We start from the raw sequence: 224,086 nt of genomic DNA, 5'->3' as shown, positions 1-224,086 counted from the left end.
ACCGTCGGGCGGCCTCCTGGAGGTCCGAGCGCTGGTGAGCTGCGGACCAGGGACTGGTAGCGTCGGGCACGAATTCGCCCGGGACGCGTAGCGCCTGGCCATAGACAAGCTCGGCGGTGGATGCCTGGAGGTCCTCCTTGGGGGCCGTGCGGAGGCCCAAAAGGACCCACGGCAGCCGGTCGGCCCAACCGCCGTCTTGAAGGCCGGCCATGAGCGCGGCCTTCATGGAGCGGTGGAATCGCTCGCACAACCCGTTTGCTTGGGGGTGGTAGGCCGTAGTACGGTGGAGCTTGACCCCCAGGTTGCGGGCGACCGCACCCCACAGCTCGGAGGTGAACTGTGGTCCGCGGTCTGACGAGATGTCCGCCGGTGCGCCGAAGCGGGCGACCCAGGTGGCGATGAAAGCCTGCGCCACGTCGGCGGTGGTGGTGGAGACGAGGGGAACGGCCTCCGGCCACCTGGTGGTCCTGTCCACCATGGTGAGCAGGTGTGTGAACCCCCGTGACGGGGGGAGGGGGCCCACCAGATCCACGTTGACGTGGTCGAAACGTCGTTCGGGCACGGTGAAAGGTGCCAGCGGGGCCTGGGTGTGTCGGTGGACCTTGGCCCGTTGGCAGGCCGTGCAGGTGCTGGTCCAATCGCGGACGTCCCGACGGAGGCCGTGCCAGACGAATCGCGCCGACACCAGCTTCTGGGAAGCTTTCCGGCCCGGGTGGGAAAGGCCGTGGAGGGAGGCGAAGATGCGGCGTTGCCAGGTGACGGGCACGATGGGGCGAGGCTGGCCTTGGGAGACGTCGCAGAGCAGGACAGTGTCCGCGAAGGGGATGTCGGCCAGGCGGAGGCCCGTGTCCGCCGCCCGGAGGGCTTGCACCGTGGTGTCGGTGGTTTGGTCCGCCGCCATAAGCGCAAAGTCCATGCCCAGGTGGACCGCGTTCGCGCTGGCCCGGGAAAGACAGTCGGCCACGGCGTTGTTTTTGCCGGCGACGTGCCGGATGTCCGTGGTAAACTCCGACACGGCGGAGAGGTGGCGCTGTTGGCGGGCCGACCACGGCTCCGTGACCTTGGCCATGGCGTAAACCAATGGTCGACGAACGCCGTGAAAGGTTGGCCCTCCAGGAGGTGGCGGAAATGGCGGACGGCCAGGTGTAGACCGAGGAGCTCCCGGTCAAACGTGCTGTATTTGAGCTCGTTCGGCCGGAGCTGCCGGCTGAAAAAAGCGAGTGGCTGCCAAACCCCGTTCACCCATTGCTCATGTACGGCGCCCACCGCGTAGTCGGAGGCATCCGTGGTGAGGGCGATGGGAGCGTTGAGCACCGGGTGGGCGAGCAGTGTTGCGTCGGCGAGGGCCCGCTTTGAGCTTTATAAGGCCGCATCCATTGCTGCGGACCAGGCGATGTCGTGCTTGGCCGGCTTGCCCCGGAGGGCTTCGTAGAGGGGCCGCATGAGTTGAGCAGCGCGGGGCACGAAGCGGTGATAAAAATTCACCATTCCCAGGAATTCCTGCAGGGCCTTTATGGTGCGGGGACGCGGGAACGTGATGATGGCCTCGACCTTGGTTGGCAGCGGCACGGCCCCGTTCTTGGTGATGTGGTGGCCCAAAAAATCAACGGCCGTCGTGCCGAAGTGGCATTTGGCCGGGTTGACGATGAGGCCGTGCTCGCTGAGGCGCCCGAACAGTGTTCGGAGGTGGAGGAGGTGCTCGGCCCGGGACGTGCTGGCGACGAGGATGTCATCCAGGTAAACAAAAAGGAACGGCAGGTCACGCAGCACGCCGTCCATCAAGCGCTGGAACGCCTGAGCCGCGTTCTTGAGACCAAACGGCATCCGCAAGAATTCGAATAAGCCGAACGGCGTGATGACTGCCGTTTTAGGGACGTCGGCCGCCCTGACAGGTACCTGGTGATATCCCCGTATGAGATCAATTTTCGAAAAAATGACCCGTCCCGCCAGACGGGCGGAGAAGTCTTGGATATGCGGGATCGGGTACCTGTCGGGGGTGGTAGCGTCATTGAGACGGCGGTAGTCGCCACACGGGCGCCATCCACTCCCCGGCTTTGGCACGATGTGCAGTGGCGAGGCCCACGCGCTATCGGAGCGCCGCACGATGCCGAGGTGCTCCAACTCGTCGAATTCGGCCTTCGCCACGGCGAGCTTGGCTGGGTCGAGGCAGCGGGCCCTGGCATAGACCGGCGGGCCCGTGGTTGGTATGTGGTGCTCGATCCCATGCCGTACTGCGACGGCCGAAAACGTCGGCCGCGTGAGGGCCGGGAACTCCGTGAGCAGGCGAGCAAACTCGTTCGCCGCCGGAACGGCGCATGCCAGCTCGGTCGGCGCGGAGCTGCTCAATGTGCATACCAGGGAGCTGAAGGTTTCGGCGTTGATTAAACGACGCCGTTGGACGTCCACCAGCAGTCCGTGTGCGCAGAGGAAGTCGGCGCCTAGCAGAGCCATGGGCACGTTTGCGGTTACAAACGTCCAAGCAAAGCGTTGGCCGCCGAAGCAGAGGGTGACGTTGCGCGGGCCGAAGGTGCGGATGGTCGATCCGTTGGCCGCAACCAGGGAGGGGCCGCAAAACGCGGATTGCCTGTCCTGGTCAGAGGCGGGTATGACGCTCAGTTGGGCGCCGGTGTCGCACAGGAAGCGCCGTCCGGACGCTTTATCCATGATGAACAGTAAGTTGCCCGTGTGGCCGGCACTCATGGCTGGTAATGAACGCCGGCCCGGCCGTTTCCCGGCCTGCCGAAGGTGCACGGGGGTCGGCATGTCCGGGCCTTCTGTCCGAACCTGGCATGATAGTAACACCACGCTTGGTCAGGTGGAGGCCCCGGTCGTCGTGCTGGAGGTGGTCGGCTCGGTGTAGCGGCCGCCAATTGCGTCGGCAGTTCGGTCGTCGACCGTGCCGGGTGCTCGGGCGCCATGGGTGTTGCGTCGGACGGCGGTGGGTCCCATGTCGCCACTGCGATGCGCTGTCCTGCGGCGGAGATCTTGTCGGCTTCTCTGGCAAGGCCCCGGGGATCTGTGATCGTCGTGCTTGCCAGGGCGAGGCGTACCGGGTTAGGCAGCTGACGGAGGAACAGCTCCCGGAACAGGAATGCCGGAGAGTGCTCGCCGAGCAGTGAAAGCATGTAGTCCATTCGCTCGGAAGGGCGCGTGTCGCCGAGCTCCGGCAGGTCGAGCAGGCGCCGTGCGCGTTCCACCGATGGGAGGACGAAAGTGTCGAGGAGAAGCTTCTTAATCGCGCCGTATTTGTCAGCGGCTGGCGGGCTCTCGAGGAGGCTCAGGGCGCGGGCCGCGGTGGCCGAACCGAGCGCTGCTACCACATGGTGGAAGTGGGTGTCGTCGGCCGTGATGCCTCGCAGGGCGAACAGGGAATCCGCCTGTGCGAACCAAACCGCCGCGTGAGCCTCCCAGAAGGTAGGCAGTTTAAGGGCGACTGCCGTGTCCATGTCGGTAGGTCACCAATGAAGGAGCTGGGGCTCCCACGTCGATCGGAAGAATGGACGCGACAAAAAGCTGGAATTCATCCGAGTTGTTTTAATCAAACCAAATACTCAGGCACTCTGAAAAGCCCGTTTATCGGGCAGCAATATATATACATATTATCCCGGAGCGTTTGCCCAGGAAAGGCGAGAGGGGGCGTGGCCCAGCGTCCTGGCTGCGGTCTGGCAAGTTGAGGGCGAGCCTGCCCGGGCATACCTGGGCATGCCCGGGCGTTCCGACCGAGGCCTGGCAAGTTGAGCGCAGGCCTGCCCGGGCGTCCTGGACGAGCCCGGCATGGTGATCGCTCCGCGTCCTTGATAGGTGCAAGGCGATTGTGAAAACCCAGCGGTATCCGCTACAATGGCAGCCATATTTGATGGCAGCTCCCACCCTCTGGAACTTACTGCTTCGCCGATGACATCCAGCTTTTCATCTCCACCAAGTCCATCTCCACCGCCACCCACTCTATCCTGACAAACTGCATCGCTGAAATAAAATCCTGGCTTCAAATCAACTTCCTCAAACTTAACTATGATAAATCTGAAATAATCATCATTGGCCCAAAAATGCTCACCAAATCCACCCATAACTTTGCCCTCAACATCGACGGTTTCCCAGTATCCACCTCCCCTCACATCCGAATCTTGGCATAATCTTTGACCAAACCCTCCCCTTCGACAAATACACTAAACAGATCACAAAGACAGCCTTCTTTCACCTGAAAAACATCGCCCGTCTCCATCCATCCCTCTCCTCCACGGCTGCAGAAACCCTCATCCACGCCTTCATCACCTCCCGTCTGGACTACTGCAACAGCCTCCTCTATGGTTCACCCTCAATAATCACCAATAAACTCCAATACATTCACAACTCCGCTGCCTGTCTACTCACCCATTCCCGGACCCATGACCACATCACCCCCATCCTTTACAAGCTTCACTGGCTCCCCATCCCCCAGAGAATCCAGTACAAAATCCTCCTCTTGACCTACAAAGCCCTCCATAACCTGGCTCCATCCTACCTGGCTGACCTCCTCTCCAGACACACTCCCACCCGCAACCTCCGCTCTGCTGGTACCAACCTCCTGACCCCCCCCCCCTCCCCCATCCGGACCAAATTCAGATCCTGGGGGGACAGGGCCTTCTCCATCGCTACTCCCACCCTCTGGACCTCACTACCTCACACCATCAGAGACTCCTCCTCACTCACCACATTCAAAACATCACTCAAGACCCACCTGTTCAACACTGCATTCAACATTTAACCCACAGCATTTAACCCCTGACTATCTCTTCTCCTTCTCCCTCCTTTTGCTTTGATTATTTACCTATTGATTTTTGTCTTTTTGCACTTGTTTTTTGTACTCTGTCAAAGCGCCTTTGGGCTTCTTGAAAAGCGCTATATAAAATAAATGTATTATTATTATTATTATTATTATTATTATTACTAGGGCGTGCCCGTACGTGGGTGCAAAAAAACATGCGTGCAAACAACAACAACAAAAAAAAACTTTGAAACCACGTGGCAGTAACGACCACAGAACCCCCCCCTCTATTTACATGAAATGGTTTGGTCCATTCGCAAAGCCAAAGCGAACGGCTTGCGAGTACGGTAGAACCCCCCCCCCTGTATTTACATGAAATGGTTTGGTCCATTCGCAAAGCCAAAGCGAACGGCGAACGGCTAAATCGCCATAGCTCGGTAACTACTTCTCCGATTAATATGAAACCTTGAAAAGGCACATCCTCAGGTCCCCAGCAATATACCTGGCAAGTTTCAAGTATATCGGACCGGTAGTTGTCGAGAAACAGCGGTCACAGACAAACACACACACACACACACACACACACACACACACACACACAGACACACAGAGATTACTGGAATTATAGATAGATTTCATCTCGGTGCTTTGGTGGGTGGAGTCAAATGACGTGGTTGTGATCCGACAGCTGTTTGACCAATGGCTGGACATTTCAAAAGTCGAGCTCCAACAAGAACCCCAGCAACGTGAATTTATTTTAGACCTGTGACAAAATAGGACCAGGCCTTGTGAAGCTCACCTAGATCAGGAGCAACAGTTACTCAAAACCCCCCACAAGACCCACTCAGACCCTGATCTATCTATAATTCCAGTAATCTCTGTGTGTGTGTGTCTGTGTGTGTGTGTGTGTGTGTGTGTGTGTGTGTGTTTGTCTGTGACCGCTGTTTCTCGACAACTACCGGTCCGATATACTTGAAACTTGCCAGGTATATTGCTGGGGACCCGAGGATGTGCCTTTTCAAGGTTTGAAATTAATCGGAGAAGTAGTTACCGAGCTATGGCGATTTAGCCGTTCGCCGTTCGCTTTGGCTTTGCGAATGGACCAAACCATTTCATGTAAATAGAGGGGGGGGGGGGTTCTGTGGTCGTTGCGAATGGACCAAACCATTTCATGTAAATAGAGGGGGGGGTTCTGTGGTCGTTACTGCCACGTGGTTTCAAAGTTTTTTTGTTGTTGTTGTTTGCACGCATGCTTTTTTGCACGCACGTACGGGCACCCACGTACGGGCACATCCTAGTCTATCTATAATTCCAGTAATCTCTGTGTGTGTGTCTGTGTGTGTGTGTGTGTGTGTGTGTGTGTGTGTGTGTGTTTGTCTGTGACCGCTGTTTCTCGACAACCACGGGTCCGATCTAATTGAAACTTGCCAGATATATTGCTGGGGACCTGAGGATGTGCCTTTTCAAGGTTTCATATTAATCGGAGTAGTTACCGAGCTATGTCCAAAAAACGATTCAACCAATCAGAGAGCAGCGAGCTATCACGTGTGCCGAACGTGGCGAACAGACTCTGCCTCGGACGGCACATTTGAGAGCGTATTCATTTATTTCACGTTGGCAAACTATGTTGGCGCTATGTTGGCGTTAAACTATGTTTTAAAACTAATTAAAACTAATTTGCGATTCATCGTAACTGCGATATGCGACCTTCCGGACAGTCAAATGAGGACGTCACTTCCGGACTTACGGATAGTCATAGTGACGACGTACTGATGCTGAACGTGGCGAGCAGACGCTGCCTCGGACGGCACATTTGAGAGCGTATTCATTTATTTGACGTTGCAATCTGTGTTGATTGTTGTAAGGTACGATCGATTGTAGTACACGTTTATAATAACTCTGCCGATACAGGCCCGATTAACTGCAGCGCCATCCGAGCTGCGGCGTCGGGACGATACATTCATTGTACGGTCACATCACGCACTTACGGGCACGCCCATGGGCCCATGGGCACGCCCATGCATGCATGGGCGAAGACATTTTTTTTTTTTTTTTTGGCAAGGAACGGGCACCCACGTACGGGCACGTCCTAGTATTTTTAATGCCATGAACAAACTTTGGTACATCATGGGCGATGAAGGTTGTGATCAAGTCTTATTGAAATTGTGTGTGTAGTTTCGGAAAAGAGAGCATATACCTATTTCTGGGGGTCAAACCGTCCCCCCTAGGGTCATCCCCTTGATGAGCACAAGGTTTTGATGCGGTCAATGCACCTTCGTTGGGCATCAAATATGAAGCTTGTGGCCATGTTTGAACAATATTATGTTTGGTTTCGGGGAAGAGAGCAAATACCTATTTTGGGAAGCGAGGGGCCAAAAACCCTCCCGTAGACCCCCTTAATGAGCGCAGATTTTTTGATGTGGTCAATACACCTTTATTAGGCATCACATATGAAGCTTGTGGCCTAGTTTCATCGAAATTGTATGTTTGGTTCAAGCGCTAATGACCAAAGTGTTTACAGACTCACTTGCTGACCGACTGTACCGACGGACACTGCTCAATCGCATAAGCTAAAGTCCAGTTGAGCTAAAAATGCTATGGTTTGAAAGCAAATTTAATCGATTTATTTGGAACAAAACTCCGTGGCTATTTAATCAAAGATTCCTGTTTTCAAAGTCTCTCTTTATGGGATCAAGAAGCGGGAATGGGAGCTTCATGTCGTGTGGTTCCAACGGTAACATTTATTTTATGATCGCAGGAACCCTTTTGAAGGATGGGAGAGGAGCAAACAAAATTATATATAGTAATACCTCTCGAAGCAATATAAAATATATCAAAGTACATGGAAGGAGCACACAAAATTATATCTAGTAATAACTCTCGAAGCAATATAAAATATATCAAAGTACATGGAAGGAGCACACAAAATTATATATAGTAATACCTCTCGAAGCAATATAAAATACAGTATATCAAAGTACATAGAAGGATCACACAAAATTATCTATATAATAATAGCGTAAAGACTCGACTTTGTTATCCCTTTTACGCCACACCCAGTGACCCGATGCCCACGGCACTAATGGATTTACGATCTACGAACCGCGCTATTTGTTTATCACGTACAGCCATACTCGAAAAATCTGAATTAGCCGACGTTGGGGCCCAAAATCATCCGATTAACTGCCGATACGACGCCATCTTACGACGCCATCGTATTGGCGTCTGCTGGGCGAAGGCGAAGCAAGCCGTCCGCTGATTGGACAGGTGAAGGCGAAAGCAAGCCGTCCACTGAGTGGACAATCCAGAGCATGCATTTGTGCCGGTGTCGGCGATCGTTGTTCATATACGCACTCTTCATTCTCATCTTTCTTCCTAACTCTTACTCGGACAAGCAAATCCCCTATGCCATCCATAATGGTACACTCTATCCATACACCACATCCTCCCTTCCGTGGATGTTCCATGGGTTTCGGCTAGTATATAGTAATACCTCTTGAAGCAATAGAAAATATATCAAATTACATGGAAGGAGCACACAAAATTATACATAGTAATACCTCTCGAACCAATAGAAAACATATCAAAGTACATTGAAGGAGCACACAAAACAACAAGAACAACCACAACAACAATTACGTGTTTATAAAATATATTTTCTGCATCGCAATCCAAAATCCTCCACTGGAGTATCAGCATGGGACTTTGGACAGACATCCTCCACTGGAGGTCGAGTGATGTAGCTCGTAGCTGGGGGTGAATTGGCTGCATTGTCATACCAGCTGAAGACCTTTGGCACATTTTTAAGGGGTTTCTCATGTGGCAATTGCTCCAGTTATGGTGCTAGCCTGGAAAAATCAAAACCTCTGCCAAGGAAAACGAATTTTAATCGGGGCACGATTACGTTAATTGTTCCCATTGCTGTCGTCTGCGCTGGGTAGTATAGCCGATGGGTATGTGAGGTCACCTCTGGGCTGTCTCATCTGGGTTAGAAGCGTTGAAGATTCCACGGTGTCCTTCGCGAAGAGTCGGCGAGCTATCACCACTTATACTGAGGGGAGCAGGTAGTTTAGTCTTCATGGAAGTTCCTTGACACCATGTGACACTCCTAGCTATCTCGGAGTGGTTGCTCTCTGGGCAGCAGCTTCTGCACTAACCAATCAAATTTCACGTGAACGATGTTCTCCTGGTTACGAAGGGTAACCACCACTGACCACCTTTATGACCACCTTTAGAGGCCATTTTTCCCCGCAGAGCAGGGGTTGGCCTTTTTCGGACACCGTGGTCCCCTCTTTGAAGCAATGTTTTATGGCCGGATGCCGTTCCTGCCGCCAACCCTGTTAGTCACCTTTTGCGACACACAGGGAATTACCAGTGAGCTGGTACTCAATTTGCCGACCTCGGAAGGATGACAGGCTGAGTAAACCCCCCTGGTATTAATTCAGCGATTGACCGGGATTTGAACCCAAGATCCCAAGCCGGCACCCTAACCGCTAAGCCAACACCAGGCTTAGGTCACCACCACTGCTGTCGTTTTTCTCTTGCTCGGCAAGTCATCACTCCATTTGCCCTGTTGTGGTGACTTCTTCTTCTTGGCCTTGTCCTAGGTACGATTCCATCGTGCCGTGTGGCTCTCTCGGCTCAGGTCTTCGGCACAGAGTGAACACGCGAGTCAAATCCCCAGGTGTGTGCTCGAGTAGGATGGTCCTCCGATGATACCTAAAGGACCATGCTGCTTTGGCAGTAGCTTTCCGTATGGGAAGCTGAGCATTTGGTGATTGTGGTTAAAGGTTAACCCTTATGCTTGGACATCATCCAACTTTCTTCAACTCACTCCATTTAATTTGTTTCCCTCACCCTTTGCTTGATTCAGGCTACGAGGGGTATTTTTGAGTCCAAAGTCCTTATCTAAATGGGCAAAGTTCAAAGGTCAGGGCAGGTCTTCTGAGATTGTCCTGTTATTGATAGTGGAGTCCTTTTCTCTTCCACTTTGCACGACAGTGGGTGGTTGTTCATGAAACTTTTGAGATTCACTTTGACCAGTCGATGGTCGATTTAAGGCCCTGAATGAAACGAAATAAACCACGCTGGTAGAGTTATTCATCAATGTGTGCGTCGTCCCTCGGAACGTTAAACGGGAGTCCTATCTGCCAACATTACTTGGTGGACGTTAAAGATCCCACGGTGTCTTTCGCGAAGAGTAAGTGAGCTATCACCGGCACCCTCAACAAATTACAAATTCCTGCCCTGCCCTTAGTCGAACGTCCAGTTCGTGAAAGACTTGGGCTAAACTTCCTCCTGCCATCCCTACATTTTGGGGAGAGAGAGAGGGAGAGGTGGACAAAAATATTAATTGATTAGGCCACTGCATCAATCTTGTCCACATCCTTCATTGTGTCGAACATCTTCATCAGATAGACAGTTTTTGTGGCAATAGCCTGATCGACACAGGATGGACTTAAACTAACCAAGATGACTCCCTTTGACTGCAGCATGAATCACGGGTCACAATCCTTACTGTAATTCGCGAACCGTTGTTTGTTTGTTTGTCACGCTACTCCTGGTCCAATTAATTCTGGTCCAATTACATCCAGACGTGCTACATAGGATCAGCATGAACCCGATTAGTGTGTAGAGCTGTGTTTATCTTTGCTGGTGGTCTTGGGGGGGTCAGGGTAGGGAAGACTGAAAATTCTCCATGTAAATGTGTATCATGTAGCGCCGCCTCCAGGTTGGAAAGGGTATTACAAGTCCCACCCTTTACGGTGCAGTATTCCTACCCCCACGTTTTCCAGTGTCGTGAGGTGTTTGGAATTATAAGCAGTGAGCATGTTTTTGCTTCATGCACGTAACCCGGGTCATTTTATTTTTTATTTTCGAGAGCCATTGAGACAGCTGTCAGTTGCCTATACACCACCCAGATAAAGGTATGTGCTGGAAGAACTGTTGCATGCTTGGAACAAGATTGCCCGTAGGGTGGGTACTCCTTCACATGCCACTTGACGATACATGTGCTTCACAGTTTTCGTGATCATTGTCGCCATCTTTGTTTTACCCAGAATGCCTTTACTCAATACCATTGCACAAATTAATTTTTCTGTTGAGTTTAAATGCCATTTTCAGAGCTCTATACGCGTTACACACCTAAACACTTCGGCAGGAGCTGGCAAGTCCTGGCATATGATGGATTTTAAAACTGATTTGCAGAGTCGAGGGTGCTTATGGTTCAAACGGCATAGTATATCCGGTAAATCAAACCCACTGATCCCCATCTATTTCTCGTACTGTGGAAATGGTGGGATCTGGGTGCCCTGTATTGAGGCCATTGTATAAAGAGGTGTTGCACATGTTCGGGAACCTTCCACAGCTCACAGGACCTGGTAGGGTGACACCCTATCCTATGTAGATAGTTTAGACCACAATGTCTGAACCTGTAGAGGATTACCTGGTCTCTTCACTAAAACTTCGGAAGTGAGACAGAGGATTCAACCAAAGGGTGCACCTTATAGCAGAATCTCCCCTTGGTGGAGGTCTCCCCCTGAAATAGCTTTTTTTGTGATCTGACTCCTAATTAGATGTAGAAGTTCCAACGGGCACAGAGGGTTTTGGGTTTCAAAATCCAATCTAAGAGCATGTTTGGCTGACTGATCGCAGGCCTCATTGACTCCAATGTCCATACGGGCGGGAATCTAGCACAGGTAAAGGACCGAGCCCCTCCAACTGGCGGTATTAATATGATTTAGGACCTCAAGGACCAGGTTGTACCTGATCCAAACTGTAGGGACTCCAACACCTTCAGAGCAGAGAGCAAAGTGAGAATGATGACTCCGTTGAGAGGGTTAAAGTCAATTATCCACTCCAGAACCAAAACAATGGTGAAGAGCTCATCTGCGAATGCCGAAAGGTAATCAGAGTCCAACGCACTTTCCCACCTTGACATCTGGGATGCAAATAGCAGCAGCAGCTCTCTCTTGCTAGTGTAGGGTGTTTAGAACCTGGTGTGTAGACGTGTAAGGATCGACTCCAAATCGATCGATGGATATATTCGACCGCCTGGTTACCTGCTACAACTGGCTTTTCCTTATCAGTTTTACTGAAAACTAGGGCATTGCCCGTACTATATCTATATCTAAAATTATATCCCCCCCCTCTATTTACATGAAATGGTTTGGTCCAAAGCGAACGGCTTGCGAGTACGGTGACAATCCCCCCCCTCTATTTACATGCAATGGTTTGGTCCAAAGCGAACGGCTTCCGGAGTTTGGTAAAGAAATCGCCATCGCGTGCACAAACGCGCAGGAAAGCGAATGAATCGCAAATTCGGTTTTATTAGTTTTAAAACATAGTTTAACGCCAACATAGTTTGCAAACGTGAAATAAATGAATACGCTCTCAAATGTGCCATCCGAGGCAGAGTGTGTCCTCCACGTTCGGCACACGCGATCGTTCGCTGCTCTCTGATTGGTTGAATCGTTTTTTGGACATAGCTCGGTAAGTAATTGTCCGATTAATATGAAACCTTGAAAAGGCACATCCTCGGGTCCCCAGCAATATACCTGGCAAGTTAAAAGTATATCGGACCCGTGGTTGTCGAGAAACAGCGGTCACAGACAAACAGACGTACAGACGTACAAACGTACAGACAGAGATTACTGGAATTATAGATAGATGACATAGAGAAAATATGAAATGAAAATATATATATATATTTTTTTAAAACGTGAATGAAATGAAATATTATATGAAATATTATATTATTATATTATATATATTATATTATATATATATTATATATATATATATATTATATATATTATATATATATATATTATATATTATCATTATATAAAATTTAAATTAAAATTATATAATTATTATTATATTATAAATATTATATTATATATATATATATATTATATATATTATATTATATATATTATATTATATTATTATATTATATTATTGTGGTGCTGTGCACACACGACTCGATTGCCAGAGAGGTAGGCCACAACGCATTGATACAACAAGAGTCTTTATTCAGAGCTCGCACTTCAGCACTGGGCGGGCTCGAGCTTAGAGCCCGCATATATGTCCCGAGGCCACGCCTTGCCCCCGGGCGTGGCCGATCGGTCGAAAGGCGGGGCATGCATTTTAGTTCCCCGCCTGGACGCTCGAGCCACCCACTGGTGCGCGGAATTATTGCCCCTTGTGCCCGCCACACGCGCCCCCCCAGAATTCCCGCGCACCTGAAGGGTGAGCTTGCGGGGAAGCCAGATGACCCGGCCGAAACGCCCCCTGGCGATGCGTGCAGGGCTGGGGGGTGGCGGGGCTGGAGGGTGCCGGGGGTCTGACCGCCGGGGGGCGGCCTCGAAGCGGAGGCAGAGCTGCTTGCGGGGGGTGGTCCAGGTCGAGGTGGGCCGGCTTGAGGCGGTCCACTGAGATACGATACGGGGCACCGCCGATGTCGACGGTGAAATATTTGTCCCCGGTCTCCAGCACGCGGAAGGGCCCGTCATATGGGGGCCGTAGCGGTGCCCGGTGGGCATCGTGCCGGACGAAGACGTACTCCGCCGTGCGAAGCTCCGGGGCGACGTGGGAGGACGGGCAACCATGGTGTGCCGTCGGCACCGGGGCGAACCTCCGGGCGGTCTCCTGCAGGGTGGAGCGCTGTTGCGCCGCGGACCAAGGAGCCGTGGAGTCGGGGATAAATTCGCCCGGTACCTGCAGTGGTTGCCCGAAGACCAGCTCCGCCGAGGACGCGCGCAGGTCGTCCTTGGGCACCGTCCTGAGGCCCAGCAGGACCCAGTGGAGCCTGTCGGCCCAGCTACCGTCGCGGAGGCTGGCCCGGAGCGCGGTCTTCATCGAGCGATGAAAGAGCTCGCACAGGCCATTGGCCTGGGGGTGGTAGGCCGTGGTGCGGTGCAGTTGGACGCCGAGCCCTTGTGCCACCGCGCCCCAGAGCTCCGAGGTGAACTGGGGGCCGCGGTCGGACGAGATGTCCGAGGGGGCACAGAACCGGGCATCCCAAGTGGCGATGAAGGCTTGCGCCACATCAGCCGCAGACGTCGCCACCAATGGCACGGCCTCCGGCCACCGTGTGGTGCGGTCCACCATGGTGAGGAGGTGGGTGAACCCCCGCGAGGGGGGCAGAGGTCCCACCAAGTCGACGTGGACATGGTCGAACCGACGCTCGGGCACCGTAAATGGGGCCAACGGGGCCTGGGTGTGGCCGTGGACCTTTGCACGCTGGCACGCGAGGCACATCCTGGCCCAGTCGCGGACATCCTTCCTGAGGCCATGCCAGAAGAACTTCGCCGCGACGAGTTTCTGGGAGGCCTTTGTGCCCGGGTGGGACAGGCCATGGATGGCGTCGAAAACCATGCGCTGCCAGCCAGCGGGCACGATGGGGCGAGGCCGGCTGAGGGAGACGTCGCACAGGAGGGCCGCGCCCACGACGTCGAACGGCACCTCGGTGACGCGGAGGCCCGTGACGGCGGTCCGCAAGGCCTGGACGCAGGGGTCGGCGGTCTGGTCCTCCGCCATCTGGGCATAGTCGATCCCGAGGTGGACCGCGTGCGCGACGGACCGGGAAAGGCAATCCGCCACCGGGTTGTCTTTACCCGCGACGTGACGGATGTCCGTCGTGTACTCGGACACGGCAGAGAGGTGATGCTGCCGCCGTGCCGACCATGGCTCAGCGACCTTGGCCATCACGAACACAAGGGGCTTGTGGTCGACGAAAGCCGTGAACGGGCGGCCCTCGAGCAGATGGCGGAAGTGTCGGACCGCCAGGTGGAGCCTCAGCAGCTCGCGGTCGAAGGTGCTATAGCGGCGTTCGTGCGGGCGAAGCTGCCGGCTAAAAAATGCCAGCGACTGCCAAGCACCACTCACCCACTGCTCGTGCACCGCGCCCACCGTGTAGTCTGGCGCGTCGGTGGTGAGGGCGATCGGTGCATCGGGCGCCGGGTGCGCCAGCATGGTGGCATTGGCCAGGGCCAGCTTTGCGCCCACAAACACCGCGGCCATCGGCTCCGACCAGGCGATGTCACCTTTGCCCGGCTTGCCCCGGAGGGCCTCGTGCAGGGGGCGTAGGAGCTGGGCGACGTGGGGCACAAAGCGGTGGTAAAAATTTACCATGCCCACGAACTCCTGGAGCCCCTTGATCGTGCGGGGGTGCGGGAAATCCCTGACCGCCTCCACCTTGGCCGGTAAAGGGATGGCCCCGTGCCTGGTGATGCGGTGCCCCAAGAAGTCGATGGCGGCGACGCCGAAACGGCACTTTGCGGGGTTGATGATCAGGCCATGCTGGCCCAGGCATTCGAAAAGCGTGCGGAGGTGGAGCAGGTGCTCCTCCCGGGATGCGCTCGCGACTAGGATGTCGTCCAGGTAGACATAGATGAAAGGTAAGTCACGCACGACGCTGTCCATGAGCCGTTGGAACGCCTGGGCCGCAATCTTCAACCCAAAAGGCATTCGCAGGAACTCAAAGAGGCCGAAAGGGGTGATGACGGCCGTCTTTGGGACATCGTCCGGTTGGACGGGGACCTGGTGGTAGCCCCGGATGAGGTCCACCTTGGAGAACACGGTCGTGTTCGCCAACCGGGCAGAAAGGTCCTGGATATGCGGGACCGGGTAGCGGTCGGGGGTGGTGGCATCATTGAGCCGGCGGTAGTCACCGTACGGCCGCCATCCTCCGCCGGGCTTCGGCACAATGTGCAAAGGAGAAGCCCAAGCGCTGTTGGAGCGCCGTGCGATCTCCAGCCGTTCCAGCGTGGCGAACTCCGCTTTCGCCACGGCGAGCTTCGTGGGGTCGAGTCGGCGTGCCCGGGCGTAGACCGGCGGCCCGACCGTGGGGATATGCTGCTCCACCCCGTGTTTGATGGCCACTGCTGAGAAGGTGGGCCGCATGAGGGCCGGGAAACTGGCGAGGAGGCGGGTAAACTCGTCCGCTGCCGGAAGCGTGCAGACTAACCTCGCCGGGAGGGAACCTTTCAGCAAGCCGCTTGGCAAGCCACTCGGTGAACTGCTCAGTGAGCTGCTCAACGAGCCGCTCAGTGAACAAGCGAGCGAGCTGAAGGTTTCGGTCTGGACGAGACGTCTGCGCTTAATGTCGACCAACAGCCCATGCGCACATAGGAAGTCCGCGCCGAGCAGGGCCATTGGCATGCTGGCTGTAACGAACGACCATTGAAAGCGCTGCCCTCCGAACCGCAGTGAGAGGCAACGCTTCCCGAATGTGCGGATGGGTGTACCGTTGGTGGCAAGCAAAGCGGGGCCCCGGCCCGCAGTTTGCTTGTCGGACGTGGAGGCAGGGAGGACGCTTACCTGCGCTCCTGTGTCGCAAAGAAAACGGCGCCCGGACAAGGTGTCCGTGATGAACAGGAGGCTGCCGGAATGGCCGACGCTCATGGCCGCAAGTGAGCGCCGGCCCGACCCGTCAAAAGCACACGGTGGCATGGTAGTAGCACCAGGTTTGCGGCAGTGGCCCCCGCGGCGGCCGTGCCGGCGGCGGTGGTGGTGGCGGCGGTGGTAGTGGGCGGGGCGTAGCAGCGGCCAGGAGGGAAGCAGGGGGCGCTGAAGCCTCCGCACCGGGAGCCACTACGGCAGCACCGTACACCGACCGCGTGTCGCAGGCCGCGAAATACTTGTCGGCCTCTCCAGCCAGGGCGCGGGGTTCCGTTATTTTGGAACCGGCCAGCGTGAGGCGCACCTGTACAGGTAGCTGGCGTAGGAAGAGTGCTCGGAATAAGAAATCCGGGCGCCGGTCTCCAAGCAGCGACAGCATGAAATCCATCCGGACGGATGTTCGTGTGTCGCCGAGGGTGGGAAGGTCCAGGAGGCGGTCGGCACGTTCGACCTCTGTGAGCCCGAACGTGGCGAGGAGGAGACGTTTGAGCGCCTCGTACTTGTGGTCGCCCGGCGGGCGCCAAAGGATGGACACGACTCGGGCGGCAGTGCTGGGCCCGAGGGCGGCGACCACGTGGTAGTACCGGGTCTCGTCCGCTGTGATGCCCCAGAGCTGAAATTGAGCTTCGGCCTGCACAAACCAAACGTCAGCTTGCGCTTCCCAAAACTCCGGGAGGTTGATTGTGACGGCGTTGGTAGCCATGGCGCGTTCGGGGGTCAGCAATGGCTGAACCAATCGGGGTCACCAGTGTGGTGCTGTGCACACACGACTCGATTGCTAGAGAGGTAGGCCACAACGCGTTGATACAACAAGAGTCTTTATTCAGAGCTCGCACTTCAGCACTGGGCGGGCTCGAGCTTAGAGCCCGCATATATGTCCCGAGGCCACGCCTTGCCCCCGGGCGTGGCCGATCGGTCGAAAGGCAGGGCATGCATTTTAGTTCCCCGCCTGGACGCTCGCGCCACCCACTGGTGCATGGAATTATTGCCCCTTGTGCCCGCCACATTATCTATATATATAAAACACCGTTTGTGTGTGTGTGTGTGTGTGTGTGTGTGTGTGTGTGTGTGTGTAATGTTACCGTTAGACTCCTAAACGAAGAGGCTCACGTACTTGATATTTGGCACAGATATGGCCATTGAGCCTAGGAAGAACATGGCCGACCTAAAAAAAAAATTTCATCATATTTTTTTGCCATATTTTTACCTCAGCGCATTTCAGCGAGGAATATTATGCACGGAATCTGACCGGTGGCAGAGCAGCACGCTGATTCGCTCAGAGCGATCACGTGATGTTCCTTGCCACCATTAACTCAGTTACGCGTTCGCACGTATTTCAGAGCGAAAAGCGATTGCGTTTTTTCACATTTCAGCGAGGAACATTGCCATTCACACCACATAGGTTTTTTTTTCTTTCATCTTTAGATCCATATTTTTTTTCAGCGAGGAATATTATACACGGAATCTGAATCGGTGGCAGAGCAGCGCGTTGATTCGCTCATTCGCGCTCATTGATGACGATCACAATCACGTGATCACGAATGATGTTTGTGACGCGATCACGTGATGTTCCTTGCCACCATAAACTCACAGCAAGTAGCATAGATTTTAGCATGATTAGCATTTAGCATGATTTAGCATAGATAGTAGCATGTTTCACATAGATTTTTTTTCAGCGAGGAATATTATACACGGATTCTGACCGGTGGCAGAGCAGCGCGCTGATTCGCTCAGAGCGATCACGTGATGTTCCATCCCCGCCGCCAGTTGGCTTCACTTTTCACGGAGTATGAGCGTTCTATATATTTTCAATTCAGTGCGCCCGACTCGCTCACGTACTTGATTTGTGGCATAGACATGGCCATTGGGCCTTCACGGTGTAATTTGTGCGAGGCTTTTGTCCGAGTGAGCTTGAGTCGAGAGGGCGAATGTACGGGTTGGGAATGTACGGGTCTCCCTTCCCCCACCCGGCAACGCTGGTACTGGAGGGCGTCACAGGATCGGTGAGTCTCCAAAAGCCGCTTCGTGCTGTTGCGAAGATTCAGGACGATGTCGCGATTGTTGTGCTGCTCTCCGACCATGAGAACTGCAACGTCATTGTTGACTGGCCCTCCCCCTTCCCCCCTCCCCCCCTCCCATCCCCCTCCCTTCCCCCTCCACCCCTCCCCCTTCCCTTCTCCCCTCCCCTTCTCCCCTCCCCTTCTCCCCTCCCCCTCCCTTTTCCCCCTCCCTTTTCCCCCTCCATTTCCCCCCTCCCTTTTCCCCCTCCATTTCCCCCTCCCCCTTCCCCCTCTCCCTTCCCCTTCCCCCCTCCCCTCCCCCCTTCCCCCCTCCCCTCCCCCCTTCCCCCTCCCCCCTGTTCTGAAGTGGTGACAATACCTAAATTGTCATGTCAGTGGAGATAATTGATAAAGTGTTATGTAACGCTTTTATTCACAAATCTTTAAATATTTTTTTAAAATCGTTTCACCACACGTTCAGAAACAGAATTAAAGAAATCCTAAAACAGCATTTCCGCCACCGCCAGAAACACGACTCTCAACCGCGTCACCGTTTTATTCCGGAAGTTCCGGCGAAATCCATTCGCGAAGAGAAAGTAAAAACGTGAGGAGCGAAAAATGATAAATGAAAGAAAACCAGATTTCCCGATGGATGACCTCAACTCGAACGTTTTGCACAAACATCCCGCGAACCACAAAACATGTGAGCGCCGGAATCCTGCGCGGTGGGAAATAGTGCTCTGCGGTGGGATACGGAACGGGGGTGCAGCGTTCCGCGGAGGGATATGTAGCGGGGGGGTGCAACGTTCCGCGGAGGGATACATAGCGGGGCGTTCCGTGCGGTTCTTCAGGCGCATATTTCGTATAGCGCCATTTTTGTCTCGTGATCGGTGGTCGTTGCCGGCGCTTTGCTCGTCGGCAACATTTGTTTCTCCACAATTTGTTCCGTTAATCTCCCGAAAATTCCGCCTAAAAGGTCAAAACGCTTGAACAAGGTACGATGGGTTGATTTGAAACGGATTTTGAATGTTTTTCTTTTCACAAGGAATCGGATTAGATTTATATATATATATATATATATATATATATATATACATACATATATATATATATATATATATATATATATATATATATATATACATACATATATGTCTTCACTTTCGTTTGTGCCACAATTATGGCGTCTTTTTGTTTATATTTTTACCAACAGTACTCCATTTTTCCACATTAAACCGCAATACGAGTAGTTTTGCGCAGTAGAGACGAAATACTGGATGGGCCATAAGGCATAATGTCTTGTTATCGCTGTGTTGATTATTAAACCCTTTTATAACTTCCCTCCTCCATCCACCCGTTTTGTACCTTCCCCCCTCCATCCACCCCTTTTGTACCTTCCCCCCTCCATCCACCCCTTTTGTACCTTCCCCCCTCCATCCACCCCTTTTGTACCTTCCCCCCTCCATCAACCCCTTTTGTACCTTCCCCCCTCCATCAACCCCTTTTGTACCTTCCCCCCTCCATCCACCCCTTTTGTACCTTCCCCCTTCCATCCACCCCTTTTGTACCTTCCCCCCTCCATCCACCCCTTTTGTACCTTCCCCCTTCCATCCACCCCCTTTTGTACCTTCCCCCCTCCATCCACCCCTTTTGTACCTTCCCCCCTCCATCCACCCCTTTTGTACCTTCCCCCCCTCCATCCACCCCTTTTGTACCTTCCCCCCTCCATCCATCCACCCCTTTTGTACCTTCCCCCCTCCATCCACCCCTTTTGTACCTTCCCCCCTCCATCCACCCCTTTTGTACCTTCCCCCCTCCATCCACCCCTTTCGTACCTTCCCCCCCTCCATCCACCTCTTTTGTACCTTCCCCCCTCCATCCACCCCTTTTGTACCTTCCCCCCTCCATCCACCCCTTTTGTACCTTCCCCCCTCCATCCACCCTTTTGTACCTTCCCCCCTCCATCCACCTCTTTTGTACCTTCCCCCCTCCATCCACCCCTTTTGTACCTTCCCCCCTCCATCCACCCCTTTTGTACCTTCCCCCCTCCATCCACCCCTTTTGTACCTTCCCCCCTCCATCCACCCCTTTTGTACCTTCCCCCCTCCATCCACCCCTTTTGTACCTTCCCCCCTCCATCCACCCCTTTTGTACCTTCCCCCCCTCCATCCACCCCTTTTGTACCTTCCCCCCTCCATCCACCCCTTTTGTACCTTCCCCCCTCCATCCACCCCTTTTGTACCTTCCCCCCTCCATCCACCCCTTTTGTACCTTCCCCCCTCCATCCACCCCTTTTTGTACCTTCCCCCCTCCATCCACCCCTTTTGTACCTTCCCCCCTCCATCCACCCCTTTTGTACCTTCCCCCCTCCATCCACCCCTTTTGTACCTTCCCCCCTCCATCCACCCCTTTTGTACCTTCCCCCTCCATCCACCCTTTTGTACCTTCCTCCCCCTTCATCCACCCCTTTTCTACCTCCCCCCCTTCATCCACCCCTTTTCTACCTCCCCCCCTTCATCCACCCCTTTTCTACCTCCCCCCTTCATCCACCCCTTTTCTACCTCCCCCTTCATCCACCCCTTTTCTACCTCCCCCCCCCATTCATCCACCCCTTTTCTACCTCTCTTCTACCTCCTCACCCTTCATCCACACCTTTTCTACTTCTCTTCTACCTCTCCCCCTTCATCCACCCCTTTTCTACCTCTCTTCTACCTCCTCCCCCTTCATCCACTCTTTTCTACCTGTCTTCTACCTCCTCCTTAATCCACCCCTTTTCTACCTCCTCCCCCCCTTCATCCACTCCTTTTCTACCTCTCTTCTACCTCTTCCTCCTTAATCCACCCCTTTTCTACTTCTCTTCTACCTCTCCCCCTTCATCCATCCCTTTTCTACCTCTTTTCTACCTCTTCCTCCTTTATCCACCCCTTTTCTACCTCTCTTCTACCTCCTCCCCCTTCATCCACTCCTTTTCTACCTCTCTTCTACCTCCTCCCCCTTCATCCATCCCTTTTCTACTTCTCTTCCACCTCTCCCCCTTAATCCACTCCTTTTCTACCTCTTTTCTACCTCTTCCTCCTTTATCCACCCCTTTTCTACCTCTCTTCTACCTCCTCCCCTTTCATCCACTCCTTTTCTACCTCTCTTCTACCTCCTCCCCCCATTCATCCACTCCTTTTCTACCTCTTCTACCTCCTCCCCCCCTTCATCCACTCCTTTTCTACCTCTCTTCTACCTCCTCCTCCTTAATCCACCCCTTTTCTACTTCTCTTCTACCTCTCCCCCTTCATCCATCCCTTTTCTACTTCTCTTCTACCTCTCCCCCTTCATCCACCCCTTTTCTACCTCTCTTCTACCTCCTCCCCCTTCATCCACCCCTTTTCTACCTCTCTTCTACCTCCTCCCCCTTCATCCATCCCTTTTCTACTTCTCTTCTACCTCTCCCCCTTAATCCACTCCTTTTCTACCTCTTTTCTACCTCTTCCTCCTTTATCCACCCCTTTTCTACCTCTCTTCTACCTCCTCCCCCTTCATCCACTCCTTTTCTACCTCTCTTCTACCTCCTCCCCCCATTCATCCACTCCTTTTCTACCTCTTCTACCTCCTCCCCCCCTTCATCCACTCCTTTTCTACCTCTGCCTCCTTAATCCACCCCTTTTCTACCTCTCTTCTGACTCTCCCCCGTCATCCACCCTCTTTCTACCCCCTTTTTATATCAACCCCTTCTCCCCTCCTTAATCCACCCCTTTTCTACCTCTCCCCCTTCATCCACCCCTTTTCTACCTCTCTTCTCCCTCCTCCTCCTCCATCCACCCCTTTTCTACCTCTCCCCCTTCATCCACCCCTTTTCTACCTCCCCTCCTTAATCCACCCCTTTTCTACCTCTCGCCCTTCATCCACCCCTTTTCTACCTACCTTCCTCCCCCTTAATCCACCCATTTTCAACCTCCCCCAGTCCGTACACCCCTTTTCAACCTCCCCTCCTCCATCCACCCCTTTTCTACCTCTTGCCCTTCATCCACCCCTTTTCTACCTACCTTCCTCCCCCTTAATCCACCCATTTTCAACCTCCCCCAGTCCATACACCCCTTTTCAACCTCCCCTCCTCCATCCACCCCTTTTCTACCTCCACACCCCTCCATCCACTCCACCCATTTTCAACCTCCCCCAGTCCATACACCCCTTTTCAACCTCCCCTCCTCCATCCACCCCTTTTCTACCTCCACACCCCTCCATCCACCCATTTTCTACCTTCCCCCCTCCATCAACCCATTTTGTATCTTCCCCCCACCATCCACTGCTCCACAACTTTACCCCTTTCTATCAACCCCTTCGCTACTTTACCCCTCTCTATCAACCCCTTCTCTAGTTTACCACCCTCTATCAACCCCTTCTCTACTTTACCCCTCTCTATCAACCCCTTCTCTACTTTACCCCTCTCTATCAACCCCTTCTCTACTTTACCCCTCTCTATCAACCCCTTCTCTACTTTACCCCTCTCTATCAACCCCTTCTCTACTTTACCCCTTTCTATCAACCCCTTCTCTACTTTACCCCTCTCTATCAACCCCTTCTCTACTTTACCCCTCTCTATCAACCCCTTCCCTACTTTACCCCTCTCTATCAACCCCTTCCCTACTTTACCCCTCTCTATCAACCCCTTCTCTACTTTACCCCTCTCTATCAACCCCTTCTCTACTTTACCCCTCTATCAACCCCTTCTCTACTTTACCCCTCTCTATCAACCCCTTCTCTACTTTACCTCTCTCTATCAACCCCTTCTCTACTTTACCCCTCTCTATCAACCCCTTCTCTACTTTACCCCCCTCTATCAACCCCTTCTCTACTTTACCCCTCTATCAACCCCTTCTCTACTTTACCTCTCTCTATCAACCCCTTCTCTACTTTACCCCTCTCTATCAACCCCTTCTCTACTTTACCCCTCTCTATCAACCCCTTCTCTACTTTACCCCTCTCTATCAACCCCTTCTCTACTTTACCCCTCTCTATCAACCCCTTCTCTACTTTACCCCTCTCTATCAACCCCTTCTCTACTTTACCCCTCTATCAACCCCTTCTCTACTTTACTCCTCTCTTACAACCCCTTCTCTACTTTACCCCTCTCTATCAACCCCTTCTCTACTTTACCCCTCTCTATCAAGCCATTCTCTACTTTACACCTCTCTATCAAGCCCTTCTCTACTTTACCCCTCTCTATCAACCCCTTCTCTACTTTAACCCTCTATCAACCCCTTCTCTACTTTACCCCTCTCTATCAACCCCTTCTCTACTTTACCCCTCTCTATCAACCCCTTCTCTACTTTACCCCCCTCTATCAACCCCTTCGCTACTTTCCCCCTCTCCATCTACCCCTTCCCCCCCCCCCCTCCCCATCCCCACCCACCCCCTTCTTCCTCCCTGTATTGCAGTGGTTCCAAACCTTTTTTTCTGTCGTTTCCCCCTTCAACCAGGTCAACCCTCCGGTTTCCCCCCCCCCCGCCCTTATATACAACCCCCCCCCTTATATATGGCTACTTATGGCCCACCCTGGTATATGTATATATATATATATGAACAAGGGAAAAAGTAGCCAAAACACAAAATTTATTCGCTTAACATAAATAACATAAAAATATAGCAACACACTCCTTACATATACATACAAACCTACACGCACAGACACATACACACTCGCACATATAAATTTTATTTAAAAAGATTCTTGTATATAAATTTTTATTTACCGACGATGTCATAAATGTTTATGTTAAGTAAAAAGTCGAAGAACGAAAGAATTAAAGATTTGAGATTTATTCACGAAAGCACAATATGACACGAATGCTAATATTGCGTTTCCCCCCTGGAATCCGAAAATTTCCCCCAGGTTGGGAAATGCTGCTGTGTTGCCTCTCCCCTCTAGTGAGTTGTTGTTTTGGTTTCTTTGACTTGTTTGCATCTTTGCAGGGAGGGTTTATTTCTCTGGCGTGTGACACCCACCTTGAGGGACTGCGAGTCTCCAGCAAGCAGATCGACTTCAACGCCGAGCCCCCTTGGGAACCCAGCTGATAGTGGTTGTGCCCTCATCCCTGACCCTCTTCCTTGCCACGTAAGTTCTCTCATTTGTCCCGTGGACTCTACAAGTAGGGAAGGTGGATGAGGGGATTTTGGCTGAGATTTGTGACTTTTAATTGGAGGTCGATCACCAGTTTTGAAACACCCTCTCCACGGAGCGGCAGGAAGGCTCATTCCTCTCTGCAGTATATAGATTACAGTAGATCGAAGGTGTGTTATCATTGGTGTTATTACCCTCGCCAGAGGAGAGGGTATTGCATTTGAGTCTGTTTGTTTGTTACTTGGGGGAAAAAAAAAAATTGTGTGTTTTAGTGTGTTTGTTAGTTGCGGGAATAGATTCCAACAAGTTGGTTGGTTGGTTTGTTTCTTGCCGGAAAAGATTCCGGCAAGTATGTTGATTGGTTGGTTGATTGCAGCACTACGTCTACATCGTTGCACATAGAATCGCCAAACTTAACACACACATTTATCTTGCCCTGGAATAGACTGTGCCCAATTTTTTAACTCTCGGCCCGAGGCCTCCATTATGACGTCATAATTCGATAATTCGACGAGTACAAAACTTCACATCCGATCAAGATGCAATTTCTTGAGCGCCATGACGGCATAAACTGGTGGAGGGGAAAAATAAATGATGTCATAGGTCAAGTGGTTCGGCCGCCATCTTGGAAAAAACGAAAAACTTTGCAACTCTATCTCCGAAAGTGCTGAATAGAAAAAATTGAGACATGGCTCATTGTGAAGAACTCTCCTTGGGGAATAAAATATGTTGATGTCATAGGTGCCTCCATTATGACGTCATAATTCGACGAGTACAAAACTTCATCCGATGAAGCTGAAATTTCCTGAGCATAATCTAGGGATAAATTGGTGGAGAAAACATTATAATAATGTCATCGGTCATGTAGTTCGGCCGCCATATTTGTTTTTAAACACAAAAGCCTTAAAAACCACTGAAAACATCCTGGTGAGGGTCTCCAATTTCTGATTGCTTTTTCTTGTTACTCTTGTCATTACAAGCGACCTTGGAGAAAACGCCACAATTGGCTATCGTAACACTGATATACACCTGAACACGCAGCCTCCTTGGCAGGGAAAACCCCCTTTGTGTGTAGAGGCGGGGGTTGGCCTTGGTACTCCTGTCAAGTTTGTTTGAGATATGGATGAGTAACGATCGAATGGATTGCAGGCAGACTCAAACCAAATTGTATAGTTTAGTATGGTTATTTTAAAGGGAGAACCCAAAGCAGTGAGGCACAAAATCTTGAGGGAGCTAAGAGGTTGCTGGGTGTGAATCCTGACGTGTTAAGAGTAAGATTTAGACCGTAGCTGAAAACTCTCGTCCTTCCGTTCTGTTGTGTGCCAATGTGGATCTATGATCTTGCTCATTTTGTCTCCTGTGTGTGTTTGTGTTCTCCAGAGTGTCACACTACCACCTTGATCCCCTCCCTACCCCGCCACCTAGCCCCCCTCTTTAGCACCTCCACTTGTCAGTCTTTCCGTAAGGATGAAGTCCGCGTTTGTCGACCAGGCTCAAGGATTCGCTGTGCTCTATGAGGGCGAGACCACTACGGATTTCCTCGACCGGGCCATCTCCGCCGTTGATTGTCCTGTGAGTCTGCCACCTGTTTGTCTATTTTTGTGCTCGACACGCGACATTCATTGGGGTTTTTTATCTCGTCGTGGGTTGGGGATGTCGAACAGGCCAATTTGCCATTTTCATGTTTTCACGTCAAGGTCTCGTAGTTTGCTCTGGCATTTGAAAATACAATTGGGGTCGCACTTGTGCCATGCAAGAAACTCGTGCTTCGTTGTGTCTGCAATGTTAATTCCCTTCGAAGGTCGAGATACACAGAAACGGCATCGTCTGTCTAACTAAAGCAAAGTCCAAAAGGTATTTTTCGAAGGTGAAGATTGGAAATTGAACGTCGATCGCGATGTCCTTATTCATTTAGACCTACTCCACACGAGCCGGGCAATGCCTGATTCTCATTTTGTGAATTTTGTTTTCATATTTATTTATTAATTATTTGGGATTGTTTGATGGCCTGCATTTAAGGAGCAGAGACTGATTTTTTTAAAGGGTTTTTTTCGTGTATTTATTTGTTTATTTATTTATTTCGTTATTATTTTGAGGTTTTTTATTGTATATAATTTTTTTACATTTTTTGTGTGAAAGAGTGAGCAGATGGGCGTACGGAGAGGGCATGTGCCAGCATTGGGGTAAACGGTGTGGAAGCAACAAGAAAGGAAATTAATTAATGAGGGGAGAAAAAACAGAAAGCTCTAACTTGGAGGGTTAAATATTGCGGTTAGGAATAATGGTCGAGATCGGCAGTCTGCAGCCTCCTCACTCTCTGCAGACCTGGACAAAATCAGACTAGGCAAACGAGTGGAACATGTCTTTCAATCCTGACAAATCTCACACTCTTACGATGTCTCTCCGAAAAGACCAACTGGACAACCCTCCCATCTACTTTCTGAATAATCCTCCAAGAAGTTCTGTCACTCAAGCTTTTGGGTCTCACTATCTGCCATGATCTTTCCTGGGAAAACCACATTTCCAAGCTGGCCTCCAAAGCCAGTCGCCGGCTGGGCATCCTCCGTCGTGCGAAGTCCTTCCTTGGCACACCTGAGCTCCTCACCACATACAAGGCTTTCATCCGCAGCTCAATGGAGTACTGCTCTCCCCTCTGGGCCGGTGCTCCTGCCTCACACCTAGCTCGTCTTCACGCTGTTGAAACCAAAGCGTTCAGAATCATTGGAATCTCCCGCGATGACGCTATCTCCAAGGGTCTTTCACTTACTCACCGCAGGCAGGTTGGTGGTCTTTCCGTCTTCTACCGACTCCTCTCCGGCCTTGCTCCCCCAGCTCTCTCTGGGCTCTGTCCTGCAAATATTCCTACAGGTCGCACAAGATCTGCCTGCAACCCTCTTATGGTTAAACTGCCAAAATCAAGACTCTCTGCTCACCTTCACTCCTTCATTCCTCTTTTCTCCCGCCTCTGGAACAAACTCCCTCACTCTCTTCAATCCCACTCCTCCCTCCAGGTCTTTAAAACGGCTGTTCACCACCATCTCTTATCTTCCGCAATCCAAAACCCTGATCTTTTCTACCCCCGCTAATTTCACCCCAAATCCACTTTTTTGAGGTGACTTTTGTCTTCTTCCCTGGAAGTCCTTGGTGTCCTTGCGTTTTATACCTACCCTGCCTCCCCCCAAGCCCTCTCCCTCCCACACATCTCCCGATGTCCCTGCTCTCAAATGTTGTGTTTGTGTGCTTCCTCCCCTTCTCTCCCCATCTTGTCTGCCGCTCCCCTTTTTATATACTTTGTTTGCTTGTTTGTTTGATTTGTTTGTTTGATAAATGTTAGCTCTTTCACGAGCCTCGACTCTGTATAAAAAAAAAAAAACCACCTTTAGAGGCCATTTTTCCCCGCAAGCGGGGGTTGGCCTTTTTCGCGAACCGTGGTAGTTGTTGTTTTTCGGTCCCCTTTTTGAAGCAATGTTTTACGGCCGGATGCCCTTCCTGACGCCAACCCTTTTTGCCGCCTTTAACGACAAGCAGGGAATTACCAGTGAACTGGTACTCAAATTCTGGATACCAAAAAAAAATTGTAAAAAATGGGGAAGTGCTGAAACACTGGACGGAATGTCGTGATTGAGGAGTCTCTAGGCGGTGGTTCCACAGCTGGAGGAACAAAGGATCGTCGGTGTGCAGATAGCCTAGATTTTGGTTGTTTAACCGTGAGGACGTCGGTGGAGTGTGCATCTTGGGCGAGCTGGATAGGGTCGTCGAGCAGACGGAGCATATCATTACATTCCACAGAATTCAGGAATGAGATTTGAATGCAGGGGTGTGCCAGCTCATTGGAGAGATGGGCTCCATTGAGTTTACGACCACTTATCGGCTGGGTAGTTCGGTTTTTGTTTTATTGATTTCGAGAGTGCTGTAGATTTTCTTCTCAAGTTGTCCAGCTCCGAGACGTGAAAAATTTCGTCTTTGTTTGTTGGGTGTGGCATTTACTTTGCTCAATTTCCATCCTGCATTTACAGGATGAAAGGAATGCCCTGTTTGTGGGTGATCTGGGTGCTGTAGTCCGTAAGCATGCTCAGTGGAGGGAGGCCTTGCCTCGCGTGTCTCCCTTCTACGCTGTCAAGTGCAATGACTGTCCTGCTGTGATCACCACACTTGCTGCACTTGGGACCGGGTTTGACTGCGCCAGCAAGGTGAGTGTCTTTGCTGACAGGATCATGTTTGATTTGTTAATTGATGTTAATAAGCAAGGAAGAGGAGGAGAGCGACTCCTCACCACGTCGCTATGCAGTCTGTGGGGGTGTGGGTGCAAGGAGAGGGGAAGGTGGTGTTCTGGACTTGTTTGGTAGGGGGACTGAAGGGGAACCTGGAGAGGGTTACTTTGACTGTAGGTTTACGTTTACCTTGAAGTGGGAGGGGGACTTGACTGGAACTGTGGCTGGCACCTTGTATGGAACTGGAACTCTGAGGTGAAGGTTACATTTCAAACTTTTGTCAAACAGGTTTACTTTCAAACAGGTTTAACTAAGACAACAGAACACGTGTTTCTATTTGTTCGTTGTTTGCATTATCACCTTGACATTGTCTTGAATGTCAATTTGTATTTTCTTTTCAAAAGCGGCAACCGCTGTAATAAACGGAAGTTGCGCCACTGTCGACTATCGCCATGGCTTACAAACATTGAAGAAACCACTCAAAGATGAGTAAAGGTCATTACGATATTTAAGCAAAAAGACAGCAAATCGAAAGGTAAAAGAATGGTGAAACCGGGGTGTGTTCCATTACCAAGCAGCTTGTAGAGCACTTGCCAAGCGGCTTAAGCACTCTAACAAAACGGTTGGTGATGAATTAATGGCTTGGCAAGCGATTAGCGATGTAAACAGCAATGTATAGGTATGAAGCTCTTATACACGAACCGTTGCGACATGTTGCAAGGCAAGGCATTTTTTGATAAGGCCGAAACAAAATCTTAGATGAAGAACCTTGTGAGGTGAACGTGGGCTGACTCGGGGTTAGCCTTTTTTTGTTCTTCTTCTTTTCTTTTCTTTTTTTCTTTTTTAACGAGTTAATTATCTTCAAAAGGGAGGGTTTAAATGTACCACATACCCAGTTTTCATTCATGCACTCCTTTGGTGTGCATGCACAGTTTTGTGCTGCTAGATTTCATGGTTTTGGAGTTGTGGATGCACCTACGTGTGTTACCCTCGCCAGAGGATATCGTCAAACTCGGTATTGCATTTGAGTCCGTTTGTCTGTCTGCTTGGCTTTGTTTGCACAGAATAAATATGATTTTCTCTGCAACTGTTGGTCCAATTGACAGGAAATTTTCACCATACGTGCGCATCATACTGTAGTTCTTTTAATGATAATTATTACGTCATAGGTCACATGGTAGCGGCGCCATCTTGGAAAAGGCGAAAAACTTTGCACCTCTATCTCCGAAAGCACGGCATAGAAAAATTGTGACATGGCTCATTGTAAAGAACTCTCCATGCGGAATAACATAAGCTAATGATGTCACAGGTGCCTCCATTATGACATCATAATTCGACAAGTATAAACCTTCATCCCATCAAGATGAAATTTCTTGAGCACCATCTTGGGATAAATTGGTGGAGAAAAAAAAAATGTCATTGGTCACGTGGTTGGGTCGCCATATTTGTTTTAACACAAAAGCTGTAAAAACCACAAAAAACGCGTCCTGAAGAGGGTTTGTAATCTCTGATTGCTCTTGTTATTATTATTATTGTTATTATTGATACTAGGGCATTGCCCGTACTATATCTATATCTAAAATTATATCCCCCCCCCTCTATTTACATGAAATGGTTTGGTCCAAAGCGAACGGCTTGCGAGTACGGTGACAATCCCCCCCCTCTATTTACATGCAATGGTTTGGTCCAAAGCGAACGGCTTCCGGAGTTTGGTAAAGAAATCGCCATCGCGTGCACAAACGCGCAGGAAAGCGAATGAATCGCAAATTCGTTTTTATTAGTTGTAAAACATAGTTTAACGCCAACATAGTTTGCAAACGTGAAATAAATGAATACGCTCTCAAATGTGCCATCCGAGGCAGAGTGTGCCCGCCACGTTCGGCACACGCGATCGTTCGCTGCTCTCTGATTGGTTGAATCGTTTTTTGGACATAGCTCGGTAAGTAATTGTCCGATTAATATGAAACCTTGAAAAGGCACATCCTCGGGTCCCCAGCAATATACCTGGCAAGTTAAAAGTATATCGGACCCGTGGTTGTCGAGAAACAGCGGTCACAGACAAACAAACGTACAGACAGAGATTACTGGAATTATAGATAGATATTAGCATGTGGTAAGCATGGATTATTGATATATTAGCAGAAGCATGTGGTAAAAATACAAAATTGTAAGGAAGCCTTTTATTGCACTGTTTGAAAATGCTCAAAAATGGGAGGTTACATATATTTCTCAAGAGCAAAAAAATATATATATATATTCTGGAGTGATTAAAGTAGCAGTCTGTTTATGCACCACTTAGGTTCAATGTTTCGATGGAAAGAATATTATAATTTTCCCATAGGTTTGGAATAATTTGAAGCAACTTTAACTTCTCTGTGTTTCAGGGTAGGACAGACGCATTAGCCTATTATCTATAATGTAAAAGGAGCTCGATCTCGGCGGGTCTGTCGGTCCGTCACCAATTGTCCTAATCAAGCAATAACAGTAACCCCTACGCAATATGCAGCATTGTCAATCTGATGCTAGATTAAGGTATGAAGATGTCGTACGCAAGGAGCAAATGTATGTCGTGTTTTTATTGTATTTATATATTAATTTTTTTATTGAATTCCATACTCCTGGGCCAATCTCTCCCAAATTTTCTCTCCACTTTATAGGTCAATGTTACAACAAAAAAAAAAGAAAAAGTGCAGTTCTTCAAATTGTTGAAAAAGATAAATAATGGCGTTCTCGTACATCAGGTGAGAGGGGCATAGCTTGGCTTGTGCCTCGGCTCTCCCTGCCCCTTCCACGTTAGTTTGAAGGTGAATTAATCGGGAATCGAGCCAATTGCATTGAAGTATTTATTTGCGGAATGGAATTTAATATGTAAAGGGGCCACAGTTGCCACAGGACTGCACAGAGTGCAAGAAAGTCGTCGTACGACCTCAAATTAGGCCATTTGGCCCATTGCCGTGATGCACTCATGGATTAATTTTGCAATGGTGGCTTTAAATTGAACATCAATCTTCATTGTTTACGAAAGCCTGAATAACCCAATCTTGACTGGGTGACGAGTGCGTTTATCACCGCTTAGTGACCTTGCAAACGAATTGGTAACGAAAATTGACCTCATTCGTAATGATGCAACTTCATTCAACAACGGGTGCTTTTGATGTCTGCGATGTCAGGGTTTGGTGCCAGGGAGGTGGTGGGTTATCTCACGTAGGTAGGTGCAATAGACATGTGCTGCCCTTGTGTGTGGTTTTTGTTGCAAGTGGCTGGCATAGCCAAATAGTATGAATATTACCCACAATGCCTTGTTTCCTGTTTGTGTTCATTTTTCAAGACCAACTCCAGAAGCTTTTCAGCTGACTCTAAGCCATTCGTTCCTGCTAAAGATGTGTATGTTCCTTCATTTGTTGTTGAGAGCAACCTGTATAATGGAAGGGGCTGGATGTGAATGATTTATTCATTCCACGGTGCACCTCTCTGATTATTTGCAGGTTGGGAAGTATGCCTGTGCATATCAAGATGAGATCCAGAGTGCCTATTGGCAATAGCATTGTCAGTCTGTTGACCATATATAACTCTATGGTCATCTGACAATCAATGCCACGACAGACAATATGGGTTAAAGGGAAAACATTGGGACAGATCACAACAGCAAGAGTGGGCTCAGGGTCTCAGCAAGTTCAGTGTAGTTCAAAAATGGAATTGACAAAGACCATGAGGTGGCGCTGGGCAGCGGACTTTAAATATTTTGGGGAAGAACTCGAGACTGTGGACTCAGAGTTGGACGTATGTTGTGAATACAGATACCTTGGTTTAATGGGGGGAAAGGGGATTACTTTCCCAGGTCAGACGGAGGGGGGGGGGGGGGGGGGGGGATATTGTTAAATGTTCAAGAGCAATGGTTAAAATAAAGAAATTACAGCACTGTATGTATAATGATGCAAAGATGAACTGATTATATTTTGGCATTAAGAGGTTGGCATAAAATATGTATTTATTTTGGCGTAAAAACATTGCCTCAAAAAGAGAACCATGACAATTACAACTACATATGGGCAGGGTACAGCCCGAAGTGGAGATCGGTTTCTGAGGTTTGGGACATGGAATGTAGGGACAATGACAGGGAGATCAGGAGAAGTGGTGGAAGTATTGGTCAGAAGAAGAGTGGACATATGTTGTGTGCAAGAGACGAGATGGAAGGGAAGTGGTGTGGCAATGGTGGTGAGAATGGTGAAGGGTAGGCAGGGACAGAAATACAAGTTTGTGTGGCAAGGGTGCCCGGACAGTGTGAATGGTGTTGGTGTCCTGTTTTCTGAGGAGTTTGTAGACAGTGTGGTGAGTGTGACGAGAGTGAGTGATAGGTTGATGATGGTGAAAATGATGATTGGAAAGCTCTTGGTGAACGTCATCTCGGTATATGCTCCGCAGGTTGGTCGAAGCGATGAAGAGGACGACAAGTTCTGGTGTGCGATAGAGAAGCTGATGGAAAACGTGAAAGATGAGGAAGTTGTTGTGGTAGGAGGAGACCTAAATGGACATGTGGGGAAGGAGTATGGATGGTTTTGAGGGAGTTCATGGGGGTTACGGATATGGTGTGAGAAATGGAGAAGGTGAAAGGATTTTGGAGTTTGCTGATGGAGCTGATTTATTGATTTGTAATACTCAGTTCCAGAAAGAGGATAATAAGCTTGTTACATACACGTCAGGTGGGTCGACGAAAACCGTTGACTACCTGATGGTGCCCACATTGTGGTGCGTAGGCGAGATAGGGGGCATCTCCGGGACACAAAGGTGATCCCGGGGGAGGAGGCTGTTTCACAGCACCACTTGGTTGTCTACGACATAAGGGTGAAAGGTGCGAGGAGAGCTCAGCGGGTGAAGTACCAACCGAGAATGAAGGTGTGGAGGTTGAAAGAGGTGACAGTAAGGGAGGCATTAAAAGAGAGGCTGAGTAGGGTCGAGGATGATGTGGTTGAGCTTGAAAGTGGTTGGATGTCAATGAAAGCTAGTCTGTTGGGAGCCGTTGGTGAGGTATGTGGATGGACAAAAGGACCACCGAGGCACTCGGAAACATGGTGGTGGGATGATGAAGTTGGAAAGAGGATTGATGAGAAGAGGAAGAAGTTCAAGGAGTGGCAGAAGGCAAAGGGTACGGGAGCAGAAACAGCAGAGCATGAAAGTTATAAGGCAGCAAGGAAGGCTGCAAAGAAAGAGGTAGCAAAAGCGCAGGAGGCATGTCGGAAAATGTTTGGAGAACGCTTGGATTCGGAAGAGGGTCAGAAAGCAGTATTCAGGATTGCAAAGCAGATAGTGAAAGAGAGGTGTGATGTGATGGGAGTGAGTTGCTTGAAGGATGAAGTGGGACAAATCGCTGTGGAACCAGATGGAATTAAAGGAAGATGGAAAAGATATATGGAAATGCTGTTGAATACAGAGAATGAATGGGATGGCAACATAGAGAGTAACCCAGTTTTAGGACCGGCAGAGAAGATAACTGAGAAGGAAGTTGAGGAAGCGATAAAAGCAATGAAGGGTAGAAAAGCGGGAGGGCCGACGGGAGTTGTGGGAGATATGTTGAAGGCAGCAGGAAGTTGGGGTGTGAAGAGAATGACAGAGACCTGTAATCTGGTGGTGAAAGAAGGCCGCATTCCAGTGGATTGGGAAATGAGTACCCTCGTCCCTCTACAAGGGGAAAGGTGACCCTCTGGAGTGTGGCTCGTACCGAGCGATAAAGTTATTGGAGCATGGAATGAAGGTATTGGAAAGGGTGTTGGAGAGGAGGATAAGGAAGAAAGTGAAGATCGACGAAATGCAGTTTGGATTTATACCAGGAAGAGGAACGACAGACGCACTTTTCATTGTGAGGCAGTTGCAGGAGAAGTACATGGAGAAGAGGAAGAAGTTGTTTCTTGGGTTTGTTGATCTGGAGAAAGCATTCGATAGGGTTCCACGCAAAGTATTGACATGGGCATTGAGGAAGTTAGGAGTGGAGGAATGGTTGATCAGAGTAGTGATGGAAATGTACAAAAGAGCGCGCACAGCTGTAAGGACGAAGGACGGGAACAGTGGTGAGTTTGAGGTGAAGGTGGGAGTGCATCAGGAGTCGGTACTAAGTCCACTACTATTTGTAGCTGTGATGGAGGTGCTGGCTCAGAACGTAAAGGAGGGTTTACCATGGGAGTTCTTGTATGCAGATGATCTGGTGTTGATTGCGGAAAGTATGGATGGACTGAAGGAAAAGATGAACAAGTGGAAGGAATGTATGGAGACAAAAGGTCTGAAGGTGAATATCGGAAAGACGAAGGTGATGGCATGTGGTGAGGTGGAAAGAACTGGGAAGTGGCCTTGTGCTGTGTGTAGGAAGGGTGTCGGAGTGAACTCCATTCAATGTACAATGTGCGCTGAGTGGGTTCATCAAAAATGTAGTGGTCTGAGAGGGTCATTAACCAGTGTGGCAGCTACATTCAAGTGTAAGGTGTGCACAGAGGGAGCTGCAGATGGAGGAAATGTTGAGTTGGATCTTGGAGACGGCATGAAGCTGGAAGGTGTGAAAACATTTTGCTACCTCGGAGACATGCTGATTGGAGAAGGTGGATCAGACTCGGCAACGGTTTGGAAGAAGTTTCGGGAACTGAGTGGCGTGCTGATGATGAGGGGAGTGTCGTTGAAGCTGAAGGGAAAGGTGTATGCTGCATGTGTGAGAAGTGTTATGATTTATGGGAGCGAGACATGGGTAATGAACGTAGAACAGCAACGAAGGTTGGAAAGGGTGGAAATGCGAATGATTCGACGGATGTGCAGAGTATCGTTGAGAGGAAGACAAATGATGAATTGCGAAAGATGATGGGAATATTGCCTGTGATTGATGCTGTGAAGAGGAACAGCTTGAGATGGTTTGGTCATGTGTTGAGGATGGATGAAAGTGACTGGTTGAGAAGAGTGATGGAAATGAATGTAGAAGGAAGTAGAGTACGGGGAAGACCGAGAAAGACTTGGCTAAAGATGGTGGAAGAAGAAATGCGGGCCAAGGGGGTTAACAAGGGGAGATGCAGAAAATAGGGCAAAATGGAGAGGATTGTCATGGGGACCGCCAGGCTAACCCCCGCTCTAGTAGGGAAAATAGCCTTTAAAATGCATGTTGTTGTTGTATTAAGAGGTTAGACAACAACAACAACATGCATTTTTTTTTTTTTTTTTTTTTTTTTTTTTTTGTATACAAGATCGAGGCTCCTGAAAGAGCGAACATTAATCACACAGAAAGACAAACAGACACATAAAACAAATAACATCGGGAGCGGTAGACAAGATGGGGAGAGAGGGGGGAGGACACAAACACAACATTTGAGAGCAGGGACCGAGAGACATGGAGACATCGAGAGATCTGTGGGAGGGAGAGGGCTTTGGGGGGAGGCATGTGAAGGGGGGGGGGGGGAGGTGGGAGAGGTATAAACATATGGACACTGCCAGGATTTCCAGGAAAGAAGTTGGAATTTCAAACAAGGTGGATCTGGGGTGAATTAGTGGGGGTAGAAAAGATCAAGGTTATGGATGGGGGAAGATAAGAGATGGTGGTGAACAGCTGTTTTAAAGACCTGGAGGGAGGAGAGGGATTGAAGGGAGTGTGGGAGTTTGTTCCACAGGCGGGAGAAAAGAGGAATGAAAGAGTGAAGGTGAGCAGAGAGCCGAGATTTCGGCAGTTTAACCATCAGAGGGTTGCTGGCAGATCTTGTGCGACCTGTAGGAATATTTGGGGGACAGAGCACAGAGAGAGCTGGGGGAGCAAGGCCGGCGAGGAGTCGGTAGAAGACAGAAAGACCACCTACCTGCCTGCGGTGAGTGAGTGAAAGGCCCTCAGAGATAGCTTCATCGCGGGAGATTCCAATGATTTTGAAAGCTTTGGATTCAACAGCGTGAAGCCTAGCCAGGTGTGAGGCATGAGCCAGCCCATAGGGGAGAACAGTATTCCATTGAGCTGCGGATGAAAGCCTTGTATGTGGTGAGAAGCTCAGGTGTGCCGAGGAAGGACTTCGCACGACGGAGGATGCCCAGTCGGCGACTGGCTTTGGAGGCCAGCTTGGAAATGTGGTTTTCCCAAGAAAGATCATGGCAGATAGTGAGACCCAAAAGCTTGAGCGACAGAACTTCTTGGAGAGGATTGTTGAGAAAGTAGATGGGAGGGTTGTCCAGTCGATCTTTTCGGAGAGACATAGTAAGAGAGTGAGATTTGTCAGGATTGAAAGACATGTTCTACTTGTTTGACCAGTCTGTGATTTTGTCCAGGTCTTCAGAGAGTGAGGAGGCTGCAGACTGCCGATCTGAGGGAAGAGGAATGGAGCGGCAGAGAGTGGAGTCGTCAGCAAAGAGATAGAGAGGATTTTCCAGAGTCGGAGAGATCATTGATAAAGATTAGAAAAAGCACAGGGCCCAGCACACTTCCTTGGGGAACTCCAGCCTGAACAGGAAGGGGAGATGAGAGAAATCCATTCAGGGCCACACGTTGACTACGACCAGAGAGGAAGTCCGCAAGCCATGCATGGAGATTTCCATGGATACCATAGGAGGAGAGTTTGGTGAGCAGAGCTGGGTGCGAGACCGTATCAAAGGCCCGTGATATGTCAAGGGAGACCTCTGATTTCCTGTTTGGCATTGAGGACCTCCATCCATTGTTGAGACAGCAGAAGCAGCATGTCCAGAGTAGAGTGACCTGGTCTGAAACCAAATTGATGATCAGAGATCAAGCCATTGGAGAAGAGGAAAGATTTCATATCCGAAGCAAATTTCATATCCGAAGCAAAAAAAATTTAAAGCCCATTTTCCCTGCAAGAGTGGGGGTTAGCCTTGTGGTCCCCATGACAATCTTCTCCATCTTGCCCTATTTTCTGCATCTCCCCTTGTTAACCCCCTTGCCCTCATTTCTTCTTCCACCACCTTTAGCCAAGTCTTTCTCGGTCTTCCCCGTCCTCCACTTCCTTCCAGGTCATGTCATGGCATTAAGAGGTCATGTTATGTAAAAATGTGACGCTTACCAACAACTGAAGGGATGTGAATCCAACTTGGTACAGGTATGTAATAATGTGGGCGGAGACAGATAGGGCAACGTCGTGATCTCGAAGAGTGCCGTTTTCGTTTCGTTTTTATTTTTTTATTTATGTTTGATTATGATGACGATTGTTGTGTTGGAGGATTATTCAGAAGTCATGATGATTATGTTTGATTATGATGACGATTGTTGTGTTGGAGGGGAAGTCAGAAGGATTACTTGTGCCCATAAGTACCCGTAGCCAACCTGTCCAATACATTCATTTTCTTTGCTTGAACATCTCACTTTCTTCTGCCTGTTTCCAGCAGACTCACCTTCCCCACTTGTCTTTTGCTTGGAGGCCACGATCATGGGCAATAAGGGGGGAAAAATCACGATAGCGATTTAAGAGGTGTTTGCCGTTTTGGGAACTGCTGTGAGAAGGAAGGACAGGACAGGACATGACGGGCTCCCGGGTGCCTTCTGTGCCCATGCTGCATGTTCAAGCCAAATACAATACAGTCTGTCCCCAATATCCATGGGGGATACGTTCCTGGAGAGTGCTGCGAATGTCAAATCTGTGAATGTGGGGGCTTTGTGTGAATTGGGGTAAAAAAAAATAAAAAAGATTGTTTTATTTATTTGTTTTTGCAACATGGTATAGGCTCAGGGTAGAGCTAAGACACAACATAACAAAGGGAACAGTGCAGAAAAGTGTAAACACCAACAGCAGGGTGGAGGGAGAAAATAGACTGAGACGGACAAACAAGGGATGCAGATAAAGATCAGGGACAAGGGAGAATGCAAAGTGTGGACAAGAGGGATACATAATTATCATAAGTAAAACTTTTTGGGAGAGTTGGTAGTGGATTAACAGGTGTACAAAAGATCATGATTTTGGTTGTGGGGGGTGACGAGATGGTGGTGAGACAGCTGTCTTGAAGACCTGGAGGGAAGAATGACATTGAAGAGTGAGGGAGTTTGTTCCACAGGCAGGAAATAAAGGAATGAGTGGTGAGCAGCGGTTCTGGATATAGGCAGTTTCACTCGGAGGGGGTTGCTGGTGGACCGCATGTGTCCTGCAGATACCTGAGGGCACCAAAGGACAGAGGATAAAGGGTTCAAGTCTTGACAAGGTGCCACAAGGGTTTAGAGGAGGGAGGCAAGTTTGAAAGCTCATTCTTGACATTGGACAGATGTTGTTTTCTGGCTCTCCAGATAAGTAGAGACACGTGTTGTGGAATTTGTGGAATGATCCGAGGTTGTCCTCAGTTGGATTTGCCTTCCAGAAGGAGAAAGCAAGTTGTTTTAAAGCAACTGCCTCGTCACAAGGTTCAGAGTACCAAGAGCGGGAGGATGGGTACGATAATTGAAGAGATGGGATGAATCTGTGGTTTCTGTCGAAGAATTCCCAGGCTGAATTAATATAAACGGAAGTGGATATCGGAGACCAGTCCTGATGTGGTTAAAAAAATGAATAAATAAATAATTTACTCTAATTCGAGGCTCTAATGTTGAAGCAGGTCGCTGTTATGAACCGCGAATGTTGAGGTCCGACTACTGAACGTTATCGATATCTGTGCATCTCGGGTGGGAGGCGACACAGGCTTGGATGATGGGAACTCTCAAACTCATGAATCCTGGATGTCGATTGGTCGCAGATTCGGGATCGGTACCAATCTGTGAATACTTGATTTGCAAATGCAGAGGGTTTCCTGTAAGTCAATTTGTGACGTTTTCTGTGCTAAAGTACGACGGTTCCCATTTACAGTAAATACCATCAGCAGTTTGTGGTGCATTGAAATTTTTTTTATCACTTGTCTAACCCAATTTGTGTCTAACCCTTTTTTTTTGTTCGACATTCATTTATGGCCATTAAAAAAACGAAAACAAAAAACATTTTTGACTTCGAGCTTTTTTTGTTGTTTCCTTCCTTCTTCTGCAGAACGAGATGGGATTGGTTCTGAGCGCCGGCGTACCTGCGGACCGCATCATCTTCGCCAACCCATGCAAACAGCTTTCCCACATCAAATATGCGGCAAACAACGGAGTGGCGCTCATGACATTCGACAACAGTATTGAGCTCGGAAAGATAGCACGGACCTTTCCACTTGCCAAGTGAGCGACTCTAAACAGCCCCCACCTCCGCCCTGGAGTGAGCGGCTCCCCCTCTCCTCTTTTATTATTCACCCCATGTTTATACCGTCGTACTCACCTTGATTATTAACTTGTACAACATTTTATGTTCAGCATTTTGAAAAGGGAGCTGATTATCCAATTTATTTAATTCCCCCCCACGTGGATGGTGCCTCGCTGTTTTTTTTTTGTTGTTATTTTTGTATACTGAGTTGCAGACCTATCTTAGTCTGAGGCCTGTAACAGCTGTTGTTAAGCTTCGGTGGCCGGATATGTTCTTGAAGTGATTTGTTGGGAGTTTAAACTGCACGTATCCAGACGAGTATCCATCATTTGCTACCTCGGAGACATGCTGAATGGAGAAGGTGGATCAGACTCGGCAACGGTTGCTCGAGTGAGATGTGCATGGAAGAAGTTTCGGGAACTGAGTGGCGTGCTGATGAGGAGAGTGTTGCTGAAGCTGAAGGGAAAGGTGTATGCTGCATGTGTGAGAAGTGTTATGATTTATGGGAGCGAGACATGGGTAATGAACGTAGAGCAGCAACGAAGGCTGGAAAGGGTGGAAATGCGAATGGTTCGATGGATGTGCGGAGTATCGTTGAGAGAGAGGAAGACAAATGATGAATTGCGAAAGAATGATGGGAATATTGCCTGTGATTGATGCTGTGAAGAGGAACAGGTTGAGATGGTTTGGTCATGTATTGAGGAAGGATGAAAGTGACTGGTTGAGAAGAGTGATGGAAGTTAATGTAGAAGGAAGTAGGGGACGGGGAAGACCGAGAAAGACTTGGCTAAAGATGGTGGAAGAAGAAATGCGGGCAAGGGGGTTAACAAAGAGAGATGCAGAAAATAGGGCAAAATGGAGAAGATTGTCATGGGGACCGCAAGGCTAACCCCCGCTCTAGCAGGGAACATGGCCTTAAAATGCATGTTGTGTGTTGTTGTTGTATCCAGACGAGTACCGGTAATGTAACTCGTCATTCTGGTGCATCTCCCCAGCCCCCCGCCCCAATGAATGCATTTGTGTATCGTGAGTCGTTTAGGAGTGGTTGGTGGTCGTGTAGGATGTGCACATTAACCTTTAATTCTCTTTGTGTCACATGACAGACTGGTGCTGCGTATTATCACTGATGATTCGACGGCCGTGGTTCGTCTCAGCATGAAATTCGGTGCCGGACTGAAAACCTGCCGTGGGCTGATCGAGCAGGCCAGCAGACTCGGCCTCGATGTTGTTGGCGTCAGGTGACATTTGGAGAATTTTATATATTTCTTCCTCGGCATGTCCTTTCAACATTTCTTTCCTGCAATTCCATATGTATTATTTTGGAGGAATCCTTTCGCTATTGGTTAGTCTATTCGGGGGTGGGGGTGGAGGGATTTTACGTTAAGAAAAAATAATTTAATAAACCGGTTAATTTAATTATTTTAATTTAATTTATTAAAAATAATTTAAATAATTTAATTTACTTTTTTAATTTACTAATTTAATAATTTTTTATTATTTTAATAATAATAATATATTTTAAAATTTAATTTTAATAATTTAAATTTAATAATTTTAATTTAATTTAACTTTAAATAATTATTTAATAAATAATAAATTATTTAAATACATTTTTAAATTTAATAAATAAATAATTTTAATAATATAATAATTTATTAATACTTTAATAATAAATTATTAAATACATAATAATTTTAAATAAATTTAATAAATTTGAAATAATAATTTAATACATTTAATTTGAAATAATAAAATTTAAATAATAAATAAATTTAATAATTTAATTTTACATATTTGACGATAAACCTTTTTCGTGCAAATCCAATCTCCAATATGCCCAAAATAAGCAGTTTTGACATAAGTGCACGTTTTTTTGGTTGCAAGTCACCCTTCTAGTGCAGAAACGTGTTTATTAAAAATATTAATAATTTAATAATAATATTATAATAATTTTAATAATAATAAATAATAATTTTATTTATTTAAATAAATTTAATAATTTAATACATACCTTCAGTTTACCTTTCTCGAAGCAAAATTATTCGGACTGTTGAGGTTGCCGATGGTGCTGCATTTAAACCTTGGTTTCAAAATTAAACTGCTTTGTGTGTTTCCGTGGACGACTAACGGACATCAAAGCACCGGTGGCCATATGTCTCGAGCATTAGGCAGCTCCGAATTGGTAACCACGTGGTACAACCAAGGCCTCCATGTCTAACGTATGTGCCATCGACTTTATAAAACTCTTCTCGATCATTGGCATGACCAAGAAATATGTCTTGCCTCTAAAGTGTGTGCGCACCTTGAGGTGCATCTATCCGTCGCATCAAGACGTGTACTCCACGTGGAGGATCTTCAATGTAAGGGGGGGAATATATATTTTATATCTCCGATACCGAAATCCTGCAAAGGTACATTCTCATCGGAATGTGATAATTCTTTATCCAACCTCGATCCTGATTGGGTCATTTGGCGCGTATTCAGTGAACTCGCTGAACGCTCCAAGGTTATTGATGGAATGCTCAAGACACCAGATCAGACGGGTCAATGAAGGCGATAACGATTGCTTAGAAGCCAATTTTATGTTTTGTGGCCGAGCTCCCGGGAAATGTAAAACCACGAGTTTAATATACCAGCATCACCTGCGATGACTCCCGCAAGTCTAGAATTTGCCACCGGAGGTGGAGGAGCAGGAAGACGAGCATGGTGCAAATGGAGCTGGTTCTAAACTGTAGTCAGAATCCTATTGTGAAAAAAGGTGATTATTCCTCCGCTCTTTTGTTTTCGGGTTGTCCGTCCGTCCATGATAGGTTTTTGTTACCGCGATAACTTGAGAACGGCTGAAGTTATCCAATTCAAACTTGGTACAGGTATGTATAATGAGGTAATGATTAACTGATTAAATTTTGGGGTAAAAAGCCAAAGGTCAGAGATCATGTTGGGTAAAAATCCTGTTGCTGCGGTAACTTGTGAACCAGTGATGGGATTTTCACTGAACTTGGTATAATTTTATATCATGATGCAAAGATGAACTGATTAGATTTTGAGGTCACGAGGTCAAAGGTCAGAGGTCGTGTGAAGTTTAAAAAAATGTAATGACTTGAGAACCGCTGCAGGGATGGAAATCAAACTTGGTACAAGTATGTGTAATGATGTAATAATGTGGGCGAAGTCGTATCGGTCAACAACGTGATATCGAAGTGTTCTAATTTGATCTCCTTGCTGGTGTAATTGTATTTTAATTATCACGTGCGTTTTTATTTATTTAATTTTTTTTTCAGCTTCCATGTTGGCAGTGGCTGCACTGATGCGAACACCTACACGCAGGCCATCGCAGATGCTCGCTGCGTGTTTGACATGGCCGTAAGTTGGATTGGAGAGGGCCCGGGATGTTGTAAATTTAATCGACCGATTGGCCTTTGAATGCATTTTACGGAACCATATCCGTGACGGGTTTAATGTGCACAAGGGGTGGCGTATTAAGCGGCAAAGCCTTTGAATCTCTGCTTGGGCCACAAGCCAGATTTGTTCACTCAACAGGACGTAACATCAATTTCACGTTTTCCATTTTTCTCTCCCACAGAAGGAATTTGGTTACCGTCTCAGTCTGCTCGACATCGGCGGTGGATTTCCAGGTTGCCTCAATAGCAAGGTTACATTTGAAGAGGTTAGGGAACCTTGCTGCTTGAAATGTCTCTCGCGTGCATGTGCTCCTTTTTGAACATCGTTCACCTACAGTTGATGCTTCTTCGAATCCCCTCTCACCTTGACGTGTTGTTCGATTTAGTTATTTGCTAAATCGCTCGTGTATTGTTTTCCGTCTGTCAATTGCCTACAGGTCGCAATTCACAAAAAGTCGCACCAAACGTGTAAACACCTGGTAGCGCAAGTCAAAAGCTATAAGCCTGTTGTTTTTGAGGTCAAAAGGTCAAGGTCACAAAATTGTCGGCTTTCATCCTGTTAACTTATTTGTATGTTGGTCAACTTTCGTCCTGTTAACTTATTCGTATATTGCTCAACTTTCATCCTGTTAACTTATTCGTATGTTGGGTCACAGACCTAGTTCACCAAAAATCAGAACGATCCATTTTTGCCATTCTGACATTTCAACGGTTTCCATGGCAACGATCTTACCCCCATAAATATTCAAATGGGATTCTGAATTTATGACCAAACCTCAATAACTTTTCAAGAATGAAAGTTATTGTATTTGGACGCGTGAGGAAAATTTGGGCTAACCTGGTCGAACCTTAGTCAAGGCCGTCCGAAACATGTGAAACACCTATCGGAACAATTGGAAAATGTATCGACCAAATTTGTTATGCACAACATCCCATCACGTAAAACATTTGATAGGTGAAGTCTTTGGAATTTGTTTCCATGGTAACTATGTATTTATTTGGATTTTGCAAGTACCATGCTATTGCGCCGGCCCGTTTTTGGTGTCTGAATTGTGACGATCCATGTGACAAAGCTGCCCGTTTTGGTGTCTGAATTGTGACGATCCATGTGACAAAGCTGCCCGTTTTTGGTGTCTGAATTGTGACGATCCATGTGACAAAGCTGCCCGTTTTTGGTGTCTGAATTGTGACGATCCATGTGACAAAGCTGCCCGTTTTGGTGTCTGAATTGTGACGATCCATGTGACAAAGCTGCCCGTTTTGGTCTGTGTTTTACCTTTTTTCATTCTCCGCACCTCCTATCTTCTCGCAATGACACCATTGTTGACGCGGTTACAGATTGCATCCGTTGTGGACACCGGCCTGGAGAGTTACTTTCCAGCCGACCTGGGGTTGCGCATAATCGCCGAGCCAGGGCGTTTCTACGTGACTTCGGCATTCACCCTCGCGGTCAACGTCATCGCCAAACGTGCAGTGGGAACGGACGGGGAGCCTGCTGAGGGTGAGGCCTCCAGTCTGTTTGACTCTGTTTGACGGCTCTTCCAGCCCTGTGAGGCCATTACTAGATCGTCGGCTCACCTTTGCATGCTGTTATCTTGTTTTTTTTGTTTGGTTCTTTTCAAACCTTTTAGCAAATGGAAACGAAGAGCCTTCGTTCATGTACTACCTGAACGATGGTGTTTACAGCTCGTTCAACTGTCTGCTCTACGACCATGCACAGGTCTCACCGGTGGTGTACAAGGTACGCTCAGCAATTCAATAATGGCCGGTGCTCTGCCAGTTCGTACGTCGGTGTGGATAACGTCGTACGTCGGTGCGGATAACCTCGTACGTCGGTGCGGATAACGTCGTGCGTCGGTGCGGATAACGTCGTACGCCGGTGTGGGTAACCTCGTACGTCGGTGCGGGTAACCTCGTACCTCGGTGCGGATAGCCTCGTACGTCGGTGCGAGGTGCGGATAACCTCGTACGTCGGTGCGGATAGCCTCGTACGTCGGTGCGGATAACGTCGTACGTCGGTGCGGATAACGTCGCACGTCGGTGCGGATAACGTCGGTGCGGATAACCTCGTTCGTCGGTGCGGATAACCTCGTACGTCGGTGCGGATAACCTCGTACGTCGGTGCGGATAACCTCGTACGTCGCTGCGGATAACCTCGTGCGTCGCTGCGGATAACCTCGTGCGTCGCTGCGGATAACCTCGTGCGTCGTTGCGGATAACCTCGTGCGTCGTTGCGGATAACCTCGTGCGTCGTTGCGGATAACCTCGTGCGTCGCTGCGGATAACCTCGCGCGTCGCTGCGGATAACCTCGCGCGTCGGTGCGGATAACCTCGTGCGTCCGTGCGGATAACCTCGTGCGGATAACCTCGCGCGTCCGTGCGGATAACCTCGTGCGTCCGTGCGGATAACCTCGTGCGTTAGTGTGGATAACCGCGTACGTCAGTGCGGATAACCTCGTACGTCAGTGCGGATAACCTCGTACGTCAGTGCGGATAACCTCGTACGTCAGTGCGGATAACCTCGTACGTCAGTGCGGATAACCTCATTCCAATTCTTTACCAGGAGGTGAGCGATGACGAGCCGGTGTTTGCCAGCAGCCTTTGGGGACCCACCTGCGATGGCCTGGACTGCGTGCTGAACCAATGCCAACTGCCAGAGCTCCACGTCGGCGACTGGCTCATTTTCCCTGACATGGGTGCTTACACCTTCGCGGCAGCGTCCACCTTCAACGGTTTTCCTCGCCCGCCGGTGCACTGCATCATCACTCACTCTGACTGGTGCGTGCCTCTCTTGCATTTTGATTTTTGCTTCTACCTTTTTTGAGGGGGGGTGGTGGGGGGTGAGGGGTAGGAGCTGGGTACAAGTTTCCAAATGTGGGTGAACCTTGAATCTGTGTGGTACTGTGAAATTGATTTGCTTTTACTCTGTTCCTCCATTGTTGCAGGCTCATAATGATGGAGCTCTGTGCCACATTCAGCTCGGTGGCCAACGCTTTCATGGGCTTTGGTTGTGGTGGTGGAGGCGGCCCGAAGGTCGTCCTGCCCCCGACCAGTGTCGAGGTGTGAGAATGGAGGGCAAAGCAGATGAAGTGCCAAGTTGAAAGGAGGCTGAAGGGGGGGGGGGGGGGGGGAACTGGAGGTTTTAAAGGGGTTAGGGGTGTGGGTTTAGGTTGGTGTGCCATTGTGCTGTGGGTTGGTGTGCTGAGGGGTAGTGGGTGAGGCTGGGTTTGTGTGCTGAGGGGTAGTGGGTGAGGCTGGGTTTGTGTGTTGAGGGGTAGTGGGTGAGGCTGGGTTGGTGTGCTGAGCGGTAGTGGGTGAGGCTGGGTTGGTGTCTTGAGGGGTCGTGGGTGAGGCTGGGTTGGTGTCTTGAGGGGTAGTGGGTGAGGCTGGGTTGGTGTGCTGAGCGGTAGTGGGTGAGGCTGGGTTGGTGTCTTGAGGGGTCGTGGGTGAGGCTGGGTTGGTGTCTTGAGGGGTAGTGGGTGAGGCTGGGTTGGTGTCTTGAGGGGTCGTGGGTGAGGCTGGGTTGGTATGCTGAGGGGTAGTGGGTGAGGCTGGGTTTGTGTGCTGAGGGGTAGTGGGTGAGGCTGGGTTGGTGTGCTGAGGGGTAGTGGATGAGGTTGGGGTTTGTGTGCTGAGGGGTAGTGGGTGAGGCTGGGTTTGTGCGCTGAGGGGTAGTGGGTGAGGCTGGGTTTGTGTGCTGAGGGGTAGTGGGTGAAGCTGGGTTGGTGTCTTGAGGGGTAGTGGGTGAGGCTGGGTTGGTATGCTGAGGGGTAGTGGGTGAGGCTGGGTTTGTGTGCTGAGGGGTAGTGGGTGAGGCTGGGTTGGTGTGCTGAGGGGTAGTGGATGAGGTTGGGGTTTGTGTGCTGAGGGGTAGTGGGTGAGGCTGGGTTTGTGCGCTGAGGGGTAGTGGGTGAGGCTGGGTTTGTGTGCCATTGTGCTGATGGCAGGGTGGGTAGGGAGGGGGGTTTAAGACCGTAGTGTGTGGGCAGGGGTGTAACGGAGGGCAAACGAGGTGGTGTGAAGTTTATGGCCCACAAGATGGACGTGAGTAGATATATACCGATTGCCGAGAAGCTAAATCATGACTGATCTTATGAGCCTACAAGGCTCCGTGCTGTCCCCAGTCAATGGTGGCGTGCGCACTTCCTGCTCCTGAAATCATTTTCTTATTTATAACTTCTTTTCTATCTTAGTATCACTTGTGAAACCTTCCCCACCTTGTGAAACCTTCCCCACCTTGTGAAACCTTCCCCACCTTTTAACTCTACTTTTCCGACTCATCCCAACAGTCACCTTTTCCAGCCCTCCCTTTCCCCCATCGTGTGGGACCAGCAAATGAAGTACAAATTGGAGACGAATACATTTGATATTTATTTCCTAATCATCCAATCACGGAAGGCTTTGCGCGTAGAATCCATTTTTCCGCAAGATTCACTTTGGCGGGAAAGCGGCGCCACCGCGGTGTGGGTGAGGTCCGACGTGCGTGGACTCACCCCGTGGTTGATGTCATTTTACAATAAGCTGTCGGACGAAAGAATAAAATTTCACCTTCCATGTTGCGTCCGCCCTCTGTTTGATGGGACACCTTGCGCAAAGATGTGGGCTTAAGTCGCAACAGGTGTGCGATGGAACTGCAGATCGAGGTGGAGACCTTTATCGGGCAGGTGACAAGATGGAGACCTTTATCGGGCAGACGACCTCCTGATCAGTCGAACAGGCCGAAGCCCATGTCCTCGTCCGATTCCGAGGATTCCTCGACCTCCTTCTTCACCTCTGCTGTTGGGAGAGAAGCCGGTGATTGTTACCTTTTTTGTTTATTTTAGTGGTTCCCACCTATGGCTCTTAATTCTGGGATCACCAGGTTCATCTGTCATTATATATCAGTTTACAATATATTTTGTCTTTGTGTATCCTGTACCTGGAGCTTCGGTCACCGCCGGTGCTGTCTCTGCGGATGGGGCCGGAGGAGCACCTGTTGCCATTCCGCCTGCCACGTTGGTAATCAATGCACCGAGATTAACGTTGCCCAATGCCTGAGAAGGTGCACAACGCACTTGGGTTGGCATATGGACCTTCTAGTCACTATGTTGATATTTCACTTGCGAAGCAAAAAGTGGGGTTTGGCATTCGGTTGCATACCTGTGGCTTGTCTGCATTTTAAAAATTCATTTTCTCGGCACTGTTCCGATTAACACAATTTTACCATCGGAGTGCGTCGGTGCATTGGTCACGTAGGACGCCATCTTGGAAAAACGTTACACCTCTATCTCCCAAACCGCTCGTTGACGGGAGGCTCGTCAATTACTCCCCATGAGGAATAAGATATGTTGTCATCGATGCCTTCATTATGACATCATAATTCGACAAGTACAACACTTGATCTGATCGGTATGAAAATGTTTTTTCTCTGCAACTGTTAGGCTGATGGACGTGAAATTTGTACCATAAGAGCACCGCCTGCAGGTTTCTTAAAATGATTGACGTCATGGGTGATATGGTACGGACGCCATCTTGGAAAACCCAAACGTTGCACCTCGATACCTCCTCAACCACTCCATGGGAAAAAAAATTGAAATGTGGCTCATTGTAAAGAATTCCCCATGGAGAATAAATTTTAATGTTGTCGGTACTTTATGACGTCATAATTTGACAATTAGTTTGATTCGATCAGTATGAATTTTTCTTTGCAATTCTTGGTCCGATTGACAAGTAATTTTCACGAGAGGAGCACGTTCTGTATATTATTTTAATGATAATTATGACGTGATAGGTCACGTGTTAGACGCCATTTTTGAAAAACGTTGCACCTTTATATTCTCTAAAACCACTCCATGGAAAAAAAAAAAAAAATTTGAAATGTGGTTCATTGTAAAGAACTCCGGAGTACCTTAATTATGACGTCATAATTTGACGAGTTTGATTCGATCAGTATGAATTTTTCTTTGCAATTCTTGGTCCGATTGACACGTAATTTTCACGAGAGGAGCACGTTCTGTATATTATTTTAATTAGGGAGATACCTGTGCTACGCACGGGTGGGAGGCCAGAAGCAAACAGGCAATGCAGATACGGCGAATACTAAAGCATGAAACCAATAAATTCCACATTCCTGTGGCATCCTCAGTCGCACGTCAGACATGGACAGCAAGTTCGTGAAGGACTTCCATGAAAAACGTACCCGTTCGCAAACAAACGGGTATGTTCACGTGTAGACACGTGGGTCCGTGGCGAATCTGCATATGGCGATCCGCAAAGTTCACGTTGAGAAAGCAGAAACCATTACGGCATGTCGTCAGATATCTTTTTTCATTCCAAACAACAACTCCAATCACAAATTAATGACAAAATAAACTTTTAACAACATTGTTAACGTTTCCTTCATTGTAAAAACTACCAAGTCAACAGTTAAAAAGAGTTTGAGCCGATAGGTGTTACGGCCTTGGCAAGATCGACGGAGACAGCGATCTGTTAGCTTATACACCGCCCAAATAGTTATGTGGAATTCTCATGTAGCGATTAAACCCACGTCGCTTGAACTTTGGCCGAGGTAATTATTTACTTTTAATGATGTTTATATACGAATCAAAAAGAAAATTGGTTTTGGGTTGTCCTTTCCGCATATCTCGTGGGATTGTGAGTTGGAGAGACGACCGTGATGGCGGGGAGGGGGTTGGCATTCTCTCAAGCAGGGATTCAACCCATTTCCTTATAAGAGGTCTTTGTCCAAGGTCACCGAGTCCCATCGGTGCAGCCGTTTGTGCGGCATCTGGGAAAATAACGTTATGCGGGAGTCCAAACCTGAAAATTCTGGAGGCCAAAGATGAAATTGGAAAAACAATATAGCCTATTTTACTCAAGGAGATCCCAGGATTACCCACCCAAAATATCGTTGTGATCGGCTCAGCCGTTTTTGCGGTACCTTCAAACAGACGGACGGGCATTTGGTGATTTATAGTAAGATGATAATTACTAGGGCATGCCCGTACGTGGGTGCAATGCCCGTACGTGGGTACGTGGGTACGTGGGTGCGAGTACGGTGACAATCCCCCCCCCCCCTCTATTTACATGAAATGGTTTGGTCCATGAAATGTTTTGGTCCATTCGCAACGCCAAAGCGAACGGCGAACGCTTTACATGAAATGGTTTGGTCCATGAAATGTTTTGGTCCATTCGCAACGCCAAAGCGAACGGCGAACGGCTTGCGAGTACAGTGACAATCCCCCCCTCTATTTACATGAAATGGTTTTAATTAGTTTTAAAACATAGTTTAACGCCAACATAGCGGCAACATAGTTTGCCAACGTGAAATAAATGAATACGCTCTCAAATGTGCCGTCCGAGGCAGAGTGTGTTCGCCACGTTCGGCACACGCGATAACTCGCTGCTCTCTGATTGGTTGAATCGTTTTTTGGACATAGCTCGGTAAGTACTTGTCCGATTAATATGAAACCTTGAAAAGGCACATCCTCGGGTCCCCAGCAATATACCTGGCAAGTTTAAAGTATATCGGACCCGTGGTTGTCGAGAAACAGCGGTCACAGACAAACATACAAACACACATACACACATACAAACACACATACACACATACAAACACACATACACACAGAGATTAATGGAATTATAGATAGATGACGTCATAGGTCACGTGTTATGGACGCCATTTTGGAAAAACGTTGCACCTCTATAATCTCCAAAACCACTCCATGCGAAAAAAAAAAATTGAAATGTGGTTCATTGTAAAGAACTCCGCATGGGGAATAAATTTTAATGATATTGGTGCTGTAATTATGACGTCATAATTTGACAGGGACACCGCTTAGTCTGATCAGTTTGAAATTTATTGAGCGTGATCTTTGCAACCATTATATTAGAAAATATAAATTCATGATGTAATCGCTCACGTGGTCTGGCAGCCATATTGGATCAAAAGGAGAAGAGTTCGCTCGCACCAAATTGCCTGTGCAGGGTAAGTATTCTATGAATACCATCGTTGATAAAGTTGTGGGTGCTATCTCTGACCATCTCGCATGGGACAATATGGATCAAATTTTATTTTGAAGATCCGGAAGGGCAAGTGGATGAACATCTCAAACGGTTAGGGGTGAGGTGGTTCATTCCCCAATAGGGCATAGTTTTTGGATGAAGATGACCCCCCATTGTGTTGGTGCGATGGTGATTGTCTCCTGGTTTTCCCTGCTGTCTTTTCCTGCATATGGTGTAAAGACCGAGATGGTGTCTAATTCGTCCTTTAAACAACCACAATTCCTACCCACTTGGGGACATCTTTTGCCCAGGTCTTTCACGAACCAGCTGGCCAAGCTTGCCGTCCTACTGAGTACTTAGGGTGGTAGTTTGTTCAAGGTGCCTGCGATCGCTCGCCTACTCTCCGCGAAGGACACTGTGGGATCTTCGTGGTATCTCGTTAATTGTACTCTACTGTAATTACCGGTACTTCTGCCACCAAAGGTGGATGGAGGTTATGTTTTCACTTCTGTCTTTGTGAACAAGGTATCTCAAAAAGTTGTGGACTGATTCGGACGAAATTTGGGAGAGATGTAGCATATGTCACAAGGACGAAATGATTCGATTTTGGTGAAGATCCGGATCCAGATCATGGAATTTTAGTGATTCTTCACCAGTGGGAGATTTGGCGAAAAACGATACATAGCAGGATATTTCAAAAACTTGTGGATGGATTCGGACGAAACTTTGTGGACCGGTGGGGTGTCTGACAAGGACGAGTCGATTCGATTTTGGTGAATATCAATATGGATTCAGATATAAGGATTATTTGATTTTTTAAGTGATTCTTCACACTTGAGATATATAACATGATATTTTTAAAACGTTATGGACGAGTTATGACTAAACCTGGTGATTGAGGTGGTTTGGCGACAAGAACAAGCCAATTCGATTTTGTTTCAGGTCCAAATCCAGATCCGGCCTTTCAGTGGATACAAAATGTAAACTGTTCACCCTGGTGGAGGTTTGCGCTCTACCGAGTGGTGTTCCACTTGACCGACACGGTCACTGCACTGGACCAATTTTGGTTGGGGACCCCATCATGGCTGCAACATGTGGTTGAAGCTTCATGTTTGGATCGACACCGGTACGTCCCTTTGGGTGGACCTTTGGGCTCCTTGTTCGTCCATGAGCCTCGTTCTGCACGTGGGTGTTGTGCTGAAGGGTACAGAGAGGTTATACGAGGTGCACTTGGGTGTGTTGGCAAGCTCGGGGTGTGCGGTGAAACAAGACCCCCGACTATTAATAGCGAGAGGACAGACGTCGTGATGTGGAAATTCCCAAATTTGTATGGGATCATCCAGTGATGGTTAAAGCTTCATCTGAAATAAATGACGTCAGATCATCTTACTGACGTTATTAATTATATCCATCCGTTAGAAATAGATGTTTCTAGAAATCTTATTTATATTCTCGCGTACAATGAAAGGAGGAGTGCAATCACAATTTCTATTGGTAGTTGGAGGGTATCAGCAAGAATCGTAATTAAATAATTAAACGTCGTAGTTTGGGGATGAGGGGGGTCTGGATTCTGCTGAGGACGAATTCCTAATCCTCCTGGAAAACCCCCACAGTGACGCGTCTCCCTCACCTTGGCGTAAAGAGAAGGCCAGAACGGCTCCACCTGCACTCCCGCGGCTTTAATGAGCGCGACCAGCTTGTCCTCCTGCACGAGACGCGCACACGCGGACCCCCGTGACGTGACGTGACGTGTGTCGCGCGCGCGCGCATGGCCTCGACTCGCGGGAAACACTCACCGTGATGGACACGTCGTCATCGTACAGGATGAGCGCGCTGTAGATGCAAGCGAGTTCGGCCGTGCTGCATGCCATGGTCACCGGTGCGGGAAGATGTAAATATGGTGGTGAAGGGCAAACGGGCATGGATGGGGTGGAGTTAGGAAGGGCGTTCACGGGACGAATGAAACGGAGGAGTAAAACTGTAAAAGAGAGAGATGGAGGAATAAAATGGCGATAAAATGTTATCGCAATTGGAAAAAAAAAAAAAATGAAAAAAAAAATTCAATCTGCAAATTAAACACTTTCGTGAAGAGGAAGAGGCCGTCGATCCGGGAAGAAGAATCCTTGTTACTATGGTGACCGTGCCAGCCGGCCTGAGGGAACACCGATCGGGATGGTTCGAAGTCCGTATCTCGAATTGAATACTTTGTCATTGATCAGTGCAGGTTGCGATGTAGTAAATGATTTATAATTAATACCTGTCGCAGGTATTAATTAACGTGTTCTATAATTCAGGTGCAAAGGAAATAGCGAATTTTCCGCGCTTAACGGCCTCAGTCGTGAGGAGGACATGTTTTTCTCGTGAACCTGTTAAATAATGTCATCCATGCAAACGCCCGAGATTATAAGATGCTTTCGATAAGTATGTAAAAGCAGCACAAGGTGCTTTTCTCTGATTGGTGTGTTTGATTGTCGGTTGTGCGCCACTGATGACGTCATCGCCATACGGCAGAAGATGCCAACAGGGGAGGGATGGTGAACATGTCATCGGTTTGCGTACGTAATTTGAAGATGCCTCCTTCATCGAACATACGACATTTGTGCTATTTTCTGCCTCCGCCGACGGAGTGCAGCGGATAAGCTCTCATATTTTAACAAATTGTGCATTTTTTGCGAAAAGCATGAAATTTCTAGCATAGTTTATAGTATATACCATAAGGTTTATTTTCAGATGTGGCGGGAACCGGGAAGTCAGATTTGACTTCTGAGGACCGTGAGAGGTCAAATACAAGATGGCCGCCAGTTCCCCAGGGGTAATGTTCAAACGCGCTTCATTTTGGAACCAAACAGCGTAGAAAAACATTTAAGGTATTCAGCAAGACAGCTCCTGATGAGCTGTGGGTTGCCTTTGGTGTCGGGTCAAGCTTTCGGTACATAGCTGTTCACGAAATGGTTGAGTGTCTGACTCTCCCAGTCCTTCACGCTTTCACCGGGTGTGACACTGTATCTGTATTTGCTGGCAGAGGAAAGAAGACTGCCTGGGAAACTTGGAAGTCTTACCCAGAGGTGAATGATGCTTTCAATGAACTCCTATGCATGCCAAGTGAGGTCAGTGAAGGATCAATGTTACTGCTAGAGCGATTTGTGGTGCTGATGTACGACCGAACCAGTGAGAGCACGGAAGTGAATGATGCCAGGAAGCAGCTCTTCACACAAGTCTAGAGAACATTCCTCCAACTCAGGCAGCACATCAAGCGCACTTGCTACCAGGCCAACTGTTGGAACCAGGCATTGGTCATGGATCCAGAGATGCCAGAGCCATCTGACTGGGGCTGGATAAAGGAAACAACTGGGTGGCAGCTTCTTTGGACCACTCTCCCTGAAGCATCAAAGTCGTGCCATGAATTGATCCACTGTCGCTGCAAGAAAGGATGCACTGGACGCTGCAAGTGTGCCAAAGCTGCACTCAAGTGCACTGCACTGTGCTTCTGTTCTGGAGACTTAGATTTTGATCATTACCAATTTTCATCATTGCACTTGATTTAATGTTAGCTTTTGTGGACATACTTGGTTAACTACAGTTATTTTTTTCAGAGGTTATTGCATCATTCCTTGCAGTGTAAACACTTTTTTTCATCATTTCTGGTCTTTGGGTGTTCTGTACCTATCCCTGTACCTGAAAAAATAACGTTTTAAAAGTTCAAATGAACTTTTTCCAATAGCAGTTCCAACTGCAGTATCATAAAAATAGATATTTAACGTAATTTGACTTTGACCTTGACCTAAATGCATGTCCTTGAGTTCTGGCGATCTCAAAAGTATCACCAAATGAATGAGCATTCCCCAATTTAGTTGGAAATGACACCTAAAATGTTTTTCTACTGTTTGGTTCCAAAATTAAGCGCGTTTGAACATTCGACCCGGTGGACTGGCGGCCATATTGGATTTGACCTCTCACGGTCCTCAGAGGTCAAATCTGACTTCCCTCCACATCTGAAAATAAACCTTATGGTATGCACCAACTATGTTAAAAATTTCATGCTTTTCTCATTAAAATGCACAATTTTTGTGTTTATCTGCTGCACTAACGAAGTCTTTTCAGGTTGTCCGTCCATCCGTCCGTGATAGGTTTTCGTTACCGCGATAACTTGAGAACGGCTGAAGTTATCCAATTCAAACTTGGTACAGGTATGTATAATGAGGTAATGATTAACTGATTAAATTTTGGGGTCCTTAGGTCAAAGGCCAAAAGGTCAGAGGTCGTGTCAGGTAAAAATGTGATAACTTGTGAACAGGTGAAGGTATTTAAATAAAAAGTCGGTACAGGTATGTATAATAATGTAAATTTGAACTGATTAGATTTTGGGGTCAAGAGATCAAAGGGCAAAGGTCAGAGGTCATGTTAGTTAAAAAATACTGTTACCATGATAACCTGTGAACCAGCGATGGGATTCTGACCAAACTAGATACAGTTATGTAGAATAATGTAAAGATTAACTGATTAGATTTTAGGGTCAAGAGGCCAAAGGGCAAAGGTCAGAGGTCATGTTAGTTAAAAAATACTGTTACCATGATAACCTGTGAACCAGCGATGGGATTCTGACCAAACTAGATACAGTTATGGAGAATAATGTAAAGATTAACTGATTAGATTTTAGGGTCAAGAGGCCAAAGGTCAGAGGTCATGTTAGGTGAAAAAAATACTGTTACCATGATAACCTGTGAACCAGAAATGGGATTCTGACCAAACTAGATAGTTATGTAGAATAATGTAAAGATTAACTGGTTAGATTTTGGGGTCAAAGGTCAGAAGTCATGTTCGGTAAAAAAAATACTGTTACCATGATAACCTGTAAACCAGCGATAGGATTCTGACCAAACTTGGTACAGTTATGTAGAATGATGTAATGATTAACTGATTAGATTTTGGGGTCAAAGGTCATGTTAGGTAAAAATACTGTTACCATGATACCATGTGAACCAGCGATGGGATTCTGACCAAACTAGGTACAGTTATGTAGAATAATGTAAAGATTAACTGATTAGATTTTGGGGTCAAAGGTCAGAAGTCATGTTCGGTAAAAAATACTGTTACCATGATAACCTGTGAACCAGCGATGGGATTCTGACCAAACTTGGTACAGTTATGTAGAATAATGTAAAGATTAACTGATTAGATTTTGGGGTCAAAGGTCAGTGGTCATGTTCGGTAAAAATACTGTTACCGTGATAACCTGTGAACCAGCGATGGGATTCTGACCAAACTAGGAACAGTTATGTAGAATAATGTAAAGATTAACTGATTAGATTTTAGGGTCAAGAGGTCAAAGGTCAGATGTCATGTTAGGTAAAAAATACTGTTACCATGATAACCTGTGAACCAGCGATGGGATTCTGACCAAACTAGGTACAGTTACGTAGAATAATGTAAAGATTAACTGATTATATTTTAGGGTCAAGAGGTCAAAGGTCAGAGGTCATGTTAGGTAAAAAAAATACTGTTACCATGATAACCTGTGAACCAGCGATGGGATTCTGACCAAACTAGATACAGTTATGTAGAATACTGTAAAGATTAACTGATTAGATTTTAGGGTCAAGAGGTCAAAGGTCAGAGGTCATGTTAGGTTAAAAAATACTGTTACCATGATAACCTGTGAACCAGCAATGGGATTCTGACCAAACTAGATACAGTTATGTAGAATAATGTAAAGATTAACTGGTTAGATTTTGGGGTCAAAGGTCAGAAGTCATGTTCGGTAAAAATACTGTTACCGTGATAACCTGTGAACCAGCAATGGGATTCTGACCAAACTAGGAAAAGTTTGGTAGAATAATGTAAAGATTAACTGATTAGATTTTAGGGTCAAGAGGTCAAAGGTCAGATGTCATGTTAGGTTAAAAAATACTGTTACCATGATAACCTGTGAACCAGCGATGGGATTCTGACCAAACTAGATACAGTTATGGAGAATAATGTAAAGATTAACTGATTAGATTTTAGGGTCAAGAGGCCAAAGGGCAATGGTCAGAGGTCATGTTAGTTAAAAAATACTGTTACCATGATAACCTGTGAACCAGCGATGGGATTCTGACCAAACTAGATACAGTTATGGAGAATAATGTAAAGATTAACTGATTAGATTTTAGGGTCAAGAGGCCAAAGGTCAGAGGTCATGTTAGGTGAAAAAAATACTGTTACCATGATAACCTGTGAACCAGAAATGGGATGCTGACCAAACTAGATAGTTATGTAGAATAATGTAAAGATTAACTGGTTAGATTTTGGGGTCAAAGGTCAGAAGTCATGTTCGGTAAAAAAAATACTGTTACCATGATAACCTGTAAACCAGCGATAGGATTCTGACCAAACTTGGTACAGTTATGTAGAATGATGTAATGATTAACTGATTAGATTTTGGGGTCAAAGGTCATGTTAGGTAAAAATACTGTTACCATGATACCATGTGAACCAGCGATGGGATTCTGACCAAACTAGGTACAGTTATGTAGAATAATGTAAAGATTAACTGATTAGATTTTGGGGTCAAAGGTCAGAAGTCATGTTCGGTAAAAAATACTGTTACCATGATAACCTGTGAACCAGCGATGGGATTCTGACCAAACTTGGTACAGTTATGTAGAATAATGTAAAGATTAACTGATTAGATTTTGGGGTCAAAGGTCAGTGGTCATGTTCGGTAAAAATACTGTTACCGTGATAACCTGTGAACCAGCGATGGGATTCTGACCAAACTAGGAACAGTTATGTAGAATAATGTAAAGATTAACTGATTAGATTTTAGGGTCAAGAGGTCAAAGGTCAGATGTCATGTTAGGTAAAAAATACTGTTACCATGATAACCTGTGAACCAGTGATGGGATTCTGACCAAACTAGGTACAGTTACGTAGAATAATGTAAAGATTAACTGATTAGATTTTAGGGTCAAGAGGTCAAAGGTCAGAGGTCATGTTAGGTAAAAAAAATACTGTTACCATGATAACCTGTGAACCAGCGATGGGATTCTGACCAAACTAGATACAGTTATGTAGAATACTGTAAAGATTAACTGATTAGATTTTAGGGTCAAGAGGTCAAAGGTCAGAGGTCATGTTAGGTTAAAAAAATACTGTTACCATGATAACCTGTGAACCAGCAATGGGATTCTGACCAAACTAGATACAGTTATGTAGAATAATGTAAAGATTAACTGGTTAGATTTTGGGGTCAAAGGTCAGAAGTCATGTTCGGTAAAAATACTGTTACCGTGATAACCTGTGAACCAGCAATGGGATTCTGACCAAACTAGGAAAAGTTTGGTAGAATAATGTAAAGATTAACTGATTAGATTTTAGGGTCAAGAGGTCAAAGGTCAGATGTCATGTTAGGTTAAAAAATACTGTTACCATGATAACCTGTGAACCAGCGATGGGATTCTGACCAAACTAGATACAGTTGTGTAGAATAATGTAAAGATTAACTGATTCGATTTTGGGGTCAAAGGTCAGAGGTCATGTTAGGTTAAAATACTGTTACCATGATAACCTGTGAACCAGCGATGGGATTCTGACCAAACTTGGTACAGTTATGTAGAATAATGTAAAGATTAACTGGTTAGATTTTGGGGTCAAAGGTCAGAAGGCATGTTAGGTAAAAATACTGTTACCATGATAACCTGTGAACCAGCGATAGGATTCTGACCAAACTTTGTACTGTTATGTAGAATAATGTAATGATTAACTGATTAGATTTTGGGGTCAAAGGTCAGAGGTCATGTTCGGTAAAAATACTGTTACCATGATAACCTGTGAACCAGTGATGGGATTCTGACCAAACTCGGTACAGTTATGTAGAATAATGTAAAGATTAACTGATTAGATTTTGGGGTCAAAGATCAGAGGTCATGTTCGGTAAAAATACTGTTACTGTGATAACCTGTGAACCAGCGATGGGATTCTGACCAAACTAGGTACAGTTATGTAGAATAATGTAAAGATTAACTGATTAGATTTTAGGGTCAAGAGGTCAAAGGTCAGATGTCATGTTAGGTTAAAAAAAATACTGTTACCATGATAACCTGTGAACCAGCGATGGGATTCTGACCAAACTTGGTACATTTATGTAGAATAATGTAAAGATTAACTGATTAGATTTTGGGGTCAAAGGTCAGAGGTCATGTTTGGTAAAAAAAAAATACTGTTACCATGATAACCTGTGAACCAGCAATGGGATTCTGACGAAACTTGGTGCAGGTATGTAGAATAATGTAAAGATTAACTGATTAGATTTTGTGGTCAAAAGGTCAAAGGTCAGAGGTCATGTTATGTAAAAATACTGTTACCATGATAACTTGTGAACCAGTGATGGGATTCTGCCCAAATTTGGTACAGTTATGCATAATGATGTAAAGATTAACTGATTAGATTTTGGGGTCAAAGGTCAAAGTCTGCAATATGTCTATAACTTGACAATGGCTGAAGTGATCATATTCAAATTTGCTGCAGGTATGTATAAAGATGTAAAGATTAACTGGTTAGATTTTGGGGTCAGAGGTTCTCAGGTAAAAATGTGATAACTTGAGAACAGCTGAAGGGATTTAAATCAAACTTGGTACAAGTATTATAATGATGTAATAATGTGGGCGGAGGCATATCAGTCGACGTCATGATGTTGAAGAGTGTCGTTCTCGTTTTACTATATCATGGGCTGACAGGATGGTCTTGGGCTGGCTTGGGTTCGAGTGGGCGAGTTATCGCTGGCATCCTGAACAAATTCCTGCCCTAACCAGCAGGGGGCACTGCATCAGCGGCCCAGCGGCCTTCCATCGTCGTATTTGGAGGTACAGGCAAGAGGTTTGTTTGTATTTTTTGAGTCGTTTTCTCCTCCTTTCTCGGATTGTCGTCCCAGTCACAGAAAAGCTCGTGCGGAGCCGGGCAGAGCACAACGAGGGTGACATCTTCTCCCTGGAAGAGCTCTCTCTTCACCAGCAGGAGATTGAACGCTTGGAGTACATCGGTAACTGGTGTTTGAACCTCCAGATCCTTTACCTGCAAAACAACCTGGTTCCTCGAATCGGTGGGACATCGTCGGGTGACGCGCCGGTCGGACCTCCGAGGGCTGATGACGTGGGACGACTATGACGTCCATTGTGTGGAGTGTGTGGATAACCTTGTCTGAGTTGTCCAATGAAAGGGGAAAAACAGAATGTGTACCCTGTGCATGTTGTCTGAGCGATTGCTTTAATCGAACTAGAGGGTATTCATAGAAAACTTGCCCCACGCAGTCTTCAGAAGGACTTGGTGCGAGCCAACTCGATGGCTGCCAGACCAGGTGATCTATGACGTCATACATTTGAATTCTGCAATATAATTGTTGCGTAGATCAGTCGATCACGCTCAAGAAATTGCAAACTGATCTGACTTATCGTTGTACTTGTTGAATTATGACGTCATAATGAAGGTACCAATGACGTAATTGTCAACACTTATTCCCCATGCGAAGTTCTTTCCAATTAACCACATTTAAAAAAAAAATCCATGCAGCGATTTCGGAGATCGAGGTCCAACGTTTTAAGGTTTTTCCAAGATGGCGCCCGTACCCGTGACCTATGACGTCATGATTATCACTAAAAATTTCACAAAATTCGTGTCAATCGGACCAATGGTTGTTGAGAAAAGAAATTTTTAAAATGCAGGTACGTACTTATCGCTAAACCTCGCTTTTTGGTTCGTGCGCTCGCGGGATAACAACCTGAATACGAGTCTAATTATAGGGCTAACAAGGTAACTACATTAACCACATGAGCCTAATGATAGGGATAATCACATATACCATGCATAATGTTATGGGTAACAAGGTAACTGCGTCAACCATATGAGACTAGTGGTATAGGTAACCACATTACCCACGAGTAATGTTATGGGCAACAAGATAACCACATTAACCACATGAGCCTAATCATATGGATAAGGTAACCACATTAATCACATTAAAGTAATGGCAGGGGTAACAAGGTATCTACATTAACCACGTGTAATGTTATGGGTAACAAGGTAAACACATTCACCACATGAGCCGAATCATAGGGGTAACAAGATAACCACGCTAACCACATAAGTCTGATGGGTGTAACAAGGAAACTACATGGGACTAATGATAGGGGTAACAAGGTAACTATTTTAACCAATGTAATTCAGTGTATTTCAGGTGGTAGTCTTATGTTAAATTACCATGTTTTATTCATAATGAAAGGCATATGCAGGACTATTGCCCTGTTCAAACTATTGCTCCACTCACACCTGCAATGCAAAGGTAACAATAGATCCACCCAGTAGACTCCTTTAGCACGAACGCCTCTCCCATCAGGCACGGCGGCCGAATGACAAATGTTTGTGTGGTTGTTCTGTTTGATGTGAGGAACTGGTTATCCCTTCCTTCTGTCGCAGAGAATATCAACAAGCTGAAGAAACTGCAGTACTTGAACTTGGCTCTGAACAACATTGAACGGATAGAGAACTTACAAGGTAGCGTACAAGAAGTGCAACACGGGGAAGGTTGGGTTATTGTTGTATAATTCATTTTTATTCACCCCTTTAGTGGTGAATAAAAATCAATAAAGGTGATCCCGGGGGAGGAGGCTGTTTCACAGCACCACTTGGTTGTCTGCGACATAAGGGTGAAAGGTGCGAGGAGAGCTCGGCGGGTGAAGTACCAACCGAGAATGAAAGTGTGGAGGTTGAAAGAGGTGACAGTAAGGGAGGCATTAAAAGAGAGGCTGAGTAGGGTCGAGGATGATGTGGTTGAGCTTGAAAGTGGTTGGATGTCAATGAAAGCTAGTCTGTTGGGAGCCGTTGGTGAGGTATGTGGATGGACAAAAGGACCACCGAGGCACTCGGAAACATGGTGGTGGGATGATGAAGTTGGAAAGAGGATTGACGAGAAGAGGAAGAAGTTCAAGGAGTGGCAGAAGGCGAAGGGTACGGGAGCAGAAACAGCAGAGCATGAAAGTTATAAGGCAGCCAGGAAGGCTGCAAAGAAAGAGGTAGCAAAGGCGCAGGAGGCATGTCGGAAAATGTTTGGAGAACGCTTGGATTCGGAAGAGGGTCAGAAAGCGGTATTCAGGATTGCAAAGCAGATAGCGAAAGAGAGGTGTGATGTGATGGGGGTGAGTTGCTTGAAGGATGAAGTGGGACAAATCGTTGTCGACCCAGATGGAATTAAAGGAAGATGGAAAAGATATATGGAAATGCTGTTGAATACAGAGAATGAATGGGATGGCAACATAGAGAGTAACCCAGTTTTAGGACCGGCAGAGAAAATAACTGAGAAGGAAGTTGAGGAAGCGATAAAAGAAATGAAGGGTAGAAAAGCGGGACGGCCGACGGGAATTGTGGGAGATATGTTGAAGGCAGCAGGAAGTTGGGGTGTGAAGAGAATGACAGAGATCTGTAATCTGGTGGTGAAAGAAGGCCACATTCCAGTGGATTGGGAACTCAGTACCCTCGTCCCTCTATACAAGGGGAAAGGTGACCCTATGGAGTGTGGCTCGTACCGAGCGATAAAGTTATTGGAGCATGGAATGAAGGTATTGGAAAGGGTGTTGGAGAGGAGGATAAGGAAGAAAGTGAAGATCGACGAAATGCAGTTTGGATTTATGCCAGGAAGAGTAACGACAGGCGCGCTTTTCATTGTGAGGCAGTTGCAGGAGATGTACATGGAGAAGAGGAAGAAGTTGTTTCTTGGGTTTGCTGATCTGGAGAAAGCATTCGATAGGGTTCCACGCAAAGTATTGACATGGGCATTCAGGAAGTTAGGAGTGGAGGAATGGTTGATCAGAGTGGTGATGGCAATGTACAAAACAGCGCGCACAGCTGTAAGGACGAAGGACGGGAACAATGGTGAGTTTGAGGTGAAGGTGGGAGTGCATCAGGGGTCGGTACTAAGTCCACTACTATATGTAGCTGTGATGGAGGTGCTGGTTCAGAACGTAAAGCAGGGTTTACCGTGGGAGTTGTTGTATGCAGATGATCTGGTGTTGATTGCGGAAAGTATGGATGGACTGAAGGAAAAGATGAACAAGTGGAAGGAATGTATGGAGACAAACGGTCTGAAGGTGAATATCGGAAAGACGAAGGTGATGGCAAGTGGCAAAGCATGTGGTGAGGTGGAAAGAACTGGGAAGTGGCCCTGTGCTGTGTGTAGGAAGGGTGGCGGAGTGAACTCCATTCAATGTACAATGTGCGCTGAGTGGGTTCATCAAAAATGTAGTGGTCTGAGAGGGTCATTAACCAGTGTGGCAGCTACATTCAAATGTAAGGTGTGCACAGGGGGAGCTGCAGATGGAGGAAATGTTGAGTTGGATCTTGGAGACGGCGTGAAGCTGGAAGGTGTGAAAACATTTTGCTACCTCGGAGACATGCTGAATGGAGAAGGTGGATCAGACTCGGCAACGGTTGCTCGAGTGAGATGTGCATGGAAGAAGTTTCGGGAACTGAGTGGCGTGCTGATGATGAGGGGAGTGGCGTTGAAGCTGAAGGGAAAGGTGTATGCTGCATGTGTGAGAAGTGTTATGATTTATGGGAGCGAGACATGGGTAATGAATGTAGAGCAGCAACGAAGGTTGGAAAGGGTGGGAATGCGAATGGTTCGACGGATGTGCGGAGTATCGTTGAGAGAGAGGAAGACAAATGATGAATTGCGAAAGATGATGGGAATGGAGCCTGTGATTGATGCTGTGAATAGGAACAGGTTGAGATGGTTTGGTCATGTGTTGAGGAAGGATGAAAGTGACTGGTTGAGAAGAGTGATGGAAATGAATGTAGAAGGAAGTAGAGGATGGGGAAGACCGAGAAAGACTTGGCTAAAGATGGTGGAAGAAGAAATGCGGGCAAGGGGGTTAACAAGGAGAGATGCAGAAAATAGGGCAAAATGGAGAAGATTGTCATGGGGACCGCAAGGCTAACCCCCGCTCTAGTAGGGAAAATGGCCTTTAAAATGCATGTTGTTGTTGTTGTTTAGTCCACACACGTTATATATATATTGTTACGGTCCTCTACGCCGGCCTTAATCCCCTTATCAAGGGGGGATTAATCCCCTTGTCTTTCTGGGCCTTGGCGGAACCGAGACTTATTACGTCCCTCTCTGACACACGCAGAGTAGGGTTTCGGGACTACTTTCTCGCTCGTACCTAATTCCCCGCGCTGCCCTGGGAGCGAGGAAACAAGCCTCGCACGAACCACGTGTGATGTGAGTACGCCGAGCGGATTGCGTACACGTGGTCTGCGCAGTCTTACTTAGTGGAACCCGATTGGAGCGATCTTATTCATGCCACACTTAGTCAAATGGAGAAACCACAGCAATGATCGAATCAGGAAGAAAGGAAGAACAAATGGGTTTAATTATTCCCACACGTATATACAGGTTCAAGGACGAAGAGACACAGAGCAATCCTTAAGCAGTCTTAACTTATCCCTTGGACAGCAGGCCTGTCTCACACTCACACAGGGGATTGCAGATGGGCAGGTGTTCCCCAACGTGTCCAGAGATCGTCCCCGTCCGGCTCTCCACGGTCCCCGGCACGTCCCGCGAAGATGGTGGCAGGCGAAGGCAGAGACTCGTAGCGCGTCTCTCGAACAAGCAGATGATGAGGCGGAACGGTAGAGGGCGGACTTTAGCGTGGCTGGCGGTTACTCAGCCTTGTTCACTCGCGTGTCTCAAATGCGCTATATTCGTTCTAAGCGCGTCTGGCTGTGCCCGCGTATATGTACCATTCGCACACGTGGCCAACTCGTCTTCTTCAATACACTCCGATCTGGCTAGCGCGCGTTCTCGTGCAAGTTCGTCAAGTTCATCACAACGCGAGTCCTCTCTTTGCTGCAGTCCCTTTCATTAGGTGTTCCCACGCTAGTCCTTTATCTCTCTCTCTCTCGCAGAAAGACCTATCAGGCAGCAGTCCTGTCGAGGGCTTTCGCACAGCGGTTTTATAGCTACGCCCCCCGAACCTTCGGGAACTCACCCGACTTCTCACCACGCCCTCTGACGCAACGTCGCCGCCACCACCCTCGAGCTCTGATTGGCGGCTCGTGCTTAACGTCACTCCACCCTCGACTCCGCCCCGACCTTCCTAAGCCTGCCTCGTGTTAACTCGCCCAATGATCAACCAATGCTTAACAAACTGGATCGAGGCTAGGGTGGCTGGAAAATCGGTGGCAAGTAGGGCCTATTTTCCTGGCTCCTACTCAACGCAGAACTAACAAAGGAAAAGGACTAAGCTTACAAATACTAAGACATAACTATACTATCACGAGGCTACATGTTGCTTGTGTGACTAACTATGGCGGACAAACTTTAACCTTTATTAAACTCACTTGACAGACTCAAAACCGCAACAGTATGTTTTGAGCGTCGAGCAGTTGTTTATTTTGCTCATTAAAGGTTGGAGAACTCAAAATGGATTCATTTGATTTTAATCCCAACCGCAAGTCATTACTTTACATATATATATATTGTTGCGGATCTCAGCGCCGGCCTTTCCCCTTTACCAAGGGGGGATTAGTCCCCTTGTCTTTGACTAGCCGACGGGACCCGGGACCTATGACGTCCCTCCCGGACAGCGCGAAGTAGGGTCGTAGGACTAATCACTAATACCTAAGTACTCGCGCCGCCCAGAAACGAGGAAATAAGCCCCCCCCCCCCCCCCCCCCCGAATCATGGGTGTTGGTGGATACGCCGAGCAGTAACGAACCCGTGATCCGAGCCGTTAGCAGTGACTAAACCCGATCCTAGCGGCTCTTAATAGTGCCACGCTTACCCAGTGGAGGAAATCACAGAAACGGTCGAATTTGGAAGAAAGGAAGAACAAGATTTATTTACACCTTGCACAATAATCAGAAGAAGAAAACACAGTGCAGCCTTAAACAGTCTTATACTTATCCCAAGACAAGCGGGCCCGTTCACACTCAGACACACTCACACGGGGCTTGCAGTTGACCAGGTCAGCACGTCCAGGGATGGTGTGCAGGCAGCTCGCTCTCCGGTCCCCAACTCGCACCGCGAAGAAGATGAACACAGCGGCCAGGAGCTCTCCGCGTGTCATTGGCGTGCACGGGATTATTACAGGGCGAACGGTAGGGCTGGCTTTGGCGGGTAACACTGGCGGCTGCGGCCGCGTACGTAATAAGCGAATAGTTCAATATGCGCTCACAATGCGCTTTCCAATTCAATACAACTCCTTCCAGTCCTCCGACAAATCCTCCTCATAAGTTCTCATCAGTTCTCCGGTAGCAAGTCCTCATCAAGTCCTCTTTAAGGGCTTTGGGCGAAGACTTATATAGCCTTGCCCAGCGAACCTTCCAGCACTTGCTAGACGTGCCCTTACCACGCCCTATTACGCCATGCCCACAGAGCCCAGGTTGGCTGGGAGCCCTTACCGTCATCGCCTTCTGACGCGCTGCTTGACTCTGCCACACCCCGACCCCATGCTCCTCCCTCTCTCTCTGCCACACTCTGCCACACTCTTCCCTCTTTCCAGGCCTACGTCGTGTCACTTGGCTAGTTTCGAGCCAACAAAGGGCAGCGAACGCTGCTGGCAGCCAAAGCGTAACAAATTGCGGGTAGCCAAAGCGTAACAAACTTGAGGGATGCCAAATGGGGTGTGGGATCGATTATGCCCACTGATGTAATTGGGGGATGGTGCAAAGATGAAAGGACCTAAGCTCATTTCTTAACACAACGCAGATATTACGAGGAAAATGGCCTACTCTTACACATACTATGACATAACTAATACTCTAAGTGGGCCTACGTGTTGCTTGTGGACTAACTATGGGGGGAAAATCTTTAACCTTTTATGATGTCATATGTACAAATCTCAGAACCGTAGCAATATATATATATAGCAGTCATTATGCGACTTCATACCATCAGTGGGGAAGCGCCAGTAAGGTGTCCCATACAGCTACTGCATAAGGACGCTCCGCGAGATGGCTCCTCCGGAGCTTGGCAGGCAATGCGGACATGCGTGGCGATGACGTCATGAAATTTGCTCATTCGGTTGGAGAACCAAATTACAGATATATATACAGTCACTTGAAAAAGTAAGTACACCCCATGTAAAGTTTGGACTTTTTCAACATATTTCAACATGCAGCTATTTGATCTTCCTTTCAACAATATTGATAGATAAAGGTGATATAATACAACAAATATCATGAAACATTTACATTTTGTAGTCCATTGTATAATTCAAATAAACATAAATGCAAATTTCGCATGTGGAAAAAGTAAGTACACCCTTGGCTATAACAGGTGGTATTGCCCCCTTTGGCAGAAACAACCTCAAGTAGGCGTTTCTTATAACTGTCTACCAGTCTCTGACATCGACTGGGAGAAATTTTTTCCCACTCCTCCATGCAGAATTCTTTCAGCTGTGCGATGTTTGAGGGGTTTCTTGCATGCACAGCTCGTTTCAAATCCCCCCCACAGCATCTCAATGGGATTTAGATCCGGGCTTTGACTTGGCCATTCCAGAACCCTCCATTTCTTTCTTTTCAGCCATTCCTAGGTAGATTTACTGGTATGTTTAGGGTCATTATCATGTTGCAATGTGCACCTTCGGTTGAGCTTCAACTTTCCGACAGATGGCCTCACATTCTCCTCAAGCACCCTCTGGTACAATGAAGAATTCATCGTGGATTATATGATGGTGAGCTGCCCAGGCCCTGATGCAGCAAAGCTGCCCCAAACCATAATATTTCCACCACCATGCTTTACAGTTGGTATCAGGTTCTTGTGGTCAAATGCTGGCTTTGGTTTTCGCCAAACATGTCTTCTGGTACTGTGGCCAAATATCTCTACCTTTGACTCATCTGTCCAGAGCACATTGTTCCAGAAGTGCTGGTCTTTGTCGAGGTGTTCATTGGCAAACTTTAGTCTTGCCCTGATGTTCTTTCTGGACAGCAAAGGTTTCCTCCTGGCACACCTCCTATGTAGATCAAATTTGTGCATCCTCTTTCTAATGGTAGACTCGTGCACTTTGACATCAACAGTGGCAAGAGCTACCTGTAGGTCCCGTGATGACATTCTGGGGTTCTTAGAGACTTCTTTCAGCATCTTGCGGTCTGCTCTCGGGCTGAACTTGCTGGGGCGGCCTGACCTGAACAAGTTGGCAGTTGTTTGGAATCTTCTCCACTTGTAGATGATCTTCTGGACAATCAAATGATTGATTTCAAATTGTTTGGAGATATTTTTAAATCCCTTCCCAGACTCGAAGGCATCTATAACCTTCTTTCTGAAGGCCTCAGAGAGCTCTTTTGATCTAGGCATGGTGACGCTGCACACTTCAACAACAAAGAGCAAACCAAACTAAATGTCTGAGGTTTAAATAAGACAGGTTCCTCCAAGATCCTCTCTAACGATGTTCTAATCATTTGCATCTGAGCTAGTGCACCTGATTCTAATTTTAGGTGCTTGAAGTGGTGATCAATGTCGGGGTGTACTCACTTTTTCCACATGCGAAATTTGCATTTATGTTTATTTAAATTATACAATGGACTACAAAATGGATATGTTTCATGATATTTGTTGTATTATATCACCTTTATCTATCAATATTCTTGAAATGAAGATCAAATAGCTGTATGTTGAAATATATTGAAAAAGTCAAAACTTTACACGGGGTGTACTTACTTTTTCACGTGACTGTATATCTATATTGTTACGTGCTCCTCCCCGACCCCCTGGTCATGGTGTACCTCCGAGCCCCGAGAGAGGTCACGGCAGAAAAATGTGTTATTCTGTGTGTCAAAGATCAACAGAGAAGCCACCCCAATTGTTACTCACAAACAAATATTGTATTAAGATCACACAAGAATAACAGTACAACAACAATAGTATTCAAAAGTACAATCAATATGTCCTATGATGGTACCATCAGTTTTGTAATATATAACTCACTGTGCTCCAAGTGAGTGAAACAAGAACATTCCCCAATGTCTCTTATTCCCGTCTTCAAGACGAAGTTGATTCGCTCCAGCGATCGCCAGAACGATGTCCAATCGAGACTAGAATCCCGTGCGGATGGCAAGTACAGTCACACCGCCGAAGCTGTACAAAGGCGCCCTCAAGGCGACTGGGAAATCCAAAGGCGCCCTACAGGCGACTGAGAGATCACACCCTCGGGTATGGACGAAGTAACCTTCAAAAAGCCACGTCACACACATGCACCAGATCGACGTCTGAATGCGGTGAAAATGGTCGAAAAGAGACGAAACCGTGAGCCAAGCACAAGTCCTGCGTCAGTCAAAATGGCCGACGAACCGTTCTTGAGACGTAACGGCCGGCGATAATTCTCCTCAGAATCCACCGCCAAAAACCTGACACGCAGGTTGATCGGTCACAGCGATAACAACTCTGTCGCAGGAATCCCTTTCCTGGAAACCCGAAAGTTCGCTAGTGACTCTTGCTCACCAACGTTCGCTCCAGACCGCAAGTAGCTCGGCTCCTTCTTGTCCGATTCACTCGCTCCACCCTTTTTCTCCCTCTTCTCCCTCTTCTTCCTCTTCATCATCGGGTTCCCGATCAGGTTTCCTGTTTCTTTTAACATTAACTTTTTTACCTTTTGAAAACAGTTCATGAACAATAAACCTTTTGAACACAATAATCGTACATGGAATCAGAAATATTTACAGTGGATGCAAATCACCACAACGGAAGTGACAAATCCGTAACACTTCTCCCCCTCAAGAAAGAAAGTTTGAACATCGTGAAAACTTTCTTTGAAGGCAAAACTCTCCCAACAAACAAAAGTAAACTCACCCAAATCATCAATTCCCGTGAGCAACGATAATCAATATTTCCCAAAAATAAAGCAACAAAACTTCAAACAACCTACAGAGATTTCCAAAGTTAGTTCACTCTGGACAAAGCATCAGCAACGACATTGTCCCTGCCCTTTATATGCTCAATTTCCAAGTTGAACTCCTGCAAAGCCAAACTCCATCTCATCAACCTCTGATATTTATTTTTCATTTTTTGAATGAAGGTTAAGGGGTTGTGATCAAAAATCCAAAGTCAAGCAAATGTATAGCACTTTTTTAGGGAGGCCGAGCTGAGAGACAGGTTTCATGGTGGTTGGGTGGTGAGGCCTGGAAGTATTCACTACATGGACGCCTTTAGGAACGTGGAGTTCACAGTTAATCCGTGTAGGAATCTTGGCTCGGCTGCTCCGCAGCATTCAGTGCTTCAAACTCTTCCTAACTTTCATAATAATCACGGTTGGAGCACTTGTCGCTGTAGTCACGTGAATAGCGGTCTCCTTCTTGGCCACTACCCTGATAATCATCCCTCGGGAGCTGCCGTAACTCTGGGAGCCTCCATCGTAATCTCGGCTGCGGCCACCACCAAAACTATCACTCCCACCCCGGGAGCCATAGCCACCCCTGAAACTACCTCCACGTTTTCCTCCTCTGTAGCCCCCTCGACGCCCATGGCCTGCCTTCTCTACTATTAAGGTCCGACCATCCAAATCCTTGCCATTCAAATCCTTTTCTGCATCTTTGGCATCCTTTGTGTTTTCAAACGTGACAAAGCCAAACCCTCTTGACTTTTGCTTCTCCTTGTCTTTTATCAGCCACACTTACAAGAGTGGTCCATATTGGCCGAAGACAGAGTCCAGAACAACTTCCCTTGTTTTGAAGTTCAGTCCACCTACAAAGAGCTTGCCAACATTGCCTCCATCCATGACTTGTGTGTGCTGACACTTAGCTTTTGGGTACTTGACAAGACGTGCCTGTGCAAAGCGTGACGTCAGTACCTTCCTCTTCTCTTCAGAGCCCTTCCTACGAGTTGCGGCACAGGATGGAAAGATACCCGGAATCTTCTGCTCTAACTGTGCAGTGTTATTTTCCATGCTAGGCTTTTCAACAAACATCGGTTACCAGAAACTTGACCACCGGCCAAATTATTCCCGATAACAAAAGATATTCCCTCTACAGGTAGAGTGGCTTGTAAACCTACGGTGACCGGTCCTGACACCAAATCAGACTTTAAATGGATGACATGAAGTGGAGCTTTAACATAGCCACCAACTCCCTGTAAAAGAACACTAACACCAGTTGCCGTCTTCTCTGACAATGGCAAAATGCCTTCAAGCATCAAAGATTGATGTGCTCCTGTGTCCCTCAATACCCTAACAGGTCTCTGGTTAGTCCAGTCAACATCCAGTGACACAACCCCCTCTGAAATAAGGGGTTTGTAACCCTCTTGAACAAGGTCGTTCTGTGATGCCGTAACTTTGACATGGGAACCTTCACAAGGCACTGTGTGTGTGTGTGTTTGGGACGATTTCTCGTCTCGATCTCGATTTCTCGTCAAGGACGATTTCTCGCATTGGCCAATGCATTCGGAGTTGCACTGGTCTGACTCCGCTCCTGATTTTTCCTTTTCAAGGCGTAACATTGGGACATCAAATGTCCAGGTTTCTTGCAAAAGGCGCAAGTAGGCCCGGAGGAAAAACTCGTGGACTGCCTCGGGCCCCCCGGAAGATAGGTATGTCTTGGAACTGCAGTCTTCTGATCCCTAAAAGTCGCGGTATCAGATTTGTCCTCATAGTCATCTCTAGGTCGCCCCCATGAATATTCGTTCTCCGCACCGGAGGTACCATAACTCCCCTGGCGAACTCGAGGCGGGAAGTTAGGTTTGTGGAACCCCATCCTGTGTGTCAAGGCATAGTCATCTGCCACGGTTGCTGCCTCATACAACTCTGGTACTTTCCTTTCATCCAGATGTACTTTATTGTCCGCGTGGACACACTGTTTGAATTCCTCCACCAAGATCAATTGTCACAACAGGTTGAAGTCTTTCCCAATCCCCTTCAAATCACACCACCGATCAAACATGGTTTCCTTCATTCTGGCAAACTCCACATGGGTCTCACTCTCCCTCTTCCTGGCATTCCGAAATTTTTGCCGGTAAGGGTCAGGAACCAATTCATAGGCTTTGAGAATGGCTTTCTTCACTTCCTCATAATCTGTACATTTGTCAATCGGTAAAGCCGAAAATATATCTTGAGCTTTACCCACTAAAACACTTTGCACTGACATAGTCCAAGACCCCAGAGGCCATTTTAGCATTTGAGCCACTTTCTCAAAGTGTAAAAAAAACTCGGCTACCTCCTTTTCATTGAAGGGTGGAACCAGCCTCACATGCCTTCCAACATCCCAGGTGTTCTGACTAGTTGTCGAACCAGCCGGCATGGATGCTACTTCTCCCCGTTCTCCCATTAACTCCAGCTCCTTGAGTTTAACTTCCTTCTGATACTCCATGTCACGTTCCTTTAACTCCCTTTCGGCTCTCCTTTCCTCTGCTCTTTCCTTTGCTCCTCTTTCTTCTTCAGCTCTCCTTTCCTCGGTTCTTCTCTCCTCGCGTTCTCGTTCCTGTTCTACTCTTCTATCCTCGAGTTCCCTCGCAGCTCTCCTTTCCTCTGCTTTTAACCTTTCCTGGCTCTGCAGTTGCATCTCCATTTTCCGGAGCTCCACATTTTCTTTTTCCTCGGGTAGCCAATCCAAGGCTACCTCTGTCCATGTTCCTTGTCCCACCAGAGATTCTACCACCAATGTCTGCATCTCTGCTTTCTTCATATTAACTCCTCCAAGTTAAAATGTCTGGCCAATATCAAGAGTTCCGATTTTTTTAACGCTTGGAACTGTGCCTCATTAGGGGACGCCGCAAACTGTTCTGCGTCTAACACCATGGTGACTATCCGTTAACACCTGTTAACCTTCACACAAAAAAAATTGTCCAATGTTTTTGAAAAATTTGGGAATTTTGGGAATGTTAGGGAATTCTATCCCGGACGAATGTTATTAGGGAATTTAATCCCGGACGAAGACCCAATTCCGAGCCCCCGCGCCAATTGGACAAGCCCCCAATTTCTGTTACGTGCTCCTCCCCGGCCCCCTGGTCACGGTGTACCTCCGAGCCCCGAGAGGAGTCACGGCAGGAAAATGTGTTATTCTGTGTGTCAAAGATCAACGGAGAAGCCACCCCAATTGTTACTCACAAACAAATATTGTGTTAAGATCACACAAGAATAACAGTACAACAACAATAGTATTCAAAAGTACAATCAATATGTCCTATGATGGTACCACAAGTTTTGTAATATATAACTCACTGTGCTCCAAGTGAGTGAAACAAGAACATTCCCCAATGTCTCTTCTTCCCGGCTTCAAGACGAAGTTGATCCGCACCAGCGATCGCCAGAACGATGTCCAATCGAGACCAGAATCCCGTGCGGATGGCAAGTACAGTCACACCGCCGAAGCTGTACAAAGGCGCCCTCAAGGCGACTGGGAAATCCAAAGGTGCCCTACAGGCGACTGAGAGATCACACCCTCGGGTATGGACGAAGTAACCTTCAAAAAGCCAAGTCACACACAGTCACACACACATTCAGATCGACATCTGAATGCGGTGAAAATGGTCGAAAAGAGACGAAACCGTGAGCCAAGCACAAGTCCTGCGCGAGTCAAAATGGCCGACGACCCATTCTTGAGACGTAACGGCCCGGCGATAATTCTCCTCGGAATCCACCGCCAAAAACCTGACACGCAGGTTGATCGGTCACAGCGATGACAACTCTGTCGCAGGAATCCCTTTCCCGGAAACCCGAAAGTTCACTGGTGACTCTTGCTCGCCAACGTTCGCTCCAGACCGCAAGTAGCTCGGCTCCTTCTTGTCCGATTCACTCGCTCCGCCCTTTTTCTCCCTCTTCTTCCTCTTCATCGTCCGGTTCCCGATCCCGTTTACTGTTTCTTTTAACATTAACTTTTTTACCTTTTGAAAACAGTTCATGAACAATAAACCTTTTCAACACAATAATAGTACATGGAATCAGAAATATTTACAGTGGATGCAAACCACCACAACGGAAGTGACGAATCCGTAACAATATATATATAGTGTTTGTCTGTCATTGGTTGTTTTCTCCATAATTTGGGTTTTAGAAGGTGGAACAGAGTCCTCCAAGGGCTGAAAGTATCCCCTTCTTCTCAAAGTTTTTTTTTTTCTGCAGACTCTTTTCAGGTCATCGCCATCGAGCCCAGGACACCTTCCAACTTGGTTTGTTTGTAGCAATAGTCCCAGGGATGGTCTTTTAAAGATCTTCGTGAGGTTCTTCATCAATTCCAACATTCTTCATTTTACAAGATCTCTTCACTTCATTCTTGAGATTTATTTTTGTATGTTTCATCGAGGTCTGTGGAAGAGCTGTGTGCCCTGCAGAAACCTGGGGGGAATAAAGCATGGAAAGAGCAGAGGGTGAAAGACCGGAAAGGAGGTGATAGAAGACAGAGAGACCACCGACCTTTGTTCGATTGCGTAGTGATAGGTCCATAGACTTGGGTTCAGAGCAGGGGACTCCAATAATCTTGAAAGTTTTCGTTTCCATGGCATCAAATGAAGATGCGAGGATTTTTCATCAACTGAAGATTTTGTTTTCAAGGTCTGAAGAGAGTGAAGAGGCTGCAGCCTGCCTGTCTGAAGGATGTCTGAAGGACCGCAGAGGGTGGAGAAATCAGTAAATAGATAAAGTGGATTTTCCAGAGACCCAGAGAGATCATTGATGAAGATAAGGAATAGGAATGGGTCCAGAACACTACCTTGGGGCACTCTAGCCTTGTCATGGACCCAACCTCCGTTGAGAGCCACACGTTGGCTGGGAGAGTAGAGGAAGTCAGTGTGTGTGTGGTTTAACTTGGATGCCATAAGGTAAAGTTTGGCGAGTAAGGCTGGATTCCAGACTGTATCAAAAGCACGAGACATGTCCAGAGAGACGGCCCTGATCCCATGTCTGACATTGAGGGCCTCCATCCATTGTTGGGTGAGTAGAAGCAGCATGTCCAATGTGGAGTGACCTGGTCTGAAACCAAATTGTTGATCTGAGTTGAGGTTGTTGAAGAGAAGGAAGGATTTCATATTAACTGCGATGATGGATTCCATGACCTTGATGATGATTGGAAGTAAGCTGATAGGTCTTTAGTTAAGGGGATCCGTTTTTTCACCTTCTTATGTAGTACAGTGATGTTGGCAGATTTCCAAGCAGATGGAAGATGTCCTCGGGGAAATGGCAGAGAGAAGATGTGCAAGAACAGTAGAGCACGTTTTTAGGACACGTGAGCTGATGACGTCCGGTCCAATAGCAGAGTCACAGTCAAGGGTTGAAAGAACCTTATCCACCCTCTCAGGTGCAATAGACACAGTCCTTCTCAGGATCAGCATCATTCGATACAGGTATTCTTTGGTAATTGTCTTCAGCATTTGGTTGTGACACATTTGGCGTCACTCTTCTACTCTAAGATATTTGGATGATGCTTCGTGATCAAGTTGTTGTAGTTTTGTCAATCTTTATGTTGTCTGTTTTGTTGTTGGTTTGCCTTGTACGAATGAGCACTTGGCATGCTTATATCGGCCAAATTTCATTTGATTGTCGTCGGAGTAGCGTTTCACCAATTTCAGATGTTCTGCCAATTTTTCATCTTTCAGTGCAAAGAGGTTTAAATCGTCCATGTACGGTAGATGTGACACCTTTTCTCTCTCCTTGGATGTTAGGGTGCATCCGTGTGTCCTTGCTCATTGACGAGGTTGCTCAGTGGGTCCAGGGCCAGGTAAAATAGGAGGGGCGAAAGGACGTCATCCTGGAAGATCCTTCAATGTATCTCCTTCCCTGGTATTTCAATGTTTCCTTCCGAGTGCTGCATTGTCAATGTGGTGTTCCAGAGCTCCATTGGTTTCTCAATCCGTTTGATTATTTGGGGGCTGATCTTGTACAATTGCATGCATTTTATCATCCATGAATGTGAAATGCTATCAAAAGCTTTTTTGGTGGTTATCTGTCGAGGATTTCGGACAAATCCCAGTGTCAGGGATTTCATACATTTGGCTCTGTTGCCAGGGCAGCCCTTGAGCATTCTGGGAATTGAACAGAGGTGGCAGAAACGACCCCTCGCCTGTAATAACATAGCCTTTTGTTGCAGTTTTTCAGGCTCCGACCTTGGGCAAAAGCTGCATGGATGAGAAGATAGCTTTTCCCTTCGCAAACAGCCACAATTGTTATGCTTTCCGTCTCGTCTTTGAAGTTTCCTTTCATTATTTCCTGTGCAGTATAAACACCCTGGCCTTATGTGTTTTGATTGAGAAACTGGTCCATTCCTGGCTTCTACGGCAGCTCTCCCATGTACATGTGTATCCCCTGGTACCTTTAATAAATTCTCCTGTAACTGGCTGAATTTGGTCAAATTATCATCCCTGGGGGGTGCTGGGGGGTAAATCCCTAACATATCCAGGCTGTGCATAATTTACTTCTCTTTTTACAGTTTCCGAGTATAGCCTTGTTTAGTAGGTGGTCTATTGCTCAGTGGAATCCTCTTTTACATGGATACACCCTAACATTCTGCCTCTAGGCCTCCTTGTTGTGTGTTAGATGGTGGTACATCATTTCTGTGATGATTCCTATTAAAAAGCTTGTATGTTGTTGGTAGACAGGTTATTGGTCGGTATTTGTGAGGTAGTTGGGTTTCTTCAGATTTTGGAATGAGGAAGGTGTTACCTTATGTGAGCCATTCATCCATTTCCTGATCCCCTTGGATACGTTCATTGAATGCTCGAGCGTAGTGAACGCGGGGAGCATCGAATTGCTTCAGCCAGAAGTTGGGAATCCCATCTGGGCCTGGGATTTTAAAGTTTGTCATTTTTTCAGGTTGTTGTCTAATTTTTTCTTCATCAAATATTACCGGGGACATTTGGTTAAGATGTTGCTTCTTCTCTTCCACGTTTCGGAGCCATTCCGCCTCCTTGTTGTGTTCTTTTCGATCGTCATGCGTTTGTGTTTTTATGTAACTCGTTACATGGAAAAGTCGTTAAAATTCAGTTGTTTTTGTTAAAACTTGACTAATAGCTCAATTCGGAGGTAAACCTTGGGACTTGCTAGGTTGTAAGTGTAAGCAAGGTGAGTGCACATTCATAGGTAGTGTGAGGTGCCGGATTTGTCACCTACGCTTCCCGAAGGATATTGTTGGATCTTTATGTTGGATCTTCACTGGATTAATTTTGCACCATCTCTCTGGCTCCGACCTCACCCTCTCTGACCACTTAGCCATCACTATGACCATCAACATCCCCACCCCAACACCAAGACATTATCGCACTATCAACTTCCGTAAGCTAAACGCTCTTTCACCTACCTCATTCTCATCGACCCTCTCTGAAAAAATGTCCACTTCTCCCTTCATTGACCTCCACACCCCTTCCGACCTCACTGACTACGACAACCACACTCTCTCCTCCTGCCTTGACCAGCTTGCGCCTGTAAAAACCAAAACAGTTTCTTTCACCCATTCTGCTCCCTGGTTTACCCCTGAACTCCGCCTGATGAAAACTCGTGCTCGCCAACTTGAAAGACTCCGCAATAAAACAGGTCTCACAGTTCACTCCCAGGCCGACAAGGACCACCTACAACACTACAAAGATGCCCTCTCCCACGCCCGCTCCGCCTACTACTCTCAAATTATCCACTCTGGCTCCGGAAACCCAAAAGCACTCTTCTCGACAATAAACAAACTCCTCCGCCCCCTGGACACCACCACCCAGTCATTCACAGTAGACAACTGCATCTCCTTCCTTTCTTTCTTCCAACACAAAATTGACAACATCTACAACAGCTTGACCACCGCCGCACCCGCTCCCCCTCCAACCACCTGCCCCCCCTTATCCTGCCTTCCCCTGTCTCAATTCTCCCCGGTCTCCCCTACTGACCTCTCTGAACTCCTCATAGGAATGAAAACTGCCACCTGCACTCTTGACCCCATCCCCTCCAGCTTTGTCAAGGCCTCCCTCCCTGCTCTCTCTCCACTTATCATTGCAACAATAAACTCCTCCCTGTCTGCAGGCATCGTCCCACCATCCCTCAAAATTGCTGCTGTTACCCCCATTCTAAAAAAACCTGGTCTAAACCCTGACACCCTAAATAACTTCAGACCCATCTCCAACCTACCCTTTCTGTCAAAAGTTTTGGAACGCGCTGTAGCCGCTCAACTCAAACATCACCTCTCTGCCAATAACCTGTATGAAACATTCCAATCCGGATTCCGCTCCAACCACAGTACTGAAACTGCTCTCCTCAAAATCACCAACGACCTTCTCCTCTCCTCTGACGCTGGCAACCTCAACATTCTCGTCCTCCTCGACCTCAGCGCTGCCTTTGACACCATCGATCACACCATCCTCCTCACCCGACTTGAATCCACCTTTGACGTTACCGGCACTGCCCTCTCTTGGATTAAATCATACCTCTCTGACAGACGCCAGTTCATCTCCATCAATAACTGCAAATCCCCCACTGCTCCCCTCCCCCAAGGTGTCCCCCAAGGTTCAGTTCTTGGCCCCCTCCTCTTCATCCTTTACCTGTCCCCCCTCGGTCACTTAATCCGCCGTCATGGTCTCCAATTCCACTGCTTCGCCGATGACATCCAGCTTTTCATCTCCACCAAGTCCGTCTCCACCGACACCCACTCTATCCTGACAAACTGCATCTCTGAAATAAAATCCTGGCTTCAAATCAACTTCCTCAAACTTAACTGTGATAAATCTGAAATAATCATCATTGGCCCAAAAACGCTCACAAAATCCACCCATAACTTTGCCCTCAACATCGACCGTATCCCAGTATCCACCTCCCCTCTCATCCGGAATCTTGGCGTCATCTTTGACCAAACCCTCTCCTTCGACAAATACACTAAACAGATCACAAAGACAGCCTTCTTTCACCTGAAAAACATCGCCCGTCTCCGCTCATCCCTCTCCTCCACGGCTGCAGAAACCCTCATCCACGCCTTCATCACCTCCCGTCTGGACTACTGCAATAGCCTCCTCTATGGTTCACCCTCAACAATCACCAATAAACTCAAATACATTCAAAACTCCGCTGCCCGTCTACTCACCTATTCCCGGACCCGTGACCACATCACCCCCGTCCTTTACAAGCTTCACTGGCTCCCCATCCCCCAGAGAATCCAGTACAAAATCCTCCTCTTGACCTACAAAGCCCTCCATAACCTGGCCCCATCCTACCTGGCTGACCTCCTCTCCAGACACACTCCCACCCGCAACCTCCGCTCTGCTGGTACCAACCTCCTGACCCCCCCCCCCCCCCCCCATCCGGACCAAATTCAGATCCTGGGGGGACAGGGCCTTCTCCATCGCTGCTCCCACCCTCTGGAATTCACTACCTCACACCATCAGAGACTCCTCCTCACTCACCACATTCAAAACATCACTCAAGACCCACCTGTTCAGCACTGCATTCAACATTCAACCCACAGCATTTAACCCCTGACTATCGCTTCTCCTTCTCCCTCCTTTTGCTTTAAATATTTCCCTATTGATTCTTGTCTTTTTGCAATTGTTGTTTTCATGTTTTGTTATGCATTATGTTTTGTACTCTGTCAAAGCGCCTTTGGGCTTCATGAAAAGCGCTATACAAAATAAATGAATTATTATTATTATTATTAATGTCCACTAACTAATGCCGGCAGATGGGATGGCCAGTTTAATGTTCATCCTTGGGACAGCACCCTGCATGTGGTAGAAGTTTATAGCTGGGTCGAGGTTCGAACCTAGGCCTGCCAGCTTAGAGGTGAGTATGCATACCTTTAGGCCATCTTCCCAACCCACTGGTTGGGCCATTACAGCAAAAGGTGACATTCATGCAAGATGTGCGAAAGGTCTCCAATGAGGGTCCCTGCCCGTGTCATCATTCCCAGGTTGCGAAGACCTGCAGAAGCTGGATCTCACGTTGAACTTCGTGGGCGAGTTGAGCAGCGTGCGCTCTTTGTGCCATTCCCTGCACCTGGAGGAACTCTACCTTGTCGGGAACCCTTGCGCTCTCTTTGAAGGTTACAGAGCGTTTGTGGTCGCTACGCTACCACGGTTGAAGGTGATAAGGGGCCGAGCTGACGGTCGAGAAGGGTGAAAAGTGAAAATTTCTCACCACTTTCTGAAAACTACTTGGTGTGTGCAGGTTTTGGATGGACAGGCAATCGAAAGGTCGGAGAGGATTCGTGCTCTGCAGGATATCGAGAAAGTGACTATGAGGGTGGAAGAGCAAGAAAGAGAGCACAAAAAACGGCGTGAGAGAGAACGAACGGAGGGTGAGAAAAGAAAGAAAGACAGAGAGCACAAGAAGGCCGACATGGAAAAACAGAGAGACGCCAACGACCGGTAAGGGTATAAATGGAGGATGCTGCTATTGAAAGTCTTGACGGGTTATACAAGGATAGACGATGAACCTTGGTGCAGGAGAAGGCCATTCGGCCCATCATGCCTGAGCTACACCAACACGAGATGCAATCACCCATCCATACTCACGCTACCTACAAGTTCTGCCGTTATCCCTGTACCCCTCTATCTCCAATGCGTCTAGGTACCCATCAAACTAAAATTTGAACCTATAATTTTACCCTTTCTACTGCCACTACCTTTCCAGAGAACATTATATACACTACCTACTCTCTGAGTTAAAGACCCTTGCTTACCCCCCATATCTAATACCACCCCAGATCCTTCTCCTGTGTGACACCCTCCAACATTACCCCTTGTGTTATGTTATCTCTATTTTTTATTATTCTTTCCCATCACCAGCACCCTACAATTGCTTATGTTAAACTACATCTGCCATTATTTTTTTATTTTTTTACCAAATCTATGAATCTAGACTTTCCTGAATCTGTTCACCGCCCTCTTTGCTATCTACCTTACCTCCAACCTTTGTGTCATCTGCAAGTTTAGAAAGCCTACTCTTGAACCCCGCTATCCAAATCGTTGACGTAAACGAGTAATAGGCCTCCACAACCATCCTTGACCATGTTGTGGAACGTTAGACGAGGCCCTCACTTTTTTTCCCACCCTCACATATTCACCTTTATTCACTTTTAAATTTGTTTTCTCCACAACCGCTTGATCGATTGACAGAAAACTTTCAACATAGGAGCGCCTACACATGGAGATTTTTTTTTAGCAATACTTGTTGATTGGATGGAACGTATGGCCGGCATTCCAAAAAGTCTGTTTTCTGTAGGCGTGGGTTGCCGGGTGTTTCACATATCAGAAATAAACGGAATACTATAATTATGAATAACTAGCTGAAGTACCCAGCGTAGCCCGGGGAAATCCAATGAAATGTGTATTTAAATATTTATTGCATGACAAATTGGGGAATGTTGGCCTTGTGGTTTTGTATGAATTCCCAATCTTGGGCGTTGCAACAATCAGCTTGAACTGCTTTCCCTTCTTTCAACTTCTTTTTAATTTTATTTAAAATATATTTTTATTCAAGGCTTTTCCAGATATTCATGAAATGCCTTTTGAATCACTACAACCTCAACATACGATCTTCACAAGACATATTACTCAATCGCTCTTTGGAAAAAAGAAAAAAAAAAACCCAGGCAGTGTATAAGCACCAGACCCGATCGAGGCCTGAAGGCCAATTATATCCGGTTTGATCTGGGGTCAATTTTTTTTTTTTGATCCAAACAGCTATTGACCTTCCTCTGGATGAAAGAGGAGACCATGCAAAGTTTGGTTGCATAGGTCCCTGCAGGGCCTGGATGCACAAACAAACAAACTTTCTTCTTTATATATTAAATAACGGTCCCAGCACTGATCCCTTAAGTACCCCACTACTTACATCCTCCCATTCACAGCTACCCTTAGGTTCCTATCATTGAGCCAGCTTCCAATCTCGTTCATTACCTGGCCAGCCGCAGCGCAAGCCCTCACCTGAGCTGCAGCCTCCGATGCGCGGTACCTTATCAAACGCCTTCTGAAAGTCTAAATTCTAGATATACGACGTCCACTGCCATTTCCTCCTCCACCCAATGAGAAATTGCTTCATAGAACTCGAATAAACTTGTTCAACACGATCTCCCTTTGGTTTATCCATCTCTCCAATCCTCCGGTACCTGTATTAACTCCAGAAAGCTGTTAAAGATACCCCCTAAGGACTCTCTGATCTTCTCCATCACCTCCCACAATTCTCTGGGATCCATGGTGTCTGGTCCTGGAGCTTTACCATCCCTTGATGACGTCTTCCAAAAGCCCTTGCTTACCTCCTCTCAGCTAATGGCAATTCCTCCGACTTCCTGGGTAATTATTTAATAAGCCTGCCATCTCACCCTCGTCATTCACCAGTTCTCCTGTGCTCTTCCTCAATGGGCCCACACTTCTCTAATAACCCTTTCCTTACTCCTTATATCCTGGAATGTGTTTCTGCTATGTTTAATATTTTTGGCTATGTCCTTTTCTTATTCTCTTTTCACTTGCCGAGTTATTTCCTGAGAGTGCCGCTTTGTTGTTGCCTCACAGGTCTGTTACTATGGACGAAGAAGAAGAACGACAATTCTGGAGAGAAGAGACGCCATTCACTCCCGAATCGCGCCTCGAAGCTCACAGCTTCGTGGAAGAGCGCCGGGAAGCACGGGGAAGCGGCAGGTTCGTGCTTCGACTTCGAACGTTCGTTAAACCTCTTCCCTGTATCGGCCGAACCACAGGCCCAGCAATCTTGTCTGACTCTGACCGCATGCAGGGAGCAGCAGAAAACGGGAAAAGTTCAAGCGAGATCCCTGGTTCGTGCAGACGGGCGCATACTCAACATCAATGAACCCAGGTACGACTAGAAAACGTCTCAAAATGCGAAGCCCGTCCACGTGTGCTTTGTACTCGAACTAAACCTGATGAAAACAACAGCTAAAAAAGAAAAGCAAACTTCGTTAATTCAGGTTTTTTGGTTTTTTTTTTTTTTTGTATCCAAGATGGAGGCTCGTGTAAGAGCTAATAGTCAGGTTCACTATGTCAATAAATTATATTTCGTTCAAAATCATGGTAGATTAACAAACCTATACATTTTTGGAAAGGTTATAGCATAAGGAAACTAAAAATCAATGTTTACATTTTGAGAGATACCTGTATGGCGGCCATTTTGGATTTTCAAAATGGCCACTGTAAAATACATATTTTGTTCTATTCTGCCTCTAATTACCCTAAAAACTTTTAAAAATATACTAAACCTATATTTTCAGGGACAAGGAATCCAATGAAAGTATCAAATTAGTGCTATGGGGAATGGTAAGACACGAATCAAAGGTTTTGAATTGCAAAATACTGTCTTTATATTCGCGATAAGTTGCATAATCAAATACATGTTATCATTTTGTACGGGCAGTTAATAACATCAAAATGTGTCACAATAATTCATATCACCAAACATACACAGGCAGTCAGCAAAATCATACATACACATGCAGTCGGTATAACTTCACATCTACACAGGCAGTCAATGACAAAATATACACAGGCAGTCATTGGCATCAAACATACACGATTACAGAATATGCCATTTAGAGTTCGTCATCACTGTCCTGTGTGTCGTATCCGACAATATAGTCCGCATCGTTTTCACAGTCCGTTCCACACAAGCAAAGGTCGGTCAAATTGATTGGCAAATCGAATTGGTCGAATGGTCGATCGAATCGAATTCGATGAATCGAATCGAATCGAATCGATCGAATTTGTCGAATGGTCGAATTGGTCGAATGTAATTGGTCGATTGGTCGAATTGGTCGGAATTGGCAAATGTAAACATTGATTTTCAGATTTTCCATGTAATAACGTTTCCAAAAATGTATAGGTTTGCTAATCTACCATGATTTTGAACGAAAAAACATAGCGAACCTGACTATAACATCAACCACAAAAAAAAAAAACCGACACACAAAACATACAACAAAGAGAGCAGGAGACAACATGGGGAGAGAGAGGGAAGCACACAAGTACAACAGCAGAGAACAGGGACATCGGGAGATCTGTGGGAGAGAGAGGGCTTGGGAGGGGGGAGGGGAGGCATTGGAAGAGGGTGGGGGTGGGAGAGGCATAAAACACATGGACACTGATAGGACTTCCAGGAAAGAAGTCGGTATTTCAAAAAAAGTGGATGACACTCTGATGACAAACATGATGATGACAGTGGATGACAAACTGAAATAACAGGGGTAGAAAAGATCAAGGTTTTGGATGGGAGAAGATAAGAGATGGTGGTGAACAGCTGTTTTAAAGACCTGGAGGGAGGAGTGGGATTGAAGGGAGTGGGGGAGTTTGTTCCAGAGGCGGGAGAAAAGGGGAATGAAAGAGTGAGGGTGAGCAGAGAGTCTTGATTTTGGCAGTTTAACCATAAGAGGGTTGCAGGCAGATCTTGTGCGACCTGTAGGAATATTTGGGGGACAGAACACAGAACAGGGGGGGGGCAAGGCCGGAGAGGAGTCGGTAGAAGACAGAAAGACCACCAACCTGCCTGCGGTGAGTGAGTGAAAGACCCTCGGCAAACTTAAATCTATCCTCCATATTCCCACAATGAAGATTTTTAATTATTTTATTTCTTTTTTTGTATACAAAGTCAAGGCTCGTTGAAGAGCTAAAACATAGAATGTAGCATGACATAGCAGAACAAAATTGAAGGACAAAATATAGGGATATTTGGACAAACAGGGAGTAGCGGGGGAATGCGTGTTAGGAGAGGATGTAAGGGCATGGATACAGAAGGAAGCTCCTAGGATGGAAAAAAACTGGAAATTTGGAAGGAGGTGGGCAGTGGGATGTGAGGGGGTTGGGTTAACGGGGTAGAAAAGATCATGGTTTTAGATGGGGGTTTTGCCATTAGAAGAAATCTGCCATCTGAGTTTGGGTTATGCCATCCGAGATAGTGGTGAACAGTTCTGTTGAAAACCTGGAGAGAAGAACGAGATTGAAGAGAATGTGGAAGTTGATTCCACGGGTGAGAAAAAAAGGAGGAACAAATGAGTGGAGGTGAGCAGCAATCCTGGACTGCATTTTATTTCGTGAAATATTTTTCTTTCACCGTGACAGGTTCGATTTCCGACTTGCTGAGGCAGATGATGGCAGTTCCTTCACTCTCGACCTTGCTCTGTACAGGTAAGTGCAAGTCTGCACAGGTAACTCTGTGAAAAGCCATTACTCATCTGGTTGACTCCTTCAATTTGCCTGATTTTGAACTTTTATGGAAACATCAACTTGTATCATTCTGACCATTACTCATCTTACTCATCTCTCTTTGCTTGCAAGAGGAACCTTTTATCTAGGTTACAAAGTCCCCCACCCTCTAGAAACATGCCCCCCCCCCCCCACCTCCTCAATTACTCCCAATAATTAATCACAACTGTTTGTATCTGGACATATAAATGTGAAACGATTGACCCATTTAAAACAGAACTAAGTCTGCTTTTGGGATGCTGAGGGACCACCCCCTCCCCCTCGTTTCAGACCTATTCCCCTCTTCCGCCCCCGTGTCAGACTTATTACCCCCTCGCCCTCCTCCATCCCCATTTCAGACCTCTTTTCCCCACTGCCACTCCAACCCCTAGGTCTACCTGCCTCACCAATATCATCTATCCCCATCCATCTCCCCCTTTGGTCTGCCTGTCCCAACTCTACCCCCACCGTCTGCACCCCAAACCCACCCCCCTCCCACCCCCGCCCTATTAATCATGAAAGAAACTTGTTTTTTCTACATTGTCCTGTTACTTCTTTCTTTTTTTTCCACCTAAAACCCCAAGGTACTTGGATACCTCGCTGGTTGATGTTGACGTCCAACCCAAATGCATCAGAGTCAAGGTGAAAAACAAGGTACAGTTCACTCTACGCAAGATATTACACTTGTGAAAAGGAAAACGCTTTGTTGAGGGGTGCATTTAATATGCCACCAGTTAAAATAAATAAATAATGTTTTCAACATCTGCATTGTGAACCCCGACCCCGATCCTTGACCTCCGACCCCGATCCCTGACCGCCGACCCCCGATCCCTTATCATTTATAAGTTTTAGTTTTTGTTGTTGAATTGCGAATAAATGTTAAATTTCTGGTTTATAATATGGACAATAAATTAATTATCCTGAATATAGAATTTTTTTGCATATGTAATTTGTATATAGCACTTTTTGGGGGAAACAGTTTTGAGGGATAAGATTATATAATTATACATATACAATATACATATATCTCTGCTCCTATCAGCAAGTCCCATCTTATCAGTCCTTGTGCCAATCAAAATCTGGATCAATCACTGCTCTTCTAGGCGTGGCTTGATTGAGGTGGTGATGTTGTGGCTGCGGCACCAGAGGTAGTGTTCGATGCATGGTTTCCGGTTGGTTTTTAATTAGTGTCATTAATTATGGTGTCGATTGCTTGGCTGGGCTATGGTGAGTAGTGCGGTGTCATAAGGAACACAGGAAAATATTACAGAGGCAGTTACATACAGGGGATTAATTTACCCATAATCCCTCACTAATGAACAAACCCCACCCCTCTCATGGGGACGAAGATACAAGCTCTTCCACGACATACGGTCTCCACAAATTTCCTGGTTATAACGTGGGGTTTCTTCTTCTTCACGGCAGTCGGAGCACACTAATCTATACATTCTACCAGGTTCTAAAGTAATCATTGTCTACCCCCTACAAACGTAACAATACTTTAATTAGCCTGTGAGAGTAGATCGTGTTTCCAAGGCAAGCCACGTTTCGTTTGAATAGGCTGAAACATAATGGCGGCTTAAGAACCCAGCGATGTGAAAGTGGGCTGACCAAGATGGCGCACCGCCATTTTGGTAAGGTTTTTTAATTATTAGTTTTTTTTTTTGTAATGAGCATCCCCTAAATTATCTTCAAAAAGGGTGTTTAGACACACCCAAACACCAAGTTTCCATTCATGCACTCCCTTGGAGTTCGCTTAGCATGTGTGCAAAGTTTGGGGCCGCTAAGTTTCATGGTTTTGGGCTTTTGGAGGAGACACATACACACACATACTAACTGACTGACGTCATACACTGTCTTTTATTATTACAGACATTCCAGTTGGTCCTTCCTGATGAAGTGTCACCTGATAGCAGTGTTGCTCGAAGATCTCAAACTACAGGTCACCTTGAGGTCACCATGCCCAGGGTTCGATTTTACTATTTCACATTTCACCTCAATATTCTAATTCGAATGACCTTCCCCTCATCCTCTTTCATCCAATACCACTCGAGCTCTCCGCGTGCTCATCTTGATCTCCAATAATTATTTGGGCCTCTCGTCTTCATTTATTTTCGTGTTCCAATTCGTGCATGGTATCCGCACCCCTCTTCTTGTACCTGCATTTTACCTTTTTTATTTTCAAAACATTGAAAGGAAGAGGAGAGAGATTAATAGGTTGATACATTATTTAATAAATTGGAAGCAAATTGGACAAAATGGATAAGCGAACGGATTCTGTTCGCAGGTCGGTGTCGTTCTGAAGCCAAGACCTCATGGTGGACCTTCGAGACAGGCTTGTGATCACCTGCCCAGGAAGGCGACGTAAGGATCGTTTAATTTGCAGTGTTGTGAAATAGGTCTTCGGTTAGAAAAGCACATGGATGTGTGGTCTCTTCATTTGGACCTCACCCCTCGCTCTCGTGTTGTGGCTTAATGACTATTTTACCATTTGTCGTCGTCGTTGCTGTAACGCTCTGAGGCGTTCAGTCAAAATATATCGGAGAATACGCGTGGGGGGGGGGGGGGGGGGGGCCGAGGAGCTTTCCAGGACTCCACCCGACGTCCTCGACCCTGCAACAAATCCACTCAAACCGACACAGAATTAAAATGTACAGGAAAATGCCGGCTTTATTGACGGAATGCCGGTTACAGAATAAAACACGACAAAACTAAATTCCGAATTGGAGCACCCCCACACAGACTCGATTACAACACAAGGGATAAAAGAACTGGAAAATAAATGTGTAATTTGTGGCACTTAGCTCAAATCGGCTAAGCGAACTCCACTTGGCTGTGGATTGTCATTCATCTGCTGGGAGAACAGCTGCCCTTTGTAAGCTTGGGTAGCAATTTGTAATTTGGTCAGGGTGCCGGTGATGGCTCGCCTACTCTTTGCGGAGGTCACAGTGGGATCTTTAACATGCACAAACTAATGCGGGAAGGCGGGACGCCAGTTCAACGTCCATCCGACGGACGGCACACACATTGATGAATCACCCTGCCTGTGAAACACCAGGATGACGGTTCATAGCTGGGCCGGGATTCAAACCCAGGAGAGACAGCTCAGAGGTGTGTGCATACCTCTGGGCCACTTTATTTATTTATTTATTTATTTGTCAAAATGTATTAATTATGGAAAAAATTAAGCGAATTTGTTTGGCTCCTCTTGTTCCACTTAATTTAACTCTTCCCTCAATTTGCCATCTCCTTGTTTTTCCAACTTTCCCCTTCCTAAAGCCCCATAGAAGAAGGAAGTTGTGCCTACCGTACTCACCTGCCTTCACCGGCTCGCAGATCAAATGTGGACATGACATTTAAAGATGACAACGATGAAGTACCGCCATTAATATAAGAACATTTGCCGTTCTCTTGACACTCGTGCTCTGGCTGAGCTGATCCGAAGGAAGTGACCGTGTTTGGAAGACTGTGAATGTAAATGAAACGGAACGTCGAGTTTGTGATTCAGTTGCAGATAAATGGAGAATGCTTTGAGTCCATGTTTGTGGTAGATTGGCATGAAGGATGCTGCATCATAGAGTATGCTGTTCAGCTTCAGGAGCATGATCTAGGTCTAGGATACAGCAGTTTAACAGGCCGAGCACAGGTAGAATTATCCTTATAAACTCTCAATTTACACAACGGTTTTTACATTGTCCTATTTCGGTGAAGAATCCTTCGGGATCTGTGTGGTGGTTTTTTTTTGGTGGTGAAGGAGATTGTTTTGGTCGTCATGGAAACCATGTAATACTAATTTTTTCTGCCATGAAAATACATTTCGAAGGCAATACACCTGTTGATGTGTTGGAGGAATCAAAACTAGACAATGGTGATGATTGAGGTTGAGGATGTTGTAACAAGGTGATCAAAATGTTTTACAGCTAAAGTATGCAGGAAATAAGTTACGTTTGCTGTTCTCCTTGGTCTGATAACAGATCTGAACCTTTCACCTCTTGGCAAAGGTGGATTTCAAGAAGTGTTCTTCTTTTGTATGCAGCACAATAACTAGGACCTATAGACCACCAAGCGATTTTTACCCAGAACCAGGACTTAGACCACCAAGCGATTTTTACCCAGACCCAGGACCTATAGACCACCAAGCGATTTTTACCCAGAACCAGGACTTACAGACCACCAAGCGATTTTTACCCAGACCCAGGACCTATAGACCACCGAGCGGTTTTTACCCAGACCCAGGACCTATAGACCACCGAGCGGTTTTTACCCAGACCCAGGACCTATAGACCATCGAGTGGTGTTCACCTGGGACCTATAGACCACCAAGCGGTTTTTACCAGAACCAGGACCTATAGACCACCGAGCGGTTTTTACCCAGGACCTATAGACCACCGAGCGGTTTTTACCAGAACCAGGACCTGTAGACCACCGAGCGGTTTTTACCCGGGACCTATAGACCACCGAGCGGCTTTTACCCAGGACCTATAGACCACCGAGTGGTTTTTTACTAGAACCAGGACTTATAGACCTCCGAGCAGTGTTCACCCGGGACCCATAGACCACTGAGCTCATTTCCAGGTGAAGACCACTCGATTGTCGAAAACGTCGCACTTCAGTGTTTAATACCTACTAGATATACCGTGTACTCGGTGGTGGTCCTTTCAGTTTCAATCAATCTGGTCTCGTCTTCAAATGATCTTCCTTTATAGAATGGCGAAGCTTCATTGACCAAATGCGATTGTGGTGGACAATGGACACCGAAACACCCCCTCAATTAAACATTGGGTTTCGTGTGGAACCATTTTGTACCCACGGTTCGAGTTTCGGGACATCTTCTTCTTCTTATACCAATCTCCACGGTTCGAGTTTCGGGACATTCTTCTTCTTCTTATACCAATCTCCACGGTTCGAGTTTCGGGACATTCTTCTTCTTATACCAATCTCCACGGTTCGAGTTTCGGGGCATTCTTCTTCTTCTTCTTATACCAATCTCCACGGGTCGAGTTTCGGGATATTCTTCTTCTTCTTATACCAAGCTCCACGGTTTGAGTTTCAGGACATTCTTCTTCTTATAGTCCTTGAGCCAACCGGCCATTTTTTGAAGTGAATGCTCCGGGGGGGGAGTAATTCTCATTATGATTTTCCATTAGACCAATGTCTCAAGTGTCAGAAAAGGTGTGATGGACATCTGAGAACGGTAGCTTAGTGCCCGGATGGACGCCATCTTTGAAACCACCCAGCTCGAAAATGCCCATTTGGTGGGGTACATTGTTGCACGTATATCTGGACTTCTATACTAGCTATCGATGTGCGGTTGACGACTAAATATACGTCCGATGTGTACCGTCTAAATAAAAAATAATATGAAGCATTTTGTTTTAGATTAATTATTATAAAAATCAATTATCGAAAAAAAATCATATATTTTTCAATATTTTATTATTAGACTTGTACTTTTTTTAGTGAAACAACACTGGTATGATTTTCCAAATTATGCATTGTGCTACACCGTTTATCTGTCTATAAAAATAACTCAAAAACTAAAACATATCATCCACCATGAGTGTACACAAAAAATATATGAAAAGGCATGCACTTTCCACAAACCGAAACTATGTCAGTTGGAATTTCCCGCCGATAATCAACCCACAGAACCCAGTGCCGAAAGTGACGTCAGTCTATTCTATATCTATATTCTATATTCTATATCTCAGTCTGAGATTTGTTGCGGTGACCTGATTAATTTCTGAGGGGGGGGGGGGGGGGGGGAACCATGGGTTCGCTGGAACCATGCGACCAGACAATCAGTTCGTGGACTGGTTTCAACATCATGACTAGAGATCGTGTTCAGGTGACGGAAGATGTAGTTGGCTACCTGCCGACTATAAACGCGCCTGCCACAGATATGGCAACAGTGCAAGAAATCCTCAGAGAAGCTCTGAACATCATGTCATCACTTCAGCTTGAGCGTATACCGGTGGTGCTAGACCAGGCACTATTTGCTAAGGCGACCGAAATAGCATGGAAAGATGTCGATCGATATGGAAGAATCGTGCTCATGATGGGGAACTTCCATACCATCTGTAACTTCATGTCGAGCATTGGGAAAATGTTTGGAGATGCAGGCCTTCGGGATATAGCTGTTGAGTCAGGAGTAATCGCTGAAGGTTCCATCAACAGGGTTCTGGAAGGCAAGCAATACAACCGTGCTGTGCGACTCCACAAGTTGATGTACGAGGCACTAATGCGCATCATTTGGAAGGGCTTCCAGGTGTGGATAGAAAGCAATCATCCTGACAAGGAACCCCAGATTCGAAGCACTGACCTCAAAATTCGCAGCATCAAGGAGGATGTTTGCCACGAGACTCTCGCTGCTGCTCTCGATGATGATTCATGTGTACAGAGCTTTGACATGTTCGCGAAATACCTACATTTTCTGCGAACCAAACATGGAGACCTGGCTCGCTTCTGGATGATGTATATTGATATGGTAGAGACCCTGCTGGGGTTGATTCGTGCGGATAGAGAAGGCGACTGGATGCTTCACTTGGCTTGTGTCAGAAGAGTGATCCCTTGGTGTTTCGCAATGAACAAGGTGAACTATGCTAGATATCTACCAGTGTACTATGCACAGATGACGCAACTCCACGAAACATGCCCCGAGTTGTACAGGCATTTCAATCAAGGCTACTTCTCCGTACAGCTTAGACCAGGGAATCCATTTGCCAGAATCGCTGTTGATCAGACAACAGAAGAAACAGTAAACAAAGATACGCAAACAGCTGGAGGAACACGAGGTTTTAGTCTTCGACAAGGGGCTGTGTCACGATACTATCTAACTGCAGAAAATCGGGCTACTGCACTGAGGCAACTACGAGAAACTATCCTTGTGAATGGCAGCGACACATCTCACGCCAAGCACCCTGACTTGTCTACTTCTCGCATCAAACGTGATGAGTCTGGCGTCACAGCTATCTGTGATCTACTGGAAAATGACTGGACCAATCCATTCGCCGATGATCCGTCATGTCTTCTCAGTATATCTACCGGAGCGGCTGCGAGGGAGGACGTTTCTAATGACCTACTCAACACCCTGCAAAAGGGGGAAGCGGCGTATCAAAGCTTCCAGAAACGTCTTGAAGAGGGAACAGGCTTTCATGACACATTGAACAAGCTAAACTTGAAGACCTTTGGTAAGATCAAGCAGAAAGTTGTGAAGGGCACAAACAAGGAGATCGTCCTGAGAGCTGACAGACAACTGTTTGCCACCATGATACTCATCGCCAAGACAAGGAACCTCGACATGCAACTTGTCCTTTGTCACCCACTAGGGCCGTTACCATGGTCTTTGGCAAACGTTGATGGGTCAATGAAAAAAACGAACAAAGCTGCACTTGCGAAACACATGGAAGGTCTTGTGGAACCAGCCGAGAACGTTGACAAGCGAAGTGCAACAATAATTGATGCGATGGCTCTCATACAAAAGATGCATGGCGAGAACGACACGTTCGAAGAACTATCTGACCGCATCCTTGCTGCAGCGCTTCACGCTGGTCAAGGCAGTGAGCGCATCGATGTTGTCTTTGACACATACACAGAAGAATCCATCAAAGCAGCTGAGCGTGTGAACCGCGGTTCAAATGAAGGCATCAGTTTCAGCGAGATCAGACCCGCACACAAAATCATGAACTGGCGGCGTCTCCTTGCTTGCAGCCAGACAAAGGAGAAACTGGTTGTGTTTCTGGCGGAGTCGTGGAAACATGAAACAAATCGCGAAAAGCTAGGCAACAGAACACTGTATGTCACCTGTGGTGAAAAATGTCTGGTACTGACCCGCGATAGGTGGAAGTTGGTGCAAGCACTCGAATGTAGCCACGAGGAAGCAGACACGCGTATGTTTCTCCACGCAAAGCACGCCGCTACCCACTACAAGACGATCATCTTAGTGGCAGATGACACCGACGTTCTGATCATCAGTCTTCATCTCAGCAGAACCATCGATAGTCAGCTCTTCATCAGACAAGGAACAAAGGTTCGAGTCAGAATGATCGACGTTGGAAAGTTGGCTGCGGTATTGGGGTCTGGAGTTTGCAGTGCATTGCCAGGGCTTCATGCATGGAGCGGGTGTGACACTGTGAGTGCTCTGGCTAGCCAAGGAAAGATAAAGGCTTTGAAGCTTGTGCAAGCGAATGAGCTGTATCTTCAAGCATTCACAGATCTGGGATCTTCGTGGAATGTACCAACAGACGTCTTCAATAGCATTCAGGCCTTCACGTGTCAGCTGTACGCCAAGAACACGAAGATCGTCGGTGTTAATTCGCTCCGTTATCACATGTTCTGTGCAAAGAAGGGCCAGATCGAATCTGGACAATTGCCGCCTTGTGAAGACTCCTTGATGCAGCATACGCTTAGGGCCAACTATCAGGCGGCTATCTGGCGACGCAGCCTTGAAAACCTACCAGACGTCCCAACACCATCAGCAGGACATGGTTGGGAACTCGATGATGGCGGTTCGCTCACAATCCGATGGATGGCGGGTCTACCAGCTCCAGATGTCGTCTTGAATCTCATCTCATGCACATGCAGAAGGACGTGTCGACCGTCAGATTGCTCCTGCATACTGAATGGGTTGAAGTGCACTGTTGTGTGTAAGCTGCAGGGATGCTCCAACATGGTGCAGGATGATGCTATCGTGGCTCAGGATGCCAATGACTCTGATGGCGACTCTGATGATTAACTTTGTGTGCACTGTATATTGTATAGCATATGTTGTTCTCTATTATAATGCAGGCCAAATTGCCTGAAAATCTTTATAGACAGATAAACGGTTTAGCAAAATGTATAATTTGGAAGATCATACCGGTGTTATTTGACTAAAACATGACATGTTCAATGATACCTCCGCTTGCTTATTAGGAATATACATCGTATGGTGTTAAAATCAGCTCCATACGTCTTTCCAAACTCTAGTAATGAATAATTAATATAATTGGCGGCCATTTTGAAATCCAAGATGGCCACCAAAGTGCAGATTTCCTATGTAACAATTTCCGCCTGCTTATTAGATATTGTATGGTGTTAAAATCCTCTCCGTACGACATTCCTAACTTGCGTTATCGTCAGAATAGATAATGCCAGCGGCGGCCTAAGTCATTTTATGCCTCTTTACATTTATTTGTTGTAAACTCGTGGTGGATGATATGTTTTAGTTTTTGAGTTATTTTTATAGACAGATAAACGGTGTAGCACAATGTATAATTTGGAAAATCATACCAGTGTTGTTTCACTAAAAAAAGTACAAGTCTAATAATAAAATATTGAAAAATATATGATTTTTTTTCGATAATTGATTTTTATAATAATTAATCTAAAACAAAATGCTTCATATTATTTTTTATTTAGACGGTACACATCGGACGTATATTTAGTCGTCAACCGCACATCGATAGCTAGTATAGAAGTCCAGATACACGTGCAACAATGTACCCCACCAAATGGGCATTTTCGAGCTGGGTGGTTTCAAAGATGGCGTCCATCCGGGCACTAAGCTACCGTTCTCAGATGTCCATCACACCTTTTCTGACACTTGAGACATTGGTCTAATGGAAAATCATAATGAGAATTACTCCCCCCGCCGGAGCATTACTTTTGGTCTGGCTCAAGGACTATTATACCAATCTCCACGGTTCGAGTTTCGGGGCATTCTTCTTCTTCTTCTTATACCAATCTCCACGGTTCGAGTTTCGGGACATTCTTCTTCTTCTTCTTATACCAATCTCCACGGTTCGAGTATCGGGACATTCTTCTTCTTATACCAAGCTCCACGGTTCGAGTTCGGGACATTCTTCTTCTTATACCAATCTCCACGGTTCGAGTTTCGGGACATTCTTCTTCTTCTTATACCAAGCTCCACGGTTCGAGTATCGGGACATTCTTCTTCTTATACCAAGCTCCACGGTTCGAGTTTCGGGACATTCTTCTTCTTCTTCTTCTTCTTATACCAAGCTCCACGGGTCGAGTTTCGGGACATTCTTCTTCTTCTTATACCAAGCTCCACGGTTCGAGTATCGGGACATTCTTCTTCTTATACCAATCTCCACGGTTCGAGTTTCGGGACTCTTCTTCTTCTTATACCAATCTCCACGGTTCGAGTTTCGGGCCATATTCTTCTTCTTCTCATACCAATTTCCACGGTTCGAGTTCGGGCCATCTTCTTCTTCTTCTTAATCCAATCTCCGGTTCGAGTTCGGAACATTCTTCTTCTTATACCAATCTCCACGGTTCGAGCTTGGGACCATTCTTCTTCTTCTTGTTATACCAATCTCCACCGGAAGGATGCTCTGAGCGGTCTCAGGTCACCTCTGCATGACCGTCGTGCAGTCTTTTCCTCACATTCCCTCTCTGCCCAAAGTCCAAAGCCTTGCCGAGCGGTCTCTCATCGCCTCCTCCAACCCTCGTCCGTTCCTCGAACGCCGCCGCCATGACTCGCTCCCTTTGCCTTTTTTCCTTCTCCCTGCGGTGTCTCCCGGCGGTTGTTTTCCTCTCCCGCCTCCTCTGCCCAGGTAAGCCGATCCTCACTCACCTCGAACACTCCGTGAACGAACCGAATGCGATCGCAGATCGCGACTGCGGTATATATATCAATATCATGATTATCTAATTAAATCGCGCGATCGAAATCGGAGCGCGCTGGTGCCTACGTCACGAGTTGCCATGGAAACGGCGCCCTCGACACCCTGAGACTGTCATGACGACGTCGCCGCGATCGCTCGTCTCGTCCGTGCGAGAACCGTCGTCGTACCGAACCGAAACAGGCAGGCAATGGTGGATTGTTTCCCCAAGCCTTTCACGAACCCGCTGGCCAGGCCCGACGTTCGACCGATGCCGATTTGAGCAGGAGGTTGTAATTCAGAGTGCCGGCGATAACTTGCCTACCCTTTCACGAAAGACACCGTGGGGGGTCTTTAACGTCCACGCGTTGGTGGATGGGACGGCCGGCTTCTATAACGTGCGCACTCCCTGACTGTGAAGTATCAATCACACGGTTTATAGTCACGGCGGGAATCGAACCCAGAACCCAGACCTCGGGAAGTTATGTACGCGAGTTAAGTACCTTCACTCTGTCTGTCAAACAAAATCGAAAACTTACCATCGTTAACTGAACACGCTACTATTATGGTCCATATACCCGTATCATCCATGCGCCCTATTATGGTCCATATACCCGTATCATCCATGCGCCCCCTATTATGGTCCATATACCCGTATCATTCATGCACCCTATTATGGTCCATATACCCGTATCATTCATGCACCCTATTATGGTCCATATACCCGTATCATTCATGCATCCTATTATGGTCCATATACCCGTATCATTCATCCCGTATCCATATTCATACCCGTATCCGTATCCCGTATCCCGTATCCATATACCCGTATCCGTATTCACCCGTATCAGTTTGCGGGGCAGACGAATGACCCGGCCGAAGCGCCCCCTGGCGATCGGCGGCGTCCGGGGTGCAGGGATGCCAGGTGGGATGCCCCTGGCTGCCCCTGGGATGGGTGCAGGACCGGGGGGCGGCGGGGCTGGGCGGTGCCGGGGGTCCGCCCGCAGGGGGGCGGCCCCGACGTGAGGGTCGGGCCACTGGCGGTGGATGGTCCACGTCGAGGTGGGCCGGCTTGAGGCGGTCTACCGAAACGCGGTCAGGAGTACCGCCGATGTCCAGGGTGAAGTGCTTCGCCCCGGTCTCCAGCACGCGGAAAGGCCCGTCGTACGGGGGCCGCAGTGGTGTCCGGTGGGCATCGTGGCGGACGAACACGTACTCCGCCGTGCGAAGCTCCGGGGCGACGTGCATCGGTGGGTGCCCGTGGCATGCCGTTGGCACCGGGGCGAACCTCTGGGCGGTCTCTTGCAGAGCGGAGCGCTGCTGTGCCGCGGACCATGGTGCCGTGGAGTCGGGGAGGAACTCGCCCGGCACCCGCAGCGGTTGCCCGAAGACCAACTCCGCCGTGGATGCGCGCAGGTCCTCCTTGGGCGCCGTCCGGAGGCCCAGCAGGACCCAGGGGAGCCTGTCGACCCAGCCGCCGTCGCGGAGGGTGGCCCGGAGCGCGGCCTTCAATGAGCGGTGAAATCGCTCACACAGGCCGTTAGCCTGGGGGTGGTAGGCCGTGGTTCGGTGCAGCCGGACCCCGAGCCCCTGCGCGACCGCCGCCCAGAGCTCCGAGGTGAACTGGGGGCCGCGGTCGGACGAGATGTCTGAGGGGGCGCCGAACCGGGCGACCCAGGTGGCGATGAAAGCCTGCGCGACATCGGCCGCCGTTGTCGACGCCAAGGGCACGGCCTCCGGCCACCGGGTGGTGCGGTCCACCATGGTGAGGACGTAGGTGAAACCCCGCGAGGGGGGCAGAAGTCCCACCAGGTCCACGTGGACGTGGTCAAACCGGCGTTCCGGCATCGTGAACGGGGCCAACGGGGCCTGGGTGTGCCGGTGCACCTTGGCGCGCTGGCACGCGAGGCACGTCCTGGCCCAGCCGCGGACGGCCTTCCGGAGGCCATGCCAGACGAACTTGTCGGCGATCAGCCTTTGGGAGGCCCTCGCGCCCGGGTGGGACAGGCCGTGGATGGTGTCAAACACCTGGCGCTGCCAGCCCGCGGGCACGATGGGGCGAGGACGCCCGAGGGAGACGTCGCACAAGAGGGCCGCGCCCGCGCCGTCGAACGGCACCTCGGTGATGCGGAGGCCCGTGACGGCGGTCCGCAAGGCCTGGACGTCGGGGTCAGCGGCCTGGTCCGCTGCCATCCGGGCATAGTCGATGCCGAGGTGGACTGCGTGGGCGACGGCCCGGGAAAGGCAATCCGCCACCGGGTTGTCCTTCCCCGCGACGTGCTGGATGTCCGTCGTGTACTCGGACACGGCCGAGAGGTGACGCTGCTGCCGGGCCGACCACGGCTCGGTGACCTTGCCCATCGCGAAGATCAGCGGCTTGTGGTCGACGAAGGCAGTGAACGCACGGCCCTCGAGCAGATGGCGGAAGTGCCTGACCGCCAAGTGAAGCCCGAGCAACTCGCGGTCGAAGGTACTGTAACGGCGTTCGGGCAGGCGAAGCTGCCGGCTAAAGAACGCCAGCGGTTGCCAAGCTCCACGCACCCATTGCTCGTGCACCGCGCCCACCGCGTAGTCCGAGGCATCGGTGGTGAGGGCGATCGGTGCATCGGGCGCCGGGTGCGCGAGCATGGTGGCGTTAGCCAAGGCGAGCTTCGCGCCCGTGAACGCCGTGTCCATCTGCTCAGTCCAGGTAACGTCGCCTTTGCCCGGCTTACCTCGGAGAGCTTCGTGCAGGGGGCGCAGGAGCTGGGCGATACGGGGCAGGAACCGATGGTAAAAGTTCACCATGCCCAGGAACTCCTGCAGCCCTCTGATCGTGCGGGGGCGCGGAAACCCCTTCACCGCCTCCACCTTGGCCGGCAGGGGGACGGCTCCGTGCCTGGTGACACGGTGCCCCAGAAAATCGATTATGGCGGTGCCGAACCGGCACTTTGCGGGGTTCACAATCAGGCCATGCTGGCCCAGGCGTTCGAAGAGCGTGCGGAGGTGGCGTAGGTGCTCTTCGCGGGACACGCTGGCGACGAGGATATCGTCCAGGTAGGCGTAGACAAAATCCAAGTCGCGCAGGACGCTGTCCATCAGTCGCTGGAATGCCTGAGCCGCATTCTTCAGACCGAAGGGCATGCGCAGGAACTCGAAGAGTCCGAATGGCGTGATGACCGCCGTCTTCGGGACGTCCTCCGGCCTGACGGGGACCTGATGGTAGCCGCGTATGAGGTCCACCTTCGAGAAGAAGGACCTGCCCGCCAAACGGGCGGAAAAGTCCTGAATGTGGGGGACGGGGTAGCGGTCGGGAGTCGTGGCGTCATTGAGACGGCGATAGTCCCCGCACGGTCGCCATCCCCCGCCGGGCTTTGGCACGATGTGCAGCGGCGACGCCCAAGCGCTCTCTGAGCGCCGAACGATGCCGAGTCGTTCCAGGGTAGCGAACGCCACTTTTGCCACCGCCAGCTTCGTCGGCTCGAGGCGGCGTGCCCGGGCGTAGACCGGTGGCCCGACGGTGGGGATGTGATGGGCCACCCCGTGTTTGACGGCCCCCGCCGAGAAGGTGGGCCGCGTGAGGGCCGGGAAGCCGGCGAGGAGGCGGGTGAATGCGTCCGCTGCCGTAAGCGTACAGACCAACGTGGCCGGAACCGAACCGTTCGGCAAGCCGCTTGGCAAGCCGCTCGTTGAGCTGGGCAACGCACAAGCGAGCGAGCTGAACGTCTCGGCCTGGACAAGACGTCTGCGCTTGACGTCGACCAGGAGCCCATTAGCGCACAGGAAGCCCGCGCCAAGCAGTGCCATGGGCACGTCGGCGGTGACGAACGTCCATCGGAAAACCTGCCCTCCGAACCGCAGAGAGAGGCAGCGTTTTCCGTACGTACGGATGGGCGTCCCGTTCGCGGCAAGCAGCGCGGGGCCCCCACCCGCGGCGTGCTTGTCTGACGTGCCGGCGGGAACGACACTCACCTGCGCTCCCGTGTCGCACAGGTAACGGCGCCTGGAGAAGGTGTCCGTTATGAACAGCAGGCTGCTCGAACGGCCGGCGCTCATCGCCACTATTGAGCGCCGGCCCGGGCGTTTTCCGACCTGTTGAAGGAGCATGGCGGATGACACTGCCGAGCTTCGTGGCCGAACTTGGCGTGGAACCAGCACCAGGTGGTGGAGCTGGAGGAGCGTGGCTGGCTCCGCCAGGCCGGTGGAGTTGGCGGGTTTCCCCGCGGTGGCGGTTTTCGCCGCGGCGGTGGGCGGGGCGTGGCGGCGGTCACGAGGTGCGTATCAGCATGCTGCGTATGCTGTATAAGCTGATGCTGTGGAACAGCAGCATCAGCAGCATCAGCAGCATCAGCCTCGAGGGCCGTGACGGCCACGCCGACTCTCGCCCGCGTGTCCGAAGCGGCAAAGTACCGTTCCGCCTCGGCTGCCAATGCTCGGGGTTCCGTTAGCCCGGTCCCGGCCAACGCGATGCGAACCTGCACTGGAAGTTGGCGACGGAAAAGCGCCCGGAATAGAGAACCGGGGGCTTCGTCGCCCAACAGTGACAGCATATGGTCCATTCGGACCGACGGGCGCGTGTCACCGAGCTCGGGGAGATCCAGGAGGCGGTCAGCCCGTGCGTCGTCCGTGAGGCCGAACGTGGCTAGGAGTAGCCGCTTGAGTGCCTCGTACTTGTGGCCGTCCGGTGGGTGGCGAAGGACGAACACAACTCGAGCGGCCGTGCCGGGCCCGAGGGAGGCGACGACGTGGCACTAGCGCGTGTCATCGCCGGTGAGGCGCCGAAGCTGAAATTGGGCTTCGGCCTGGACGAACCAGACTTCGGCCTGAGCCTCCCAAAATTCGGGAAGTTTGATGAGGTTGGTCATGGCAATGGCGTCGCGTGTGGAAGGATCGCTCCGGCAGATCCAACGTCGAGGGGGTCACCAGTAAAGCGCGGCGTTACGCGCGCTGCTTGCGAGCAAGGAGGAAGCGGCCAAGCGGTAACTTATAAGCGTCTTTATTTCAGGAGCTCACTGTAACACTGGCGCGCTCCGGGCTGCGCGCCCGGTGTATATCATGAGGCCACGCCTACCCCTCGGGCGTGGCCACCGCCCACTTGGTGCGCGGAATGATGTCACCACGCCAGTGGGCTTTTGTGTCCGCCACACCCGTATCATTCATGCACCCTATTATGGTCCATATACCCGTATCATTCATGCACCCTATTATGGTCCATATACCCGTATCATTCATGCATCCTATTATGGTCCATATGTCGGTCGAAGACCTCAAGGGAAGGAAGAAGAAGAAGATCAGAGCAACAATGTTTAATGAAATCGATTACAAACACACAGTGTGGAGCAAGGCTCGAGAATGCACCGCCTAACACGCAGCGGGCAATTCCTCAAGACACTCGCTGCAAAATAAGTAAAAAGGCATTTCATTTATAGCAAAATATCAGACAAGAATCTGCGCTAAAGACATAGCAAAACCTGGGCCATAAAGACCCACCTTCCCTCGTCCCTTCCTGAAGAAGGCCAAACTTAGACAAAAAGATGTAAGCATAGGATAGGCTGAGCCTTTTTGGCTCTTTATCTAAACATATCAGACCCGAGCGCAGGCCGAAGAAAATATTCTCATACACTAGGCTAAATGGTAGATGAATGATTGGATACACATGCTGAATACAATAACTATCAAAGGATGTGTAATGTCTATATTTCTTTCCAAGGTTGGTTACATCCTTGATTTAGGAGACATACTAGAAACTACAAAGATATATAATTAATTATTCCCTTCGTGAAGGAGGCGTTTGGCGACATGTTTTCCCTGTACGTGGGTCGCGAGCATTTTATCTACTGTCTGGCACATACATTCAAGGACTTGTTTACTGGGCTAAGGATCCACCCTGCACCTCGAGCCTCGAAACCACATTTTATCCACTCGCCTCTGCCTGCAGCTGAGTTCAAATCAGTTTTCAGAAGCACGATATATAATTTCAGATGTTTATGATCAATTGAGTCATGGGGTTTAAACCCTAATGGCTAACAGTTCCTTCCTTTGTCTTTACAAGACAACTCCTTGGAAAGACACCGTATACCTAGTGGTTAGCATCCCAATTAGTCACATGCCAGGCACGACATAGCGTCACGTATGCTCAAAGAGAGATACCGGCCCTAACTGGCCGTCTAACATTCAACGCATAAATTGTTAGCCATAATTCGCGACGACGGCGCCTGGTTAGGAGATTGCTGCCGCCCGGCCAGATTCCGAATCCACCCTCGTCACGGCGTAGGTGCGACCCAGTTGCCAGCCAGATTTGGGGCCCTCCTTATGCAGGCGTGGTCCTCGCGAATCAGGGCAAACAATCGACGTCCAATGCCATCAAGCCTTGTACATGTGTTTGCTGGGTGGTGTAAGTGGTGGTGAGGGTGGTTCTTCCGGATACATGTTTGCCATCCGCTCCTTACTGCTGGCATAATAGCAATAACCTTTAAAAGAACCTACACTTTCTAAATCACAGGTATAATCATCCCAACTAAAATAATCATTATCAGAATCCCAAGCATCAATAGGTTCATCGATTACCCCACATACTCCTTCCTTTTCTGCCAACAACATATCCAAAGCCACTTGATTCTGCATCACCATCGTTCGCATATGCACTAATTCGTTTTCCAATTGTAGTTCTGCGATTCGGGTTTCGTTTCCAATTCGTTCCATTACTAATGCGAGACTATCTATTCGCCAATCATTCATAATACATAAGAGGCGTTAGCCAGTACACGCAAGGGGTTTACCACACAAGTATCACAGTCATCACAAAAATCAATACAGGCATCAGCCAGTTCCCACAAGGGATTTTTCAACACAAGTATCACAGTCATCACAAAAATCAATACAAAATTCTGAAGCGCCGGTCACATCTGCCTTGTTGAAGGACCCATTCAGGTCGACGGCCTCTATGGTCAAGATCATGGTCTTCCGACGGCGGTTTCTTCATTGTCCATCCTGAAAAATACTTTCTTACACACACCATGATCAAATTCCTAGCCCCCCGTCCCACCAATTGGCATTTAGTTACCTTATCTCTCAGATGGTTGGCTTATTCATAGCCGCATTTCCTGTGTCGTGTCTGGAAATTCGAATGCCATATTTACTTTCACCAATTTCCGAAAATACCTTCCTTTTAATCATCTTCCCTACATCTAATAATACATGATTTACCAACCATTTCCCCCCCAGTGCAAGCCAACCCCTTGTATCACCTTCTTATCACGAAACAACAGTCCATAACTAACCACTTTCCTTTATTTCCTGCCTTTTCCATTAACTTTTTATCACCTTTTCCTCCACTTTCTCATCAATTCCTGCAGTCACCTGTCATTGACAAATAATCCATCTGATTCGACTTTCCACTCCAATCATCTTTGCACTTTCCATGACCTTCTTCACACTTCCTTTTAAACCTTTTCTTCAGACACAACCCACATGAGTTATGAATACAATTTCCCCTTTCAGGCACGTGTCTAGCCACTCACAAAGTGTCCATAAGACAACGTCATCATATTTCACACCTCAGCTCTCGAGACCACCCAGGGGTCCCTTGAGAGATGCATCCTAATGTTAATCAGCTCTCGAGAGCTCAATTTTGAACAGGGGTAAAACCAGCAATACTCAATTCTGCCGAGCAAGAGGCCAGAGCAGTATCACTCCCTCTTCCCTCTGCCCACCATAACTGGCAGACAGACAATGGCGAGCCATAAGCCCCAAAATGACATTGCACGAACCCTTTCAATATCTGTCTAAACCTACTGCCATTTAACGACGCTTCCCAGATGACGGCTCCCATACACTATTCTGGCACAAAATTGTTGCATCCCACATAGCCTAGTCAAAAAATCTGAAAATGTGCCTTTATAGAATGATTGAGGCATTTTTGAGTAAAAGCAAACAAACCACTTTTTCTGGGGTAGTTTTTCATGCTGAATATGAATCTGTTGTTTGCCAAGCCCAAAAATGCGTAATTAGGTCACTAATCAAGGTCAAAGGTCAATGAGTGCAAAATTCAATTTTTTTGAAAAAATGCTTTATTTTACATCCCCTATCTGTACATTTCAATTATTTTACAATATTTTGTCTAGTAAGGTTGCTAAAGCTTTTCAAAATCTTATTTTTAAAGGAAAACGTGAGGACACATCTATGCTCATTTGCCTTTATCTCTGTAAGGGGCGACAATTAGTTTTTGCGTAATTTGCTTGCAGTTTAACCTCTAAATGCACAATGGGGCAGAGTTTTTATGCTCCTATTGATGGTCTAGAGATAGATTTTATAAAGACAGAATCTAAATGTCACCGGTAAACAACATAGGTCAAAGGTCAATGAGTGCGAAAGTCTTGCAATGACGTAACAGTTACTTGCACTTGAAACCATCCCTTTCACTCAACAGTGAAAGTGGCTTCATCTTTCTGACCCCAATGCATTTGCCATGTTTGTCAAATCATTTCCATTCAGACAGAGCAGGGTGTTCTTCAATAGACCCTTAATGATGAAGAATGAATCTAATAGCCTAGCATAAGCCATCTAGTTCGTACCCTAGGCATCAGGCATTAAACATTTCAGGAGTACAGGTAAGGGTCTTTTTAAGATTGTTAAAAAATGAAATATAAAATCAAATGAAAGTAAAGGAATGCATTCTTCTTTGGTGAGATACATGTACATACAAATGTGTAATGTATGCTTGACATCTCACATCATAGGCAGGCCTACATACATGTACATTTACCTAACAGTAGCAAAAAGACAGGCAGGGCATGGGCATTGACGATGAGTGCCTAATGCATCTACCACTAATGAATTAGTGATATCGGTTAGATGTTTTGTCTTGAAGAAGCTTTACTTTGTGTCTTTGAGAATAAGATTAAAACCCGGGCCAACACTGCCTGCGCTTATTCGATCATTTAAGGGCTGTTGCAGTATATCATACAACGTTGTAGTTTTCATGGTCAGAACATGCGTGCCTGGTGCTTAGTTTGGTTTCTGTTTCTCCCCTCAGGCCAACCATGGAACCTATTGCCAGCCTCAAGCGACAGCGTGAGGATGTGTCGTTTGAACTTTGTATCATTTGTCAGGGAACTAGCCAGGTCAAAGATACGATTTTCAACCAGACAAACCAGGGTATTGCTGCCATCAGAGAGGCGACCGAGCTCCGATGCAAACTTAGACACTATGAATTTCGATCAGCCGTGGACAGGCTTTCGACTCTCTTTGCAGAGCCTCCAGAAAGTCTCCCCAAACTTAAATGGCATAAGCTATGTTACTCTGCATACACACACAAGGGGAAAATAAATGCTAAGCTAGCCAAGGAACAATCGAAAAACGAAAAAGATCCTGAAAGAAAGAGTGTTTCGGCTGAAGCATGTCCGTTTTTACGCAGTAGTACTACTAAGATGCACTGGACATTGTGTATGTTCTGCCAGAACTTTGACAAGAAGCAGAAGACAAGTCGTGTCACAACCTTCAAAATGAGTAATGAAATTACGGAAAAAGCTAAATTTGTACATAACATCTTAGTCCGTACTGCAAATGAGAATGATTTAATCTCAGCTGAGGCATGTTACCATGTTAACTGTCTTAGTAAATTCTTTAGGGATGTCAAAAGGGCGGAAACTGAAAGCAAATCAGCAGACATGGCGATATCATGGTTGTGTCAAGAGCTGCGTCACTCTGCTGAGAAAGGGCACGTATTTGAACTATCTGCAGTGTTCGAGAGGTACAAAGAGTTAGCCAGTGAGTGCGACGGCACAATTCCTACATCGTATCTTAGTAGACTGGGGACTTTTAAAGAAACTTTGTCGAATTGCATTGGGGACATTTATGAATTTCTTGTGCTAAGAAATTTGGCACCTTCAGAGAAACAAACTTTGCTTCTTCCACGACATTTCAGTCACATACCTCTTTCAGAAATGGTGTGCGGTCAGAACAGTGCAGACTATATTCCCATATTTAGACAACAGGATGATCATTTTCTGTCTTTAGTGCACGTTGCTCTGCAACTCCGCAGTGATATCATGTCACATCCTGCATTCGAAGGTTGCGATGTAAGCGAAAAAGCAGAGTTGGCAAGTGTACCACCATCTGTACTCATGTTTGTGAATATCTTGCTTGGAGGCCAAAGTAGTGTCGATGCTGAGTTTGACGAAAGTGAGATGTCTGAAACTGGTTGGGTGAAGAAGACAAGGGTCCTTAGCATTGGACAAGACATGGTCTATGGTGTATGTGGAGACAAGAAGGCACCGCCTAAACACGTTGGAATGGGTATGACGCTGCACCAGTCAACTCGATCAAAGAAATTAGTTGAGCTATTCCATAATGCTGGGCACATAATCAGCTATAACCGGGTTCTTAGGTATGACACTGCCATGGCTGAAAACACTCTGAAAGCGCTTGATCAAGAAACTGGGGCAGTTGTTACCAGCAACCTGGTTTCGGGACGATTTGTGCATTTTTCTGGCGACAATATTGACATCAATGACTCTACCCTAGATGGCAAAAATACATTTCACGCTACTCAGTTAGCTGCCTGGCAGAGGGGGCCATCTGCTGAAAGCGGTCTTGGAGACATCAAACCATCCAATACGTCAACGTTGGATATACCAACAGCAGTTGAAAAGATCCAACAACAGCAGTTTCCGACACCATCAAAGAAGGTCACAGAAGATGCTGAAAAGTTCATTTGCCATATCTACAAGGAACCATCTGAGAACTGTAATCAAGCCCGCATTAAACTGTTCAACAAATGCCATGCAACGGAGACCCTACCTCCATCTAGTGATGCAGCAAAGTTCCACATAGAGCGTGCAAACTACCAAAGTTTCATTTGGAGAGAGGCCAGTAATCCAATGACAGATCTGCCACCGCCGACTGATTGTGGATGGAAACTCGTTGATGACAAGTTGTCACCGGTTCTTACAACTTTACCGTCAATTCCAAAGGGATGCCGAGAACTTACTCAGTGTGGTTGCAAGAAAGGTTGCAGTTCTGATAGTTGCTCTTGTCGGAAGTGGGGGAAACAGTTCTGCACTGAGGCCTGCAAGTGCAATGCCAGTGAAACACCATGTCGAAACAGGCCAAAGTAGGGGGGGGGGGTCAGAGCTTACACAGTTAAGCTAATTGGCATTCCCCTGGATGGCTCCTCCTTCCAGCCAATCAGTCTGACAGACTGCAATTGATTCAGGATTAATTAAGAATACATGTGATAATGATCAACTGCCTGCACTCCAAACATGTTTGCCATGAAGTGCACTTTGCGCCTTGTGACCGTTAGCCTTAATTAAGTGGCTAATTAGTCAAATATTGACATTTAGTGTAGAAAACAATCTTGCTATTATATAGGACTCAGGTAAACCACTTCACTGATGGTATTTAAGGCAACAATTCAAGTGAATTAAAACAGTATGTCAAAAAACGAAAAGTTGCTTCATTACGGATATATTCACAAAAATCTGATTTTTTCCCTTCACAATTCCCTTTACTTTCATAATTGTGAAAAGCTGTAGTAACCTTACCAGACAAAATACTGTAAAATAATTGAAATGTACAGATAGGTGATGTAAAATAAAACATTTTTTCAAAAATTTTGAATTTTGCACTCATTGACCTTTGACCTTGATTAGTGACCTAATTACGCATTTTTGGGCTTGGCAAACAACAGATTCGTATTCAGCACGAAAAACTACCCCAGAAAAAGTGGTTTGCTTGCTTTTACTCAAAAATGCCTCATGAATTCACGTTTCCCAGAAATTTGACTAGACTAACAGATGCCACGATTATTTGAACAAATTCATTTTCCTAATCCACCCTTTCAATTTTCATTTCAATTTAAAGTCAATCCAATGTCCTCTAATACCTCTCTTAGCATCCCATGCACCTGTTGCAGACACCTGTTTTAGCCTCTGGCCCCAGATAACTCTCTGCCGGTAGACCTTAATGGTTTGGTCGCCATATGCATATGTCTCCGTGTTCGCCCATGCCCTCATGTCCCCAGTGCTGGCAAAGCGGTATATTAAACTAAGTGTGATTGCCACCCCTAACAGGCGGTGGTGCAGCATCCTCGATCTGTGGTGGTGCGTTTGAGGTGTCTGTGTTTGTGGGTATGGCCAACTTACAATGTGTGGCATGTACCCAGGACGACTTGCCCTCACAAAACACCGCTGTTGGTGTGATCAGAAGAACTTGGTATGGCCCCGTCCACCTTGGTTCGAGCGCAGTCTTACGGGTGAAATGCTTCACCAGCACGTAATCTCCTGCCTCGAAGGTGTGGATAGGCTTGCTTGCTGGCTCCGGCAGGGCCTCCCGAACACGTTCATGTATGCTGCGTGCCACATGGGACAAACCTATGCAAAACTTTAGAAGCATGTCATCCATGATAGGTAATTCAAGGGCTGCCATATCCACTGGCGCCGATACCGGCAAGCTCATGGGCCGACCCATTAATATCTCGTGCGGAGAGAGACCAGTGGTGCGCCCTGGAGTGGAGCGCACGCTCATTAACGCTAGCGGAAGGGCCTCCGGCCACTTGAGGCCTGTCTCGTCGCAAATCTTTGCCAACTTACCTTTCAGTGTGCCATTCGTTCGTTCTACAAGTCCCGCCGATTGCGGGTAGTAAACACAGTGGAACGACTGTATCACTCCCAAGGCCTTTAACACGGCTTTAATGACGTCACCTGTGAAGTGCCCGCCCTGATCGGATGACACTTTCTGCGGGACACCGAATCGACATATAAAGTGCCGCAAAAGGCACTTGGCCACCGTTATAGCGTCAGCCCTGACGCATGGGTAGGCCTCCACCCACTTGGTGAACATGTCCACCACTACCAATACATGCTTAAAGGACATACAAGGCGGTAAATTGAAAAAATCGAACTGGATATGACAGAACGGCCCGACGGGAGCCGGGTGACCCACGTTGTGGCGGCGTCTGGGGGGTGCCCCCCTATTATGCCGTTGACATATAGCGCACGAGCGACAGACCATGGTAACCACAGTCGAAAGGCCTGGTGCTGCCCAGGTGGAAGTGACCTGCCTCATCACCCCCCTATGGCACACATGGCCATTTTGATGCGCCATGCGTGCCAACCATGGTAATAAAGCTCGCGGTGCCACGGGTTTGTCATTAATCGTCCACATTTGTCCTTCTGCGGGGCGTTGAGCTCCCAGTTTAATCCAATCTTGATGTTCTACGTTTGAGGCCGCGGCTTGTAATTGTATTACATCGAACTCTGTAGGTGCGGATGTCGGAACGTCTGTCTGGGCGGTCGCTTTAGCGCCCTGTTTGCGCGTAACTACTGGCATATTATATCCAACCTGTTGGTTTGCCGCTTGTGCTGCTGCTTCGTCGGCTCGGGCGTTTCCACGGGCCACAGCGTCGTCTGTACGCTGGTGACCTCGGCATTTAACTACAGCTATTTCACGTGGAAGCATAATACTATGAAGCAGATTACGCACTAAGTCCCCATTTTTGATGAGTGCTCCCGCTGAAGTGAGGAACCCTCTCATTTTCCATATGGCCCCTTTGTCGTGGACCACTCTGTGTGCGTATGCCGAGTCAGTATAAATTGTCACTGCCTTTTCCTCGCTTACTTCGCACGCTCTCGTGAGTGCGTACAGTTCAGCTTGTTGTGCTGACCAGGTGGGCGGGAGGCGGCCGCTTTCGACCGTCTCCGTATCCGAGCATACTGCGTACCCAGATAACAGGGATCCGTCCCAAGCCCGTTTGGCTGAACCATCGACGTAATAGGTGTGATCGGCTTCCTGTAGCGGTGTGTCCTGTAAGTCAGGCCTTACTGTTGATATTAACTGCACCACGTCCGTACAAACGTGCGGGATTCCCTCCTCCTTTGTTGGCAAAAGTGTCGCTGGGTTAAGAACGGTACACCGCATCACCGTCACGTTGGGTGCCATAATTAATGCCGTTTCGTATTGCATCAGTCGAGTGGCTGTGAAATGCTGTGTGTTTCGCTGTTGTAGTAGTGTATGGACGCAATGCGGTACCTGTAAAAGGACAGCATGTCCCATTACTATGTCGGCCGTCCGCTCAACTGCGTATCGGGCAGCCGCCACGGCTTGTAAACACAGCGGAAAGCCTTATTCTACCGCATCAAGCTTTTTGCTGAAATAGGCTACCGGACGTTCCTTATCTCCATGAGTCTGAGTTAACACGGATTGTGCGAATCCCCCTACTGCATGGGTGAAAAGTGTGAAGGCCTTTTTATAATCGGGAAGGCCCAAGGTTGGGGCCGTTACCAGGGCTCGTTTGAGTCCTTCGTAGCAGCGTATTTGATTGTCTGTCCAGTTCACCATCCGTGGCTGGTCGTTTTTCGTCGCCTCATACAGAGGTTTTGCTAATAACGCATAGTCAATTATCCATGTACGACAATACCCTGCCATTCCCAAAAATCGCAACACCTCCCTTTGTGTACGAGGCAACGGGGTTTCCATGATGGCCGTGACCCGGCTCGCGTTGAGCTCGCGTCTCCCATGCGAAATCGCGTGTCCCAAGTATGTAACTATCTCCCGCACAAATTGCAATTTTTCCCGGCCTACTTTGTGGCCTTTCTCGGCTAGCGCATTTAACAGCGCTAGTGAATCCGTCTCGCAGGCTGCCTGGGATGGAGAGCAGATTAATAAGTCGTCGATGTACTGCAACAGCACCGAGCCGCCTTCCAATTGGACATCTGCGAGATCGCGGTGCAGCGCTCGTGAAAACAAGGTGGGGCTATTTGCGAAACCCTGCGGAAGCACTGTCCAGGTGAATTGTCTCCCCCGGAAGGTGAAAGCGAAGAGATACTGGGACTCTGGAGCTATTGGCACTGAAAAGAAGGCGGAACACAAGTCTATGACTGTAAAATGTGTAGCATCTGGCGGAATGGAAGTCATCAAAACTTCTGCATTTGGTACAACCGGATGAATACCCTGAATTATTTTATTAATCTCTCGCAAATCCTGCACAAATCGCCACTTTCCTGTCATTGGTTTTGGCACTGGGAAAATGGGGGAGTTACATGGGCTGTTGGTTTCGATTATTATTCCTTGCTGCACGAGCGATTCTATCACCGGAAAAATGCCTGCGTCGGCCTCGTGCCGAAGTGGGTACTGCCGAATGTGTGGTAAAGGTAACCCTTCTTTAATTGGAATCACCAACGGAGGTGCATTCCTAATGCGCCCTACTTCATTCTCGTGTTGCGCCCATAGTGACGGGGTGACGGTATCGAGCAATCCATCGGAGTCCCCTGGAGTCGTGGGGACCGCCCTGACCATATGTGCCGCTTTGGGTGGCAGTTCCACCATCTCAAATCGAACTCGTCTGTCTTGAGGTGCCAAATTAATTATGAACCCTTCATTGTTGTCCAACACATGGACCGTTCGGTGTTCAACATTGTATCGACGCCTTACTGGCGTTTTCCGCAGTCGGTCCATCATCCATCCAATGCTCTCGGGTGGCCATCCTCTGGCGGTACTAAGGGTAACATGCGCTACCATCCCCTCGGGGTACTTAGCCTTTGATCTCTGGCGCGGCGACAAGGTTACCGTAATCCCAATGCCCTCTCGGCCAATCCATATGTGTGATAATTGAAGATCAGAGGTTTCCCCTAAAGCTGCCGCAACCATGTCTAAATAATAATCATCGCTTCCAGTCGCGTCATAACATGCGGTGCAATGCGGCGGATTATATTTCAATTTTGTGGCTATGTGGTGTTCTTCTAGCCAATCACGAATTTCTTGCGTTTGCGCGCCAATCGTGTCGATCACATGAGTCCATGTTGCTAAAGCCCCTTCCTCCAACCGCCACCAATACACGGTGGGGCTGGCGCGCTGCAATGCCATCATTAACAAATCGCGGTTAGATTCTCCGACGTCGACGTATACACCTTCTTTGGTGCACGCAATGTTACAACCTAATCGACACAGCAAATCCCGTCCTAGTAAATTAGTTGGGGCAGTAGTGGTCATGAGAAATGCATGCTTAGCTTCTAGCGGTCCGAGCATTACTCGGGTCTCCTTTGATACGGGGAGAGCTTCTAATTTTCCTGAAACGCCCTGGATTTGGACGCTTTTGTGTGTCGGTTTCAAAGTAGGTAGTTGTCCCTTATTGATACAACTGCGAGTCGCACCGGTATCCACTAAGAATTTTAGTGGTTGTCCATTTACATCTAACGTCAAGGTCGGTTCCTCATCTGGGGTCATTGTTATCAATGGACATTCCTTTGGCGGCCCGCATTCGTCCCGTCAATAGGCGTTTCCATATGACGGCCCTTGCTGTCCCTGGGGTCCTCGTGGTCCCCTTGGATAATTTGGACAATCCCGTCTCCAGTGGCCCATCTGTCCACATTCAAAACATGCCCCTCTCCCTGGGGGTCCCTGTCCTGGACCCCCCTGTTGGTTTGGCCTTCGCCCCCCTTTGTAGGGAGGTGGGCGCCCTTGCCCTCCCCTCGGCATTTGTTGGACTGGGGCACAAGGCCCGTATGGCATGCCCGAATTGGGGGTAACCCATGGGGTGGGACCCATATTGGAGGGTCCCCATTGCGGTGCCCATCCTGGCATGGGTGTTTGTGGTGGCCAATAGGCCGGCGGGGGACCTAGCACAGAACATGGTGGAGCAGCCCACTGGGGTTGTTGGGGTTGTCTCCACGTCTGATTCCCTGGCCCACTAGGCCCTTGTGGTTCCCGGGGTACTTGCATCATAGCTGCCTGCAGTGCCGGACCGAGTGTCTCGTCATCACTTGACCCACTCTCACTGTCACTTCCCATTATTTTTGCCCCCTTTTGTTTCTTCTTGCTCCCCATTGTTCTTGTTGTTTGTTGCTGGGCCAATTTTTCCCTTACTAACATCTGCAACATTTCTTCTTTAATTTCCTTTTTTTCCTCCGAAGAGGAGCCCGGACATTGTTCGAGTTTTGTACATAATTCATTGGTCCCCATTCCTTTCCAACCGAAAAGGACGGCATGCACTTGTTTTTTTAATGCGGGCCGAAGCCCTTCTACTAGGTAATTGTTCACCAGGGGAGCGGGTAGGTCCTCGACTTGGATTAATCCTAACCCGCCCCATCGAGCTATCGCTTTTTCTATTCTCTCTCGGTAATCGCCGATAGTCTCTCCTGCTTTCTGTTTTATGTTCCCAATTTTTCCCCAATCTGGCCCTCCAGGTGGCGCGAGCGCATTGCCAATGTTGGTCAGGAGATGATTTTTCAAAATGACCCAATCGTTTCCGGTCATGGGTGGATTCTGAGCCATGGGGTCATCTATTGGCCATAATGAAAGGGTTTTAGCCTTTACCCATACCTTTGGTGGCAATATAGATGCTCCCAAATGACAAATATCTCTCCAATCCGGGGCATCCTCTGTAATCCAGTGACGGAGCAATATTACTATATCCAAAGGTTGGTCGATCAACATTTCCTGAACCCTCTTTTGCATGGCCGTTAAATCAGATTCTTTCCAAGGCACACGTTCCCTTACTGCCACGCCGTTTGCGTCTATTCCCACGCATCGCATGGGGAACACTCCCTTTGTTTCTATCCCACGTTGCACTGGTGCCTGATACTCCACTAGTGAAGGGTAAACTTTCTGACCTGGACCAATCGGGGGTGGAAACCCCGGGGTGTCTGTGCTGCTATCTCCATCGTCCTCGACTTGAGGGGCTGATGGTTGTGGGGTCTTATGAACTTTAGGGGGTCTCCCATTTGTTTCCCTTATAGCGCCCTGGTGTCGGGTACGTGCCTTAGATCCTGGGACTGGACCATGGGGGGAATAGGAAACAGGGATTTCATCTTCCTCATCCTGTTCCTTCTCATCGGAATTAATCCGGGCTACCATTAGCCTCTGACTTGTCTGCGCTGCGAGCGCCTTCATCTGTTTACCCTGCTTTTTTGGACCCTGTTTGCGCTCATTCTGGTATTTGCCCAACTCTCCTCGCAAACTCGCTTGTCTGGAGGCTGCCTGTCTCTTCAAGGCCTCCACCTTCCACCAACTATAGACCTTCCATGAATCAGGTGGGAGTCTCTTCTTCTTCTTCTCTAGGGCATCTAAAGCCCCATATAATACATCCAACCTGTCTATTGCAAATGACCCTTCCTCTGGCCAAGGCGTATTCAACCCTTTGGTCAATACAGCCCATGCCTTGCTCGGTTGCAAAGCAGCATACCCATAATCTCTTTTCATATAAAACGCTGGAGTGTTCTTCAAAGGCTCTCCCTCCTTTCCTTTCCTATTACCCATTCTTCCTACCTTCTTGGGTTAATCCCTCCTGGTAGTCCTAAGATCGGGTCGCCCCCCGATCTCTAGCCTTAAACGCAGTTCTCACGCCGGAGTAACTTAACACCTATTATCTATCTCCCACATATGGGTCTACCTGCTTCCCACGCAGGAAGCTTACCTGAGGGATATCCCTCCTTATCTCGGGCGCCCTGTATAATCGATTCGTTACCCACTGCTGCTCTGGTTTAAACTAAATATGGTTCGGAATACAAGCCAGGTAGTACAGCCGACAGAGGTCCACACGTCCAAAGCAAGGCAGGAGGCTTCAATTTCGATGTGCAAAAATGCTTACCCAAATTTGATGCCGGCAGGCCTCCTTCCCGACCTGGAACGTGAGGGTCCACCTCGTCTGCACACCTGGATGATCCCACTTCTGACACCAAAATTGTCGGTCGAAGACCTCAAGGGAAGGAAGAAGAAGAAGATCAGAGCAACAATGTTTAATGAAATCGATTACAAACACACAGTGTGGAGCAAGGCTCGAGAATGCACCGCCTAACACGCAGCGGGCAATTCCTCAAGACACTCGCTGCAAAATAAGTAAAAAGGCATTTCATTTATAGCAAAATATCAGACAAGAATCTGCGCTAAAGACATAGCAAAACCTGGGCCATAAAGACCCACCTTCCCTCGTCCCTTCCTGAAGAAGGCCAAACTTAGACAAAAAGATGTAAGCATAGGATAGGCTGAGCCTTTTTGGCTCTTTATCTAAACATATCAGACCCGAGCGCAGGCCGAAGAAAATATTCTCATACACTAGGCTAAATGGTAGATGAATGATTGGATACACATGCTGAATACAATAACTATCAAAGGATGTGTAATGTCTATATTTCTTTCCAAGGTTGGTTACATCCTTGATTTAGGAGACATACTAGAAACTACAAAGATATATAATTAATTATTCCCTTCGTGAAGGAGGCGTTTGGCGACATGTTTTCCCTGTACGTGGGTCGCGAGCATTTTATCTACTGTCTGGCACATACATTCAAGGACTTGTTTACTGGGCTAAGGATCCACCCTGCACCTCGAGCCTCGAAACCACATTTTATCCACTCGCCTCTGCCTGCAGCTGAGTTCAAATCAGTTTTCAGAAGCACGATATATAATTTCAGATGTTTATGATCAATTGAGTCATGGGGTTTAAACCCTAATGGCTAACACATATACCTGTATCATTCATGCACCCTATTATGGTCCATATACCCGTATCATTCATGCACCCTATTATGGTCCATATACCCGTATCATTCATGCACCCTATTATGGTCCATATACCCGTATCATTCATGCACCCTATTATGGTCCATATACCCGTATCATCCATGCACCCAATTATGGTCCATATACCCGTATCATTCATGCATCCTATTATGGTCCATATACCCGTATCATCCATGCACCCAATTATGGTCCATATACCCGTATCATTCATGCATCCTATTATGGTCCATATACCCGAATCATTCACGCATCCTATTATGGTCCATATACCCGTATCATCCATGCACCCAATTATGGTCCATATACCCGTATCATTCATGCATCCTATTATGGTCCATATACCCGTATCATTCACGCATCCTATTATGGTCCATATACCCGTATCATCCATGCACCCAATTATGGTCCATATACCCGTATCATTCATGCATCCTATTATGGTCCATATACCCGAATCATTCACGCATCCTATTATGGTCCATATACCCGTATCATTCATGCACCCTATTATGGTCCATATACCCGTATCATCCATGCACCCAATTATGGTCCATATACCCGTATCTTCCATGCACACTATTATGGTCCATATACCCGTATCATTCATGCACCCTATTATGGTCCATATACCCGTATCATCCATGTACACTATTATGGTCCATATACCCGTATCTTCCATGCACACTATTATGGCCCATATACCCGTATCATCCATGCACACTATTATGGTCCATATACCCGTATCTTCCATGCACACTATTATGGTCCATATATCCATATCATCCATGCACCCTATTATGTCACATGATTTCTTGACATGGGTTCTGAACGTCAAATTGAATTCTTCACTCACATCGGGTCATAGATCAGACATATGAATTTTCAGATTTTTAGATGAGGATTTAATTTCAACTAATTATGGCTGGAATAACATTTTACCGATGACGTCATGATTATCACTCCACATACCCCATGGGGAGTTGACATATGCCAAGTTTTTTTTTTGTTGTTGAGCCGTTTTGGAGAAATGACCAAACGTTTTTCATTAATCCAATATGGCTGCCATACCATGTGATCTATGACCTCAGAGTTAGCAATCCAATATTCTCCATGGGGACTCCCTCTGTATAAAGTTTTGCATCAAATGGACAAGCAATTGAAGAGAAACCCGTTTTTAAAGTGAAAATATATGCGCATACAGGCACACATATACACATACAGACACACATATACACATACAGACACACACACACACACATATACACACATACAGACACACACACACACACACACACACACACACACACACACACACACATATAGACCATATACACACACATGTAGACCCACACACATATAGACACACACACATACATACAGACACACACATACATAGAGACACACACATACATACAGACACACACAAACATACACACACACACACACACACACACACACACACACACACACACACACACACACACACACACACACACACAATTTCGGGGGGCCTTAACCACCCGGCCGAAACGACTGATGACCCGAGCAGGGACTGTGAGCGGCTTGGCGGTGGGCGGGCCAACCGGGGACTTACACACACACACACACACACAAACAAACATGCACACACACACACACACACACACACACACACACACACATACGTACAGACAAACACCATTTTTAGGACGTCATAAAGGACACAAACACCAGGCACGAAGAACGAATGTAACGTGCTAAATAAGATGGTGTAAAAGAAGGTCCATCAACGGCGGTAAATTTCTGGAAAAAAAAATCTTTATTTTCTTTCAATGGAATTTCATACTTGAACACAAATCGTGTTGTTTCTACTTCCATAAACCTCCAGTTTAGTAGTAGTTAGGCAGAATATTACGCCATTTTACACCATCTCGACCAATCAAATTTGCCGCTCACACTGTCAGCGTTGGGGAATATCGAGATTAAGCCAAAATGGCGGCTTGTAGGACATCTAGATCGTGCTCGGAAAAGCAAAGCAAGTGATGAAAAGAGCCTTCCCATGTCCATTTTCCCAATACTGCGTGGGGTATGGTGTTCCACGAACTCTCTAGTTTGATAGTGTTGTCGGAGTTGCGGATGACGAGAAGACGAGGCCATGTCTTAGGTGTTCAAAGCTCCTTAATTCCAACAGAACTCCTCATGGAACGGAACTCATATAGCTTTTATAAAGCCAAAACCCTCTTCGGAGGGCGTGGCTCCAACAACCGCGCGCAGGCCATGCCCACATCATCAAAAGCCCCACTGGCCCATGCCCATGGATTATGTCCCAATAAGGTAACCGCGACATGCGCCCCCCCAGAATGCACTCGCACGGGCAATGTCAGTTTTTGAGGGACCTTAACCACCCGGCCGAAACGACTGATGACCCGAGCAGGGACTGTGAGCGGCTTGGCGGTGGGCGGGCCAACCGGGGACTTACCCGACGGGGGACGGCCCTGCCGTGGGGTTGAGCCAACCGAGGGGGCTGGTCAAGGCCTCGGGGGAGGCTGCTGAGGTTCCTCACGGGCCTCGGGGAGGCTGCGGAGGTTCTTCACGGGCCTCCTGAGGCAGCAGAGTAGGAGTTGTAGTTGCGTGAGTTGTACTCTTCTACACGCGAGTTGTAGTTGTAGTTGTAGAGTTTTCGCGAGTTGTAGTTGTAGTGTGTAGGAGTTGCGTGAAGGTGACGAGCGGCAGCGCACGTTGGAGAAGGCTCACCACTTTGGTCGCAGAGGAGGTGCTTGGCCGTAGTGTGCGCGAAGGTTATGAGCAGCAGCAAACGTTGGAGAAGGCTCACCACTCTGGTCACAGAGGAGGTGCTTGGCCGTAGTGCGCGTGAAGGTTACGAGCAGCAGCGCACGTTGGAGAAGGCTCACCACTCTGGTCGCAGAGGAGGTGCTTGGCCGTAGTGCACGCAAAGGTTACGAGCAGCAGCACACGTTGGAGAAGGCTCACCACTCTGGTCGCAAAGGAGGTGCTTGGCCGTAGTGCACGCGAAGGTTACGAGCAGCAGTACTCGGCCTGTGTGCGTGAAGGTTACGAGCAGCAGTGCTCGGCCTGTGTGCGCGAAGGTTACGAGCAGCAGTGCTCGGCCTGTGTGCGCGAAGGTTACGAGCAGCAGTGCTCGGCCTGTGTGTGCGAAGGTTACGAGCAGCAGTGCTCGGCCTGTGTGCGCGAAGCAAACGGCCACCCGTCGTTCCCAAAACTCCGGCAGTTCGATCGAAACTGCGCTTGCCATGTTCGTTTGAAGCCCCCGAAAACGTTCGGGAGCAGCCGGGGTCACCAATGTAGGAATTGCGGATGACGAGAAGACGAGGCCATTTCTTAGGTGTTCAAAGCTCCTTTATTCCAACAGAACTCCTCACGCGAACGGAACTCATACAGCTTTTATAAAGCCAAAGCCCTATTCGGAGGGCGTGGCTCCAACAACCGCACGCACGCCACGCCCACATCATCGAAAGCCCCACTGGCCCGTGCCCGTGGATTATGTCCCAATAAGGTAACCGCTACAGTGTCATCCTTTGCGGTTCAGGTTTCCCTCGGTTTAGTCAATTTTTCACAGTAGGCAAGGAAAGCTAAATGGAGAAGTATTCATTGTCCTTAGTTTTTCCACGTGACGCTCACCTCGTTAATCCGGTCTTTTCTCTTCACCAGCGAGCGGGCAGGCTGCCACGCACATCGCAGAGGACCAGCTTCTCCACTCCCTCTTCCTCAAATACCACAAGTGGTCGCGACCCGTTGCCAATGCCTCGGACGTCGTCTGCGTTCACTTTGGCTTGTCGATAGCCCAGCTTATCGACGTGGTACGTCCGACATGGAGCAACTGGAGGATAGAGCTGATGAGGATAAAGATGGAGTTTATTGATGAATATTGAGTGGTAACGGAAAGCTTTCCGATGACGGATGTTGACGTAGCCGAGGTTTTGTTTTGAACAAGATGAGCAGATGATTGGCTTGTTGATGACACAGGAATGTTTTGGTCAATGTCTTTGAAGGATGAGAAGAAGCAGATGATGACGACCAACGTTTGGCTGAAACTGGTAGGTGGTGTTCTTGATGTTATCGACTTAATATTGATGGAAATCTTCTGGTTTGATGTCTCAACACGAACTATACCTCCATTATTTAAGATCAATAGTAATGTCTTCAATGACACCAACAAGGCTCTTTTTACGGCCTGCAATTATTTGAGTCCGAGCAGAAGCTCCTCATCATTTACTGCAAGCTCAACGGAAAGGTTCAATGTTCCACAAACAGAATTCCTTTCGTCAGGTGACTCCACAGGTTGCATGCTTTGCCGTTGGGGGTGAAGTTGGGGAGATGGGAGCTGTGCGAACCAGCGGTGGATCATTACATTGATCTATAGTCTATACAATAATACGCTTGTTCGTCCACCAGTGTGTAATGCTCCTTTCTACCCATTGGTTGGACAGCTGGCCTGACTCCACCCACAATATTAACATAAAGAAATCTTACGGCCGCCATTTTGGTGATACAATGCAAAGCCAAAGACCTCTTCGGAGCTGTCATATTCACAATCGCCATGCCCTCCCTATAAGTTTACCCTTCAGCATAAAATGACCAAAATGACTGTTAAAAGGATCATCAAGTATCGATAGGTTAGAGCCGATGGGCATCATGGGCCATGTGAAGGCCACAGTAGTTATAGGCCTCAGGCTTCAGTCCTAAGGTTTCAAGCCTCTGGTGTCAGCCTATCGGCTCGTGCAACTGGAATCAATCCGAGCTATATATCTTGCGGGATTGTGAGTTGGACAGACGACTGTGATGGGCCATGACACGTAGGAGCCATGCTGTTGCGGTTTCCATCACGGTTTTACGTGAAGTCAGTGATAGCATGATAGGGGAAGGGAAAGAGTTAAATATTCCGCTGTTTCAATGAAGTAATGAAGAAAAATGTAATGATCAATGTGGGAATACCCTTTCGCTTTTATGAGTGGGAGGAGGCGGTGGAGAGGAGGATAGTTAGTGTTGGGAGTAGGGGGAGCAAATATTGGGGAAGCAGAGGGGGTTGAGGAGTTGTGGGGAGGAGGTTTGAAGCCTTAGATATGGGAGGGGGAGGTTGAGGACTTGTGGTTTCTGAGGGTGGCGGGGGAGGAGCTGTGGACTTGGGGTTTCTGAGGGCGGTGGTGGAGGAGCTGTGGACTTGGGGTTTCTGAGGGCGGCGGGGGAGGAGTTAAGGACTTGGGGTTTCTGAGGGCGGCGGGTGAGGGGCTGTAGACTTAGTCAGGTTCACTATGTTAACAAATATAATTTCGTTCAAAATTTTGGGATTAGCAAACCTGTACATTTTTGGAATCTTGAGAGCATGGAGAATCTGAAAATCAATGTTGGTATTTGCACAGACACCTGCATGGCCGCCATTTTGGATTTTGAAAATGGCCGCCATAAAATACATATTTTGCGCGATCTCGGCTTCTAGTCAACCTAGAAACTTAATTAAATATGCTAATCCTATGTTTTCTGGGTCAAGGAATCCAATAAAGGCCTCAAAATAGTGCTCAGGATTATAGAAAAGCAACAAACAAAGGTAATTGAAAACCATTGTCTTTATATTTGTGATATAACTGTATTACATAATACATGATATTGCAAGTCCTTTGAAGCTATATAGGCCTCAAGCTGACACCGTGTATCGTTCAATCCCGTTCCGAGGTCAAAGAGACTAAAAAATAATCACTGGTAATCTGAGTACGTGCCGAGTTGTAGCACATACAAAAAGTTTAACTATCAGATCCTGCCAGTTTGAAAGTTTTCCACGCGTTTATGTCGCACTACTTTGTCTTGCGTCGAAGGCACTGATGTTGAATCTAGGCCTATCAGAACACTTGCTTGGGTCACATGACATACAAAATGGCGGTGCCCATGTCGCGCTGAATGTTTAGTCATGGCCTCGGGAAAATCGCGTTTAAAGTGCTTCATGCACTTTGAACACGTCGTGAATGACATAACTTCGCCGTTTACGCCTCTTAGATGGAGTAAATATCGTGAATGCCTGCAGACATGGCTGCAATTGGACGGTGAGTGTCACAATCTTGCCAACAGACATCAGAATCTCGTCAACGTCGAGTTCACCAACACCTCCACGAGTCTATGATACACCTCCACGAGTCTAGGATCTACCTCCACAAGTCTAGGATCTACCTCCATGAGTCTAGGATCTACCTCCACGAGTCTAGGATCTACCTCCACGAGTCTAGGATCTACCTCCACGAGTCTAGGATACACCTCCACGAGTCTAGGATCTACCTCCACGAGTCTAGGATCTACCTCCACGAGTCTAGGATCTACCTCCACGAGTCTATGATCTACCTCCACAAGTCTAGGATCTACCTCCACAAGTCTAGGATCTACCTCCACGAGTCTAGGATCTACCTCCACGAGTCTAGGATGTACTTCCACGAGTCTAGGATCTACCTCCACGAGTCTAGGATCTACCTCGACAAGTCTAGGATCTACCTCCACGAGTCTAGGATCTACTTCCACGAGTCCAGGATCTACCTCCACGAGTCTAGGATCTACCTCCATGGGTCTAGGATCTACTTCCACGAGTCTAGGATCTACCTCCACGAGTCTAGGATCTACCTCCACGAGTCTAGGATACACCTCCACGAGTCTAGGATCTACCTCCACGAGTCCAGGATCTACCTCCACGAGTTTAGGATCTACCTCCACGAGTCTAGGATCTACCTCCACGGGTCTAGGATCTACTTCCACGAGTCTAGGATCTACCTCCACGAGTCTAGGATCTACCTCCACGAGTCTAGGATACACCTCCACGAGTCTAGGATCTACCTCCACGAGTCCAGGATCTACCTCCACGAGGCTAGGATCTACCTCCACGGGTCTAGGATCTACTTCCACGAGTCTAGGATCTACCTCCACGAGTCTAGGATCTACCTCCACGAGTCTAGGATCTACCTCCACGGGTCTAGGATCTACTTCCACGAGTCTAGGATCTACCTCCACGAGTCTAGGATACACCTCCACGAGTCTAGGATCTACCTCCACGAGTCCAGGATCTACCTCCACGAGTTTAGGATCTACCTCCACGAGTCTAGGATCTACCTCCACTGCTAATTATACCCCAAGTTATTGTGCAGGGTGGGACGAAACGAGCTCTGTTGTACAATGTCTGCATCGGTGGGTGATATTGGATATATGTCCGCCTCCGCCTGCGTTCGATGTCAACCCACTGTTTACGTTTGATCTCGATTAAAGGTCACATGACAGAGGTAAAACCTCAGATGTTTCAAACTCGAGTTATGATCTGCAAAAATATTTTCAAAGGGCACATGTCCTGTTACAACCAAAAATTTAATCTGTCCATCTTTGCACAGCAGGCCATTGTGGTGTCAAATTTGGTTGTTGTTGTATCACTTCGGACAGTTGTCTCGAACAAGCCCGTGACACAAAGACAGCGGATCGATCTCCCAGAAACGACCCAGAGATCCCCCACATCTAGGATGGTGTGACCCACCTTCACGAAGTCAGGGCCACGTCAGAGTTGGAGAAAGAGAGAAACAGGGACAAGAGGGAAAGGGACGGTCCATGGGGACCAATCGGCACTCTGACCCTAATAAAGCGCTGACCTGACGAATCCGGGCAGCAGGACAGAATGGGGAAGATTTTGCCCCCGAATTGCATTGGGGGGGGAGGGGGAAGGGTTCGACCACCATGAAGAAGCATCCGCGATATTTACTGTCAAGTTTGATTGAAATCCCTTCTCTCGTCCACAAGTTGTTGTGGTAACCAAGATTTTAAATTAAAGGTCACATGACCATGGTCCCTTTGACCTTTTCAACCCAAAATCGAACCAGTTCATCTTTGCATTACAGTTCATACCAATTTTGTTATCATCCCAATTATTACAGTTCATACCAATAAGCCAATCCCACAAGCGGTTATTCTGGAAACGAAAGTCTGGTACGGACCGACAACCGGACGGACAACCGTCCTGCGGAGGCATAAAAACGTGCACTGTATACTAATTTTAATAATAAAATGCTCACTATCACCTTGCTGTTCTACCTGACAAAATAATATTTTTCAAGTATATTGCTTGATCTTGCGCGTTATTCTGTCTGTCTGTCTGTTTGTCTGTCTGTCTGTCTGTTTGTTTGTCTGTCTGTCTGTCTGTTTGTTTGTCTGTCTGTCTGTCTGTGCCTGTCAGGCGCCTACAGGTCACAATTTTCAACCGATCTTCACGAAATTTCACCAAATGGTAGAGTTTGTCATAAGCAAGAAGCTTATTGTTTTTGGGATCAAAAGGTCAATAGGTCAACATAGGCCAAAGTTCACCAACTTTGTCGAATTTGTAAAATCCTCAATTTTCATCCGATTGCCTTGAAATTTTAAGAGGATTTGTGCTACTTGAGCCCGTGGACATTCAGAATGTTCGCATACATCGAAGCCTGCATCTTTGCGTATTGACACGACGGTGAATAAACTATCATGCGATTTACTTCAGGTGTGTGCCTTATTATCATCTATGGATTGATACTTATTGTATCAATGGATTATCATGTATTCATGTATTCATACCGCCGACCATAATACCAAGCTTCCCTACTCTACATTCACTATGCTATCCCTGGTCATCATGCGGTCCCCATATGCATCTGGAGGCATTTTTAGTGTCGCCCCCTTTATCCGTTGTTTTCCAGACAACCACGAAACGTCGTCAATAAGCAGTATCCCTTCCATATGCCAAGCTTACCCATTTTCGAGAGGATATCTCTGATGGTTTCGAAAATATTTTGGGTTAATTTCGGATAAATTCATTGAATTTTACAGTAGGTACGTACGACAAAAGTACATTTTTTACATTTCCGCTGTATGATGCGTGCGTAAGTAAGAGCCTTCAAAACTGACAGGGCCACAGAACCATGGGAGGTCTGTGCCGAGCAAAAAATCCTAGGCTGAATTATATGTACTGACGGGAGATACCAGGCCGCAAAGTCGGCACCGGAGCTAAAAACCCTCCTTTTTGACTCTACATGACCTAGTTTGACGTGGTCGTTCACGGAAACTGGCAGGATTTCAGAGTTAAACTTTTAACACAAGGTCAGACATGTTATATACAATAACAAAATGCATAGAAATCGTAGTCCCACGAGTTCGGAACGAAACTCATTTTTTTGGCACTATTTCAGACCTCAGCTTGAGGCCTAATAGGTTGTTATAGGAAGTTATAGGTAGTATCAGATTGAACTATAAGTCCTATACACAGGATCTACGAGGTCTATACCGTTCAGGAATATGCTTTTACAGATCTTCATCACTGTCCTGAGTGTCATTTTCGCAAAGGTGTCTACGCAAATGTAAACATTAATTTTTGGATTCCTCATGCTCTGAATATTCCAAAAATGTATAGTTTTGCTAATCTACCAAAATTTTGAACGAAAAAACATAGTGAACCTGACTAACTTGGGGTTTCTGAGGGCGGCAAGGGAGGAGTTAAGGACTTGGGGTTTCTGAGGGCGGTGGAGGAGCTGTGGACTTGGGGTTTCGGAGGGCGGCGGGTGATGAGCTGTGGACTTGGGGTTTCTGAGAGGGGCGGTGGAGGAGCTGTGGACTTGGGGTTTCGGAGGGCGGTGGGGGAGGAGCTGTGGACTTGGGGTTTCTGAGGGCTGTGGTGGAGGAGCTGTGGACTTGGGGTTTCTGAGGGCGGTGGTGGAGGAGCTGTGGACTTGGCGTTTCTGAGGCGGCGGTGGAGGAGCTGTGGACTTGGGGTTTCAGAGGGTGGCGGTGGAGGAGCTGTGGACTTGGGGTTTCTGAGGGCGGTGGTGGAGGAGCTGTGGACTTGGGGTTTCTGAGGCGGCAGTGGAGGAGCTGTGGACTTGGGGTTTCGGAGGGCGGCGGTGGAGGAGCTGTGGACTTGGGGTTTCTGAGGGCGGCGGGTGAGGAGCTGTGGACTTGGGGTTTCTGAGAGGGGCGGTGGAGGAGCTGTGGACTTGGGGTTTCGGAGGGCAGTGGGGGAGGAGCTGTGGACTTGGGGTTTCTGAGGGCTGTGGTGGAGGAGCTGTGGACTTGGGGTTTCTGAGGGCGGTGGTGGAGGAGCTGTGGACTTGGCGTTTCTGAGGCGGCGGTGGAGGAGCTGTGGACTTGGGGTTTCAGAGGGTGGCGGTGGAGGAGCTGTGGACTTGGGGTTTCTGAGGGCGGTGGTGGAGGAGCTGTGGACTTGGGGTTTCTGAGGCGGCGGTGGAGGAGCTGTGGACTTGGGGTTTCGGAGGGTGGCGGTGGAGGAGCTGTGGACTTGGGGTTTCTGAGGACGGCGGTGGAGGAGTTGAGGACTTGAAGTCACATTTTACATTGTGCGGATGTTACGTGGGTCCACCCTAGTAATAATAATAAGTGGTAGATCATCATATTGAATAACTGAATTAGTTACACCGACATTGCCCGACTTCAGTGTTGTGTGAATCCCAAGGCATCCCATTGTGTGTAAAGGACTTCTACCTGAATCTAACATTTCCCAACTCTATCCGTCACGTGCAGGAATGGGATGACTATAAGCTACACTGGAAACCAGAGGATTTTGAGAATATTTCGTCAGTCAGAGTTCCTTCCGAGATGATCTGGCGTCCAGACATCGTTCTCTACAACAAGTGAGTACCTAGCTCGAAAGTAGACCTTCGGCCTTGTTTTTAGAAGAGTCTGTTGATATCTACTTACGTTCAATGTATGTTTGGCCGGTTATCCATATTTCATTCTGTTTTACTGTCGCATCACCTTCGCGTCCTCTTTTACGCACTCGACTCATCTGTCTCACAGCGCTGATGGTGACTTTGGTGTAACTCACATGACCAAAGCTCACGTCTCTCACTCGGGTCGAGTTCGCTGGACCCCGCCGGCAATCTACAAGAGCTCCTGCTCAATCGACGTCACCTTCTTCCCATTTGACCGGCAGAACTGCACCATGAAATTTGGCTCATGGACTCACGATCAGGCAAAGATCGACCTGATTTCCATGGCGAATCACGTCGACCAGAAAGACTACTGGGAGAGCGGGGAGTGGTCCATCGAGCGAGCAGTGGCCAACTACAACATCAAGAAATACGACTGCTGTCCAGAAACATACACGGACATCACATACTCGTTCATAATTCGCCGTATGCCACTCTTCTTCACAGTCAATCTCATCATCCCTTGCCTTCTTATCTCGTGTCTTACTGTGCTCGTGTTCTACCTTCCGTCGGATTGCGGCGAGAAGATCACTTTGTGCATCTCGGTCCTGCTTTCGCTCACCGTCTTCCTGCTCCTCATCACGGAAATCATCCCGTCGACGTCACTGGTGATCCCTCTGATAGGCGAATACCTCCTGTTCACCATGATTTTTGTAACCCTGTCTATCGTTGTGACCGTCATTGTGCTTAACGTTCATCACCGTTCCACCGGCACACATGCAATGCCTGCCTGGGTACACGTCTGCTTCCTACGCGTCATTCCTCGACTACTCGTGATGCAAAGACCAGTGCTGCCCAGCCGCCATCACCTGCAGCACCAACACCGAAGACAACATGGATCTCCCAATATTTCAGTGTGCTCACATAGACTGAATGGCGAAGTGGTTTTATCGTCAGCTACCGAAGAGATAGCAGTAGTATCAGGCCTCACGGCAGCCAGTTCACCTGCCTGTGGTCCCTCACCTGCAAGAAGCTGGCGGCTCGGGGAAGCCGGAGATACTGGAGAGGCCGGAGGAATCTGGGGAACGACAGCACTGCCGGATGGGTTGCATCGAGCGCTGGAAGGGCTGGTGTACATCGCTGATGAAATGCGGGCTGAAAACGCAGACGGAGCGGTAAGAGGGTCGTCGGAGATGGACAAAGTGGGGAACAGAGGGAACGAAAAAACCCGATAAAGATTACAAAGAATGCATCATGAGGCTCACGCTCTGAAACACAATGTGGAAAAGACCAAGGTGTTGGACATTTCTGTGCTTAAGAATTTATTTAACGGTTGCTGAAAACATCGAGAAAAAATTCAACCGAGACATTATAGGCCCAACGGATGTCCTGTCGTAAGGCTGGTATCCGAGTGCCATCCCAACCATACTGAGATTCTTCGGCTGCGAGTAGGAGCACTTTATCTGGAGTTCCACGAACGTCTGGCTAAAAATCCCATCCAATTCTCCGATTAGCAAATCTATAACTTCAAAAAGGATGTCTAAGGTACTCCTTCAGTTCCAAGGATCTGCAACATAAACAGGTGACAGTAAACCTATGATGATGTCTATACAACAACAACAACAACAGGCATTTTAAGGCCATTTTCCCTGCTAGAGCGGGGGTTAGCCTTGCGGGCCCCATGACAATCTTCTCCATTTTGCCCTATTTTCTGCATCTCCCCTTGTTAACCCCCTTGCCCGCATTTCTTCTTCCACCACCTTTAGCCAAGTCTTTCTTGGCCTTCCCCGTCCTCTACTTCCTTCTAAATTCATTTCCAGCACTCTTCTTCCTCAACACATGACCAAACCATCTCAACCTGTTTCTCTTCACAGCATCCATCACAGGCTCTATTCCCATCATCTTTCGCAATTCATAATTTGTCTTCCTCTCTTTCAACGATACTCCGCACATCCACCGAACCATTCGCATTTCCACCCTTTCCAGCCTTCGTTGCTGCTCTACGTTCATTACCCATGTCTCGCTCCCATAAATCATAACACTTCTCACACATGCAGCATACACCTTTCCCTTCAACTTCAACGACACTCCCCTCCTCGTCAGCACGCCACTCAGTTCCCGAAACTTCTTCCATGCACATCTCACTCTAGCAACCGTTGCCGAGTCTGATCCACCTTTTCCATTCAGCATGTCTCCTAGGTAGCAAAATGTTTTCACACGTTCCAGCTTCACGCCGTTGCCAAGATCCAACCCAACATTTCCCCCATCTGCAGCTCCCTCTGTGCATACCTTACACTTGAATGTAGCTGCCACACTGGTTAATAACCCTCTAAGACCACTACATTTTTGATGAACCCACTCAGCGCACATTGTACATTGAATGGAGTTCACTCCGATACCATTTCTGCACACAGCACGCGGCCACTTCCCAGTTCTTTCCACCTCACCACATACTTTACCACTTGCCATCACCTTTGTTTTTCTGATATTCACCTTCAGACCTTCTGTCTCCATATATTCCTTCCACTTCTTCATCTTGTCCTTCAGTCCATCCATACTTTCCGCAATCAACACCAGATCATCTGCATACAACAACTCCCACGGTAAACCCTCCTTTACATTCCGAGCCAGCACCTCCATTACAGCTACAAATAGTAGTGGACTTAGTACTGACCCCTGATGCACTCCCACCTTCACCTCAAACTCACCACTGTTCCCGTCCTTTGTCCTTACAGCTGTGCGCGCTCTCTCTTACATTGCCATCACTATTCTAATCAACCATTCCTCCACTCCTAACTTCCTCAATGCCCATGTCAATACTTTGCGTGGAACCCTATCGAATGCTTTCTCCAGATCAACAAACCCAAGAAACAACTTCTTTCTCTTCTCCATGTACTTCTCCTGCAACTGCCTTACAATAAAAAGCCCGTCTGTCGTTCCTCTTCCTGGCATAAATCCAAACTGCATTTCGTCGATCTTCACTTTCGTCCTTATCCTCCTCTCCAAAACCCTTTCCAATACCTTCATTCCATGCTCCAATAACTTTATCGCTCGATACGCGCCACAGTCCAGAGGGTCACCTTTCCCCTTGTATAGAGGGACAAGGGTACTCAGTTCCCAAACCACTGGAATGCGGCCTTCTTTCACCACCAGATTACAGATCTCTGTCATTCTCTTCACACCCCAACTTCCTGCTGCCTTCAACATATCTCCCACAACTCCCGTCGGCCCTCCCGCTTTTCTCCTTTTCATTGCTTTTATCGCTTCCTCATCTTCCTTCTCAGTTATCTTCTCTGCCGGTCCTAAAACTGGGTTACTCTCTATGTTGCCATCCCATTCATTCTCTGCATTCAACAGCATTTCCATATATCTCTTCCATCTTCCTTTAATTCCATCTGGGTCCACAACGATCTGTCCCACCTCATCCTTCAAGCAACTCACTCCCATCACATCACACCTCTCTTTCACTATCTGCTTTGCAATCCTGAATACTGCTCTCTGACCCTCTTCCGAATCCAAGCGTTCTCTGAACATTTTCCTACATGCCTCCTGCACCTATGCTACCTCTTTCTTTCCAACCTTCTGGACTGCCTTATAACTTTCATGCTGTGCCTCTTCTGCTCCCGTACCCTTCGCCTTCTGCCACTCCGTGAACTTCTTCCTCTTCTCGTCAATCCTCTTTCCAACTTCATCATCCCATCACCATGTTTCCGAGTGCCTCGGTGGTCCTTTTTGTCCATCCACATACCTCACCAACAGCTCCCAACAGACTATCTTTCATTGACATCCAACCACTTTCAAGCTCAACCACATCATCCTCTACCATACTCAGCCTCTCTTTTAATGCCTCCCTCACTGTCACCTCTTTCAACCTCCACACCTTCATTCTCGGTTGGTACTTCACCCGCCGGGCTCTCCTCGCACCTTTCACCCTTATGTTGCAAACAACCAAGTGGTGCTGTGAAACAGCCTCCTCCCCCGGGATCACCTTTGTGTCCCGGAGGTGCCCCCTATCTCGCCTACGCACCAACAGATAGTCAACGGTTGTCGTCGACAACCATTGACTACCTGTCATCGACCCACCTGACGTGTATGTAACAAGCTTATTATCCTCTTTCTGGAACTGAGTATTACAAATCGACAAATCAGCTCCATCAGCAAACTCCAAAATCCTTTCACCTTCTCCATTCCTCACACCATATCCGTAACCCCCATGAACTCCCTCAAAACCTTCCATACTCCTTCCCACACGTCCATTTAGGTCTCCTCCTACCACAACAACTTCCTCATATTTCACGTTTTCCATCAGCTTCTCTATTGCACACCAGAACTTGTCCTTCTCTTCATCGCTCCGACCGACCTGCGGAGCATTTCCCGAGATGACGTTCACCAAGAGCTTTCCAATCATCATTTTCACCATCATCAACCTTTCACTCACTTGAGTCACACTCACCACACTGTCTACAAACTCCTCAGAAAACAGGACACCAACACCATGCACGCCTTCCGGGCACCCTTGCCACACAAACTTGTATTTCTGTCTCTGCCTACCCTTCACCATTCTCACACCACTTCCCTTCCATCTCGTCTCCTGCACACAACATTTGTCCACTCTTCTTCTGACCAATACTTCCACCACTTCTCCTGATCTCCCTGTCATTTTCCCTACATTCCATGTCCCAAACCTCAGAAACCAATCTCCACGACGGGCATCAGACGTTTCGTCGTCATAAATGGAGTGATGTCCACCCTTGCTTCGATCGGGTTCCCCACCTTGATTTTTGAAGAGAGGGAGTGAGGTCCCCCATGGGGTACTTCGGGCTGTACCCTCCCATATGTAGTTGTAATTGTCATGGTTCCCTTTTTGAGGCAATGTTTTATGGCCGGATGCCCTTCCTGACGCCAACCCTTTTAGTCGCCTCTTACGACATGCAGGGATACGGTGTACCTATTCTAAACCGGGGTACACACCGGGATGTTTAGAAGAGGTGATAAATGGCAATCTACCAAGCTCTATAATGCACACTCTAGCTCCAGATTGCCTGAGTAGCTTACCTTACAAACTTGGTTATGAGTGGGAGTAAAACAGGTTTACGTCCTCCTCCTCCTCCTCCTGCTCCTCCACCTAATCCTCAGAGCTGTGGGTGATTAGCGCCCCACAAACTTCCGACCCCAAAGCATCCTCATTTTGTCACTCCTTCCTACCTCCAACCCCCAGGTAAAGGCAGACTGGAAGTACGTTGCAATGGTCATCGACCGGATTTTCCTCTGGCTCTTTTGTCTTGTCTGCCTGTTAGGGACTTTTGGTCTCTTCCTCCCTCCTTGGCTTGCTGGCATGCTTTAGGTAACCTGCTCTCGTCAGGGTAAGTCGAGCGTTCCTTTTTATTGATTAATTAAACGTTTTCCTTCTTTCAAGGGCCTACGACTGTTCGGCCATTCTTTTGGTGTCTAACTGTCCTCGAATGCGTGTGTCGCAGATGGATTGTCCATCACCCTCCCACAGGGCACTTGCTATCCCATTGTCAGTGTTAACCAATCAGTGCAATAATCATAATAACAACAAATAATTCACCGTGGAAATGTCGATTGTGTACAGTATATTTTAGATAAGCATAGCTTCCGATTGGTTTCAGGGATATTGAATAACCGGATGTTGGAGTCTTTTCATCTGCATTTTGATTCGTGGTTTGTTTGTTTCCGGGGATGGCTTCGTCTGATGACTGGTCTTGGAGCGTGGATGGATCATGTGGTGGTACAGAAGAGGGTTGAGAGAGTTGGTATATGTGTTGACAATAAAGGCAGACACAGCACAGCTCATCTCTCACCTATAAAATCGCCTTCTTCTTCATGCGTCCGTGTCCTTTGATTGAAAGAGCTCGCGTCGCTCCCTCCCTTACTGAAACTTTTTTGAGTTGGGTGAGGCCTACTGTTTGAGAAATGCACTTGTGGAAATGAAATTTTGGGACGCTCCAGTGAAATTGGGAGAGGAGATGAAAGGATTCTGTTTTAGAGCTACGTACTGACAGCACAAGCAGCGGAAGTCAGCAAACTAGGAAAAAGGTGGCCTTGTATTCTACCTGGCAAGCCGAGCAGCTCAATGAGGCTGAAGAGAAGATACAATGTCAGCTGCGTTGATGGATACCATGGCTGATGAAAATGGCAGCAAGCGTATAGGCCTGTAGTTGAGACAATCTGTTTTTGCACCATTGCTGTGCACGGCAGTGTCTTCCTAACAACGGGGAAGTGGTCAGTAGGTGAAGGACAGCTGTAGAAAGCAGATGGAGGATAAGTGAGAGCAGCAGAACAGGATTTGAGAACACGGATGTTGATGCCATCTGCACCCATCACTAAGGCTGCCTGGCCAGAGCATTCTTCTTATCAGATGAAAATTTCAGTATCCAGGAGGCAGTGGGTAAAAGGGGTAAGATGGGGACAGAGAGGGATGGTTTGGGTACATGAGTTTTAGAGGTGCAACTGAGGTTGTTGAGTTTAGCCTTAGAATTATCGACATGATGCTTTGTGGTTCACACACTTGGTGCAAGCCTTTTTACACTGGACCAAATCCCGGGGATGGCCCCAAGGCAACTAGGTGGTCAATGTATCTCGAACTTTTACACTTGCTGTTTTTGCCCCAGGGTCACCCCCAAGATTGCTCTTGCACTGGGGCGAACTCAACCATACTCCAGACCAGGGGTGAGACTTTTCAACCCGGGGCGAAACACTCATCCCAATGCCAAAAGTATAGTGTGACCAAAAGGGGGGTTGCATTCGCCCCAGGGTTTGATGCTCTGGTGTAAAAATACCTCAAGACATGAAATCAGAATGACTGTACTGCAATGTTTGGTGGTCGAGATGGACAATGACAACAAGGAACAACTAGAACGGCTTCACCTGAATACGTCCACACCTGCAAGCACGCCGGGATCAGTGGGCACACCGACCTCAACAGGGTCGCTCATGTCTGCAAGACCACTCATGATGAGTAGTTCACTCGGAAGTAGTCCTTCCAAACCTTCACGCCGCTAACTCAGAATGATCAGAGGGACTCTCCTCATCTCAAGCTACCCTTTCTCTCCAAGCTGTGTGGACACCCTCCCCTCTGTCTCTACACCATTCCATGCAACAATCCTTATCCGGGACACACCATACATTTTATTTTTCCCGGAACTCTTGCGCTGCCTGGAGTTCTGCGCATGCGCACCGAGCATTTTGGGTGCATTCCGTCATATTTGCCTCTCTGATAAGAGGCTCCTCAGTTATGCCTACTCAATGAACCAACATCCCATAGGCCACCATCTCCAAGTTTATTATTAGGCATGTCAATGCACATGGCAAAAAAAATAAATCAATACTATAATAATTGGTGTGGCAATTAGAAATTCCTTCTCGCGTGGAATCGCCAAACTTCACGCAGCAAAGTTTCAAACAGGAAAACAATCAGTAATTAATAGCTTCTATATGTAAATAACGGTGACATAAACATCACACTGTAAGACCCCATGGACCCCTCCAAACTCACACCATAACCTACTTCTCAACTAACCGGTCATATCCTCACTACACCACGAGTGAGCAACGTCCATTTAATCCTCACTACAGCAAACCCACCAGCAAAGACGTTACGAGTGGTAGGAAAAAAAAACCCGGAACTTTTCTTTCCTTTTTTTATAGGTATTAAAACAGAAATGGGAAGGAAATAAAATGATAAAAGTTGCTTGCAAGTTGCAAAACAGTCCGACGATAAAATGTGAATCGTATCGAAACTCCGGTCTGTAGCTCGATGGAGTGCTGCTCTCTGCTATGGGCTGGCGCCCCAGCATCACGTCTGTCTTTCCAGGATCCTGTGGAGACTCCCGTGATGAGGCCAAAGCACAATGTCTGTTGGTCTCACATCAGAAGCCGGTCGGTGGGCTCTGTTCCTTACCTTCTACCTAACATGGCTCCCTCTGTTCTCTCTCGATCCTCCCTATGTACTCCAGGATGCACACGCTCTTCCAGAAACCCCTTCCTGCTTAAACTTCCAAAATCCAGGATGACTATACACATAAACTCTCATCTTCAATAAATGACACTCAACAGAACTCCTCCTCTGGTACCCTCAGTACTGGAGGCTCCATATCAACAAACTGGCTTGTACTACACACAGCACCCTGAAAACCCCTAAAACCAAATTTGGACCAATCGGAATGAATCCTCGGGCCTGCCGTCCGCACATGATGCCATCACAAGGGTAACGCAGCACTCTGTGTCCAATGCGATGAACAAGGCACCTCCATAGTCAAATCCCCAAAGTTTCTGCATCTACACCTCACCAAACTCGATCTTACAATCCCTCCATCAGTGCAACTGTACCACGGCCCGTGATTGGCACCGATCGTTAGAACATCCCAGCAATGAGGTAACACCTCCAAGTCTAAAAAAATTCCAAGCATCATCGGATATTCAAACAAACACCGACTCGGGGTTGTTGACCTCACAGGGTCTCTCCTGCACCTAAAAGTTGAAGTTAAACTCCAAACCATTGGAAAAATAATTCGCCAAAAAAAGTGCGATGACCCGTTCTTGCCCCGATTAAGGGCGAATGTTCAAAAAGTCCGGTTCACTTCACCCTCCACCATCACCGCAAGTATCAGAGGTATAACCGCTGCAGCTTTATACAATTCTCAAGGACTCCCTTCAAGTTCAACATGCTCATCTCCATCTCATAATGCTCCTCCCTAACACTTGTGTCCATGGGACCAATCACATGACCCTTATCAACAACTGCTCCATACTTGCTTGCATTTCCAAATCGTCCAAAAGACGCACGTTCTTCCACATTATCACACTTTACGACCTCCCATCTACTTTCCCAACAACCCTCTCGAAGAGGTTCGGTCACTCAAACTCCTGGGTCTCAATCTCAGCCATGATCTCTCTCGGGCGAGCCACATTTCAAAGTTGGCCTCCAGACGCCGACTGGGCATCCTCTGTCGTCCAAAGTCCTTCCTTGGCACACCTGAACCCCTATCCACCTACAAGGCCTTCATCCACAGCTTGATGGAGTACTGCTCCCCATTCTGGGCTGGCTCCCCTGCCTCACATGTTGCTCAGCTTGACACCATGGAAACCAAGGCTTTCAAGATCATTAGAATCACTCACAATGAAGCAGAGTCGATGGGCCTATCACTTCGCCATCACCGACAGGTTTATGGTCTCTCTGTATTCTTCTGCCTCATGTCTGGTCTTACACCCTCTGTCCTCTCTGTGATCTGTCCCTTAGTATCTGCAGGACACATGCGGTCCACCAGTAACCCCCTCTTGAAGCTGCCTAATTCCAGAAGGACTCCTAACCTCCACTCATTTATTCTTCTCTTTTCCCACCTGTGGAACCACCTTCCACACTCTCTTCGACCCAAATCTTCTCTCCTCATCTTCAAGATTTTCCAAGCTGTTCACCACCACCACCCCTAGTTGTTCCCCCATCGTTACCTGCATCCCTCGTTTGTCCGTCTCCGTCTACCTTCTCCCTCCATCCTGATATTGGTGTTTCCCCTTTCTCCTGCTGTTCTCTTTGTTATGTTGTGTCCTGGTCTGTTCTGTGTCCTAGCTCTTCCACGAGCCTAGACCATGTATTAAAATAAATAAATAATTGGCTCTTGGTTCCGGCTTCCTCAACATCCTGAAGACGTGATTCTTCCTGCTCTGAGGTCACGACCTCTGAAAGTCAGGATAGCGTTCAGGATTCATCTTGTCTCTAACTGCTACCGATCATTATCCACACTGTCAATCGTCCTGCGTGTACGCTTCCATGTCGAATGCCAGTAGCCATGCGAACACTTCTTTAACCTGATGTTGTGCGGAAAGTGGTCTACGTGAAGTGGGGCATATGGCAATTTGGCTCACACGTAGCCCAAATTATGTTGATCCACTCTTAACTTGGCCCAACTACACTGGATTCGATGGAATACTTCTCCACATTCTGGACAGAGCATCTCCGTCTGTGCCGTGCATCCTCAATTGAGTTCAGTCTAAGGGAAATCAACTTGTGGGGCACAAGTCACTTACTATCATCCTTCAGCCCCTAACCCAACCTGGAGCAGTTTCCTCTCTATCCCGCTTCTTCTTCTCTATCACCGATCCCACTACCTTGGTCATTGCTCAGCGGAAATTTTCAGTTCCAATTCCTCCATCCATGATGCCTCATCGCTCCACTCGCCTGGCTTCAGCTGGCCATCCCTACCGTGTGGCTCATCAAATATAGAGACCCAATAAACTTGCATCCTATTTTGTTCCTCACACGCAAACCTCACTTTTGGCTTTCCCAGCTACCTATGACCTCCAGCAGTTCACGGCCCAGATCAATAAGCTCTCCTCTGATCAACCTTTTCTCCTTCCTTCAGTTTCTCTTGTCTTATTTACAGGAGGTCATCCTGAAAGACGAAGTTGCCTTCCTCCAGCAACACGATATTCCAATTTTTTTTTTAGACAACGACAACCTCGACCCACGTTTGACTGCCCGCATCAGTTTGAAGAGGTGATCATTGGAAGTATTATGACCAAACTGGAGTTCTAAATGATATTTCTATGTGGAAACTTCCACATATGTCTGTAGTGAGAACAAAAGCTTGTGGAACCGGCTGTAGGCTAGGCCGGTTGGACCTTTGGTGCCAAGACAAGCTACCGTGGACTTGGGAGACCCTTGGAGCTCAAATGGTCTTGACAAAACGTGATGCCCAGTCGACTCCTGGACTTTTCAACAGTTCGAAGGATGGGTGAGAGTTTCTTGGGAACACATGTTTTGGGAGAGACGGTCACAGACAAATCGTCACGAGGGGGCATCGGAGAGGATCAAAGTCACCTCCAAAACACCAAACAAGAGAACCCCCTTTTGCTCCTGTCTCCTCGAAACCTGTCGATGTATCAATGATTGAGTGCCCCTAAAATGTAAAATACACTAATCCGATACACGGAGTGCCCCTAAAATGTAAAATACACTAATCCGATACATGAAGTGCCCATAAAATGTAAAATACACTAATCCGATACACGAAGTGCCCCTAAAACGTAACATACAATAATCCGATACACGGAGTGCCCCTAAAACGTAACATACAATAATCCGAAACACAGAGTGCCCCTAAAACGTAAAATATACTAATCCGATACACGAAATGCCCCTAAAACGTAAAATAAAATAATCAGATACACGGGAGTGCCCCTAAAACGTAACATACAATAATCCGATACACGGAGCGCCCCTAAATCGTAACATACACGAATCCGTTACACGGAGTGCCCCTAAAATGTTACACAGAGTGCCCCTAAAATGTTACACGGAGTGCCCCAAAAACGTTACACGGATTGCCCCTAAAATGTAACATACACTAATCCGTTACATAGAGTGCCCCTAAACCGTTACACGGAGTGCCCCTAAAACGTACACTGAGTGCCCCTAAAATGTAACACACTAATCCGTTACATAGAGTGCCCCTAAACCATTACACAGAGTGCCCCTAAAACGTTACATGGAGTGCCCCTAAAACGTTACATGGAGTGCCCCTAAAATGTTACACGGAGTGCCCCAAAAACGTTACACGGATTGCCCCTAAAATGTAACATACACTAATCCGTTACATAGAGTGCCCCTAAACCGTTACACGGAGTGCCCCTAAAACGTACACTGAGTGCCCCTAAAATGTAACACACTAATCCGTTACATAGAGTGCCCCTAAACCATTACACAGAGTGCCCCTAAAACGTTACATGGAGTGCCCCTAAAACGTTACACAGAGTGCCCCTAAAATGTAACATACACTAATCCGTTACATGGAGTGCCCCTAAACCGTTACACGGAGTGCCCCTAAAACGTACACCGAGTGCCCCTAAAATGTAACATACACTAATCCATTACATAGAGTGCCCCTAAACCGTTTCACAGACTGCCCCTAAAACGTTACACGAAGTGCCCCTAAAACGTTACATGGAGTGCCCCTAAAACGTTACATGGAGTGCCCCTAAAACGTTACATGGAGTGCCCCTAAACCGTTACACGGAGTGCCCCTAAACCGTTACACAGAGTGCCCCTAAAACTTTACACGGAGTTCACCAAAAACGTTACATACACAAATCCATTACACGGAGTGCCCCTAAAATGTAACATACACTAATCTGTTACACGGAGTTCCCCTAAAACGTTACATGGAGTGCCTCTAAAACATTACACTGAGTGCCCCTAAAATGTAACATACACTAATCCATTACATAGAGTGCCCCTAAAACGTTACATGGAGTGCCCCTAAAATGTAACATACACTAATCTGTTACACGGAGTGCCCCTAAAACGTTACACGGAGTGCCCCTAAAACGTCACACGGAGTGCCCCTAAAATGTAACATACACGAATCCATTACACGGAGTGCCCATAAAATGTAACATACACTAATCTGTTACACGGAGTGCCCCTAAAATGTAACATACACTAATCCATTACATGGAGTGCCCCTAAAATGTAACATACTCCATTACACGGAGTAAAATGTAACATACACGAATCTGTTACACGGAGTGCCCCTAAAATGTAACATACACTAATCTGTTACACGGAGTGCCACTAAAATGTAACATACACGAATCCATTACACGGAGTGCCCATAAAATGTAACATACACTAATCTGTTACACGGAGTGACCCTAAAACGTTACACGGAGTGCCCCTAAAATGTAACATACACTAATCCATTACACGGAGTGCCCCTAAAATGTAACATACACGAATCCATTACACGGAGTGCCCCTAAAATGTAACATACACTAATCTGTTACACGGAGTGCCCCTAAATCGTTACACGGAGTGTCCCAAAACGTTACATACACTAATCCGTTACATGTTTTAGGATATTAATGATTAAGACTCGGACCATAAATTGGAATTTTGTTTTATGCCTCTGCCGACAAAGTCGCCGAAGGCATGTTTTCGGGTTGTCCGTCCGGCTGTCCGTCTGTCCGTGATAGGTTTTCGTTGCAGCGATAACTTGAGAACGGCTGAAGCGATCTTAGTTAAACTTGGTGCAGGTATGTATATTGAGGTAAAGATGAACTGATTGGATTTTGGGGTCAAGAGGTCAAAGACCAAAGGTCTGATGTCATGTTAGGTTAAAATCCTGTTACCGCGATAACTTGTGAACCAGTGATTAGATTCTGACCAAAGTTGGTACAGTTATGTATAATGATGCAAACAACAACAACAACATGCATTTTAAGGCCATTTTCCCTGCTAGAGTGGGGGTTAGCCTTGCGGTCCCCATGACAATCTTCTCCATTTTGCCCTATTTTCTGCATCTCTCCTTGTTAACCCCCTTGCCCGCATTTCTTCTTCCACCATCTTTAGCCAAGTCTTTCTCGGTCTTCCCCGTCCTCTACTTCCTTCTACATTAACTTCCATCACTCTTCTCAACCAGTCACTTTCATCGTTCCTCAATACATGACCAAACCATCTCAACCTGTTCCTCTTCACAGCATCAATCACAGGCAATATTCCCATCATCTTTCGCAATTCATCATTTGTCTTCCTCTCTCTCAACGATACTCCGCACATCCATCGAACCATTCGCATTTCCACCCTTTCCAGCCTTCGTTGCTGCTCTACGTTCATTACCCATGTCTCGCTCCCATAAATCATAACACTTCTCACACATGCAGCATACACCTTTCCCTTCAGCTTCAGCGACACTCTCCTCCTCATCAGCACACCACTCAGTTCCCGAAACTTCTTCCATGCACATCTCACTCGAGCAACTGTTGACGAGTCTGATCCGCCTTCTCCATTCAGCATGTCTCCGAGGTAGCAAAATGTTTTCACACCTTCCAGCTTCACGCCGTCTCCAAGATCCAACTCAACATTTCCTCCATCTGCAGCTCCCTCTGCGCACACCTTACATTTGAATGTAGCTGCCACACTGGTAAATGACCCTCTCAGACCACTACATTTTTGATGAACCCACTCAGCACACATTGTACATTGAATGGAGTTCACTCCGACACCCTTCCTGCACACAGCACACGGCCACTTCCCAGTTCTTTCCACCTCACCACATGCTTTACCACTTGCCATCACCTTTGTCTTTCCGATATTCACCTTCAGACCTTTTGTCTCCATACATTCCTTCCACTTGTTCATCTTTTCCTTCAGTCCATCCATACTTTCCGCAATCAACACCAGATCATCTGCATACAACAACTCCCACGGTAAACCCTCCTTTACGTTCTGAGCCAGCACCTCCATCACAGCTACAAATAGTAGTGGACTTAGTACCGACCCCTGATGCACTCCCACCTTCACCTCAAACTCACCACTGTTCCCGTCCTTCGTCCTTACAGCTGTGCGTGCTCTTTTGTACATTGCCATCACTACTCTGATCAACCATTCCTCCACTCCTAACTTCCTCAATGCCCATGTCAATACTTTGCGTGGAACCCTATCGAATGCTTTCTCCAGATCAACAAACCCAAAAAACAACTTCTTCCTCTTATCCATGTACTTCTCCTGCAACTGCCTCACAATGAAAAGCGCATCTGTCGTTCCTCTTCCTGGCATAAATCCAAACTGCATTTCGTCGATCTTCACTTTCTTCCTTATCCTCCTTTCCAACACCCTTTCCAATACCTTCATTCCATGCTCCAATAACTTTATCGCTCGGTACGAGCCACACTCCAGAGGGTCACCTTTCCCCTTGTATAGAGGGACGAGGGTACTCAGTTCCCAATCCACTGGAATGCGGCCTTCTTTCACCACCAGATTACAGATCTCTGTCATTCTCTTCACACCCCAACTTCCTGCTGCCTTCAACATATCTCCCACAACTCCCGTCGGCCCTCCCGCTTTTCCACTCTTCATTGCTTTTATCGCTTCCTCAACTTCCTTCTCAGTTATCTTCTCTGCCGGTCCTAAAACTGGGTTACTCTCTATGTTGCCATCCCATTCATTCTCTGCATTCAACAGCATTTCCATATATCTCTTCCATCTTCCTTTAATTCCATCTGGGTCCACAACGATCTGTCCCACCTCATCCTTCAAGCAACTCACTCCCATCACATCACACCTCTCTTTCGCTATGTGCTTTGCAATCCTGAATACTGCTTTCTGACCCTCTTCCGATTCCAAGCGTTCTCCGAACATTTTCCTACATGCCTCCTGCGCCTTTGCTACCTCTTTCTTTGCAGCCTTCCTGGCTGCCTTATAACTTTCATGCTCTGCTGTTTCTGCTCCCGTACCCTTCGCCTTCTGCCACTCTTTGAACTTCTTCCTCTTCTCGTCAATCCTCTTTCCAACTTCAACATCCCACCACCATGTTTCCGAGTGCCTCGGTGGTCCTTTTGTCCATCCACATACCTCACCAACGGCTCCCAACAGACTAGCTTTCATTGACATCCAACCACTTTCAAGCTCAACCACATCATCCTCTACCCTACTCAGCCTCTCTTTTAATGCCTCCCTTACTGTCACCTCTTTCAACCTCCACACCTTCATTCTCGGTTGGTACTTCACCCGCCGAGCTCTCCTCGCACCTTTCACCCTTATGTCGCAGACAACCAAGTGGTGCTGTGAAACAGCCTCCTCCCCTGGGATCACCTTTGTGTCCCGGAGGTGCCCCCTATCTCGCCTACGCACCATCAGGTAGTCAACGGTTGTCGTCGACCCACCTGACGTGTATGTAACAAGCATATTGTCCTCTTTCTGGAACTGAGTATTACAAATCAACAAATCAGCTCCATCAGCAAACTCCAAAATCCTTTCACCTTCTCCATTTCTCACACCATATCCGTAACCCCCATGAACTCCCTCAAAACCGTCCATACTCCTTCCCACATGTCCATTTAGGTCTCCTCCCACCACAACAACTTCCTCATCTTTCACGTTTTCCATCAGCTTCTCTATCGCACACCAGAACTTGTCCTTCTCTTCATCGCTTCGACCAACCTGCGGAGCATATCCCGAGATGACGTTCACCAAGAGCTTTCCAATCATCATTTTCACCATCATCAACCTATCACTCACTCTAGTCACACTCACCACACTGTCTACAAACTCCTCAGAAAACAGGACACCAACACCATTCACGCCCTCCGGGCACCCTTGCCACACAAACTTGTATTTCTGTCCCTGCCTACCCTTCACCATTCTCACACCACTTCCCTTCCATCTCGTCTCTTGCACACAACATATGTCCACTCTTCTTCTGACCAATACTTCCACCACTTCTCCTGATCTCCCTGTCATTGTCCCTACATTCCATGTCCCAAACCTCAGAAACCGATCTCCACTTCGGGCTGCACCCTGCCCATATGTACTTGTGATTGTCATGGTTCTCTTTTTGAGGCAATGTTTTTATGGCCGGATGCCCTTCTTGACGCCAACCCTCTTAGTCGTCTCTTACGACACGCAGGGATACGGTGTACCTATTCTGACCAGGGTACACACTGGGAAACGTTTAAAACATGTAAATTCTGGGGGGGGGGGGGGGGGGGGGGTCAGCATCACGGCTGCGGTTTAAACATATTCCAACAATATCCAAACAGAACCATGTAAAAAAAAAAAAAAAAACTTTTTTCGTTGGAGGTATTGACTTCTATAGGGTTGGTTTTCTAAGGGTTATATCAAAATATTAACTTATATCAAATAAATCTTTTAAGGTGAAAGCGCGATGACGTCACCACGTCACGCGGCACGAATGCGCGCTTGTGTCGTTGGAAGTATTGACTTCTATAGGGTTGGCTTTCTAAGGCTTATATCAAAATATTAACTTATATCAAATAAGTCTTTTAAGGTGAAAGCGCGATGACGTCACGCAGCCTTGCCTAGATGTAGGCCGCACCTCATTTTGTCAAATAAAGTGGTATTCGGGTGGTTCCGGTATTTGGGACCGCAGGGACGGAAAGTGCAGGTACGGGGTGCCAGGCACTCCCCAGCCGGCCCGCTCTGAAGGTTCGGATCGGGACACCGGGATTCGTTCCGGTCGCCCGGTCGGCCCGGAGGTGGGGGTGCGGGGCCTGTCACGGAACGTCAAAACAAACGGCCTGCCGGGGCCGCCCAAAAGTCGGGCGTGAGGGGCGCGTCCACTAATGGAACGCCTCTCGCTTCCCAGATCGAGGGCCACGTGGTCAGGAGAACCTCGTCCCTTCTGGTTGCCCTGCCATCCCACCGTGAGCGCTGGCAGGGGGTACTTCAAACTAAGCTTAAGTGTTAAGTGTTAAGTTCCTCCTTGCCCTCGCAAGGGAAAGGCTAGGGTCAAGCTCTTCCAAACACTAGAAATCGGACGTCTCAAATTAATTAACTAATTTGTTAATACATCTCAGTCGCCCGCGACCTCTCTAGCGCGGGCGTCGAACCAGTTCATTTCCGGGCGACCGGGCCGAGTATCGGCATAGTTCAAATAGGGTGGCATAGTTCCGAACCCGAAGGATCGGTAACCGACACAATTTCGGTCTTCGAGGCCGGCCGATAGGCAAAGTGTGACCAGAAGGGACGAGGTTCTCCTGACCACGTGGCCCTCGACTTGGTGGGGTTTGTCCGCACAATGTGGGCGCTTTCAGGATGAACTTTAGCCGGGGAGCGTTTGGGCGCCCCGGTCTGATACTGCCGCCCACGCGCAGAACAACTTGTGAGTGCACGTGGGTCCCGGCGGTCCCACTGGCCTAGCGCTACCATGTTTAGACAGCGAACTCCGTCCCCGGGCACCGGCACCTACTCCCGGAAGTTTGAGAGAATAGCGGCGCCAGGCACGGTAGGACACCCGCGGAGCCCCGGCGGACCAGGGACGCGCGAGCCTACGCGTTAGCGTGCTACGGCGGAATCAACGGCTTCGGCCACGGTCGGGCCGATACTCGGCCCGGTCGCACCGGGAATGAACTGGTTCGACGCCCGCGCTGGAGAGGTCGCGGGCGACTGAGATGTATTAACAAATTAATTAATTAATTTGAGACGTCCTATTTCTAGTGTTTGGAAATTTGGAAGAGCTTGACCCTAGCCTTTTCCTTGCGAGGGCAAGGAGGAACTTAACGCTTGACACTTAAGCTTAGTTTGAAGTACACCCTGACCAGCGCTCACGGTGGGACGGCAAGGCAACCAGAAGGGACGAGGTTCTCCTGACCACGTGGCCCTCGATCTGGGAAGCGAGAGGCGTTCCATTAGTGGACGCGCCCCTCACGCCCGACATTTGGGCGGCCCCGGCAGGCCGTTTGTTTTGACGTTCCGTGACAGGCCCCGCACCCCCACCTCCGGGCCGACCGGGCGACCGGAATGAATCCCGCTGTCCCGATCCGAACCTTCAGAGCGGGCCGGCTGGGGAGTGACTGGCACCCCGTACCTGCACTTTCCGTCCCTGCGGTCCCAAATACCGGAACCACCCGAATACCACTTTATTCGACAAAATGAGGTGCGGCCTACATCTAGGCAAGGCCGCGTGACGTCATCGCGCTTTCAACTTAAAAGACTTATTTGATATAAGTTAATATTTTGATATAAGCCTTAGAAAACCAACCCTATAGAAGTCAATACCTCCAACGACACAGGCGCGCATTCGTGCCGCGTGACGTGGTGACGCTTTCACCTTAAAAGACTTATTTGATATAAGTTAATATTTTGATATAAGCCTTAGAAAACCAACCCTATAGAAGTCAATACCTCCAACGACACAGGCGCGCATTCGTGCCGCGTGACGTGGTGACGTCATCGCGCTTTCACCTTAAAAGACTTATTTGATATAAGTTAATATTTTGATATAAGCCTTAGAAAACCAACCCTATAGAAGTCAATACCTCCAACGACACAGGCGCGCATTCGTGCCGCGTGACGTCATCGCGCTTTCACCTTTAAAGACTTATTTGATATAAGTTAATATTTTGATATAAGCCTTAGAAAACCAACCCTATAGAAGTCAATACCTCCAACGACACAGGCGCGCATTCGTGCCGCGTGACGTCATCGCGCTTTCACCTTTAAAGACTTATTTGATATAAGTTAATATTTTGATATAAGCCTTAGAAAACCAACCCTATATAAGTCAATACCTCCAACGACACAGGCGCGCATTCGTGCCGCGTGACGTGGTGACGTCATCGCGCTTTCACCTTGAAAGACTTATTTGATATAAGCCTTAGAAAACCAACCCTATAGAAGTCAATACCTCCAACGACACAGGCGCGCATTCGTACCGAGTGACGTGGTGACGTCATCGCGCTTTCACCTTAAAAGACTTATTTGATATAAGTTAATATTTGGATATAAGCCTCAGAAAACCAACCCTATAGAAGTCAATACCTCCAACAACACAGGCGCGCATTCGTGCCGCGTGACGTCATCGCGCTTTCTCCTTAAAAGACTTATTTGATATAAGTTAATATTTTGATATAAGCCTTTGAAAACCAACCCTATAGAAGTCAATACCTCCAACGACACAGGCGCGCATTCGTGCCGCGTGACGTGGTGACGTCATCGCGCTTTCACCTTAAAAGACTTATTTGATATAAGTTAATATTTTGATATAAGCCTTAGAAAACCAACCCTATAGAAGTCAATACCTCCAACGACACAGGCGCGCATTCGTGCCGCGTGACGTCATCGCGCTTTCACCTTTAAAGACTTATTTGATATAAGTTAATATTTTGATATAAGCCTTAGAAAACCAACCCTATATAAGTCAATACCTCCAACGACACAGGCGCGCATTCGTGCCGCGTGACGTGGTGACGTCATCGCGCTTTCATCTTGAAAGACTTATTTGATATAAGCCTTAGAAAACCAACCCTATAGAAGTCAATACCTCCAACGACACAGGCGCGCATTCGTACCGAGTGACGTGGTGACGTCATCGCGCTTTCACCTTAAAAGACTTATTTGATATAAGTTAATATTTGGATATAAGCCTCAGAAAACCAACCCTATAGAAGTCAATACCTCCAACAACACAGGCGCGCATTCGTGCCGCGTGACGTCATCGCGCTTTCACCTTAAAAGACTTATTTGATATAAGTTAATATTTTGATATAAGCCTTAGAAAACCAACCCTATAGAAGTCAATACCTCCAACGACACAGGCGCGCATTCGTGCCGCGTGACGTGGTGACGTCATCGCGCTTTCACCTTAAAAGACTTATTTGATATAAGTTAATATTTTGATATAAGCCTTAGAAAACCAACCCTATAGAAGTCAATACCTCCGACACAGGCGCGCATTCGTGCCGCGTGACGTGGTGACGTCATCGCGCTTTCACCTTAAAAGACTTATTTGTAAGTTAATATTTTGATATAAGCCTTAGAAAACCAACCCTATAGAAGTCAATACCTCCAACGACAACGACATTCATCATGCAAAGATGAACTTATTTGATTCTGGGGTCAAGAAGTGAAAGGTCAAAGTCTGTAATAGGTTTATAATTTGAGAACGGCTGAAGGGATCTCATTTAAACTTGGTACAGGTATGTATAACGATGTAAACATTAACTGGTTAGATTTCGAGGTCAAGAGGTCAAATGTCAGACATCCCGTCAGGTAAAAATTCTGTTACAGAAATAACTTGTGAACCAGTCATGGGATTTTTACCAAAGTTGGTATAATTATATATTCTGATGCAAAGATAAACTGATTCGATTTTGGCATCAAGAGTTCAAAGATCAGAGGTCATGTTAAGTTACAATTATTTCATTACCGCAATAACTTAAGAACGGCTGAATGGATCCAAGTCAAACTTGGTACAGGTATGTACAATGACGTAAAGATTAACTGATTAGATTTTGGGGTCAAAAGGTCAAAGGTCAAATTAAGTAACAATTCTTTTCCTGTTCTAACTTATGAACCGGTGATGGGATTTTTACGAAACTTGGAATAAGTACATATATTATGATGCAAAGATGAACCGATTATATTTTGGCTTGAAAGGTGAGGAGTGAGGTGATATTGGTAAGGTTATGTCAGGTAAAAATGTGATACTAGGGAACAGCTGAATGGATTTAAATCAAATTTGGTACAAGTATGTATAATGATGTAGTGTGGCGGACACGAAAGCTCACTGGCGTGATGGCATCATTCCGCGAACCAAGTGGGCGGCGGCCACGCCCGAGGGGTAGGCGTGGCCGCGGGATATACACCGGGCGCGCAGCCCGGAGCGCTCCAGTGCTACAGTGGAGCTCTTGTAATAAAGACTCTTTGAACTAACCGCGTTGTCCGCTTCCTCCTTGCTATACAAGTAGCGCGCGTAGCACCGCGCTTCATTGGTGACCCTCCGACGTTCTGGTCAGCCGTCGTTGACCACCCGAACCCGCCACAGCAATGGCAACCAACACGGTCCAAATCAAACTCCCCGAGTTTTGGGAGGCGCAAGCCGAAGTTTGGTTCCTGCAGGCAGAAGCCCAGTTCCGACTTCGAGGCATCACGGTGGATGAGACCATGTACTGCCACGTGGTCGCCTCCCTCGGGCCCGGCACGGCCGCTCGCGTCGTGTCGGTCCTGAGGAACCCACCGGCCGACAGCAGGTACGAGGCGATCAAGCGTCTCCTCCTCGCCACGTTCGGCCTCACGGTGAACGCACGGGCTGACCGCCTCCTGGACCTCCCCGAGCTCGGTGACACGCGACCGTCGGTCCGCATGGACCATATGCTGTCGTTGATGGGCGACGAAACCCCGAACGTTCTATTCCGGGCGTTATTTCGGCGCCAGCTGCCGGCACGAGTACGCCTCGCCTTGGCCGGTTCTGCGACGACGGAACCCCAAGCTCTCGCTGCCGAGGCCGACAGGTTCTTCGCGGCTTTGGACACGCAGGCGAGTTTTGGCGCGGCCGTCGCGAATCCCGAGGCTGATGCACACCTCGTGGCTGATGCTGATGCACAGCTCGCGGCCGCCGCCACGCCCCGCCCACCACCGCCGCCGCGGAGAAAACCGCGGCCTCCGCCGCCAACCTGGTGTTTTTTCCACGCCCAGTTCGGCCACGAGGCTCGGCAATGTCGCCCGCCGTGCTCATTCGGCAGGTCGGGAAACGCCCGGGCCGGCCCTCGGTAGTGGCACTGAGCGCCGGCCGTTCAAACAGCCTACTGTTCATCACGGACACCTTATCCGGGCGCCGTTACCTGTGCGACACGGGAGCGCAGGTGAGTGTCGTTCCCGCCGGTATGTCCGACAAGCAGACCACGGGCCGGGGCCCCGCGCTGCTTGCTGCCAACGGTACGTCCATTTGCACATACGGAAAACGCTGCCTTTCTCTGCGGTTCGGAGGGCAGGTTTTCCGGTGGTCGTTCGTCACTGCCGACGTGCCTATGGCGCTGCTTGGCGCGGACTTCCTGTGTGCCAATGGTCTGTTGGTGGACATAAAGCACAGAAGGCTTGTCCAGGCTGAGACGTTCAGCTCGCTCGCTTGCGCGCTGCCCGCCTCCTTGAGCAGCTCCCGGAGCGGCTCATCGAGCGGCTCGCCGAGCGGCTTGCTGAGCGGTTCGGTTCCGGCCAGGTTCATCTGTACGCTTCCGGCAGCGAACGAATTCACCCGCCTCCTCGCCAGCTTCCCGGCCCTCACGCGGCCCACCTTCTCGGCGGGGGCCGTCAAGCACGGGGTGGAACACCACATCCCCACTGCCGGGCCACCGGTCTATGCCTGGGCACGCCGCCTCGAGCCGACGAAGCTCGCGGTAGCTAAAGCGGAGTTCGCTACGCTGGAGCGGCTCGGCATCGTGCGGCGCTCCGAGAGTGCTTGGGCGTCGCCGCTCCACATCGTGCCAAAGCCCGGCGGGGGATGGCGACCGTGCGGGGACTACCGGCGCCTCAACGACGCCACCACCCCCGACCGGTACCCCGTCCCCCACATTCAGGACTTCTCCGCCCGGTTGGCGGGCATGTCCTTCTTTTCAAAGGTGGACCTCATACGCGGCTACCATCAGGTCCCCGTTAGGCCAGTAGTCCGGAGGACATCCCAAAGACGGCGGTCATCACGCCATTCGGTCTTTTCGAATTTCTTCGGATGCCCTTCGGATTGAAAAATGCGGCTCAGGCGTTCCAGCGACTAATGGACAGCGTCTTGCGCGACTTGGATTTCGTCTACGTCTACCTGGACGACATCCTCGTCGCCAGCGCGTCCCGCGAAGAGCACCTACACCATCTCCGCACGCTCTTCGAACGTCTGGGCCAGCATGGCCTCATCGTGAACCCCGCCAAGTGCCGTTTCGGCGTCGCCGACATCGACCTTTTGGGGCACCGCGTCACCAGGCACGGGGCCATCCCCCTACCGGCCAAGGTGGAGGCGGTGAGGGGGTTTCCGCGCCCCCGCACGATCAAGGGGCTCCAGGAGTTCCTGGGCATGGTAAACTTTTACCATCGGTTCCTGCCCCGCATCGCCCAGCTCCTGCGCCCCTTGCACGAGGCCCTCCGAGGGAAGCTGGGCAAAGGTGACGTTACCTGGACCGAGCAGATGGACGCGGCGTTCGCGGGCGCGAAGCTCGCCTTGGCTAACGCCACCATGCTCGCGCACCCGGCGCCCGATGCACCGATCGCCCTCACCACCGACGCGTCGGACTACGCGGTGGGCGCGGTGCACGAGCAATGGGTGCGTGGTGCGTGGTGCCTGGCAACCGCTGGCGTTCTTCAGCCGACAGCTTCGCCCGCCCGAACGCCGTTATAGTACCTTCGACCGCGAGTTGCTCGGGCTTCACCTGGCGGTCAGGCACTTCCGCCATCTGCTCGAGGGCCGTGCGTTCACGGCCTTCGTCGACCACAAGCCACTGGTCTTCGCGATGGGCAAGGTCGCCGAGCCGTGGTCGGCCCGGCAGCAGCGTCACCTCTCGGCCGTGTCCGAATATACAACGGACATCCGGCATGTCGCGGGGAAGGACAACCCGGTGGCGGATTGCCTTTCCCGGTCCGTCGCCCACGCAGTCCACCTTGGCATCGACTATGCCCGGATGGCAGCGGACCAGGCCGCCGACCCCGGCGTCCAGACCTTGCGGACCGCCGTTGGACTAAAGAGTTTGTGGTTTTTATAACAGAAATGTTTATAGGTGGGAAATATTGAATCAATGCTTACACTTCAAAATCAATGAAATAATGGATGGTTTGAGTTAAATTGGTGAGTCCAAGGAGTAGAAGAATGCTAACCATGTGGTCTACAGTGCAGAAGCTGCCGCCCAGAGAGCAAGCCCACTCTTCGAGATGGCAAGTGGTGTAACCTGGTGTCAAGGATCCTCCCATTTGGGCAGCATTTTGTAATCAGTTCAGTGTGCCGGAGATGGCTCGCCTACTCTGCGCGAAGGCCACCGTGGGGGTCTTTAACGTCCAACAACTAATTCCGGCAGACGGGACGCCAGTTTAACGTGCATCCGAGTGGTGGCACACCTCTTGATGAATCATCCTTCCTGTGATACACCAGGATGGCAGTTTATAGCCGGGTTAGGATTCAAACCCAGGGTAAGTAGCTCGGAAGCGAGTGTTCGTACCTTTTGGATACATTGCCAGCCCCCCCCCCCCCCCCCAAGTGAGCGTACATCCATGAAATGTAGGAGATCCCTCATCAAACTGTTAGTATATGTGCACAGATTGGCCCCCAACCATTGTCAAAGGGAAACGGAGTAAAAGCGTTGTGTGGGTTATAGTAAGTCTTCTTCTTCCTCCTCTATACCCATGCTGTTTTTCCTTCATTTCTCCTTTAAATGTTGCCATTTCAAGCACTACACTATACTATTCAGTTCTCTGTCTTCCCCAAAATTACCATTTAAGATTCTTCATACACATTTATGTATGTATATATATATATATATATGTATATATATATATGTATGTGTATATATATATATATATATATATATATATATATATATATATATATATATATATATATATATATATATGTTGGAACCCATCTGTGGATCGGTCCCATCGGCCGATGGGTCTGACCCATCTGTGGATGCACGAGAAATGACAATGCAGACCCATCGGCCGATGGGTCTGCGCCATCTGCGGATGTGTTGTTCACCTTGAAGGAATGTGTTGACAGAATGGTGCTCTTCAATCAGGTACACAGTCATTGGAATTACATGTGGTAGGAATTTAACAGAGATGATTTTAAAATGTTTTATTATCTATTTCTACCCATCTATTTATACATTTTGTCAATACATTTTGTAATTAACAGATACATGGCAGTTTTCGTAAAGTTTTACATAACATACTCAACATTCATACAAAACATTAGGTGTTCTTCTGATAATGGCGGAGGGGAATAGTGGCAGGGTAGAGAGTGGCAGGTGCTGATGAAGGTGATGGCGAGGGTAAATGTAGTTTTGGTGGCAAGGATCCTGACCTTCCAACAGGGTTTTATTTATGACATTTATTTATGACAAACCACATGTCACGGACTGCTTTATAAACATTTATGACATCAATTGCTTATTTTTAGGTTCAAATAAACATACTCATCCACCATTGATGCATACACATTCCTTCAAGGTGAACAACACATCCGCAGATGGCGCAGACCCATCGGCCGATGGGTCTGCATTGTCATTTCTCGTGCATCCACAGATGGGTCAGACCCATCGGCCGATGGGACCGATCCACAGATGGGTTCCAACATATATACTGTATATATATACAGACTTGGCATTTAATATGGAATTTTTTTTTTTCTTGACTTAGGTTTACTTTCTGAACTCGGTATATCAATCTGGTGAGTTTCTTTTACCCTTCGGTGATGTCTTTGTTGAAAGAACCATGTCACTGATTCTCTTTCGCAGCAAGAAGTCAATAACAGGATTATATCACAGGTGGCGTGACAAAATGTAAGGACAGGTACATTTGACGATTGGCTCCACAATCAGGTATATAAGGGTTGTTGCGTTCTGTATTAGTGGAAAACAACTGCTGCACGTCTACAAAAGTTATTGCCACTTCCTCTGGAGATGGTCCGTCAACTTGACAATGCTGTTTGTCATGGAGTGGTGGCTTTACGAAATTCTGGCATGAAACAGCATGCTATTGCTCGGCAGTATGGCATCACTCAAGGTCAGGTGTCAAAGATCCTGAAACGAAATGCTCAGAGGGGTGTCCCTACTCCAATACCGAGGCCAGGACGTCCACGCAGAACCACAAGGAGAGATGATCGCCAGCTGCACCGGTTAGTCTGCAATGGCCGTACCAAGTCAGCTAATCGGCTTAGGGCTGAGTGGCAGCAACTGACAAATGTGCCTGTATCCAGAAGGCTGGTCAACCAACGACTGGTTCAAGCAGGCTATCGTGCCAGGCGTCCCCTGAGAAAGCCACGGCTGACCAGACAACACAGCCGGCGCCGATTGCAGTGGGCCAGAGGGCACCGTCAATGGCAGCCAGGACACTGGAATCACGTGACCTTCAGTGACGAGTCTAGATTTCTGGTCTATCGTCAAGATGGCCGCGTCCGAGTGCGCAGATAAGTGCATGAAGCCCACAACGAAGATTGTATAGTGCCAAGAGTCCAAGCTGGTGGTGGTGGGGTGACCGTTTGGGCTGCTTTTCATGCAGGGGGCAAAACTGACCTGGTTGTTCTGAATGGAAACCTGAACCAGTTCAAGTACAGGGCCATTCTGGAAGAAACATTGCTTCCATTTGCTCGTGCAGCCTTTCGAGGAAACTTTGTCTTCCAAGATGACAATGCACGGCCTCATCATGCTCGCATGATCCAACACTTTCTTGCTGACCGTGGTGTAGAGCAAATGGAGTGGCCTGCCATGTCCCCGGATATGAATCCGATAGAGAACTCGTGGGCAGAATTAACGCGTCAAATCGACCACTTGGACCAGCAGCCGACCTCTGTGCGTGAATTGCAGCAGGCTATTGTCACTGCATGGCAAGCGATTCCTGTCCAAACCTTGGCAAATCTCGTGAACAGCCTGCCTCGACGTGTATGTGCTCTCCTGAATGCTCGTGGGGGTTACACGAAGTACTGAACTGTAATTTAACTGTCCGTAATCCCAGTAATAATTTAGCTTTTGTTTTTGTTGAAAATTTTTTTGGCTAATGTGCAAAATAAAGAGATACTTCTGGAAAACGTACAGAAGTTTAACACAGTACTGTCCGTGAATTGAGTTCGATATCAGTTTACATCACTTTCAAGGATCAATTTATTTGCTTCGAAATGTCAAATGTGGTTTTTGTTTCTTTTACAGGTCACATTAACAAAATCTAGAATAATTTCAACATAATTCCAATGAACTTTTGGTTCTAAGTCGTCTTGAAAAGTAAGTTCACCCCCACAGAAAAAATATTCCATATTAAATGCCAAGTCTGTATATATATATATATATATATATATATATATATATATATATATATATATATATATATATATATATATATATATATATATATAATATATATATATATATATATATATATATATATATATATATATATATATATATACATACATACATACATACATACATACATACATACATACATACATACATACATACATACATACATACATACATATATACATATATATATATATAGGAAATTCCCTTTCTTTCTGTTATTAATACTCACGTGCAGCATCACACAACCACATTCTAAACCATCAAAACACCTACAACCACAAATCAGACAACGAAGAGAGCAACAACGTTCCTGCCTTTTTAAACGTGCTGGGTGGGAAATACCTGTTAACGAAGAAGCAGACGCTACTTGGGGGAGGGCTGCAGCTCAAGAATGATTGGCAGCAAAAGGAGGCATTGGCTGGTGAATGCACCAATGAGAACACGTTGTGGCGTATCAATGGGCAAACTGGCCTGTGCTTCCAGGAACAACTCCACTTCCCGTGAACTCTGGTCCCCCAGGTATCCGTCCCGCTGGAGCTACTGATAAAGGTGGAACATCAGACCGATCGTGGCTGTTGACACGTGATGGGGACCCCAAGACAACCTGCCTGCCTGTTCGTGCTGTGGAAGGAGAGACCACCGTTGGAGTCTGTGCTGCAGTCAGCACTGATTGCGCTGAAGCTAGGACGAGCTACGCCAGACAGCACTGTGAGAATAGCACAAGGAGCACGAGGCAGGGGTGCGAGAATGAGCATCACAATTATAAAGAGTTGTCGGTGACTTGCCTCATGACCCTTCCAGGCGACGCTTTACATACACACCTCACATTTAAACATACATCACTCACATTGTCTCACTTACATTCACATCTTTCTGCTTTCCTTACCCCTCCTTATTCCTCATTTGTTTCCTGTTTCAGAATTGGCACACGTGTGCAATTTGTCAATTGGCAATTCGTCGACGTGTGCCACGGTGAGTCAAAGGCCAAACTAATGCCTTACTCTCCATCTATCTTCTTTTCTTCCTATCTACGTTTCCTCTGCATTATTCTGCTGGCGTCATGCCCTGTGTGTAGCTAATTAAGGTAAGATTGTAGAAGAGGAATAAGTGCTGAAGGTTAGAATCGGATCTTTTGTGCCTTTTATTGATTGTTTGCTGTATATATATGTGCCTTTCGTGATTGCAAAATACGTGCTTGCTTATTTGGTAAACGGTTTGTTTCCTTCCTGCCTCTTTCGTCTTTCTGCATATGCTCAAGTTAGTGTGTACAATAAGATAGATGGGAAGATCTGCCCCACCGATTGGCTCCGTAATTTAGCCAGTGCGTACTTGACGGTTCCGCTCGACCGTACATAATAAATATACGAGTGCACACTGAGGGTACGTTCCCAAACTGGCAGCGCCAACCCACCGGAAAGGTAACACGTTTGTAAAAGAGCAAGGACCCTACCAGGTTTGGCGGTATCGATTGGCGCCCGTACTTGCTTGCCAACCCTACGAGCTGCGAACTCATCCGTGGCGTGGCGGCCAGCAAGGCCGGAATTCGGGAGGTGTCCGAGAAGTCTCTCTCGTGGTAAAATCCAAACCACGGTTCCGTAACAATATACTTTACTATATTTACACACAGTGTCCGAAACGGAGGAAAAACTAAGTATTAAAAGCAAATAGCACATTTTAGAATCGCACGTCACGGGTGAAAAAGAAATGCTCCATAGGACAGTCACATGTGGATATAGTACACTGTGATTGTCATGCAAGCAATCAGGAAGTGCCACATCGACAGAAGCACTATAAAGGTAGAGGTGGTGATATTGTAGTGTGGTGAATACCGCATTTGTTGGGTATAATTCGATACTTTTTTTCCCAGAAGTCCAGGCCTCGACTTGTAATCAGAATCGACTCATCTATGGTTTAAGACAGTACTGATGATTCTGTAGCTTGTTTTAAATTATCGACTTCTCCATGATAACAAACATGTTGAAAAACTATTTACATTCCTAATTTCTTACAAAGATCTCCAACAAAGTAATTCGAATAATATGCACAACATAGCTCTAATGTCCACAACTCTGGAAGTACCATAGCTACTGATCCTAGACGTACCATAGCTAGTGTCCCTCGAAATACCATATGTAGTGACCCAGGAATTACCCTAACTAGCGACCCTGGAAGTACCACAGCTTGCGACACTGGAAGCATCATAACCAGTGATATTGAAAGTACCCTAGCTAGTGACCCAAGAAGTTCTATGGCTAGTGGCCCTGAAAATATCACAGATAGTGACTCTGGAAATACCATAGCTAGTGACCCTGGAAATACCATAGCTAGTGAACCTGAAAGTACCCCAGCTAGTGACCCTGGAAGTACCCCAGCTAGTAACCCTAGAAGTTCCAGAGCTAGTGACCCTGGAAATACCATAGCTAGCATCCCTCGAATACCATAGCTGGTGACCCTGGCAGTACTCTTAGCCAGTGAGCCTGGAAGTACCATAGCTAGTGACCCTGCAAGTACTCCAGCTAGCGAACTTAGAAGTATAATCACTAGTGACCCAGGAAGTACCCTAGCTAGTGACCCTGGACATACCATAGCTAGCGCCCCTCGAATACCATAGCGAGTGACCCTGGAAGTACTCTTAGCTAGTGACCCAGGAAGTACCCTAACTTGTGACCCTGGAAGTATCATAGCTAGTGACCCTGGAAGTACCCGAGCTAGTGACCCTGCAAGTACCCTAGCTAGTGACGCTGGCCATACCATAGCTAGCGCCCCTCGAATACCATAGCTAGTGACCCTGGAAGTACTCTTAGCTAGTGACCCTGGAAGTACCATCGCTAGTGGACCTGGAAATACTCAAGCTAGCGACCCTGAAAGAACCATAGCTAGCAACCCTGGAAGTACCCTAGCTTGTGACCCTGGAAGTTAGTACCGTAACTACCGACCCTGGAAATACCATAGCTATCATCCCTCGAATACCACAGCTGGTGACCCTGGCAGTACTCTTAGCCAATGACCCTGGAAGTACCATAGCTAGTGACCCTGCAAGTACTCCAGCTAGCGACCTTAGAAGTATAATCGCTAGTGACCCAGGAAGTACCCTAGCTAGTCACCCTGGACATACCATAGCTAGCGCCCATCGAATACCGTAGCGAGTGACCCTGGAAGTACTCTTAGCTAGTGACCCAGGAAGTACCCTAACTAGTGACCCTGGAAGTATCATAGCTAGTGACCCTGGAAGTACCCGAGCTAGTGACCCTGCAAGTACCCTAGCTATTGACCCTGAAAGTACCCTAGCTAGTGACGCTGGCCATACCATAGCTAGCGCCCCTCGAATACCATAGCTAGTGACCCTGGAAGTACTCTTAGCTAGTGACCCTGGAAGTACCATAGCTAGTGAACCTGGAAATACTCTAGCTAGCGACCCTGAAAGTACCATAGCTAGCAACCCTGGAAGTACCCTAGCTTGTGACCCTGGAAGTTAGTACCGTAACTAGCGACCCTGGAAGTACCATAGCTAGTGACCCTGGAAGTACTCTAACTAGCGACCCTGGAAGTACCATAGCTAGCGAGCCTGGAAGTACCACAGCGAGCGACACTGGAAGCATCATAGCCATTGACCCTGAAAGTACCCTAGCTTGTAACCCTGGAAGTACCCTTGCTGGCGACCCTGGAAGTACTGTAGCTAGTGATCTGGGAAGTACCCTAGCTCGTGATCGGGGAAATATCATAGCTAGTGACTAGGTAAGTACCATTGGTAGTGACCCTGGAAATACCCTAGCTAGTGACCCTGGACGAACCACAGCTCGCGACCCTGGAAGTATAATAGCTAGTGACCTTGGAAGTACCCTAACTAGTGACCCTGGAAGTATCATAGCTAGTGATCCTGGAAGTACCCAAGCTAGTGACACTGCAAGTACCCCAGCCACTGACCCTGAAAGTACCCTAGCTAGTGACCCTGGACATACCATAGCTAGCGCCCCTCGAATACCATAACTAGTGACCCTGGAAGTACTCTGAACTAGTGAACCTGGAAATACTCCAGCTAGCGACCCTGAAAGTACCATAGCTAGCAACCCTGGAAGTACCCTAGCTCGTGACACTGGAAGTTAGTACCCTAACTAGCGACCCTGGAAGTACCATTGCTAGTGACCCTGGAAGTACCCCAACTAGCGACCCTGGAATTACCATAGCTAGCAACCCTGGAAGTACCACAGCTAGCAACACTGGGAGCATCATAGCCAGCAACCCTGAAAGTACCATAGCTAGCAACCCTGGTAGTACCCTAGCTAGTGACCCTGGAAGTACCATTGCTAGTGACCCTGGAAGTACCCCAACTAGCGACCCTGGAATTACCATAGCTAGCAACCCTGGAAGTACCACAGCTAGCAACACTGGGAGTATCATAGCCAGCAACCCTGAAAGTACCATAGCTAGCAACCCTGGTAGTACCCTAGCTAGTGACCCTGGAAGTACCATTGCTAGTGACCCTGGAAGTACCCCAACTAGCGACCCTGGAATTACCACAGCTAGCAACACTGGGAGCATCATAGCCAGCAACCCTGAAAGTACCATAGCTAGCAACCCTGGAAGTACCCTAGCTAGTGACCCTGGAAGTACCACAGCTAGCGACACTGGAAGCATCACAACCAGTGACCCTGGAAATACCATAGCGAGTGACCCTGGAAGTACCAGAGCTAGTGACCCTGGAAATACCATAGCTAGTGACCCTGGAAGTACCCTAGCTAGTGACCCTGGAAGTACCCTAGCTGGTCACCCTGGAAGTACCCTAGCTGGTCACCCTGGAAGTACCCTAGCTAGTAACCCTGGAAGTACCCCTGCTGGCGACCCTGGAAGTACCATAGCTAGTGACCTGGGAAGTACCCTAGCTAGTGACCATGGAAGTACCCTAGCTCGTGACCCTGGAAGTACCCTAGCTAGTGACCCTGGAAGTACCATAGCTAGTGACCCTGGAAGTACCCTAGCTAGTGACCCTGGAAGTACCATAGCTAGTGATCGGGGATGTATCTTGGCTAGTGACTAGTGAAGTACCATTGGTAGTGACCCTGGAAATACCCTCGCTCATGACCCTGGACGAACCACAGCCAGCGTCCCTCGAAGTACCATAGCTAGCGACCCTGGAAGTATAATAGCTAGTGACCTTGGAAGTACCCTAGCTACTGACCCTGGACGTACCATAGCTGGCATCCCTCAAAGTTGACTTCCAGTTTTGCCGGCGAGGTTGTGTTTTTTCCAAGCTCTCCACGCTGTCAAAGTCAAGTATTTTTCCCGTTTGTATTTTTGTCCAAACTGTATTTTTATTTTACGGTGTACGTGCCGACTGTGTGTTTCTAATAAGATCTCGATGTAAATCTTACGTACCTGTATATAATTGTTGGTTGTTTCCTTGCCGCGTTTTTCAGGCCTGGTCCCTCGAGGCTTTGTTGTCTCCTCTCAGCGGTTGTTTGTGGTCCATTTACTTTCGTTATCTCACTGTTTTTTCCAGTCTTTATTTTCATCCCATACTTCCCCACACATCTTACCCTCTGTTTAAAGTCTTAATTAAAGCAATAATAATAATAATAACAAGCGTTACGCCTAGGTCCCCCGTCGGTGAAGTGATGCGAGTTGACAAAGTGGAAGACGCAAGGCGGCTATCTTGGATTTTGACGTGGCGACCCAATTTTCAATAGCATTCTTCCTTATGCCTAGATACACCCACACACCAGATTAGAAGTTGGTACTTCGCTTATTTTTCAAGATATTCAGCTCACAAGGTTCAGACATATATATGGAGGCGGCCATATTGGATTTTGACGTGGCGACCCAATTTTCAATGGCGTTCTTCCTTATGCCGAGATACACCCACACACCGAATTAGAAGTTGGTACTTTGCTTATTTTTCAAGATATTCATCTCACAAGGTTCAGACATGTATGGCGGTGGCCATCTTCGATTTTGACGTGGCGACCCAATTTTCTATAGCGTTCTTCCTTTTGCCTAGATACACCCACACACCAGATTAGAAGTTGGTACTTCGCTTATTTTTCAAGATATTCAGCTCACAATGTTCAGACATACATGGCATCAGACATACATGGCGGCGGCTATCTTGGATTTTGACGTGGGTTGCACCCACACACCAAATTCGAATGCGGTCCTTCGCTTACGCACACACGCCCGCACGGACACACGGACGGAGGGGAAAACCATAGTCCCCCTTTCGCTCCGCGGTGCGACGGGGGACAAAAAAAAAATATCTAATTTCCTTCTTTGTTTGTGTTCGTTCGTTCTTCGACCACGTGTTTCGCCCCACCCGTTTTTTTCACTCTCCTTCCTTCATAACTCAATCCTCTCCAGCCAAAAGACACCTTTCCAATTCTATTTTTCACCATACTCCTTCAACTTTCTCCTTCTTCCTCGGATCCACTTTCACCTAACCTTCAAAAAAACATATTAATGAAGAATTTAAAAAGTAGGCCTCTCCTCCCATACCAACACATTTGCTTATACACCTCCCTGTTCCTTGGTTCTCTGCTCTCTTGGCTGTCAATCTCCTATTCTTCTGTTCCTGCTTCTGCACATGTGCTGGAATCATTAATCCCCCATAGGAATCCTTCAAGCCGTCATTTAGGGAATTTCCACAGATCGTTTTCACGGTTTAGTTTTAAAATGTTTAAACTTTCCCCTGGAGTGTTGTATTCTGTTGTATATTATGACACACTTTTCTTCTTCTTCTTCTTCTTTAAAAGGTTGCTTTCGATTTGCTCACCAAATCTCCTCATTTCGAATAAAAATTCAATCTCTTACAGTTCTTCCTTCCTACATTCCCTAAGCTCACCTGCATTCCACCCCTCCTCCAACGTTTTCAAACGGATCTCTGACTCAAAAATCACAAGAAACTCATTTTGCAATAAATGTTCGTTTTCCATTAATCGTCCAACACTTTCCAAAATCCAAACTCACTTCTCCCCTCCTAAACTCCCCACTCACCCATCCCTTTCAAATATACCCCCTTGCCCCTCCCCTCCCAATTCCCCCTCACCCCATAAACTCCCCCCTTACCCCTCCCCTCCCAAACTCCCCCCTCACCCCGCCCCTCCTAAATTCCCCCCACTCCTCCCTTCAAAACTCCCCCATGCCCCCATCCCCTTCAAATCTCCCCACCCTCCTTTTTTCTCCAATTCTCCCCTCTCACCCCTCCTCTTCAAAGCATCCTCCCAGCTTCCTCTCCCTTTCAACTCATACCTCCATCACCTCCAACCTTCTTCCTCGCTCTTCCCCCCCCCCCCCCCCCACCCCCTCAAACAACACCTCACTGTGCCTCACCCAATCACCATCAAACCTTTTGTCCTCCTCATCCTTCCCTTTCTTGTGACCCAAGGCGATGACGTTTGAGCCCATCAAGTTGGATTTGCATAGGCGGTAAACTCAGGTCTTTTTGCGCTCTGACTGATCCTTGCAAATTTGAATCTATACCTGTTTCTACGTTTACATGGGAATTTCCCAAGAGGCGCGTTTTTGTGTATCAGAAAGACATTTGATGGACGCAGCGTTGCAAATGCTGAGAAGCTGATTGCATGCTCTGGATGGCGTTGCTGAAAGAGTGCATGTGTTTCCTGAAGATGCATGCCTCAACCTGTGTCAGACGATCCTTCACTTCATTGGCCAGCTTGTTCCATGGTGCAGCTGGGGGCACATACACTGAGATGACAAGCCCCGTCTACATGGTTATTGTATGAGGAGAATAATAAGATTGACATCATCGGATCGGATCGGATCTCATCTCATTTGAAGAGAGTTGGAGGAGTCGCTCCTGAGGGGAGAGTCGGAGGAGTCGCTCCTGAGGGGAGAGACTGAGGTGTTCGACCCTTCAAGTTCAAGCTCGTAACGCTTCGCTGAGGAAAACCTACCAAGCATGAACTCGTGGAATGGTGCATTGGTGGACACACGCGGCTCTGTGTGATCGTGTGGCGATTCGGCGCCATCTTGTTCGCGTCGACGCGCTTTTTTTGAGCGCTGTCCTTTTGCTGACCGGCCGGACCCATTCAACCACCACCAACGGCTACAAGCGTCTTCATTGAACTCAAAGCTGAGTGCCGGCCGACTACAAAACCATTTTCCTTTCTTTCATCTTTTCCGTGTCTTTTTTTATCTTTTCCGTGTCTACCCGGTGTGTACCCTGGTTAGAATAGGTACACCGTATCCCTGAGTGTCGTAAGAGGCGACTAAGAGGGTTGGCGTGAGGAAGGGCATCCGGCCATAAAAACATTGCCTCAAAAAGAGAACCATGACAATTACCACTACAAATGAGCAGGGTACAGAAATCCCCTGAAGTGGAGATCGGTTTCTGAGGTTTGGGACATGAAATGTAGGGACAATGTAGGGATCTCCCAATGACAGGGAGATCAGGTGAAGTGGTGGAAGTATTGGTCAGAAGAAGAGTGGACATAAGTTGTGTGCAAGAGACGAGATGGAAGGGAAGTGGTGTGAGAATGGTGAAGGGTAGGCAGCGACAGAAATACAAGTTTGTGTGGCAAGGGTGCCCGGAGAGCGTGAATGGTGTTGGTGTCCTGTTTTCTGAGGAGTTTGTAGACAGTGTGGTGAGTGTGACTAGAGTGAGTGATAGGTTGATGATGGTGAAAATGATGATTGGAAAGCTCTTGGTGAACGTCATCTCAGGATATGCTCCGCAGGTTCGTCGGAGCGATGAAGAGAAGGACAAGTTCTGGTGAGCGATAGAGAAGCTGATGGAAAACGTGAAAGATGAGGAAGTTGTTGTGGTCGGAGGAGACCTAAATGGACATGTGGGAAGGAGTATGGACGGTTTTGGGGGGGTTCATGGGGGTTACAGATATGGTGTGAGAAATGGAGAAGGTGAAAGGATTTTGGAGTTTGCTGATGGAGCTGATTTGTAATACTCAGTTCCAGAAAGAGGATAATAAGCTTGTTACATACACGTCAGGTGGGTCGACCACAACCGTTGACAACCTGAAGGCGAGATAGGGGGCACCTCCGGGACACAAAGGTGATCCCGGGGAGGAGGCTGTTTCACAGCACAACTTGGTTGTCTGCTACATAAAGGTGAAGTACCAACCGAGAATGAAGGTGTGGAGGTTGAAAGAGGTGACAGTAAGGGAAGCATTAAAAGTGAGGCTGAGTAGAGTAGAGGATGATGTGGTTGAGCTTGAACGTGGTTGGATGTCAATGAAAGATAGTCTGTTAGGAGCTGTTGGTGAGGTATGTGGATGGACAAAAGGACCACCAAGGCACTCGGAAATATGGTGGTGGGATGATGAAGTTGGAAAGAGGCTTGACGAGAAGAGGAAGAAGTTCAACGAGTGGCAGAAGGCGAAGGGTACGGGAGCAGAAAAAGCAGAGCATGAATGTTATAAGGCAGCCAAGAAGGCTGCAAAGAAAGAGGTAGCAAAGGTGCAGGAGGCATGTAGGAAAATGTTTGGAGAACGCTTGGATTCGGAAGAGGGTCAGAGAGCGGTATTCAGGATTGCAAAGCAGATAGCGAAAGAGAGGTGTGATGTGATGGGGATGAGTTGCTTGAAGGATGAAGTGGGAGAAATCGTTGTGGACCCAGATGGAATTAAAGGAAGCTGGAAAAGATATATGGAAATGCTGTTGAATACAGAGAATGAATGGGATGGCAACATAGAGGGTAACCCAGTTTTAGGACCGGCAGAGAAGATAACTGAGAAGGAAGTTGAGGAAGCGATAAAAGCAATGAAGAGTAGAAAAGCGGGAGGGCCGACGGGAGTTGTGGGAGATATGTTGAAGGCAGCAGGAAGTTGGGGTGTGAAGAGAATGACAGAGATCTGTAATTGGTGGTGGAAGAAGGCCGCATTCCAGTGGTTTGGGAACTGAGTACCCTCGTCCCTCTATACAAGGGGAAAGGTGACCCTCTGGAGTGTGGCTCGTACCGAGCGATAAAGTTATTGGAGCATGGAATGAAGGTATTGGAAAGGGTGTTGGAGAGGAGGATACGGAAGAAGGTGAAGATCGACGAAATGCAGTTTGGATTTATGCCAGGAAGAGGAACGACAGACGTGCTCTTTATTGTGAGGCAGTTGCAGGAGAAGTACATGGAGAAGAGGAAGAAGTTGTTTCTTGGGTTTGTTGATCTGGAGAAAGCATTCGATAGGGTTCCACCCGAAGTATTGACGTGGGCATTGAGGACGTTAGAAGTGGAGGAATGGTTGATCAGAGTCGTGATGGCAATGTACAAAAGAGCGCGCACAGCTGTAAGGACGAAGGACGGGAACAGTGGTGAGTTTGAGGTGAAGGTGGGAGTGCATCAGGGGTCGGTACTACGTCCACTACTATTTGTAGCTGTGATGGAGGTGCTGGCTCAGAACGTAAAGGGGGGTTTACCGTGGGAGTTGTTGTTTGCAGATGATCTGGTGTTGATTGCGGAAAGTATGGATGGACTGAAGGAAAAGATGAACAAGTGGAAGGAATGTATGGAGACAAAAGGTCTGAAGGTGAATATAGGAAAGATGAAGGTGATGGCAAGTGGTAAAGCATGTGGTGAGGTGGAAATAACTGGGAAGTGGCCCTGTGCTGTGTGTAGGAAGGGTGGCGGAGTGAACTCCATTCAATGTACAATGTGCGCTGAGTTGGTTCATCAAAAATGTAGTGGTCTGAGAGGGTCATTAACCAGTGTGGCAGCTACATTCAAATGTAAGGTGTGCACAGAGGGAGCTGCAGATGGAGGAAATGTTGAGTTGGATCTTGGAGACGGCATGAAGCTGGAAGGTGTGAAAACATTTTGCTACCTCGGAGACATGCTGAATGGAGAAGGTGGATCAGACTCGGCAACGGTTGCTGGAGTGAGATGTGCACGGAAGAAGTTTCGGGAACAGAGTGGCGTGCTGATGAGGAGGGGAGTGTCGTTGAAGCTGAAGGGAAAGGTGTATGCTGCATGTGTGAGAAGTGTTATGATTTATGGGAGCGAGACATGGGTCATGAATGTAGAGCAGCAACGAAGGCTGGAAAGGGTGGAAATGCGAATGGTTCGGTGGATGTGCGGAGTATCGTTGAGAGAGAGGAAGACAAATGATGAATTGCGAAAGATGATGGGAATAGAGCCTGTGATTGATGCTGTGAAGAGGAACAGGTTGAGATGGTTTGGTCATGTGTTGAGGAAGGATGAAAGTGACTGGTTGAGAAGAGTGATGGAAATGAATGTAGAAGGAAGTAGAGGACGGGGAAGACTGAGAAAGACTTGGCTAAAGATGGTGGAAGAAGTAATGCGGGCAAAGGGGATTGTGTCAAATCCGTTTCTGGTGTTAACAAGGAGAGATGCAGAAAATAGGGCAAAATGGAGAAGATTGTCATGGGGACCGTAAGGCTAACCCCCGCTCTAGCAGGGAAAATGGCCTTAAAATGCATGTTGTTGTTGTGTTGTATCCTTCCCTTCTTCCAGTTCTTTTGAAATCTCTGACACACTATCAACAGCTCTCCCTACCTCCTCCTCCTCTTCCTCATCTTATCCTATCCCTCCCCTCCCCTGTCCTGTTTCCGATGCTCCCCCTTCCTCTTCCTTAACGGTATGGACTTCAGACATCCGGGCCTTCGCTCAAACCTGATTGATCTCTCCATATAGGTTGCTTCTGACAAACCAGACTTAATCTGCTCAACAGAAACTTTCCTCCTTCAAGATGTCTCTGATTCCTTAATATCTCTCCCTGGTTACTCCCTCATCCGGTATGATAGACTTGAGCCTCGTCCTGGAGGTGGGGTTGCTATCTTTATCGAAAACTCTCTTCCTCACTCCCTGCACTGCCCTCTCTCCACCTCACCCCCAGGAGTACCTCTGGTTACGGCTTCCCCTTCGCTCCCACCTTTTGTTCATACAGTATGTGTGTTGTACCGTCCACCAAACAGTGATGACTCTGTCTACATCTCGCTGTCTGACAACATGGACCAACTTCAATCTACTCATCCCAACTCTCTCTTCCTCATATGTGGTAACTTCTCCCCTCCTATTTCAACTGTCATCATGCCAGCTGGCTGTGTGTGGGTGCCTCTTTCACCAGCCATGGCACCTCAGCAAAGGACTTCTGCGACCAACTGGGACTGACACAATCTGTCAATTTCCCGACCCGGATCTCAGTCAACGGAGCATCTTCCCTTCTGGACTTGGTGATGACAAACGTCCCTGCAAATGTCTGCTGCTCTTCTTCTGCTCCAATCGGTTCTTCTGATCATGTGCTTGTTAAAGTGGACATCTCTCTGGCCATTCTCAGAGAGCCTCCTCAGCCTCGACGAGTCTGGCATTTCACTCAGGCCGACTGGCATGGTCTTCAAGCAGCCATCAATCATCTGGACTGGTCTCCCATCTCTACTGGCTCTGACATCAACTCATCCTGGGAATTCTTCCAAAGTAAATTGCTCTCTCTCATGCACGGATTTATCCCATCTCGTCTTCAGTTGTCATACCGTTCCTCCCATCCATGGTACATTGAATCTTGTGGTGAGGCAGCTGCCCTGAAACAACTTGCGCTCGCCTCCTGGAAGGCAAATCAAACGGAAAGCAATCCCATTTCCTTTCACAAAGCCTGGAATGAGTGTGTGTCCAGTCCACCCTCAGGAGAGCTAGGAAACAATATATCTCTACTCTCAAGACTGAACTCTCAAACCTGTCTCCCTCTTCCAAATCCTGGTGGCGTCTGGTCAAATCCGTTTCTGGTGTTTGTTCCCCCTCCATCCCCTCCCAGCTGACTCTGCATGTGGAAAAGCTGAATGCCTTAACTCTACGTTTGCCTCAAAATCTTGTGTCCCAAACCTGTCTCTCTCTCTGTACCCACCGTACCCAGTCGAACCCAGCTGCTCCTGGACTCTGTGTCCTTCTCTCCTGACAAGGTGGAGAAGTTTCTGTAAATCCTCGACTCTGATTCGACAAGTGGACCAGACGGCATCAGCCCACGCTCTTTCACACCCTCTCTCTGTTCTCTTCACCTTCTCTTTTGCTCAAGGTCATCTGCCATCAGCTTGGAAATCAGTCAACATTACCGCTTTACACAAAAAATGTGCAACAACAGATCCTTGCAACTACAGACCAATCAGCCTGCTTCCAATTATCAGCAAAGTACCGTATTTTCCGGTGTATCAACCGCGGTTTTTTACCGACGGGAAAACCCTAAAAAAAGGGGGTGCGGTTGATACACAGTAACAGAAAAAATTGTGCATTGAAAAACTGTCATATCAACGGGACGTAATCTTTATACTACTTTGGGGTTGCGGGGATACAATGATGAATGATCGTCAATTACGTTACTAAGGTAGGTTCAACGCCGATTACTGCTGCCAGTCAAAATACAAGAAAGTTTGAAGTTTGTAATATTTGATTTTTCTATGCGTGTTTGTGAAAATGTGTACTTTCACTAGTCCTCTTTGAATGAGAGGTCACATAGTGAATAGAGTGTGCTAAATAAAGACAGGATTAAGTCACAAAACAAAAGCGTCAACATGGTAAACAGGATGTTTTGCATGGGACATTATGACGTACCTATTGTCTAACCAACGCCGCGGTAACCTATTGAAGTCGGCTTTGATGCCGCCGCATGGGCTGGGCGAATGTATAAAACGGAGAGGTCAACGGGGAGTTTCACCATTCGTTCTATCCTGTTCGAGCTATCAAGACCAAGATTCACCATTCGCTTCTATCCTGACCAAGACCATGAGATGGCACCGCGATCATTCACAGCAGCTTTCAAGCTGCTGCAGCCGCGAGACGTTTCAGTCAACAAGCCGTTTAAAGACGGTCTGCGGCGCTGTTGGTCGGAGTGGATGCTGTCGGGGGACAAGACCTTCACCAAGACTGGGAGGATGAGGAAGGTGGACCTCCCGACGATCTGTAGCTGGATACTGAAGGTCTGGGAGGAGTTGCCGGCAGCCATCATCGAGCAGGCCTTCCTCAAGTGCTGCATATCTAATGCCCTTGATGGCACTCAAGATGACATCATCTGGGAGGATGAAGTGGCAGTGACCGACGATGGAGAAGAGGATAACGACGACGATGATCTCGCCTACCTAGACTCGGATGATGATCTTCGTTATGTCTTCCCTGAAGAAACAGATGACGAGGACTTCTTCGGATTTTAGAGCCTAAACCCAACGGCCCTTTTCCGACGATGGAGAAGAGGATAACGACGACGAGGATCTCGCCTACCCCGACTCGGATTGGACTGAAGAAACGGATGACGAGGACTTCTTCGGATTTTAGAGACTAAACCCAACGGCCATTTTCAGGGCCCCACATTGGCAAGAAAGAATAATTATGTTTTTAAAATTCTCTTTCAACTCATTTCATGTATTTTCACTCTTTCTCTGTCTTCAGTTTCTCTTTCCTTTCATCATATTTCGCTTTCCATTTTATTTATTTATTCTCTTCTCTTTTTTAAATTTTCCTGATTTTTTTTTTTTTTCCCCTCGAAATCTGATTTTTTTAAATTTATTTTTGGAAGTCGAAAATCGGGGGTGCAGTTGATACACGGGTGCGGTTGATACACCGGAAAATACGGTAATGGAATCCATCATTGCTTCGGATATCAAATCCTTTCTCTTCTCCAATGGCTTGATCTCTGATCATCAATTTGGTTTCAGACCAGGTCACTCTACTCTGGGCAGTGGGCATGCTGCTTCTGCTGTCTCAACAATGGATGGAGGTCCTCAATGTCAAACAGGAAATTAGAGCTGTCTCCCTTGACATATCACGTGCCTTCGATACGGTCTGGCACCCCGCTCTGCTCACCAAACTCTCCTCCGATGGTATCCATGGAAATCTCCACGCACGGCTTGCGGACTTCCTCTCTGGTCGTAGTGAACGTGTGGCCCTGAATGGATTTCTCTCATCTCCCCTTGCTGTTCAGGCTGGAGTTCCCCAGTGTATGTTTCTGGGCCCTGTGCTTTTTCTGGTCTTCATCAATGATCTCTCCGACTCTCTGGAAAATCCTCTATCTCTTTGCTGATGACTCCACTCTCTGTCGCTCCATACCTCATCCCTTAGATCAGCAGTCTGCAGCCTCCTCACTCTCTGCAGACCTGAACAAAATCACAGACTGGTCAAACAAGTGGATCATGTCTTTAAATCCTGACAAATCTCACACTCTCCCTATGTCTCTCCGAAAAGACCGACTGGACAACCCTCCCATCTACTTTCTCAACACTCCTCTCCAAGAAGTTCTGTCACTCAAGGTTTTGGGTCTCACTATCTGTCATGATGTTTCTTGGGAAAACCACATTTCCAAGCTGTCCTCCAAAGCCAGTCGCCGACTGGGCATCCTCTGTCATGCGAAGTCCTTCCTTGGCACACCTGAGCTCCTCACCACATACAAGGCTTTCATCCGCAGCTCAATGGAATACTGTTCTCCCCTCTGGGCTGGTGCTCCTGCCTCACACCTAGCTCGGCTTCACGCTGTTGAAACCAAAGCAATCAGAATCATTGGAATCTCCCGCAATGAAGCTAAATCCGAAGGCCTTTCAAAATTGCAGGCATGTTGGTGGTCTTTCTGTCTTCTACCAACTCCGATCCGGCCTTGCTCCCCCACCTCTGTCTGTGCTCTGTCCCCCAAATATTCCTACAAGTCGCACAAGATCTGCCAGCAACCCTCTTATGGTGAAACTGCCAGTCAATACTCTCTGCTCACCTTCACTCTTTCATTCCTCTTTTCTTCTGCCCTTGGAACAAACTCCCTCACTCTCTTCAATCCCACTCCTCCCTCCAGGTCTTTAAAACAGCTGTTCACCGCCATATCTTATCCCATCCAAAACCAAAACATTGATCTTTTCTACCCCCGTTAATGCACCCAGATCCACTTTTTTGAAATAGCGACGTCTTTCCTGGAAGTCCTCGCAGTTTCCATGTGTTTTATACCTCACCCCCCACCCCCTCTTCCCATGCCCTCGCCCCCCAAGCCCCCTCCCTCCCACAGATCTCCCGTTGTCCCTGTTCTCTACTGTTGTACTTGTGTGCTTCCCTCTCTCTCCCCATCTTGTCTCCCGCTCCCTTTATCATATGTTTTATGTGTCAGTTTGTTTTTATGTGATTAATGTGTCTCCCGCTCTTACACGAGCCTCGATCTTGTATACAAAAAAAAACAAAAAAAAAGTACCATAGCTAGCGACCCTGGGAGTATAATAGCTAGTGACCCTGGAAGTATAATAGCTAGTGACCCTGGAAGTACCCTAGCTAGTGACTGGGGAAGTACCCGAGCAAGTGACCCTGGAAGTACCATAGCTAGTGATCGGGGAAGTACCATAGCTCGCCATGCGTTATGAGAATCGGGGAGAAATCAACACCTCTATTGTTCTGACTGACAGTTTTGCTAACTGCCGTGGTTGATTGATTTTGTCTTGTTCTCCATATCGAATTATCTAGGAATGAAGGAAAGAAATATGGGAAAATTTGCCGATTTAACTTGTATGTACTCCACATTGACTTATACACCAAAAAAATGGGAACTTGGCACCAGTCATGTGACACTGAGGTTCTTATCATCACTTTCAGAGAGTTTATGTTTTCTTCCTCGATGACTTCCATCTCTAACAGTCCCTGATTAGAAATCCTCCTCTGGGTTTTGTATACAGCTCCTGCTGAAACATGGATTCAGGATGCAATCCGACGTGTAGAGTATACTTCGCTAGGCAAGACTGATTTATATACGCTTGTCATGTGATTGGTGGTGTTCCCATTTTTCCCATTATCTCCCCTGAAAACCTTTGCTGGGGAGAGGAAACACGTGGGGGGGAAGGAAACACATGGGGAGAAAAAAGGTTTTTCGGGTACTCCTCATCCATTGAGAACCCTTTGCATGAATCTTATCCGACTGTTCTAGAAGAAATGTTAACATCCACATTTTCAGCTCGACGTCGCAACGTCTCTACGAGATAATCGTCTATCACGTAAAAAACATACCCTGAGGTTCTTATCATCACTTTCAGAGTTTGTGTTTTCTTCCTCAATCGCTTCCATCCCCAACAGTCCCAGATTAGAGATCCTTCTCAGGGTTTTATATACAGCTGCTGCTGAAACATGGAATCAGGATGCAATCTGATGTATAGAGTAACCTTCGCTGGGTAAGACTGATTTATATACACTTGTCATGTGACATTTATTTCCCTGGTGCCAAGTTCCTATTTTTTGGTGTATACGTCGATGTGGAGTACATACAAGTCGAATCGGCAAATTTCCCCATTCTTCTTTCCTTCATTCATACATAATTTGATATGGAGTGCAAGACAAAGTAGATAAACTACGGTCGTTAGCAAAACTGTCAGTCAGAACAATAGGGGTGTTGATTTCTCCCCGATTCTCATAACGCATCACCAGCTATGGTATTTCCAGGGTCACTAGCTAGAGTACTTCCAGGGTCACCAGCTAGGGTATTTTCAGTGTCACCAGCTGGGGTACTTCCAGGGTCACTAGCTGGAGTACTTCCACTAGCTATGACACTTCCAAAGTCACTAGCTAGGGTAATTCCAGGGTCACTAGCTTTTATACTTCCAGGGTCGCTAGCTATGGTACTTCGAGGGACGCTAGCTATGGTACTTCCAGGGACGCTAGCTATGGTACTTCCAGGGTCAGTAGCTAGGGTACTTCCAGGGTCAGTAGCTAGGGTACTTCCAGGGTCACCAGCAAGGATACCTTCCATGGTCACGAACTAGGGTACTTCCAAGGTCACTAGCTAGAGTACTTCCAGGGTCACTAGCTAGAGTACTTCCAGGGTCACTAGCTAGAGTACTTCCAGGGTCACTAGCTATGATACTTCCACAGTCACTAGCTAGGGTATTTCCAAGGTCACTAGCTAGGGTACTTCCAAGGTCACTACCTAGGGTACTTCCAGGGTCACTAGCTATTATACTTCCAGGGTCGCTAGCTATGGTTCTTTGAGGGACGCTAGCTATGGTACGTCCAGGGTCAGCAGCTAGGGTACACAGTCACTAGCTATGATACTTCCAGGGTCACGAGCTAGGGTACTTCCAGGGTCACTAGCTATTATACTTCCAAGGTCGCTAGCTATGGTACTTTGAGGGACGCTAGCTATGATACGTCCAGGATCAGTAGCTAGGGTACTTCCAGAGTCATGGATATTAAAGAGCTGTTTTGTGCATATTATTTGAATTACTTTGTTGGAGATATTTGGGATAAATTCGGAATGTAAATCGTTTTTCATCATGTTTGTTATCATTTAGAAGTAGATAATTTAAAACAAGCTGCGGAATCATCAGTACTGTCTTAAAAAATAGACGAGTCGATTCTGAGTCCAAGTCCAGGCCCGGACTTCAGAGAAAAAAAGTATCCACTTGTACCCCCCAAAAATCCGGTATTCACCACAATGCAATGATATCAACACCTTTACCGTTATAGTGCTTCTGTCGATGTGACACTTCCTGATTGCTTGCATGACAGTCAATGACAGTGTACTATATCAACACGTGACTGTCCTATGGAGCATCAGGTTTGCCTCGTATTACAACTGCGATGTGAATACATTTTGAATTGCACAATAAAAGCTTCAAAGTCCATCATTTTTAAAGCACAGCTTTACTAAAATAATAATAATCATGCAAACTATTATTTACCTTGATAAAGGTGCATACTGTAAAATGGTTAATCGGTAAACAGTAAAGGTAACCATTGCAGTGAAGTAGGAGAAACTGGGGTGCATTGGGACATCCCCTCGGGCAGGTATTCCTGGTAAATGATATCAAGTAGCAACACATAGGTTGAAAATCTCGTGTTTTGATCAACTCGGGGCCAACACATTGGGTCTTGATATCATTGGTCACCTCTGAGCTATCTAGCCTGGGTTAGAATCCCGAACCCAGCTATAAACTGTCATCCCGGTGTTTTACAGGCAGGGTGATTCGTCAAAGTCCTTCAGATGGACGGCGGGCGTCCCGTCTGCTGGCATGAGTTGGTCGACGTTATACATCCTACGGCATCCTTCGCCAAGATTAGGCGAGCTATTGCCGGTGCCCTGAACAAATTACAAATTCCTACCTAGCACGTCTTCTTGGTGGTTCCTCAACACCAAGTTACACCGCTTGCTATCTCAGAGTTTGGTTGCGGTCTGGGTCAGAGCCTCTGCACTTCCAAGGAATTGACCGGATCGTTCTCACGTTTCATGTGAACGGTCTTCTTCAGATACGAAGGGGGCAACCTACACTTACAATATCATCGGTCAAGAATAGCCACAAGAAGCGATGTCCCAATGCAGGCCGTTTTAATCCTCCACAACAAGTAAAGTGAGTGGTTCGTTAATCGAGTAAAACTATCCAATTAGAAAATCACATTGCAAGCTGCAAAACCTTGTTGTTACTTTGGTGATTTGTGTCGAGAAGAGAATCAACGCTCCACTTCAGATCGACCAGATCAGTTTCATTCAAACTCCACGGGACAAAGGGTCTTACCCTACACCAACTACATCCCCAGAAATTTGGTCCCGTCAAGGAATCAGAACTCCTTGAGCTGCAGGTCCTTGAGTTTTCCAAAAAGGAAGTCTTCCCGCCTCGTACGTCCGAATCGGAGATGCATAACCATTTGATTTGAGGCTCCGCGATTTTACATCTTCACCTCTCGAGTCTTTGAAGTGCCATCAATAATCATGGCCAAACGAATAAGGTTTTCAATTCAACCTGCCCGGGTACCTGTCGGGTTCAATTAGTCGTAAAGACACGAGACGTGCTAGCTTGGCTTCCTAAAGCCTGGAAACTCACGTTGTTATCCCCTGAGAGTAAATAGGATAAAGTGCTAACATTAACCAACACGTTACTTTCAATCTTATCGTCACCAAGAATATCAAATTCTTCATAGTCTCAACGGCTGTCCCTCTTCCTCTCTCCTTACAGGAAGTACATTCTTAAAAGTATAAATAGAGAAGCAAAGCAATATACTATATCATAATATCAAGCGTTCTTCATTCCTAGACAAACTGTCCTCAAAGGGATTTTTTCTAAAGGAGACGTTCTTCTTTAAACGCTATTCTTGTATCCTTGCCGAATGTTATTGACACATCAAGAGCGGCAAAATTTTAGACATAACCTTGCTCAGTAACCTTGGAAACAAACGTCTTCTCAATTGGTGTTTGTAGACATCTTTCACATAAATCTGGGGTAGAATGCTCCACCCGTCAGGGGCGATGCAACGGTCGACCTGATGGGAAAGTGGCCTCCGAAGCCAGGGAATGGACTGTAGCCAGCTGGGCCGTGAAGCGATACTCGAGGTGGGTTGTACCAGGCCGGCCGAGGCATGATGGGACAGGTGGGAGTCGCGATGGGAGAGCCAAATGCTGACGGCAGCCGATGGATTGTCGGCAACGGCATGTAGAATAGGCTGCGAGGCTCGCCGATAGGAAAGTGTGATGGCGGGAGGCCGATGTGTGGGCTTCGCGCGAATGGTTCTTGTCTGGGTAGGTTGGAGTAGGAAAGAAAACCAGGATCTGGTCCGTATCTCGTTCGCAGTAGATTTCCTGAAGTGCGCTCTACCGCCTTTGGCATGGTGTGACTCAGCTGAGTAGATGCAGGACGCATGGGAGCTGGAATGGAGCCTCCTCCACTCGACGAGGTTGGTGGATGCTGCCGATCCTGTTCTTCAGCTACATTATGGAGACTTTGAGAATGCTCTTCGCTTCCCAGGCCTGTCACAACGCTACACACAGCCTGGTCAGTTCCCTCTAGAACATTTATAGCATCTTTTTCATTTGTTTCTGCCTGAAAAGTCCATTTGTGTACGTTCTGCAGATCAGTAGTTTCGTTGGAATCACTCGAAACGTCTAGACTTTCAGGAGTGACGACATTTTGGCCAGTTTCAAATCTATTCGGCACAACATAATCCATAATTCCTGAAGTGTCTTTCTCCAAGGATCCCTGTAGATGCAGTTCTGAAACTGTGCAAGCATCTGTTGGAGAATCACAAACATGTCTCTCAGGAGATCTCGACCATCCATGGAAGGTCTGACGTTCCACAAAATCTTCTGGGACATTACTCCCAGCTGGGAGAACCTGAGAGGAAGAGGAGGGCTCCGATTCTTCTGGAATCTCCCATGATATTTCCTTCTCAACAATGTGCTCCTCAATTGATCCAAGGGGCTCATCATCAATATCGACAGAGATTTTTGCAGAAGAGGATTGTTTTTCAGGACAATCATTGATGTAGAATATTTGGTCATGACTTGGGTCAAATGAAACGGCCTTCTTAGGGCTCCCTGCTGTGGTGGTAGAGCGCTTCAACGATGAGCGCGTTGGTTGAGGACTCTCACAGATCTTCGAAGCCATTGTTTCTCGCAACCAGTTGAGGGGGTTGTTACCCGACCGAATGGTAGTGGACGTCACAAGGGTGTAATTCAGGGTAGACGAAGCAGGGCGTCTTGTGAAGGGAGATATACGAAACTCTTTTGGAGAAGCCCGCCGATTGAAGTTAGGTTGTGGCAGAAAGTCTCTTGACCAACAGGGAGATAAGGTCGATGAAAATGGCACTCCTACCTTCGATACCCGATGAGGCCCGTCTATTGACAATGCCGAAGAGACAGAGCTGACAGGCGTTTGGTTTCTGTGTTGGATGATGCTTGCCCGGTGGTGGGGATTTGACGAGTTGGTGAGCGATGGGGAGAACAGGCGCGCAGCGGTAAGTGGTGATGAACGAAGAGTAGTCAGTGGCCGATGGAGTGTGGCATCGCACCAAGACCCAGGCCATGATCGGCCTGACGATAAGCTTGGTGAAAAGTGAGGAAATGGCCCTGTTTTCGGTCATGGGGTGGGAAGAAAAGAAAGGCACGATTTAAACGTTAGTATGTTATCGATTGTTATGTTATCTATTACTCATACCTTCAAATTTGCAATGCATTCGTAAAAATAATGTTGATGGTGAGGAAAAGGGAGTGAAATGTAATCAAAAAAGGAAAGCGGAGAAGTGGGTAGGTTATGTGAAAAAAAAAGAAGAAAGAAAGACAAATCCAGATTGAGGAATCGAAAAATCGAAAGAAAAGATAAAATAAGCGAGAAAAGAAAAGAAAAGAGGTGGAATCGAAAGAAAAAACATCCTATTAACAAGAAAAAACAATCAGCAATTGCAGACCCTCGCCAGGACGTGTTTTAGTAGTTTTTAAGGCTTTTGTGTTAAAACAAATATGGCGGCCGAACCACGTGACCGATGACGTCATCATGTTTTTTTTTCTCCACCAATTCATCCATAGATGACGCTCAATAGATTTCATCTTGATCGGATGAAGTTTTGTACTTGTCGAATTAGGACGTCATAATGGAGGCACCTATGACATCATCATTAACTTATTTTATTCCACATGGAGAGTTCTTTACAATGAGCCATGTCTCAATTTTTTATATTCAGCACTTTCGGAGATATAGAGGTGCAAAGTTTTTCCGCTTTTTCCAAGATGGCGGCCGAACCACGTGACCGATGACGTCATCATTTTTTTTTCTCCACCAGTTTATGCCGACATGTCGCTCAAGAAATTGCATCTTGATTGGATGAAGTTTTGTACTTGTCGAATTATCAAATTATGACGTCATAATGGAGGACTTGGGCTGAGAGAGTTAAAAATTGGGCACAGTCTATTCCAGGGCAAGACAAATGTGTGTGTAAAGTTTGGCGATTCTACGTGCAACAGTGTAGACGTAGTACTGCGCACAAACAGACAAACCAACCGATCAACATACTTGCCGGAATCTTTTCCGGAAAGTAACAAACCAACCGATCAACATACTTGCCGGGATCTTTTCCAGCAAGTAACAAACGGACTCAAATGATTAAAAAAAGAACCGGGTAAAAATAACCGGAATTAAAAAAAAGAGAACAAAAACATCTTACAGTAAATGGGCACTTGATACGTCCTGTCAACCCGGAATGAATTCATTTATACACCTTTAAAAAACTTCAACTTTTAATTTAAATTAAATTATATACTTGAACATTGTAAAACACAAATCGCCTTCATAATACGTACTTCCATGAGCCACGCAATGGATCAATATATAGCATGAGAGGGCGTGGCATGTGTGTCGGGGTGAAGAAGATTCCGCCATTATGGGTGTGAACCATCATCTCCATCAACTTGTCATTATCGTCGCCATCATCAACATTGCCATCACATTATTGGATCAAGTTTATCATCATTATTAGCCGCCGTTGGACTGAGTCCGAAACGGAGGCTTATGGATTTGGTCTCGTCCGTCCGTCTGCAACCATATCTCGGAAATGTATGGACCGATTTTGTTCATACTTAGCACAAAGACAATACTGTATATGATGATATACGGACATATGCACATCATTTTGTTTCACGATGCGATCAAATATGGCCGACTGGTGGCCATTTTAGTTGTAAAAAAAACCTGATGTTTAACATGTCCTCAACCATTTCTCGGACATGTATTTGCCGATGTTGTTCAAACTTGGCACACAGATAATGAATGATCGCTTACATATGTACGCCATGTTTTTTTTAGATCAGATCCAAGATGTCCGACTGGCGGCCATTTTGTTACTCAAACGTGTCCCCAACCATTTATTTGAACATGCCTGGTCCGAATTTAGTTCAAATTTGGCACAAGCACAGCACATGACGACATGTACGTGCCTCTCACTTTATTTTGCGATTGATCAAAGATGGCCGACTTGTAGACTGGCGGCCATTTTAGTTGTAAAAAACCTCATATTGACCTCGTCCTCAACCATTTCTCGGACATGCATTCAAATTTCGCACATATACTAGTACCCGACTGAAAGCCGCAATGACCCGGTGAAGCCAAAGCCTCTTGCCACTACTTTACCCATCACTATGGCATCAGTAGGTTAGATAGTTGGTAGTAGGTAGGTGTAGTAGGTACCGTACCTAGTTCAAAATGAAACCATTTGCATTCTGGATGAGATTAAAATTTATAAAATTTCCTTCTTGATTAATTCGGTGAATTCCGTCTCAACTTCGGATATTTCCGGCCGTGAAAAACTATCCCCTACGGCCGCGAGATTTCTAAAAAATAATTCTTCGTCAATTTTGGAATATTTGACGCCGTTTTCAGCCTCTGAAACGCGGTAATAAGCTTTTTTGAAATATATTTTCAAATGCTCGAATCTCATTGGTTCCGGTGTTTGGTGACGATTTTCGTTGAAGATAACCAGGCCCGTGCGGGCCCGGGGAACGAGGTTGGTCTTGAAGTATTTTGGAACAAACGAACAATCTCCCTCACTCTCTTCAATCCCACTCCTCCCTCCAGGTCTTTAAAACGGCTGTTCACCACCATCTCTTATCTTCCCCAATCCAAAACCTTGATCTTTTCTACCCCCGCTAATTTCACCCCAAATCCACTTTTTTGAGGTGACTTTTGTCTTCTTTCCTGGAAGTCCTTGGTGTCCTTGCGTTTTATACCTATCCTGCCTCCCCCCAGGCCCTCTGCCTCCCACACATCTCCCGATGTCCCTGCTCTCAAATGTTGTGTTTGTGTGCTTCCTCCCCTTCTCTCCCCATCTTGTCGACCGCTCCCCTTTTTATATACTTTGTTTGCTTGTTTGTTTGATTTGTTTGTTTGATGAATGTTAGCTTATTCACGAGCCTCGACTCTGTATTATAAAAAAATTAAAAAAAATTAAAAAAGTTTTACAAATTAGAGGTGCATAAGATTGTGAATCAAAAAAGACGGATGAAACAAATTCCTATTGAACTTTTTCTCAATTTTTTATGCATACTTCCGCATCCGGAAGATGGCGGCCTCCATGGAGCGATTTGGTTTTTTAAATATTTTTTCAAATGCTCCAATCTCATTGGTTCCGGTGTTTGGTGACGATTTTCGTTGAAGATAACCAGGGCCCATGCGGGCCCGGGGAACGAGGTTGGTCTTAAAGTATTTTAATTACAAATTAGAGGTGCATAAGATTGTGTATCAAAAAAAGACGGGTGAAACAAACTCCTATTGAACTTTTTCGCAATTTTTTATGCATACTTCTGCATCCGCAAGATGGCGGCCTCCATGGAGCGATTGGGTGCGTCAAAGCTTCGAAATTCTCAAAGGATTCAGCAAAATCTGGCTTTTCAACATAATATGTACGCGTTCATTCACAACACCGACTTCGCCGGCTATAATGATTGATGGCTTACATATATATGTATGCCATTTTTGTTGAGATCAGATCCCAGATGGCCGACTGCCTGCATTTAACTCCGTAAAGCAAAATGACTAAAACCATGTTGGTGGCTATGGGGCTATGACATTTTATGTCTTTTTCTTCTTGTTATTAAAGGTAAGTTTATATAAACTTGATTTTATGTTCTTAACAACTCTTTTATTCATCAAAATAAATGGCACAAAACAGTGTACAAAACGGTACCTACAGTTTGGACAAATTTTAAAGGTGAAGTTCCGAACCCTATTTTACCCACTACCCCCTGAGTTTGTGGATTTGCGGTTCGTGGACCTTTTCAAGATTGTAACCCCCACTAACGTCAAAGCCCTCTTGTATATACTCGTATATACCTGAGCACTGCGCGGGGTAGCTTTTTCTATGAACTCTCTGGTTATAAAGGTCGCCCCAGGTTATTATTTACTTTTAACAATGTGTGTATATCGGCCGATGCATCAGGAAGAAGATAATCGCTTTTGGGTCATTTATTAGCACAATTAACCTGCTCATGGTCATATATCTAGTCCACATATCTTTGTGAGTTGAACAGGTGGCCATGATGGGTGGGGAGTGAGTTTGAAGGCTTTGGAGTTGGGAGGGGATTGACACCTTAGGATGAGGAGGAGTGTGAGGACTTGGGGTTTGGGGGAGGTGGAAGGTTGATGACATGGATTTTTTGAGGGGCGATGGGGAAATGGGGGAGAGGTGGGGACTTAAAATCACATTCTACATTGCGCGGATATTCCGTGGATCCATGCTCATGATAATAATGATAGAGAGGTTGCTCTCAAATGTTGTGGTTGTGTGCTTCCCCTTCTCTCCCCATCTTGTCTTCCGCTCCCTCTTTTTGTATATTTTGTTTGTCTGGTTGATTTGTTTGTGAAATAAATGTTAGCTCTTTCACGAGCCTCGATTCAGTATACAAAAAAAAAAAAAAAAGGTGCAAATTCATCATTTCTTTTTAGGGTATTTTGGTTACAAACAGATAAACAGAGACAGAGACATATACAGATATGCATACATAATGAGACATATACAGATATGCATACAAATTTAAAATTGAATTGACGATAAATCAGGACGTCGGAAGACTTCCTATGTAAGAATGACACACAATTCCTCAAAAAAGAAAACCTACCAAGATACGAACTTGTGAAGCTATAAAAGTACCAACCAATCAGTCATCTGTGGAGGATTTCACATCAAATAACACTCATTAACCCTTTGTGTGCTGCATCTTTTATTTTGTCTTTTTTCAAAAATTTCATCAAAAAAAATTACATATTTTTGGTCATTTTCAAAAAAAAGAAAATAATTTTCATCTTGTGACAAATCTGCGACAGCAGCACACAAAGGGTTAAACGTTTGGATAGCATCACTGAACTACAAAACTGACAGAACAAAAATATCCCGGTTGTAATTCTTCTTTTCAGACATTAACTCAACATTGGGTTAACCTCAGTACTTTGATCAAACTGAATCTACTGTATTTTACAGTGGGAAGATCCATGACTCATCAATTTTTTTTATAACTTCAAAGGATTCCACGAAAGGTAGGCTTGACTGAATATTTACACATTGGGCAATAAAGTGCAAAGATGGGTGGGACAACGACTGTCAATCAGCCTGATGGGGGCGGGGCCACATGTACTAATTACCTTCGCAAAAGCGGAAGGTTATGTTTTGATCGCTGTGTATTTATTTGTATGTCTGTGTGTGTGTATGTTAATCGCATAACTCAAAAAGTATTCAACCGAATTGCATGAAATTTGGTGGGATGATTGGTTATTATACGGGACACATTTGATTAGATTTTGGGAAACAGATTTGCTCAAATTCTGACTATTTTTAACTCGATCGTATTTCACTCAAAGTTATGAGCGACTGAAGAAGAAGATGTCCATCCAGGACGTCATCACTATAACGCGATCTCCCGCGATCATTTCAACCTCAAAAAAAATTATAATTGCAGATTTGACAATAGATGAGGCATATTAACAAACGAATGAAACAGATTTGCTCAAATTCTGACTATTTTTAACTCGATCGTATTTCACTCAAAGTTATGCGCGACTGAAGAAGAAGATGTCCATCCAGGACGTCATCACTATAACGCAATCTCCCGCGATCATTTCAACCTCAAAAAAAATTATAATTGCAGATTTGTCAAGAGATGAGGCATATTAACAAACGAATGAAACAGATTTGCTCAAATTCTGACTATTTTTAACTCGATCGTATTTCACTCAAAGTTATGAGCGACTGAAGAAGAGGATGTCCATCCAAGACGTCATCACTATAACGCGATCTCCCGCAATCATTTCAACCTCAAATGAAATTCAAATTGCAGATTTGTCAATCGGGGAGGCATATTAACAGACGAATGAAACAGATTTGCTCAAATTCTGATTTTTAAAAATCGATCGCATTTCACATAAAGTTTGAGGTACTAAAGAAGAAGAAGATTCGTTTAGCTCTCAGATAAAATAAATAATTCTGTCTGCAATTTCAGGTTAATTACCTTCGCAAAAGCGGAAGGTTATGTTTTGATTTGTATGTCTGTGTGTGTGTGTGTGTGTATGTTATTCGCATAACTCAAAAAGTATTCAACCGAATTGCATGAAATTTGGTGGGATGATTGGTTATTATACGGGACACATTTGATTAGATTTTGGGAGCAATCGGGTCAAAGGTCAAGGTCAAGGTCACGAAAAGGTCAAAATCGTATTTTTACCATAGCGCGGTCAATTTTTATCCAATTGGCATGCAACTAATGCCAAAATGTTCAGAATTCAATGCCCGATCTTGTGATATACGACATGACCCAGTGAAGACATTACCCTTGTTAGCGGTTGGGGGTCAAAGGTCAGGGGGGTCACGACCTTGCAAAATGTGCGTTTTTTGTCATAACTCGGTCAATTCTTATCCGATTTGCATGAAATCAGCACCAAACTGTTCACTGTTCTGTTCCCTACACTCCCATGCCAAGTACAGAACAGTAGCTGCGGCGAAGGTATGCGCTCTACCGAGTGCCCGTTCTAGTTTGACTATGTACTAATTAGAATGCTAGATCATATATAAAGTCTATACAGTGCTGTACCTTTACAATGTTAGATCGTCTATAATGTACAGTGCTGTACCATTACAATGTTAGATCGTCTGTAAAGTATGTACAGTGCTGTACCATTACAATGTTAGATCGTCTGTAAAGTATGTACAGTGCTGTACCATTACAATGTAAGATCGTCTATAAAGTATGTACAGTGCTGTACCATTACAATGTTAGATCGTCCATAAAGTATGTACAGTGCTGTACCATTACAATGCAAGATCGTCCATAAAGTATATACAGTGCTGTACCATTACAATGCAAGATCGTCCATAAAGTATGTACAGTGCTGTACCATTACAATGTTAGATCGTCCATAAGGTATGTACAGTGCTGTACCATTACAATGCAAGATCGTCCATAAAGTATGTACAGTGCTGTACCATTACAATGTTAGATCGTCTATAAAGTAGGTACAGTGCTGTACCATTACAATGCAAGATCGTCCATAAAGTATGTACAGTGCTGTACCATTACAATGTTAGATCGTCTCTAAAGTATGTACAGTGCTGTACCATTACAATGTTAGATCGTCTGTAAAGTATGTACAGTGCTGTACCATTACAATGTTAGATCGTCTGTAAAGTATGTACAGTGCTGTACCATTACAATGTAAGATCGTCTATAAAGTATGTACAGTGCTGTACCATTACAATGTTAGATCGTTCATAAAGTATGTACAGTGCTGTACCATTACAATGCAAGATCGTCCATAAAGTATATACAGTGCTGTACCATTACAATGCAAGATCGTCCATAAAGTATGTACAGTGCTGTACCATTACAATGTTAGATCGTCCATAAGGTATGTACAGTGCTGTACCATTACAATGCAAGATCGTCCATAAAGTATGTACAGTGCTGTACCATTACAATGTTAGATCGTCTATAAAGTAGGTACAGTGCTGTACCATTACAATGCAAGATCGTCCATAAAGTATGTACAGTGCTGTACCATTACAATGTTAGATCGTCTCTAAAGTATGTACAGTGCTGTACCATTACAATGTTAGATCGTCTATAAAGTATGTACAGTGCTGTACCTTTACAATGTGAGTACGTCTATAAAGTATGTACAGTGCTGTACCATTACAATGTTAGATCGTCTATAAAGTATATACAGTGCTGTACCTTTACAATGCGAGTACGTCTATAAAGTATGTACAGTGCTGTACCTTTACAATGTTAGATCGTCTGTAAAGTATATACAGTGCTGTACCATTACAATGTTAGATCGTCTATAAAGTATGTACAGTGCTGTACCTTTACAATGCGAGTACGTCTATAAAGTATGTACAGTGCTGTACCTTTACAATGTTAGATCGTCTGTAAAGTATATACAGTGCTGTACCATTACAATGTTAGATCGTCAATAAAGTATGTACAGTGCTGTACCTTTACAATGCGAGTACGTCTATAAAGTATGTACAGTGCTGTACCTTTACAATGTTAGATCGTCGATAAAGTATGAACAGTGCTGTACCTTTACAATGTGAGTACGTCTATAAAGTATGTACAGTGCTGTACCTTGACAATGTGAGTACATCTATAAAGTATGTACAGTGCTGTACCATTACAATGTTATATCGTCTATAAAGTATGTTCAGTGCTGTACCATTACAATGCAAGATCGTCCATAAAGTATGTACAGTGCTGTACCATTACAATGAGAGTACTGTAGCGGTGTAGCGGTCCCCGCTGAATGTACACAATCGCCTTGCACCTGCCAGGACGCGGCCAGGGCGCGATCGCCATGCCAGGCTCGTCCGGACGGGCCCAGACGCGCCTCTCCTAGGCATGCCCGGACTCGCTGTTCCCGGGCACGCCCGAACCTCCCGGGCACGCCCGGTCTCGTCTTTCCCGGGCATGCCCGCTCTCGCCTTTCCAGGGCTCGCCCAGAGCGCCCGGGCACGCCCAGCCTCGACTTGCCAGGCCGCGTCCAGGACGCCCGGGCATGTCCAGACTCGCCTTTCCAGGGCTCGCCCAGAGCGTCCGGGCATGCCCGCTCTCGCCTTTCCAGGGCTTGCCCAGAGCGCTCGGGCACGCTCAGCCTCGACTTGCCAGGTCGCGTCCAGGACGCCCGGGCATGTCCAGACTCGCCTTTCCAGGACTCGCCCTTGACACCCGGGCATGCCCGGTCTCGGTTTTCCCGGGCAAACGCCCCGGCATAAATGTGTATATATATTGCTGCCCGATAAACGGGCTTTTCAGAATACCTGAGCTGTTTTGTTTCAATAAAGCAACTCGGACGAATTCCGTCTTTGGTCGCGTCAATTCTTTCGACTCACGTTGGAGCGCAGCTCCTTCACTGGTGACCTACCGACATGGACACGGCAGTGACTCTTAAACTGCCTACCTTCTGGGAGGCTCACGCGGCTGTTTGGTTCGCCCAGGCGGACTCCCAGTTCACCCTGCGAGGCATCACCGCGGACGACACCCGCTTCCACCACGTCGTGGCAGCGCTCGGTTCCGCCACCGCGGCCTGCGCCCTGAGCCTCCTCGAGCACCCGCCGGCTGCTGACAAGTATGACGCGCTGAAGACGCTCCTCCTCGACGCTTTCGCCCTCTCACCGGCGGCACGCGCACGGCGCCTGCTCGACCTGCCCGAGCTCGGCGACACGCGCCCGTCCGAGCGCATGGACTATATGCTCTCGTTGCTCATTGAGCACTCTCCGGATTTTCTGTTCCGCGAGCTGTTCCTTCACCAGCTCGCGGAATTCCCGGCCCTCACGCGGCCGACGTTTTGGGCCGTCGCAGTGCGGCATGGAATCGAGCACCACATACCCACTACGGGCCCGCCGGTCTACGCCAGGGCCCGCCGCCTCGACCCGGCCAAGCTCGCCATGGCAAAGGCCGAGTTCGACGCGTTGGAGCACCTTGGCATCGTGCGGCGCTCCAATAGCGCGTGGGCCTCACCACTGCACATCGTGCCAAAGCCGGGGGGCGGATGGCGCCCGTGTGGCGACTACCGCCGCCTCAACGACGCTACCACCCCCGACAGGTACCCGATCCCGCACATCCAGGACTTTTCCGCCCGTTTGGCGGGACGGGTCATATTTTCCAAAATTGACCTGATACGGGGATACCACCAGGTACCTGTCCGGGCGGCCGACGTCCCGAAGACGGCCGTCATCACGCCGTTCGGCCTGTTCGAATTTTTGAGGATGCCGTTTGGCCTCAAGAACGCGGCCCAGGCGTTCCAGTGCTTAATGGACGGCGTGCTGCGCAACCTGCCATTTCTTTTCGTCTATCTGGACGACATCTTCGTCGCCACACGTCCCGCGCCGAGCACCTCCTCCACCTCCGAACACTGTTCGGTCGCCTCAGCGAGCACGGCTTAATTGTGAACCCGGCCAAATGCCACTTCGGCACGACGACCGTTGACTTTTTGGGCCACCGCATCACCAAGACCGGGGCCGTGCCGCTGCCGACCAAGGTCGAGGCCATCACCACGTTCCCGCGTCCCCGTTCCATCAAGGCCCTACAAGAGTTCCTCGGCATGGTGAATTTTTATGACCGATTCGTGCCCCGCGCTGCTCAGCTCATGCGGCCCCTTTACGAGGCCCTCCGGGGCAAGCCGGCCAAGCATGACATCGTTTGGTCCGCGGCCATGGACGCGGCCTTCGCGAGCGCAAAACGGGCCCTCGCCGACGCAACGCTGCTGGCTCACCCGGTGCTCAACGCGCCCATCGCCCTCACTACGGACGCCTCCAACTACGCGGTGGGCGCCGTCCATGAACAATGGGTGGACGGGGTTTGGCAGCCACTCGCCTTTTTCAGCCGGCAGCTCCGGCCGAATGAGTTAAAATACAGCACGTTCGACCGTGAGCTGCTCGGTCTATTCCTGGCCGTTCGCCATTTCCGACACCTCCTGGAGGGCCGCCCGTTCACGGCTTTCGTCGACCACAAGCCGTTGGTCTACGCAATGGCCAAAGTCACGGAGCCGTGGTCGGCCCGCCTGCAGCGCCACCTCTCCGCCGTGTCGGAATTCACCACGGACATCCGGCACGTCGCCGGCAAAGACAACGCCGTGGCCGACTGTCTTTCTCAGGCCAGCGCGAACGCGGTCCACCTCGGCGTGGACTTCGCGCTCATGGCGGCCAACCAGACCACCGACACCTCGGTGCAGGCCCTCCGGGCGGCGGACACGGGCCTCCGCCTGGCCGACATCCCCTTCGCGGGCACCGTCCTGCTCTGCGACGTCTCCCAGGGCCAGCCTCGCCCCATCGTGCCCGTTTCCTGGCAGCACCGCATCTTCGCCTCCATCCACGGCCTTTCTCACCCGGGCCGGAAAGCTTCTCAGAAGCTGGTGTCGGCGCGTTTCGTCTGGCACGGCCTGCGACGGAACGTCCGCGACTGGGCCAACGCCTGCACGGCCTGCCAGCGGGCCAAGGTCCACCGCCACACCCAGGCCCCGCAAGCACCTTTCACCGTGCCTGCACGGCATTTCGACCACGTCCACGTGGACCTGGTGGGTCCCCTGCCCCCATCGCGGGGGTTCACCCACCTGCTCACCATGGTGGACAGGACCAGCAGGTGGCCGGAGGCCGTGCCCCTCACCTCCACCACCACCGCCGACGTGGCGCAGGCGTTCATCGCCACCTGGGTCGCGCGCTTCGGCGCACCGGCGGACATCTCGTCCGACCGCGGCCCAGTTCACGTCCGAACTTTTGGGCGCGGTCGCCCGCTCATTGGGGGTCACGCTGCACCGCACCACGGCCTACCACCCCCAAGCCAACGGGTTGTGCGAGCGGTTTCACCGCTCCATGAAGGCCGCACTCATGGCCGGCCTTCAGGACGACGGTTGGACCGACCGGCTGCCGTGGGTCCTTTTGGGCCTCCGCACGGCCCCCAAGGAGGACCTCTGGGCGTCCGCCGCCGAGCTCGTCTACGGCCAGCCGCTCCGCGTCCCGGGCGAGTTCGTGCCCGACGCTACCAGTCCCTGGTCCGCCGCACACCAGCACTCGGACCTCCAGGAGGCCGCCCGCCGATTTGCCCCTGTGCCAACGTCCCGCCACGGTGGCCCCCAGTCCTACGTCCCCCCGGCGCTTCGCACAGCGGAGTACGTCTTTGTGCGTCATGACACGCACCGGGGGCCACTCCGGCCGCCGTACGACGGGCCCTTCCGGGTCCTGCGACGGGGCGACAAGTCCTTCGTCGTCGACGTCGGCGGCCGGTCGGACCGGATCTCTGTGGACCGCCTCAAACCGGCGCACGTGGACGTCGACCGACCACCACGGTTGGCCCTTCCTCCGCGGCGAGGCCGCCCCCCGTCTACAGTTCCCCCCGCTCGACCACCCACCACCGGATCGGACCCCCCCCCCCCCCCCCCACGACCCTCCAGGGGTCGCTTCGGCCGGGTCATCCGGACCCCCCTTAAATTGACCCTGCCGGTGCAGGTCGATTCTGGAGGGGCATGTGTAGCGGTCCCCGCTGAATGTACACAATCGCCTTGCACCTGCCAGGACGTGGCCAGGGCGCGATCGCCATGCCGGGCTCGTCCGGACGGGCCCAGACGCGCCTCTCCTGGGCATGCCCAGACTCGCTGTTCCCGGGCACGCCCGGTCTCGTCTTTCCCGGGCATGCCCGCTCTCGCCTTTCCAGGGCTCGGCCAGCCTCGACTTGCCAGGCCGCGTCCAGGACGCCCGGGCATGTCCAGACTCGCCTTTCCAGGGCTCGCCCAGAGCGTCCGGGCATGCCCGCTCTCGCCTTTCCAGGGCTCGCCCAGAGCGCTCGGGCACGCCCAGCCTCGACTTGCCAGGCCGCGTCCAGGACGCCCGGGCATGTCCAGACTCGCCTTTCCAGGACTCGCCCTTGACACCCGGGCATGCCCGGTCTCGGTTTTCCCGGGCAAACGCCCCGGCATAAATGTGTATATATATTGCTGCCTGATAAACGGGCTTTTCAGAATACCTGAGCTGTTTTGTTTCAATAAAGCAACTCGGACGAATTCCGTCTTTGGTCGCGTCAATTCTTTCGACTCGCGTTGGAGCGCAGCTCCTTCAGTACGTCTATAAAGTATGTACAGTGCTGTACCTTTACAATGTGAGTACGTCTATAAAGTATGTACAGTGCTGTACCTTTACAATGTTATATCGTCTATAAAGTATGTTCAGTGCTGTACCATTACAATGCAAGATCGTCCATAAAGTATGTACAGTGCTGTACCATTACAATGAGAGTACGTCTATAAAGTATGTACAGTGCTGTACCATTACAATGAGAGTACGTCGATAAAGTATGGACACTGTACAGTGCTGTACCTTTACAATGTGAGTACGTCTATAAAGTTTGGACACTGTGCAGTGCTGTACCTTTACAATGTGAGTATATCCAATTGTCCATAAAGTATGTACAGTGCTGTACCATTACAATGTTATATCGTCTATAAAGTATGTTCAGTGCTATACCATTACAATGTTATATCATCTATAAAGTATGTTCAGTGCTGTACCATTACAATGAGAGTACGTCTATAAAGTATGTACAGTGCTGTACCTTTACAATGTGAGTACGTCTATAAAGTATGTACAGTGCTGTACCTTTACAATGAGAGTACGTCTATAAAGTATGTAAAGTGCTGTACCTTTACAATGAGAGTACGTCTATAAAGTATGTACAGTGCTGTACCATTACAATGAGAGTACGTCTATAAAGTATGTACAGTGCTGTACCATTACAATGCAAGATCGTCCATAAAGTATATACAGTGCTGTACCATTACAATGCAAGATCGTCCATAAAGTATGTACAGTGCTGTACCATTACAATGTTAGATCGTCCATAAGGTATGTACAGTGCTGTACCATTACAATGCAAGATCGTCCATAAAGTATGTACAGTGCTGTACCATTACAATGTTAGATCGTCTATAAAGTAGGTACAGTGCTGTACCATTACAATGCAAGATCGTCCATAAAGTATGTACAGTGCTGTACCATTACAATGTTAGATCGTCTCTAAAGTATGTACAGTGCTGTACCATTACAATGTTAGATCGTCTGTAAAGTATGTACAGTGCTGTACCATTACAATGTTAGATCGTCTGTAAAGTATGTACAGTGCTGTACCATTACAATGTAAGATCGTCTATAAAGTATGTACAGTGCTGTACCATTACAATGTTAGATCGTCCATAAAGTATGTACAGTGCTGTACCATTACAATGCAAGATCGTCCATAAAGTATATACAGTGCTGTACCATTACAATGCAAGATCGTCCATAAAGTATGTACAGTGCTGTACCATTACAATGTTAGATCGTCCATAAGGTATGTACAGTGCTGTACCATTACAATGCAAGATCGTCCATAAAGTATGTACAGTGCTGTACCATTACAATGTTAGATCGTCTATAAAGTAGGTACAGTGCTGTACCATTACAATGCAAGATCGTCCATAAAGTATGTACAGTGCTGTACCATTACAATGTTAGATCGTCTCTAAAGTATGTACAGTGCTGTACCATTACAATGTTAGATCATCTATAAAGTATGTACAGTGCTGTACCTTTACAATGTGAGTACATCTATAAAGTATGTACAGTGCTGTACCATTACAATGTTAGATCGTCTATAAAGTATATACAGTGCTGTACCTTTACAATGCGAGTACGTCTATAAAGTATGTACAGTGCTGTACCTTTACAATGTTAGATCGTCTGTAAAGTATATACAGTTCTGTACCATTACAATGTTAGATCGTCTATAAAGTATGTACAGTGCTGTACCTTTACAATGCGAGTACGTCTATAAAGTATGTACAGTGCTGTACCTTTACAATGTTAGATCGTCTGTAAAGTATATACAGTGCTGTACCATTACAATGTTAGATCGTCAATAAAGTATGTACAGTGCTGTACCTTTACAATGCGAGTACGTCGATAAAGTATGTACAGTGCTGTACCTTTACAATGTTAGATCGTCGATAAAGTATGAACAGTGCTGTACCTTTACAATGTGAGTACGTCTATAAAGTATGTACAGTGCTGTACCTTTACAATGTGAGTACATCTATAAAGTATGTACAGTGCTGTACCATTACAATGTTATATCGTCTATAAAGTATGTTCAGTGCTGTACCATTACAATGCAAGATCGTCCATAAAGTATGTACAGTGCTGTACCATTACAATGAGAGTACTGTAGCGGTGTAGCGGTCCCCGCTGAATGTACACAATCGCCTTGCACCTGCCAGGACGCGGCCAGGGCGCGATCGCCATGCCAGGCTCGTCCGGACGGGCCCAGACGCGCCTCTCCTGGGCATGCCCGGACTCGCTGTTCCCGGGCACGCCCGAACCTCCCGGGCACGTCCGGTCTCGTCTTTCCCGGGCATGCCCGCTCTCGCCTTTCCAGGGCTCGCCCAGAGCGCCCGGGCACGCCCAGCCTCGACTTGCCAGGCCGCGTCCAGGACGCCCGGGCATGTCCAGACTCGCCTTTCCAGGGCTCGCCCAGAGCGTCCGGGCATGCCCGCTCTCGCCTTTCCAGGGCTTGCCCAGAGCGCTCGGGCACGCTCAGCCTCGACTTGCCAGGTCGCGTCCAGGACGCCCGGGCATGTCCAGACTCGCCTTTCCAGGACTCGCCCTTGACACCCGGGCATGCCCGGTCTCGGTTTTCCCGGGCAAACGCCCCGGCATAAATGTGTATATATATTGCTGCCCGATAAACGGGCTTTTCAGAATACCTGAGCTGTTTTGTTTCAATAAAGCAACTCGGACGAATTCCGTCTTTGGTCGCGTCAATTCTTTCGACTCACGTTGGAGCGCAGCTCCTTCACTGGTGACCTACCGACATGGACACGGCAGTGACTCTTAAACTGCCTACCTTCTGGGAGGCTCACGCGGCTGTTTGGTTCGCCCAGGCGGACTCCCAGTTCACCCTGCGAGGCATCACCGCGGACGACACCCGCTTCCACCACGTCGTGGCAGCGCTCGGTTCCGCCACCGCGGCCTGCGCCCTGAGCCTCCTCGAGCACCCGCCGGCTGCTGACAAGTATGACGCGCTGAAGACGCTCCTCCTCGACGCTTTCGCCCTCTCACCGGCGGCACGCGCACGGCGCCTGCTCGACCTGCCCGAGCTCGGCGACACGCGCCCGTCCGAGCGCATGGACTATATGCTCTCGTTGCTCATTGAGCACTCTCCGGATTTTCTGTTCCGCGAGCTGTTCCTTCACCAGCTCGCGGAATTCCCGGCCCTCACGCGGCCGACGTTTTGGGCCGTCGCAGTGCGGCATGGAATCGAGCACCACATACCCACTACGGGCCCGCCGGTCTACGCCAGGGCCCGCCGCCTCGACCCGGCCAAGCTCGCCATGGCAAAGGCCGAGTTCGACGCGTTGGAGCACCTTGGCATCGTGCGGCGCTCCAATAGCGCGTGGGCCTCACCACTGCACATCGTGCCAAAGCCGGGGGGCGGATGGCGCCCGTGTGGCGACTACCGCCGCCTCAACGACGCTACCACCCCCGACAGGTACCCGATCCCGCACATCCAGGACTTTTCCGCCCGTTTGGCGGGACGGGTCATATTTTCCAAAATTGACCTGATACGGGGATACCACCAGGTACCTGTCCGGGCGGCCGACGTCCCGAAGACGGCCGTCATCACGCCGTTCGGCCTGTTCGAATTTTTGAGGATGCCGTTTGGCCTCAAGAACGCGGCCCAGGCGTTCCAGTGCTTAATGGACGGCGTGCTGCGCAACCTGCCATTTCTTTTCGTCTATCTGGACGACATCTTCGTCGCCACACGTCCCGCGCCGAGCACCTCCTCCACCTCCGAACACTGTTCGGTCGCCTCAGCGAGCACGGCTTAATTGTGAACCCGGCCAAATGCCACTTCGGCACGACGACCGTTGACTTTTTGGGCCACCGCATCACCAAGACCGGGGCCGTGCCGCTGCCGACCAAGGTCGAGGCCATCACCACGTTCCCGCGTCCCCGTTCCATCAAGGCCCTACAAGAGTTCCTCGGCATGGTGAATTTTTATGACCGATTCGTGCCCCGCGCTGCTCAGCTCATGCGGCCCCTTTACGAGGCCCTCCGGGGCAAGCCGGCCAAGCATGACATCGTTTGGTCCGCGGCCATGGATGCGGCCTTCGCGAGCGCAAAACGGGCCCTCGCCGACGCAACGCTGCTGGCTCACCCGGTGCTCAACGCGCCCATCGCCCTCACTACGGACGCCTCCAACTACGCGGTGGGCGCCGTCCATGAACAATGGGTGGACGGGGTTTGGCAGCCACTCGCCTTTTTCAGCCGGCAGCTCCGGCCGAATGAGTTAAAATACAGCACGTTCGACCGTGAGCTGCTCGGTCTATTCCTGGCCGTTCGCCATTTCCGACACCTCCTGGAGGGCCGCCCGTTCACGGCTTTCGTCGACCACAAGCCGTTGGTCTACGCAATGGCCAAAGTCACGGAGCCGTGGTCGGCCCGCCTGCAGCGCCACCTCTCCGCCGTGTCGGAATTCACCACGGACATCCGGCACGTCGCCGGCAAAGACAACGCCGTGGCCGACTGTCTTTCTCAGGCCAGCGCGAACGCGGTCCACCTCGGCGTGGACTTCGCGCTCATGGCGGCCGACCAGACCACCGACACCTCGGTGCAGGCCCTCCGGGCGGCGGACACGGGCCTCCGCCTGGCCGACATCCCCTTCGCGGGCACCGTCCTGCTCTGCGACGTCTCCCAGGGCCAGCCTCGCCCCATCGTGCCCGTTTCCTGGCAGCACCGCATCTTCGCCTCCATCCACGGCCTTTCTCACCCGGGCCGGAAAGCTTCTCAGAAGCTGGTGTCGGCGCGTTTCGTCTGGCACGGCCTGCGACGGAACGTCCGCGACTGGGCCAACGCCTGCACGGCCTGCCAGCGGGCCAAGGTCCACCGCCACACCCAGGCCCCGCAAGCACCTTTCACCGTGCCTGCACGGCATTTCGACCACGTCCACGTGGACCTGGTGGGTCCCCTGCCCCCATCGCGGGGGTTCACCCACCTGCTCACCATGGTGGACAGGACCAGCAGGTGGCCGGAGGCCGTGCCCCTCACCTCCACCACCACCGCCGACGTGGCGCAGGCGTTCATCGCCACCTGGGTCGCGCGCTTCGGCGCACCGGCGGACATCTCGTCCGACCGCGGCCCAGTTCACGTCCGAACTTTTGGGCGCGGTCGCCCGCTCATTGGGGGTCACGCTGCACCGCACCACGGCCTACCACCCCCAAGCCAACGGGTTGTGCGAGCGGTTTCACCGCTCCATGAAGGCCGCACTCATGGCCGGCCTTCAGGACGACGGTTGGACCGACCGGCTGCCGTGGGTCCTTTTGGGCCTCCGCACGGCCCCCAAGGAGGACCTCTAGGCGTCCGCCGCCGAGCTCGTCTACGGCCAGCCGCTCCGCGTCCCGGGCGAGTTCGTGCCCGACGCTACCAGTCCCTGGTCCGCCGCACACCAGCACTCGGACCTCCAGGAGGCCGCCCGCCGATTTGCCCCTGTGCCAACGTCCCGCCACGGTGGCCCCCAGTCCTACGTCCCCCCGGCGCTTCGCACAGCGGAGTACGTCTTTGTGCGTCATGACACGCACCGGGGGCCACTCCGGCCGCCGTACGACGGGCCCTTCCGGGTCCTGCGACGGGGCGACAAGTCCTTCGTCGTCGACGTCGGCGGCCGGTCGGACCGGATCTCTGTGGACCGCCTCAAACCGGCGCACGTGGACGTCGACCGACCACCACGGTTGGCCCTTCCTCCGCGGCGAGGCCGCCCCCCGTCTACAGTTCCCCCCGCTCGACCACCCACCACCGGATCGGACCCCCCCCCCCCCACGACCCTCCAGGGGTCGCTTCGGCCGGGTCATCCGGACCCCCCTTAAATTGACCCTGCCGGTGCAGGTCGATTCTGGAGGGGCATGTGTAGCGGTCCCCGCTGAATGTACACAATCGCCTTGCACCTGCCAGGACGTGGCCAGGGCGCGATCGCCATGCCGGGCTCGTCCGGACGGGCCCAGACGCGCCTCTCCTGGGCATGCCCAGACTCGCTGTTCCCGGGCACGCCCGGTCTCGTCTTTCCCGGGCATGCCCGCTCTCGCCTTTCCAGGGCTCGGCCAGCCTCGACTTGCCAGGCCGCGTCCAGGACGCCCGGGCATGTCCAGACTCGCCTTTCCAGGGCTCGCCCAGAGCGTCCGGGCATGCCCGCTCTCGCCTTTCCAGGGCTCGCCCAGAGCGCTCGGGCACGCCCAGCCTCGACTTGCCAGGCCGCGTCCAGGACGCCCGGGCATGTCCAGACTCGCCTTTCCAGGACTCGCCCTTGACACCCGGGCATGCCCGGTCTCGGTTTTCCCGGGCAAACGCCCCGGCATAAATGTGTATATATATTGCTGCCCGATAAACGGGCTTTTCAGAATACCTGAGCTGTTTTGTTTCAATAAAGCAACTCGGACGAATTCCGTCTTTGGTCGCGTCAATTCTTTCGACTCACGTTGGAGCGCAGCTCCTTCACTGGTGACCTACCGACATGGACACGGCAGTGACTCTTAAACTGCCTACCTTCTGGGAGGCTCACGCGGCTGTTTGGTTCGCCCAGGCGGACTCCCAGTTCACCCTGCGAGGCATCACCGCGGACGACACCCGCTTCCACCACGTCGTGGCAGCGCTCGGTTCCGCCACCGCGGCCTGCGCCCTGAGCCTCCTCGAGCACCCGCCGGCTGCTGACAAGTATGACGCGCTGAAGACGCTCCTCCTCGACGCTTTCGCCCTCTCACCGGCGGCACGCGCACGGCGCCTGCTCGACCTGCCCGAGCTCGGCGACACGCGCCCGTCCGAGCGCATGGACTATATGCTCTCGTTGCTCATTGAGCACTCTCCGGATTTTCTGTTCCGCGAGCTGTTCCTTCACCAGCTCGCGGAATTCCCGGCCCTCACGCGGCCGACGTTTTGGGCCGTCGCAGTGCGGCATGGAATCGAGCACCACATACCCACTACGGGCCCGCCGGTCTACGCCAGGGCCCGCCGCCTCGACCCGGCCAAGCTCGCCATGGCAAAGGCCGAGTTCGACGCGTTGGAGCACCTTGGCATCGTGCGGCGCTCCAATAGCGCGTGGGCCTCACCACTGCACATCGTGCCAAAGCCGGGGGGCGGATGGCGCCCGTGTGGCGACTACCGCCGCCTCAACGACGCTACCACCCCCGACAGGTACCCGATCCCGCACATCCAGGACTTTTCCGCCCGTTTGGCGGGACGGGTCATATTTTCCAAAATTGACCTGATACGGGGATACCACCAGGTACCTGTCCGGGCGGCCGACGTCCCGAAGACGGCCGTCATCACGCCGTTCGGCCTGTTCGAATTTTTGAGGATGCCGTTTGGCCTCAAGAACGCGGCCCAGGCGTTCCAGTGCTTAATGGACGGCGTGCTGCGCAACCTGCCATTTCTTTTCGTCTATCTGGACGACATCTTCGTCGCCACACGTCCCGCGCCGAGCACCTCCTCCACCTCCGAACACTGTTCGGTCGCCTCAGCGAGCACGGCTTAATTGTGAACCCGGCCAAATGCCACTTCGGCACGACGACCGTTGACTTTTTGGGCCACCGCATCACCAAGACCGGGGCCGTGCCGCTGCCGACCAAGGTCGAGGCCATCACCACGTTCCCGCGTCCCCGTTCCATCAAGGCCCTACAAGAGTTCCTCGGCATGGTGAATTTTTATGACCGATTCGTGCCCCGCGCTGCTCAGCTCATGCGGCCCCTTTACGAGGCCCTCCGGGGCAAGCCGGCCAAGCATGACATCGTTTGGTCCGCGGCCATGGACGCGGCCTTCGCGAGCGCAAAACGGGCCCTCGCCGACGCAACGCTGCTGGCTCACCCGGTGCTCAACGCGCCCATCGCCCTCACTACGGACGCCTCCAACTACGCGGTGGGCGCCGTCCATGAACAATGGGTGGACGGGGTTTGGCAGCCACTCGCCTTTTTCAGCCGGCAGCTCCGGCCGAATGAGTTAAAATACAGCACGTTCGACCGTGAGCTGCTCGGTCTATTCCTGGCCGTTCGCCATTTCCGACACCTCCTGGAGGGCCGCCCGTTCACGGCTTTCGTCGACCACAAGCCGTTGGTCTACGCAATGGCCAAAGTCACGGAGCCGTGGTCGGCCCGCCTGCAGCGCCACCTCTCCGCCGTGTCGGAATTCACCACGGACATCCGGCACGTCGCCGGCAAAGACAACGCCGTGGCCGACTGTCTTTCTCAGGCCAGCGCGAACGCGGTCCACCTCGGCGTGGACTTCGCGATCATGGCGGCCAACCAGACCACCGACACCTCGGTGCAGGCCCTCCGGGCGGCGGACACGGGCCTCCGCCTGGCCGACATCCCCTTCGCGGGCACCGTCCTGCTCTGCGACGTCTCCCAGGGCCAGCCTCGCCCCATCGTGCCCGTTTCCTGGCAGCACCGCATCTTCGCCTCCATCCACGGCCTTTCTCACCCGGGCCGGAAAGCTTCTCAGAAGCTGGTGTCGGCGCGTTTCGTCTGGCACGGCCTGCGACGGAACGTCCGCGACTGGGCCAACGCCTGCACGGCCTGCCAGCGGGCCAAGGTCCACCGCCACACCCAGGCCCCGCAAGCACCTTTCACCGTGCCTGCACGGCATTTCGACCACGTCCACGTGGACCTGGTGGGTCCCCTGCCCCCATCGCGGGGGTTCACCCACCTGCTCACCATGGTGGACAGGACCAGCAGGTGGCCGGAGGCCGTGCCCCTCACCTCCACCACCACCGCCGACGTGGCGCAGGCGTTCATCGCCACCTGGGTCGCGCGCTTCGGCGCACCGGCGGACATCTCGTCCGACCGCGGCCCAGTTCACGTCCGAACTTTTGGGCGCGGTCGCCCGCTCATTGGGGGTCACGCTGCACCGCACCACGGCCTACCACCCCCAAGCCAACGGGTTGTGCGAGCGGTTTCACCGCTCCATGAAGGCCGCACTCATGGCCGGCCTTCAGGACGACGGTTGGACCGACCGGCTGCCGTGGGTCCTTTTGGGCCTCCGCACGGCCCCCAAGGAGGACCTCTGGGCGTCCGCCGCCGAGCTCGTCTACGGCCAGCCGCTCCGCGTCCCGGGCGAGTTCGTGCCCGACGCTACCAGTCCCTGGTCCGCCGCACACCAGCACTCGGACCTCCAGGAGGCCGCCCGCCGATTTGCCCCTGTGCCAACGTCCCGCCACGGTGGCCCCCAGTCCTACGTCCCCCCGGCGCTTCGCACAGCGGAGTACGTCTTTGTGCGTCATGACACGCACCGGGGGCCACTCCGGCCGCCGTACGACGGGCCCTTCCGGGTCCTGCGACGGGGCGACAAGTCCTTCGTCGTCGACGTCGGCGGCCGGTCGGACCGGATCTCTGTGGACCGCCTCAAACCGGCGCACGTGGACGTCGACCGACCACCACGGTTGGCCCTTCCTCCGCGGCGAGGCCGCCCCCCGTCTACAGTTCCCCCCGCTCGACCACCCACCACCGGATCGGACCCCCCCCCCCCCCCACGACCCTCCAGGGGTCGCTTCGGCCGGGTCATCCGGACCCCCCTTAAATTGACCCTGCCGGTGCAGGTCGATTCTGGAGGGGCATGTGTAGCGGTCCCCGCTGAATGTACACAATCGCCTTGCACCTGCCAGGACGTGGCCAGGGCGCGATCGCCATGCCGGGCTCGTCCGGACGGGCCCAGACGCGCCTCTCCTGGGCATGCCCAGACTCGCTGTTCCCGGGCACGCCCGGTCTCGTCTTTCCCGGGCATGCCCGCTCTCGCCTTTCCAGGGCTCGGCCAGCCTCGACTTGCCAGGCCGCGTCCAGGACGCCCGGGCATGTCCAGACTCGCCTTTCCAGGGCTCGCCCAGAGCGTCCGGGCATGCCCGCTCTCGCCTTTCCAGGGCTCGCCCAGAGCGCTCGGGCACGCCCAGCCTCGACTTGCCAGGCCGCGTCCAGGACGCCCGGGCATGTCCAGACTCGCCTTTCCAGGACTCGCCCTTGACACCCGGGCATGCCCGGTCTCGGTTTTCCCGGGCAAACGCCCCGGCATAAATGTGTATATATATTGCTGCCTGATAAACGGGCTTTTCAGAATACCTGAGCTGTTTTGTTTCAATAAAGCAACTCGGACGAATTCCGTCTTTGGTCGCGTCAATTCTTTCGACTCGCGTTGGAGCGCAGCTCCTTCAGTACGTCTATAAAGTATGTACAGTGCTGTACCTTTACAATGTGAGTACGTCTATAAAGTATGTACAGTGCTGTACCTTTACAATGTTATATCGTCTATAAAGTATGTTCAGTGCTGTACCATTACAATGCAAGATCGTCCATAAAGTATGTACAGTGCTGTACCATTACAATGAGAGTACGTCTATAAAGTATGTACAGTGCTGTACCATTACAATGAGAGTACGTCGATAAAGTATGGACACTGTACAGTGCTGTACCTTTACAATGTGAGTACGTCTATAAAGTTTGGACACTGTGCAGTGCTGTACCTTTACAATGTGAGTATATCCAATTGTCCATAAAGTATGTACAGTGCTGTACCATTACAATGTTATATCGTCTATAAAGTATGTTCAGTGCTATACCATTACAATGTTATATCATCTATAAAGTATGTTCAGTGCTGTACCATTACAATGAGAGTACGTCTATAAAGTATGTACAGTGCTGTACCTTTACAATGTGAGTACGTCTATAAAGTATGTACAGTGCTGTACCTTTACAATGAGAGTACGTCTATAAAGTATGTAAAGTGCTGTACCTTTACAATGAGAGTACGTCTATAAAGTATGTACAGTGCTGTACCATTACAATGAGAGTACGTCTATAAAGTATGTACAGTGCTGTACCATTACAATGCAAGATCGTCCATAAAGTATATACAGTGCTGTACCATTACAATGCAAGATCGTCCATAAAGTATGTACAGTGCTGTACCATTACAATGTTAGATCGTCCATAAGGTATGTACAGTGCTGTACCATTACAATGCAAGATCGTCCATAAAGTATGTACAGTGCTGTACCATTACAATGTTAGATCGTCTATAAAGTAGGTACAGTGCTGTACCATTACAATGCAAGATCGTCCATAAAGTATGTACAGTGCTGTACCATTACAATGTTAGATCGTCTCTAAAGTATGTACAGTGCTGTACCATTACAATGTTAGATCGTCTGTAAAGTATGTACAGTGCTGTACCATTACAATGTTAGATCGTCTGTAAAGTATGTACAGTGCTGTACCATTACAATGTAAGATCGTCTATAAAGTATGTACAGTGCTGTACCATTACAATGTTAGATCGTCCATAAAGTATGTACAGTGCTGTACCATTACAATGCAAGATCGTCCATAAAGTATATACAGTGCTGTACCATTACAATGCAAGATCGTCCATAAAGTATGTACAGTGCTGTACCATTACAATGTTAGATCGTCCATAAGGTATGTACAGTGCTGTACCATTACAATGCAAGATCGTCCATAAAGTATGTACAGTGCTGTACCATTACAATGTTAGATCGTCTATAAAGTAGGTACAGTGCTGTACCATTACAATGCAAGATCGTCCATAAAGTATGTACAGTGCTGTACCATTACAATGTTAGATCGTCTCTAAAGTATGTACAGTGCTGTACCATTACAATGTTAGATCATCTATAAAGTATGTACAGTGCTGTACCTTTACAATGTGAGTACGTCTATAAAGTATGTACAGTGCTGTACCATTACAATGTTAGATCGTCTATAAAGTATATACAGTGCTGTACCTTTACAATGCGAGTACGTCTATAAAGTATGTACAGTGCTGTACCTTTACAATGTTAGATCGTCTGTAAAGTATATACAGTTCTGTACCATTACAATGTTAGATCGTCTATAAAGTATGTACAGTGCTGTACCTTTACAATGCGAGTACGTCTATAAAGTATGTACAGTGCTGTACCTTTACAATGTTAGATCGTCTGTAAAGTATATACAGTGCTGTACCATTACAATGTTAGATCGTCAATAAAGTATGTACAGTGCTGTACCTTTACAATGCGAGTACGTCGATAAAGTATGTACAGTGCTGTACCTTTACAATGTTAGATCGTCGATAAAGTATGAACAGTGCTGTACCTTTACAATGTGAGTACGTCTATAAAGTATGTACAGTGCTGTACCTTTACAATGTGAGTACATCTATAAAGTATGTACAGTGCTGTACCATTACAATGTTATATCGTCTATAAAGTATGTTCAGTGCTGTACCATTACAATGCAAGATCGTCCATAAAGTATGTACAGTGCTGTACCATTACAATGAGAGTACTGTAGCGGTGTAGCGGTCCCCGCTGAATGTACACAATCGCCTTGCACCTGCCAGGACGCGGCCAGGGCGCGATCGCCATGCCAGGCTCGTCCGGACGGGCCCAGACGCGCCTCTCCTGGGCATGCCCGGACTCGCTGTTCCCGGGCACGCCCGAACCTCCCGGGCACGTCCGGTCTCGTCTTTCCCGGGCATGCCCGCTCTCGCCTTTCCAGGGCTCGCCCAGAGCGCCCGGGCACGCCCAGCCTCGACTTGCCAGGCCGCGTCCAGGACGCCCGGGCATGTCCAGACTCGCCTTTCCAGGGCTCGCCCAGAGCGTCCGGGCATGCCCGCTCTCGCCTTTCCAGGGCTTGCCCAGAGCGCTCGGGCACGCTCAGCCTCGACTTGCCAGGTCGCGTCCAGGACGCCCGGGCATGTCCAGACTCGCCTTTCCAGGACTCGCCCTTGACACCCGGGCATGCCCGGTCTCGGTTTTCCCGGGCAAACGCCCCGGCATAAATGTGTATATATATTGCTGCCCGATAAACGGGCTTTTCAGAATACCTGAGCTGTTTTGTTTCAATAAAGCAACTCGGACGAATTCCGTCTTTGGTCGCGTCAATTCTTTCGACTCACGTTGGAGCGCAGCTCCTTCACTGGTGACCTACCGACATGGACACGGCAGTGACTCTTAAACTGCCTACCTTCTGGGAGGCTCACGCGGCTGTTTGGTTCGCCCAGGCGGACTCCCAGTTCACCCTGCGAGGCATCACCGCGGACGACACCCGCTTCCACCACGTCGTGGCAGCGCTCGGTTCCGCCACCGCGGCCTGCGCCCTGAGCCTCCTCGAGCACCCGCCGGCTGCTGACAAGTATGACGCGCTGAAGACGCTCCTCCTCGACGCTTTCGCCCTCTCACCGGCGGCACGCGCACGGCGCCTGCTCGACCTGCCCGAGCTCGGCGACACGCGCCCGTCCGAGCGCATGGACTATATGCTCTCGTTGCTCATTGAGCACTCTCCGGATTTTCTGTTCCGCGAGCTGTTCCTTCACCAGCTCGCGGAATTCCCGGCCCTCACGCGGCCGACGTTTTGGGCCGTCGCAGTGCGGCATGGAATCGAGCACCACATACCCACTACGGGCCCGCCGGTCTACGCCAGGGCCCGCCGCCTCGACCCGGCCAAGCTCGCCATGGCAAAGGCCGAGTTCGACGCGTTGGAGCACCTTGGCATCGTGCGGCGCTCCAATAGCGCGTGGGCCTCACCACTGCACATCGTGCCAAAGCCGGGGGGCGGATGGCGCCCGTGTGGCGACTACCGCCGCCTCAACGACGCTACCACCCCCGACAGGTACCCGATCCCGCACATCCAGGACTTTTCCGCCCGTTTGGCGGGACGGGTCATATTTTCCAAAATTGACCTGATACGGGGATACCACCAGGTACCTGTCCGGGCGGCCGACGTCCCGAAGACGGCCGTCATCACGCCGTTCGGCCTGTTCGAATTTTTGAGGATGCCGTTTGGCCTCAAGAACGCGGCCCAGGCGTTCCAGTGCTTAATGGACGGCGTGCTGCGCAACCTGCCATTTCTTTTCGTCTATCTGGACGACATCTTCGTCGCCACACGTCCCGCGCCGAGCACCTCCTCCACCTCCGAACACTGTTCGGTCGCCTCAGCGAGCACGGCTTAATTGTGAACCCGGCCAAATGCCACTTCGGCACGACGACCGTTGACTTTTTGGGCCACCGCATCACCAAGACCGGGGCCGTGCCGCTGCCGACCAAGGTCGAGGCCATCACCACGTTCCCGCGTCCCCGTTCCATCAAGGCCCTACAAGAGTTCCTCGGCATGGTGAATTTTTATGACCGATTCGTGCCCCGCGCTGCTCAGCTCATGCGGCCCCTTTACGAGGCCCTCCGGGGCAAGCCGGCCAAGCATGACATCGTTTGGTCCGCGGCCATGGACGCGGCCTTCGCGAGCGCAAAACGGGCCCTCGCCGACGCAACACTGCTGGCTCACCCGGTGCTCAACGCGCCCATCGCCCTCACTACGGACGCCTCCAACTACGCGGTGGGCGCCGTCCATGAACAATGGGTGGACGGGGTTTGGCAGCCACTCGCCTTTTTCAGCCGGCAGCTCCGGCCGAATGAGTTAAAATACAGCACGTTCGACCGTGAGCTGCTCGGTCTATTCCTGGCCGTTCGCCATTTCCGACACCTCCTGGAGGGCCGCCCGTTCACGGCTTTCGTCGACCACAAGCCGTTGGTCTACGCAATGGCCAAAGTCACGGAGCCGTGGTCGGCCCGCCTGCAGCGCCACCTCTCCGCCGTGTCGGAATTCACCACGGACATCCGGCACGTCGCCGGCAAAGACAACGCCGTGGCCGACTGTCTTTCTCAGGCCAGCGCGAACGCGGTCCACCTCGGCGTGGACTTCGCGATCATGGCGGCCAACCAGACCACCGACACCTCGGTGCAGGCCCTCCGGGCGGCGGACACGGGCCTCCGCCTGGCCGACATCCCCTTCGCGGGCACCGTCCTGCTCTGCGACGTCTCCCAGGGCCAGCCTCGCCCCATCGTGCCCGTTTCCTGGCAGCACCGCATCTTCGCCTCCATCCACGGCCTTTCTCACCCGGGCCGGAAAGCTTCTCAGAAGCTGGTGTCGGCGCGTTTCGTCTGGCACGGCCTGCGACGGAACGTCCGCGACTGGGCCAACGCCTGCACGGCCTGCCAGCGGGCCAAGGTCCACCGCCACACCCAGGCCCCGCAAGCACCTTTCACCGTGCCTGCACGGCATTTCGACCACGTCCACGTGGACCTGGTGGGTCCCCTGCCCCCATCGCGGGGGTTCACCCACCTGCTCACCATGGTGGACAGGACCAGCAGGTGGCCGGAGGCCGTGCCCCTCACCTCCACCACCACCGCCGACGTGGCGCAGGCGTTCATCGCCACCTGGGTCGCGCGCTTCGGCGCACCGGCGGACATCTCGTCCGACCGCGGCCCAGTTCACGTCCGAACTTTTGGGCGCGGTCGCCCGCTCATTGGGGGTCACGCTGCACCGCACCACGGCCTACCACCCCCAAGCCAACGGGTTGTGCGAGCGGTTTCACCGCTCCATGAAGGCCGCACTCATGGCCGGCCTTCAGGACGACGGTTGGACCGACCGGCTGCCGTGGGTCCTTTTGGGCCTCCGCACGGCCCCCAAGGAGGACCTCTGGGCGTCCGCCGCCGAGCTCGTCTACGGCCAGCCGCTCCGCGTCCCGGGCGAGTTCGTGCCCGACGCTACCAGTCCCTGGTCCGCCGCACACCAGCACTCGGACCTCCAGGAGGCCGCCCGCCGATTTGCCCCTGTGCCAACGTCCCGCCACGGTGGCCCCCAGTCCTACGTCCCCCCGGCGCTTCGCACAGCGGAGTACGTCTTTGTGCGTCATGACACGCACCGGGGGCCACTCCGGCCGCCGTACGACGGGCCCTTCCGGGTCCTGCGACGGGGCGACAAGTCCTTCGTCGTCGACGTCGGCGGCCGGTCGGACCGGATCTCTGTGGACCGCCTCAAACCGGCGCACGTGGACGTCGACCGACCACCACGGTTGGCCCTTCCTCCGCGGCGAGGCCGCCCCCCGTCTACAGTTCCCCCCGCTCGACCACCCACCACCGGATCGGACCCCCCCCCCCCCCCACGACCCTCCAGGGGTCGCTTCGGCCGGGTCATCCGGACCCCCCTTAAATTGACCCTGCCGGTGCAGGTCGATTCTGGAGGGGCATGTGTAGCGGTCCCCGCTGAATGTACACAATCGCCTTGCACCTGCCAGGACGTGGCCAGGGCGCGATCGCCATGCCGGGCTCGTCCGGACGGGCCCAGACGCGCCTCTCCTGGGCATGCCCAGACTCGCTGTTCCCGGGCACGCCCGGTCTCGTCTTTCCCGGGCATGCCCGCTCTCGCCTTTCCAGGGCTCGGCCAGCCTCGACTTGCCAGGCCGCGTCCAGGACGCCCGGGCATGTCCAGACTCGCCTTTCCAGGGCTCGCCCAGAGCGTCCGGGCATGCCCGCTCTCGCCTTTCCAGGGCTCGCCCAGAGCGCTCGGGCACGCCCAGCCTCGACTTGCCAGGCCGCGTCCAGGACGCCCGGGCATGTCCAGACTCGCCTTTCCAGGACTCGCCCTTGACACCCGGGCATGCCCGGTCTCGGTTTTCCCGGGCAAACGCCCCGGCATAAATGTGTATATATATTGCTGCCTGATAAACGGGCTTTTCAGAATACCTGAGCTGTTTTGTTTCAATAAAGCAACTCGGACGAATTCCGTCTTTGGTCGCGTCAATTCTTTCGACTCGCGTTGGAGCGCAGCTCCTTCAGTACGTCTATAAAGTATGTACAGTGCTGTACCTTTACAATGTGAGTACGTCTATAAAGTATGTACAGTGCTGTACCTTTACAATGTTATATCGTCTATAAAGTATGTTCAGTGCTGTACCATTACAATGCAAGATCGTCCATAAAGTATGTACAGTGCTGTACCATTACAATGAGAGTACGTCTATAAAGTATGTACAGTGCTGTACCATTACAATGAGAGTACGTCGATAAAGTATGGACACTGTACAGTGCTGTACCTTTACAATGTGAGTACGTCTATAAAGTTTGGACACTGTGCAGTGCTGTACCTTTACAATGTGAGTATATCCAATTGTCCATAAAGTATGTACAGTGCTGTACCATTACAATGTTATATCGTCTATAAAGTATGTTCAGTGCTATACCATTACAATGTTATATCATCTATAAAGTATGTTCAGTGCTGTACCATTACAATGAGAGTACGTCTATAAAGTATGTACAGTGCTGTACCTTTACAATGTGAGTACGTCTATAAAGTATGTACAGTGCTGTACCTTTACAATGAGAGTACGTCTATAAAGTATGTAAAGTGCTGTACCTTTACAATGAGAGTACGTCTATAAAGTATGTACAGTGCTGTACCATTACAATGAGAGTACGTCTATAAAGTATGTACAGTGCTGTACCATTACAATGCAAGATCGTCCATAAAGTATATACAGTGCTGTACCATTACAATGCAAGATCGTCCATAAAGTATGTACAGTGCTGTACCATTACAATGTTAGATCGTCCATAAGGTATGTACAGTGCTGTACCATTACAATGCAAGATCGTCCATAAAGTATGTACAGTGCTGTACCATTACAATGTTAGATCGTCTATAAAGTAGGTACAGTGCTGTACCATTACAATGCAAGATCGTCCATAAAGTATGTACAGTGCTGTACCATTACAATGTTAGATCGTCTCTAAAGTATGTACAGTGCTGTACCATTACAATGTTAGATCGTCTGTAAAGTATGTACAGTGCTGTACCATTACAATGTTAGATCGTCTGTAAAGTATGTACAGTGCTGTACCATTACAATGTAAGATCGTCTATAAAGTATGTACAGTGCTGTACCATTACAATGTTAGATCGTCCATAAAGTATGTACAGTGCTGTACCATTACAATGCAAGATCGTCCATAAAGTATATACAGTGCTGTACCATTACAATGCAAGATCGTCCATAAAGTATGTACAGTGCTGTACCATTACAATGTTAGATCGTCCATAAGGTATGTACAGTGCTGTACCATTACAATGCAAGATCGTCCATAAAGTATGTACAGTGCTGTACCATTACAATGTTAGATCGTCTATAAAGTAGGTACAGTGCTGTACCATTACAATGCAAGATCGTCCATAAAGTATGTACAGTGCTGTACCATTACAATGTTAGATCGTCTCTAAAGTATGTACAGTGCTGTACCATTACAATGTTAGATCATCTATAAAGTATGTACAGTGCTGTACCTTTACAATGTGAGTACGTCTATAAAGTATGTACAGTGCTGTACCATTACAATGTTAGATCGTCTATAAAGTATATACAGTGCTGTACCTTTACAATGCGAGTACGTCTATAAAGTATGTACAGTGCTGTACCTTTACAATGTTAGATCGTCTGTAAAGTATATACAGTTCTGTACCATTACAATGTTAGATCGTCTATAAAGTATGTACAGTGCTGTACCTTTACAATGCGAGTACGTCTATAAAGTATGTACAGTGCTGTACCTTTACAATGTTAGATCGTCTGTAAAGTATATACAGTGCTGTACCATTACAATGTTAGATCGTCAATAAAGTATGTACAGTGCTGTACCTTTACAATGCGAGTACGTCGATAAAGTATGTACAGTGCTGTACCTTTACAATGTTAGATCGTCGATAAAGTATGAACAGTGCTGTACCTTTACAATGTGAGTACGTCTATAAAGTATGTACAGTGCTGTACCTTTACAATGTGAGTACATCTATAAAGTATGTACAGTGCTGTACCATTACAATGTTATATCGTCTATAAAGTATGTTCAGTGCTGTACCATTACAATGCAAGATCGTCCATAAAGTATGTACAGTGCTGTACCATTACAATGAGAGTACTGTAGCGGTGTAGCGGTCCCCGCTGAATGTACACAATCGCCTTGCACCTGCCAGGACGCGGCCAGGGCGCGATCGCCATGCCAGGCTCGTCCGGACGGGCCCAGACGCGCCTCTCCTGGGCATGCCCGGACTCGCTGTTCCCGGGCACGCCCGAACCTCCCGGGCACGTCCGGTCTCGTCTTTCCCGGGCATGCCCGCTCTCGCCTTTCCAGGGCTCGCCCAGAGCGCCCGGGCACGCCCAGCCTCGACTTGCCAGGCCGCGTCCAGGACGCCCGGGCATGTCCAGACTCGCCTTTCCAGGGCTCGCCCAGAGCGTCCGGGCATGCCCGCTCTCGCCTTTCCAGGGCTTGCCCAGAGCGCTCGGGCACGCTCAGCCTCGACTTGCCAGGTCGCGTCCAGGACGCCCGGGCATGTCCAGACTCGCCTTTCCAGGACTCGCCCTTGACACCCGGGCATGCCCGGTCTCGGTTTTCCCGGGCAAACGCCCCGGCATAAATGTGTATATATATTGCTGCCCGATAAACGGGCTTTTCAGAATACCTGAGCTGTTTTGTTTCAATAAAGCAACTCGGACGAATTCCGTCTTTGGTCGCGTCAATTCTTTCGACTCACGTTGGAGCGCAGCTCCTTCACTGGTGACCTACCGACATGGACACGGCAGTGACTCTTAAACTGCCTACCTTCTGGGAGGCTCACGCGGCTGTTTGGTTCGCCCAGGCGGACTCCCAGTTCACCCTGCGAGGCATCACCGCGGACGACACCCGCTTCCACCACGTCGTGGCAGCGCTCGGTTCCGCCACCGCGGCCTGCGCCCTGAGCCTCCTCGAGCACCCGCCGGCTGCTGACAAGTATGACGCGCTGAAGACGCTCCTCCTCGACGCTTTCGCCCTCTCACCGGCGGCACGCGCACGGCGCCTGCTCGACCTGCCCGAGCTCGGCGACACGCGCCCGTCCGAGCGCATGGACTATATGCTCTCGTTGCTCATTGAGCACTCTCCGGATTTTCTGTTCCGCGAGCTGTTCCTTCACCAGCTCGCGGAATTCCCGGCCCTCACGCGGCCGACGTTTTGGGCCGTCGCAGTGCGGCATGGAATCGAGCACCACATACCCACTACGGGCCCGCCGGTCTACGCCAGGGCCCGCCGCCTCGACCCGGCCAAGCTCGCCATGGCAAAGGCCGAGTTCGACGCGTTGGAGCACCTTGGCATCGTGCGGCGCTCCAATAGCGCGTGGGCCTCACCACTGCACATCGTGCCAAAGCCGGGGGGCGGATGGCGCCCGTGTGGCGACTACCGCCGCCTCAACGACGCTACCACCCCCGACAGGTACCCGATCCCGCACATCCAGGACTTTTCCGCCCGTTTGGCGGGACGGGTCATATTTTCCAAAATTGACCTGATACGGGGATACCACCAGGTACCTGTCCGGGCGGCCGACGTCCCGAAGACGGCCGTCATCACGCCGTTCGGCCTGTTCGAATTTTTGAGGATGCCGTTTGGCCTCAAGAACGCGGCCCAGGCGTTCCAGTGCTTAATGGACGGCGTGCTGCGCAACCTGCCATTTCTTTTCGTCTATCTGGACGACATCTTCGTCGCCACACGTCCCGCGCCGAGCACCTCCTCCACCTCCGAACACTGTTCGGTCGCCTCAGCGAGCACGGCTTAATTGTGAACCCGGCCAAATGCCACTTCGGCACGACGACCGTTGACTTTTTGGGCCACCGCATCACCAAGACCGGGGCCGTGCCGCTGCCGACCAAGGTCGAGGCCATCACCACGTTCCCGCGTCCCCGTTCCATCAAGGCCCTACAAGAGTTCCTCGGCATGGTGAATTTTTATGACCGATTCGTGCCCCGCGCTGCTCAGCTCATGCGGCCCCTTTACGAGGCCCTCCGGGGCAAGCCGGCCAAGCATGACATCGTTTGGTCCGCGGCCATGGACGCGGCCTTCGCGAGCGCAAAACGGGCCCTCGCCGACGCAACGCTGCTGGCTCACCCGGTGCTCAACGCGCCCATCGCCCTCACTACGGACGCCTCCAACTACGCGGTGGGCGCCGTCCATGAACAATGGGTGGACGGGGTTTGGCAGCCACTCGCCTTTTTCAGCCGGCAGCTCCGGCCGAATGAGTTAAAATACAGCACGTTCGACCGTGAGCTGCTCGGTCTATTCCTGGCCGTTCGCCATTTCCGACACCTCCTGGAGGGCCGCCCGTTCACGGCTTTCGTCGACCACAAGCCGTTGGTCTACGCAATGGCCAAAGTCACGGAGCCGTGGTCGGCCCGCCTGCAGCGCCACCTCTCCGCCGTGTCGGAATTCACCACGGACATCCGGCACGTCGCCGGCAAAGACAACGCCGTGGCCGACTGTCTTTCTCAGGCCAGCGCGAACGCGGTCCACCTCGGCGTGGACTTCGCGCTCATGGCGGCCGACCAGACCACCGACACCTCGGTGCAGGCCCTCCGGGCGGCGGACACGGGCCTCCGCCTGGCCGACATCCCCTTCGCGGGCACCGTCCTGCTCTGCGACGTCTCCCAGGGCCAGCCTCGCCCCATCGTGCCCGTTTCCTGGCAGCACCGCATCTTCGCCTCCATCCACGGCCTTTCTCACCCGGGCCGGAAAGCTTCTCAGAAGCTGGTGTCGGCGCGTTTCGTCTGGCACGGCCTGCGACGGAACGTCCGCGACTGGGCCAACGCCTGCACGGCCTGCCAGCGGGCCAAGGTCCACCGCCACACCCAGGCCCCGCAAGAACCTTTCACCGTGCCTGCACGGCATTTCGACCACGTCCACGTGGACCTGGTGGGTCCCCTGCCCCCATCGCGGGGGTTCACCCACCTGCTCACCATGGTGGACAGGACCAGCAGGTGGCCGGAGGCCGTGCCCCTCACCTCCACCACCACCGCCGACGTGGCGCAGGCGTTCATCGCCACCTGGGTCGCGCGCTTCGGCGCACCGGCGGACATCTCGTCCGACCGCGGCCCAGTTCACGTCCGAACTTTTGGGCGCGGTCGCCCGCTCATTGGGGGTCACGCTGCACCGCACCACGGCCTACCACCCCCAAGCCAACGGGTTGTGCGAGCGGTTTCACCGCTCCATGAAGGCCGCACTCATGGCCGGCCTTCAGGACGACGGTTGGACCGACCGGCTGCCGTGGGTCCTTTTGGGCCTCCGCACGGCCCCCAAGGAGGACCTCTAGGCGTCCGCCGCCGAGCTCGTCTACGGCCAGCCGCTCCGCGTCCCGGGCGAGTTCGTGCCCGACGCTACCAGTCCCTGGTCCGCCGCACACCAGCACTCGGACCTCCAGGAGGCCGCCCGCCGATTTGCCCCTGTGCCAACGTCCCGCCACGGTGGCCCCCAGTCCTACGTCCCCCCGGCGCTTCGCACAGCGGAGTACGTCTTTGTGCGTCATGACACGCACCGGGGGCCACTCCGGCCGCCGTACGACGGGCCCTTCCGGGTCCTGCGACGGGGCGACAAGTCCTTCGTCGTCGACGTCGGCGGCCGGTCGGACCGGATCTCTGTGGACCGCCTCAAACCGGCGCACGTGGACGTCGACCGACCACCACGGTTGGCCCTTCCTCCGCGGCGAGGCCGCCCCCCGTCTACAGTTCCCCCCGCTCGACCACCCACCACCGGATCGGACCCCCCCCCCCCCCACGACCCTCCAGGGGTCGCTTCGGCCGGGTCATCCGGACCCCCCTTAAATTGACCCTGCCGGTGCAGGTCGATTCTGGAGGGGCATGTGTAGCGGTCCCCGCTGAATGTACACAATCGCCTTGCACCTGCCAGGACGTGGCCAGGGCGCGATCGCCATGCCGGGCTCGTCCGGACGGGCCCAGACGCGCCTCTCCTGGGCATGCCCAGACTCGCTGTTCCCGGGCACGCCCGGTCTCGTCTTTCCCGGGCATGCCCGCTCTCGCCTTTCCAGGGCTCGGCCAGCCTCGACTTGCCAGGCCGCGTCCAGGACGCCCGGGCATGTCCAGACTCGCCTTTCCAGGGCTCGCCCAGAGCGTCCGGGCATGCCCGCTCTCGCCTTTCCAGGGCTCGCCCAGAGCGCTCGGGCACGCCCAGCCTCGACTTGCCAGGCCGCGTCCAGGACGCCCGGGCATGTCCAGACTCGCCTTTCCAGGACTCGCCCTTGACACCCGGGCATGCCCGGTCTCGGTTTTCCCGGGCAAACGCCCCGGCATAAATGTGTATATATATTGCTGCCCGATAAACGGGCTTTTCAGAATACCTGAGCTGTTTTGTTTCAATAAAGCAACTCGGACGAATTCCGTCTTTGGTCGCGTCAATTCTTTCGACTCGCGTTGGAGCGCAGCTCCTTCAGTACGTCTATAAAGTATGTACAGTGCTGTACCTTTACAATGTGAGTACGTCTATAAAGTATGTACAGTGCTGTACCTTTACAATGTTATATCGTCTATAAAGTATGTTCAGTGCTGTACCATTACAATGCAAGATCGTCCATAAAGTATGTACAGTGCTGTACCATTACAATGAGAGTACGTCTATAAAGTATGTACAGTGCTGTACCATTACAATGAGAGTACGTCTATAAAGTATGGACACTGTACAGTGCTGTACCTTTACAATGTGAGTACGTCTATAAAGTTTGGACACTGTGCAGTGCTGTACCTTTACAATGTGAGTATATCCAATTGTCCATAAAGTATGTACAGTGCTGTACCATTACAATGTTATATCGTCTATAAAGTATGTTCAGTGCTATACCATTACAATGTTATATCATCTATAAAGTATGTTCAGTGCTGTACCATTACAATGAGAGTACGTCTATAAAGTATGTACAGTGCTGTACCTTTACAATGTGAGTACGTCTATAAAGTATGTACAGTGCTGTACCTTTACAATGAGAGTACGTCTATAAAGTATGTAAAGTGCTGTACCTTTACAATGAGAGTACGTCTATAAAGTATGTACAGTGCTGTACCATTACAATGAGAGTACGTCTATAAAGTATGTACAGTGCTGTACCATTACAATGAGAGTACGTCTTTAAAGTATGTACAGTGCTGTACCTTTACAATGAGAGTACGTCTATAAAGTATGTACAGTGCTGTACCTTTACAATGTGAGTACGTCTACAAAGTATGTACAGAGCTGTACCTTTACAATGTGAGTACGTCTATAAAGTATGTACAGTGCTGTACCTTTACAATGTTAGATCGTCTTTAAAGTACGTACAGTGCTGTACCATTACAATGTGAGTACGTCTATAAAGTATGTACAGTGCTGTGCCATTACAATGTGAGTACGTTTTTCAAGTTTGGACTGCAACATTTACAAACTAGAATGTCACTTATAAACTAGAGTGCATACCTCGGCCAGGGTGAGCAGTTTACGTTTTGTATCCCTCTTATAGGTCAGATCTGGATCCGGAACTGACCCAAAATCTAATTGGCTCGTTCTTGTTGCCTAACCAACTCATCCACCAAGTTTTGTCATAAGTCGTCCACAACATTTTGAAATATCATCCTATATATTGTTTTTGGCCCTATCACTCAATGGTGAAGAATCATTTGAAATATTAAAAACTTGTATCCGGCTCTGGATTCGAATCTTCACGAAAATTGAATCAATTCTGGCTCAGTTAGCACTTTCTCCAATGTAACAAAACTAATTTTTTTCTTACCTAACAATTTCACTATACAGCAATACCCCGGCCTACGTCATTAATTGGTTCCATAAGCCGTGACGTAACTCGGTTTTTGACGTAAACCGGGCGTAATGTCTTAAAAATGCCTTAAAATGAAGACAAACACCCTAAAACTAGAATAAATAACTGGAGGAGGCTGCGGCTTCGCCCTGAATCTTTGCCGCTCCCCGTCGGGAGTCCCTCCGTTGTTTTCTATCGATCGGGTCTTCTCCTCGAACGGGGTGACCGGCACGGACGTGTCGACCGTGAGCGGGCTTGTGTGCCGAGTAGCTCCGCGGCCCGCTTCACCACGGCGTGCTTTACCCAACGTGTCCGAGCAGTTTCACCGGTGGTCGTGTCGTGTCGTCTGTGACGAACGAACGAGCTCAGGGTTCCATGAACACGGCCGCCCCGGGGATCGACGCTCGCCTCCGAGTCATAGGCGTGCCCCGTCTTTCCTCGAGCGGCCGAAGTTGCGTGCTTCTTTTTATTGGACGATGCGATATACGCAGGAACGACGATGTACAGGCAGGCATTTGCAAATCCATGCACATGTGCACATGCACACGTCAATCGGTTCGTCGACGCCGGATGCCGGCGAGGTGCCCGACGAGGCACCCCGGCTCGAGGCATGACACGGTCGTTCGTTTCACATGGGCCATGGGCCGTGGGGCCTGACCTCGTCGCGGACATTGCACACTCTGCACGGTGACGTGACGTGACGTATGCCACGGACGGTCATCCGAGCCGGCATCGTCGTCATGTTTCGCTGTTGCCACGTTACGTTGGTTTTTTTTTTTTTGGTTTTTTTTTTGTATACTGAATCGAGGCTCGTGAAAGAGCTGACATTTACTTCACAAACAAATCAACCAGACAAACAAAATATATAAAAAGAGGGAGCGGAAGACAAGAGAAGGGGAAGCACACAAACACTTGAGAGCACACAACATTTAAGAGCAGGGAGATGTGTGGGAGGGAGAGGGCTTGGGGGGAGGAGGCATGGAAAGGGGGGAGGGGGGTGGGAGAAGTATAAAATACAAGGACACCAAGGACTTCCAGGACAGAAGTTGGTATTTCAAAAAAGTGGAATTGGGGTGAAATTAGCGGGGATAGAAAAGATCAAGGTTTTGGATGGAGAAAGATAAGAGATGGTGGTGAACAGCTGTTTTAAAGACCTGGAGGGTGGAGTGGGATTGAAGAGAGTGAGGGAGTTTGTTCCAGAGGTGGGAGAAAAGAGGAATGAAGGAGTGAAGGTGAGCAGAGAGTCTCGATTTTGGCAGTTTAACCATAAGAGGGTTGCAGGCAGATCTTGTGCGACCTGTAGGAATATTTGCAGGACAGAGCCCAGAGAGAGCTGGGGGGGGCAAGGCCAGAGAGGAGTCGGTAGAAGACGGAAAGACCACCAAACTGCCTGTGGTGAGTGAGTGAGAGGCCCTTGGAGTTAGCTTCATCGCGGGAGATTCCAATGATTCTGAATGCTTTGGTTACAACAGCGTGAAGACGAGCTAGGTGTGAGGCAGGAGCACCAGCCCAGAGGGGAGAGCAGTATTCCATTGAGCTGCGGATGAAAGCCTTGTATGTGGTGAGGAGCTCAGGTGTGCCAAGGAAGGACTTCGCACGACGGAGGATGCCCAGTCGGCGACTGGCTTTGGAGGCCAGATTTGAAATGTGGTTTTCCCAGGAAAGATCATGGCAGATAGTGAGACCCAAAAGCTTGAGTGACAGAACTTCTTGGAGAGGATTATTCAGAAAGTGGATGGGAGGGTTGTCCAGTCGGTCTTTTTGGAGAGACATCGTAAGAGTGTGAGATTTGTCAGGATTGAAAGACATGTTCCACTTGTTTGCCCAGTCTGTGATTTTGTCAAGGTCTGCAGAGAGTGAGGAGGCTGCAGACTGCCGATCTGAGGGATGAAGAATGGAGCGACAGAGAGTAGAGAGAGTAGAGTAGAATCAGCAAAGAGATAGAGAGGATTTTCAAGAGAGTCAGAGAGATCATTGATGAAGACCAGAAAAAGCACAGGGCCCAGAACACTGCCTTGGGGAACTCCAGCCTGAACAGGAAGAGGAGATGAGAGAAACCCATTCAGGGCCACACGTTGACTACGACTAGAGAGGAAGTCCGCCAGCCATGCGTGGAGATTTCCATGGATACCAAAAGAGGAGAGTTTGGTGAGCAGAGCGGGGTGCCAGACCGGATCGAAGGCACGTGATATGTCAAGGGAGACAGCTCTAATTTCCTGTTTGGCATTGAGGACCTCCATCCATTGTTGAGAAAGCAGAAGCAGCATGTCCAGAGTAGAGTGACCAGGTCTGAAACCAAATTGATGATCAGAGATCAAGCCATTGGAGAAGAGGAAAGATTTCATATCTGAAGCAATGAGGGATTCCATGACTTTGCTGATAATTGGGAGAAGGCTGATTGGTCTGTCGTTGCTGGGATCTGTTTTTGCACCTTTTTTGTGCAAAGCGGTGATGTTGGCAGATTTCCAAGCAGATGGCAGTTGACCTTGAGCAAAAGAGAGGGTGAAGAGAGCAGAGAGAGGGAGTGAAAGAGCGGAAGAACAAGATTTTAGGACCCGTGGGCTGATGCCGTCAGGTCCAGTTGCAGAATCAGAGTCAAGGGTTGACAGAAACTTTTCCACCTTGTCAGGAGGAAAGGACACAGAGTCCAGGAGCAGCTGGGTACGACTGGGTACGGTGGGTACAGAGAGGGATGGGTTTGGGACACAAGATTTAGAGGCAAACACAGAGTTGAGGCATTCAGCTTTTTCATGTGCGGAGTCAGCCGTGTGGCCGTTTGAGGTGAGGGAGGGGATGGAGGGGGAACAAACACCAGAAACAGATTTGACCAGACGCCACCAGGATTTGGAAGAGGGAGATAGATAAGAGAGTTCTGTCCTGAGAATGGAGAGATATTGTTTCCTGGCTCTCCTGAGGGTGGACACACACTTGTTACGGGCTTTGTGAAAGGAAATGAGATTTCCTTCTGTTGGATTTGCTTTCCAGGAGACGAAAGCAAGTTGTTTCTCGGCAATAGCCTCACCACAAGATTCCGTGTACCATGGACGGGAGGAAGGGTATGACAACTGAAGACGAGATGGAATAAAACTGTGCATGAGAGAGAGCAATTTACTTTTTGAAGAATTCCCAGGATGAGTTGATGTCAGAGGCGGTAGAGATGGGAGACCAGTCCAGATGATTGGTGGCTGCTTGAAGACCGTGCCAGTTGGCCTGAGTGAAATGCCAGACTCGTCTACGCTGAGGAGGCTCTCTGAGAATGGTCAGAGAGATGTCCACTTTAACAAGCACATGATCAGATGAGCCGATTGGAGCAGAAGAAGAGCAGCAGACATTTTCAGGGAAGTTAGTCATAACCAAGTCCAGAAGAGAAGATGCTCCGTTGACTGAGATCCGGGTCGGGAAATTGACAGATTGTGTCAGTCCCAGTGAGTCACAGAAGTCCTTTGCTGAAGAGCCATGGCTGGTGAGAGAGGTACCCACACCCAGCCAACTGGCATGGTGACAATTGAAATCACCACATATGAGGAAGAGATAGTTGGGATGTGTAGATAGAAGTTGGTCCATATTATCAGACAGCGAGATGTAGATGGAGTCATCACTGTTTGGTGGACGGTACAACACACATATGAACAAAAGGTGGGAGCGAAGGGGAAGCCGTAGCCAAAGGTATTCCTGGGGGTGAGGTGGAGAGAGGGCAGTGCAGGGCGAGTGAGGAAGAGAGTTTTTTATAAAGATAGCAACTCCCCCTTCCCCCCCCCCCCCCCCCCCCCCCCTCCAGGACGAGGCTCAGGTCTACCATACCGGAGGAGGGAGTAACCTGGGAGAGATACCAAGGAATCAGAGACATCATGAAGGAGGAAAGTTTCTGTTAAGCAGATCACGTCTGGTTTGTCAGAAGCAACCTGTATGGAGAGATCAGTCAAGTTTGAGCGAAGGCCCCAGATGTTTGAGGTCCATACTGTTAAAGAAGAGGCAGGGGGAGCATCGGATACAGAACAGGGGGGGGAGCGGTCGTGTAAGATGTGGAAGAGGAGAAAGAGGTAGGGATTGTTGTTGAAGGTGTCAGAGATTTCAGAATAGCTTGGAGAAAGGGAAGAATGGGGCGGACAAAAGGTTTGATGGTGATTGGGTGAGGCGCAGTGAGGTGTTATTTGAGGAGGGGGAAGAGTGAGGCAGAAGGTTGAGGGAGATGAAGGTGAAAGTTGGAAGGGGGAAGAAGCGGGAGGACGCTTTGAGGAGGAGGGGTGAGAGGGGAGTCTAGGAGGGGAGGAGTGAGGGAGGGACTCGGAGGGGAGGGGTGTGGGGGGAGTTTAGGAGGGAAGGGGCAAGGGGGGAGATCTGAAAGGGATGGGTGATGGGGATGATTTGGAGGGGAGGGGCAAGGGGGAAGATTTGAAAGGGATGGGTGATGGGGAAGATTTGGAGGGGAGGGGCAAGGGGGAATATTTGAAAGAGATGGGTGATGGGGAAGATTTGGTGGGGAGGGGCAAGGGGGTGGATTTGGAGGGGAGGGGTGATGGGCAAGTTTTGAAGGGGAGGGGTGATGGGGAAGTTTTTGAGGGAAGGGGTGATGGGGAAGTTTTGGAGGGAAGGGGTGATGGGGAAGATTTGGAGGGGAGGGGTGAGATTGGATTTTGAAAAATGTACGATTAATGGGAAATGAACATTTCTTGCAAAATGAGTTTCTTGAGACCTTCGAGTCAAAAATACGTTTGAGGACACTGAAGGATGGGTGGAGTTCTGGAGAGTTTAGGGAATGTATGAAAGAGGCACTGTAACTGTAAGAGATGGAATTTTTTTTTGGAATGAATATATTTGGTGAGCAAGTCGAAAGCATCCTTTTATAGAAGAAGAAGAAAAAGGTGTTATAGTATATGACAGAATACAGTTCTTCAGGGGACAGTTGAAACATTTTTAACGACGTGAACACGTGATCACGAACAACGTGGTCGAAGAACGAACGAACAAATAAGAACGAACAACGGATAAGAACAGAGAAGGGAATTTTTTTATTTTTTTTTGAGTTGAGATGAAAACAGAGACAGAGACCGAATGTGAAACGTGAAAAATAGAGACCGAAAGTAATTGCGAGCGCAATCGAAGAACTGCTGAGACAGAAACAACGCCTCAAGCCAAGGTCAGACATGGTAGCCTACTAGTACTACACTAGGCCTCAGAATACGTGACACGAACTAACCGACGATTCTATGCACAGGTATGAAAAACCAACACCAAGAATACTATTAAAGACACACCAATAGTTACACACACCGAAAGAAAGATACAGTTTCGACAAAAACACAATTGTGAAAAGTTACTTAACTTCGAAAGCGTGCGCGCATGGACAGCTTTGAAGAGACGTGACGTGACGTGACGAGAAGAGACGTGAAGAGACTTTGAAGAGATTTAAAACGTTAGACAAGTGGTCGATGTTCGGGGAAGTTAGGGGGAGAAGAGAAAATCTAAGAAATAAGCAATACAGCGAAGGAAAGAACTTAAATTCACAGAACACCTATTGGGGTAGGGAAGCCGAGAGAAACCAGGCCGCGCACGCGGTGGAACAGAAAACGATTAAATTATACAAAAGTTTGCAAGAATTGCAAATCAACACCAACTGGAAAACACACTGCAACACATGCACAATAAAAAGCGAGTAGAAATTGACGAAGACACGAATGGAAAAAATACTTTAACTTTTGCTGCCGTCCAGAGGTCGAAGACGCTTCCTTGCTCTAGGGACCGGAAACGGAAATCGACTTTTACACAGTAAAGGAATAATCACAAAAATACCAGCGAAAGACAAAGCAAGCACGCGACCGCAGCACAGGACAAATGCATATGGCGTCGCCTTTGTTTTGAATGAGAACCAGCAGCTATGCGTACGTACAGTATACTGTACATACATTTTAAAAATATTTTTAATGTGCTTTTTATTGTATTTTAAATTGTTTTTTAGCTTCTTTTATTGTTAATTTATGTACTATTTTATTTATTTTAAATATATTTTTAAGGAAAAATTAATTTTTTTCACGTCCTCCTGTTATGATGTAGGAGTGAAGTAAAGTCGCACATAATGACGTTCGCTGAACTGAAATTTACTCGAGAAGAGTGGCGTAAAGTCGGATTTGACGTAAGTCGAAATGGCGTAAAACGGGGTATTGCTGTATGGGCGAACAAAGAGGCTCCTTCGGAAGAAAAGGTGAAGGAACATAGTTACACAGCACTACAGAGGGAATGTCTACCGGTATCACACTTTCAGTAATCACTAATCACGTGACACATTTTAGCGCATGCGTGCACTAACCATTGAGATCCAGCACGACATGCACAAGCTGATACCCCTCTCCGTTATTGAATAATTCCCACCAGTGCAGGGTCGATTTAAAAGATAGATTATTTGGGGAAAGTTAATATTGATTTATACATAATTAGATGATGTATTTGGACAACATCCCGCATCCGGGCCTGTGTTGATTGTATAGAGCAACGCATTTTATGTTATATATCGAGTAGAAAGTGGGGGGGGGGGGGGGGGGATAATCCCCCTTCATCAAAAAAGTGTGGGGGGGGGGGATATGTCCACCCCGTCCCCCACCCATTGACGCCCATGGTTCTCGCAACAGGTGAAAGGTCAAGGTCACAGCTGAAGGTCAAAAATTTGTGGGTGTCTTATCCAGGTGCATTTGATGGTGCCTCAGTTATGCCTCTTTATGGATGCATTTTGCTGAACTTTGACTTTGACTTTTAACCCATATCCAACAGAATTTAACTATTTATTTCCATGTAGACTCCCAACTAACATGTTAGATTTCGTTTAAAAATGCTGTAGAAGTAACAAAGCTCACTCTTTTCCACTTACATTGCTTAAGGTCGAAAACTTAAGGTTTAAACAGAGACTTACGATTGGCTCAATCTTTAAGGTCAATCCACCCAGTTTAAAGTCCTTGCCTGTGAAACCCCAGGCCGACAGTTTATAGCTGGGCCTAGATTCGTACCCAGACAAGGCAGCTTCAGAGGCGATTGTGCGTACCTCGAGGATATCCTGCCTGCCCTACTAACCTTTGACCTACACAGGTCAAAAATGAAGAGTTCATACCTAGCTGAGGCTGAACCCACTGGCCAAGTCTAATCAAATTGGGTCCACTCATTTTTGAGATAAAAAAAAATAAAATACGTGTGCTCGTAATTCGAGACTGGACCAATGACATCTACTCCGAACCTGATGCTAACCTTGTGGGAGTAAATATGTAACCATAATGATAGGTAATTTTTTTTTTAATCATGGTTTTAATAATGTTATTACAAATATATTCCAATGGAGATATGTTTTTTTTTTTGCTCCGAATCCACTTCAGTTGGCTCCTCCAATCACATCCTGCTGAAAGTCCTGCAACTCTTCAACATTTTGAGAAAACAATCCAAAGCACCACAGGACCAGTTTGTGCCACTCCGCAGGACCAGTTTGTGTCACACCGCAGGACCAGTTTGTGCCACTCCGCAGGACCAGTTTGTGTCACAGCGCAGGACCAGTTTGTGTCACACCGCAGGACCAGTTTGTGTCACACCGCAGGACCAGTTTGTGTCACACCGCAGGACCAGTTTGTGTCACTCCACAGGAACAGTTTGTGTCACTCCACAGGAACAGTTTGTGTCACTCCGCAGGAACAGTTTGTGTCACTCCGCAGGACCAGTTTGTGCCACTCTGCAGGACCAGTTTGTGCCACTCCGCAAGACCAGTTTGTGTCACTCCGCAAGACCAGTGTGTGTCACTCCGCAAGACCAGTTTGTGCCACTCCGCAGGACCAGTTTGTGCCACTCCGCAGGACCAGTTTGTGCCACTCCGCAGGACCAGTTTGTGCCACTCCGCAGGACTAGTTTGTGCCACTCCGCAGGACCAGTTTGTGCCACTCCGCAGGACCAGTTTGTGCCACTCCGCAGGACCCGTTTGTGCCACTCCGCAGGACCAGTTTGTGTCACTCCGCAGGAACAGTTTGTGTCACTCCGCAGGAACAGTTTGTGTCACTCCGCAGGAACAGTTTGTGTCACTCCGCATGAGCAGTTTGTGTCATTCCGCAGGACCAGTTTGTGCAACTTCGCAGGACCAGTTTGTGCCACTCCACAGGACCAGTTTGTGCCACTCAGCAGGACCAGTTTGTGCCACTCTGCAGGACAAGTTTGTGCCAATCTGCAGGACCAGTTTGTGCCAATCTGCAGGACCAGTTTGTGCCACTCCGCAGGAATAGTTTGTGTCACTCCGCATGATCAGTTTGTGTCATTCTGCATGACCAGTTTGTGTCACTCCGCAGGACCAGTTTGTGTCACTCCGCAGGACCAGTTTGTGTCACTCCGCAGGACCAGTTTGTGCAACTTCACAGGACCAGTTTGTGCCACTCCGCAGGAACAGTTTGTGCCACTTCACAGGACCAGTTTGTGCCACTCCGCAGGACCAGTTTGTGCAACTTCACAGGACCAGTTTGTGCCACTCCGCAGGAACAGTTTGCGCCACTTCACAGGACCAGTTTGTGCCACTCCGCAGGACCAGTTTGTGCCACTCTGCAGGACCAGTTTGTGCCACTCCGCAGGACCAGTTTGTGCCACTCCGCAGGACCAGTTTGTGCCACTCCGCAGGACCAGTTTGTGCCAATCTGCAGGACCAGTTTGTGCCACTCCGCAGGACCAGTTTGTGCCACTCTGCAGGACCAGTTTGTGCCACTCCGCACCGCAGGACCAGTTTCTTTCACTCCGCAGGACCAGTTTGTGTCACTCCGCAGGACCAGTTTGTGTCACTCCGCAGGACCAGTTTGTGTCCATCTGTCCACGAGAGCTAGATCTTAACAAAAGGTTCGCTGGAGAACATCTAGGACTTTGTTCTCTCTTTCCTCAAATTCCTTGTGGCAACTGCTCAAGAATGTGCTCATCTTCCATATCCTTTTGCTCATCAGGAATGGAGATGGAGTCATGGTAGATGAAGCAGACGATCTGAATGGTGTCCTTTTGGGGAATTCTCAAGTTATTTCTGTTGATATTTCTTAGAAGGTTTCCTCACTTCTTTGTGGAAGGTAGTCAAGGTCAGCCATAATCATAATAAGAGTGCCAAGAACGATCCTGTGAACTCCAGACTGGTCAGCTTTCTGCCGATCATCAAGTTCTAGGTAATGGAATATATCATCGTTCGACCTGATATCCGATCCGTTCTCTACCTTTTTAATCGCAGGCCTCCATATTTGTTTCCATCTTGGTCATACCACGAAAGAAAAGTTTTTTCCCCCCCAACTCAGCATCGCATGGAACCCTCAAGAAAGATGTCAGGCCAGTCTCTCTATACATTTTCTGATAAATTTGACACAATCTGACATCCTGTTCATCTACTTCGCAACTTTGCAAATCGATCCACCCTGTGTCTCAATTTCCCTAGCTATAACCCAACCAGAACGGCAGTTTTAAAAACGCAAATCAGATTTTGACCTCGGCAGGAATCATACTTGGATCCGGACAAGTCGGAAGCAAACACTTCTTACTGGGCTCCGCTTCCAATCCTGTACGACAGATTCTAGCTTTTGAATTCCAACCAGGACACAAGTCTCTTAAGCATTACTCTTGGGATCTGATGACATTCCCATCAGATTCCCTGAGAAATCCAAATGGGATGTCTTGAGGGCAAATTTAGCTTCACTTCATGGTTTCCAAAGCTCAATCACAGCAGCTGTTATGGTATGTTCCTTCCGTTTCATTTAACCCAGAATCAGTTTAAATATCTACCTACATAAAACACAGTGCGTATTTGTCTGCCCCCTTTCATGACGATTTGAGTAGGGCTTTAAAGGCCAATATTTTAACACAAATGGGTGTTCACTACGGTCAATTTTTGAGGATAAAACAAACTCAAAAAACATTTCCCATAAAAGAGTAATTATGTTTCTTATATTGGAATTGTAGACGGTGACTCGCAAACCGATCTTCAAGGGCGGTGTACAGAAGCGTTAAAAAAAATAACAATAAATACAAGGTGCAGGGAGGTGAAATGCACTGCATGTGATGTGCAATGCGCGCAGAGTAAAATGAGTGTTCATTTACATCAGTAGAATGTCTAATAAATAAGGATATAAGAACACCTGACACTAGGCCGAGGCTTCAGACTTTGGCATGCTGATGAGGCTGTATTGCCCGTCATTTCTGACAGGATTTTATACTCGTATAGTAATTACACTATTATTAATGGTTTGACATCCAAACATGTTTGTGCCTCTCTGTGTCTGTCTCTCTCTCTCTCTCTCTCCCACCGATGGCAGATTCAGTGTTACCATGGCAGCCCTGCAAAAATGACTACCCCATCCGGTTTTCCTAAATTTCCCTTCGCAGCAGTAATTAGGTAGGAATTTGTACTTCAGGACACTGGCGATAATTCGCCTGCTCTTCGCGAAATACACAGTGGGATCTTTAACGTCCACCAAGACAAGTGCATGGAGACAGAGCCTCCGGTTTAACGTCACAACACAAAAACTATTTGTTTAGCATCACAATCATAATCATTTACAAAACAAAACCATCAACAAATGACTTCCATTACTAACATACTGAACCTGACAATCGGTTTGATCATTTCCCAGAAAGAATTCAATTTTTATCATCGCAAAGTGACGCTGATCGGAACTTGAGGAGTGAGGTAAAAACCATCTGGTGGAGTACCGACCGTGCGATCTGCTGGAGAAGGAAGCTGGAGATACGCGGCGAGCATCAAGGGTAGGCCAGGTGGCCATGCGAGGAGCGGATATATCGCCGTAACCACAGAACATCCTCTGCCTGGACCCAAGGTGCGGGAGTCCAGGAACTCGAGCGCCACTCCATCTTAGCTCGCAAGGACTATACATCGACGTTCGGAATATGATGTACAGAGTCTGACTCTCCCTCACTTCCTCCCCTCTCACTCGAGACAGCGGAATGCAGAGAGAGCCCCAAGCGGAATGTCACAACCTCAGCACAGCATGAACATGACTGACAATGGAAAGCGTGCTCTTCAACACAAAAACGTCAGACAAGTAAACACTCGTGCAATGGTACACTGGTACAGTAATAAGTGCCGGTGTAGTAGAATGCAATGCACTACAGTACAATACACCAGAAATGACGAGATGACAAAGTTACAGAAGAAAGGCTGATGCAATTGTACCCTGAAAACTACAAAGCAGACAATGCCAAGATTAAAAAACGGCAGAGCACCGCTAGACAAAACTTTCCGAAATACACGGTTGTCGAGCGGAGCGTAGCAATGCGCCAGATCACACTCAGATATCACACGATGCAAATCGGTCACATATCATACCGCCGATACTTTCGGTAACGATATGACCGCAATGACGTGCCAGCACAACGATCTTATGGACAAGTCAGACTTATTCCGAAAGCAAGAAATTGCACATCACAAGACGATGCAACATATCCAACACGGACCTACAGCACGACTCGCCATCGTCACGTGTCCCGCAAGGTCCACAGCAGAATACTCGACAGATCTGATACGGACAAACGGGCAATACACTGCACGAGACGGTCACATAGAACACAAGACCCCACGCAGCATACACGGCATGAAGCTTGCGCAACAGAGCATCTGAGGCGCCTCTCTCTTTGCCAGCGGGAAGGACGCTCCGCTAGCTTAGCTCATGCTACTGGCACAGAAGTGGCACTGACATCACTGTGTACGTTTCGGCATCGCCTCACAAGCTCAACCAACGCAGTCGCAACCTCAACCAACGCAGTCGAAACCCCGTCATCGACCGACGAGCTTGCCACGCGGTCAGAATCCACAAAATGGACCTATCGTTGGACGCATTGTGCCATTCTCCCTCGAGACCGCCAAGTCGACCTCACAGTTAAATAACTCGACAGGGCAGAGCTGGCAACGTGCCTTGTTGGTAGTTTGTGTAAAGTAATGGGTCCTTCATAGCTCACATAAACTAGCTTCAATAAACCTGATCTTCATCGCTCTGGGTTACACCCATTACTCAAAATACTGCCTTCATATCTCACACTTGGTGATGTCAGGGTCTAGTTAATAACAGTTATAATAATTATCATCATTAGGGGACCAAGCCATTCTTGCTGGTACCCTATTGATTCCATTCAGATTATTATCCACATGTTTCTTGGGAGAAACCAAAAAATGGGAGGATATTGTAATCGGCTCCGTCTGTCTGTCTGTCTGTCGCGCCATTTTCCTCGAATCAGT

At 48.8% G+C, this 224,086-nt stretch overlaps 5 protein-coding genes across 9 annotated transcripts; 3 read left to right on the top strand and 2 right to left on the bottom strand.

Annotated features, from left to right (window-relative positions):
• The first annotated feature begins 18,986 nt into the window (after positions 1-18,986).
• On the top strand, positions 18,987-47,578 carry LOC137427438 (ornithine decarboxylase). The gene is made up of 12 exons (XM_078778191.1): positions 18,987-19,145; positions 24,112-24,253; positions 25,640-25,831; positions 28,276-28,449; positions 39,429-39,601; positions 40,727-40,861; positions 42,905-42,986; positions 43,207-43,290; positions 44,363-44,525; positions 44,656-44,765; positions 45,588-45,802; positions 45,970-47,578. Exons 3-12 carry the CDS (start codon positions 25,727-25,729, stop codon positions 46,088-46,090), a joined length of 1,362 nt encoding a protein of 453 aa, XP_078634317.1. The 5' UTR covers positions 18,987-19,145; positions 24,112-24,253; positions 25,640-25,726; the 3' UTR covers positions 46,091-47,578.
• Positions 47,377-52,994, bottom strand: LOC137427442 (large ribosomal subunit protein P1-like). Of its 3 annotated transcripts, none has more exons than XM_068116951.2 (4): positions 52,807-52,983; positions 52,641-52,715; positions 47,943-48,057; positions 47,377-47,797 (listed from the first exon to the last, which is right to left on the bottom strand). In XM_068116951.2, exons 1-4 carry the CDS (start codon positions 52,930-52,932, stop codon positions 47,730-47,732), a joined length of 384 nt encoding a protein of 127 aa, XP_067973052.1. In that variant the 5' UTR covers positions 52,933-52,983; the 3' UTR covers positions 47,377-47,729. The 3 variants fall into 3 exon arrangements, with proteins under 3 accessions (XP_067973052.1, XP_067973051.1, XP_078634321.1); XM_068116950.2 differs by having other exon boundaries at positions 47,377-47,800; positions 52,807-52,939; XM_078778195.1 differs by lacking the exon at positions 52,641-52,715 and having other exon boundaries at positions 47,377-47,800; positions 52,807-52,994.
• LOC137427440 (dynein axonemal assembly factor 11) lies at positions 47,691-88,934 on the top strand. 3 transcript variants are annotated; one of them, XM_078778193.1, is made up of 13 exons: positions 47,691-47,818; positions 51,953-52,136; positions 59,919-60,086; positions 61,457-61,534; positions 79,826-79,998; positions 80,083-80,282; positions 82,428-82,553; positions 82,648-82,728; positions 84,981-85,046; positions 85,688-85,757; positions 86,976-87,071; positions 87,391-87,467; positions 88,383-88,934. In XM_078778193.1, exons 2-13 carry the CDS (start codon positions 52,103-52,105, stop codon positions 88,495-88,497), a joined length of 1,284 nt encoding a protein of 427 aa, XP_078634319.1. In that variant the 5' UTR covers positions 47,691-47,818; positions 51,953-52,102; the 3' UTR covers positions 88,498-88,934. The 3 variants fall into 3 exon arrangements, with proteins under 3 accessions (XP_078634319.1, XP_078634320.1, XP_078634318.1); XM_078778194.1 differs by lacking the exons at positions 47,691-47,818; positions 51,953-52,136 and adding an exon at positions 53,106-53,192; XM_078778192.1 differs by lacking the exons at positions 47,691-47,818; positions 51,953-52,136 and adding an exon at positions 53,144-53,565.
• A 6,439-nt stretch (positions 88,935-95,373) lies between these two features.
• On the top strand, positions 95,374-131,678 carry CHRNA2 (cholinergic receptor nicotinic alpha 2 subunit). The gene is made up of 7 exons (XM_068116954.2): positions 95,374-95,662; positions 118,877-119,025; positions 119,218-119,262; positions 125,741-125,850; positions 126,017-127,043; positions 131,087-131,231; positions 131,346-131,678. Exons 1-6 carry the CDS (start codon positions 95,581-95,583, stop codon positions 131,210-131,212), a joined length of 1,539 nt encoding a protein of 512 aa, XP_067973055.2. The 5' UTR covers positions 95,374-95,580; the 3' UTR covers positions 131,213-131,231; positions 131,346-131,678.
• Positions 131,679-171,702: 40,024 nt separating this feature from the next.
• On the bottom strand, positions 171,703-223,478 carry LOC137427445 (uncharacterized). The gene is made up of 2 exons (XM_068116955.2): positions 223,313-223,478; positions 171,703-174,914 (listed from the first exon to the last, which is right to left on the bottom strand). The coding sequence occupies exon 2, from the start codon at positions 174,451-174,453 to the stop codon at positions 173,278-173,280; it is 1,176 nt and encodes a 391-aa protein (XP_067973056.1). The 5' UTR covers positions 174,454-174,914; positions 223,313-223,478; the 3' UTR covers positions 171,703-173,277.
• Between the last annotated feature and the right edge of the window lie 608 nt (positions 223,479-224,086).

Source organism: Myxine glutinosa, chromosome 5, assembly GCF_964187855.1.
Source record: "Myxine glutinosa chromosome 5, kmMyxGlut1.1, whole genome shotgun sequence".
Taxonomy (NCBI): Eukaryota; Metazoa; Chordata; class Myxini; order Myxiniformes; family Myxinidae; genus Myxine; species Myxine glutinosa.
Note: the sequence above shows the minus strand (reverse complement) of the source record. Positions and strands in the feature narration are given on the sequence as shown.

Excerpts from the sequence above, each read along its gene's own strand:
- LOC137427438 (XM_078778191.1), top strand. The coding sequence starts at position 25,727 with ATGAAGTCCGCGTTTGTCGACCAGGCTCAAGGATTCGCTGTGCTCTAT. Across the intron at positions 25,832-28,275 it reads TCTCCGCCGTTGATTGTCCT|GATGAAAGGAATGCCCTGTT; the intron begins GTGAGTCTGCCA and ends CTGCATTTACAG. Across the intron at positions 44,526-44,655 it reads GGACGGGGAGCCTGCTGAGG|CAAATGGAAACGAAGAGCCT; the intron begins GTGAGGCCTCCA and ends CAAACCTTTTAG.
- LOC137427442 (XM_068116950.2), bottom strand. The coding sequence starts at position 52,932 with ATGCCCGTTTGCCCTTCACCACCATATTTACATCTTCCCGCACCGGTG. Across the intron at positions 48,058-52,640 it reads GGCCTTCTCTTTACGCCAAG|GCATTGGGCAACGTTAATCT; the intron begins GTGAGGGAGACG and ends GCACCTTCTCAG. Across the intron at positions 47,801-47,942 it reads GGCGGTGACCGAAGCTCCAG|CAGAGGTGAAGAAGGAGGTC; the intron begins GTACAGGATACA and ends CTCTCCCAACAG.
- LOC137427440 (XM_078778192.1), top strand. The coding sequence starts at position 53,499 with ATGACGTCATCGCCATACGGCAGAAGATGCCAACAGGGGAGGGATGGT. Across the intron at positions 82,554-82,647 it reads GAAGCACGGGGAAGCGGCAG|GGAGCAGCAGAAAACGGGAA; the intron begins GTTCGTGCTTCG and ends GACCGCATGCAG. Across the intron at positions 82,729-84,980 it reads CTCAACATCAATGAACCCAG|GTTCGATTTCCGACTTGCTG; the intron begins GTACGACTAGAA and ends TCACCGTGACAG.
- CHRNA2 (XM_068116954.2), top strand. The coding sequence starts at position 95,581 with ATGACTCGCTCCCTTTGCCTTTTTTCCTTCTCCCTGCGGTGTCTCCCG. Across the intron at positions 119,026-119,217 it reads TAGCCCAGCTTATCGACGTG|GATGAGAAGAAGCAGATGAT; the intron begins GTACGTCCGACA and ends ATGTCTTTGAAG. Across the intron at positions 119,263-125,740 it reads CCAACGTTTGGCTGAAACTG|GAATGGGATGACTATAAGCT; the intron begins GTAGGTGGTGTT and ends CGTCACGTGCAG.
- LOC137427445 (XM_068116955.2), bottom strand. The coding sequence starts at position 174,453 with ATGGCTTCGAAGATCTGTGAGAGTCCTCAACCAACGCGCTCATCGTTG.